The sequence below is a fragment of the Gopherus evgoodei genome, chromosome 17 (genome assembly GCF_007399415.2).
Source record: "Gopherus evgoodei ecotype Sinaloan lineage chromosome 17, rGopEvg1_v1.p, whole genome shotgun sequence".
Taxonomy (NCBI): Eukaryota; Metazoa; Chordata; order Testudines; family Testudinidae; genus Gopherus; species Gopherus evgoodei.
The window spans coordinates 17208163-17451068 of NC_044338.1; the positions used below are offsets into that span (position 1 = coordinate 17208163).

At 44.0% G+C, this 242906-nt stretch overlaps 2 protein-coding genes across 7 annotated transcripts; both read left to right on the forward strand.

Moving 5' to 3' along the window:
• Nucleotides 1-2770: 2770 nt before the first annotated feature.
• ATP2A3 (ATPase sarcoplasmic/endoplasmic reticulum Ca2+ transporting 3) lies at nucleotides 2771-185217 on the forward strand. Of its 4 annotated transcripts, XM_030536837.1 has the most exons (24): nucleotides 2771-2910; nucleotides 3684-3815; nucleotides 25977-26107; nucleotides 93937-93954; nucleotides 95660-95742; nucleotides 106896-107000; nucleotides 107909-108047; nucleotides 119525-119605; nucleotides 122044-122129; nucleotides 124733-125197; nucleotides 145309-145397; nucleotides 152686-152788; nucleotides 153695-153826; nucleotides 157802-157927; nucleotides 159853-160071; nucleotides 161387-161722; nucleotides 162883-163103; nucleotides 164073-164275; nucleotides 165594-165679; nucleotides 166867-167000; nucleotides 167807-167924; nucleotides 168416-168533; nucleotides 171675-171750; nucleotides 179164-185217. In XM_030536837.1, exons 6-24 carry the CDS (start codon nucleotides 106959-106961, stop codon nucleotides 179240-179242), a joined length of 2853 nt encoding a protein of 950 aa, XP_030392697.1. In that variant the 5' UTR covers nucleotides 2771-2910; nucleotides 3684-3815; nucleotides 25977-26107; nucleotides 93937-93954; nucleotides 95660-95742; nucleotides 106896-106958; the 3' UTR covers nucleotides 179243-185217. The 4 variants fall into 4 exon arrangements, with proteins under 4 accessions (XP_030392697.1, XP_030392698.1, XP_030392694.1 ...); XM_030536838.1 differs by lacking the exon at nucleotides 3684-3815 and having other exon boundaries at nucleotides 25974-26107; XM_030536833.1 differs by lacking the exons at nucleotides 2771-2910; nucleotides 3684-3815; nucleotides 25977-26107 and adding an exon at nucleotides 42340-42498.
• A 10168-nt stretch (nucleotides 185218-195385) lies between these two features.
• Nucleotides 195386-228651, forward strand: P2RX1 (purinergic receptor P2X 1). 3 transcript variants are annotated; one of them, XM_030536839.1, is made up of 13 exons: nucleotides 195399-195848; nucleotides 204613-204760; nucleotides 205535-205606; nucleotides 208549-208618; nucleotides 211259-211355; nucleotides 215386-215466; nucleotides 218116-218257; nucleotides 220499-220629; nucleotides 222342-222432; nucleotides 223496-223561; nucleotides 224392-224493; nucleotides 227113-227181; nucleotides 227632-228651. In XM_030536839.1, exons 1-12 carry the CDS (start codon nucleotides 195712-195714, stop codon nucleotides 227176-227178), a joined length of 1203 nt encoding a protein of 400 aa, XP_030392699.1. In that variant the 5' UTR covers nucleotides 195399-195711; the 3' UTR covers nucleotides 227179-227181; nucleotides 227632-228651. The 3 variants fall into 3 exon arrangements, with proteins under 3 accessions (XP_030392700.1, XP_030392701.1, XP_030392699.1); XM_030536840.1 differs by lacking the exon at nucleotides 215386-215466 and having other exon boundaries at nucleotides 195386-195848; XM_030536841.1 differs by lacking the exons at nucleotides 224392-224493; nucleotides 227113-227181; nucleotides 227632-228651 and having other exon boundaries at nucleotides 195387-195848; nucleotides 223444-223530.
• The last annotated feature ends 14255 nt before the right edge of the window (nucleotides 228652-242906 follow it).

A 242906-nucleotide genomic window follows, 5' to 3' on the forward strand; every position in this document is an offset into this window, starting at 1 on the left:
CAGAAGAGCCTGCTCCTTGAGGATTGTGTCAACATATCAGCTTAGAGAGCAGTATACTGAAAACTCTCTGTTCAGATTGTAGGGTAGATTAAATAACAGGGTTTTCCTGGTTCTGTTTGCAGGTTAAGGAGCTCTGAAGGGACAGGGCGGCTCCAGGCACCAGCACGCCAAGCGCGTGCTTGGGGCGGCAAGCTGCGGGAGCCGCTCTGCCGGTCGCTGTGAGGGCGGCAGGCAGGCTGCCTTCGGTGGCATGCTTGTGGAGGGTCTGTTGGTCCTGCGGCTTCGGGGGACCTCCCGCAGGCTGCCGCAGAATCTGCGGGACCGGGGACCTCCCACAGGCAAGCCACTGAAGGCAGCCTGCCTGCCGTGCGTGGGGCAGCAAAATGCCTAGAGCCGCTCCTGTGTAGGAAGGTGTGCGATCTGGTTCTAGCAGTGGCAGCAATCAGTCTTCAGACAGCCAAGAGTAAGGTGCGGGGTGAGTTCTGCTTCTCTGTTTTGGAGAGCAGCCTGCTTTGTGTATCTGTCTTCTGGGGTAATATCATTCGGAATGGTAAGAAATAACGTTGCAATCTTCCAGCAGGTGAATTTGTTTTTATCTAATTTCTCTGCATATGCCATGAATGTAACACACAGTCCTTAAGGAGAATACTTGCAAGTCATTTACTTTCTCTGCCTAAGTGACTTCAATATTCATAATTCTCAAGGCCTTTGGCCATAGGTACAAGTATGTGTGTATCCAGCATCTTGCATCCCATAATTTGCAAGTTACACAACTCTGCAAATGGAAGGAGATTCCTTTCCAAGGGGATAGAAAATGTGTTCCGGTCTGAACAACCTCTGCTGTTTGTTTGATTGGGGGATGGGAGGGAATTGTTTAAAAAAAATAGGAACATTTAATAAGCCGATAATGACTTCTCTTGAGGTTGAGATTTATTATAAATAAACACTGACCAAAGTAAAATCACAGGATCTGAGTTGCTGACATCAAGAGTGGAAAAAATGAGTGATGAAGGAACAAAGAATAGTTTAATTTACAGTAAGTGGGGAAAGTATCCAGCACCAGAAACTGAATGCTTAGTCCCTGACATACAGACAAAGCAGGGTAATGCTAGAATTCTGCTGGATTCCATACTTCACTCCAAGGAGCTTCTCCGTGGCAATAAAAGCTTGTAGGTGTCATCACCTGATGGGTCTGTCTTCCTCTATGGACTGTCAGAAGGCAGACCCTGGAGGGACAGCCTTAATAACCAGATTTTCACAAGGGCTCAGCACCCAGAACAATAGAAACTGAGCCATAAGTATATCTGGTCCAGGAAGGCGGCGAGGGTACTGTTATGCCTTTGGGGCTGGTTTGAGTATTTTAGTGTTTTACTCATTGAGTAACCCCACTGAAATCAAGGTGATTAATCAAGGAGTAAGGTACTATGCGGCATGAGTAAGGGTATAGGAATCTGGCCACGGACGGTGGGTAAAATAGGCCAGGGGAGGCTAAGCTTCCCCTAACCCAGGCTGTGGCCCTGCCCTCACTCCCCGTCTTCCCTGAAGCTGGCGGGGACTGAGCTTTTAGCCTGGAGCTCTGGGCTTGGCCAACCAGTGGCCTCGAGCTGAGGTCAGGCTGGCCAGTGGGCCATGGCAGGCATGCTAGGGGGTGGGGTTCCCCTGGCCATGGTGTGGGGGAGCTCAGGGCTCTGGTGGGACAGGGCCGGAGGCTAGCCTCCCCAAAGTGGGGGTTCACATGCCACCCCTGAATCTGGCCCTCTGAGGGTATGGCTACATGAGGATGATAAACCCACAGCTGGCCTGGGTCAGCTGACTGGGGTTCCCGGGGCTGAAAAATAGCTGTGTGGACATTCAGGCTTGTGCTGGAACCTGAGCTTTGGGACCCTTCAAGCGTGGAAGGTCACAGAATGTGGGCTGGAACCCGAGACTGAACATCTACACAGCAATTTTTAGCCCTGCGAGCCTGAGTCAGCTGACCTGGGCCAGCCAAGGCTGTGCCATGGGTCTTTTCCCCCCAGTGTAGACATACCCTGAGAGGTCGCTAGTGTTGTGTGTGATACACACACCCTTATGCATGTTCAGCTACATTGAAGCTACACCTCATGCACGAGTCTTGTTGGGATCGGAGCCCAGAGGACACAACGTTATCTCTTTGTGGATGACCCAGCTGGGTGCAGTCTAGATGAGTGTGAAATATCCACCCGAAAGAGGCCAAACCAGATCATTTTACCAGCTTTCCATTTTTCCTGTGGGATAACTCTAGGTTCATTCACTCCTTAGCCTCCCTCTGAGAATGGCAAATGGTTGCTCGTTAATGAAGGGAAGGGAAACTTTTGTTTTTAAGGTCAAGGCTGGCAGGTTATTTCACACAAGCCACAGAACGCCTATCAGATGATAACTTTGACTCCATCGATACCGGTCTGTGCTGGATTTGAACCCGTGGACCTAGAGGCAGAAGGCCATTTTTTGCTCACCTGATCCGCTCAACGATTGTAGCATGGGGGTGGTGTTTCTTCAGCAACAGAAGCAGTGCATTACATAGATGAAGTCATTGCCCTTGGCTGCTACTTTCATATAAATTACAACAGTGGGAGGAACTGAGCAGAAAGCAAATTGTAATGATTTGAAATTGCCAGGAGTGATTGTGAAGCCTGAGTTGTGTGAGTTGCAGCTGCCTCCCCCTGAATGTGAGTCAGTTTCTCATTCCCCTGCTGTGTGAGCGAGCCTCATATGCCACCTTTTGTTATTTCTAGCAAGGTGAAGCCTTTCTGATGATTCTGCAGTAGTCACCGGCGTTGAACAGTCACTTGGATTGCAGACACATATGCAGCAATTAAGCGAATGTGCACAATTCATGAAATACTAACCACGGTGGAGGAGAAGGAATAGCTGACGACAACTGACCTATGAGTAAGTGATGCCATATCTGTCTTCCGGGCTGCAGAATGCCTGGAGCTTTGCTACAGTTGCAGACGTTGGGTTTGTTGCACTTTCTGCCCCAAATCTGTATTTGGGAATATCACATTGGCCTCATGTTTGTCATTTCATTCCATCTCTATTAGGACAGAAGGTTTGGGAGGGGGGGAATACTACTTTCTGTATTAGTGTTTACTCTGAATGTGAAGTGGGGGGGAAACTCCTAGTTTCATAGATTCTAGGGCCACAAGGGACCATTGAGTAGTAGGATTAATTGATTATTTGCATTATTGTAGCACCTACGATCCCCAGCCACGTGCCAGGATCCCATGGGGCTAAACATTGTACAAACATAAGGATAAAAAGATGCTCCCTTCCCCTAAGAGTTTACAATCTAGTGTGAGACATGAAACTACAGATGAATACGGATAGAGACAGCAGCACAAAGAAACAATGAGGCCATTGACTCTTCTGCTAACCTAATGGTTTCAGCCCACCAGCAGCCTCCCTGTTAAGTTCCATGTATGCATCACAGCAAAGGGGAATTTGAAAGAGGGATTTGAAGAACAATGGAGAAGCTCTGTGGATGTTTAATCGTGTGGCCTGCCCTCCTACATGATACAGGCCACAGAACTTTACCTAATTTTACCGTGGTCCTTGACTTCAAGGATTGATTGATATTAGTAGGAAAGGGAGTACTTGGAGAGACAGTTAATAATACTTAGCGCTGTATTTTGCGTGCTCTAAACATGAATTAATCTTCACAGCACCTGTGCGACAGGGAAATCTGTGTGGTGGTGGTAATCGTGGTGAAGTTTTGAAACCGCTAAGCTGTGGAGGAGGTTAACAAACACCAATACAAATAAGGAAAATAGCACAAATAATGATGGGGCACCCAGGTCAGTGTTGTAGTGTATGTAACGGTGTCACTATGACTCTGTGTACTGCACCTTTAATTTTCCAAGAACTCTGTCTACCATGAGGCCCTCTGTTTTGGAGAATGGCACACAATACTCTCAAATGGAGACTTTGTGATGGTTTTGTGTCCCTTCAGTTGCTGAAAGCAGTTAGCACGGCTCTGCTGCACTTAGTATCCAAATACATACACCCAAGTATGTTGTGACTAGGGAAGGCCCCAGCTTCATGGCAGCCAGCTCTTGAGGAAAGCTTAAAAGCACATTATCAGCTGCTTGAGATTTCCTCTTCACAGGCATTTCCTTGCAAAAATGTTGCTTTGCACTTCGCAGCCCCACAGTACCCAGCAGACATCAAACAATGCTATATTGTTAAGTGAGACTGCCAAGAATAAAGTCTGAACAACTGGCTGGTTCTACCCAGTTCCTGTGGAAATTACTTGGCCGGCTGATTTATGTTTTATTAGCTGGTCCTTGAGTTTTGCTCATGGAAAAAACGTCCCCAGATGGAACTCTCCAATGGCCTGTTTCACACTGCTACCATTCTACCTCAGGAAACAGCTGCTACCTTTACTCATCTTACTGCATAGAGGCCACCTCTGAACACCTTTGGTCAGCTGTGTCATCTGCCTGCTACTAGGACTAGTTCAAATGGGCTAAGATGGGAATCTGTTTGCCAGAAAGCCCTTCATCGGACAAGCCTTGAATTGCCAAGTGTGTGTGTGTGTGTGTTTGTGTAGGGGGGCATATAGTCATGATGTTGTAGTAAACACACAGCCTCTCATGAGGCATCTAAGAGACTGCATTCTGAGTGAGCTCAGTTTCCCTCCATGTGCACTATAGGGAATGAGTGGGTTTTGTGTGTTTTGGGAGGTTCGGTTAAGCACCAAAACACTCAAATGTGTCTCCATAACGGTTGGGTCTGCAGAAATGGGGTGGGAGACCTATGAGAAACAGGTTTTCATGATTACTAGCACTTCCTGGTTTGGTTTGGATTAGAAATCCCAGAAGAGAAGACTGACATGGCTACAACAACACAGCACAGAAGAAGAGTAGTCTGTCTTTCCCAGTGCTTCCAGGCCAAACTTGATCCTTGACGTGCAGAGGAAGAAATGAGGGGTGAAGGTGACTAAGCTTTTCTGAACCATCTAATCCATTGCTTTATCACTTTTTAAAAAGCAGCAACTCTGAGCTTTGGTGAAGATTCAGGGGTTTTGGTTGTATCCAGTTTGGTCTTAACCATCTGTTGTAAGACAAAGGTGCTTTAACGTGGGCTAGACAAAGCCATGAGGAGATTTGTATAAGAACCCCGAAAGAATGAAGCAGTCTTACCACAGGACTGTGGTCTTAAATCTGGCCGTCATGTGAATGGAATCTGCCTTTGTGAACCCATTTTGACATCAGAGCTCCCATGTAATGCCCAGAAGCATATGAAGAGATGCATGAGTGCTTTACTCCAGTACAGCATATCTGCAGTATTCTGTCCTTTCTTTAGCAAGAAATGTTTAAACCCTGTGCTACCTGCCCATCTCTAGCGGGCTGTCCACTGGCAAATAAACCTCGTCGTTCCTTTTAGAAAGACAAGGGGGTACCACCATTGTCCAGGGCCCACGTGATTAAGCATCAGAGCAAAATACCAAAGGAAGCGGTGGATTCTCCATTTCTTGATGTCTTCAGATCAAGACAGGATGCCTCTCTGGAAGAGATGCTTCATCAAACACAAACTAGTGCCTTCATTCTAGGGGTAAATAAGTGGAATGTTATGGCCTGAGTTTTTAATGGTCTCTTTAATGGTCTCTCTTTTAATGGTCTTTAAATCTATAATAATTTTTACCCTGTCTTATTCGTAGCTAGGCAAAACTTTTGTGTAGTGGAACCCCAAATTTAGGAGAATATGTAAGCCAGCATCTTAATTTCCTTGAAGTCCCATCCCTGCCATAATAAGCTCAGAAAACGGCCATTCAAATAAGAGGTGGCATGGAGCGAATAGTGATCGCTGATACCAATTTGGCTATGAATTCTCCACATAGTTTAGCGTGTGCTACAACATCCTATTTTTGTTTACCTGCCCTTGGTTTTTTTATCCACCTGTTACAGATAAACAGTCTTTTAGACTGGAAGCTTTCTGGACAGGGATTGTTGTTTACTAGTTGTGTTTCTAGCACAATCAGTTGTTTGAGACTTATAGGTACCACTGCAATATAAACAATCAATATTTCAGTCAGCCTGTGCTGAGTTCTGAACTCCAGCTTTGGAGTGTTTCACGTGAATCTGGGTTGATTGATAGTTCAGGGTGGAAAGCATGCCCCAAAAGATAGTAGAGATGGGCTGTATCAAATCCTTGGATCCAGGTTGAAATCAGAGCTCACAGTTTGAGCTTCTCTCCATTAAAGGCCTGAATGAGAATGCTCCAAAACTTGGTCAAGCTGGAATTTATATCTGAATTCCGAACTCCCAAGTTTGGGAATGTTTTCAAATTGGAATTTTGCTGCAGGTTGTTAGAGAGAGAGTGAGTGTCTGGGTTCAAAGATGAAGATCTTTAGTATCCATCCCAAAGCCGGGCAAAACTTCACGGCTTTAGCTGAGCTTTGTTTTGACACCCCAACTTCCTTTCCATAGTCATCGATTTTTGAGGCCAGAAGGGACCATTGTGATCATCTAGTCTGACCTGCTGTATAACACAGACCCAGGGGTTCTGCCTCAAACCCGTGATTTGTGGTTGAGCTAGAGCAGATCCCTTTAGAAAGACATCCAGCCTTTAGTTAGAGGCTATAAATAGCAGTGAATCTACCACATCCTGAGATAAATTGTACCAAGGGTTAATTAAATTACCCTTATTGTTAAAAATGTGCACCTTTATTCCTAGTCTGACTTTGTCTACCTTGCAGATTCTAGCCATTGACTCTCATTTTGCCTTCATCTGCTTTATCAAATCTTTTCCCATGCAGATACTTACAGACCCTAATCAAGTCCTCTTAACCGTCTTGTGGATAAGTCTCTCCTGTAAGGCAGGTTTTCCAGGTCTTGGATAATTCTAATAGCTATTTCCTGAACTCTTTCCTATGTGTCAACCTCCTCTTAAAAGTATGGACACCAGAAATGGACACAGTATTCCAGCCGTGATCTCACTAATACTGTGTTTGAACTTCACGCTGGGTGTGTGATCTGGCCTGTACCACTGTGAAACAAAACGACTATCACAGCACGGTAGTGCTTGCATCTTCAGGGACTCTGAGCTTTTGCAGAGTACTTACATACTTTTGAAAATCCCACCCTAAGTGATGTAGGGACATTTGAAAATCTCCTAAGTGGCTACATATTCACTCCCTGCTAGCAGTAGAACTGATGGTTTTCTACTAAGTGCTTTAGGCCATACAAGCACTTTAGAAACCAGTTCTATTCTATTGCATCTGTTCTGCTTACAGATTTTGAGGCTGGACAAAATGGTGTCATTCTGGCTTAAGGAGCCTTTTTTCCAAGCCAGTTGCTGCTGCACGCTCAAGTATTGTCCCTGGAGCCTCTGAAATGCCTCTGGAGAGTCAGCATTCTGTGCGCGCACGGTTTGCCTGGGTCAGTCCAGCCTCTGGACCAAGACAAATGTTTACACACAATAAGCAAACTGCAAGAGGAAATGGGAGAGAACGTCCTCTCTGCGTGACAGAGGGTGGCTGTGCTGAATCTGGGGACAGCCTGTTGTCTCAGGGAGCCACACCCGACTTAAAGGGGCCTGTCCATTTCCCTCTGCTCCTGTACATGGGCCCTCTCCAGCATCCTCATGTTAGACCATATTTCCTCCTCCATGCTATCACTGCTAAGCACGTGCAGGGACTAGGTCTCTCTCGCTTCGTACATATACATGCTGAGATACAGGCTTTTTATGTCCTGGGTACAGGCTCAGTTAGTTAAAGTAAAGGTCCACGTTGCAGGTGGAAAGCCTAGTTCTCCTGCTATCCAGACCACAAGGATTTTCAGTACTTTTTGGGCACTTTTAGGCCTGCATTGCTTATTGGAACTGAATCTTTGGTGGTTCCCTCCCCCACCCGCCAGTGCTCATTCCCTTATTTTCTCCTGACGACTACTCCATTTTTAGCTCTTCTTGCCTCCTATCCACCCTCTCACTGATGCTTTTCTCTCCCCTTTTTCTCTTCTGCTGTCCTCGTATTCAGCAGCTGTTTCTTACCACCCGCTATTTTGACTACTTAGTTAACTATTGACCCAGGTGGAGCTGTTCTGTTGTCTTTAATCTTTCTGTTTTCCATATACAAATACCAGGCTGAAGCAAGCAAGACAAAGAGCCCACAAGCCCTGCAAGTTGTAATGAAAATGTTGTGCTGGCTTTGGTTTAAATTTATCCTCCCACAAATCGGCCCTCGCATGAAATCCCCTTAATTTTAAATTCAGATCACCTTTATAGTTCATGTGGTCCTTTCCTTCCTCTCTGCAGTGGGTCCATGGCCCGATCACACCTGCCCTGCCCACCAGTGAAGCTGCCACCCTCTGGGACCAGCATAGCTTTATTTTAATGGCACTTTATTTTAATCAAAGGCAAATGTTGCAAAGCACTTTGCACATCAAGCGATTTGCATGAACGTTGGTTGATGGAGCTGGAGCTGCTGCTAACTAGACAAAGCTGCTAAAGGAAATGACACAGTCAGGACAGGTCTGAGGGGAACAGCAGAACAGTGTTCGTAAGCCAGCCATCAAACCCTGGTTTTGGCGTGGCTCATCTCTCCGTGTTCCTCACCAAAGCACAAACGGGACTCGCGCTCGGCAACGTGGACCTTGTGCTGGTCAGAGCATCCAACAGTGGGAACGTGTTTTTACCTATCTTTAACTTACCCATGTAGGGGTTAGTCTCAGAGGGTGACTTTTCTACCCCAAAACACAGGGGTTCTGCAGAGAATTCCTTTGCATTCCCACTAGTCCCAGGGACCATTGTGTGCCCAAACTGATTATCTCATCAAGGACAGGGGTTGGGGGAGGGACTTTATGGCAGGATTTCCCCACTTCGTCCAGGTTAACAAGACACACGATGCCCTGGACATGATTCTAGTACTGACCCCAAGGAGGTACAGGGGTTAAACGTGGACGGTGATATCATTCCAAAGCATGCCGCACATGATGAAAAGAAAGCGAGTATGTGACACCCTAAGGGGAAAGATGGAGAGTTGGAGCCACTTGTGGATCTCCTCCAAGGGGCTACGGAAGAATTCCAGAGTGGGGTGCTCAGGTAGAACACAGACAAGGTGCTTGACGGAGACCTGCTTCATTCAGTGTCTCAGTTCCAGCTGTCTGTGTTATATAACATGAGCTTCTTAAAGGTACAGTTCCCCACAGGGGCTGCTTATGCAGTATTTTTGTACTTCTCTTGGACTCTAGTTTACTCCCAGAAGATGAATAGTTTGGGTGTTTGACCGGAGAGCTGAACTACCCAGCCACTGACAGGCAGACTATCTACCAGTGGAGAAACTGGAGCACAGCTGCATCCCGAAAGTGACAGGTCAGAAATTCCTGCATCCGTATCTCCATAATATAGCATCTACCTTCATGACTATAATGATTTTATGACCCTTTTCTCCCATAATGGTGCATTGTGCGCCTACTGTCCGCCTCTTCCTCCTCTCACACTGTCTGTACGCGTGCTTGAGCAGACGTTATCTGCTGCATTGCACTGCCCTTGTGTTTGGTGTAACTGAGCTCACTCAGGCTGGCTATGCTTAGAGGCAATCCTCTGCATGTTAGGTCTCTAAGCGGCAGGTTTTCAAGTGCTGAGCACTCACAGTTGGAGCCAGACTTTCCAAAGTGCACAAGCCCCAGCAGCGCCTATCGAGAGAAGGTCAGATTCGCTCAGCAGCCAGCATACACCTGTTGTGCTGAGCTCTTTGGCAAATCTGGCCCTAACTGCTGTTAAATATAGACACTTGCTGCAGTTAAACTAATGCTGCAAGTGGAGACATAAGCTGGATGCCGAAGGGCAAAGAGATTTACACACAGGCAAATTGAAGGCTCAGTGCCATCAGAGGTATGAAGTGTGTGTGTGTGTGTGTGTGTGTGTGTGTGTGTGTGTTCACTAAGAACATATCAGGATGTGGGGTCTGGATTTAGCTTCCCAGCCACATTTGCATTGAAAATCTCAACTTTGAAATGCAAAAGGATCAGTGAGTTTTTGACATTTAATGCAGGACTTGCCTACCTATTACCAGAGGAAGAATGGTTCTGTGGTTAGGGTATTAGCCTAGAACTTGGATGACCTTGGTTCAGATTCCCTGCCACAGATTTCCTGTGTGATCCTGGGGAAGTAACTTATTGTCTCTGTGCCTCAGTTTCCCCAGCTGTACAATGGGGATAATAGCATTGCCCTGCCTCACAACGGTGTTGTGGGGATAAATGCATTAGATTGTGAAATGCTTTGAGATCTACTGATGAAAAGTGCTATGTAAGAGCCAAGTATCAGAGGGGTAGCTGTGTTAGTCCGGATCTGTAAGAGACAGATATTATTTATTACAGAAGCAGCCAAACTGTCATTGCAGTTTGTGATGGCTCTGTGGATGTTTCCATTTTAAAATGTCCCTTTTCTCAGCAGCCTAAATATTTATTCTGGTAATAGCTGTCTATAATGCCAGAGAATGGAAAACCCTGAGCTTTCCTCTGCTGACCAGCCCACCCCCAGAGTTTTTTCTGTGGTAGGAAAAAAATATGAATTTAAAATAAACTATACGCCCCCAAATTCAGATAACGTTCCCTCTTCTGGATGAATATGGACAGCAGTGGAGCTCAGAGCTGCCGTCTCTGCAGCCTGTAGGGGCTTTCTCTTCATCAGTTGTAGTAATTTTGTCCGCCAAACAGTGGTACCCATTATTCATAAGCATCCCGCAACCTAGAAGGCAGCACCAAAGATCTGATAAATCCCTCCCTGGCTGCCCCAAGCCTGAGTGTGGGTGTAATTGTGAGCAGATCTCCAGTGTGCTCACAATGAGGGGTTGTGCGTGCATGCTGAGTGGAATCCTGGCCTCAGTGAAATAAATAGGAGTTTTGCCATTCATGTCAGTGAGGTCACAGTTTCATGCACTGGGCTTGTGCCACCGCTCTGGTTTGCACATATATTGGTGGGATTTGTATGCCAAAAATTGGGCATGGGTATAGAAGCCCCACCCTCCTTGTGAGGTAGGTATTGAGAATAACCCACTTGGACACATGGAGCCAGTCCTGGCTGATGGGTCATTTAAGTGACAAGCTCCTCTTGAGATACTTTTTGATGATGTTTTATAACCCTTATAAACTAATTCTATCCTATACCTTTGAGGTGGGGGATCCCTAGTGGGCATGTGGTTTTACAATACCTAGAATCAAGGGGCTCTGATTTCAGGTGGGGCGGGGGGTTGCTTCTGTAAACAAGGTCTATGGAACATCCTTTTCTCTCATCTTGCCATGTGGCGTTCGTGACTATATGGAAGCCCTACAGGCTGCACTGACTCAGACTCGTAGCAGGGCAAAGATGATGGGTTATTGAATTCACTTCTCGGTAGAACCGAGCATTCAGACGTGCAGGGAAGGACGAGGGGAATGATTTTGTTCTCCCTCCCGCCCCCATCTGCCATCACAATAACTAAAAGCAGATCCAGGGAAGCCTGCATCACCTGTTGCGTAAGGCAGTCTAACAATGACACCGCCCGGCCTCGAGCACTGGAGCGGGTTCCTTTGTACCTTTGGGGGACAATGCCAATTCATTTCAGGCCTAAAATAACATAACATTTGAAACTAATGAAGGGGTGGAGAAGGTCACAGCTAGATTAAACACAGAAATTGCCCCCTGGGTCCCAGGCAAGAAGCAACTTTACTTAGCCAGGGTTTTTTTAAAACCTGTTCTTTGAGGGAGGTATAAATTTTCCATGCTAAGCAGCGCATGAAGGGTGACTTCTTGTGTTGCTCACAATGCGAAAGGAAAGTTGGCAGATCTCCGCTCTATTGTGAAGGGACTTATAAAATTAAAGAGCTTCAGCAGGACTTCCTACTGACTGACTTTATCGAGGCTAACATGCACTTGGCACTTCTTCATTCCAAGCGTGCCTGGCTCCAAAGCCGCCCAGACATACCCCAGGTCTGCGCAAAGTGTAGAATTGGCAGTCGGGAATGAGCCGTGGAGCTACGCCATCTGTCAGCCCCAGCTTGGGAAAAAAGGACACATACCAGCCCTATGTCGCCCCCTTTGTTCCTGCTGCTGGACCTCCTTCCCTGCACCCCCTTGGCTGCAGCAGACATGGTGGAGATGGGGCAGACAAGGGGAGGGGCCAAAGGGCAATATGCTCTGACAATCCCCAGAAGCCAGGTGGTCCTTTTTGGAACCACGGACAGCTGGTGCAGGTTAGCTGGATAGCAGAACAACTGATCAGAAATGCAACCCAGGCAAGTTCCTAGGAGGTGCCACAGACCAATCCACAGAAAGCTGTTGCCTGAACGGGGCTTGGATTAAGGGGGTGTTCTGTGTGTAGCATTCCCTATGTCAGTGGCCCATGACACATACCCCGTTACACTGCAACGTATGTGTACAGGTCCTTGGGCTCCGGGGGTCATGCACTATTACAGCACGTTGTCCCTGGAGTGAACAGTCCTCTACATTTGTATTTATTCCCAAGACATGTCAGGAAATGAATCAAGCAGCCATCTGAAAACAATTCTTCTGATCCCTTGACTGTTTCCTTCTTCTTGGCCCCAGCAAGGTGGAGTGCCGGGGACTGGCTTAATGACCTCTCCCTTTGTGCCCTTTGCATTGCTGGAGACAGTTGTGAAGTGTGAGGCCAACAGTACAGTGGTCTTTCTTCTGTGGTCATAATGAAGCAGCCAAGGAATGGTAACAGCTACAGCACAGCCTTGTGCATGAGCTCCTCCAGGCTGCTGGAGGAAGAGAGAGCCACAGGAAATGATGTGGATTCTTGTTACAACCAGAGCTGGAAGAGGGAATGAAGTGGGGGTTGAGGGAGAAAAAATAACAAAATAAAACAACAACACAAACCCAACACGCCTGCCAGCAAAGGACACTGCTTTTGCCACATTGTAGTTAATTGCCACACAGATCTGATCTGTTATGGTTAGAACAGTTGGCTGTGGAAGGAAGGGGAACACTAACGAACAGGCCAGTGTTGGCATCTTTCAGTCTCAAGGTTTTTTGCAATTTGATTGACTTAGACATTCCTGAGCTGGACTGTAAGGTCCAAATGACCCTCCTCTGAATGCTGATCCAGATCACCACTTTGCCATTTGGACCCATCACAACAGTGGGCTGAACCAGCACTTCAGATCTAAACATCCTGGGATTCAGATGAGTTCTGAATTTTGCTGCTTCGCAACACCCCTGGCTTGCACAGGACATTGAAGACATAAAGAGCTAAGCATAAGGATTACTCTGCTATTAAGAAAAAAGGTAAATGCAGTGCTTAGTATACGGCCACTGGAGTTTCAGTATAGTCGCAATTAGAAAAATAGCTGTGTAAAATAGACAATGAGGGCTCCTTATTTAATAATAATATATGAAGCTATACCTATCTCATAGAACTGGAAGGGGCCCAGAAAGGTCATTGAGTCCAGTCCCCTGCCTTCATTAGCAGGACCAAGTACTGATTTTGCCCCAGATCCCTAGTTGGCCCCCTCAAGGATTGAACTCATAACCCTGGGTTTAGCAGGCCAATGCTCAAACCACTGAGCTATCTTTGTTTGGCTTTTTTTTTTTGATCAAATTTTCCTTGTTACAAATCAGAAATTGGTTTCTCTAATAGCTTCTTCTCTTTCTGCTTCTTAAATATTCTGCAGCTGGATGCTTAGCTCTTGCGTGGCTGGTATGTGAAGCACAATGGGATCCAGTGCGTTCTCCTTTAGCTGCATCATCTAGACCAAGTCGACATATGCAGAAACTTGCTGGTGTCCATAAAATAAGCGGATACAATGCACAGACCCAGTGGGAGGTTGAGAAAGGTGCTTGTAAGCCAATGCACCTGTAGCTCAGCCAGGACATGAACTCATTTCTCTTGAATCCTAGGCCAGTGCCCCATTCCTGGCTCCAGATGTTGAACAGAGCTGCTAACAGCAGTAGCATTCCAGTCCCTTCCTTTAGGGTGGTCTTCATTTAACACTGGAATGTCAGCTGTAAACAAAGCTGTAATGGACTTTCTGAAACCCAGGACCTGCTGCCTGGCTTTTCTCACTGCTCCCTGCAGTCATCCCCTCTCAGACCTTCCACCTGGTTGGTGCAGAGCTCATCCTCAGTCCTTCCCGTGACCCCTATAGGAAGTTCTGCCTCTAAGCTTTCACGTGACTGTGGGTCATCTGACTCACCTGGCCAGCCATTGCCGTGACATAAGGCACTTGTTACACGGGTGCTGTACAGCCACATCATACCCTAAAGAAGAGGTCATCCTTCAGTTCCAAACTCAGGCTTTCGAGGTTCACTATCTCAGCTCTTTGGCCCAAGGCTCAGAATACGAGTTGTCGATCCAGATGCAAACGTCTGTGAGACAGTCTCATCACTCACCTTCCCTGGCTTGCATGTGCAGTATCACACTTCTGTATCTACCACATCTAGTCCCTCAAAGGGTACGATCAGCACAGAAAATCAACATCGATAGAGAGCGTTGCCTTCCGCACAAGGTTTTACTGTGTATTCTCGTTTTGCACTGAGGGCTTACAGTTGAATTTCTAGATGTAGTGTTTCTCTGTTGTTTACTTCTACCAAAGCTTGTACTAACCAATGTTAGTAAATTAATAGCTTAACAGGAATTGTAAAGCAACTACAGATGGATTTGGGGTTAAAACATTGGATTGGGTTTCAGATAATCTAAATTCAGTTCCCACCTCTGCCACACCCTTCCTGTGTGACCTCAAGCAAGCCACTTCGCCTCTGTATGTCTCAGTTCCCACCTGTAAAATGAGAATCATGCTTTTTTCCCACCATTTATCTGTTTTATCTATTTACACTAGTATAGATTTGGAAAGATTAGATTTTTATTGGTAAATGTTGGTAAACATAGATTTTGTTAGTTTTTCATTATAAAGTCAAACCATCTCCATTTTATATAATTAAAATTTACAGATGGGCAAAGTAAGAAAAAAATGCTGCTTGAGAACTTAAGGTTTGATTTAAAGAGGTCGACTTTGTCTATTTTAACCTGTGATGTTGACAATTTGTGTGTTAATGGTTAAAAAGCTTTAAACTTTTTCAATCTCATTGTCTTCCGTCATTAAATAGTCTGACCTCCCCATAATTTCCTGCAAGTGTGAAAATTTAAACCGATAAAAATAGAGAGAGCTTAAAAATAAACATTGAGATTATCCATCAAAATTATATATTAAAAAAAAAAAAAAAAAGGAATTCTGCCAAACTGGGAATGGGTGACAGGGGATGGATCACTTGATGACCTGTTGTGTTCATTCCCTCTAGGGCACCTGGCATTGGCCACTGTCAGAAGACGGGATACTGGGATAGATGGACCTTTTGATCTGACCTAGTATCGCCGTTCTTATGTGCAAACCTGATTATAAGCTTTTCAGGATAGATATGCTTTCTTACTCTGTGTCTGCATAGGGCATGGCACAATGTGGATCTGATCTCAGTTAGCACTTCTAGGTAGTACTATCATGCAAATAATAAATATGAATATCTGGTGCTGACTTCAGTGATCCCTAAAAGTTTACAGAAAAGTGAATTTTAAAAAAGGGACTCAAGAGAAAGTGCAGTTTCTGCACTAATGAAGGGAGCAGCCTCCTACACTGTTCTAAAGCTTCCTGGCTTGCCAGTGAATTTCAAACTCTTTTAAAAGAATTGTAAAAATTCTAGTCATTCCAATGTTAATGGTTTCCCTTAATTAAAAACTTCGAATTGATCTGGTCAGTGAAAAGACTGTGTAGGCCTAATGTTTTGCAAAAGTATCATTAAATCATTTAGATTGCAGTTTAAATTCAGTCAATTTAATAATTAAAGAGCTAGGGAGTGATGCAGTGGTGGCTGTATAATGACATGATTAATGGGATGAATCTTTGCTTTTAAGGAATAGCATGAAGTACTACCTAAAACCCAATCTTTTCACTCTAGAAATTGGATGTGGTTTTCAGGGATCCTTTACCCTCAGTGTAGAAAGAAGATAAAGCGCCTCCCCCCCCCCCGCCCCCACATACAGAGACAAGGATTTTGTACACCTCACAGCTTTAGGGCTGTTGGTGTCAAACCTAGGCATTTGATTCAGTTCACTTAAATTTTTTTTCAAAATTGCACAATAGATTTGGGGGTCTTAATTTGGATTTCAAACACTGACCCCTAGGTTTGAGTATTCCAGTAGAGTTTAGCGTAATGATTACCAGCATATGATTTTTTCAGCAAATTGCACAATTTCCACAGTTCTACTCACAAATTCACTGCTCTTCTACCAGTGTATTAATTTCTCATTCTACTGTTGCTTAAAGTTATTTGCTAAATACCTTCTATGAATAGCTCTTGGTAAATAGGTACTGCACAAGCAGTTCTTTGTTGGAATTCAAAATTCTAGCTGCATTGGTTAGTTCTGACTTGGATACACAGGGCACATGGTATAGTTCTTGTTCTGGAGATGGATCCACATAACTCTTATGCTTAGGTTTCCAGTGTAAGCCCTCATGTATAAATATTGAAGATTGGCTTTCTCTACATGTAAAATCCACTGTTTCTATGACCATTGCTGCCAGTTAATTTGTTTGATAGAATATCTGCAGAAAGCAAATGCGAAGAAGGTTCTAATGTAAGTGGAGTGAATTCATTTTAAAATGCAAATGAACACTACAGGAAACTTTTTTTTCATGATTTGCTCAGCTTTAATGCTCAGACTTTTCCCATATACAAAAGTAGCTATCTGTCTAGGTACTTGTATGAACTTTTTCACTCCAGTGCTGGAGCACCTCACGATCATTACAACACCTGTGAGATAGTTATTTTACAAATGGGAAACTGAGGCACAGAGCGGGTTAAATGACTTCCCCAAGGCCCACAGGAAGTCTGTAGCTGAGCTGGGAAGTGAGCTTAGTTCTCTTGAATCCCAGTCCAGTCCTTCCAAAGCTTGTTGATCTATAGGTTAAAGACAGATTGAAATCTGCATATGAGAGAGAGGACAGTCAGTGTCTGACTCCTCCCCCAGCAAACCACAGCAACGCCAAGAACAAAATGGCCACTATCTCTGCAGACAAGTTCAGTTCTTTAAAAATGTAATAGCCTGGTACATAGGCAATGCAGACTCCCTGCTCCATGCATCAGCATTTAGATGTGGGAGTTTGGCTCAGGGTGATCTCTGCCCCAGCATTCTGTATTTAGTGAGCAACCCAGCAACCCTGTCTACCCAATCATGACACGTTAAAGGCTCAGATTTAATCCGTGCGTTAGAAAGGCGTAAGTAGCTCGTGGATCACAGAAAATATTCAGCACTAGGGGAGGCTTCTGTGAATGTGGAGGGAGGAGAAGGGTGGTGACGTCAGCCTAGGAAGCAGCATGACAGGTGCAGAGCCATTCGCTCCCCCCATCCCTGAAGATAAGGTATCGTGAGGGATAGCCGTAGGTGCTGTTTTGGTCGCAGCCCCGGTGCTACTTATATTTCTTAGGCCTAAGCTGAAGGCCAGCGTCACCTCACCTTTTGGTTACTCCGGCTGTTGTGTTTTGCTGATCCCCTTAGGTCAAGGCTGTTAGCAAGTGTTCAGACACCTGCACGTATCTGCACACCACCATAATGTGATGAGACAGTCGCTATGGCAACACTTTAATTAAAGAAAACAGCAGCATATTAAGCCCCTCCACTTTTTCAGCGTGAAGTACGAAAGGTGCTCTGGAACTTTAAGAAACTACTTCTGCATCCTCTGTTCAGTTTTTCATGGACTATGGGGGTCTTGCATTTGAAACCCTTTGATGGTCCCTACGTCCGCTGGCTCCTTTTCTTCTGGAGCTGAGTACTGATGTGCTGTGTAAGAGAAGCAAGTCCCTTTACTCCTAGGGCGTGGAAAGATTTTTAGGAAATAAACCATTATTGGGAAATTTGCAAACTGAGGAATGCACATTATTCTAAGCATTTCTGTAAGCCTTCAAAGGAAACTATTCCTGTCCAGTTCAAATCTATTCTGCCATCTTAGGGTTTGAAATGATCCAGCAGAACAAAACAGTCTGAGGTTTGTCATATCTGTAAAATGTTGCCCTTCTATAGAATCTTTCATCCAGATTCTCAGAGCACTTCAGACATGTAATATATGTATCCTCATAACACCCTCTCTGAGATGGGTCCACATCATTTAGCCTCATTTTACAGAAGGGATAAGCAAGGCAGGGAGTAATGTGACATACTCATCCTCACAAAACACTAAACTCTCCAGTATTCTCCCCAAGCCCTGTAGTGTTCAATCAGTACTGTAACACATTTATCTGAAGAGGGTTACGCTGCTAGTTAGTCACAGAGCCCAGAATAGAATCCAGAACTTCTAACCTCTCCTGTTCCACCCCGTTATATGCTCCAATCTCCTGACACTTAGTTCCTATCCCTTGTATTGTCCTTTTAAAGTTTGAGTAAGGTGATTCCCCCCCCTGTCCCCCCCACCGAGTGTAATATACTGCAAGTAGTAGGGTGACTGGCATGGAAATTAGAAGCACCGTTGACAAGATGCATTAGCAAGATTTTTTTTGTATTGTATATGAATATTGGAGTTTTGTTTCTTTGGCTCCTGGTACTACGAGCTTTATCTGTCTATGCTGTCCAGACTAAGTGCTTGTGGTCCTGTCTCAGTATTAACTGGGTTCACTGTGGAACCTGGATGGATTATTTGGGGGGCAGTGTCTGCTTTTGTTGTCCTAACATCATAGTCAGAAAACCAGAGGGAAAGATAAGTGTTCGCTGAAGTGCAAAATATAACACAGACTTGAGCAGAATCATGAAAATCTGCAAAGCAGCAGTTTGGCCCAAAAGGCCCAGTTGATATAAATTCCTGGAGCAGGTGGTGAGCCGGAAAGATTTTGAAGCCGAATGTTTGCTCAGAGTTTTCCATGCAACGTCCACAGCTCTTAGGTAAACAGGATTAGGTAGCGCCCAGAGCATGATAAGGACGTATCAATGCAGAGCTGAATGATGCAAGAATGAGATCAACTCAAAAATATTTATCTTCAGTCTGTTCTGCTACACCCACTCTTCCCCGGCCGGCAGAGCTGCAGGTGCCTTTCTTGCCCTGTGGCATCTCCACGGTAGCCCAGTGCTTGGCGAAACATCTGGGCCCAAATCCTGCTGGTCTCAAAGTCACAGTGCTAGTTCAGTAAGGCTGGCAGGATTTGCCCTCTTTGTGTGCTTCTTCCTATCAGTCTTCAGGTGTCAGGCCAAGTGAGACGGGCATCAAATTAAATACGTGGCAATGCAGTTTAGGGATAAAGCACTGGATTGGGACACAGGAGACCTGGATTCTGTCATTGCTCTGCTGAGGGACTTTGGACAAGTTACTTTACCTCTTGGTGCTTACTCAAATGTAAAATAGATAATGATCCCTACCTCCTTGGTAAAGCGCCTTGAGAGCTCTTGGTGAAAAGCACTAGATAAAAGCAAGGTGATTGGGGGCGTTACTCTGTATTGCTAGTGATCAGTTTTGTTTCCTCTCCTTAACGTGGTGCAGAGCGTTCTCTGCATCACTAGCCCCGTGGCAGGGCTGCTGTGCAGTGAGGCTGCCCGCACAGTGGCCGCTCGGGAGCATGCATGCCATGGAGCTGGCTCTGTGCTGACTCCCACATAGCATCAGGATCAGATTATACAGACTCAGTTGTCCTCTCCCGTGCAAGTGCTGCGTCGGGTGGAGAGCTGCTGCCCCAGCTCCTAGGTAGAGCAGCAGCAGCAAAAGGAATGAGCACTGGGAGATAAACGCGTTGCAGCCTTGGAGCCTGGTCCTCGGTTGGGGAGGGTGGATTTCCAATTAGGTTTTAATAGGCATGAATTTCACCCTTATTTTGCAGAATCCTACAACTTTCAGGGCATTCCTTGCAGAATCCGCTGACGTACTCTGGATTTACTCGCTGTATAACTGAATGCAGAATAAATTCTAGGAGTTTTCTCCCAGAGAAACAGGCTTATGTGCAGGTTTTGCCCGCTTCTCCCCACCAACAAACATAGATCGTAGGGTTTAGTTGCTTACTGTACATTTCATGTTGCAGCAGACAACAAACCTGGTAATGTTTACGTGAAATATTAATACTCCCTGGAAATAGGCCACAAAGTAACTGTGTAAGTGGGTGTTCTGCTTCCTAGAGGCAGTCTGGCCCAAAGAGATAAGAGGCAAGAACAGGAAGTTGGTCAAGCGAGTTGTGTATTTCTCCTTTTAGCTCTACAGCTTTCATGGTGACAAGACAGACAGGGCCTGCAAAGCCTTTATCTGATCTAGGTATTACCCTCTGGCAGGGAGTAATTAGTGGTTTAGTGGATTACACTGTTTGTTTGTATTGTGCTCTTGTACTATGGCAATAGGAGAAGGAAAATATTCAAATAAGGACAGATTTCCCTGTCTGCTTTTGCATCAGGTACAGGCATGTACTACGTGGAGGCTCCCTTATAGAGAGTGAAAATCAAGCTCTCAGTGGCAAACCAGCAATCTTCTTCCTGGACTCTAGGGGAACATTCCTAAAGAAGGGGATAACCAGTGTTGCAAGTAGATTTTAACTCTTATTGGTCAGGTACGACATCCCCGATCCTACCTCCCCTAACAAAAAGTGTTCTGTGACTAGAGCCCTGTGCGGATACAAATTTATACCCGCAGGTGCAGATATCCGCAGATAGAAATCAGTATCCGCTGAACTGCAGGGCTGTCCTGGGAACCGCAACAGCAAAAGGGGAGAACGTGGGGCCATCACTCGCAGGAGGCAGCTCCCCACGCTGGCAGCTCCTTTAGCATGGCTGTACTGCCCCCAGCCCGTCCATGCAGCTGCGTCTCCTGTCTGGGCTCTGTACAGCCCAGCCAGAGGACAGAATCTGAGTCCCATACTAGTGTTTGCTAGACAACCCTTGTGTAACCAGTGCTGGCTGGGCCGTCCATAAGGACAGAACCTTGGGACCTGCAATGCTAAAAGCATGAGCCTCTACTGTGCCTAAGTAGAAGGATTACAGTACTTATCCGAATGCCATCACTGTGGTACTTGAGCAGCCTGAGGTCACAGGGGAGGTCCGTGGGGAACAGAACCAGGCTCTCTCGAGTCCCAAGCTAGCACCCTAACCACTGAACTGTCCTCCCTGTCACAATGGGAGGACTAGCCCCCGCAAGCGGCAGCGGAAAAAGGCTTGTTAACTTCTGATGTGGACCAGTCCCTAGAGAGGGACAGACGCATCCTCTCTAGTGTGAGTTATTCCAGCATTCAAGTGAGTAATTTCCCACCCAATCAAATAACAACCCCCCTTCCTTATCTTGCTTGTTTTTCATGAACCCAAGGTACCAGCCATGTGAAACTTTCATAGACAGTAGAAGGGAAAGAAGTTTCATGTTCTTGGGGCTGAAGGAAGAAAAAGACCCATATGGAACTTGCACTGCTAAGAACTTTGTCTAGTGTCACTAGGAAGCAGTTAAATTGTGAATCTGCTCTGAGAGGAGCCTGTGCAAATGGCATTGTGGAGTTCCATGTCTATTGCCTCTCAATGATTTCTGCATCAAATGGGCTTCGTTTACTAATATAAAGACACTTCTCTAAATCCCAGCCCTGCAGACTCAAGCTGTGCTCTGGGAGGCAAGCTGGGCTCTTTCTTTCACATACAACATTGCTACTGACATAGGTCAAATTAGGCCTTCAGTGCCACCGAGCAACTCCATTTCTAGTCAGAGAGGTCGCACCAATGTAACTAAAGCTTAGTAAACAATCCTGTTGGTGATGGACAAGAAAAAAACAGAACCCAGCTCATTCTCCCATTGATCTGTTGACTCTGCAGGGCTAACAGGAGTGAAAACCAGTAAAAGCTTCACTCAGAGAAATAGTGTCAGGGAGTAGCAATGTTAGTCTGTACCCACAAAAACAAGGAGCCTGGTGGCACCTTAAAGGCTAACAGATTTATTTGGGCATAAGCATCTGAAGAAGTGAGGTTTTTTTTATCCACAAAAGCTTATGCCCAAATAAATCTGTTAGTCTTTAAGATGCCACCGGACTCCTTGTTGTTTTTACTCAGAGAAATAAGTCAGCATATCGAAAAACACAGGCAGGGACCAGATCTGTTGAGTAAGAAGGTGCCATTTTTCAGTGAGGACTCGCACATGAGTCAGGGAAGACTCTGTCTAAAATCTAGTCAAGTGCAAATTGCTCAAATAAACATTTGGGCCTAGGACATCCTATTCTATAGAGTGTCCAATTTACTTATCTGTTTAGAAGGTGTAAAACTTTACTGAGTCATTTGCTCAAGTTCACTCAGATGAGACCCAACACATACCAAAGGACCCATGTATATAGCACGAAGAACTAGTATCTAAGGCTAGAATTTTCAGAAGCTCACAGGATCCACAAATGGAGCTAGATTTTCAAAACCACTTAGGTACCTAAATAAAGGCTGGCAATGGTAGCTGATGGGTACCATAGCCCTTTTGAAAGTTTGGTCCCACCTGTCTTAAATCTGTTTCTATTATTTTAAGGCTGTTTGAAATAATAATACTAAGTGCATGTCATAGTTTCAAGGGTAAATGCACCAGTATTTTCTTCTCCATGGTCCCTTGAAGGCACCTTCTGAAAGGTTTCTAGGTCCTAGCCATCACTTCTCCTGGGCAGAGACCTGCATCTTTCTCCCTTCTGACTGAGGTTTTAAGGCCGCACAGCTCCCAGAGCTACACTCTGATATTCCCAGCAGACCAGTTTTCCTAAAAGGCCAGCATCTGGGGTTTGCTTTCTCTCCATGGGCTATAACCAGTGTATTGCCAGCAGTTACACAGCTCCTTCTAAGCAAGCACATCTATTCTTAAGATAAAACCATTAGAGAGAGAGTGCAGATAAAACAATAAAAGAATCTATGCACATGCTAAAAAGCTTACCAGAGATCACCCCAATTCCAACATCGATGGCAGGAGTCAGTCCTCCAAACCCTGGAACTGGGTTTTCACTGTGGTTACAAGTTCACGTCAGTCTTTAGATCAGGAAGCAGAACCAAGGTCTTTTAATCCTAAGTCCTTTCTTTGTCTGTTTGCTGTCTGGAGAATCTGGTTTGAACCCAAATACGCGACCCTCCCCAGGTGGTGGTACCTCTCTAGAGGTGTTCTGTAACCCAAGAGATTTTGCTTTCATTATCCCCTCTGTTTTCACTTTCTGTTGGAGCTGTGGTAACCTTTCCCCTGTGGAGTGCATACAATCCCTAGCCCACAGTGATACATAAACCATTCACAATATGGGCTCCCAAAGATCTTGCAGGAAACTGCCCTATCTGTCACCGAGTTTTTGGTGCTGCACGAACATCAGCTAACTAGACCTCACAGCATGCCCATATCTTTATTTTATAGATGGGAAAAGTGAGGCTTAGAGAGAGAGAGGTTAAGTGACTTCCACAAAACCCATCAGAGGATTCCATAACGGACTCAGGATTAGCACTGAGGTGTTCTTGGATCGCAGGTCTCTGCTTTAGACCACCAAGCAATGCTGCCTGCAGGATGAGAAGGGGGGTGGGGCTGGACACTTACTTGAATAATAAGATCCCTAGTCATTCATTGTAGGCTTTTATTTCTTTATTGATGATTAATTGAAGCATTTCAATCCTAATGGAAGGAAATAGGGAGGAAATGGCTTGTGTGTTGTATTCATTTATCAGGTATTTGTTTAAATGGCTTTTACAGTTGCTGGAAATAGAACTTGATTGCACATTCTTGGGTACAAAAGCCATGTTGGACTGTGACTGAAGTGGCAGTTATTTGGACTTCGACTCCCACTGTCTTTTCTGTACAATAATTTTCTTGTCGTCTTTCCCTTTCCTCCCCATCTAGGCTTCTTGCCACTAGTACAATATATCCTGCTGTCTATGGTACTGCTGCAACCACGCTCCATCAGTGTCAGATCCCACCCATTAGCTGGTGTGTCAATGCCAAAGGAAAAGGTTATTCTGCTGCTGCTGCTTATCCCTGCAGAAGAAATGTTCTTATCTTCCCTTTCTTAACACCCCATCATTCAAATGGTGTATAATGGTTCATCTGAACCTCTTGCCTCTGCATCATTAGGTTGGCCATCTTGTGAGATGTCTGTGTTGGCTGGGAATATTACAAGTTGAGTTGCACAAAATGATATTTCCACTAGGTTTCACATCACCAGGTTCAGATACAGGACTTGATCCTGTGACGAATGTTAAGCAGAGTTCCAAACAGAGGAAAAGTACCTTGGGGCAAGGGTGGCCAACCTGTGGCTTCAGAGCCACATGCGGTTCTTCAGAAGTTAATATGCGGCTCCTTGTATAGGCATCGACTCCTGGGTGGAGCTACAGGTGCCAGCTTCCCAATGTGCTGGGCAGTGCTCACTGCTCAACCCCTGGCTCTGCCCCAGGTTCTGACCCCACTCCACTCCTTCCTGCCCCCTCCTTTGAGCCTGCTGTGCCCTCGCTCCTCCCCTCTCCCCCCCAGGAGCCTCCTGCATGCCAGGAAACAGCTGATCAGGAGGTGCTGATCGGTGGTGGATGGGAGGCGCTGGGAGCGATAGGGGGGGAGTTGATGGGGGTCTGCCGACATATTACTGTGGCTCTCTGGCAATGTTCATTGCTAAATTCTAGCTCCTTCTCAGGTTCAGGTTGGCCACCCCTGGATTGGGGCATTAGTTTGGGGGGATTTGTGAGCTCTCAAATTTCTGTTTTCTACCAAGTTCAAAAAATTGGCTAGCTTTGCACTGCGAATACAATTGCATTTTGGAGCTGCCTAATGAGCCTGCTTTTGACTTCTTAGCAATTTAAAGGTGCAGTATGGGGACAGATACAGGGGCACATCTACCATAGTAATGAAATGCCCCAAATCCTAGCATTCTTACTAGCCTCAGTTCTGCTCGTGCTGTTACCCTAAAGTCTGTGCGTGACTGCTGCCTCTTCCAGAGAATTTAAGCACTTCTGCTTCTAGCTACAATCAGGAAGTTCAGAAGCAATATGAAAATGAAAAAAATAACTTGGATTTTTAACTGAACTTTAAAAAAACAAGCAGACTTGTAACTTCAGTTCAGGCTCTGGGGAAAGGTTCAGGTTAATTGTTACTTTATCTGAACTTGTATTCCTGCAACCTTCCCTCAGCCCAGATCTGGGACAGTTGTGTTTCCTAAACTGAAACACCAGAGCATCTCTGGTGCGCACCTGGAGTGGTGGTTCTGTCTGTGCCACATTCTGAATTCCTCTGTCAGGGCTTAGGCAAAGCAGCCTCCATTGATTTCAATAGGAAGTGGGCCTTGGTGACAGGTGGGTTGAGGAGGATGGGTTTCGGGCCCATATTGGGAAGCAGAGACAGTTCTGTATTACCTGCAAGTCACTTGCCATTTTTTCTTTCTAATCCGTTTAAAAGGATTTGGTTTTGTAGCAATGAGGAATGATTGGTCTTGTGATTAGGGCAGGCCACGGTTCACTTCCTTGCTCTGATACAGACTTCCTGTGTGACCTTAGCCAAGTCACACAGGGACAGATTTTCAAAGGTATTTTGAGGTCTGAAAATACTCATAAGTGCCTAGGGAGGTTTTCAAAAACCTAAGTATTTCTGAGAATCTCATGAGGGCCCAGCTTTTTATAGGTATTTAGGCATTGCTGCGCTGATTTATCAGCCTAAATCTTATTTTCCAAAGGGATTTAGGCACTTAGTTGACAGTCAATGAGATTTTGGCTTCTAAATTCCTAAATCCCTTTGGAAAATGAAACTTTGGCTCCCAAATGAGTTAGGCATTGCAACACTGAGTGCAGGAATGCCTTTAAATACCTGGCCCTAAGTGCCCACCTGTATCTCTAGGTGCCCAAATTCCTTTGAAAATCTGGCCCTTAGCCTCTCTTTACCTCAGTTTCCCATCGGTAAAATGGAGATAACACTGCCCTGCCTCCCACGTGGGTAGTGAGGATAAATGCATTTGATTGTGAGGCTCTCACTCAGATATTATGGTGCTGATGGCCATATAAGTACAACACAGAGATGGATAATCCAGTGTTTTCTCTTGTCCTCTAGTAGCTGACCCACAGGAAGGATGAAGGATATACAACTACTGCTCATTATTGAAGATCTCATTTAAATCAAGTAGCAGAATCATGTGGGTTTTGGAGCAGAAGTATCAGGGACCCAATCCTGGGTCCTCAGCGAAGGTGAGTCAGGTGGTTTATTTTCGTTTTGGTGGTTCTTGGCTTCTTCACATGGATTTGTTTAAACAAAGGGTGTGTCCACATAGCAATTGGGTAGACATACCCGCACTAGCTCTGCTCAAGCTAGCACCTAAAAATAGCGATGTGGCTGCAGTGGCAGGGGCAGTGGCTCAAGTGGGATTGTATGCAGGTAATTAGCCCGAGACTTCTCTGCTAGCTCTGCTCAAGCCAGCGAGTGTATGTCTACCCCAGCTGGGAATCACTTCTCTCAGTTGCTGTCTAGTTGTACCCTAAGAAAGATGTTAATGTCCATAAGAGAGAACTCCAGATGGAAAAAAATAAGCCTCACCGTTCTGTTCTGCAAAATTCTCACCAGCTGTTTTTGGAATTTGGTCAAAAACAAAATTTCAGCCTCCTGGCTGCATATTATCATGAAATGTTTTAGAAAAGTGATGTCATACTGGAAAAAGGTTGGGAGAGGGGATGGGATGGCTGCCAGAGCTGACTCTCTCCCTGTAAAGGGAACCCAAGCAAAGGTTTATGCAGATAGTTGGGTGACAATGAAAAGTTTCCACCTGCAAAAGGTCGTGTGATGAATAAACTCATGATATTAACTGTGCCATAATAAAGCAGTCTAGTTCAACTCTTGTGACAGTACAGAACAATGGTATATAGAGAGTCTTTTGGTGTATACAGCCAATTGTTTTAGGGCACTGCACTCAGGAGACCTGTGTGCTGTTCCTAGCTCTGCCACTGACCTGCTGGGTGTCCTGGGGCAAGTCACTTCACTGCTCTGTACCTCAGTTTCCTCATCTGTAAAAGGGAGATAGACAGATACTGACCTTCCTTTGTAAAGTGGTTTGAGACCTATGGGTGAAAAGGGTTATGTACTAAGAATTATCACTAGATTAGAAAGTCTGCTCATATTAAATACTAAAACTAACAATGTCTGCTAATTGTGTGTGTGTGTGTGTGCGCGTGCGCGTGTGCTCTCTTAGATCTGCATTGTGACAAGACTGCTGCAGTATACACTAGGGAATCTATTCAATTGTTTTCGCGTTTAAATAGAAAAGCTGTTTATGTGGCAACTCAACCAGGCAAGCATGCTTTATATCTAATGCATTTGCTGGAAGTGGTCGCACTCTGTTCCTGAAAAATATCTCCTCTATGTAGATAACTCAGCACGGTGTTAATGATGTGAAGTGGGATGGGTCTGGGATGGGGATAAAGACCAGTCATCTTCCCCCCCATGAAACTTTAAACAACCTGGCTTTGGGTGCAATCTGGTCCATTCTAACTTGCTCTTTGGAAGTATATTGATGAGGTCATATCTGTCCATGATGATTTTATCGGGGCGGCAGTGACTCCGTCACAAGCAATGAAAGTACCCCAACCTTCTGCTTGATAGGGTGATAGAGTTTTTATTAGGGTCCCCCTCCACGTACTGCCTCAATGCCACAATGATATGAGCATCAGCTAGTTATTGGGTATCATTTTCAAAAGTGGGTCAGTGATTTAGGAGCTTATGTCCCATTTTCATATGTGACAAGTGATTTTTCAGTGCCTGAATTTTGGTTGCCAAAATTGAGATGCCTTAAGGAGGCCTGATTTTTTTTTCAGAGCATGGGTAGTGACACCTTCATGGTGTCTCAGGTAGGGCACTCAAAATTGCTGTTCACCTTTGAAAATCTTGGCCCATGTCCCATTTTCAGAAGTGATTTAGTAGCCTGTTTTTTTTTTTGAAAGTTAATAGGACTGAAGGCATTTTTTAAAATGCAACTTAAGCACTTAAATGACTTAGGAGCCTTTGAAAATGTTACTTTTTCTCTTATCTCAAGTAACTACATGCTCAAGAATCTTCATTTCAAGTGATTCCCTGGACACTGCTGTGCAAGGCTTTCAGCGTGGCCTATCAGCCAAAGAATGAAAAAGCTAGCAACAATTACATTGTTTTCTATATTTGCATCACTTAAGTATTAGCAGAAATGATGACACACTGCAGAGCTGCTAGTAAATTTGTTACTGATGCCATCTGTAAGAGCCTCCCACTCATGATGCTAAAATTAAATTTACTTAACTGTTTGTTTTACGTTTCTGTGCGAGGCTCTCTTGAGCCAGCCTAACCCGCACCAGAACATGCATCATTGCTCAAACCATACAGCACGACAGCCCTGCTGGAAAGTGTATCATAGTCACATACCAAAATGAATATTGTTCCTTCATATCTTTCTCACCAAAGATGGTAGGATATCCGTCCTGGTGTTGGGCAGTGGAGTATTCATTCTTGTTTCCCTTCCTTTCAGTAGTCTCAGGTGCACACAGTGTAATGCAGACTCTTTACAAGTATTGTCCACTTTCTCTTAACAGTGTGCAGAATTGCCAAATCTCATGACTTGTGCTAGGGGACTTAGGGGCTTAACTCCCATTGTAAATCATTGTAAACTTAACCTGCTTAGATGCTTTTGTAAATCCAACTATCTGCATTGGCACCTTTTGGGTTCTGCAATACTTCTGTAAATCTGACCCTTGTTTTACTTGAAGATTCAGCTCCTGGAGTCATGTGATTATGTGAGAATCTGAGCTTTCATTTTAAAAAGAAAGTGAGTTTCTAACCTTCATGATTACATAAGAAGTGTGATCTGAGTGCACCAGTAAGCCTCATAAACCAGGAAGCAAATGAAAGGAATTCCAAATGTATTATTATTTGTAAAATCCATGCCAATTGTCAGTCATGTCGGCTGCATGATTTTGGGAGCCTGACTCATGGTTTTTGAATGTTTGAGGTTGGCTATAAGGAGTCTGGGTTTGGTCAGAGCAGAAAAAAAAATCCATATTGAATTAAATATTCTGTTGGGATCTACACTGGTGGTATAAGCCATGTAACAGACACAGAGCTATATTATTTTCCATTATGCCCAAACCGGACGCTCCTAGTATGCAAATGATGCTAGGTTTATGCATATTGTCTAGTGGGTGTGTAGCGAGGATAGCACTGGGCAATCACAATATGTTGGTTTTCTGCTGTTAAACAGTGAGAGTGCTCTCAATTGTCTTTTAGCCCATCTGGAGATGTTTAAGACAAAAAGAAAAACACCCAGTTTGGAGGCTTTAAGACAAATACCATAAAGCTGAAACTCAAAGGTACATAGTTTCCAGCACACCTAAGCTTTCAGGCAGAGAAACTACAGCTCTGTGATGTGTAGGGAAGGCTAGGAAAGCCAGTCCTTTCTAACATGCACATTCAGTAACATGTGAACTGTCACTAGGCACGCTATTAATGAGGGGTGCACTTCATAGTCTTCAGTATTATCTGCCTCAAGTGTTCAAAGATCACAAGCCTGAGACCACTAAATATTGTGAGATTAGCTTAAAAGAATGAGGGTTTTTGCTTTGTTTAAAGTTGGGTTCTTTTTATTTACTTTGTGCTTTTTGAATCCTTAGTGTGCGTTTGCTTCCTGTCTCTTTGTTCTGTTTGTACAGCACCTAGCACACCTAGCGGGGTCTTGGCCTGTGTCTGTGGCTCCGAGGCACTATGATAATACAAATAATAGAAATCATCATCTTCAGTCTTAGCTCCACAGTCATGATGGCTAGAAACTGGCTTTTTATTATTTTTAAAATTGAAAGCCAAGGTTGTCATGCAAGAGGATGATTTCAGCAGCTGGGACTTTTAGCAAAGCATGAAAAACTTACGGGACTCGCCATAAACTTGTGAGGGATGGCAACACCCCTGAGTTTGTAAGCTCCCTTTATGGCTTGTAGAGTTCAGGTGAGTTTCAAGATCATCTGCTTTACGGACATGCAGAATATTACATGGGAATTAATAGTGCATAGCCTCAGTCATTCTGAGCATCTTTGCCTCCTGGTCATTGGGGCTGCCAGTATTCCTCACCCTTATCTCTGGTTTGAGGGAGGAAAATTCACTGTACCTTGCAAATCCTGCGAGGTTGATAAGACTATAACTGGGGAGTGCAAATGAAATGTAATATGACAACTAGGGAGCTGTTGTTTTGTGGCGTTACTATATAATCACTGGTTCTGCCATCCTTAGCAACACTTCGGTCAGCAAATGCACCATTTTCACATGGCTGGCTACCCCTCTGCTGGGAAGGGCGGTTAGGGAGGTATCCTTGTTTTTGTTCCCTCCCTGTCCCATTTGCAGTGGGTCACTTTTGGTAAATAAATAATGCTCAGAGATACTAAAAAACCTAACCAAGCCCCCTCCAACCCAAGCAGGCTTTCCTGAAGCGAGCCAGACCTGAGGGAGCTCAGGTTAATTTGACAATATTTTTTAGGAAAGAGCCCCAGCTGTGTTGCTTGGCATGGGATTGATGCTTTTTTTGGCATTTGAATGTCCTCTTTTTTCCAACTGAGGCTTCATGCTGTGAGAGCTCCCAGGAAGGAGACAAACTGCTATGGGAGATGGTTTATGCAGCAGTCATTGGTATCCTGAGCTCAATCTCTCCCCCTACTCTTCCTACAATCAGATGTGGTCCCTTTGCTCTCCCACATGCCTGGCTGAGTGTGGCATGGATAAGAACCCGGCTTAGTGCAGAGGGAGATGGGTTTGGAAGGCATGGATTGTGCTTGCTCTATGGAATTGGTTTCTCAGTTATTTTGTTAATGACATCGATGGCTCATATTTGCTTTTGAATCCCTGAGTGTTTCTAGAGCTTCAGGTAGGGATGATGGCCAGAAGTGCCTTTTACTTTCAGCAGTTCACTAAGAGCTTGAGGCTTTCCCACTCAGATGTGAACCTGCCAAGGGTATTCCCACCTTTGTCACCTCTAGAGAAGATTATTGCAGCGGGTTCCATATGGGGTTCCCAGTGAGAAAGCCATAGGTAGTGCAGAATGCAGCTACACACATTTCACATGCTACATATTTCATCTGTTCCTTATGGCTTCCACTTTGCTTCTGGGGGCAATTCAGGGTGTTGCTTTCAAACTGGTTAGTCCTGTGTAGTTTGATTCCCTACAGCTTGAGACCCTCTCTCTCCATAAACACCATTTCAGTGGTTGAGCTCAGCTAGGATGTGTCCGCAGACTGTCCATCACTATGAAGCGCAGACAAGTAGAGGCAGAGCGCTGCTGGTGGAAGACTCTCTATCCTGGAACTTGGTTCCTCTATCAGTCCAAAGTGAGTTGATTTCGGTGCAGTGTGAGCTCTATCTTATTCCTGAGCTGGAGTGGCTGGGAAGGTTGTGTGTCATGGTGGAAGCTGGTTTAATTAGCAGTAGATAATTGGTCATGTGAGAATAGGGCTTTTATTATCGTTCCTGCACGCTAAGGTGTTGTGATGCGTACATTTTACACACTTGCAAATGAAGTGACAAAGTGTGGCAGTAGAACAAGGAGTGTGCCTACAGCAAACTGCCATGGCTGAGTCAACCTGTTTGATTCCCCCGCTGCTCTCCCTCTAGCCAATCCGTCATCCTTTTAGCAAGGCTGAAGTCATATATTACTTTTTTGCTTTCAAAATCTTGGTCCTTGATTTTTGTGGCCTGATGTTTCCCCGGCACTCTGACTGCAGCCTGGAGGCAGTGGCATCACGGGAACGTACTCTTTAATTCCCTTTGGAATAAGCGGTGTGAAGTTAAGTGGGGAAAAGAGCACTTCCCACTAGCCAACCTAACCAGCTTCTGTGCTGCCTTTGGGCTACAGCATCCAACAAAGCTCACACGTGCTGGGGAGCACTTACTTGTGCCAGAAACTCTCATCAACTTCTACCTGGATTTATGAAGCCTCCATATGCGTCATTGATTTCAATGGGTTGATTTACGTGAGTAAGCATTCACCAGCGTAACCAGCCCTTTGAAAATACATGCACCTGCCCAGGGTATTTCAGAGATTTGCACTGGTTGAAGAGCCACCTTGGCTACCTTGGGAAAGTCATGTACATTTTTTTTTCCATCTATAGTGACCTGTTCACCCACATTATCCCCTACCCTTCCGTGTCCCCTCCTTCCCATGTCTTTCAGTAATCCATGAGCTGCCAGCTGCACTTAACCTGCATTGCCGAGTATTATGTGTGAATGAACAGTGCATATCCTAAATCCAGGTTAAAGAGTCATCCCTGCCATCTGCTAGGATTGAAAGGTTAATCTAGCCCCTATGTCCTGGGTCTTTGGCCTTTCTGCTGAGACTGAAAACATATGGCCAGATCCCCAGCTGGTGAACTGGCGTAGCTCTGATTTCCACCAGCTGCGGATCTGGCCCATGCAGCATGTCAACGGTAGTGTGATGCCTTTAACTAAATGATCTATCATTTTAGAATAATGATGGCATTTAATTCACGCCCAGTGATGAAGCCGGACAGAGTTTGTATACAAAATGGTAGGTGGGTTTCATAAATTTGGTTTGCCTACAAAGGTAAAAATCAAGGCTTTAAAAAATGGCTGGTGATACTAGATGCCGAACCTGAGACACCTTAAAGTGGCCTGAGTATCAGAGAGTGCTGAGCACCCACCTGTTGAGTTATGATGTGTTTTGTGGGAGTAGCTAGGCACAGCGGTCATGGACCCGTTGTGCTAGGCTCTGCACAAATACTGAACAAAAGACCGACCCCCCCAAAGAGCTCCCCAAAGAGCTTCCAGTGTAAGTCAGGGTCTGTCAAGTTAGGTTCCCAAAACTTGAGTCACTCAATCTCTAGCAGCCTTGCATCTCCCACGAATTTATTCCCAGTCTTGCAATATGGTGGTGGTGTGTTTTTTTAAAGCCCCAATTCTTGGGGGTCACATGAATATGTGAGAAGCTCATCTTACATTTTTGTTTTAAAAGGTAAATTTAGTAGGCTAATGCTCAAACCACTGAGCTAACCCACCTATAGCAACAGAAGGCAGATTTAGATGCAGACCATTTACATTTTGGTGGCAGGGGCCCTCTTTTTATTCTGTTTGTACAGCACCTAGCACAATGGGATCCTAGATCATGACTAGGCTTCTGCGTGCTACCACAATGTTGTTGTTCACATAAGTTACCCTGAAGACTTTCAGAACCTGAGCCAAAGCCAAAAGACATGCTTGAGAATTACTATCCCTAAGGTAGCATGAGCTGACCTCTCAGCAACATCTTTTTAATATGGGCAGCTGAGCATTCATTAGACTAATTTCACGTCGTCCCTCGAAGAGCCAGAAGTTCGTGAAGACACTTAGTTACTATGGGCCAGATTCAGCCCTGAACCCATGAAAAGCTCTATAGCCCATCACCAACCCTCTGAGCCACCTGCTGTTTTAAAGCAAGAACTAGATAAAAATTCCTCCTCCACTTAAAATCCATAAAAGGAGCAAATAGAATTAGGGCTTTTATTTGGTAAGACCAGGCCTGTGGGCATTGAGAGAGTCCTTTAATAAATTAGCTAGCCTGTCTTCTCTCACTTGCCCCATCACTGAACACAATCAGTCCTGGATCCAAAGTTCTTCTGATTAATATGTCCTATGGACAGGTTTTTGTACATCAGTATAAACTAAACATCCTCCCCTGGAGGTGACTACAAGTGTGACTTGGCTGAGTTGTATTTTTGCCTATGGGCTTCCCTTCCTCTGAACTTTTTTTTTTTTTTTTGCAAGTTTATCTGTTTGTGTTTTGCTCAATATGCAAGCCCGTAAGAAAGAGGAAGGAAGCAGACACCACTGGGCTTGATACATGGTTAAAAATAGCAGTGCTCACTCGGCCGGGGATCCCGTGTTTGCTAAAGGTCATTTTCTCGAAGCCCTGCAGTTGAAAATAAGCCACTGAGCTTCCTGTTCAGGCTCATTTGTGACATGTTTCCCAATGGCAAGAAACCTTTCACAAACTCTCTCTGTTTTAATACCAGGCAAGATTTTATTTGCTACCTTCATGGTCTTCTTTCTGTCTTATTCCTGTCATCCTTTCTCAGGGCCAGATTGTGATAACCAGTGACGGTTGCCTGGCATTGGCAGCACCTTTCTCTTCCATTAACATCAGTAGGGCTCGTGGAAGAGTAAGGTACCACTCAATATAAATAAGGATGTTATTGTCTCATTGATTCCTTGTACTTTGCTGTTTGTCTGTCTCTAGCCATCTGTTCTCTGTTGTCTTATACTTTCATTGTAAGCTCTTTGGGGCAGGCACTACCTTTTTAGTTCTGTATATGTACAGCACCTAATGCAGGGGGTTCTGATCCATGACTGGGGCTCTTAAGTCCTATGATAATACAAATAATTATTAATAATAATAATAATAATTGGCCTTTACCAGGATAGAGGTCTGTGGTCCTCCCTTACATCTCTAATGGTGTAGCTACCAACTGGTGCAGGGGACTGAAACATTAGTGACAGGTTTCAGAGTAGCAGCCATGTTAGTGTTTATCCGCAAAAAGAACAGGAGTACTTGTGGCACCTTAGAGACTAACACATTTATTTGAGCAAAAGCTTTTGTGGGCTACAGCCCACTTCATCAGATGCATAAACTGGAATATATAGTAACAATATATATGCACATACAGAGAACATGAAAAGGTGGAAGTAGCCATACCAACTCTAAGAGGCTAATTAAGATGAGCTGTTATCAGCAGGGGAAAAAAAATGTGTAATGATAATCGAGATGGCCCATTCGAGACAGTTGACAGGAAGGTGTGAAGATACTTAACATGGGGAAATAGATTCAATATGTCTAATGACCCAGCCACTCCCAGACTCTATTCAAGCCCAAGTTAATGATATCTATTTCTCCATGTTAAGTATCCTCACACCTTCTTGTCAACTGTCTGGAATGGGCATTCTTGATTATCACTACAATCCTAATTTTCATAGATAGGGAACAGGGGTTCCCCTCTAACGGAAGGGGCAGGAGGAGAAGGTGGGCTCAGCCCCTAGAACATATAACTTTCCTGAGTTGCAGGTGTTCCTGAACTCGTGGCTCAGAGTGGGAGCTTGCATGGAAGAGCACTGCATACGAGTTAACACTGTCTTGCTGAGCACTAACTTGTGCTGGTTTACTCAAATGTCTTTGAAGGAAGGGCAGATCTTATGCAGTGTGTCCAAACTGCCTTCTTCTAAGGACTCAGTTTTATTTCCTCAAGGAAATCCCCACTTCTCTCCCCCGCTAACCCTTCCTTTCTCCTGCCTAGTGCAGTTCTACTGTGAGCTGCATCAGAGGCCTGGGCTGACAAGCCTCAGCAGAGGAACTTCCTGATAACAAATGGTGCATTGCTACCGTGGTGCTACTCAGGGTGGGAGAAGAGAGAGTGGATGAAGGAAGGGGTTGAGAGATGGGCAAGGAGGAGGAGGACAGCCCAAGCAGAATTTACAGTTCAATGTATTATTAGTCATCGCTGGCACTGACTAGTGAGTCTCCTAAGTAACCAGCAGAGTGAATCATTTATAGCTGAACGCTTCCAGTTCTACCCCCCCAACATTCCAAACTTTCCACACCAGGAAAGGCAGCTTGAAAAAAAACACACACATTCAAAAGGCAAAAGATAACCTTAATAAATTGTCATCCAATGCAGCTTTCCAGCAACTAAGCGCCACACTTGCTCCTTCCTCTCACTGTGACTCATGTAAGGCCAATTAAAAGCAGGACGGTAGTTGAATCAATAGCTGGATGTGGATCCTTGAAAGACTCGTCAGTTTAGTGTGCGATTTACTCCTGGAAGCAACCGCGTGAGGCTAGTTCCTAGTAGGCAGCATTCCTATCACCAAAAAAAGCAAGCATTGACACTAGTTGGCCAATGGCAGGCCAACTCTTGGCAGACTCCATGGAGTCTACCAAGAATGGCATGGACAATGCAGACTGAACCCATGCTCTCAACCAAAGATGGGTAGTGTTCGCCTGTCCCAGGACTGAGGCCAGCTTGCTGTCCTTGCTGGCTAGATGATTTGTTGTGTGGCTACAGGATGACAATTTCCAGTGCTCTGATGAGCAGACAGTTTATTCAGGCTCTGCTCCCTGCTTGACAACATACCTAGTAGTGAGCAGAACTCATCTTCACTTGGATGAAAATGGATGTTCTCAGGATCTCCTTCGAGATCCTGAATGAGCAGTATTTTATGTTGTTAAAATAGTCGTCCTTATTGACTCTGACGGGTTTTGGATCAAGCCCCATGTGAGACGGGTTTGGTCCATAATATCTCAGAATGCGGGACATCCGTTAGAAGTAAAATCCAAACATAGGTCTGGTCTCATAAACAGACACTCCTGAGCCCATTGCTGCTGGGTTCACGGAAAATACCAGGCAATTTACAAACTCATGAGAGAGCCCCAGTCAAATCCAACACCTTTGAGCTTTGCCCTTGGAAACAACGGGCTAGGCTAGTGTGATTGGTCCTAGTTACAGTGGTGAAATATCCTTTCAAAGGCTGAAGGGGAATTGATTGGTGTCCTCCTGCTTAAAAGAGAAAAGGATCAACATTTAGGGCCTGGTTTATAAAGATGGAGCCAGGAGTTTTGTGGGAAGGAACTCTGCATTTACAGCTAGCTAGTATAAAGGTGGAGAAGGAAGGTGAGTGGGGACTTCTGTAGTATAAGGTCTCAGCAGAAAACATTGCAAGGTGGCCACTGACCCTCCATCTGTTGCCTTATCCATGAAACATTTGCTTTCCAGGGCTCTAATTCTGCAAATGCTTGTGTGTGCTTTTACTACAAGCACGTCACTAGTCTTATTGACTTCAGTGGGCCTACTCGTGCTACAAGGTAAATGTGCGTGTTTACAGGTTTTAGTCTTGAAGGCCCTTTCTCACCCCCAGCTACCTTCATGACTTCTTCTTTCCTTCTATCCTGCACCAAGAGAGTTGCAATGGCCTCTGAAGTGATTCCCACCTCCTTGGATTAGCCCCTTTGTTTTTGAACAGGTCATGAAGTATTTCTCCAGAATGCAGTAGCTTTAGATATTTTCCCCTGTCCTTCAACTAGACAGAATTGCTGTATTGGAGAAAAAAAATCAAAGGAGAAGGGGGATTTTATGATTTAACTTTATACTCAGGAAACTGAAATGAAGTGTGTGGTTGGCGGGGGAGGTGGAGGTTGTTAGATGACTTTGAATTTACAGCTAAGGGTCTAGTCCTGCAGTTCTTACTTGCTCACTACTTCCTTTTGAATTCAGTGGAAACATGATCTGAGTGAGGATTGTAGAATTAAGCCCTAAAGTATGTGGCAGGAGAAAATTACCCGGGAAAGATGAGAGGCTGAGCTACAGTAAAATAAAAGCCTGCTGAATCTATACCCATCCCTCACACCAGAATTTTTTTGCGGACATCCCTTGAAGTTTGGTTAACTTTTTATTTTATTCTTTGTCATACACATCCGCATTTGCTCTGCAGCAGCACAGGTGCCAGAATACCACAAAATAGGCAATTTTCTCAGTGTTTCCAGCAAGTATTACTTTATACCCAGTTTAGGGGAACAAAGCTAGAGATATAAAATGGGTATCTATATCCGATCTGCGATTCACAAACGCGGGTTGTGGCTATAAAGAAGATATCTGCAGATTTGCAGGGCTCTACAAATAGAGACAACAGCCCAGTCTTATGAAGATTGTATCGTCCACGGGGCAAAGCCTGTTGGGAGTCTTTCTATTGACTTCAGTGGGCTTGGATCAGCCTCCATGTGCCTGATGGTCTCCTTACATTGTTTTTACACCAGTATCACACCATTGAATTCAATAGAATTATTCCTGATTTACTCTCAATATAACGAAGATCAGAATCAGACTCTCATGTAACATTTTTGTCTTGAATGGAGCCCAGCTTATTGTCACTACTTAACAAACCAGAAATGGGGGGGGGGGTTGGTTCTTGTTGTTGCCTGATGCTGTCTGTTCATATCACATTCATCACGCTGGTGTCAGAGTATAAATTACAAGGTTCATTTTAAAAAACATTTTCTTTTCTCTTTTTAAGAAGTATGTTAAGTTTTTCTACCTTCTGCTTCAGGTTTTAAAAAAGGGATTATTGTGGGAAAGCCAAGTCAGATAAGCAAGGTTTGCATTGTGTTCTGAAGGCAGTGAGATTCATGGCTGGTCTGATGTGTTCCAGAAGGGAATCCCCTGGTTGTGGGCCAGCTGCCGAGAAAGCTCTGTCTCCCATGCTCACAGGTCTCGCCCTTGTGGCTGGCTGTTCCAGTGGAATGCAGCTGTCATTTACTGTTAGGCTGGTATCTGCTGTAATAATATAGAGTTTAAATTTGAATTACTGTTTTTATGGCTGGTTTTACAACTAACATTTTTTCCCCACTGGCCAGTGTTGAACTGACTCATTTACTGCTTAAGGTTGCTAATTATATTTACTTATTGATGAATTATTAGCGGGTCTGGTATAGTAGGGCTGCCTATTATTAAGGTTGCCATAATAAGACCCTATTTTCAGTTGCTTATAACTTTCCCAAACGTTAATTATTTGGGATGAAATTTTACATGCTGAGTGTCCGCCTCGGAATGACTGTTTTTGGAAAATGTCAGCCAAAACAGTTCAGCTGTTTTGAGACCATTGTTTTGCTCATGTATTTAAAAATAAAAATACAAATTCTGGCAGTCTTTCCTTTAAACTGCTCTTGCATTCCCATGCCTTGAAGAAGGGATATGAAATTTGGCAGGGGGATGGCCTTTGTGTTAGAACTGTGCCTTTTGCTGTCCCTGTGAAAACCCACCCAGACTTGGCCAAGTTTTAAGCCTTTGAAAAGTAGCAGATCACACATGCTCTGTAGAGACTTGCTAGAACGGGGTAGGCAACCTATGGCATGTGTGCAGAACAAGGCACATGAGCGGATTTTCAGTGGCACTCACATTGCCCAGGTCCTAGCCACTGGTCTGGGAGGCTCTGCATTTTAATTTAATTTTAAGTGAAGCTTCTTAAAAATTTTGAAACCTTATTATTTTACATACAACAATAGTTTAGATACATCTTATAGACTTATAGAAAGAGACCTTCTAAAAACGTTAAAATGTACTACTGACACGCGAAATCTTAAATTAGAGTGAATAAATAAAGACTTGGCACACCACTTCTGAAAGGTTGCTGACCCCGTGCTAGAACTTAGCTGAAATCTCCAAAAAGTCCTTCCTTACTAAGAATGCTCAGGCCTCTTGCAGCTCCTTCCTGTGACTAAACTTCACATGTGTCATCCCCACAGAGTGACTGAGTATGCTGTAGGCTACGGCTCTGGATGTTCAGAAGGACTTTCCCTGTAATGGCTGCACCCAGCTGCCACTGGAACTGAGAGTAGGGAGCCTGTCTCTCTTGTGCTGTCATTGAGCCCACTACAGACACCCAGGTCGTGCCTGATTCAAATGCGTATACGTCTGTGAGGAGGCAGAGGAAATATGACAATTCTTTTGCTAATTGGAGACCAGAATGTACATTGCTGATTCCATCAATGAGCCCAGTAAGGTGCTGGCACTTTCATTTGAAAGCGATGCTTGCTATGAACAAGTCACTTTTTTTATTATTACAAGTAATTCTCCAGGCTTCCCACTTCTATTCTAGGCTAGGACTATAACAGTGTTTAAAAGGGAACTGGATAAATTCATGGTCGTTAAGTCCATAAATGGCTATTAGCCAGGATGGGTAAGGAAGGGTGGCACTACCTTCTGTTTGTCAGAGGATAGAGATGGACAGCAGGAGAGAGATCACTTGATCATTGCCTGTTAGGTCCACTCCCTCTGGGGCACCTGGCATTGGCTGCTGTCGGAAGACAGGATACCGGGCTAGATGGACCTTTGGTCTGACCCGGTACGGCCGTTCTTATGACCAGATGTCCTGATTTTATAGGACAGTCCCGATGTTTGGGTCTCTTTCTTATATAGGCTCCTATAACCCCCCCCCACCACCCTCTGCCCCTATTTTTCACACTTGCTGTCTGGTTGTCAATCCTCAGCACCTTTCTGAGATCAAGCTGCTTAGTCTGTTTGCTCTGTAAGGCTCATATCTTGTGTGGTGCTGTGCTCAACTCCTATTGACTTAAATCTAATCCCCAATTCACTGACTTCAGTGGGAATTGCAAGTAGGCCCTGTCAGGCCTTAATTCTTCCTGGCTTTTGCTGCTATTCTTTAGCACACCTTCCTTGTCTTATCTCCAGCTGCCCTTTTATGATATATATGTAAACCACTCTCCTGAGCCCTTGTTATGGGACATATAATCTGTTAAGCACTTGTATTACCTTTGTATTAAGGATAATACGTAACAATCAATTTTATTCAGTGCATTTATTTGCTTCTGCATTTACATCCAGCTGATGTGCAGACAACTGCACCGATCAGTTTTTATCCTGCAAAGACTTAACTGATAGGCTTAACTGGCACTGACAGTAGTTCCCTTGAGTTCAGTGGAATTGGGAAGTTACAGGTACATAAGCCATTGCAGCCCTGAGGGTATCAATAGACAGTTCCTTCCCCAGCAGGCTTCTTGTGATGCATCTGGTAAATATGGACCTAAAGGGTAGGATTTTCACAAGCACTCAGCTTTCGTCCTGCTTTGCTTCCACGGAGGGCAATGGCAGCTGCGTTAGGACAATGCTCAATGCTTTTGAAAATCCTATTCTGAAATAACGAAGACCACTGAGCATGGCCCTGAAAGGGCGCAGCTCATCTTCTCCCACCCTCACTTTATAGTTGTTCTCTTCTGCAGTCCGCTAACTGTTCTGTGGTCAATGAATTAATAAGGTCAGTGAGGTTTCCTCCTCTGGCTGTGTCACATAGCTTCAAGCACTGGTTCTTCTGTTAGAGTGAGAGGATCCTCCTGTTCCTCGTCCTTGTTAAAGAGGAATTTGTCATGTAAAAAGAAAAGTGTTTTGTCCATTTAAAAGTGAGAAGGGGTGTGCTCTGAATAGGAAGTTTAAGGTAATGCAATAGCTTTGTTAATGCGGCTTCAGTTCTCTGCAACTTCGAGGCAGGAACTGTCACAACTCTCAGCTGTGGGGGATGTAAAAGTCTTACATGAGACTCATTCACTAAGACCCCCCCCCCGGTTGCTCGGTAAGGGCTAAGGTGATGCTAGAAAGGAAGCGAAGGGTTTATAACCCAATCCCCAAATCACTTTCCAATCCCCACCACAAACGAGCTCCCTCTAGAAAATGCAGATTTGAAAGCCTAGCCTCGCCAATCACAGAAGAGCAGGAAGGTGTGTGGGGAGTGGCAGAGCCAATCAGGCGGTGGCAGGTAGCTTCTGAATGGGGGTGGTGGGGGGGTTGAAGCTCAGCCCGTCATGGGGCGGGGGGCGCGCTCTCGCTAATCCCCCAGGTGCGTACGCGGGGGGACACCGCGCGGAGAGACATTAGCCGGGCAGACGGAGTGCGGGGGCCTGTGAGCAGCAGCCCGGGCTCAGCATCGTGCGGCTCTGGCGGCGGGGGGAGTGCCTTGGTGCGCGGGGCTGGGCAGGGCACTGAGCAGCGGGGCGCGCAGGCGGTAGCCCCGGCGGAGGGCAGGGCTGCTCCGCCAGGAGGCGGAGTCGGACCCGGGGCCAGGCTCACCTTCCCGCAGAGGGAGAAAAGGTGCCGCGCTGGAGGCAGGGAGGGAGGATCGAACCCGGGGAACTTTAAAGCGGACTCGACTTCTTCTCTGGGAGCTGCTGCAACGCAGGTCCCCGCATCCCGCCTCCAACTTCTGCGCGCTCCCCAGCGCCCCCTAACACCCAGGCGCTGCTCCCCGACCGGGTCCCCCCAACACCCAGGCGCTGCTCCCCCCGGCTCCTAGACCAGCCGACCCCAACACCCAGGCGCTGCTCCTAGACTAGCTGCGCCCCGGCTCCCCGACCACTTCCCCGCAACACCCAGGAGCGGCTCCCCGACCAGCTCCCCCCAACACCCAGGAGCGGCTCCCCGACCGGGTCCCCCCAACACCCCGGCGCTGCTCCCCCCGGCTCCTAGACCAGCCGACCCCAACACCCAGGCGCTGCTCCTAGACTAGCTGCGCCCCGGCTCCCCGACCACTTCCCCGCAACACCCAGGAGCGGCTCCCCGACCAGCTCCCCCCAACACCCAGGAGCGGCTCCCCCGGCTACCAGACCAGCTACCCCTCGGCTCCTCGACCAGCTGCCCCCAACACCCAGGAGCGGCTCCCCGACCACTTCCCCCCAACACTCGGGAGTTGCTGCCCCGGCTCCCCCCGCGCCCCCAGACCAGCTGCCCCCAACACCCAGGGGCGGCTCCCCTAGCTCCCAGACTAGCTACCCCCCGGCTCCCCGACCACTTCCCCCCAATACCCAGGAGTTGCTGCCCCGGCTCCCCCCCGCCCCCCGACCAGCTGCCCCCCGTCCGCCTGGAGTCCAGCGGCTGCAGCTGCGGCGCCCCGGCCCCGTCTCGGCGCAGCCCGGCGGCCCCGGGCATGGAGAACGCGCACAGTTTGCCGGCGGCCGCGGTGCTGCAGCGCTTCGGGGTGCAGGAGAGCTGCGGACTGAGCCCCGAGCAGGTCCGCCGGAGCCGGGACAAGTACGGACCCAATGGTGAGTCTGCGCCGCGCCCGGCGACTCGGGTCACCTGGGTGCCTGGGCACAGGGAGTCGGGGGAGGTAGCGGGCTTGGGGGTATCTGAAGGGGGGTAGAGGGTTTGGGGTATCGGGGAAGGAGGGAGGTATCTGAGGGAAAAGGGGAGGTAGAGGGCTTGGGGGTATCTGAAGGATGGGGATATAAGGGGAAGAAGGTGGGGGCATCTGTGGGGAAAGGGGGATATCTGGGGGACAGGTGGATGTAGAGGGTTGGAGGGGAAAGGGGAGGTAGAGGGTTTGGGGTATCTGGGGGAAGGAGGGAGGTATCTGTGAGGGAAAAGGGGAGGTAGAGGGCTTGGGGGTATTTGAAGGATGGGGATATAAGGGGAAGGAGGTGGGGGCATCTGTGGGGAAAGGGGGATATCTGGGGGACAGGTGGATGTAGAGAGTTGGAGGGGAAAGGGGAGGTAGAGGGTTTGGGGTATCTGGGGGGGAAGGAGGGAGGTATCTGTGAGGGAAAAGGGGAGGTAGAGGGCCTGGAGATATCTGAAGGATGGGGATACAGGGGGAAGGAGGTGGGGGCATCTGTAGGGGAGGGGGGATATCTGGGGGACAGTGGAGGTAGAGGGTTTGGGGGGGTATCTAGGAGGAAGGGTGACAGTATCTGGAGGAAAAGGGAAGGTAGAGGATTTGGGGGGTATCTGTGGGGGGATACAGGGGCAAGAGGTGGAGAATGAAATTGAGGGCATGGAGTATGGGGGCGGGGGGTTACCTTTGGGTGTGGGGATGGTGTGTCCGGTGGGAAAGCTGTTTGTTAGATGTAGTGACGGGCCTGATTTAACAGGCAGAGGTGCTTTGACCTGTGTGTTAAGGATAACGGGCAGCAGGGTGAGGGATATATGGGTTAAGAGACTTGGAGAGGGCTGTTAGGTTAAGGGGAGGTGGGTGTGGATGAAAGAATACAGGATGTTACCTTTGTCTTCAGGAGATGTTTATGGAGAATGGGGGTAATTTATAGTGGAAGGCCAGCTATACGATTAGGTTAATGGGGGAATGGGTTGGGGTCAAGGTTAAAGCCATGGGCAGGTTACCTATGTGATTAGATAAACATTGATTAAGGAAAGAGCTTTTTGGTTTTGTAAAAATATTGCCTGTGGAAACCGTAAATACAATGAATGCACCTTGATCAGCAGCATAAGGACTGGGAAAGCAGGTCACAAGGGGAGAGAGGCTGGCTTAGGAGATGGGGAAGGATTGGTTGCTCTATTGAGCATTAGGGCAAGGAGAGTGTAATCCACCCAAGTCAATATTTGTTTAATTTAGGAGGCTCCCTAGAAGATTGGCTCCACCCTAAGCAGTGTTTGCATACGTCAGTTACTGTTCACATAAACTCTTGATGAAGTTGCCGTGGATGAAGGAGAGAGTCTGGTGGTGGGGATATGAAAAGTGGGACATGGATGGGTTATATTGTAAAACAGACTGAATTTGAGACACTGTTTTTGAACATCTGGGACTTTTTTTTATGTTTCTGTTAAAAAAAGAAAAAAAAACACTCAGAAAAACTGTTAGTGAACGCAGACAAGGGAATTCTGCTCTGATAGATTCACACCTTGGGAAGCCCACTCTTGATGCTTTTGGAGTTGATTTGGGAGGCAGAAGCCCTTTCTAACTGACTTCTCATGATAAAAGCCTATTCAGGTTGTTTGAATTATAAATAGCAGGCTGGAGCAGTACTAGTGTAGCTCCGTTGTCTCTGATGGAGCTAAACCAGTATATGCTAGCTGAGGATCTTCTGTGCGGTGGAAGAACTTACTCCACGTTTGTCCTTGATGTAATTTTATCAATTTCAGCGGAGTTACGCTAGGAGTGAATTTGGCCTACCAATTTTAAGGGCCTTATTCTAGTTCCTTCAATACAACAGGAATTCAAGATGAGTTGGTTCTTGTTGCTTCTAAATTCTAGCCTGGGATGCTGGAACAATTTTTGTAGTGGGGTTGCTGCTGATGGCAACCATGTATCTAGTGTTTGTTATTACCATTTCAAGCCAAGGGTTGTGGTAACACCCCTACCACACCTAGTTCCAGCACCACTGGTTCTAGTACCCTTTAATCTGATCTGCATGTTTCTAGGTTAAGGAAAATTCAGTCCAAATAAATTCTGGTGGGTATTGCACTATTGCATCTTTATTCCCTTAAAAAAAAAAAAAAGTAGGTATGGAAAATATGCAAATCCTTACAGCTGTGTTTACAAAATGGTACCTGTTTCACTGGTAAAATTGCCATCCAGTTTTGCAGGTATCTGTTTGATTGCCAAACAACTCAAGTTCTGACTTTGACAATTTGCCTTCCTTCTGTTAAATCAAATCCTGAAGTCTCTGCTGCTCAGTAATCTGCAAAAATCTCATTGCCATCATGAATTTGAGGATTTGTGCCCTGTCGCTGTTAAAGCGTTGTGGGGAGAATGGTTGGGGGGACCGTATCATTTAGGTAAAGGGGAATTACCACCGCCTTCAGGAGCATCCTTGAGCGCTGAGTGTGGAATAGCACTTGAAGCACTCTTCATTCAGCAGGAAATAAGGAACTCCACTGGCTCTGGATCTAGATCCTGTGTCTTCCTATTTTCATGGAAACTTGTCTTATCTTCTTGAAAATCTGACAAGTAATTGGAAATAATTGTTGCTTACCATGTATTGCCAAACCCTTCTGAGCATTCACGTGGACACACGTGGGAATATATTAAAATTGCCTTATGTACTGAGTGGAAATAATATCCGGGTTCTATGATAGTTTTGCATACCTCTTGCAGTACCAATTTGGTAGGAGGGGCCTGCTCCAGAGTTTGCTGATGTTAATGAGAGTTTACTTAGTTCAATAAATATGACATTGGTTCAGGCACTAGAGCAGCGGTTCTCAGTCTTCATTGCACTGTGACTCCCTTATGACAACAAAAATTACTACACAACCCCAGGAGGAGGGACCAAAGCCCGAGCCTGCCCAAGCCCCGGGCAGTGGGGAGCCAAAGCTGCCCAAGGACTTCTGCTCTGGTTGGGGGGCATGTAACCTTATCCTCACTGCCCAGGGCTGAAGACCTCGGGCTTCGGCTTTGGCCTGGATGGTGGGCTTTGGCCCTGAGTCCCAGCAAGTCCAACACCAGCATTGGCAATCCCATTAAAATGGGATTGGGACCCACTTTGGGGGCCCGACGCACAGTTTGAGAACCCCTGCACTAGAGCATTATAGGTGCCCAGAGGTGCTGTGCTTCAAAAAGTGAAAGACGCTGATGCCGAGCAAGATTTATAAGCTAAGAGATCAAGCAGAGTATTAAGTGGTCCTTGAATTTCATTAATTCTATCAAGCAACGGCTTTGTAATATTGCCCTTCAGATAGGCGACCTACCTTGATTGTGTTTCTGTCAGAAGCAGAAGGCTGTGGGCACTGTTTGACACCCAATACATTTTCGACTCTTTGGGCAATATTCTATTGCCATAAATCTTAACCCAGGGCACTATTTATAATGCAAACAGTGAGTTGTAACATGAGGCACAAGTGCTGAGAAGCTGTAAATATGACAAGGCAACCATAAAAGTGAAACTGAAGTTTGTGATTGTTTATGGAACCTTCAGATGTGCCTGGACTTATTTCCAGTACTCATAACTTACTGATGGATCATACAAGATATTACCACAAAAGCATATTTAAAAAGTTATGCAGGAGGACACCCTGTAAAACTTGTATTTTTAAAAATTTGGGCCAAAATTTTCAAACCTAGATGTCACACGTTAGGCTACTTAATCCATGTTTTTAGGCAATCTGAATAAAAGTAGCCTGCTCTTTTTCAGAGGTCCTGAACACCCACAAATCCCCCAGGCCACTTTTAGTTACGGTGTATTAGAATGGATGTAGGAAATTAACTTTAGGAACCCAGATTTGAAAGTGTTGGGTCTGGTGTAACTGGAGAAGTGGTCCTAGAATATAATTTTACAGGTAGGGTTTCATTTGATAAATTATCTTGTCACCTAAAATGGAGAAGTTAGAAATTCACATTGGAATTAACTAAGGTGAAGATGATTTGTGTTATCCCAGGGGTCAGCAGCCAAAATCTTTGTTCTATGCCACCAATGCCCTGTGCAGAGCAGTTTGAGGTGAGAGGGGTTAGTGGACAGGGGAGACCCAGATCACTTGCACCTATATGTGGCAGAAAGGGGAGACTAATGATGCCCCAGCCTCCTTCCAGATGAGTTGTCACAGTGAAGGCGCACACCCCTGTGCTGCCTTGCTGGAGAGAGCCAGGGAATGGGGCAGAGGAGCTGTACCAAAACCCCTGGGATGCCTTGTGAGCAATACAGAGTTTGCTCCCTGTGGGCTGAAGCTCTGCTCCACCGTGACATTACCATACCTGTTTTTTTACTGCCTAGTGTAGGAAAGCACGTAAGCTCTTGCTTTATTTTAATCACGTTTAAGTCCTAGTGAAGTTGATGACACTTAAGCCTGTGCTTCCAGTTAAGCATAGGCTGAAGGGCTCTCCTAAATCGGGGCCAAGGTGAGTGGCTTTGTGGAGAGTAATGTATAAAATCACTTTAATGTAGCCCTTCAGCGGCATCTTGCACCTGCAGCTCTCAGTGCTTTGCAAACAGCAATAAAGTTCGCCACATCCCTGTGTTATATGTTACATACAAATGGTGGATAACTGAGGAATGGGGAGGTTAAGGGATCTGCATAAGGTTGATTAGCAAGGCAGGGTCTTTTGGGGAGACAGAGCTTGGCTTTCATGACTCCCGTTTTGATGCTTTAATTGCAAGAACAACCCTCCCTTACCCTTGCTGGTTTCACTTTCTCATCCCCCTGCTTCATATCGTTTGCTTCCTTCTAAACCTGAAATCAAACTGCCAGTTAGGGTGACAAGATAGCAAGTGTGAAAAATCGGGACAGGAGGTGGGGAGTAATAGGAGCCTATATAAGAAAAAGCCCCAAATATCGAGACTGTCCCTATAAAATCGGGACATCTGGTCACTCTACCGCCAGTTTTGTTGTGAATCGTGATCTAAAGTATTAATACATAATCCTTCTGATAAAGGACCTTCTAGTAAATATCATAGGCCTGTTTTCTTGTTTTTCACCTTCTATAGGTATATTGTTGTGCAGCTGAGACCCATAACATCTGTAGCTGAGCCCAAACATTGAAATCTAAAACGCTATCAATGGTGGTTGCATTTTATTTTAAATATAAATATTCTCCTCCAGCATAAAATTGCTTTTCCAATTCCAGTGCTCACATTTAAACTTATAGGAGGAAATGGAGAGAGGACCTGTCTATTAAGTAACTCCAATTAGTGGCATGGCAGCAAAACTGTAAGATATAGATTTATGGGGCCTTTTTGTTTTTTAAAAAAGGAGTGGGAGGTTGTGTTCTTTTTTCATAATATCATCATTGTTGTTTTTTCTGCAAAGCAACCTACAAAAATGCAGATCTCACCATCACAGTTCTGCAAGTGCTCAGGAATCTGCAAACAAAATCTTAGCAAATGAATATTTTGCAGTGTTTCCACGTGTCTGATCCAGCTAATTCCCTCCTCCTTCTACCATTGCTTTTAAACCACAGGTTCCTTTTAAAAAAATGCAAATCTATAATAATGAGCTACTTTTTCTAGAATGCCTAGTATGGAATGTGGTAGAAATGCACAAATATTTCTTGCCCTTTTTCCAGGTTTAAAACCAAAGGTCTGATATATTCCTTCACTACTCTGTTGCATTGAAATAACTTAGTTAATTTTAGTGGAGGTATACGATGGACAGTCGGGCCCCAAACAACTGTTTGTTCAGGAAAATTAATGTTGTTCAGACTCTTTCCCTGGGTCATCCCCGTGGTTTAATTCATCAGCTTCTTTACTGGAACCATCCAGTGGATGCATGCTGAAATCTGTGCCTGAGTTTTCTAAACCCTGGCATGTTTCAGCGCAAGACTTTATTACTAGCCTTGGCAGAATTTGATTTTTTAAATTTCAACAGGTTGCATCAATGCTTATTTTTATCAATTGCAATTTTCACAGTTGCACAAAATTATGAGTTTTAAGCTTTTTTTTTCAATTTTTATCAATGTAAATTTTTGTAGTTGTAAGAAATTATTGTGGGGAAAAGGCTCAGGTAATAATGATTTAATGACAATGGACGTAGAGATTCAAAAAATTAAAGTTTTGTAATGTTAAAACACACGTTGTTGACATCACATCTCAAAATACACAATATAAATATCAATATTTTTCTTTGCCTACTTGTAAATTTCAATGATCATCAATGGAAATATTTTTCCCTCGTTGTGTATGGTGAAATCAGTGTTTACTGACATGTAGTGACAACACTCTTACCCTTCCAAGCCTATTTATTACTAATAATATTAATATTTATTAATATTAAGCGCTACCATAGCCCTATACAAGTCCAAAGAAGCTTTCATATTAAATAGTTGATATTAGTTTCATATTAATTAGTCTTTATAATTTTATAATTTGATTTTTCTGACTCGGGGCTCTTGGTTTTTTTTGAAAAGAGGAATTCTGCATAGTGTTTGAAATGGTGATGGTGGCTAAGTGTGCCAGACCCTGTTTTTTGGGGGCTAAGAGAGGAGAAAGATGACAGAGGAAACATACCGATCAGAACCAAGGCTTGAAATGGAGGGGAATGGTGTTGCAACTACATCACTGTTCTCTATCAGTATTCATGCCTTTATGGTTAGGGTTATGTGATGAATTGTATTGGTTTTATGCTGTTTGAACATCAGCACAGCTTTGAGCTGTTAAGACAACAAAACAGACTGACACAGAGCTTGAGTTTGTTAGAAGCAGTGGCACGATGCACTTGACTTTCAGATGCACTCATTTTATATTCTTCCCTCTGACATCGTATAGTTGCATGTGCATATGTGTGTTTTATATAATATAGCCTACATTATATACATTTGCTAACATATTGAATTAATTATAGGCAGTTACTAACCTGCCAAGGTTACATTCACATTCTCTCGACAATAAGAGATTCTATATCACTCTAAAATATTTAGCTTCCTGAGATGCTAGTAGGAAGAGGAAAAGTACAATTTTTTTTCATTTTCTGACTCATCCAACTCTGCTCTTCGTTCCTTTGTGCATCGCCCACCTTTTCCACCCCCAAAGCACACGCTGAACAGTCTGATTCATAAACATGCCCCCACCCCACCCCACCCCAAATCTTCTTCCCTCAGGAGAAATGCTGATGCATTAAAACATCTTGAGTGCCTGAAAATCTACGTAGATACTAAACACTATTCCTCTAATCGGGCAACGGAAAATCCAGGTTTTGATTTCCTTTTTCACTTGATAATACCTGTCTTGGCTTATGTTTTCAGAAAAAATTATTTGAGAAGAGGCTAACCTCAGAAAACTTAAACTCTCTTATTTCTGTTTCTCTGCTGCAGCATTTTAAAATATTCTGTATGAATTAGGAAAGAAGTTATTAGTTGCATTATTGTAAATAGTCATTTGTGCTTGTAAGATCTGTGGGCATGTGGAGTTACTAATGTTTGCTGTTGGTCTTACTTCCCCATACTTACTTTAATTTACATTAGTTGCTCAGTGTTGCCCAGTAAAACTGCACCTATTTTTTTAATGAAAATCTGCCTGTCTTGGGACCATCATGCAGAGAGCTGTACAAAATATTTTTGATAAAATGCCAGATCATGTGGAACTCTCTAGGTCTTAGGTTGCCTTCTAAACTCAGACTGGGTTTGCTGACACCTTTGTGACTCTGAGCCGGTTTATGCACATCCCACCATTTATGGCTGTTTTGCTTTGAGAATATGGTTTCTTAACCCATTGTGGTTTGAAACCATTAGTTCCTGTAACTCTCAGGAGGGGTTGGTAAATTTAGCCTGGGTTCAGCAAGCACTTGGTACAGGCCATTTCTCAAAAGAATGTTTACACTTATCTTGGTGATGTGAAATTGAACTTCAATAAACTTCAGCCTGTTGGATCTGAAATGCTGAGGGCTGTGTGCGTGAGGTACAATATGATGAGTGTTTTTCACCTTCAGATCTGTGGATCTGAACCCACTTCTTCAGCTAGAGTTCTAGAATTAGAACTAGAATGAACTTGTTTGCTGACTCAGCTGTGGCGATTGCAATTCCATCATAATTGGAGACAGAGGTATGATATAGCAGTTAAAGCACAGGGTGAGATGTCAAGAGATGAGCATTCTAATCCTAGCTCTACGAGTGACCTATTGGGTTGGTAAGTCATTTACCGGTCCCTCCGTTTCACCACTTTATGGGCGAGAGTGCCTCTCAGCACTCTGGTGATGGATTAATTTATTAATGTTTGCAAAAGAATTTCAAAATTATTAATGGAAGAGTCAAGCAAGTCAGTTACAAAGTACGAAATTGACATACAACAATGTGATGATGTCATCTGCAGGCAAACTGAATGCTTATAGGAACAGAGTGTGAGGGATAACTGGATTATATTGCAGTGATCCACACAGCTGCATTATTTGCATAGGTCATGTAAAGTATCCATAACAAAACAATAAATCCCCATGTAATAACCTGGAGTCTTTATTATGTGAGAATTCATCTGTTTTAAACTTGCACTTTGAGCCAATTGTTCAACATGTTTCTTGCCCACTTCTAGTAATTCTTACTCTGCTGTCTCCAAACAACTACATGCCTGCTTACTCTTAGTTTTATTAAAGATAGTTTGGTTTATTTTTTTCATCACTTTGATTTGATAGGTTAGGTTTTTAGGCAAGTGAGTTGTATTTCTAGTGTCTCTCCCAAAAGTTCTCTCTAGAACTTGTTTAAAAAATACTAATGACTTTTGGAGGGAAATTTACAGAATGTAAATTTTCATTAAAACTTCCCCACAAAAATGGTTAGGTTTTTCAGTGCAAAACTGAAGGTTTTTGAAAACCATTTTTGGTTTTAAAAATATTGGGTTAGTTTTTCCCACCCTAAAACTAAAAAAAAAAATCATAAGAATACTCCTCCCCCTCCCCACCCCCGCAAAAATAAATTTCATTTCCATTAAAATTTCTCCTCCGCATTTGGTAACTGCTATTGAGCTTTCTCCAGAAAGATCTGTGTCTGATACAGGTGGGCTTGAACCAAATATCTACTGTCTGAACACCCCCACTTTAGGGACGTTTTTATCTGAGTCAGAAATTTATGGCACCAGCACATACATCTCTGTTAGCTAGTTTCATCCTTTTGAAGTGATTGGGCCATTTGACTGTGCTTTAATATACAATTTGAAAAGAGACAAATATCCTAGGGAAGCAGAAGGTGGGTGTGGCAGTGTTATGTCAGGTGACTCTTTGTAAACCTCTGTGTGTATAAACCTTGACCTGATAGTGCAATGGGGCTGTACACTGATTGGAGTCCTTTTGCAGGATCAGGGTCTTGTTCACTACACTCAGAATTCCTGTGAGGATCCTGATAGGAGGGAAGAATTGTCCAGCTTGACTCGAACCTCGACAGCAACACAGCTTTAACAAGCTGCAAACCACATATGTGCTCCAGAATTTTATGCAGGCAAGATTGTGCTGGACCATGGTCTGAAGCTATGTTAGCAAGCAGAATTGTTAGGGGGAGGAAATGCTGCAAAAATGGTTCTAGCCTGAGTATAATAAATTGCCGGGCTTATATAACAAGTCACTCGTATAATTGGCATAAGTGATCTGGCATTGAAATACTGTTTATGGATACATACAGTGTGTACTTGTATGTTTGGCTGCACCTGTGATCCGCAAGCGCTGTATAACTTTCCAAACGACTTTTTTTTTCCTTTGCTGTACTGCTGTCTAATGATGGGAGCTGAACTGAACATGTATAAATTTCCTAAGACGAGCCTGTAGCATCCATTTGACTTGTAAGCCATCAGACTTTTTCATGTGTGCTTATGTTATAGCCATAACACAAAGATGCTTTCACTTACTAGGTTCTAACAATGGGATATTGGATAATCCTGTTTATAAAGTAGACCTCTGGGAGAAGGCAACTTTTTCCCCACAGCCAACAAGAACAAATAGAATTCAGTTGGGATTAACCCTTGTCATCGCTTAGAAATGTTCTTCAGGCTCTGAAATTCTAAGCAGGATCCTTTTTATTGTAAACTGCCTGCTGTTCTGGGCCTTTTCTTTATAGCATATACCATTCCAGAAACACCAATACGAATGATGCGTTAACAAGGCGAGGTTCGTTCAGATGCCCAAGCCAAAGCCCATTCAAGGTCACTAGGAGTCCATGTGCTCTGGATCATGCCTCAAGTTATGATTTTTTTTTTTCAGCAGTACTGAGCACTCACAGCTCCATTTGAAGTCAGCGAGATCTGGAGGAGCTCAGCAACGCTGGAAAAATCATCTCTTTAAAATATCTTCAAAATAGGTAGATAATACTGAGCAGGAGGATGGTGGGGAAAGATTTAAGAATTGTATCTAAAGCACACCCCCAAAAAAGGACCTTTCTTGGTGCTTTCTGAGGAGGACAGGGTTGGGATTCAGTGCTAATATTGCTATGTCAAAAAACTAGTATGTTAAACCACTTGCTATCCCCTCTGAGAAAATGCATCTGCACAGTCCTCTTGTGATTTTATGAAATGTAGTGAATTGCTGAGCCAAACTTTCAGAATAACTTAGTCTCCATTTAGGCATCAAAATAACTGGACAGATTTTTAAACGGTCTCAGCTTCTTGGGTGCTGAGCTCTCTTGAAAATCTGGCCCATAGTGCTTATGACACTGAGATTGACAGTCGTATCAAGGGCCTGCCTAATGTGGTTATAGTGCTGCTCTGGCAGAGCCATGAGGGGAAAGACTGTCTCTCTCATTCTTGACCTGCAACAGCTGTTAATCCAGGTGACTTTTCCCTGCAGATGAGTGTCCAGTAGGGGCTGAGTAGAGAGCACTAAGAGATAACTAGAAGTGGTGGTCTAGATCTCTTAAGAAGTCACGAGACACACACACATGTTGCATGGTTGTTCAGCATACTGAACACAGTTATGGGAACTGGCCCAGAAGGTCTAATGTAGGTGTCAGTTTCCTGCACATCTCTTCTACGCATTCACAGTAGTAGGTATGTATTTAATTAGCAAGTAGGAATGCATGGCACTCATGTCCTCACTCCAGCCTAAGGCTTTGAAGTTTACAGCTCACTAGCTGCAGCTGAACTTCTTTACAAGTTCCATGGTGTGAATAGTCTCTCAGATGTTGTCTCTGGGGATTCCCACACCTTCCGCTCTTTCCGACTTGTATACACTTGGTGGAGGAGGATATAGTTTTCTGAGGACATCCCCTCCAGATTCTTGAACAGGTATTTGAAGCAATCTGAAAAGAGATTTCCTCCACTGAACCAAGACTATGTGGGGATGGATCTTAAAGGCTGAAACTTTCAAAACAGTTTAAGGCATTTGGATTCTCAATTCCCATTAAAATTATTCCCCTGGCGGCCTTTGAAAGTCTTGGTTCAGGAAGGAGTTGTGTACCTGGGGAGATTTACTAGTAAACTATTCCAGTGTAATTGGACCTCTATAACTCCACATGTGGACACTCTTATTCTTGGTTTTCCAATGTAGGTGAGTCCTAAAATGGGCATCTATGTTCTAGAAATGTGCTCAAGGGAGCTCATAGGGAGCAGGAGCTACAGCACACAACTATGGAGTCTCAATATCTTGTTTCTAAGGAGCTATGGGTAGAAATGGGGTCCAGCAGACCATCGGCATCTCACCATTGACTTCGCAAATGCCATTTGGGAAGGGCATGCAGGTATCTTTTAAACATTGGTGCTCAAAGTTATTTGTTGTTTGTATTGTACTAGGTGCTGTACAAACAGAACAAAAAGACAAAAAAGTAAAATCATACTTTAATTATATTTGTTTTTAATGCCTTTGTGTAACACCCGCCCTTCCCCCGAGCATGGTGCACTGGAAACTAACTGACACATGGCACTTGCCCTAATTGTAATAGGAGAAGGAGAGTGATTGATATATGAGAGTGCTGTTTTCTAGGACAGTTTGTCTGATGTGGTTTATTTTAATGACTAGTTAGCAAAGCCTGTCCCAGGGAGAGAAGCAATTGAAAGGGGAGGAACAAAGCTTGTGAGTTGACTAATTTGCTGGATTGACTTTATAGTTTTTCAGAGCTGCAGGTGATACAAAGTTGCCAGCTGTCGGGATATTATTGAGAATCACAATTACAGGTTGGAGTTTTTAAAGCTCCCGACGTTTGTCTGGGAAAAGCTGGTTTTTTTTTTTTTCATGGCTTTTTGCCATTATAATATATAAATGGCTGCCACTTCCCTTTGGGTCTCCAAGTGGGGTCAAAGCCAGGCTGCCCTCCATAAAGCTGGCTGCCCTTATTCAGCCTCTGTATCCCAAGCAGGAGAAAGTGACGAGGCAGAGGAGACTGTTAGGATGCAGGAATGTGGCAGAGATGAGGGGGAGAAGGCAAAGATTAGGGGAAAGAAGGTGCAAAACTCCTATAAGCAATTGGTGGCCGGGGGCTGCATTGTTGAGTATGCATGGAAGATAGAATTTTAGTATGATGTGATTGCACACAAATGGGGGTTGGGGCCAAGGTAACTAAAGGCATGAAAACCCGGATGACAGACCAATACTTCTCTCCCCTGTTTGTTATTGTTCACGTGGTTTTTGTTGTTGCTGTTCTGACTCATGACTTTTTTTTTTTTTTAAATTCTTAATGTTGCTTGTCCTGGGAGTGAGATCCGTAACAGTGACCTCTTAACAACAAAAAAAAGAGGAGGAGGGGGACAGCAGGAAATACGTTGCAACTAATTACCGACTGCTCCAATAATCACTTTATAAAACGAGTAGCAAAGGTATAATTTTGCAAGTCCAGAAATGTTCAGTAACTAGAGCTGAAAAGCTGTAAAGAGAAATGCGGTTACTTGAGTATTTCCATGACGTGTGCTTCTGTGTGTGAGAAACGCTCCTCTGTCGTGGTTTAATCCTGTTGCTTTAACCATTTAAAGGAATGCTGCAAAGCCCAAACCTTTTCCCATTCTGTGAAAAATCCTGTTCTCTTTAATGCTGCCTTCCCAGACTCATTAACACCCATGCAATAGCCAGTGTCCATTGGCAGAAAGCTATTACATGCATATGATTTCAAGGTCAAGCTTAGGCCTGTTTATAAGATGTGGTTAACACTTTGAACAAGTGTCGTGGTAATCCAGCTAGGGGATTGTAGTCAGTAAATTGGCTTTTTATTAATAATTCTTTAAGGGGTAGACTTTGAACCCTTTACTCACTTGAGTAGTCCCACTGCAGTCATCAGGACTGTTCTTGTGAGTCAGACACATCAATGAGGTCAATGTTGTTGAACAGTGTGAAGAAGGGGTTTAAAATCTGTTCCTAATTAACATTTTACCTATGAGGAAAATTATTTTCTCTGCTGAAGTAAGCTCACCTCATGCTGCCTTTTAGTAGGCCATCAACCTCTTGTCCAAAATTAATGTCAGTTGATTTCCCCAGTATAAAGAGATTGGGGGTGGAAACCAACATGAAAATTCCAAGAAATTGTCATCTTTATTTTGCTGTCATTTTCAGACTTTTGCGCCAAATCTGCTGCTGATGTAACCAGGTGCATCTCCAATAACGTCAGCAAACTGGCTAGATAGCAATGACCTGACATTAATGGAGCTGAGTCTCACTTACGGCAGTGGTAAAATAGGCTTTTTCTGCCATTGACTGCATTTAGTGGAAGAGTCCGTGAACTGGGGAATGAAGGATCAGACTGGTCAAAACTGAGATGTAAAATTGAGGTCCTGGCCACTGTTACTTTTTGCTAAGAGTGGGAGTTATAAACCCAGTCAGTGTCTTAGCCAGATTCTAACTTAGATAACTGTGTTCTGCCAACGTACAATTCCCCTATTCCCTGAAGTTTAAATGATAGGATTCTTCTTTTTATCTTTGTTTATATTGCTATATGTCATTAACAGCTTCCAAGTTCCACCCCAGTGGTAGCTACGTTGCCATAGCAGATGAAACCATTTGTGAGTTCCTCTAATATATTAAAAATTATAAAGGAGTTTGGTATTCAAATAAAAGGACCTAATTAAATGTAAGTTTACTTTCATGCAAGAACAAGAACTGTGCTAAATCACGGATTTGCAATGACGGGTTGGAAGTGAGAAGAAACTGGGAAGGAATAGAATGGATAAAAAGACAGACAGTTCCTTGCATGTTTCTCAGTGGAGGATGCCTAGTAGAGTGTCAGAGCTTGAAGTCCACCCTCATGCTCTGTTTTAGCCATTGTTATATTTTGACTGTTATGTAGTCAGTGCTAAAGGTGTGACTTTATAGGAGGAAATCCTCTTCTTGCTGTCACTATGTCCATGGTATCCCTTGGTTCCTGTCCCTGACATTAGCCTGCATGTATTTTTGAATCTGGTGTTTCCTGGTGTTTTCAGTGGTTACATATTTTTAGCCCATTCTAATCATGGGGTTGGTGGGGAGGGAATGTAATAAATTTTAAGGAACGAACCTTTGATTTTAACATTTCAGCTTTGTGGGGACATTTTGAAAAGTTTGGTTTCCATGGTAAATGCAAAAGAAAATGGGATTAGGAAAACATATTTGTGGTTCTAAGTGCTAGAGAGTTAACCCCTTCTCCGAGGTGGGGCTTTTCAGGGACAGTCAGAAAATTTAGCTGATTAGCACAGGATGGGGAGCCAGGACAACTGAGTTCCAATATTGCTACGCCACTGACTTGCTACAGTAGCCTTGGACAAGTCACTTAACATATTAATAAGGGGGCAGCAATTTAATTAGTTTAATTAGTTAATGTTATGTGAGTGCTAAGCATTACTGACTAGGATGAGCTGTCTTTTTAAATGGTTGCCAGGTTGTCTGCACTGCCCTTCGGGGCTGAAGAGGTATATAGAGAGATTTGAGGTTTTTACATGATGGCCTCTGTTTGATCAGAAACCCGGGGACTACTACATAATCACTGGCTGGGAAGTCCAAATGCTCTTTTTCAGACGTGTGAAAATACATCTTGATGGAGGAGGGTTCTGAGTGAATGACATGCGTTCTAGCGCTGTGGAATATGCCGGGTAGCTGCATGAGCTGTGACTTAATAGTTAATTTGTTTTGAAACTCTGTTAGGTAGCGGGAGAGTGTGGAAAGTCTCGTTCCAAGAAGTGCAGTTATGCTGGAAAATTGCATTTGGCCTCTGACCTCTGGACTGGGCAATTCATATAAGGTCCATGGTGGTCAAGGTGTACGGTATCCAGTGCAGTTGGGCATTTGCAAAGAAAGGGGTTTTGTCCTTTCAGGGCACTGTGTAAGGTGCAGCTGTTCAGACAGGTTGAGGACGAATTTTGGACAAGTGATGAGAGAGTTACAAGCTATTGGAGTATAGTCCTGAGGAATTCATTTGACCACCCTACGTTGGGGACAGCTGCTTGTGACATGACACGCAAATGCGATAGTGGTGGGTGCAATATACCTTTGCCTCCATCTCCACTTTATTTTCAAAAGCTGAGAGGCTTTTACCAGCACAACTCCTATTAACTTTAACAGGGGCTAAGCTGCTAACTTCTCTCGTCACTTTGAAAATTTGGTAGGGATGACATTTAGGTTCAAGTGTGTTACTCTTCTGGGTTCCTTGTTTTTTGAGTGGGGTTGTGGAATAAGCTGGCGCTGTGGCTTTGCAACCCATCTACCCCTTCTTTAGTTTCATTTCTGTGAAAACAAATAAATTCCTAAACTTTCTATAATACACAATCCTGTTTCCTTCTCCCTCAAGCACAAGGGGACATCCAGCTACGTGACATCTGAATGGGGAATGCGTAAAGCAGAAGAGAAAATTGTATCTAAATACGGGATCTTTATTTGCATTAATTGCAAAGCAGCTTTGTCATCTTGCATAAACAAAGTGTGCCCTGTAGAAAAAGGATCGTGAAGTCAAATTCTTCTTCAGCTGGTATTTATATAACGCCGTGTTGCAGCTGTTGGCAATACCGCCGGCAGTTGCATCTTTTTTCTTTGAGCATCAGCAAAGCCTGTAAAGTTAACGTCTGCCAGCTAAGCGGCTAGACCCTAGACCTTGGTTTAAAATCAAATATCAGCTGTCACAAGGTGACATGGCCGAGGCATGTAACTGCAGAATGCTCATGCGCACTCCCGCATGCTCTGTTCCCACAGCTGTGAAAACGATTGCCTCTAACATCTTTCTGTACTATGTGTGATCAAAATCATCTGGGATGGACATGAATTCTGCTTGCTTTTCCAATGGACCTGTGCTAGTGTAATCAGTTTATTTGCTTGTTTCTGTTTCCCTGTCGGCCTTCTACTGTTCCTTCTCGTTCATCTGCTTATAATGTAACTTGGTTTGCTGGTATTATGTATGGACATTGTTCTCTGCTGCTGTGGGCCAGCTTTAGTCTACTGCCCTGTTCATAAATGTGACAAATTAATAAACCTGCATCTGTCTTGGTCTTTTGTTATTTATTGTTTGTTCATTATTTAAACTTTTTAAATTGTCCTCTGCCAGAAGTCTAGCTAAGCCCTGGAAGTTCACCTAGCCAACTAATTCAGTGCGTATGAGCTTCATTTGGAGATGTGCGATCTCTGCATTCAAACAAAACAAAAGAACAGCATAAGATGATCCTAGCCTTAAAATCAAGGGCCCTTACTGTGCAAAGCATTAAGCATCCTCGGTTTCCAAAGACATCAATGGGAATTGAGGGCACTTAAGCGCTCCACAGGACATGCTTGGCACCTTGCAAGGTTGGATGGATCCTAGCAATGTGGTGCTTTGCCTGCCTTTGGTGGCTAGTCCATGTACAGAATCTGCTACAAATTTCAAGCTAGGGAACCTGGGTTCTTGAGATTAGGCAGCATTAGGCCTAATGCTGATCCAGATTAATTTGGTTTCAGTTCCTGCAGACAGTGACCCATCATCACGATATATGTGTAACCGAGTAACTGTTGAGTCCTGTTTTAAATTCTGGTTCTGGGGAGAAGACCCTTTCCTACCTTGTGATTTAGATGAATTGGAGTAACTTATTTTCTTGTGCTTTGTTACCAAACTTATAGCAGTGAATAAAAATTGAGGTTGGACGCCTTTCTCCCCACACTTTCCCCCACCTCCGTACAATTTTTTACCAGTTAAGGTGTTAGGTTTTTGGCATTCGTCATTTAGGCAATGCTTCCCACTCATATGAATAATAAAACGTGTTTTATACACACACATTCATCAGTTGAGAAGCATATGATGAATGTGCATTAATATATCTCTGTGCATTGCAAGGATACTATATACGTTGTTTCATTTCTGTTCCCGCAGCCAGGGCCTCAGAATGTGTAAAAGCCTTCATATCGCTCCATACACAAAGGCAAATCTGGCTGACTTGTAAGAGTATGCTGTAGCATAAGCTTGTGGATGTGAGTTCCAGTGTCCAGGAGCTTCAGGTCCTTCAAATTCTGCCCCGTCATAGAACAAAACTGCAGTGTCTCTGCTGTTGAGCTGGGAGATAAGATTTGCTCCTTAGAAAGGTGGTGGGAATCAAGGGGATATGCAACTCACTGGAGTCTCTTGGATGCCTAAACTGGTCGCTCCTTTTTAACCAAGGTTATGTCTTTATTTGCCTATGCATTTGTGCTAGCCATGGACAAGTTCTCTCCAATGGTAAATGAAAATGGCTAGTTTGCAAGATCCAGAGAAAGAGCAAACTGACGTTTTGAATGCATAATTCTGTAGCGGAAATGTAAGGGAGGCAGTGGAGCTGACCACCCAGGCTAGTAGGGAGAGGCGCAGATGGATGAACTGGACAGAGAAGGAAAATAGCCATTAGATCGTTTCAGCAATCCTGAGTTTTCAGGAGGGTGGATATTGATGCAAATCTGGGCAGCCTGAGATGAGAGCCCATTTTTCTTGATTTTGGAAACAGGCCTGTTTGCAGTGGCCATTGTTATAATTAGCTGGGGAAAATGCAAATATGCCCTCATATCCCTTCATTCACCTTCAGGAGGTGAAAGCAAACCAATCCAACATGGAGCAACTTAATCGGAAGATTAATTGGTAGCAACAGTTACACTGTCTCCTATGCCTGTCAGAATCCTGGTACACGTGTAAAACTAAACTGAAATGTGTGGTGTTGGCTAATCCTGTCACTGCGCTTTCCAACTAGATCGCCTGCTGTAAAACATTGTGGGGGAAAAACACCTATCAGCAGTAGTCTCTTGTGGAAGGGAGAGCCCACTGTTTTGATAAGTACTTACAAATTGCCTAGCAAACTTTACATGTCTGTCCAGTTTTTTTTTTTGTTCCATTTTGTAACCTCCAAGTCAACAAAGGGTCTAAAATAAGGAAAATGTGGTGAGTGAGTGGAAAAATGAAAACAACCCAGCTGTGCAGCGTGTCGGACAGGAAACCTGCAGAGCACGTATAAAGTTGCAATGTCAATGTTGAAATGAAACATTTGCTACTGCTCAAGAATCTGATTTAAAAAAAAAATATAAAATCCTCTTTGACGGAAAGATTGAAGATCTTAAGTTTCTGGGTGGTTTTTTGTTTGCTAAGGTGTGTGAAAGGGGTATTTTGGTTTCTAAGGTTTTCTAAAAAAATATTATTGATTCAGTCTCCCTGTATTTTTCTCTTCCATTAACATTCCCAAGAGTGAGGTTTTTTAGGTACTGATGGTATCGGTGTAAAGTTGAGTGAGCACCATTAACTTTTCCATGAATCATGGAGTGGGGAGGGAGAGGGAAGCCCTGTCTTGTTCTTTGGGCTTTAAGTTTCTAAAAGAGTATCTAGTATCTAGAAGATCTAACCTACAGGCTGGGTCAGGCATAGGGTAGTGTTGAACTCATGACGGCCTCTGTTACACTAGAACCATGGGGCTTTGGCTGAAAACTGCCTAATTAGTTTTTCTTTAGAATTGGCAACTGGCTTTTCTCTCCGGATCCCTCTCTTTTCCTCCTTGAATCATAGAATCCCCCCCCCCCCCCCCCCCGATGTGCATGTGTCCTTTGTTCTGTGCACCTGCCTGTCTAGGGATAGTGGGGATATCCTGTGTAGAACCCGCTTGGTTTGGACAGGAGATCAGAGGGGGTTATATTTTTCACAAGTTCAAGGTTTTCCACTAAGAGTTTTTGAGGCCAGCGGCTTTAATTTTATCTAAAGGTCAATACAGGCTCTTTCCCCGCCCCCAGCTCTGTCCTTTTACTAGTGTCTAAGGTGAATCTGAGCAATTTTAGCCTTTTGTAGGTAGGATTTAAACCATGGGCATCACTTTGAAAGTACTGTGCACAATCAGGACTGGATAATCTTAGAACCAATAATATTTACAGTTACTCTTGTTAAATCTCCTGCCCCAGTATGTGATCCAGTAGCCACCTGGTGTCAAGAAGGAATCCCTACCCCTACACCGGGTATAATGTTGCAAAGTGACCTAGGTGCATTATAATTGAGAGTGACACTGGACTAGATGGGGCTAAGGTATTTATTATTCAAATCCTATGTGCCTACTGGTAGCTGTGTGCACCTCGCAACATTACTCTGGCCACCAGTGCAACTCCACTGGTGTGATTGTTAGCACAGATAAGGTCTCCAGCATTAACTACACTGTGGTCTAGAGACCTCTCCTGAGCATTTAGATAACACTATTGCTACCACCAGATGATGGGAACAGTGATAAGAAATTTTTTAGAGGGGGCGGAGCCACATAGAGACAAAATAATCTAGTGTTTCACCAATATAAAAATCTCTTGCCGCAAGAGCGAAAAGTTTCTTATGTGTAGATAGATGATTCCCAGAGAATTAATCCATTAAAAGTATTTCCCCCTCTCCCCCCCCCACCCCCGCCTTCCCAGGCACTCCAGCAGAACAGATCTTTTGTACGCCACAGACATTTTTTTCATCTGATATAATCTAAACCAAGTGCACTGTATATTTCATTTTCCATGAAAATCCATCCAAGAAGGTTGCTGAAAATAGACCATGTTCTGAGAACAGATACCAGAAAAAGCAAGCATATGTGTGCGGGGAGGGAGGTCAGTTGAGGGGAGAAAAGTTCTTCTTTATAATTGAACTGAAATTTTTAGTGAACTTAAAACAAGCACATCAACTCCCATGGAGGTCAGGATTGGACTGTGCCTAGTATTGAGGGTTAGGGCAGACATGTTTTATAATACTAATTTTGTTTATCAGCAGATGGGGAATCAGCTAGAGATGAGAACAGTCAAGTTTCAAATTTCACAATCTTAAACTGATGAGGGGGAAAAAAAGGTTCTCCCCTTCAAATAGATAGAGATTCTCATGAAACAAATAAACCTAGGACACGTTCAGCCCTGTTTGAAAACCCAATGTCTGAGTGGAATCTATTTGGTCTTAAATGCAAATCATTAATTTTTAAAATGGCAATATTTAAAGATCATCTTTTCCATTATCAGGCAAGTTCTGGGCTCTGTTTCCATTGCACCACTTAATGACCTTCCTGGCTCCTAAACCATTCCTTTCACTGTTTCACATCATTTAACAACAATCATAATCTCTAAGAGGAAAAATGCTGAGTCCTGATCTTGGCAGGTGAAGGAGAGAGAAACGTGTTCATGCTGTTTGGGCTTCAACATTTACGCACATTTAACTGTCCGCAGTTGAGAGTCCCAGTAAAGTCAACAGGACGTCACAGAAAGCAAGTCAGTACAGCTACTCGTGTGAGTAGGTGGTTGCAAGATCAGTTTGAGTTGTTCTCTTAATATATATTTTTTTAGTTAAACACTTCCTGGACAGTGCTGTGAACCCCTACACAACTGCATTGTGTTGAGTCCAGGTGAGCCACTGAAATTGACCAGATTAATTTTGTGTCCAAGCTCTGTAAAATGCAAAAAGTCAACAAACAAACATGGAAAAGCAAATTAGGTGTTTTAAAGTAGTTTTAATGTCATGAGTGGGTGTTAGTAACACAAGTAAAGATTACGTGTGTAGGATTTTTATCTTAACAGCCATTTTAACGGGATTCTTTAAAACATTTTTTGCAGACCTCAGTAAAGCAAAGTGTGATGGTTGGTCTTTGTAACTGCCAGCACAAGTGTCTTACTCTGATAAGATCTAGCAGTGTTCAGAACAGGTGCTGAAACTGTGTCCTGCTTGCCCCTGCAGGATTATCTTCTTGGGGCATGAGCTGTTTTTTGCATTTTCCTTGCCAGGTTTAACACAAAAGTGCATTATATGAGCATGTTGGAAAATTAACCCTTTCTTTTTGGAAGACTAGTGAGCAGCTCAAGTTGTGAAGACAGGGATCATCGAGGAGGAAAACTTCACATCTGCATACTGCAGCTTTGTTTCTCTGATAGTACTTAGCGTTTCTACACTACAGTCCCTTTATTACAAGGTTTCACCTTGTTTTACCATCTCTCTGTGAAGTTCTTTATTACCCCCATTTTACACAGGGTAAACAGAGGCAAAGGGTTGGGTGATTAACACAAGGTCTCACAGCAAATTAGTGGCATAATTAGAAATGGTACCTAGGAGTCCTGGTTCCCAATCTACCGCTTTATCATAGGCACATGCCTCCTGTAAAGTGTGATCTTTACACGTTTGATAATTACAATGAGATACTGACTTTGTGCTTAGAAAATCCAGTGATAAATTCAGTGGGGTAGCCACGGACAACAAATCAGGTTTCGGTTCCATTTTGCTGGAAAGCACTGCTAGTGCATAGATGTCATTTGTCACTGCCTTTGGAGGTTCTCCAGGTAATTGTCTACGGAATGGAGCTCCACAGACACAAGCGCAGGATATTCAAAGGTGTAAACAGGACCGATATTGTGTGATCACTGATGACTCAGTAACTTTTCGTGGAGTTGACTTTTTTTTTTTTAAAATAGAAACCTGTTAAGGTATTTAATTTTCCAGATGTTCTGCTGTAACCCAAGCCTGCACCCACGTTTCCAAGTTACCCTGTCCTACTAGATTTAGTACATTGTACATTCATCAATGTACTGTTGTGGAAACCCTGAAGGGGAGAGGTTTAAGATAAAGTGAAATAACACCACTGGTCAGTAGTCTCTGAAGGAATTGCTGCGGGACCAAGCTCTCCTCCCCCCTGTGAGTGAAACCACCCCACCTCACCTTCGGGTCTGTGTGGTGTTTGGTGTGGGTGCATTAAATGGCCTTCTCTTGGCATGGCTGCTTATTAAGCCACCCCACTGTCAACCCTTTGTGTGTCAAATCAACCCCCTCACCAAGTGTCCCCCCGTTGGTGTGTAAATTTCCCCGTCGCTAGTACACACACACCAGTGTGTGTGTCTCTTTTCTTTTGTGTGTAACCTTCCCTCCCAGAAAGCAACAAAGAGTCCTGTGACACCTTAAAGACCATTGGAGCATCAGCTTTCGTGGGTGAATACCCACTTTGTCAGACGCATCTTTTTAGTTTTTGAGGTGCCACAGGACTCTTTGTTGCTTTTTACAGATCCAAACTAACATGGCTACCCCTCTGATACTTCCCTCCCAGGTGTTCAGAGGAAAGATGGTACTCTCTGGGATCAATAGACACTCTCCCTCCCTGTGCATCACTCCCCCAGTTGCAGCCCCTCCCCACCAAGCTCTGGCCACAGCTTGGGGCGGAGAGGCATATGGCCCTGGGAAGGCATGAGGGGGGCACATGGCTGCCCTAGCTACAGCCCCCACTGCGGGGCAGGGGCTGCACGGTCCTTGGTTCCAGCGCACAGTTTCACCTCCAGCATCGGCTTCAGCCCCTGACAGCTAAAGCCGAAGAAGTCACTGAGGTCCAGTAAAGTCATGGAATCCATGATTGCCGTGACCTCCCATAGCTAAATTGTAGCCTTATTGATAGGTTGTTTATGGAAATCCTTAAGCAGAGCAACACAGGTGGTAATGAAGTGCACTTTGAGAGAGGATGGATCCTGGATGCATGTAATGTTGAAAAAGGAGTTGGAAGATACTAAATCATAGAAGAAGGTTGAAAGTGTGCGGAACAAGAAATCTGGAATAAAGTTAAAACAGATGTGATTGATATAGCTCTGGACAGCATGTCAGAAGAGGAGGAGCAGAGATCTACCCCAAAGAGGTTGTCTTACATATCTTCTTCATCACCCATCAGGAGTTCAGTGACAGCAGCTAGCAAAGAGGGATCAAGAGGTGATGGAACAACATAAATGACAGCAGCAAAAGGAGCAGCAGCACCTTAAACACTTTGGCAAACAGGCCAACATCATTGGCTCAAGGATTCAAAATGAGATTGACTGTGTTTTCCTGGAAGACCAGTTCTATCACTGGCAGCAGTCAGAATGGAGGACAGTCCTTTATAAACCAACAAAAGACGCATCAGAGCACGACCAACAGATCCAGAAGACAGGTTTATCTTTGACAACAAACACACAGACTACAGCATGGCACACGTTCTAGTGGGCTGGGAGGAGCTATTTCTCTCCATTGCTACAGAGAACCAGGTTTTTGATCCACAACGCCAAAGTCCACCCTGAGGAGACACAAGTTCTGGGTCTCCTATGATCATTCTGACAGGGATTACACTGGCGTACTGTTCAGAAGGTCATGTTCTCATTTAAGTTCCTGACTGGAGAGGAGAGCTCTCACTCGGATAGACTACAACAGGAGCTGTCTCTTGAACAAACTGTGTATTGCCTTGCTCAGATGGCACCATGCACTAGGCATGATGCTCTGCCCAATGCCCTGGATTACGCACAACTCCTACAACACTCTCTCTCTCTCTGGTGGAAATGTATGATGATGGCTCTTTTCTTCACCACCACGCTTGTATATCTGCTGTCCAGTCACAGCCATTCTTCACTTGCTTTGTCCGTATCCCTGTGTTTTTTACTTCAGATACCAAATCAGATATTGAACAGGGAGAGGGGGGATGAGAGAAGATTGAACACAGAGGTTGATTTGTCCTTTAAATTCAAATTTTACAGAAAATTTTCTGGAAAAAGTTGCATTTTATTAAACATTTTAAAATAGGAAAAATTAAAGATCAAAGAAAATATTGCAGCAAATGTGCGGTCTCCCAAAACTAAGCACAATGTTATATTCCATTCTTAAAAAACAAACAAACAAACAACCCCAACCACTCACAAACTGTATTTTGCTTAACTCTTCAACCTGCTGTTGCGTGTCTTATATTCATTACAGGGTGTAAAGGGAAATGTTTACTGGTTTGCTTGTCTGAAAATATTTTTTTATGATAAGCTGTTGAAAACATATTGTGTTTTCCTAGAGGAAGAAAGTAGGCAGCTCATGGTTTTTAAAATTAATTAAAACTTCATTATATGAATATAATGTTTCAGTGTCATTTAATGTTGCTATCTGCTGTAAACTTCTGCTAGAACATGCAGGTGGCCAGGTATCTGCCTGAAGGGCTGGCTCCTGGAATTAATGATAGGGCTACTTAGACAAATAAGACACTTGAAGTGAAAATTCTGTCCCGCTAGTTGTCATTTGTGAAAACATTGTTTGGAGATTAGATGTTAAAGGATAATAGGGGCTGTGGGAGGTACAAAATGATACCTCTTTTTATTGGCTAGTACCCAAACTCATTTTGGGCTGTACACCTAACAATTCATAGGACCAGATCAACACTAACTTGTTAAAGTGGAGCCATGTTTCAGCACCGTTTCCCATTTCTCTTACTGGCCCAGAGTGGTTGATGCCTAAACAATTTGAGTGTACGTTGTGGGGAGGGTAGCCAGTAGGACATATTGTATTTTCCTCAATCTGCGTGAAAGCTGCACTCTGGTACCAAAAAGTCTCCACACACTTTCCACATGAGATGGCTAATGGAATATTTTAGTCAACTCTTTTTTTGTATGCTAAACAAGCAGTATGTCCTCACTGGTTCCGTAGGACCTGATCCAAAAGCCATTCAAGTAAATGGAAACTCGCTTGCATCGGCTCAGTAGAGTGGGATTTTCTGAAGCGCTTGTCGTTGGCCCGGCTCTGCTCCCATCGAAGTCGAGTTAGGCCAAGGCTTAGCGCTTTTGGCAATTCCTTCATTCTGTTCTAAGGCCAGCAAGGAGGAGACCTTACATCAGTCTTGGAGCTGGTCAGTGTTTTCTGGTGTGGGCTTGCTTATTTATTTGGAACTGGAGGTTGTTTGTAGCTTAAAAATTAGAAGTATTCCGTGATTCATTATAAAAGAAGAGAGTCCCCTTAATAGTCTGCTTTTAATTTTTTAAAGCATACGTTCTGGTCATACCTGTTTAGCAGGGACAGTTCTGGTTTATTTTTTAAGCAAAATATTTATTACTGTTCCACCTCTACCATTCAACAAAGTTGTCCCAAATCCAGCTCATCTGCGTTAAATGATTTCTCACATTTTTCTCCCCAAATGTCCCTACTTGTAGCTTACAAAATCTAGCAGGTGTGTGTGTGTGTGTGTGTATGTATATATATATATATATATATATATATATATATATATATATATATATATATATATATATATATTTTGTAAGTGACCCTGGCAAGACTTGACCTACCTTGACAATGATCCTTTCTGGAAGAGCTTCGTTTTTGGCATCCTAACTATGTTTGGCTTTGTTTTGTTTTGTTTCCTAAACTGTTCTATGATGTTGCCAGGAAAATTTTTATTGAGTTGAGTATTTGGCTTACTGAAAGTGACCTCCTTGGGGGTGCAGCGTGGCAGTCTGTTGTGATGTGTCACAAAATCAACAGGTTGCTATTAAAGGTACCTAAGTTTTCACCAACTTAGCCTCAATATTCAGATGTGGCTAGTTTTGGGTGCCTCTGTTTTGGCTACCCAACTTGAGAGCCCTTTGCCAAACCCAATTTTCACAAAGAAGGATGCTCAGAACTTTATGAAATCTGGCCCATTCAAGGTGTCTCAAGTTGGCCACACAAAATCAGGTCACTTTTTTTTTTAAGTAGTCCATTGATCCCAAAATAAATGTGAAATTATCCAAAAAAAACCAATTCAGATAAAAATAAGCACTCAGTATAAAGTCTTCAGTAAATCTAAAATGAAAGAGCCAAGGAGGAAATAAGAAAGGAAACAATAAAATAGAACTGAATACAATTAATGGAGAAGTTCACACTGTTAAATGACTTTGAATACTATTCGGCTTCTATATATAAAAGACTGGTGAAATGCTGTTCTAGCAAGAAAAAGAGCAGAAATCTTTCAGATCAGTGAAAAGCTTCTCCACCTTTTGTTTAAAGTGCTTTGAGATTGACTGCTGAAAAATGCTGTGTATGTGCTAAGTATTAATAAACGGTAGTTGGGGAAAGGTCCAACTTCACATACTTTGTAAGGGAAACAAAAGTGAAAAATTCCTTGTGATTTTTTTAGGAAGGAGAGGGTGAATTTGAGGGGGTGATGGCAAACTAAGGAAGGGAGATAGTTTTTTGGGGTGACCTAGAAAGTGGGGGAAATGAGTTTTGTACCCTTTTTTGGTACGTATTTACCCTGAAAAAAAATATTTTTGGCTGCTTCTCTTTACTTGAAAGCATAGGAATATCAGGAATTCCTTGTTATACTGGAGATCTTTAACAAAAACTCTTCCAAGAGTTTGTTCAGATGTTGACTCATAGGTTGACCCATAGGTTTTGTTTGTGATTCCCATGAAATGGAGGCTTTCTGTTTTTGTTTTGCTGCCTTGTCCACTCCCAAATGAAACCTACCCCATCAAGCCCTCTATCAAAGAAGACAAAGTTGTTTTACATATTTAATTTGTAAACATTTGTACCTATGGATAAAGCTAACTCCTGCAGAGGTGTAACTAACTCTGCAGGTTTCAGAGTAGCAGCCGTGTTAGTCTGTATCCACAAAAAGAACAGGAGTACTTGTGGCACCTTAGAGACTAAGACATTTATTTAAGCATAAGCTTTCATGGGCTACAGCCCACTTCATCGGATGCGTAGACTGGAAGATACAGCAAGAAGATATTTACACATACAGAGAACATGAAAAGGTGGAAGTAGCCATACCAACTGTAAGAGGCTAATCATTTGAGATGAGCTATTATCAGCAGGAGTATCCTCACACCTTCTACGGGTCATCTCGATTATCACTTCAAAATTTTTTTTTTCTCCTGCTGCTGATAGCTCATCTCAATTGGCTGGCCTCTTACAGTTGGTGTGGCTACTTCCACCTTTTCATGTTCTCTATATGTATAAATATCTTCTTGCTGTATGTTCCAGTCTATGCATCTGATGAAGTGGGCTGTAGCCCACGAAAGCTTATGCTTAAATAAATGTGTTAGTCTCTAAGGTGCCACAAGTACTCCTGTTCTTTTAACTGTGTAGGATTGTGCCTTTGGATTTTAGATTTCTTTTTTTTTTCTGCCTGTAGGAGCTTGCCACAGTTACTGGGCTATGCTGTGTCTCAACCCCTCAATCTCTCTCAATGTACCTTGACTCAGGTCTTAGGCCTTGGGCTGTCACTTCTCTTGGGATGGAATCCCATGGATTTCCCACTTTCATTCCAGGGCCTGGGTTGCAGTCCACTCCTGTACTGACCAGATTACCTCAGCAGGTCTGATTTACATTCAGTGCCTGCAGTTTTCTGTTCCTTCCAGGAGCAATGATGGTGGTAACCGGTGACCAGATAGCCAGAAAAAAGCAAAGTATTATTTATTTAGATTTTCAGAGAAAACATCTTAAAACAGACCATACGCCCATCGAGCTTACCAGGTGCGAAACTGTCTCCCACATGGTGAAACCTGGTAAGCCTAACCTTTCTATAGACTTCTCTGAAGAGCCTCTCTTTGTGTCAGCTTGTCTCCTGAGAGAACCCAAGACAACTGGCCTTGCTCCCCTCTGCTGTTGAGATGCGCTGTTACACTGTTTACTGTCCTTTTGATTTCTAGTTCCCAGCCTGGAAAAACAGCTGTGTCACTTCGGATTGGAGCCTGGAAGTTCGCCATTGTTTTGTGATCCCCCCACCCCTCCTAAGTGTCTGCTCGGAAAAGTTTCTCTGAGAAACCATTGTGCTGTTTTCTTGTGTGTTCGTTCCAAGCCCCTCTAAGCTGGATCAATGCATTTCCACAGGAATATACAGTCACTTCCCCTTACTGACCAGATCCCATAAAGTGTCATCGAAATGTGCACCTCACTATTCTAATATTATTACATGGCATTTCCAAGCTGTCGCAGAGTTTATGGCAGCTCAGTTTCTGTCTGCTGGCAGTGAGGGAATGTATGTTTGTTTGTTTGTTGTTTGTTAAAAAAACTGCTTAAGCTTTATTTTATTAATGCTCATGTGGGTTTTATTTTTTCCAAAACCAGTTACTATTTAAATGCAGATTTTTAGCTTTTTTTTTCCAGGAAGGGGATTTAGTGGGAAATTCTTTCCACTGTGTTGGTTCAGCAGAGAACAGAACTCTCCTTTTCATTTTCTCAATGAATATGATCTAGGATGTTGCAGTGGGTTTTGAAAACCGTCCCCCCCCCCCACTCCCGACACACACACACACACACATCTATGCCAGAGCAGTTGTTGGAAAAGGGGATAAATTACCCCGCTGGTCAGGATTATGGCTTTCCAGAGAAGGAAAAATAAAAACTCAGGCCATACAAGTTTCTGCAGCTGGCTGCTAATGATTCCAGGGCTGGCTCTGTTCGCTTCCCTGTGTGTACGGGGGGGGGGGGGGTAGGCTGGGATCTTGGAATGCGCTTGGGCAGGCCTGGCTGACAGCAACCTCTGACTGGAAAGGGGATTCCCTTGATCTGGTATGAAAGGAAACCCCAGGCTTGTGGGTCTGTTACTGCAGTGCTAGGAAACCAAGGGCTAGTTTTACGTCAGGCAGTTGCTTCTGCCACTGCTGGAGAGCTGCAACTGTGCAAACACAAGGGAGGAATGGAAAGAAAGGGGGAGGAGAAGTAAAACAAACAGTGGAGAGGCTCCACCTTGAAGAAAGTGCGTATCAGCCGACCTATCTTCCTATTCTAGCCTGACCTGCCAGAAAGCCACATTCACTTAGGGGCTAGGCTCAAAGCTTGAAGCCTGGAGCTTTTTATTGACCTTAAACTGCTTGGCTTGATATGAAAATTGAGCTTGTAAGAATTGTTGTCTGCTGAGGTAGTTCATTTCCGTTCTCTGCTCACCCCGACTTAACCCATTCATTGCCCTATGGACTCTTCTGTTTTATTAAAAAAAAAACCAAAAAAAAAAAACCAACAAACCCAAACCAGTTCAACTGACACTAAGGCTTTGAACATATGTTTTATGGCTGGCCCCTTTTCTTAAAGGTGATCACCTCTTTTTGTGGGGGCGAAGGGGAGGAGGAGACTTTTTATGATGTATAAAAAAAGATGTGTGAGGTTCCTTCTCCTCAAATTGGGTTGGCAGTTTCTTTTCCCCCTGCCTGTGTGCTTTTGTTTTACTTGTTTGCTTGTTTGACCTTGTTATTGCTTGTTTTTCTGGAGGGCTGCTTAGAGGATCTAGACAAGGGATAGGCAACCTATGGCACGCGTGCCGAAGGCGGCACATAAGCTGATTTTCAGTGGCACTCACACTACCCGGGTTCTGGGCACCGGTCGGGGGGGGGGCTCTGCATTTTAATTTAATTTTAAATGAAGCTTCTTAAACATTTTAAAAACCTTATTTACTTTACATACAAGAATAGTTTAAGCAGCAAAGAATCCTGTGGCACCTTATAGACTAACAGACGTTTTGGAGCATGAGCTTTCGTGGGTGAATACCCACTTCCTCAGATGCATCTGAGGAAGTGGGTATTCACCCACGAAAGCTCATGCTCCAAAACGTCTGTTAGTCTATAAGGTGCCACAGGATTCTTTGCTGCTTTTACAGATCCAGACTAACACGGCTACCCTCTAAGAATAGTTTAGTTATATATTATAGACTTATAGAAAGAGATCTTCTAAAAATGTTACAATGTATTACTGGCACGCCAAACCTTAAATTAGAGTGAATAAATGAAGACTTGGCACAGCACTTCTGAAAGGTTGCTGACCCCTGATCTAGACTGTCCTTCCTCAGCCCTCAAATAAAGGGGGCACTAGGATGTTTTGACTATTTTAAGAGTTTTCTCCTCATGTCTTTAGCAAGAGTTGGTGTTAAATAGATTCTGGTGGGTGTCAGTGATGAGTACAGTACCTCTCGACAGATACACAAGATGGGCCTAATCCAGTGACCATAGATGTCACTTCCACCCAGGCTTTGGGTCTGGCTCTGATTGTCACAGTGGAGTCACTGCAGTTACTATTGCTGCATTCTCCAAAATAACCATATTTATGTGACTTGTTTTCTAGATTTTATTTTGTCTATAAAGGTCCCATGTCCTGTAGACATGGGTACAATTTAAGGAAACACCTCATTAAATACAGACCAAACCTATAACCAGCCAGCCCCACGAGCCCAGTCACCGCTGGGGAAAGCAGCTGGCTGAATATATAAGCCTTGCACTATATGGCCGGCCAACTTACCAACTTCTGAGAAGTGGTGCTTGGGAGGCACATTTTAAATAAGCTGGAGCTTGGGTGGTGGTGGGGATGCCTAGCCCCTTGCCATTGTGAGTTTGGGATAGGGTTGTGGATTTCAGGTTGTTGGCTCATTATTTCCCAATTTCTTCCTAACCGCTCCCCGTCCCAGCTAGAGAAAGATATTAGATTTTATGGTGATACGGGTGAAGAGTCAGGGCTTATCTTCTCTTTGGTGGAGCTGTGCCTAGGCTCTCCAGGCTACTCAAGCCATTGGGGACCTCTTGGCATCTTCCCGGGCAATGATATTTACATCCTGGTGAGTGCACGTGATGCCAGGTTGGCAAGGGCCTGTTGCTGCAGCTGCTCTAATCTGGTTTCCTGGGAAAGACGAGAAGAGGGCAGAGTAAAATTAGCTAGTTGTTATTTGCAAAGCACTGGGTTGTCCCCACCATACTAGTACAGATTCTAACGGCCCATCAGACCACTTGGGAGGCGAGTCCCAGACTTGAGGGTCCCTCCCTGAGATCTCTCTGCTCCTAGTTCAGATGTTTAACTCTGGCAGCTGCTGGCCTGGGTGCCTCAGCTGGGATGGGACATGAGGGGAGAGACTGTTTCTCAGGTACCTGTGAAATAAATCATATTGGGCCATAGAGGTCAAGACCAATAATTTTACTTGCACTTAGAAGCAAAATGGTATCCAGGGGGATGATGGTGCACAAATTAGTGGAAGAAGGAAGTGTGGGTAGCTTCAGTGAGATTTCCGGAATCTGTGTTTGAGTTCTTAGCTTCATCGTGTTTTCAGTGACGAGTGATTATATTAGAGGGTCATTTTCTAACCAGTCTAGCCCATGTTTTATTTCCCTTTTCTCCACAGTTCACAGAAACTGTGGGATCAAGATGCTATGAAAAGTTCAAATGTTGTATTTCTAGATGTTCAGGTTTCTGCGTGCAACATGGCCAGTTATTTGGCAGAAACTCATGTTGGCTTGTGGGCAGATCAAACATGAAATCTGACCTTTGTTTTCCCTCGAAAATTTATTGCTAATGTGAAAAATACTGGACTAAATAGTGCTGGCTACAGTCAGGTATAGCGCAGAGGCTTTTTATCTGTACAGCTATGTTATTGTACCTCATTTATGACCTGCAACTCTGCTTTTCCTCTCCTGGACCTTACCAGTGCTGGGCTGGAGAGTGATGGAATAGTCTCCAAAGGGAAATCATGGCAGCCCTGCCACTTTTTTAAGGCATTTATAGCTGGACTAGGCCCAGCAGTGGAGAATAAGTTGCAGAGTTGTCTCATGCTATCACCTGTTTTAGTGCAGAAGGGAAACTTGTTTTCCAACTGCAGACTGTGCTCTGCTGAGGAATGAAACTGCCTGAATATTGCTAAAAAATAATTGGAGTTAATTTTTTCCTGCCTTTTTACAAATCTGGATACTAGGCAAAGATTTGCAGCAAAGATTTCCAGTTCTGCAGCACTGTGGGGAAAAACCATGCATTGTCAAGGGACTATAGGGGAGGAAAGGAGTAGCCAACCTGTATTGTATGTTTGTAATGGATCATGTAGCTAAAATATTGGAAGGATGGTCTTGTTGTTAAGGAACTGGACTGGGTTTAGAAAACCTGGATTAAATCCCCAACTATGCTGCAAACTCCATGGGCATGTCACTTAATCAGTTTGGGGTGAGTAATTGGTTTTGATTTTCTTTGTAACATTGAGGTAAGAAAGTTCTGAGGGTTTTCTTTTAATTCATACCTTAATACAGGGTTTATATTTGGTTCATACTTGGAAGGAACTCAGGACAGGAAGGAAAGCTACTATCCCTGAAACATCAAGTAAATGTGTGTGTCTTCCTTGGCTACCACAGAGCACAACCACGAATTTCTGGTCATTGGGCTATTCGTAGTTGTAGTATAAACATAGCATTTAGAGGCAGTAACTGAGATTAAGGCCCCGTTGTACGGGGGCATTGCACACACACAGAGTAAAAGATGGTCCCTGCCCTGGATAGCTTACCGTCTATAAAGACAAGACAAATGGTGGGAGGAAGTTAATATTATCCCCATTTTACTGACAGGCAATAGAGGCACATATTCAGTGACTTTCCCAAGGTGACACAGGAAGTTGTTGTAGGAAGAGAGCCTGAGACATAAGTCCTTGTATTAGAGGCCTGGTATGAGGCAGGATCTGCTTACAGATTCTGGCAAGAATGGGGCTGATATTGCAGAAATACACATTCCTAAGAAGTGCTACTTACAGAGTACTTACACAAACACATCCCAATGTCAAGTGATTCTACAACATCCCGATATCAAGGATGGTACAACAATATTCCCTAAGGATAACAGGAACACACTGACCCCTCCTAAAAAAAAAATAAAAAAAATGAGGTCAGGATGACAGTACGTAATAGAGATGTTTTCATCGAACCAACGTGTATAAGGTGATGGGTGATAACTAGCTATGTCAGAGAGCAGTAAGGAACTATGTCAGAGGGGCAGTACTATTTTGTTTATATTGGGGTATAAAGATATATCCCAAAGGGAGTATTTTTGTCTGGCCTAGGGAGGAACAGAAAGTCCCACTGTTCACTGAGCTGGTCCATTGTTACGGACATACCTTCATTAGTGGTCCGGTAGAGTCTGAGGAATTGTAGTACTGTGCTTCATTGACAATAAACATGTCTGGTTGCCTTCCTCCTGTAACGAAGCTGCCTCTGGTGGGACACAACCGAGAGTATCAATTCAGGACAAATTGCTTAGAGCAGGGCAGTTACAGCCCAAGGCTGGGTTTCCTTTACTATTAAGGCACCAAACCAGTCAAACAGAAAGGACTTCTGGTTAGCCAGTGGGGTGAGACCGAAGTCTTACAAGCAATTCCCTCAGACACTCCAATTTTCCAGTATCACCATCAGCATCACTCTTTATGGGATGAATGGTTATGAAAACCAATACCCAGGTAAAAGAAAAATGGTTCTCTTGATCCCAAAGGACCAAGCCCCAGACCCAGGTCAATATACAAGTCAGATCTTACCCACAAATCATGCTGTTGCCAATCCTTTAGAATATACAATCTAAAGGTGTATTCATAAAAAGAAAGAAATACAGAGCAGAGCTAGAATTTGTTAAAGCAATCAGTTACATACAGCAGTGGCAAAGTTCTTGATTCAGGCTTGTAGCAGTGATGGAATAAACTGCAGGTTCAAATCAAGTCTCTGGAACATCCACAGCTTGGATGGGTCATTCAGTCCTTTGTTCAGAGCTTCAGTTTTCAGCAAGGTTCCTCCAGAGGTAAGAAGCAGGATTGAAGATATAATGGAGATGATGCAGCTGCCTTTTATAGTCCTTTTGCCATGTGGTTTGTGCTTCCTTTCTTCTTACTGTGGAAAATCGGAGCAGCAAGATAGAATTTGGTAGTCATATGGGCAAGTCACATGTCCATGCATGACTCAGTTCTTGACAGGTAGAGCAGCCATTGCTCACATGCTGCTTTGGACATTCCCAGGAAGACTCCTCTTATGGGGATTGGCGTCTCCCAAGGTCCATTGTCAGTTAAGTGTTTCTTGACTGGGCACTTCATCTGAAGAGTCCCTTCTCAATAATCTGGCCAAATGCTTCACTGGTGCTACTTAGAATCAAACACATTGAGATACAAGTACATAGCCAATATTCATCACTTCAAATACAAAAATGATACACACATACAGACAGCATAATCATAACCAGCAAATTACAACCTTTTAGTAGACACCTTACTAGACCACCTCTGTACAAGATTTGGTGCCGCTATAGGACCTCAGTTGCAACAATGATCTGTACGGTCACAATAACGTCACAGCTCCCTTAACAGATCTTGTGGGCATTGAGTGGGTTTGCTCGAGATGTGCCGAGCCAGCTGTCTACTCAGGGCTGGAGTGGCACACAGGGGGAACACACATATGCGGCCAAACATCTAGTAACATTTAACCACACTGGTAACCCCGACCGCTGATCTGGTAAGTAAGCAACCTGTCCTCTGTAGGAATCACAATCTATCATGACAATAAACCACAAGCTAGGCAGAGTCCGAAATTGAACCGAGTTCTCCTGAGTCCTGGTCAGATGCTTTAATCACAAGACCATCCTTCCTTGGATTTGTGGCAGGAGTCAAAGGCCATTTGGTTTGGGTCCAGTTTGGGATAACTAGCATCCTTCTTATCTCTGGGGTTGGGGAGAGGGTATAGTCTTTTTTCGTGGTTCAGGTTCTGTAGTTTCCACACTGAAGTGTTGCTCTTTTAAGTCTTCAGAAAGCTCCACACCCCGTCCCTCTCAGATTTGGGATGGCACTTCAGATTCTTAAACCTTGGGACCAGTGCTGTAGCTATCTTTAGAAATCTCATATTGGTATCTTCTTTGCGTTTTGTCAAATCTATAGTGAAAACGTTCTTAAAACGAAGAACATGAGCTGGATCATCATCTGAGGCTGCAATAGCATGAAATATATTTCAGAATGCGGGTAATACACAATGCAGAAGACATACAATACTCCCTCAAGGATTCAGTCACAAATTTAATTAACGCATTATTTTTTTTAATGAGCATCATCAGCATGTCCTCTGGAATGGTGGCTGAAGCACGAAGGGGCATACGAATGTTTAACATATCTTGGCCCATAAATACCTTGCAGTGCCACCTACACAATGCCATATAAACTCCTATTCTCACTTTCCGGTGACGTAAATAAGAAGCCGGTAGCATTGTCTCCTGTAAATGAAAACAAATTTGTCTTAGTGATTGGCTGAACAAGAAGTAGGACTGAATGGACTTGTAGGCTCTAAAGTTTTACATTGTTTTGTTTTCCAGTGCAGTTATGTAACAAAAAAAAAAATCAACATTTGTAAGTTGCACTTTCACGATAAAGAGATTGCATTACGGTATTGAATGAGGTGAATTTAAAAATACTATTTTATCTTTTTTACAGTGCAAATATTTGTAATAAAAATAATAATATAAAGTGAGCACTGTATACTTTGAATTCTGTGTTGAAATTGAAATCAATATATTTGAAAATGTGGAAAAACATCCAGAATATTTAGTACATTTCAATTGGTATTCTGTTGTTCAACAGTGTGATTTAAAACCGCGATTAATCATGATTAATTTTAAAAATTGTGATTACTTTTTTGAGTTAATTGCGTGAGTTAACTGGGATTAATCGACAGCCCTAGTAAAAACTGATGCCCTGAAGCTGTGTATCAGCACATGCTATTGAAAGAGAAACTCTTTTTACCTTTTAGAGTGTTGAGCTTCATCCTGAGAGTATAATGGGGCTTGCATGCAAGTGTGGAAGGCTGAGTGGTGCTGAGATAGCAGGAATGCTCTGGGTGTGGCTGAGGGTCAGTTGAGTGGTTGGGGTAGTAGGAAGGGATGTGCGACACCGACACATGCTGATTCTAGTTCTCAGGGTTATGAGTTCCTCCCTGTAATGAGTACTGGAAACGAAATGGGGGAAGGGAGATACTAAATGGCTGGTTTGTTTGGCATCTTTCTCATTTGGAAGTTGTGGGGCTGAAAATCTTGTAGGTGAAACAACTATTCTCTCCCTCTGGAGGACAAACATTCTTCAAAAGGAAGCCTAGGGGCATTAAAATCCTTGTTCTGGAAAGGTTTGCCAGCTTCACTACCTAGAACCTGCTGCTGCTGTGAAGTTGGCACCTAGCTAGCCCCTATGATACACCCACCTCACAGGGTCAGGTGCTCAAAGAGCTGCATTTTGCAGTGCTTCAGGCTCAAACCATCTCTCGCCTTTGTCTGGGCAAGGGAATAATCTCTCTACTTGCTGTGCTGGGACCCAGAGTGTTTCATACCATATTGGCAGAGTGAGTGTTATTGTTAGAGATTGTAAGGGATCAGATGGGGACAATGTCATATTTTTCACTGATGTTCAGGAGACCTGGTGTGGTTTCAAGTTTCCTGTTCCTTGAGCTAATGGAGATAGGGTTATCTTGCAGGAGAAGGAACAAGTGATCCATTCAATTAATTACCAACCACTGCCAGTGGGGTTGGGAGTGGCTCAGTGGGAAGATCATGGCTGCTACCATAGTGGAGAGGGAAGTATTGGGGCAGTATTGGCATCTGGTAAATTAAATACTAAACTTTGGGGAGGCAGCGTGGCCCAGTGAATTGGGCACTAAAGTGAAACTCAGCAGACCTGGGTTCTACTTGTGTGTCTGCCACTGACCTGCTTTGTGGGACCTTGGCAAGTGACATCCTCCCTCTCTGCCTCGGTTTCCCCACCTGTAAAATAGAGATGATCATTCTCACCTTTTGTAAATTTCTCTGAGCTCAGTTTGGTTCTACCCCTATTGCTGTTCTAAATATTACCTTGAATAAATGCTTCTTCAAAGGCACAATAAGTCCTGGACACCAGCTATGATTGATCTCAAGCTGGTGATGTCAGTTTGGGGAGGATCAGAGTTCAAGCCCCAGGTGTGCACAAAAAAGAAGTTATAAAACAGTAAAATTTTGAAGCTGTGATTTTTGGAAGGGGATTGTATATTTGGGAACTCCTTCCTTAAACAATTTTGAAGACAATTTGAGTAAGCTTGTGTGTTATAGAGCAGTTAGAAAAATCATCTGTTAAATTATAAGCAAGTCTTAACCTTAACTATAGCAAACCTTCTGCTCTGTTACAATCTTGAGATTGTCTAATGGACGGTGACCTCCCTTCCATTCACCATCATGTAACATCTCTGTGGCAACTACAGAAATTGCTTAAGTAGAAAAGTAATATTAGGAAAGTATTTGTTGTTTTTAGCTGTCCCTCTTAATGAAATTAGGCAGGTGAAAAAAGGAGGAGCCAGCTGCTTGTGGACCAACCAGCTTTCCCCAATAAAAATACTCTGCAGATCACTGGTGGTCCAGGGACCAAGGTTTGAGAACTATTACTCTAATTCTGGTATAGTTCTATTCCTAATGCTGTATATTTTGGTGCACTATGCAGAAGTTAAAGGATACATTCAAGTAGAACAAATACAAATCAATAAACCCCAACCTCCCGCTAAAGTGAGCGAGCTACTAACACTCGTGGTTTAGTAATTGGACCATAGTTTACGCTGTACGTTGGCGTTTTACTATGTAGTGTATATTCTTGAGTCATCAGATGATGGTGTATGTCTTTGGGAGGGGGACTTAACTGGTGATTGTGGGTTTACAATGTGGACTGAGGATGTATGTGGTGTATCAGTGTTGTATATACCCCTAGAGCAATGGATGGACAAATTTTAAATAACTTTAAATGATATCTTCTTTGTGTTTTGTCTTATTTAACACTGCTGGAGTTTGTAGTTGCTCTTGAATGGTCACCTCCCCAGACGCTTATCTTTTCTCATGTGAAATATTTATGTGCTTTGCATATGTTCATTGTACAGTATTTAGTTAACTTTTCCTTTAATGCAAGCAAGTTTGCTGTTGCGGTTTGTAATTTCTTTGCTGAATGTAGGTAGCTTGGGTTTCCAAGCTACAAGCCCTAGTCTTGGGGTCTGCTTACCAGTGAGTAGCAAACAAAACAAGCTTCCTTTTATGCAACCAACTTCATCTTGGACTGCTTCCCCTCCCTCCCCCAGCCCTGCCCTGCAGAAATGCATGGGAGAGAAACCTACACGCAGAGATGAAGGCATCTGATAGGGTGTCAGCATTTCCTGTGTGAATTGAATCTCCATCCCATTCTGTTACACTTCTGCTTTGTGACTACCCGTGTTTACTGTACAAGGGCTTTCTCGTTAAATGGCTAAGTTGATGCTGTGGTATCCCTTATCTCTTTCTGTCTCTGGTGTGCAATAACAAACGTGATTCTTGCTGCTGCTTCTGAGAGGCCCTGTAAGCCTTTCTCCCCTCCCTACTCAAATTGCAGCTCAGGAACAGGCGTTTTCCACTTATGACCCTGCAGAAGTGAATCAGCTGTAAGGTGCAGAATGTACTCCTGTCTGCCCTGCCAGCCTACTTGGTTAAAAGGAAAGTGCAGAGAAAAGCATTTGTATGGGTCTCCCCTGGAGTTCTCAACCTGGGTACAGCTCACAGAGTGAGCCAATAGCAGGTGGAGTTGCATGGCTGGGAGCGCCTATTTATCAAACATTCCCAGCAAGTGGCAGAGTCCTGAAATATGCAGGGTGGTTCCCCAAATGAACTCTCCAGGAGAAGAATCAAAGATTTTTCCACTCTGAAGCCAACCTTGCAGCTTTCTGTGTTGTTCCTGGTGACAACACGATATTCAAGAGACCTGAGAGTGTAGATGTTCCACTGGAGAAAATGTTACAGGGAACAATCCTGCGCTGGCCCTGGGGAAGGACTGCTGATCTAGTGTTCTTTCCCATCTGGTGCCACTGAGCCTAATTCTCTTTTCAGATCAATGTAACTCAAGAGTAACTCCACTGAAGATATCAGAGCTTCAGCAGTGTAAAATGTGTGGGTGTGACACAGACAAAAAAAAACAACACATTAGAATGACATTAAAGGTGAGAGTAATTTAGGATGGGGTGGGAGGAGCATTTTATAGGAGTATTACGGTTGTCCCCAATCCGAGCATTATAAACCAAGGAAATTCAAAATTAAAGTTTCACTTAAGACACCCAAACATGGTAAGAGATATACAGTTAAGGCACTCAGATGACCTTAACTCTGCCTTGCAGTAGTAATACAAATGCTATTGTGGTGTGTTTGATCCCAGATTAATTTAAAGCAATTTTTAAAGATAGGCTAGGTTTTTTGTTTGTTTGTTTGTTTGTTTTTTGGTATATCGTCCCTCCCAAATAGCATCACTATAGGGCACTAGTCTGTGTAACTTGAGTGAAACTACAGGAGGTGATAAATAGTGGAACTCCTCTATGTCTTCAAGTTGGATATTCTCTAAACAAGTGATCAGCCGAACTTGCTTTTAAAACAAACCGGCAAAGGGTTTTAAAGCCAATGAAATCCATCAAAAGCTTTCTCAAGCGCACAGAGTGAAAAGCTGCCAATCTGACATTGTGTGAACTGTCACCTCAGCTTGAAACACAGCAGATTATCTTTTGTGATGAGTTTTTGAGCCTAAGTATGGGTTGAAATTTAGTTGGTTAAAATAACAATTTATGTTTCATGGCTTCTTGACGAACAAAAGTGTCCCAAAATGGTGCTGTCTGGTTTTCTGTTCTGTGTCATGTATAGGTGCCGTATCCTGGCTGATGATAGTCTGGGGATTCTTGTTCTTTTAATTGACCTCCTGTTTTTTGGTTGTTTTTTTTCCCACTTTGATGTTGGCAGAATCTAGAAAATGAGGCATGTATCATTTAGTGCAATATAAAAGGAACTGATTCAACCACGCCCTTCCCCTTTCAAAAACTGAAAACCTTACAAAATGAGAAATATGGCCTAAGGAAAGCTAGCAGATAGATAAGCACCATTGTGGCAGCTGATGAACATCTGTGCTCACATACCTTGGCGAGAGGGAACAATTTGGGGGGGGGGCAGGGTAGCTCAGTGGTTTGAGCATTGGCCTGCTAAACCCAGGGTTGTGAGTCCTTGAGGGGGCCATTTCGGAATTGGTTCTGCTTGAGCAGAGGGTTGGACTAGATGATCTCTTGAGGTCCCTTCCAACCCTAATAATCTATGAATCTATGAATGTCGAGCCAGTAAAGTACTTGTCTTTCACACTGTACACTGTTCCTACAACACAGTGATTTGACTTGAATGCTACAGGTACTCCAAGCCAAGGTCAGGTCCCTTCTTATTGCCCCACTACTGGTTTCTTTAAGGTTGGGTGAGTAACTGGAAGATGATGGACTTCATCATCTTCCTTCTGGTTGTGGTGGTGGTCTTCTTTTTTTTATATGAATTTAATGTGGTGAAAGGTACCAAACCAACAGCTACCCTCTCAGTAGTCCACAGAGCGGGAACACTGGCAGGGCAGTATATCTGTATGGTCCCCATGTGAGCTATACAGTGGCATTTGATTTTGACTTTACCTTTGACGAAGTTGGGGCGGGGGGTGTGAGAATCTGAGAGCAGGTCTGTGAAGCGAATGCAGTGGGATAGAGAAGAAAGGCATTGTGGGGTTACTACTTTATAGGCCTTTGTGGGGACAATCTTGATATGTTCCTTGTTTCACCTTGTGACAGCAGAAATACCTCCCATAAGGGAAAGATAATTGATTCTTAAGGACATTCCTAAGAAGGGGTGGGGGAGAGTGACTTCTTGGAATAATTTTGTCTAAGGGAGACAATGTGGTTTAGTGGACAGAGCACTGAACCAAGACTTGAAGACCTGGGTCCTATTCCTGGCTCTGTTACTGACTTGTTGGGGGGCCTTGAGCAAGTCACTTCCCCTCTCTGTGCTTCCCCATTCTGTAAAATGGGACTAGTGATACTTTATCCAGTGCTTTTGAGATCTATGGATGAAAACTGCTGTATGAGAGCTAAGGAGTATAGTGCCACGGGGTCCTGGCACGGGACTGGGGCCCCTAGGTGCTACTGCAGTACATGTGATTTAAGAAAAAAACCCAAGTAGACTTTGTTTAGAGAGGTAAAGCAAAGCAGGACCCCCTAGATTGGAACTTTTTCAACCTGCTGATATACGTTTGTTTCTTGTGCCAGTGCTGCTGTTCTTCCCCATGCCACAGAGCTTCTAATCAGAACCTTTGCCTCGGTGTGTATCACCAGCTGGAATTCCAGGCCATGTTGACCACATGTGGCTTTGCATTCAGTCTCCTTCTCGTCACCTGAGTGTTGTGCCCTTACTCCTTTCCGTTGCCAGCCTGAGGGTGCCCATCCCACAAAGGCAGTTTATTTGAGTTGGCAAAGGACTGAACTATTAATATTAGTCAATCGTAGCAGTATTCTGAGTGCCAGCTCCAAATCCGCCCAGGATAACCAGTCTCTTTAGATGCTCTCAGAGTAGATCGTGTCAATATTTTGCAGCTCAGCTAATGCACCAGTTATTGCATGCGTGGTGGGAGGGTGGGTAGTGGAGAAATCCAAAGTGACAGGTAAGTGGCAAATCTTTAGTAATCCCTCTGGGTATCCACAGTAATTATGGGGAACATGAGGATACTCTGTTGGTACTCATGTGGCTGCTCAATAGTCAGAATGCCATTTTAACCTAGTGTAACTGGACATGCAATTCTGTGAGGCCCTGCAGGATTCCAAAACACAGACATGTAAGAGAACCCGTTTGGGGAAGCTCAGCATATCAGCTCTGGTCACCTTTACTGTGGTCTCCTGGCATGGTTTATGCAATAAACTTCTACAATATTAAAATTCCACATTTCCTGCAAGGGAGTGTCTTTGTTTTACAGGCTGTCAATGCTATTTTATGAGATTCCCTCTCTAGAGCAGGTGAAATATGAAGACTCCAGGATGGTAGCTGCTATACAGCTGAATGAAATGACTTGCAAGAGATCATTACAACCACTCTCATTAGGAAAGAAATTGTGCCCGGCGCTGTAAAAAATTACTCACCTCTTCGTTCTTGGTTTTGAAATCGGTCTGTAATTTGTTAGCTCTGCTAACTGAAGCTTTTTATTATCTTTTTAAACTGGATGGCAGCATGTGTCCCTTCTATGTGTGTGAGAAGAGAAGGTGGCAAAACAGTTTATCCTGCCCTGACAAACACTTATAAAGGAAAAACCTGCATGGTCAGCACTATGACGAAGCAGAGGCAAAGATAAGTCTATTCTTATTCTGTAGGGCAGTTTGGAAAATTGAAAGGGCACAGTCTGGGTGACTAATGGTGATTTAAGTTTTTAGATTGTGAGAAGCAGTCTGATTTATACCTTATAATTTCTTCCCTCAGTATGATGATGGTAGATTATGGGCCTAGGAGACCCAGTCACAGATCAGAATCCATTTACACTGGCTGCTGTACAAAGAGAACAAAATTTTCCAGCAAAATGATTTTTCAACAGAAAATGTAGTTTCTGCAAAATCCTTGATTTTTCCATTGGAAAATTTTAAAAATTAACATGAAATATTTCATTTTGGATCAGTTTGGCCTGAATCTCAATATTTTGGTTTGTTAAACTGACCCAAAAGGTTTTGTTTAGAGTCCAGTCAGTAGGGAGCAGCATTTCTCAAAGTGTGACATTGCCTCATGGAAGGTGTCCTTTTGGATGTTTCATGTCCTGTTGTTCCCTGTGGGACAAGCTCTGTGGCTGGACTGTATCTCCCACGATGTACCATGCATTCACCTCTCTGATAGCTATGTATGTAAGAAGGGGTTCTTCAGATATGTTAGCAACAAGAAGAAAGTCAAGGAAAGTATGGGCCCCTTGCCGAATGAGGGAGGCAACCTAGTGACAGAGGATATGAAGAAAGCTAATGTACTCAATGCTTTTTTTTTGCCTCTGTCTTCACAAATAAGGTCAGCTCCCAGACTGCTGCACTGGGCAGCACAGCATGGGGAGAAGGTGACCAGCCCTCTGTGGAGAAAGAAGTGGTCTGGGACTATTTAGAAAAACTGGATGAGCACAAGTCCATGGGGCCAGATGCGCTGCATCCAAGGGTGCTAAAGGAATTGGCGGATGTGATGGCAGAGCCATTGGCCATTATCTTTGTAAACTCATGGCGATCCGGGGACTTCCCAGATGACTGGGAAAAGGCTACTGTAGTGCCCATCTTTAAAAAAGAGAAGAAGGAGAATCCGGGGAACTACAGGCCAGTCAGCGTCACCTCAGTCTCTGGAAAAATCATGGAGCAGGTCCTCAAGGAATCACTTCGGAAACACTTAGAGGAGAGGAAAGTGATCAGGAACAGTCAACATGGATTCACCAAGGGCAAGTCATGCCTGACTAACCTAATTGCCTTCCATGAGGAGATAACTGGGTCTGTGGACGAGGGGAAATCAGTGGATTTGTTATTCCTTGGCTTTAGCAAAGCTTTTGACACGGTCTCCCACAGTATTCTTGCCAGCAAGTTAAAGAAGTATCGGCTGGATGATTGGACTATAAGGTGGATAGAAAGCTGACTAGATCATTGGGCTCTACGGGTAATGATCAATGGCTTCATGTCTAGTTGGCAGCCAGTTTCAAGTGGAGTGCCCCAAGGGTCGGTCCTGGGGCCGGTTTTGTTCAATATCTTCATTAATGATCTGGAGTATGGCGTGGACTGCACTCTCAGCAAGTTTGCAGATGACACTGAACTTGGAGGAGTGGTAGATATGCTGGAGGGTAGGGATAGGATACAGAGGGACCTAGACAAATTAGAGGATTGGGCCAAAAGAAACCTGATGAGGTTCAACAAGAACAAGTGCAGAGTCCTGCACTTAGGACGGAAGAATCCCCTTCACTGTTATAGACTAGGGACCGAATGGCTAGGAAGCAGTTCTGCAGAAAAGGATCAGGGGATTACAGTGGATGAGAAGCTGGATATGAGTCAACAGGGTGCCCTTGTTGCCAAGAAGGCTAACGGCATTTTGGACTGTATAAGTAGGGGCATTGTCAGCAGATCGAGGGATGTGATCATTTCCCTCTATTCGACATTGGTGAGGCCTCATCTGGAGTACTGTGTCCAGTTTTGGGCCCCACACTACAAGAAGGGTGTGGAAAAATGGGAAAGAGTCTAGCAGAGGGCAACAAAAATGATTAGGGGGCTGGAACACATGACTTGTGAGGAGAGGCTGAGAGAACTGGGATTGTTTAGTCTGCAGAAGAGAAGAATGAAGGGGGATTTGATAGCTGCTTTCTTGAAAGGGGGTTTCAGAGAGGATGGATCTAGGCTGTTCTCAGTGGTACCCGATGACAGAACAAGGAGTAATGGTCTCAAGTTGCAGTGGGGAAGGTTTAGGTTGGATATTAGGAAAAGCTTTTTCACTCAGAGAGTGGTGAAGCACTGGAATGGGTTACCTAGGGAGGTGGTGGAATCTCCTTCCTTAGAGGTTTTTAAGGTCAGGCTTGACAAAGCCCTGGCTGGGATGATTTAGTTGGGAATTGGTCCTGCTTTGAGCAGGGGGTTGGACTAGATGACCTCCTGAGGTCCCTTCCAACCCTGATATTCTATGATTCTACAATGGGTCATGGGAGTCAATAACTACAGTGCATCATGGAATGTGCATTGAAGCCTGACCCCTAGGAGACCATGGGGCATGAAGCATTCAGAACTAGAGCTCCCATGAGGCAGTGCAGCTCTATACAGAAATGCAGTTTAATGTTGACCTGCCTCCGAATGAAACGTTCTGTTTTGCAAATACAGAAACTTTTTGTTTTGATCAGAGATGTTCAAAACAAAACATTTTGATATTCCCATATTGAAATTTTTGACAACTTCTTGTTCTATAGAAAACTTCAATATTTTGGCCTTTCATCATGGTTTAGGATGAGGAGGGGGCTCAAAATTTCTGAATTTTCCACAGGACAGAAATTACAGGTTAGCACTACCTGGGCAGCTAGAAAATTGGGCTCGTTTTGTTTGCTAGGACCCATTTTGAAGGCAATAATTGAAAAATGTGAGAGCTGATTCTCTGAAGTTTTTCTCCCTCTTTTCCCCCAAATTAGGTTTCTTTTGGCCACAACGTACAGAAGCTCTGGTGGCTTCTGTGACTCAGCAACACCTACACTGCCTTAAATTCATAGCCATGAAATTCTAGTGTAGTCCTTTGGAATGTAGCCTCTGGTTTCGTTCAATCCCTCTGTTTTCCTGTGCAAGCTTCATTGTGCTGAAGAAGAACTGTGCTAATCACTTGTTGCATCCATTGAATGCTCATGTGGCCGTGCAGCTACGGGGTAGTGGTCAGAGGAGTGGATGAGCCTCGGCAACTTTTCTTATTCTTGCTGTTGATTTCAGTGGGAGCCAGGTGCCCTCCACTCTTTGACCTGAGTGGCAGCTAAAGGCTGGGAGAGGGGACAGGCAGTAATTATTTAATGACAAGAAGGTGTGGAGAGTCAAGAAGTTAGATTCATAACTGTTAAAACACACATTGTCAACACCACATGTCAAAATATACAAAGTAAATATCCCTAAATCAAACTCTAATTTCTCAGGCAACATTTTTCTTGTTTTGCGTATCTGTTAATTTTGATGGCTAGTGATGAAAATATTTTTTTCATTGGTTTGCGCGTGTGTGTGGTGAAACGAATGTTTGCAGACATTTACTGATAAAAATCTGATCCCTCCATGCCTAAGTGTAACTATTTAAAGGGGATGAAGTTAGGTTTGGAAACTCATCACAATAAAAAAAGTCTCTGCCTCTGTTACTAGTAAGACCTCATGCTATTAATTGAAAAGTTGAACAAGTTTAATTTTTTTTTTGTCATTTATTCTTTGCATTTCTTTGAATGAAAATAGCCAATGGAAAATAGATGAGTTGGTTTCACTTCCTGGTTCTCATTCACCAGCTCTGTGCTGTTGCTGCTGTATGAGGAGATAGAGTTCATAATCTAGGTTTGAGTCACCTTTTACTTTATGCAAACCCAGCCTTAATTTGCAGTTAGAGTAATTCAAGCACATTTGACTGAAATCAGTCCTGGTGAAACTCCATTGAACTTACACTAGAGACAAATTTGGTCCATTAATTGGTATCAGTGAGCACCAGGGCTTGGAAGGAAAGCTTGTGTTTGCTATCAGTTACCTATTTCAGTGCTTCACTATTAACAAAAACATCAGGCTGAAGACTAGGGTTGTCTCTCTCAAGGCCCATTGAATGGAGATGTGACTCAATCCCTTAATCTGCTTTGGAAATTTCAATCAAAGTAATTGGTATTTAATTACATGGACCTCTGATTTTTATTTTGGTGAGTGATCAGTTTAGTACTAAAAGTGGCAGGAAGAGCCTATTGCTCAGGGAGTTTATAGGGCATTGGAATGGGAATCCAGAGATCTGCCTTCTATTCCCAATTGCCACTTAGCTGCTGTGGCCGCCGGCAAGGCACTTCTATCTGTGCGTCTGTTTTGCTTCTTACTGTTTGTCTGTTTTATCTATTTAGATTATAAGATCTTCAAGGCTGGGATTGTTTGCACTATGTGTACATAGAAGGCCTAGCACAATGAGATCCCAAGCTTGATAGTGGTGCCCAAGCACTACCATACTATAGATAGATAACATTCATTATTTGCTGGCTTATGAAATCTGGATTCCGCAGGCTGAGTTCTACTTTGTGACACTGATGCAAACTGAGGAAGTCAGTGAGCCAAATCCCCGTCATCACTCCCTCAGCTTAACCTATGATATGAATCTACTGAAAAACCAACTTTTGAAAATGCAGAAAGGTTTGTTTGCTCTGAAAGACTTTGCTGGAAGAGTTTGATAAGCCCTGAAAAGTCCCATCCCTGCTCTCAAACCGCCATCAGCTAGCGACTCCACTATGCACGTTCCAGTCTTCCTCCGTACAAAAATACCTGTTACTGCAGTTTGGGGTGTGTGTTAGTGAACGTTTTCAATGCTGGTTGTTTTTGTTCATCCTATGTAAGAAAAGGGTCTGACCCTCAGGTTTATAGCTGAGCTTTCTCAAGTTCAAGGGTGTTTGGATTTGTGTTTCAGACTCCTCTCTGGTGTGGACATTACCTTGGTCCTCTCAATTCTCATCTTGCCGTGTTTATCCCCACGCCCCCTCTGTCCTTAAGTTTTATGGGGACGACTCGGAACTCAAGTGCACTGAATACTTGTACACCACAGCTAGACAGTGCGTGAGCGTGTCTGGCTTTGTCATATTACCTATCTTGCTCAGTTCTACTTGCTTCCTCCACAGAAGGAGAATTCGAAGCTTACGTGAGATGTTTTTGTTCATTCCTTTCAAAAAGATTCTTCCCTCTGAAATGTGTCTGCAGTTCTGAGTCACCGGTGCTTTGCTATGAAATGAGAATTCATTCACTGAATGCTAATGATATTTAAAAAAAAAAAAAGACAGAGCGTGAGAGAATGAACGCCTTAGCTACCGCTGAGAGAGAGTGATCCAGCCATTTGCATGAAAAATTCAATGCATCTTCCTCCTCCTCCACAGTGGAAGCACTGATACTTGTCTGGGCTGAAACTAACTATGCTTTAGTGGATCAGGTATGTACTGTGGTGACCCTCGAACGTGGAACTCTGCACCTTGGTGCATCCCTTTTCGCTTTCAGGAGCTGCCTGAAACTTTATCAGTGTGGACCCTGGTGTAGGATGGTTTCCCAGCTCCCAACCCAGGCTGAAATGTGTGCATACAATTAAATTAGAGCACCCAGTCTTACGGCCTTTTGACAGCAAGTGGCAGGATGTAGAGAAAGTGGAAGAATTGGGATGTGCCTCTTGCCCTTACCCCAGCTCACACAGTTTTCCTCTGTCCTCCGTTGGGAGCCCATCTGCTGTCTGGACCATATTCCCCTGCCTTCATCATTATTAGCTAGAAGTACTTTGTCCTGCTGGCTGTAGTATGGCAAACTACGGCAAGTGCAGGCTGTTTGGGCTCTGCCAGGCTTCTATGAAGCTCTGTCAAACGATGCAAAATCCCATAGAAACCTTCACAGTGCACTGTGGAGAGGTCTGGTACAGTGTAGCAGAAACCACTGTTATTCCTGATTCCTCTTCTCATTAAAGGGCTGTCTGCTGCATATAGAGAAAAATCTAAAGATGGATTAACCTTAGGTTGTGTTCGTTCCTCCCGGCCCCAGATGTGAAATAACAAGGAAAGTTATTGTAACCCCTTGATACCCAGAGAGAAATAAAAATGTTAAGGCTAAAATTCATTGTCTTTGGACTTCACAGAGCTAGAAGTCAGTGCTGTGTGTGCCATTGGAAAGCTGGTTTTCTGTTAGAGTAAATCCCTGAGGGAACTGGCATATGATGTGGGCAAAAGTGAGTGATAAATACATTTATAACTCAACTTTGCAGTTTATCACTTGGGTGTCACCTCAGCATTTATAAGCCTGTGTGCACCTGTGTGTGTATGAATTGAAAATCATCTGACACAGATTTCCAGAAGTAACTAGGGTTTTTGGGTGCCGGACTTGAGGTGTTTTGGAGGTGCCTGACTTCCAGAGCATGAGTGCTCAGAAATTTCTGAAAACTGGGCCCTTTTCATACGGATCAAGTAAGGCACACAAAATCACAGGCCACTTGTGAAAACCATGGTGGGTGTGTGTGTGTGTGTGTGTGTGTGTATATATACACACACACATATATGCCAAGATTCATTCTCTAATGTGTGTGCATGCATATAAATATATAAACTATAAACAAAATAATCTTCTTGTGGGTTGTGGATGGGAGTATATAATAGCAACACATAATATTGCATAGCCCTATACCTACCCCATTATTCCATCTATGTGTGGAAACATTAGACTATTAATTATGCCTGAGAGTTCTGAGGGAACTTCTTTTCCTATTGCATTATTACCATTAAATATTTTCATCCTTAGGAATATGTGAGAAGTCTCTGAAGCTTGTAGTCTATGCTGTAAATCTTCTTTATCAGGCAATTTCAGGTTAGGAGCTTTTTTTCCTTTCAGGCTTTTATTTTCACCTTGGGGCAGGTATCAGCTTTGCTTGCCATGAGTAAGATGTAAAGCTTTGTTCTGGTTGAGAGATTGGTTAGGGGCTGTGCTCCTTAGAACTGACAGATTTACCTCAGAAAGGTGGAACAGCAGGTGCCTGGTTAAAGCCGGAGAACACCCTGGATTGCCAAGGGAGCTCAGGGCATCTGTTGAATGAGTATTTGTAGGGGCCCAGAAGCGACTGATAGTAACATCAGTGACCCAACCAGTTGCAGGTATTGCAAGGTGGGGTTTAAGTGTAAAAAGAGAGGTGGGAGAAAGGGCTGATGACCAAATAAAATAGTCAAAATATATGGTTGGAAGGTACTGAGAGCAGTCTATAGCGAATACTGAGACCAGTATAACTAGTGACGTGTGCAGACTCGCGGGTGTTTATGGTTACCTTGCCCTTCCATGCCCTGTTTGTCTGCTCATCCACCTATTGTATATTGTCAAAATGCTAGGCTGTCATCTCTCTGGAACTGTCTTTGCACTACTTGTTTGTACAATGGCTATCATGATGAGGCCCTGATTTGAGACCTGAAGGTGCTACTGCAATAGAAATGATCAATAGTAAAATTGGAGGTTGTTAGCACCAACTGGAGTTTGTATATTCCAGGCATGTCAAAATACTAGTGAGATCGGTGGAGAGATAGGTGCCCATCTAAAAGAGATAGCAGGGACACTTGAACTATTTTCCCAGTAGTCTCAGCATTTCAGACCCAGAGGAATCGTATTTATTTTCAGCAGCATCCAATCCTCTGGGAACATTCCCCAGACAGATGCATCAGAACTCTTCCAAACAATGGGCTTTCTGCCTAATGTCTCCTTAAGAGAAGAATTAGGAAGAACTTCTGCAAAGGGAACCTTCCAGGGGTCCTCCTTCCAGCAGGTTGTCTCCTGGGAGGAGCAATCGACTCTGAATCTTCCAAGCATATGTTGTAAAAATATAAGGAAAAATAGCCAGCAGACGTCCTGCAGCGGGAGTAAATCCTGGTGAAGTCTGTGGCAAGTGTTCAGAGCTGTTTTTAAAAAGGAATTATATTATGGGTTAGTTCTGATTCATTCATGGTGTGTGGGCATGTGTACTGGAGAGACTTACAGGGATTTAATCAGACGCCAGCCAGCCAGCTGCATGTGGGGAGAATGGAATTCTCATTTGTATTTATTTCTCAGGAGTTCTAAAATAAGTTGAGGAAGGATGGTCTTGAAGTCAAGGCTCTGGCCTAGGATTCAGCAGATATGGTTCAATTCCTGCATCCACCACAGACTTATGTGACCTTGGGTAGGTCACATAGTCTCAAAGTGCCTCAGTTCCTCTCTTGTAAAGTCATGATAATAGTTCTGTCTCTCTCATGCATGTTGAGGATAAAATCCGTGTGCATGTGTGAGACACACCAGTGATATGCTAAAACCCAGACAGACAGACAGTGATATAAGACCAGAAGCTGGCAATGGGCCCTTGATGCTGGCAATGGGACTCCTTTCTGACAGATGGGATTTTGAAAATTGTTGGTCTAATTCTGCTCCCATTGAAGTCAATGGTAAAACTCCCACTGGAGCAGTGTTAGGCCAACCTTGAGTTCTTTTAAAAAGTCACCTTTATCTTCTCTCTTGTACTCAAAGGAGGGAAAAACACAGAGCTAGTCTGGGAAGGAAAGTATAAGTGACGGAAATAAATAAGTAAAATTAATTCCCTTCTGATCAGTTGACCTTCCTCCCCCTCCAGACAAAGGCAGACAAGCTACGTACTTTGTTAATCTCTGAAATGTTTAACCCATATAGTCTGTTAAAATATAATGCTTGTGAGAGGTATTGTAACTGACAACTCTTCTGATGTGGGGCTGTTTTCAGTGCAAGCTGGATTTCCAAATGTCTTTCAGGCCATCAAGCTTTAGGGCAAATGAGTCTATTCAGTATAATTAATAGTCTGTCAGGGAATGTGACTCTTTCTTGGATAACAGGGAGTTTTGGATAATTTAGGTTGAACTGTATGAACAAAGTGAGGGCTAAGCAGTTTAGTCTCTTGTCAGGGTTGTCAAGTTTGAAAGAAGATGTGTATTTTATTGAAATTGAGTAACCTCTGAGTAATTCCAATCCTCTGCTCTGACACCTTTGCCTTCGCCTGGCTGCACTGTAATGGGGAAATGGAGACTGGTGTTCTGTTCTTTAAAATGAATGTTAGGAAGAGCAAAGGAGAAACGCGGACACTATTGGGAAGGATTATCATGGGATACAAAAGGAAATGAATTCTAGTTTGGTCTCTAAAGTGTATAGTGTTCTCCATGCAACCAGCGTCCTGGAGGCATCCTACATCTCACCTCTCTTCCTTAAGATTTGTTAGGTTGTCTCCTGTTATGTTTGGTACATAGATGCCTTTTTTGCACTCCTTCCAAAGTTCTTGGGGCCTGAGGTGTGTGTGTACATGAGAACATGTGGTTTTCACAAAGCTTTCTAGTCTAACCACTCAAGCAGTTTGTTTCCAGTGCTAAATTCTTGTGTCTGTTTCCAAGTCAATAATATCTCTTCTTTTTCTTTTCTCTCCTACCGCGTCTGTTCCTTGGCATGTTGGTGGAAATCTGCAGAACTCCCTGCTGAAGAAGGTAGGTGGAATTATATTGACTCTGCTTTTTCTTTTTTCGACTTCCCCTTCACTCTTGGTGCATGTCGCTAGGTATTCTGGGAGGGAGCTTAGTGTCAGCCAGTCCCATGGAGACTGCTGGGCAGCTCACAAGGGACCTGATTCAGTGCCCAGGGAAAGATTTTGCAGTGGAGAGAGTTGGAGGCCTAAGAGCAACCCCAGTTACATAAAGGCAAAACTTACCTGTATGAGATTTAGGAGGGGAAAGCAAGATGACTTCACATTCTTGAGTGACGCTGTCTAGACTCATGAGCTGAAAAACTGACCTTGAAAATTGTCTCATAAAGGAATTTTTTTACTTCTTGATCCTGGTACAGCAAATTATGGTAAAAGATCATTCTATGGAAATGTTAAAAAGTAGCTCTTGCACATACAGAGCATCCTGACCTACAGGGCATCCTACGCTAGACCTGTGCATGTCTACTGTAAAAATAGTGCTTTACACTTACATAGCACCTGTCACCTGTGGTTCCCAAAGCACTTCATAAAGATTATAAGCTTATATCCATTGTGCAGGTGAGTAACTTGAGCCCCCAAGAGGTTTAAGGGACTCCCCATGTGTCACATTGTGAGTCAGACATTCAGAAATAGAATGCAGGACAGGTACAGATCTTCAAAAGTATTTAGGTGCCTCACTCTCATTGGTTTCAATGGGAGTTAGACTCTAAAATACCTTTGAGGATCTAGATTGTAGCTCCCTGCTCTGACTGCTAGACTGTTGGCTCTCAGATAAAAAGGCATCTATTGTACACTGATTTGTTGGGGATTATGAAGCAGGGTGGTGCGATCCTTTTAAGTGTAAGAAGAATGGTTGTCTTTAGCACTAACCAGCATTTATACATCCTGTAATTCGAGCATGTGCAGTTTCCAACAGTACATGAATGAAGGGAAGGGGGCTGAAGGTTAGTCTCTTTGGTTCAAAACATGCAAACAAACTTAGTTTGGAGGAGGATCCATGTCTGATGTTGATTAGATAGGTCAGATTTTGGCTGTGAAAATCCTTCATGTTGGCCCTTGAAAGGTGAGTTCTGTTACCCCAGAAGTTAGAGCAATGCATAGCTCTGCAGCGGCAGGAGGGAACTCAGTTACACTAAAAGAAAAACCTTGGGCTTTTCAAAATGTGTGTCTCATTTCTTTTAAACCAAGGAAACTTCAGGTTCCTCAGTTTTTAGTGATATCCCTGTGCACGGGGCCATTCTGTCTAATAGCCATCTGTGATCACCACCAGGAAACACTGCCTTGTTTCTTGGCTGTCTCCTTCCATCCCCATTTGTCTTCCGCTCAGCCCCTGGTAAGGGCTGTAATTCATGCTGGTGGAGCGTAGCATGATCCGGTCAGGCATCAGTATGGCTGCCACACGCTCACCTTTGGAGCTGAGCTGGCAATGATATGAGTCCTGATTCAGGACAGCACTTGGCATATGCTTTACTTTAGGCATGCGACTTCACTGTGGCATAGGCGCATATTGAAGTGTGGCCCTGAATAGAGATGCTTTCTTCAGTCAAGCCCACAGTTAGTAATGCCAGTAATTTTAACTCAAGCATGTCCAACCTCAAAGCGGAGTACAGCACCTTTGCACTCAAGCAGGCGTGGTAGCTTGAGCTCTCCCAAGTTCATTTTCAGCACCTGTGTAGCGCTTATGGTGCTTCCATGTTTTATTTTGCTAGGAAAGTCACTCTGGGAGCTGGTGCTGGAGCAGTTTGAAGATCTCCTTGTGCGCATTCTTCTCTTGGCTGCTGTTGTGTCATTTGTAAGTATCCTTGTCTCCTCTCTCTGTGTGTGATGCTCCCAAATAAATATCAGTCAGCACTGTCTGTGCCCTAAAAGCAAAGGTATTGGTTGATACCCCCTCTATGCACTTGGAAAGGTCCTGACTGTAGTGGAACTGATGCTGCATCAGGGAAACAGGACTTGGGGGAAGTCTGTGCGGGTGAGTGAAAAGAAAACAGAAAGGAGGTATGGGGTGGGACTGTCAGGCGCTCTCTTTGGAACCAAAGGACCAGCAGCAGCAAGATCTACTGCAACCTCAGAGCTGCAGCAGCAGACATGTGACTCAGATGGCTAGGGGGCAGAGGATTCCTACCCCAATATAAGTCTGCTGTGCCAAACCCACCATAGTTTAAGGGATAAAATTTATCCCAAAAGAAGGTATGTCTATACAGAGTATAGCACTTTAATCAGAACAGGTATATGGGATGCTAAGTGACTCTAGGTGCTTTACAAAACAGTTATACCAGCAGTGCAGCGACTGTGCAGATAACTGACAATAGCTTGCACACAGCTTTGATATTAGGCAATATTGATCAAGCCACTTATGTTATCCCAAAATTTCCTGGGTTCTTTAAATTTCACACTGAATTCTATTAGAAATGGGCAGAAAGACCTCAGGGGTATAAATGCCGCTAACTGAGCCACATGTTATATGTTCAACGCCAATCCCAATAATATCCACCAAATTAGAAACTCTACAGTACCTAGGTACCTTGAAACTTGGCCATTACCAGGTTGTCCCACTGAGTTTTTAGTGATGATTTGGCAAATTTAAACCTTTGATCCAGATAATTCATGCTGAAAATTCATGTCAGACTTCTAAAAAGCCACAGCTGTTCAGCTGCAAATGTTTCACGGTGTGCGGTAATAAGTTCCTTCCAAACTATTTCGATAACTGCCCCGTTAGAAGACTGCGAGCTCATTCATTTAGCGTGGTATCGCTGTCTACTGTACTTGTGGCTCTCTAGCTAGTTCCTGCAGAATAGCACAGTACTGTGGTATAGTGGGAGACAGTGCAGTCTAGAGGACAAGCCACTGCATTGGGAGTCAGGAGACACAGGCTATATGTCCCGCTCAGCCACTGACCTGCTGTCTAATCTTGGATAAAGCACTTCATCGTGATAGAGGCATTCATTTTAAGGCCAGAACAGACTACTGTGATCATCTGGTCTGGCCTCCTGCATAAACTTCCCTGAAATAATTCCTGCTTCAAGTCCTGATAGCTGTGGTTGGACTCAAGAATATCTTTTAGAAAAAAACACTCTTGATTTTAAAATGTCCAGTGATGGAGAATCCACCACAACCTTTGATAAGTCATTCCAGTGGTTCGTTATCCTCACTGTTAAAAATTGTGCCTCATTTTTAGGTTGACTGTATCTAGAGTCAACTTGCACCCATTGGCTCTCGTTCTACTTTTGTCTGCTAGATTGAAGGGCCCTGTATTATCAAATTTCTGTTCCCCATGTGTGTATTTGTACACTGTGATCAAGTCAGCCCCAGTTGAATTTGAAATTGCGTTGTGCTAGATGCTGTACAAGCAAAATAAAATGCCATGCCTACCCAAAGAGTCGACAATCTCGACTGCATGGAATTCAGGAAATACCATTATAAAGTGTGACTACCGCACAAAAGATCTATAATCAGTAGGAATTTTAACAGGAGTGTTAAAATCCATGTGCTGGAGGAGCCACAGCAGAAAGTCTTTTGAGTTGCTCAGCACTTAAGTTAAGCTTGTTGTCCTATCCTCCTCCTGTCTCGTCTCTCCCCGCCCCCCCCCACCACTGGACGTTCAAGCCCTTCATATTGGCAGATCCAAGAATATGAGCTGCTCTGAGTGAGAATGGCAGGCAAATCAGTACATTTATTTAACCACGTGAATGTAGAATTAATGTACCAGCATGTTTCTGAATAGGTGTTGAACAAGAGTAAAGGAGGACAGGATGTGTGTTTAAAGCAGTAGGCAAAGCTGCAACCAAAGGAAGGTTAATATGCAAAGAGAGACACATGACATGAATAGATGTGGTAGTTTTTTTGTGACAGCTGCAGAGGTTCTGCATTCTCTAAAGTCCCAGTTTAGCAATGCATTTAAGCATATTGTCACTGTAAGTATGTGCTTAAGTGCTTTGCTGATTTGGAGCGTGAGGTGCCTGCCCCTGAAGTCATTTGGGCAATCTCAGTTTTGAACCACCGAGTCTCAACCTTTTTCTCTTCATTGTTATCTTTTAATGGTCTCTTGTCCATTAAAACTTCCTTTTGCAGGCCATTAGCCTTGTGTGCAGACTCCAAGGCTAAGACAGAAAGTACCTATAATCCTGTTGCCTACACAGATTTTCCCGTTATTTCTTGCTAAAAGTTCTAAGTTACTGCATGAAAAGATCATAAGATTGTATTTAGCATCTCCCATTGAGCCCAGGTGTTGCTTAGTAGGTGATGTTCTGCTGCAAGACTTGTGTAAGAAACTAAATTCAGCTTCGCTTGTGAGTTGCGTGAAAACCGTTTTATCTAGAATGGGTACAATTAGCCACGGAGAGTCTGTCTTCGCTGCAGAGTTAACTTGGGCTCTTACTTGGTGGTTGTCCCTAACCAAACTTCTGTCCCACGCAAAAACTTCTGACTTGAGTTTGGTGGTGCTTTCAACCTGGACTAGCTGGCTATCCTGGATTATAGGCTAAAGCCTGAATGCTACTTTTCACTCTGGCTGGTAACCGGTGGGGAGAGAGGCTAAACAAGTCGAGTGGTGATGGCCCTTCAGTGCCTTCTCACAGTTCCCCCTGTATGCCCAGAAGGACAGACAAGTTCTCCCACAATTCATTAGGAAAGAATCATATTGAGGCTCAGCTTACTGAAGTGCTAGAACCAAGGGACATACCCCCAGAAGTCCTCATGACACATGGGGGAAGTACAGAGCCACTGTGGCCTCACTAACTTAAATGTGGCTTTATAGTGTGGCTGCTCACACCTGGGCTAAGCTGGCCTGGGTGCCAATCACTTGAGTTAACTCTGCAGTGAAGACATCTTTAGTGCCAGGACAAGCGTGCATGGGACAAAAAGAGTGGAGGGTTGTTTTTGATCTTCTGCCTAGCAGAAGATTCAATGACTTGTTCCATTCTTCTCTTCTCTTCTCTTCTCTTCTCTTCTCTTCTCTTCAGGACTCTATAAGGACGAGTGGACTGCATTTTTGGAAGGGTAGGAAAGTAGTAGTATGGGAAATCTTTGAAGCTTTACTTGTATACCTAAAAGAACATGTATTATTCATATTATTGGTGAACAGACATTTTCATGATGTTGTGTGTGAACCTCTTTTTAAGTTGAATGAAGGGGTGGAAGTGGGCTGTTTCTCCTTGAAGAGCTTGGAAGAGAGGGTGAAAGGATTTAGGACTGGGGGAATGGAGAGGGATTCCAGGTATTATGGAGCTTTGTAGGGGAGAGAGACAAAAAAGACTGTTAGGGATGCACCTTGGGCATAGTGGAAAGAGATGAATAGAGTCATTGAGTGCTGGACTTTGGGTCCCCATGGAGAGATGCAGAGCTAGTCTACTGTTTCTCCCGCCTAGCTGGATCAGAAGGGCCTATGGAGCTCCAGCTCTGGTACATAAAAGGCTTGAGTGGCTTCTAGAGGGAGGGATGTGAAGCCTGGCTAAGAAAATGCCCTTTTTTATGTTGGCAAGTACAATCCTGCAGCAGGGCTGTAGTTAAGAACACAGGCAGAGTGCAAGAAAGAGGGTGAGGCTTATTTTTAAACAATGCTTGGTGGTGTGATGATGTGGGAACTCTGTCTGTTCACAGGTTGTGTGGGTCATTGGAGGTGAGACAGGGAACTTCTTATATAAGTGAAGCTTATTTTAAAATTCCACACATTAATCAACATTCCGATCTAGACAGCAGGGACCAAATCCATGCGTCTTGTCTGTATCAAGGAAGGAGGAGTCCTGAAATTGTTTACAAAATCTGTTCGTTTGGACCCTCTTGCTTTGAAATAAAGCCTCTCTTGACAGTTTAATGTCTGGGTGTCTCAAAGTCACTTTAATGCTAGTCAGAGGCATTACATTTTTAATTAAAAAATCCAGTGTTTTACATTATTTTTCTCCAGCTAGATTCTTGAGTTGGAATTTCAGCATTATGCCATTGTGTGTAGGAGTTGCTCTTACACCTGCTGTTAGCTTAGTCGAGCCTGTTCTGTTTAAAAAGCCTATTGATGCCAAAGTCATGAGTGAATGAGAATTTGAGATATTGACGCAAACTCCACCTTCTCACTGTTGTGAATTCTGTCCTATTAGGGAAGGGATTTAATGGCATGGTTGAGTCTAATGCTATTTGGAATGTATAAATTTATCTTCTCTTTAAACCTCTACTGCAGAAAATGTTGTGATATCAGCCAAGAAGCCCTGACTGCTATTGGGGTCCCATTGTGGCACAAATGCACAGTAAGACGGTCTCTGTTCTGAAGACCTTGTATAGACAAGACATCAAAGGGTGGGAGGAGAAACTGGCACAGATGAGGGAAGTGACCTGTCGCAGAGCTAGGACTAAAACCTAGGTCATCTCTTCTGTCTTATCCACTAAACTATGTGCCTCCTCAAAATGTAGGGTGTAATTTATTTGACACCAATACCAAAATGTAGTATTTAATTGCTCTATACCTTAATATGGTGCTTATTTTTGAGGATTTCAGTGTGGAAGTGTAGATTGTAGTGGATGTATGAATGACTTTTGTTATTCTTAGCTATTATGGAGTACTTATTCATCCATAGATCCCAAATCACTTTAGAAAGGTGGCTATGTAGATCATCTCCACCTTAGAGATGAGGAAACGTCTTGCTGCTAGAGAAAAGAAATTTTAGACTGATTCTGAGCACCTACAATGTAGCTTGATGTCTATGGATCATGACAGATTTTCTTTAATGACATAGCTATGGTGGGGCCATATGCCTTTCAAGTTGAGGTTTCAGCTGTCACTACAAGTGATCCTCCAAAAGCTTGGCATGCTTATCTGACCTCACCCAAGCTTGTTTGGGCATGCAAGCAGATTACATGGTTTAGCAGTTAGATCAGGGCACAAGAATCCAGAACTCCCCGGTACTGTTCCTGGTTCTGCTCTGACTTGCTGAGAGATCTTGGGAAGTCGCTTCACTTCTTTGCTGCAATTTCCCTCCTCCTGTGAGGGTATTGTGAAGTGCTGCAGGGCACTGTAAATGTGCAAAATGTTGTTTGTTCAAAATTGAGATGGCAGCCTTATGACAACAGGTTTTGTGGTGAGATTTCTAGTACTTCCTGAACAGCTTGGAAACACCCCCATAACAGCTTGTGTGGGCAATTTTGGCACAGAAATGAAAAATGGGAGCACTGTGTGGATTTGGTTTGGGTTTGAGTTTTGGGAGAAGGATTTAGAGTTGGTTGGTTGTTAACTCTACCTATCACCTTTCTTCTCAGCAAGACTGGTAGATCTTTAAGAGTAGTCTCTTCTCTCTCCATTCTCCCCCCTTTCCCCTCCCCGTATTTAATTTTTCAATGGAAAGCTTAAAAGCCTGTGTTTGTTTGCCGGGGTGGAATGTTGATTCATTTGCAACTCTTCTTGCCAGATGCAAAGTGTACTCTGTAACTGAGGCATGTATGCAAACTCGCCCTGGCGGTTTACACATCCTGAAGCTTTACTAATGTGTAACCGTCCTCCCAGTGACCTCTCCCACATCTGTTGTTGTTCTGAACAAATATATAGTGAATCAGCACAAAGTCCATACATTAGTATAGCAGTTGGTCTATACAACACGGAGTAATCTGAATGCTGGCACTCTTACTGACTCACTTAGGCTGTGTCTACACTACGCAGCTTTTAGCGACATGGAGGGTATGTCTACACTACGGGATTATGCCGATTTTACATAAACTGGTTTTGTAAAACAGATTGTATAAAGTCGAGTACACGTGGCCACACTAAGCACATTAATTCGGCGGTGTGCATCCATGTACCGAGGCTAGCATCGATTTTTCGGAGCGTTGCACTGTGGGTAGCTATCCCGTAGCTATCCCATAGTTCCCGCAGTCTCCCCCACCCATTGGAATTCTGGGTTGAGATCCCAATGCAAAAACAGTGTCACGGGTGATTCTGGGTAAATGTCGTCACTCAATCCTTCCTCCGTGAAAGCAACGGCACACAATCATTTCACGCCCTTTTTCCCTGGATTGCCCTGGCAGACGCCACAGCATGGCAGCCATGGAGCCCGTTTTGCCTTTTGTCACTGTCACCATATGTGTACTGGATGCTGTTGAGAGATGCGGTACTGCAGTGCTACACAGCAGCATTCATTTGCCTTTGGAAGGTAGCAGATGGTTACAATCCCTATTGCACTGTTTGCCATGCCATTGTAAATTGGTGATGAGATGACGGTTGTCAGTCCTTCTGTACCATCTGCTGCTGTCATGGGTGCTCCTGGCTGGCCTCGCTGAGGTCGGCTGGGAGCGCATGGACAAAAATGGAAATGACTCCCCGGGTCATTCCCTTCTTTATGTTTTGTCTAAAAATAGAGTCAGTCCTGCCTAGAATATGGTGCAAGTGTACTAGAAAACCAGAGAGCACAGCCGCTCTGTGTCAGAGCCCCAGAGATCGCGCTGAAATGATAAGCTGCATTCTAGGGGGTACCCCTGCAACAACCCTACCCATTGCTTCCCTCCTGCCCTAACCCTCCTGGGCTACTGTGGCAGTGTCCCTCCATTTGTGTGATGAAGTAATAAAGAATGCAGGAATAAGAAACACTGACTTTTTAGTGAGATAAAATGAGGGGGAGGCAGCCTCCAGCTGCTATGATAGTCCAGGCAGTACAGAATCTTTTCTTTAAACATGAAAGGGGGAGGCTGATAGAGCTCAGCCTCCAGTTGCTATGATGAGGACTGTTACCAGCCGTTCTGTACCATCTGCCAGGAATGACCGGGAGTCATTCCCATTTTTACCCAGGAACCCCCGGCCAACCTCACCAAGGCCAGCCAGGAGCACTCACGGGCTGACAATGACCATGGCAGATGGTACAATATGACTGCTATCCACCGGGAAGGGGATTCTGGTGTCCAGCACTGCAGCACCCCGTCTACCAGCAGCATGTAGTAGATATAGGGTGACATTGAAAAAAGGCGAGAAACGTTTTTTTCCCTTTTCTTTTGGGAGTGGGGGGGGGGAAAGATGTAAATTGACGACATATACCCTGAAACGCCCGGGAAAATGTTTTTGACCCTTTAGGCACTGGGAGCTCAGCTAAGAATGCAAATGCTTTTCGGAGACTGCGGGAACTGTGGGATAGCTGGAGTCCTCAGTACCCCCTCCCTCCCTCCATGAGCGTCCATTTGATTCTTTGGCTTTGTTACGCTTGTCACTCAGCACTGTGCTGTGGCCTCTGTCTATCATAGCCTGGAGATTTTTTCAAATGCTTTGTCATTTAGTCTTCTGTAACGGAGCTCTGATAGAACTGATTTGTCTCCTCATACAGCGATCAGATCCAGTATCTCGCGTACGGTCCATGCTGGAGCTCTTTTTGGATTTGGGACTGCGTCGCCACCCGTGCTGATCAGCGCTCCACGCTGGGCAAACAGGAAATGAAATTCAAAAGTTCACGGGGCTTTTCCTGTCTACCTGGCCAGTGCATCCGAGTTCAGATTGCTTTCCAGAGCGGTCACAGTGGTGCATATGGTGCCCAGAGGCCAATATCGTCGATTTGCGGCCACACTAACCTTAATCTGACATGGCAATACTGATTTCAGCACTACTCCTCTCGTCGGGGAGGAGTACAGAAACCAGTTTAAAGAGCCCTTTATATCAATATAAAGGGCCTTGTTGTGTGGACGGGTGCAGGGTTAAATTGGTTTAACGCTGCTAAATTCGATTTAAATGCATAGTGCAGAGTAGGCCGGATGCGTCACCACTGCCGTGCTGCTAAATGTCGCGCAGTGTAGCTGCTGTTTGTCAGCTCTCCTGCCGACAAAAAACTTCTACCCCAATGAGTGGTTGTTTGCGTTGTCAGCAGGACAGTGCTCCTGCTGACAAAGTGCTGTTCACACTGGCACTTGTCACGGCAAAACTTTTGTTGTTCAGGGAGAGGGGGAGTTCCAACACCTCTGAAAGACAAAAGTTCTTTCATTCAATTGCCAGTTAGACATAGCCTTAGAAATTATAGCACTGATTCGCAACATATTAGTGGTGCCTAGTACTGTACTGTGTCACTGATGTCACATACTTTCAGTGGCGCCTAGAAACTACAGTGTTGGCCGCACTAGAAATGACTAATATCACAGACCTTTTAGATGCTCTCTGGATAATATCTTCTTCCCTGTGGAAAAATACACGTGGCTATCTCTTTAAGGCATGTTGTCAGGCCAGATTTGCCTCCACATTTAGATTTGGTGCAACTGAGCTTTAGAAAACCTGCTCTTGTGATTGACCTTGGTGTGTGTTTGTTTTTTCTTTTATGGTGGTTCTTTCTTTGAATGCAGAAAACGACAATTTAGGGCCTGCGTTAAGAGAATGATGTGCAGGTTAGGCAACTGTATCATGCTCTGTTGCACGTATTTGGTTTTGCTGCTGAATAAGGGACTTTCCTGTAAAGACTCCAGGTGGCATGTCTGAAAAGCTAAAGCAGTCATAGGGTCTCAGGACCTGACTTTGAGAAGGATTGTTGGCACAAAAGTGCATGTCCATTTGCATGCCTGATTTGTACCTGTGACTGCCTGTGTGATGGCAGCAAGTGCACGTGCCAGTGACCACATCCAACTGGTAATCGGATGTGCAGTACTTGAAAACCAATCCTGACGTTTGGGATTTTGAATGACAGAGTTTCTGTGAAACCTGCACGCAGTGCTGGGGACTTTAGTTGCACTTCCAGCTTTGGCCTTCATCTTCCTTGCTTCAGTCAGCTAAACTCCAGGCCTTTGTAAAATCAAGACAATGAGGTGTGTGTGTGTGTGTGACGGTGTGTGTGACAGGCTGTGTGGGTGTGTGTGTGAGAGAGAGAGAGGCTAATGTAACTGGAAGGGGAACTCTGTAAACATAACTAGGATGTCACAGTTACTTCCTTGAGGTATAATCACTAATTCAGTGTCCCTCTGCTCTCAAAAGTGCTTAGTATCAGAGGGGTAGCCGTGTTAGTCTGGATCTGTAAAAGCAGCAAAGAATCCTGTGGCACCTTATAGACTAACAGACGTTTTGGAGCATGAGCTTTCGTGGGTGAATACCCACTTCCTCAGATGCATGTCACACCACGCAACGGTTGATCAAATCCTGGGCAGCTGTGTTTTAAGCCTGACTGTGCACCTCAGGATTGCTGGCAAGAAAACCATACATCTGACGAAGTGGGTATTCACCCACGAAAGCTCATGCTCCAAAACGTCTGTTAGTCTATAAGGTGCCACAGGATTCTTTGCTGCTTTCAAAGGTGCTTGATTCTCAGGCATTTGTTTAGTTAAACACAAATGGTTACACATCTGGATGTACTACCTCCGTCGGCAAGCTGTGAACTCGTGTTCTGACTCCTAAACTGCCTCTGACTTTAAGTGCCATGCCTATTAGGGACCCTTCTCTCCCACTCTCTGATGGAACTCACCTGACTCCCTTTATTAGATTCTCCGCTCCGATGAGTATGAGGACCATGTTACATATGCAGCTCCACTTTCCTTAGCGGACAGTTGCCTTACATCCCCAGCTACCTTGTTAATTGGTTTAATGGTTTGCACATAACAGCAGAGCCCAGAGTCATGCCCCAGAGTTATTTAGTGGCTGAGACGAGGAGAGGGGGCAGGTTATGCATAGATGTGGAAGGAACAGATTTTAATCAGTATATATCAAGGTTCCTTGATTTCTCTCTCTTCAAAACCCAAATGGGGGGAAGAAGTTCCATAGCTGTAATCCAGAATACAGAGAGGAAATGTAGAAAAAATTATTATGTTGTATTTGGTAAATACTTGGTGACTTAAGCAACCCTGGCTTAGGCTGAAGTTAAAAGGAGTCTTGCCATCAACTTCAGTGGGCTCTGGATCAAGGCCATGGTGTACATTGTTGTTGTCAGTTCTATTTTTCTCATGTGAGAAATCTCATGTAAAATAAAACTTTGATATGCTGCTATTTCTGAATCCTAACTTGCACCGTCATAACATTTTGAATAAGAAGCTTTTATTGCCTTTATCTTATTTTCTGCTAATGCAAAACCTTAAGTGGATAAAGAGAGAATCTAGGGGGGAAATAAACAGATCTGCTGGAATTCATTGAAAATAACCCATACAATATCGATTCCTTCCAAGTCCAAACATAGGTCAGTGAAGCATAACGTGAGCTGTTCATGAGCTGGTGAGCTAACAAACTGGTTTCCAATCCACTTGAATAAGCGACCATCTGACAAATCTCCGACCATCTCCCGCCCTCTCTGCTTTGTCATTTTGTAATAATGGCATTCCATATCAGCTGGTAATTGCCTCGTGAAAATGACCTGTGATCACGCCACGCATCGGTTGATCAAATCCTGGGCAGCTTGTTTTAAACCTGACTGTGCACCTCAGGACTGCGGGCAAGAAAACCAGCTTGCCTTTTAATTGTCCTTCAGCAGTTCTAGGTGGGACTGGTTTCTAACAGGAGGAATTGCAGATGTGCCTCCCAAAAGATCAACATGGGAATGGGAACCTCTGATACATACATGCCTTTGAATGAGCTGACATTTGAATGTTTTATAGTGTTGTGATCTTGCCGTACAAATGCTTTGACAAGCAGCTCAAGGGAGTGAAAATATAGGCATGCGGGATTTTTTTCACACCAGCACTTGTGCTTTTCTCACCTAGTCATCTGATTCATAGCTCTGGGTGCCTCAGGGCTATAAAACCCTAATCCAGTTAAGCTACTTTGGCAGGAGCGTAACTTTTTAAGCACCTGAGTGGTCCCATTACATTGACTGCAGTGCAAACAATCGTGTGTTTTCAGTCTAAGCACATGCTCAGATACCTTGCTGAACCAAGGCATCTAACATTAATTGCATTCACACCCCTGATGAAGGGCCTGATCCAAAGCCCAGGGAAGGCAAAGAAAGGACTGCCTCTGGCTTCAGTGGTGTGAGTGATGCCCCAAACAGCTAGCAGTTCCTAGTTCCACTGTGTCTTGCCACCCTGCAGATCCTGGCCTGGTTTGAAGAAGGTGAAGAGATCACTACTGCATTTGTGGAGCCAGTTGTCATCATGCTGATTCTCCTAGCCAATGCTGTTGTGGGGGTGTGGCAGGTACGTAACCACTTTTATCGCCCTTCTTTAATTCCTACAAGCACTGAGGTTTGTCTGGGGGCAGTGAAACTATTGGCCAGGCACCTGGAACTGTGCAGCCTGCATGAATGAAGCCCTGGCTATTTACCTGCACAAATGGAAGCTCATGGGTTGGAACCATGTGCTAGGTTTGCACTGCAGCGTTAACTCGAGCTCCCTACAATCCAATTTACTCTTTTTCGAGCTAGCCAAGCTCAAGTGAGAGTGCTCCATTTTGATGTAGTTCCAAAATACTAATGCTCTTTTGTATGTTCAGAACACTTCCCATGCAAGAACCTCAAAGCGTTTTCCAAACACTCGCTCACTAAGGTCCACGACTGTAGTTGCTCTAGGCAAGCATTAACCCCTATGTCACAGGGAAACTGAGGCATGCCTGGGTTCAATGACTTTTTCCTATGGGCTCAGAGTGAGTCCATCGCAGAGTTCAGTCTAGAAATCAGAAATCCTGAGACTCCATTGTTCTAACCATTAACAACTCTACCAGTTCCTCTCAGATGGTTCCATGCTCCTTTGCCTCTGGCACATCTAAGACTCATCACAAAATGTAGTACTTCGTATACTGCTTTGAAGCCATTCACTACCTCTCCCCGTCTGACGTAGGTAAACATGTTTTCCTTTAGCCATGGGGACAATGAGGCATAGTAAGGTTAAATGACCTGCCCAGTACCACAAGACAAATCAACTTCAAAGCCAAGCTTAGAATTCAGGAGTTCCTGGCTCCCAGTCCCTTGTTCACACAACTAGTTCATAACTCAGTCTAGGCAGCTAAATAGGGGAAGGGCTGATTATCAACAACTGCTCCTCTTCCCCCCCCCCCCACATCTAAACTGTACAACTGGCTGAAGCTCGGCTGCACGCTGTGTTTACAGGAGAGAAATGCGGAGAGTGCTATCGAAGCCTTAAAGGAATACGAGCCAGAAATGGGAAAAGTGATCCGTGCTGACAGGAACGGAGTCCAGAGGATCCGGGCTCGAGATATTGTTCCTGGGGATATTGTGGAAGTGGCAGGTATGCCAATGATCTCTCTTCCTCCCCTCCCCCACACTCATCTCCTTGGCTGTATGCATAGGTTTGAAAACATCCTGCTGGGCTATGGGTTAGTTCTAAACTAACCCCCACCCTGAGTTAGTTTAGAACTGAACTGAAAATGCAGCGAAACTCAACCATCACCCTGGTTCTTTAATTTTGAGCAACTTTTGTTTGAAGCAGCCCTATCACGGAATAGTGAGCTGAAACAGGAATTGTTCCAGCATTGTGTGCTGCCTTAAACTGAATATCCAGCACTGTGCTGACTCTGCTCATCTGAAGTAAGTTAGGCTTTGGTCTGCATGGCTTTCCATGAAAGAAAATGGTCTCTCTTAAGGGTTGTGGGATAACAGTAGCCATCTTGGGGTGGAAAATGAAGCCCTCGTGTGCTTTTATTTTTGCATGTCTGTCTAAATTCAAAGCATGCTAAGATTGGGAAGGAGAGATGAAGAAGAGACCTCTGAGTGATAGTGGACATCCAGTTACACATGGGCTTGCAATGCTATGTGGCACCAAAAGGTGCTAATAGGACTTTAGGCTGCAGACCCAGAGGCATTGCACCAGGAAGCAAAAGTGTGAGAGTTGTTCTCCATGTGGCTCTGGGGAAGCCGCATCTGGAGTAATAATGCTTAGATTTTAGATCCCTGAGCTCTGTTCAAGGGAAGATGAGTATCATTATCCTTGTTTTACAATTGGGAAACCGGACACAGAGAAGTTAAGTGACTTGTTCAAAGTCAGGGAATGTGGAACCCAAGTATCTTGACTCCCAGTCCCGTATCCAAAAGAACATAAGCTGTCATGCGATAAGAGGAAAGGTCCTCTCGTGGATTATTAACTGGTTAAAAGATAAGAAACAAAGGGTAGGAATAAATGGTCAGTTTTCGGAATGGAGAGGGGTAAATAGTGGTGTCCCCCAGGGGTCTATACTGGGCCCTGTCCTATTCAACATATTCAGAAATGTTCTGGAAAAAGGGGTAAACAGTGAGGTGGCAAAATTTGCAGATACAAAACTACTCAAGATAGTTAAGTTCCAGGAAAACTGTGAAGAGTTACGAAGGACTCTCACAAAACTGTGAGACTGGGCAACAGAATGGCAGATGAAATTCAGTGTTGATAAATGCAAAGTAATGCACATTGGAAAACATAATCCCAACTATACATATAAAATGTAATCTAAATTAGCTGTTACCACTCAAGAAAGAGATCTTGGCATCATTGCGGATAGTTCTCTGAAAACATCCACTCAACATGCAGCAGCAGTTCAAAAAGCAGACAGCATGTTGAGAACCATTAAGAAACGGTTAGATAATAAGACAGAAAATATCATATTGCCTCTATATAAATCCATGGTACACCCACATCTTGAATACTGCGTGCAGATATGGTCACCTCATCTCAAAAAAGATGCATCGGAATTGGAAAAGCTACAGGGAGGGGCAACAGAAATTATTTGGAGTATGAAACAGCTTCCATATGAGGAGAGATTAATAAGACTGGTACTTTTCAGCTTGGAAAAGAGATGATGAAGGGGGGATATGATAGAGGTCTATAAAATCCAGGCTGGTGTGGAGAAAGTAAATAAGGAAGTGTTATTTATTCCTTCTCATAACACAAGAACTAGGGGTCACCGAATGAAATTAATAGGCAACAGATTTAAAACAAATAAAAGGAAGTATTTTTTCCACACAGTACAGTCAGCCTGTGGAATTCTTTGCCAGTGGATGTTGTGAAGGCCAAGACTAAAACAGGGTTCAAAAAAGAACTAGATATGTTCATGGAGGATAGGTCCATCAATGGCTATTAGCCCGGATGGGCAGGGATGCTATCCCTAACCTCTGTTTGCCAGAAGCTGGGAATGGGCGACAGGGGATGGATCACTTGATGATCACCTGTTCTGTTCATTCCCTCTGGGGCACCTGGCATTGGCCACTGTCAGAAGACAGGATACTGGGCTAGATGGACCTTTGGTCTGACCCAGTATAGCTGTTCTTATGTTCACACCTGCCGCCCAACAACGCTGAGAGGAAAGACCAGCCCACAGCACCTCTCAGTACCTTCTTACAAATGTGCAGACAATGCAAGTGTAACATTTACATGAGCTGGGTTTTTAATGTCTTGGGAAATATTATTTGTTCTGTCTGTGTGGGCTGGAATCCTTGGTAATTTTGGTTTGTTATTCATGGAAGACAAGTAGTGCAGGGGCGAGAGAGGCTGAGGAGAAAGCGTTGGCTTGCGAGCACTAGGGAGACTTGTGCTCTTGGATCTGGGTTTGGGTAGCCTCCATCTGCATTCGTGTACTTCATCCTATGGCTTATCCTCCTGTCCCTCCTCTTATTTGTAGCTATATTCCAACTGCATTGAGTGATCTATATATTTGACTTTCAGGGACATCACAGAGATCAGTGAGTTCATCCTCACTGTGTCCCTTGTACTGTCCGCATTCTATGGATGCAGAAACTGAGGCACAGAGAGACCCAAGGGTCACACAGCCAGTATGTGGCAGAGGCAGGGATACAACCCAGGTTTTTTGGATCTCAGTCCAGTCCTTTAATCCTTCCTGTCCCCTACTCCTTTGAGCAGAACCAGCCAGAATCTAGTCCTACAGGACTCATTGTAGAATTGTGTTCTTTACCCTTCAATATTGAAGGCTCTGTTGGAGGATTAAATAAATAGCATTTGTTCTTCAGACTCGCTATGGTATTCTTTATATTGATTAAAGTACAGGGTTTGCTAAACCACACCGCTCCCCAAAATGGCACATTTCAGTTAGCCAGCAAAGATTTTTTTTTAAACCCACTGTAAACCTCCAAATCCCTCAGATTCATCTGCTCTTCTCGACTTTGTGGACTTGCTAGTGGAAAAACGCTGCTGTTCCTTGTGCACTAATCCAATTCTTTGTTAAGTCTTCCTGTTGCACTTCATCTGGAAGATAGATATATCTAAAAATAATGCGCAGAGGATAAAGGAGATGATCACGGGCCAGCCCCTCAGCTGGTGTAAAATGGCATAACTCCAGAGTGCAGCTACATCGATGAACGCCAGCTGGGGCTCTGGCGTGAGGTTAGCACAAACTGTCTTTGAACTGTGTATGAATAAAGAACTCCGATTTGGTCACATGCAAGGTGATGTCTGATTCTGCTAGGTCTGAAGACATAGACTGTTGTCTAGATGGTGTTCGGGCGGTCTCCTCTGTATTCTCTGTGTGGGAGGGAGAGAACAGGGCATCAGGGATGTGAGCAATGGGTAAAGGGTTCCTCATTCTAGGCTCTGCTCATCCAATCTGGTTTTCTGGGGCGGTCCTTTGGGAAAAACAGGTCAGGGCAGTTTTTCAGCTCCACAAAGCTCCCTTTCTGTGTGGGCAAAGTGAGCCCATGGGGATTGGCTGGCCAAGATGCTCTCTGGAAAAGGGAGGCTCGTGTCTTCCTCGAAAAGAACAAATTATAAAATGCAGCTGTTGCAGGCCAAACAGCTCAAGGATTTTTCCACCAGGGGAAAATGTCTCGGCCAGGCCTGCCCCGTTAGGCTCTCGAGCCGTGTGGTCTGGCTGTCTCTGTGGGATTTTAGGAGAATGCTGACTTGAGCAGTCAGAAGTCATTAAAGTACTTGGTGCTGAAAGTGGGCAGCTGCTCAGCTTGGGCCCTGTCTCTATCTGTCTCCTCCTTTGCCCCCAGGAGGAGCACAGACCCACCCCTTCACTGGAATAAAAAGAATTAAGCTGCTTTTTCTTGAACAAGAATTTCAGAAAGAGAACTTGAAATAAACAACAAAGAGAAATTAAATCAGCGTCCATTGGGCTGTCAACTCTTTGGACAAGGAGATCTTTTGTATTATGCTTGTTTATGTGCCTGGCACAATGGCGCCCTGATCCCGAACTGGGACCTTGTAGCTGCTACTGCAATACAGATTATTGTTTTATTACTGCCCTAAACAGGACCGGCGCTAGGGGTTTTAGCGCCCTAGGTGCACGGCAATTTCGCTGCCCCGCACGCTGGTCCTGCGGCTCCGGTGGAGCTGCTGCAGTCGTGCCTGTGGACAGTCGGCTACTCCCGCGGCTCTGGTGGAGCTGCCGCAGTCGTGCCTGCGGGTGGTCCACCAACCATCCGCCCACAGGCAAGACTGCGGCAGCTCCACCGGAGCCGCCTGCCGCCCCCTCCAGCAAAATTCCGCCCACCAATAATCCTGGCGCCTTAGGTGATTGCCTAGGCCGGCTGAATGCACGTCCCGGCCCTGGCCCTAAACTCCCTGTCCCTGCCTGCCTTTCATCAGCCTTTCAGCCTGCTAGCAACTCCCTCTCCCTCTAACTATGTAGGGCAGTTAGTTAAACACCATCATGATGCCTCCTCCAGCCTCCCTGCCCCCCGAATTATTGCATGCATATGAACTGCTGATTTTTTAATTTTTTTGTTTGATGTTGATGGTGTAATTAAAACAAAAGTAGTAGAGAAACAGCTGAGCCATTGTCTGGGGATTCATTATTTAACTGAGACAGACTTAGCAAATTATAATACCTAGATTGCAAATACAAGAGTGTGTGAATCTAGCATGAGCACCAGCTCAGATAACTTTAGGGCCTGAGGGGGCATGATTGACACTGCTATGTAAAATGACACACGCCTGTAAACGCTGGTAGCTGACACATTTGCACACCTAAAGGGGAGCATATGTATATGCTACCTAGGACCAAACTCCAGTATTTTTTCCATTGGCAATGGCATCTGTGTGATGGTTGAGGAGGGGAAAGTGAAAACCATAGTTACCTGACCAGTTATTCAGTGCTGTGCTATGATATGGGGGAAGGGGGAATGGTATGTGTGAGAGAGAGATTCTTTCTTGATCCCTGTTGCAATTAACTGATGGCCTGAAAGGTGATATTTGATTACCCCAATTTAGCAAGTAAAACTGCATTCTGCTTTTGATCCTAATCCATGCCACCATATTTAATGCTCTGATCTCCTGCAGTAGTGAATTCCATTGGCTTTGGCTAAGTTTTCCAGGCATCTGCATGCCCTGTTAATGAGGTGATTCTATCCCTGAGTGAGTAACTGTGTGTGTGTGTGTGTGTGTGGTGGTTCTGTCTCTGAGTGAATAACCGTGTGTGTGTTTGTGTGTGTGTCTCAGAAAGAGAGAGGTTGGGTGTAATGTATGGAGGACAGATGAGTGGGAGGTTGGAAGACTGAGATTAATGCAAACAGTGTGTAATTAATTGACTTCATTTTTTAAAAGATTATTTGTTGTTTTTTCAAAGCTTGGGATCTACCAAGGGAGAAAAACCCCAAATTGATGATGGAACGACTGTCAATTTTAAAATGGAAAACAATGCTTTGATAACTTAGAATGAGCGCGCCCTCAGTCTCTCTCTCACTCTCATTTTTGCCATGATTGTGGAACATTAAACTGTAACTATCAGCTCATCATGATGAGCCGTTGTCACAGCCCTTCCTTGGCTCATGGGGGAATGGGGAGGAGGTCAGCACCCCCTGATTTCCCCTTTTGGATTGTGACTCCAATAACAGCAGGTAGAGCAGGGGCAATGTGCCAGAAACTCCCTGTTCTGCAGCCCTGTGGGTGGGGAAATGGGAGCAGCCTGGGCTCTGCCTCCCCAACTCACTGGTGAGAGTTAGCTGATCCAGGAGCATACGAGAGAGCAAATTGCAACCTGAGAAAAGGGGTGAAATAGCTTAGTGAAGGGTTTAAAATCATTAAAATTATTGCTTGGTGGGTAAAATGAAGAACAGTTTAAATAGCATTAAATATGGCATTTTGGTTTGCCTTCGTAGCAGATTTCTTAAAGCTGGCCTCAGCTCTTCTCTCCCAGGCTGTCTAAATATGGTAGATCGCCTGTCTCTTTTGGGGGTGGGAGAGGAGAGGGGTGTTAAAGTTCATGTTAGAAATTAACATGAATACTGGTGCAGAGAGCCAGGATGTCCTTGTGGTTAGGGCACTAGCCTAGGAGGTCAGAGTTCAAATCCCTGCTCCACCACAGACTTCCTGTGTGACCATGGGCAAGTCACTTAGTCTCTCTGTGGTTCAGTTCCCCATCTGTAAAGTGAGGATCATGGCATTACAGGGAATAAATACATTAAAAATTGTAAGATCTTCAGGTGCTGTGGTGATTAGGGCCATATAACTACCTTATAACAACAGCAAAGTGATAACTGGCAACATATTTGATAAGGCGATTCATTGCCCATGCTATTGATAATGATCCTCATCCTGCTACTGTTGTTCATGCTGAGTAATACCTTATTCTACAAGTCCCACTAAAATCAGTACCTACTGTCTACTATGTTTACGTAAGTACCTACCACAGTGTGACCCCGGTCTCTCAGCTGGAGTTTCTAGGAGCTGCTGAAGTACAAAATCAAAGATTGGCTTGAGCCAGCCCTGACCACAGGACTTTTTGCTGAGCACTGCAGAGAGAGGCAATGTCCCTTGTGAGATTTACTAACCAATTCTGACCACTTGATGCCAATGTTGTTCCCATTTTTCTTGTTCCTGTCCATTATGTTCCCATTTTCTTGTGCCCGAGCCACGTCCGTTCATTGGCTTCAGGCAAACTTTTTTTCCTTTGGCCTTCACCGCAGTGGAAACTTGCAGCCTTTGATTTAGTAATGATTAGCTTCTATTTAGTAGCTAAGGGCAGTTGATGCCTGGAAGCAAAACAGCCCCTTGCTAGCACAGGGAGAAGAAAGTTTATGTGTTTAAATAAATAAGCTAGTTATAAATCTCTCATCTGAATGAGCCTTAACTATTACCAACCCAGTGGAAAAAACTCACTAGGCAGGTTGCAGTGCAGGCTAGAGGCTGATCCTGTCTTTGTGAAGCTAATTCAGTTCTCACCCAGCGAGTCCAGCAAGGTCAGCCCTGAGGCTCGTGCTATAAGCTCTGACCCCTGCTCTCTGGGATCTATCACCATAGTATAGATGTACCTGTTCTCTTCAGATCCTGCTAATAAATTTTAGTCCCCACAGATGGCAATAGATTACATCTCACAAATATCAGAGGGGTAGGCCTGTTAGTCTGGATCTGACAAAGTGACTATTCACCCATGAAAGCTCATGCTCCAATACTTCTGTTAGTCTATAAGGTGCCACAGAACTCTGTCGCTTTTTGCATCTCACAAATAGATGGCCCTTTCAGGTAAGGGGAGAAGAGCACTTTGGAATATCTTAAAAATGGTCCATCTATATGGATGCTGTATGTGTGTGAATAAAATCTCTTGCCAAGGGGGGTTTCAGTTCTCATTATCTTGCATTCTTTGATTCAGGGATACAGAAATAGCTGTGGTGCTGCCTGGTCATTAGGAAATACATAGAGGCAAGGAGCATGAAGGTCCCCTCCCTGGAAGGTATACTCTGTGTACAGGGTTCCAGAATGAGAGGACCAGGATCACAGTAATCTACCCTAGCTGAAGGTCTGGAGAGATTTTTATCAGTGCTCCTGCTCCACTTGAATGTCTAGTGCTTAAATAAATGTAGGAGGCCAAGGGTCAGTTGTTGTGTAATGTGGGGTTACTTACTTGTGACCAAGGACTTTATCTACCTCAGTATTTCCTGAAGAAACTAATCACTGCGTTGTCCAGATGATAAAGGAGTCAAATGGAGTAAATTACACACTGAGGGGCTGGAAGAGAGGGATGCAGCAGGAAAAGCAGCTTAAGAGGATGTAGGAAGGACCATTTTTAAAGTAGGACCACACACTTTATCTTCTGTCCCCTTGCACTGGGTGTTTTATCATGTACTACATCCTTCCTTTTGGCTGGCACTTTGCAACAAACTTGGGTGGATTTTTTTTTTTCTGTTTTAAAAGTCTGTAAGTGTAACTGACATCAAAGGCCTGATCTATACATAGTTTTTATACCAATGTAAAGCTTTTCAGGTAGGGAGAGATTTTAATATGAATTATAATTAAAGCAGTACAAATTCCTCTATGTGGGGGCAGTTATACCTGTATAAAGGTGCTTCTTCTGGGATAGCTTATTCCTATACGTTTAGGGGAATAAGCTGTACAGGTATACAACAACTTTATACAGATATAACCATGGCCACACTAGATGGTAGCACTGTTTTGATGACATCAGTTTCTAAACCAATATAGACGTAGCACAAAAACGGTAGGTAGACAAGCGACAAGATTTTTGGAGGGTGGTTATCTCGAGATGAATCAGGTACATGAGTATGGAAATAGGTAATTTTTGTGTAAGGGTCCAGAAGGGCTGCGGAACTCCTAGCAGCTGACTGTGAATGAATCGGCTATCAGAAGTCCCCTTGTGCCACCTTCACATGACTAGCACCACGGCTAGTGGGAGTTCCTCTTAGTTTGGAGATTTTCTTTTGCTACTAATGCTCATTCTTCCTTTGAACATCCCCACGGGGAGTGAAACTGGCATTAGGGGATCAGACATTCAGAAAACAGAAATTTGTTGGCTCCATCATGCAACTGTCATACATTCTCTTTCTTATAGTAACTGCATACACATAGAGGATGCTGCCTTTGCCACCTCTTCGCCCTGCTGTTCAGGACCCACAGAGAGCCAGACTACTGGCTTTTTCAGTCCCTTATACCTCTGGATTCCACCAGGGACCAAAAGTAGAAAAGCCAACATACCGTCAGAGATGTTGTGCACATGTTTGCAGCAGAAATAGCTCAAAACCTTGTGACAGAACCCATTCTCCTAAGGTATCCCAGCCAGGGTGTCAACACAAGAGGGCTGGTAAGAAGCCGCACATGGGGGACTTACCCCAAATAAATCTTCAACTTTAGAGATTCACCCCAAAGGCCTTGACTAAACAGTGTATAGTACATCATCTGGCATTCACCCAATAGGTCTTGATTCAATGCCCATTCAGGTCAGTGGAAAAGACTCCCATTGATTTCAGTCTGCATTAGATCAGGCCCTTAGCCCTGAAACAGCTGGGAAGGTGGCAGGAGGCCAGTGGTATCAGGTTTGGTGCATCTCCATTTGGGATATTGATTACCTCTTCCTCCTGCAGACAGTTACTTCTGTTGACTCCTGAACTATCTGCATTTTACAGCCACTGCCCAGGAATACACTTCAGTGAATTCCAGGCCAGGGAGTGGTTCTTTCCTCCCATCCTGGCCTACACTCCTGTCTGAGAATTTATTATAAGTGTGTATTATACCAGATTAGTCATTTTCTGTTTAAAACAACTGGTGACCAGGCCACTCTTATCTCCAAGACTTTTGTTAGGAGCTGTGCCAAAGGAACATTCATGTTCATCAATCAGTTTTCTATAGCCAAGAGTGTGGTTGTATGGCTAAGGAAATGGACTGATATTCTTGACTCTGCCACAGACCTGCTTTGTGACCTTTGGGAAGTCATTTAATCTCACCATTTGTAAAACAGGTGGTAATGCTTTCCCTCCCAAGGGTCCGGAGGATAAATATGTTTGTGTGGGGCTCATGTACTGTGTTAATGAAGGCCATAGGAGTACCTGGATTATTTGTATCACTATGTATGGGATCTCAAGAGTTAAGAGGGGGATTTTGGCGTCTATGGCCCATTCAGTCATTGGTGCCTTTGCTGAGAGATTTAACAGAGGACTGTTGGTGGTGGTTTATCTTTGATGTGGACATTCATCCATTAGAGACAGAGAGCCCCCCTTCTCCTGGTTCCTCTGAACCTCTTTTTTCCACTGGTCACCAAAAGCCTTTCAGTGTTCTCTTAATGACTTTCAGTCCTATTCTGATGTCATAAAACATTTACAGGGTGAAGACTGTTTTTTACTTGGTTTCTCATGGCAGTCCAGGGTAGCTTAGCATTTTGATGGCTTGTTTTAAGTATGGGGTTATTTTTAGTTGTTGCAAGGGAAGAGAACATGTTGCATTTAATTTAACTTGGTAACTGTCATGGAGAGCATACAGATGTTTCAACTTCAGTGATTGAAACCGTGTACACAGAGCAGATTTAGATTTGCAGATTACCTGCCTGTTGCACTAAGTGCTATTTTATGCATTACAAGTACAAAAATGAAGATCATCCTCCAAATGTAATACTGATAGCCCAACCCAGGTATCTCAAAAACCAATCGCCCACAAGGAGTTCGTACAGCACAAGGGGGTCCTGGTCCATGACTAATGCTCTTGGGTGGTGCAATAATACAAATAATCAAGGAGTAGCCAATAATAATTGATAACCATCCACCAACCCCCTTATCAACAGCCCAAGGAGAAATGACTGATCTTGGAGCATAAATCCTGTCTCTGGCAAAGCTAGGCCAGGGAGCCTGCTACAGAGACAAGGACCCTTTATGGAAAATGCCCTGCCAGCAGCTTCTTTGAGAGCTCAGGCGCTCCAGTCACAGCCATGGGAGTGCTGTGTGGTGAGAGATTCTAGGATGTTGTGTTTTTCTGAAGAGACTCACTCACACCACAGCTTCTTGGTTGTCTTTCTCCAGCCCAAACTGTTGGCTCCTGGAAAAGGCTTCATAACTGTACTAACTCACTCCAATTTCAGGTACTCCGGCTTCTGCTCTTCCCCACAAGCACACTGGATAAGAAGAGCTGGTGTCAGAATTCTGTCTTACCCAATAGTGTAGTAAGGAAACTTATTTGGGATAGAAAGAGTTAATTACACTTGGGTGAGGGAGTGGAGTTCTCTCTTCCTTTCCCCCAAAATATGCTGTGGGACTCACTCATCCACACAGTCCCTGGTGAATTCTCCAGGTCTTGTCCTGTATCCCACCCGCTGTGTCTCTCCATATTCAAACTCAACTTTGCACATGGCGAAGACAGTTGCAATATCCTGTAGATCTGAAGGGAGATAGGGAGAAGATGGAGAAAGAACTTGCTAAACCATCAGCTGCCTCTTGTCAGCCTCTGCTGCTGCCTAGAGAGAGAGAGAGAGTGTGTGTGTGTACACACACACACACACACACACACACACACACACACACACACACACACACACACACACACACACACACACACACACATCGATATAAATATAAAAAACTAAATGCCAGCTTCAGTGGAGGCCTCATTAGTGTACCAACGGTGGTTTGTAACTAATTGCATCTTTTTATCTTTTAGGAAACCAGAAGTTGTAAACTTCAGAGCCAGGCTTTAGCTTTGGAAAGAAGGAATTAACAGGCAGCTGTTGTTTGTGTTACAGTTGGGGAAATTTGTCTACAAGCCTTAAGATTGTGGCCCCAGTGTGCCAGTTGCTGCATATACACGTAGTAAGAGATGGTCCCTGCCCTGAAAGCTTATGATCTAAATAGAGAAACAGGAAGTAATGTTATCCTCATTTTAAAGATTGGAAACTGAGGCACAGAGAGATTAACTGGCTTTTTGAAGTTTGTGGCAGAGCTCGGAATTGAGACAGTTCTTCTGAGTCCAAGGTCTGTCCTTCCTCTTGCTTGTTCCCATGGTTAGTTCATGAATCAGACCAAACCCTTTTAACGTGTGGCATTTCTCTTCTACTTTCCCTCTCTTAGTTGGTGACAAGGTGCCAGCCGATATCCGGATCATCGAGATCAGATCCACGACGTTACGGGTTGATCAGTCGATTCTCACAGGTATGGGCAGTGGTGAGGGGTTGTGCTATTACTCTGAGTATGGCGATCTTGCACCGAACAACTGCTACTGGAATGAGCCCTACGTGGGGGTGGAGGTAGGTTGTGTTGGGCTTGGTGCTCTAAGAATCTTCACACCCACAGAACCTTCAGTGAAATTTGTATCAAACATTCTGCGTTCTGAAAAAGCTAGGTTCTCCTCTTAACGTTTTCATTTTCACACCTGTCTTGGGAATCTGTGGTGGCCAGCCCTTCTGTAACACATTCCAAAGGGTTACCTAACTAATCCAGACACTTGGCAAACCAATCTGTATCATGTCCCTGTGAGGCTGATTGGTTAGCACGATTATCGGCCCTTTTTACAGATCGAACAATTTAAGACAAGGGATTAAGAGTGGAGTTTTCAAATGCGTTCAGCGTTGGCCTGACTGCTCCATTGAAGTGAGTGAGCATTTTCAGTGGGAGCAGAGTTGAGGTGAGATTTTGAAAATTGCTCGGCTTAGGACTATGTGACTTGCCCAGAAGGGGAATCAGTGGCAGAGTTGGGATTAGAACTCAGGGGATTCTGCCTCCATGTCTCATGCTCAGACCACTGGACCACACTAACTTTCAGCAGGAAGTGCCCAAAATCTTGAATGTGTTTGAGATTTTGTTAAGAATCAAGCCGCCTACACGTGGCTATACATTTTACTGCAGAACAGGGTATGTGGTTGTCTTACACAGGTACTGAACTGTGGCTTGAAAGCAAAGGTTGCTTGATTCATGTCTATCTCGTTGTGTAGCAATTAAAGAGTAAATCATTTCAGATGTGTGATATTTGCTAAAATTGGATGTTGTCATTGAGGGGAGGGGAATTTTTTTAAAATATGAATTAAAAGAATGTTTGAAATATTACATATTAGCTTTAAACTTTATATCACTGCTATCGCAGGGAAATCCTTTCTTTTTTATTTAGATGAACCATTAGTCTAATCTCCAAGTCTCCTTTTGACATGATTTTAAAAAGTCATGAGCTTAGGATATGGCAAAAGGGAAAGGAAAACAATTGCAGAAATTAAACCTACAGGGACACCACACAGTCTCCCTGAGACGTGGTTTTGTGCTAATAGAACTTTCTCCTGCAAGGTGACAGGAGATGCCGCAGAGGAACAAAATTATTTTTGTGCTCCGAGCGCGAAATAAAGACCTTCAGGAGAAGCACTCTTGATACTTTCATTACGTTCCACAAGGTATTCCATCTCTTCTTGAGGCCGTCGATTAGCTTTTGTGGCTTTGAGTTGTCCTTGAATAAGTGGAACTGTTGCCTCTGATTTTGATTCTTACATCCTGAGGAGAGGGGCTTTTCTTCAAATCTTGGAAGAGGCTGTTGTAAGCTTCCCAGAACACGGAACCATCTTTTGATCTAGGTTTGCATGGTGCCTAGCACAATGAGGTCCTGGTCCATGACTAGGATTTCTAAGCATTACTGGAATGCAAATAATTGGTAATAGTAATGTAGCCAGTCTCCATGCCAATGCAGGACTGTTCCTTGCACGATGCAAAAGAAGGTTGTTGGACTGAAGAGGATTTAATTTTAGAAGCCTTTGTTTTTTCAGGATATCTTCAAAATAGAAAAGCAGCTAGTATAATCTTCACTGTCACCCTTATGAGTAATGTTTTCCTGCTGTTGCAAAGCATACCACAATTTAGGATTAGTTTTTGAGCCCTTCAGACCCAACCGACTAAGCCCATGCACAAAATACTAATCCTTATTCCATTTGACTTTCTCCTCGCACAATTAATGCCAAGAAGCAACTTGGCTGAGATTCACCAGAAAAACACATGGTCTCTGGTGCCAGTTTCTCTGTAGAAGTCTTCACTGGTTACTTGGTGGCAGTTAAAACCTATCTGGAACCCGGAAAAACTTTTCTCTGTCTTCTTGCCTTGCCTAGCTCAGTGGGGCCGGATGCAACTACAGTACAAACCACAATAATTCAGACAGCAGTGTTGTTACTGCTGGAGTATGAGGAGGGCAGCAATTGGTGGGTGAGACCAGGGACTTGAATTTGCCAACTTGTATCAGGCCATTCAGATGCCTAAATATGGAGTTAGGTGCCAAACTTTACATTTTCTGGCTCAAAATATTGGCCTAATCCTTTTAGGGTATGCTGTTAGCTAAGCAGCTTTTTGGCTCTGGTAATTTTCACTTGAGTTTAAGCTAGTTATTTCCTATAACTATTCTCTCCATAATGAACAGATGAATGGACCAGCTGTAACATCTCGTTGATGAATGTCCAAACAAAATGACCCAGTGCCAAAGATCTGTTTTCAAGGCTATGTATTGTGACCAACAGAAACTTCCAATCCACCCTAATAGAGGCCTTTTCTGGAACTAGATCTGTGTTGAGAATCTCAGTGGGAAACCCTGTAAATGGTTTTTCTCCCTCCTTTTGTCTCTACAGGTGAATCTGTGTCTGTGATTAAACACACTGACCCGATCCCTGACCCCAGGGCTGTCAATCAGGACAAGAAGAACATGCTTTTCTCTGTAAGTTTTTTCATATCCGTCACCTCCTCTCTTGGCTCTTGTAGAAACAGCCACAGGGTGAAGAATCTCATAGGCAGGTATCAAAGTGTATACGTTTTTGAGCAGTACATTGTAATAAAAGATGATTACTCTTCACTGAAGGGCACAATTTAAGGTGGTATTTTTCCTAAGTGCTCTGTGCTGTTGTTAAAGTCAATGGGAACAGGGTTAGGCCAATGCTGAATGCTTTTAAAAAATCCCACCCTTAACAGTTTACTTGGTGTCAAAAGTTGGCCAGTCATAGAATCATAGGGTTGGAAGAGACCTCAGGAGGTTATCTTGTCCAACCCCCTGCTCAAAGCAGGACCAATCCCCAGACATATTGTTACCCCAGTTCCCTAAATGGCCCCCTCAAGGATTGAACTCACAATCCTAGGTTTAGCAGGCCAATGCTCAAACTGAGCTATCCCGGAATATCTGAATCTTAGTTGTGCTGCAATGTAGAGTCCTTCCAAAGGAATAACTGGATGAGAATTTCACAGTGGCCATGCTATAGGTCTGGGTCTTGTATCCTTGTGACAATCTGTGGTATGTCAACCCTTTGGTCTTTGAGAGACATTTGTACCCCATAGCCAAGTGGGTTTGCTTTTTTATTAATGTTGCTTTTTAAATTAGATGGAGAACAAAAATCACTCCCAAGCCAGCCAGCCCCTCAGTTCCACGTGTAGTTGTCTTTGGTTGTGGCAGTATCACTGAATTCAACCTATTGGAGGCATGTTAGAGGTGACTAACTTCAAACCTCCCCCCACAGCATTACAACCTATGCGATTAATGAAAGAATATTCCACAAAGGCTTATTCACTGGGGCAGTTCTCACTTTACTCTTTGTGGCAGAGATTTTCAAAGAGGGCAGCCTAAGGGAGTTTGGTGCCCATTGAGTTTTCGCACCTAACTCCCTTATACTTAGGGCCCTACCAAATTCACAGCCATGAAAAACGCATCACGGACTATGAAATCTGGTCGTCTGTGTGCTTTTACCCTATGCTATACAGATTTCACAGTGTTTCTCAAACTGGGGGTCCTGACCCAAAAGGGGGTTGCAAGGTTATTTAGGGAATATTGCCACCCTTACTTCTGCGCTGTTTCAGAGCTGGGCGGCCGGAGAGCAGCGGCTGTTGGCTGGGTGCCTAGCTAGAGGTGGGTGGCCAGAGAGTGGCAGCTGCTGACCAAGGGCCAAGCTCTGAAGACAGCAGAACGGAAGAGTGGTAATACCATGCCATGTCATCCTTACTTCTGCACTGCTGCTGGCAGCAACTCTGCCTTCAGAGCTGGGCTCCTGGCCAGCAGCCACCATTCTCCAGCCACCCTCCGCTGAAGGCATCGCCAGCAGCAGTGCAGAAGTAAAGGTAGCAGTACTGTATCCCCTCCCCCCACAATAACCTGGCGACCCCCCGACAACTCCTTTTTGATTTAGGACCTGTACAATTACAACACTGTGAAATTTAGATTTAAATAGGTGACATTATGAAATTTATGATTTTTAAAATCTTATGATCCTGAAATTGGCCTAACTGGACCATGAATTTGGTAGGGCCATACTTATACTCCTTTAAAATCTCAGCCTTTGTGTTTACGGTGTTCTTCTGAAATCATGGACTAGAGGTGTAGCAGGTATTCCTGATTAAACATGCAGAACTCATGGGTTCGGATTCCCCTTCTGCTCCTCTCAGGCTCAAAAAGAAGTAATGGTACACTGGTGTAAAACTGATGATAGAGTTGGACCAATCTGAAGCAGCCTAAGGCTGGATTATGGATGCTAACTCACTCATTTTCATGACTTCATTGCAAAAGTAAGCAAAGCTCTGCAGAGTCACCTGATTTTTGCTTTTCTTCAGGATTTTTTTTTTTAAGTCCCAAATGGAAACTTGAAACTTGTGAGGTGCAAACAACTCTCAAACAGCAAAACTGGAGATGGACTCAGGTTGCAAAATTTGTATCTGGAATTTGAATGCTCCAATTAGAGTACAGGATTAGGCGTCAGGACTCCTGGGTTCTTTCCTGAAACCTGTCACTGACTCAAGGTCCAATTTCTCTTACCCTTTCTGGTCAAAGTAATTTATGAAGCAAGACTGTTATACCTTAAAATCCATTAGAGAAGGGTGTGGGGAGAGAAAGGGCAGTCCTTTCACTTAGCAGTTTCTACTGGACCAAACATCTTCAACTTTTCTATGCTCCTTAGGAGTAAAGGATATACATTGCATCTGGAGATGCTTCTAACTCAAAAAAAGCCCCAAATCACACAAATCTTGAAGATCGCAGAAGACTCAGTAGCTAGTGATAGGTCTAAAGAAACCCCTGTTTAGGTTTAGTGGGATATCATCAAAAGTAGAAAGGCCTGTCAAGGGGTCACGGGAAACAGGAATTATTGGGTCCAGGCTGGAGAGAAATTCAACAGTAACTCAGTGACAGGTCTCAGGAAAGAACTCAGGTGTCCTGACTCCAAATCCTGTACTCTAATTGGCAAGCCATCTGCTCTTCCTACACAGTGAGCTACCCATTTGCTGCTTTAAGCTCAAAGATCTAATATTTGTATATTCTGTACATACAAATGACTTCTTTTCCAGGGTACCAATATTGCAGCTGGTAAGGCTGTTGGTGTCGTCATTGCTACCGGGGTATACACAGAAATTGGGAAGATCAGGAATCAGATGGTTGCAACTGAGCCAGAGAAGACCCCATTGCAACAGAAGCTGGATGAGTTCAGCCAGCAACTCTCCAAGGTCATTTCTGTGGTCTGCATAGCTGTCTGGGTCATCAATATCAGCCACTTCAGTGACCCGGTCCACGGTGGCTCTTGGTTTCGTGGGGCTATCTACTATTTCAAGATTGCGGTGGCCTTGGCAGTCGCTGCCATCCCTGAGGGTCTCCCTGCTGTCATCACCACTTGTCTGGCGCTGGGCACGCGCCGTATGGCCAAGAAGAATGCTATTGTGAGGAGCCTTCCTTCAGTGGAAACGCTGGGCTGCACCTCTGTCATCTGCTCTGACAAGACTGGCACCCTCACCACCAACCAGATGTCTGTCTGCAGGGTGAGTTCTTGAGCTGTGCAAATGTGTAAACACTACGTTGCTTTCCCATAAGGTGTGCAGGGTCTTGAGGCTAATGCATAGGGTTGAGAGTCAGGAGATCTGAGTTTTAGTCCTAGCTCTGCAGCCTTGGGGTAAGTCACTTTCCCTCTGTGTCTCAGTTTACCCATCAGTGTAGTGGAGATAACATTTACCTTCCCCACAGACATACTGCAAGGCTAAAACATTGTCTCTTCTGGCAGAAACTTTGCTAATTTGAAGGAAAGCATGAAGAAGTTTTGCATTATTGCAAACCTGTATAAACATGACCTTCCTTTCCTCCCTATTGGTGGTGAAAATCAGTTTATTATTATTTTTTGCATGGCTCTAGGGCTGCAGTTGTATAGCTTACTCTTTTGTTCCTTGTGAACAAATAAGAGACCTGTTTAAAGGTGTGGCTTTTCAGAGATTATTTTCAGGACTCTTCTATCTTGGTGCTTTTCTCTGTGGTGGGGATCTACTTGAAATGAGAGCACCCAGAAGGGCATGTATTTAGTCTGTTCTCTCCCATGCTTGTTTAACCAAGCTGGTAAGAGATGAGAAACGTAAAAGCTGAACTTCTATCAAAAGTCAAAACTGGGATCAGTTTAACTCCCTGGTTTTAATATATAAGAAGGGATCACCCTGAGAAATCCAGGGGTCAGGATAAGATTAATACAACCTGGTTAATCTGTGCTTTTTTTTTTCTTAATCCATGTTTTGTTGTTGGAAAGTTTTGGTCAGCAATCCCATACAGCTGAGTTTGGAATCTAAATATACTATAAACGCATATTACTGGGTAAACACCGGGGGCACCATGGCTGAGGAATGAATCAATTTTATCTGCTATAAAAGAGTGTTATTTTCTGGGGAGCATCTTCCATTCCCCTGCCCTGTGGGGCTTGGCTATTTTTGGATTGACAAGAATAGACTAGGACGGGAAAGATGGGATAATCCAAGCACTCCTCAGTTTCCCTATTTAATCCTCCTGTCTAAGAAAAGATGTTTCTTGGTACTGGCACTCAGATTTTATAGGAAAACCTTGGAAAACAACATTTCCCCATAGGGGAAAAATAAACTTGCCCAGCATCTCTCCCCTGAATCTCCCAGCTTTTATACTTTGTTAGAACAGTCCAAAGCCGACAACATGTTGTAGCGTGGCCATATACGCTGTGAGCACTGACTGGTTAACTAGACATTATTAATATTGGGAAAGTCTGAGATTTCTTTTCTATAAATTATTTAAAATGAGATGGCACTGGAGCTAGCCACTTTAAAAAAAAAAAGTGTCATTTCAATGTCTTGCCTAGGATGGATGGATGGACGGACACACACACAACATCTTCCTATTATCCCTTCTGCAAAACAGATATGTTGGAAGACGAGTGATTCTTCCCATCCTCCTCTACAGGCAGCCAGCGAAAGTAACATTTGTGTGACATTCTGCCTCAGGAGTATGTCTGGCAGGCTGTTCCTGTTCTGTAGCAGTTCTTCTAGTTTCCTTAGTGATATGGCAGAGTAAGTGGCCCATGTTCATCTGCATAATGAATGCGTGGGAGTCTAAAGGCATTAAATGCCAAGTTGATGGTTCTGCGGACAGATATGGAAGCATCTCTTGCTGATCAACTAGCTAACCTATAGAGCAGCCAGACTTTTTTATCTTTCCAGGAACCTGTTCACACAAGGACAACGTTAAGGTTGCTTTCCCAGCTGGTTTCTTTACCAGGCAGACCACTGAATACTTTAAGTCTCTCTCTTTTTACTTTAGGACTCCCAAGATGAGCTGTTCAAATTGCAGTTCATTAAGGCTGCAGGGTTGCAAGCAGACTCCTTCATCTGGTTTTGGTCCATGTGCACACAAACATCCTGTGTTTGGACAAACCACAAATTCAAAGCCACTCTCATCCAAAGCCACTCAGGTGTGTTTCTGGCTCTGGGTAAGAAGGAGCCTGATTCACTACATTCAAGTGTGTTCAGATCTGGGATATCGATTCAAGCCCATCTCTGAATCAAAGCCATGGGGACTTCTCTTGGCTTCCACCTAAAATCATAAGTTGGTTCAGATGATGATGATTGATATAGGGCAGGGGTGGCCAAGCTTACTGACCCTTCAAGCCACATAAGATAATCTTCAGAAGTTCAGGAGATGCAAGACATGCATACTCTTCCCCGCAGGGTGGTGTCTACCCAGGCACGGGGCGTCTGCCCAGAAGCCCCTAGCCCCACCACCCCGCCGCAGGGCAGAAGCCCAAGCTTCCCCCACCTCCAGTCTGGTAGCTGCACGTCAACTATAAAAGAGCCCATGTGGCTCATGAGCCATGGTTTGGCCACCCCTTGTATAGTGGTAGCACCTAAAAACTTCATCCAGGTTTGGTCCCCACTGTGCTAGGTACTGTACAAACATATATAGTAAATGTCAAAATGTCAGTCATCTGCTCCCACTGAAGTCAATGCAAGAGTCCCATTGATTTTAATTTTACAAGATTCAAACCATAAAAGGCAAGACAGAAAAGGGGTGTGAAACAAACAAGTCAAAGTCTGTATGCATGTGCACAGGGTGGGGGACAATGACACAGAGCAGCAATAACAATATTTAATATCTGCAATAATCACAGTTCTCTCAAAACTCAGCCCAAACTCTCAGCAAACCTAGCTTGAGTTTATAATGTAAAATCAGTTGCTATATTAATTCACTCCTTTTTCAGTATCAATTTAATCAGTCAGCAGAGTCGGGGATATCTTGGATAACATTATTCCAGGCCCAATCAGCTTGAGGAGACACAGAAATTTTGTGTTAATGTTTAACCTTCGGGAGTTCCCTGGTTAAATAAGGTGACTGCTTAATGGAAGGAATATGGATATTGTTCACAGATTTGCAGACTGTTAAAAAGGCAAATATTTATGCTGGGTGGTCATGACTGCTATTGAGCACTTAGTTATCTTGTAGGTATTCACTTCATTAAACAGACGGGCTCTGTCTTGAGTGAGAACTGTATAAAGCTTGTCAATATCCTGGACAAAGGTTAGGCATTAATTTGAGGTTAGCTGGGGCATGCAGCCTTTTATTAGGAAGAATTGGGGCTTCTGTAATGGTCCAAAGAAAGCTGTTGTCCAAAGGACTCTTTCAGACCTGTGTCAAGAGGTTTTACAAATAAGAGAGCTCCTTTGCTAACAGAGACCTGTGGCAAGAAACTGCATCCCTGTTTGCGAATCCTTCCCAGTCTGAAGGCTTTCTGCTTTTTCCCATCTCCCCCAGGTTTGCTTAACTCCTTCACTTGGGGCTGGATGGGGAAAAAACTTCTATGATGTTTGGATTTTTTCCCCCTTTTATAGCTTTGAAAGTCAAACAGTTTGAAATCCAACCAGCACTTTATGGGCAAAAATGGAGAAAAAATTTGTCTTAACATTTTTGTTTACAAATTCAGATTTTGGCAAAATCTTAAAACAAACGAACAAACCAATGGTAATATTCAATGTTTCTGTCATGTAACCCCCTGACTTTTCTTCCCCCTAGTGTTGGGCAAATAAATCATTTGTGCAGTATCTTTTGAACACCTTCCTGGTAGAAACCTTTCCTGGATTCTCCATGAAATACAGCTGACCAAACTTTGCAATTTTCTCCATTGAATCCCACCATTCATGATACTCTGTGTCTACCTGAGGCCAGGTCCTGAAATTCTTATTCCTTTTTTACTCAGCCCTTACTCAGGGGGGAAACAAAACTTCTTACTAATGCCATTGCATAATTAAGGACTTCAGTATTTGGGCCTTGATCCATCAAAGCACTTAAGCACGTGCCTAACTAAAAGTGTGTGATATGGCTTGAAGCATGTGCATAATTTAAATCACATGTTTAAAGGTATGCAGTCTGAGAGCGAATGCTCAGTAGAGCTTTGCAACGAGCATGACACTGGTCCTCCTTCGTGACATGAATTATATGCAGTATACCAGCTTCCGGTCTTTATCATTCTTCTTCTTTCACCACCAAGCTTTCTCTGCCATTGTTTGGTATGATAATTCCAGAACTGGGTGGTCATGGTAGCCTGGGAGCTGGCTTTCTTGGTGAGTTCACAGATCCGTTGCCTATTTTCTGTTTCATTCTTGAGAGTCTAGATCAGGGGTTGGCAACCTTTCAGAAGTTGTGTGCCGAGTCTTCGTTTGTTCACTCTACTTTAAGGTTTCGCGTGCCAGTAATACATTTTAACGTTTTTAGAAGGTCTCTTTCTATAAGTCTATAATATATAACTAAACTATTGTTATATGTAAAGTAAATAAGACTTTAAAAATGTTTAAGAAGCTTCATTTAAAATTAAATTAAAATGCAGAGCCCCCTGGACCAGTGGCCAGGACCTGGGCAGTGTGAGTGCCACTGAAAATCAGCTCACATGCCATCTTTGGCACGCGTGCCATAGGTTGCCTACCCCTGGTCTAGATAATTGCTGAGAGTCTCTTTTCTCAGCTTGATACATGCTGCTGTGGGTGTTTGTTGAAATTTTTACATAATCCCATAGGTTGTGCTCAGCATTGAGTAGCATATCGAACTACCTCACCTCTTTTAAGTTTTGTCTTCATATGTTCTTTTGCTGTAGAGCAGTGGTTCTCAACCAGGGGCCCAGAGCCCCCTTGGGGGGCTGCGAGCAGGTTTCAGGGGATCCGCCAAGCAGGGCCAGTATTAGACTTGCTGGGGCTCAGGGCAGAAAGCTGAAGCCCCACTGCATGGGGCTGAATGAAGTCTGGGGTCCTGCCTGAGTCCTACCACCCGAGGCTGAAGCCAAACATAGGTTTGTGGGGGCCCCTGTGCATGGAGCCCCAGACAGTTGCCCAGTTTGCTATCCCCTAATGCCGACTCTGGCTTTTATATGCAGAAAACCAGTTGTGGCGGCACAGGTGGGCTGTGGAGTTTTTATAGCGTGTTGGGGGGGAGGGGGGCTCAGAAAGAAAAAGGTTGAGAACCCCTGGTGTAGAAAGTTAGGGTAAAACACCATGTTAGAGTCAGAGGTTTTAAGGCCATAAGGGACAAATATAATCCATCTGACCTGCATAATAAAGGCCACAGAAGTTCCCGAAGTGATTTGAGCATCTTCAACAGAAATTATGTAATCTCCAAATAGACCCGTTCAATCTCACCGTTCCTTGTTCTGAAGCAATTTAGTTGGAGCTAGATAATTCATATTAATCCCTGCTCTCCACCCAGAGACTGGGCTAAAAGCTTTCTTGTGATCAGCAAAACACAGATAGTAGCTAATTAACTTCCCTCCATTTTTTTCTGTTCAGATCCAATCCTTGAGATTATTGTGATTTATTTCTGTCCCATAACTTCCTCTAGATATTCTTACTTTTTTCCCTTAATGATAATTAATGAATGACATGCAGCAACCCCAGCTAGCTTTGCCGGCCTGAATCTTGCTTTTGCTTCAGGGCTTTCAGTTCAAGTCTTGGTAGCTGATTTTTACCAACCTCTTATAATCCCTAATTCACCTTTGAAAATCAGTCTATTTAGGAGCTGTAGCATAACCTTAGAGCTCTCATTCAGCACAGCACTTCAGGATGTCTGTAAGTCCCTCTCTAATCAGCAAAGCACTTAGTAGGTGCTGAAATACCATTGACTTCACTTCACTGAGGCCTATTTGTAGTACAGTAGCGCCTAGAGGCTGCATTCAAGAGCAGAGTCTCATTGTGATAGGCACTGTGCAAATGCATATAAAAAAGCAGACCCTGCAAAAAAACAAAAAAAAACCCCAAAAACCAAAAACAAGCGTACAATCTGAATAGACAAGTCAGACAATGGGTGGGAGGGTTAATAGGTGGGCAGGTGGGTGAGGGGGGAGTGACTTTTCCAGAGTCACACATCAGGTCACTGGAAGAGCTGAGAATAGCACCCAAGGTCTTGTGACTCGAGTCCAGTGTCTAATCCCTCTAGGCCTGCATGAGGGAAGCCTGCACTGTTCTATGCACAGAGGACTCGGCCTTCCAATCAGTCAGCCCTGGAACTTTTTATAAGCTTGACACTTGCTGAATGAAAAGAACGAGACAAAAAATTCTGCCCGGATGAGTAGGGTCCTTATATGGAATACAGCTAAACCTTCCCTCTTCCTCCCCCATGAGCTGATCAACAGAATGGCGGGCATTCCCGACTTTCCCTGTTATATAATAAATGAATTGGTGGGGGGTATGCACAGTAGGTGCTTATCAATGCTCCCTAGCCCACGATGGTCAAAGCAGTCTGAATACTAGCTCTAGTCCAAGTTTGCATTGAAACCAGACCTTGGAGAGAATAATTTTAGAAGATTCCCACTGTCTGTCTGGGTTATTGTCTCTCCTGTATGGCTGCTTTGACAGGGGAGATGATATGGGAGGAAGCTATTATGTAATTATGTTAACTGCAAGCATTATTTAGCATAGGGGGAGGGAAAGAGAAATGTTTTACCTCTGTCCTTGCAGATTGCTTCCTTTTTATAGAAGAAGATTGTAGGATCTGTGTAATAAGTTAATAACTCTGAATTAAGCTCATCACGGAGCCTTTGAATAACAGTTATTGAAATTGACATTCAGCTCAAATTACATCTCTTAAAACTTGGCATATGGCACCCTTTTATGCTCCATTACTTAATACACCAGCAGACCTAGGCGCAGAGGATGACATTTGGAAGTTATGATCTGATGGGTGCGTTTGGAAAGATAAGTACATGCCTCGTAACCCGTTGAAACAACATTGGATGAGCTGAACTTCCTGAGGGGACAAAGAATGCGTTCTTATTTTAAAACCAACTGCCTGGCTCATCCCTTCTAAATAAGGGCAATTGGCACTGGGCTAGGCAAACAAAATGCTGTTACTGGACCTGATCCTGTTGAGATGCTGCGTGTCCTCCCAGCTCTTAATATCGGCGGGCGCCGAGAGAACTCAACAGCTTGTTGTCGGTGCTCTGCACTTGGCTGGACCAGTCCCATAACTCTGCCATTGCTGTGCTGATAGCCAGTTGTCACCCTCCCTAGTGAGGGGGAGACACTGTGGAGAGCTCCATGTGGACTTTTACATAGACTGTGCACTGTGAATGCAGGAAGGGGAGAAGGGTGACTCCTTAAACAGCTGAATAAGAGAGAGGTGCAGTGGATTGCAACTAGGAGAATCACCCATTGGATAGAGGAGACAGGTGAATTTGTGTTTCTATGGCAATCTGTTCTGCAAGCTGACTTCAGATCACTCCCAGATTGTCTCTCCTTTAAATATCCTGGTTTTGGGGTCTTTTGAATGAGTTGTTTCAGCAGTTCTGATGGACTCTGGTTAACATGCAAACACTCACATGAGTATCCTGGAAAATACTGCAGGCAGAACAGCTTCCCTAGAGTCATGTGGTTTTTGCTTGAATGCCCCTTTGTTAAGGCCAATCTACAGGACACTGCAGGTTGATTCAGCAGCTTCTATCTAAAACAAACACAAGCTGCTTTTCGTTAGATTCTCTTGCTCAGGGTTTCCGCCTCCTCCCCTTTTGGATCTATAGGACCTATGACCATTTTTCTAGGTTGCCAGTTTGAATCCAGCCCAAGTTGGTAATGACAAAGGGATTAGACATGCTTGGGGATCTTGATCAGCTTTCCAATAAACGTGAAAATGAAAGCATAAATAGATGATTAGGAGTGTTTTAAATCATAGCCGTTTATTACATTATGGTACTTTGCCCTTTTCTACTGCATGTATCCATCTGAAGATCTAAAAGCAGTGTAAAAGTTCTTATCTGTATTTTGCAGATGGGCAAACTGGGGTGTAGAGAGGGAAAGTTATGTGCCCAATAAATCTCAAAAACAGAACTGGGATGCAAACCCAGGTCTCCTCTTAGTCCTATGACCCTAAGTTCATCCTTACTCCTATGGCATCACAGACACTTGTCCACAGTTCAGGATCCCAGGAAGGTGTGAATAGTTTTTGTATTAATCCCAATTGTTTTTTCTTTCTTCTTGCAAAGTAAACATTTATCATTAGGAACCTTATCACCGTTATTGATGAGCCTCTGACATCCATACCACTGTCTCATTTTGGCAGCATTTTTATGGAATTCTTTTCATGTAGGGCAGAAAATACTCACGTTTAAATAACCCCCCCAAAACTAACTTTCCTCATCTTGCCTCTCTCCTCTCAAATGAGCCTGCAGAAAAAGTGCCCAGCATTACCTAGAGGTAAGTATTTTTATGATCCAGTTGCTTTCCAAAATGTGTCTAGATTAGTGCTGTTACCCCAAGGGAAGAAATGAGAATTGAGCTGCAGAAGGACCATATACATACATGTGTGGGTGGCAAGTTCCTAGGTTGTGGTGGTGTTTTTTTTTTAAGACCTCTAATATTACATTTTTGACACACATGTGGCTTTAAAAGGGTTAAACGCAGAGGTGTGCATTGGAGCGAGAACTTGAGCTGGGGCCAACTGAGTTTCCTTCTTTGTGTGACACAGGAGTTAGTATGCACCCTCCAGCCTTATAAGGTAAGCAGTGCAGCGGTTTGTGTAGAAGATTTGTTTGGCTGGCTCAGCTCCAGCAGCTTTTCACAGAAAGTGCCATTTAAACTGCTGGTGCAGATAAGTTTGGGTTTTTATACCTTCATTTAAAAAAAAATGTTACCTATCCTGTTTATGGATTAACCTGCAGCTATTTCCTCTTCACTGTTTACAGTTACTGCAAACATACCCCTCTCTTCCTTCAGGAAATACGCCATAATGTAACAGCGAAAACCTAATCGCACAATCAAAATCCCCCTCCCTTTCCACCAACCCATCTTGACTTAATGCCATTGTATTAGTCACTGAGCACATTCTAGGGTAGGCAATTTAATGTAGCGCTTGGTTGCCATGGGTTACAGAACACCATTTTTAAATAGGTTTAGCTTAGAAAAATAAAGAGGTTGTGACCAATAAAAAAAATTGACGGACTTAGTGTTGTGAAAGTGTTTAATTGTTCCACAACCTAGTATGTTTGAGAAAGAAGACCCCATGGCAAGCAGAGAGCGAGAACTGGGTAGGAGGTTGGGGGTAGTTGCATTCTCCAGTTTGCAGACCAATAGCAAGTGCATCTGATGTGAACGTGTACAGCCCATAATATGGGTTGAATACATGGCACTCAGCTTTCAGAAAAGACCAGTAATTTCTAGTGCCTGTTTTATGGGAGGGTACTCAACTTGAAGCACCTTAAAATGGGACCTGAGTTTCAGGAGAAGCTGAGCATCCACCCTCCAACAATAAGAATTTAAGATGGCACCAAAAGCTTGAGGCATCCAGAATCAATAGTCACATTTGAAAATTTCAGACATGCATGCATATGTCTTGCCCTAAATTCCTGTAGCTCCTTTGTTTATCTGCCTAGACATTTATATAGCTTTCCTCGCTGTCATGTTTGAGCACTTACCACCTTAGATATAACAGGCCAGGCAATGTTGTTGTGCTATTCTAGATACGGCTGTGTTTGAGTTTTGCCAGTTGTAGGACGCACAAGTCCGTCAGCTCTCTTAGCAAAGTCCTTATTGCACTGGTTTTTGAATACCATGCTAGGAGAGGTGGGCTACCTTCTGACTCGAGGAAGGACTAAAAAAAATGCTGCAGAGGAGCAAACTTGGCTCTTTCACAATCTCATGGTCAATGGTTCTCTCAGATATCCTTCAGTGGTGCTGAGATACCATGATGATGATGGTCTGAGAATAAGAACCAGAACAAATTCATAAGAACATAAGAATGGCCACACTGGGTTAGACCAAAGGTCCATCTAACACAGTATCCTGTCTTCTGACAGTGGCCAATGCCAGGTGCCCCAGAGGGAATGAACAGAACAGATAATCATTCCCAGCTTCTGGCAAACTGAGGCTAGGGACCCCATCCCAGCCCATCCTGGCTAATAGCCATTGATGGACCTGTCCTCCATGAATGTATCTAGTTCTTTTTTGAACCCTATTTTAGTCTTGGCCTTCACAATATCCACTAGCAAAGAGTTCCACAGGTTGACTGTATTGTGTGAAGAAATACTTCCTTTTGTTTGTTTTAAAACTGTTGCTTATTAATTTCATTCGGTGACCTCTAGTTCTTGTGTTATGAGCAGGAGTAAGTAACACTTCCTTATTTACTTTCTCCACACCAGTCGTTATTTTATAGACCTCTATCATATCCTCCCTTAGTCATCTCATTTCCAAGATGAAAAGTCCCAGTCTTATTAATCTCTCCTCATATGGATCTTTACCCCATACCATTTTTGTTGCCCTTTTCTGTACCTTTTCCAATTCCAATTTTTTTCTTATTTTTTTTTAAGATGGGGCGACCACATCTGCACGCAATATTCAAGATGTGGGTGTACTATATATATAAACTAGAGAGAGAGAGAGAGAGAGACACACACACACACACACTTATATTTTCTATCTTATTATCTATTCCTTTCCTAATGATTCCCAACATTCTGTTAGCTTTTTCTGCCACCGCATATTGAGTGGACGTTTTCAGAGAACTATCCACAATGACTCCAAGATCTTTTTTGAGTGGTAACAGCTAATTTAGACCCCATCATTTTATACGTATAGTTGGAATTATGTTTTCTAATGCGCATTCCTTTGCAATTATCAACATTGAATTTCATCTGCCGTTTTGTTGCTCAGTCACCCAGCTTTGTGAGATCCATTTGTAACTCTTTGCAGTCTGCTTTGGACTTAACTATCTTTAGTAGTTTTGTAACATCTGCACATTTTGCCACCTCACATTTTCAGATCATTTATGAATATGTTGAGCAATATTGGTCCCAGTAGGGGCCCCAGGGGGAGACACTATTTACCCCTCTCCATTCTGAAAACTGACCGTTTATTTTTACCCTTTGTTTCCTATCTTTTAACCAGTTACTGATCCATGAGAGGACCTTCTCTCTTATCCTAGGACACCTTACTTTGCTTAGGAGCCTTTGGTGAGGGACCTTGTCAAAGGCTTTCTGAAAATCTAAATACGCTATATCCACTGGATCTGCCTTGTCCACATGCTTTTTGAGCCCCTCAAAGAATTGTAGTAGATTGAGGCATGATTTCCCTTTACAAAACCCATATTGACTCTTCCCCAACAAATCATATTCATCTATGTGTTTGATAATTCTGTTCTTTACTATCATTTCAACCAATTTTCCCGGTACTGAATTTAGGCTTACCAGCCTGTAATTGCTGGGATTGCCTCTGGAGCCTTTTTTAAAAATTGGTGTCACATTAGCTATCCTCAAGTCATCTGGTACAGAAGCTGATTTAAATAATAAGTTACATACCACAGTTAGTAGTTCTGCAATTTCACATTTGAGTTCCTTCAGAACTCTTGGGAGAATACCATCTGGTCCTGCTGACTTGTTACTGTTCAATTAATCAATTTGTTTCAAAACCTCCTGTGACTCCTCAGTCTGGGATAGTTCCTCAGATTTGCCACCTAAAAAGAATGGCTCAGGTTTGGGACTCTTCCTCACGTCCTCTGCCATGAAGACTGATGCAAAGAATTCATTTAGTTTCTCTGCAATGGCCTTGTTGTCCTTGAGTGCTCCTTCAGCATCTCGATCATTCAGTGGCCCCACTGGGTGTTTAACAGGCTTCCTGCTTCTGATGTACTTTTTAAAAAAAAAAATTGCTGTTACTTTTGTGTCTTTGGTTAACTATTCTTCAATTCTTTTTGGCCTTCTTAGTTATATTTTTACACTTCACTTTTCAGAGTTTTTGCTTCTTTCTATTTTCCTCAATAGGATTTAACTTCCACTTTTTAAAGGATGCTTCTAACTGCTGCTTCTAACTGCTGCTTTTACTTTGTTGTTTAGCCACGGTGGCACTTCTTTGTTCTCTTACTATACTTTAAATTGAGCCTCTATTGTGGTGTCTTTAAAAAGTTTCCATGCAGCTTGCAGGGATTTCACTTTTGGCATTGTGCCTTTTTAATTTCTGCTTCACTAACTTTCTCATTTTTGCATAGTTTCCCTTTCTGAAATTAAATGCTACCATTGTGAGCTGCTTTGGTGTTTTCCACCCCACAGAGATCTTAAATTTTATTATATTATGGTCACTATTACCAAGGAGTTCAGCTATATTCACCTCTTGGACCAAATCCTGTGCTCCACTTAACACTAAATCAAGAAATTTCCTCTCCTTTTGTGAGTTCCAGGACTAGCTGCTCCAAGAAGCAATAATTTAAGGTATCAAGAAACTGTATCTTGCATCCCATCCTGAGGTGATACGTACCCAGTCAATATGGGAATAGTTGAAATCCCCTGTTATTGAGTGGTTTTTTTATGTTTATAGCCTCTCTAATCTCCCTGAGCATTTCACAGTCACTGTCACCATCTTAGTCAGGTTGTCTTCAAGAGCAACCCAAAAAGAGAGAGGGAGGAAGATCTGATAAGCAGTATTAAACATTTTGTAGCTTGTGGCTATTTAGTGGGATGGGGGCACTGAAAGTATTTCTCCTCTTTGCATTGTAGGAGCCTTCAGAATGTCCATTGTAATTATTTACTAGTTTAAAGGTTTAAAATCGACCCCCGTGCCTGGGTACCATACTCTGTTTGTTTGAAACCAGTTCACAGAAACTGAAAATACTCCTCCCATGCTCTTGTTACTTAGTATGGGAGTGCTGACACTGTACACTGGGCTGTCCATCTAACTATTCAGATGCTGGAATGTCTCCCATCCCTGCATTATCCAAGCACCTCGGAAAGCATAACAAACCTTTCCTTACAGCATCCCTGTGAGGTAGGGAAGTATTCTTATTGCCTGTATCATGCATGGGAAGATGAAGGCACAGGTAGCTTAAATGACTTGCCTAAGGTCACAGCAAATCTGTGGCAGAGCAAAGAATTAAAACTGGGTTTCCTGAGTCACTGGCTAGCAACTTAACAGAGCCATTCTTCCTGTCTAACAGCCAGCAACTGAACCCAGATTACCTGAGTGCCAGCCAAGTATCTTAGCCACAAGACCATACTTTCTTGTCAGTGGATACATGGTCCTTGCCTCAAGGAGTTTACTATCTGAACAACCAGGAACTCAATGGGAGACCAGGCTGATAGTGATAACTTAGGGGTTTTTTTTTTAACTAAAACAGTGCGATCGTTGATGGCACTGCATCAGTGTGGGTTGATGAACCCTCCTGGGAGAAGTGGATTTTTCAGGAGGGGTATGAAAGAGGAGAGTGGGAGCTGGCCTGTTGGGGTGGAGAGGTCACAGCTTAAATGGGTAAGTAGAAACCTGGCCTGGGGGACTGTAGTGTTGAATCCTGCCTTCCTTGCCCACCCAAATGGTCCATGGAAGCCAATCAAATTAGCCGTGTACTAAGGCAAGCAGAATACAGCCCTACTCATTCAGTGCTGTTTGCATATGTTCTGGGGAAAGCACGTACTGGATAAAAAATGTGTGTGTGTGTATTCAGTGCAGCATTGAGCTATGGTCATGGCTCCACCTTCCCTACACCAGCACATTAAGACCACAGCGTTGTCATTCCTTTCCATGATCAGATGGTGAAAGGTTTCACAAGCTGTTTTTTCAACCCATGTGCAAATGATCATTTGGCTTTCTCCATTTATCAACACCCTCCCCCATGTGCTCAGGGAGAACATAAACCAGGCTTAACCAGTGCTGACAGGCAGTCTATACAGAATGAAATCCAAGAGGAAGTAGCCTGGGATTTGTGGGAGAGAATGACGGGCACATATGCCAAGTTTATAAACACTGGCCTGTGATGTTTGACTTTGCTTCCTGATGTTTGAAGAACTCTTCAGTTTCTATAGGGGCTAGAAACACTTCAGTGACTATGATAAGAGTCTTATAGGACAGGGCACTGAAATAGGACAGCTTAGGAACGATGTTGGCTCTGTGAGCAGGCCTGGATTATTTTGGGATAAGGGGGGTTGGGAAACTCATGAGAGCATCACAGCTGACTACACGAGGCAGGAAGGTTTGCAGTAGGATTAATGCCGTTGTAAAGAGGTAGAAAGCTGCAGATGGTTTCTTCTGATGAGCAAAACTACCATGGTGGAGTTGGAAGGGGGTTGCGCTTATGTAATAAGCGAAAATCTGTCACCTGTAGGAGCCTAGAGGCCAATTGCTAGTCTGAATTCCTTTCTTCTGGGGGAGCAAACTGAGACCAGCCCCTGGTTATGATGCAGAACTCCGTCCCTATGGGCAGATGTTACACTAACCGCTAAGCTATGAATGCCTGGGGTCACTATCTCCCCTCATCAGTTCATGAACAAGTGGCTTAAAAACGTGGGGAAGGAAAAATTGTACTGTAATGTTGATGAGCTTTTAAAGTTCATCTAACAGCTGCCAGATGTCAGGGTTATGCCTTAACAAGGTGAGCAACCAGCTGGGGCAGAGGTGAAAAGGAGCTGCGTGTTATGTAGGGTTAATCCTTACTGGACACTAGTCCACATGTCAAAATGACAGTAACAGACTATGGGACTTGACTGGTGATGTCTCTGAAGGGATGGTTAAGCAGGATAAGGAGCACTGGGGAAGTGACAATTGCCTCAATTCCCCCTAACCAGTTAGTGCATAGGTGGGGAAATGTGCTGTTAAAGTGTTTGTTTCCCTTTGCCCAGGGCTGGACTTTTCCTGTTCTCTTTTGCTGATAATGTGTTAAGGCCACTGAGCCATAAATTTGCTATTTTGAGCCTGGAGCTCTCAGGTTACTCATTTGTTCAACTTAACTCCTCGGAATAATGTGTCACAGAAAGCAAACAGCCTGATTGAGGGAGAGGAACCAAAGATGAGCTGTAAATACAGGTCCCTGTTTAGGAAATCAGTCAGTTGTTACCATCCTTTGGCACATTAGAGTTCTCAGACAAAAAAGTCAATAGTGGAAGCAATGGATGTTTTAATTGTCAGGTTCCTGTTCCAACCTCTCTCTAAGGTACCCATACGTAACAGGCGTTGTGAAAGCCAGCTAAACTGGGCCTGTGCAGGAAATAAAATGTAGGTCTTCCCACTCGAGTCCTGAGCCTCATGTTAGCTGGTGGAATTGCCCTAGGGAAAAATCAGTTGTAGCTAACAAGGTCTATTCCTTGAAAGACAGTGTTTCTAGCAAAATCAAATCATTTAAATGAGCAGAAATTAATGAAAACTCCCCAGACTGGACTTCAGATCATTCCTGTCACCCTGGGATTGGTGCTCCGCCTGCTCAAAGCCATCCCGATCCCAGTTTCAGGCAGGAGCCGCTCCTGTAGATTTTTCTCCTTCTGCTTGAAAGAGAGCCCAGCTTGACTCTTGAATCCCAGGATGAGTTTGCAGGGCTGGCAGCAATGGTCTAGATGCACTCATTTGTGGTTAATAAGGAAACAATGTCACTATAGTCATGGAAGCTCCTCTGTGCTATTGGCCCCTAACTTTTGAGAGCAGAACTGTGCTTTAAGGACTCCTCCTGCAAGCTCTGGGTGTGCAGAAATCCCAGTGAAATCAATAGGTCTGTAGGTTTGGGTCCTGACAGAGCTGATTTTGTGGCATTGGACCCTGAACCACCTCTACTTTCAACTCTGCGGAAGTTCAGATCCGGATCAGAACTTCCTGGCCCATTTCTAAACAGAAATGCTCTTTTAAAACGCAGCCTTAAAATAAATAAACCTCTAACTGTGTGTGGCCAACAGTTTAGATCACAAGAAACAAGTTGTACCTGTAGCAGCCAGCGTACTTGAGCACTGTATGATGGCTCCAGTAACCTCCACCGCTTCTCATTCAGGAACCATATTCCTTTGTCAAATGTTCTTTTACTTTGCCAAGTTTCCCTACTTAATAATTTTTTAAAATTAACACAGAAAATCACTAGAAACAGGGAAATTAATCTGCAGTGCATAGGGGTGGGTGGGGAGCACCCTAATTTTGGAAGCATGTGTGATCACAGTGCATAGTTATGTCTCTAATGCAGGTAGACACCCACTGGCAAAGCCAACTGGAGAAACATGTGATAGGACAGTTGTCAAGGTAACTTCAGTTGTGTGTGTGTGTGTGGATACCACAGTAAACAGACTTCTAAAGCTAATGTAAATTGACAGTGCCTCTAATGGGCAAGTTGCTGCTGATGGGGTGGTGAGAGACAGGAATCTATCGCTCTGATCAGAGCGATTTCACTCTGGAGGCAGAATCTTCTGCACATGTTTACAATGGGCTTCGGCCATTAGAAACTCACTCGTCGCTTACATTGGCATGAATATAGCATGTGGTGAATGGTACTGGATCGAGAGCCCTGAAGACTGATGTCCTCTATCTCATAAGAGGTGTGCCCCATAGCGATAGTGCAGGCTCTATCAGAGTGCTGGAGGGATGGATTGACCTGATGTTAGATGGTATGGCTGGACCAGAATTTCTCAGGTGTCTCCATCAATTTATGGTGTATTTAAACTTTCATTTAAAATAGTTTCCAGCCCTGAAGAAAAGTTTACAGAGGAGACCTTATGATGAAGTGCTGTCTTCAGAGTCTGCAGAAAGCCTGAAACAATGAGCATTTTATTTAAACATGATGTTAATGCTGAAACCTAATGACAGTGCAAATATTGTTAATTATTTTGCTGCTGAGTGGAGGACCTGAGTTCTGTCCTTTCTGACTGAAGTTCAGTGGGGCTAGGATGGTGTGTAGGATAGTGACAGTTGTGAAGTTATTTTGGCTGCCTTGCAACATGGACTGCAGGCTTGATAAGTGGCCTGAACAGATAATCTAGTTCTAATTTAGCTTGTAAATGCCTCTGTATCCTCTGATGAAATGTTGTTGTGTAACTTTGCTAAAGCAGCTCTTAGTAATTTGACCACAAGTTTTCTCTGGGCTTCCTACACAACATTGCGCTATCTCCCTCTACCCCTTTTCTGTGGTGACAGAAGTATCTCACTGCCCCAACTGCTAACTTCCACTCAGGGCCGCCCAGAGGATTCTGGGGGCCTGGGGTCTTCAGCGGCGGCGGGGGGGGGGGTTCTGCTTCAGCGGTAATTCGGCAGTGGGGGGTCCTGCTCTGGGACCCGCCACTGAAGTGCCCCAAAGACCCGCGGCAGGGGCCCCCCACTGCCAAATTGCCGCCGAAGACCCAGCACTTCGGCGGCGGGTCCCACTTAGGTGGTAATTTGGAGGCGGGGGGGGGGTCCCTCTGCCCTGGAGTGAAAGGACCCCCTGCTGCCGAATTACCGCCAAAGACCTGGAGTGGAAGAAGGACCCCGCTCCAGGGGCCCCGAAAAACTCTTGTGGGGGCCCCTGCGAGGCCCAGGGCAAATTTCCCCACTTGCCCCCTCCCTGGGCGGCCCTGCTTCCACCATCTTTGTATAATAATCCTTCTATTCAGCCGTCCCAGCCTGTCTGTGCAGGGCCTGAAATTGGAGTCTCTCCATTAACTTCAGTAGCTTTGGTCAGGCCCATAGGGAATAGCCTGTTTAAGTTTGCAGTCCTGTCACACTGCCTGTAGGGTTATAGTGGTTTGCTTAGTAGGATGGAGGAAGAAAACAGTTGCTCATTCATTCTCAGCATCTCTTCTTCACATGAATTCTGTTATAGAGCTGATTTTTTTTTCATGGATCTGGCCCTAATTCTTAATGATTTGCTGACTAGGAGGTGAAAACAGTACTTGCCATATGTGTGTTATCATTCTTTTATGTTGCATATTTAATTGAGTTGGGGGTTGGTCCTGCTTTGAGCAGGGGCTTGGACTAGATGACCTTCTGAGATCCTTCCAACCCTGAGATTCTATGATATGGTGTCCTTGTTGACTCTACTCTGGTTACAAGGCCAGCAAGTGTTTGGGCATGAGCAGAGGCTGCAGAGAGCTTTAGCCTGCATGACCATTCAGCTTGCCCTCAAGGGTCACCTGTGATCTGGGCAGCCAACCCCCAGGCTGGGAGTCAGAAGACCCTGTGTTCTGGTCTCAACTCTGCTGTTGATGCACTGCGTGACCATTGTCATCTAAACTCTTTGCCTTAGTTTGCTTAATCTGTACAAATGTGTTTGCCCCCTTTTCAATGCACTTCAAGAACCTTGGATGAAAAAATGGTGTAAGTGCAAAGTCATTATACATGAAGTAATATAGATTCATTAGGTCTTCCACTGTGGTCCACAGAGCACTTACCTATTGTACAAGGCTAGTCACAAAGCTTTAGCATCTCCTTGTTTCCAGTGCTAAATTGCATAAAAAGACAGCTAAAAAAAGTTACTGCTATTAGCTGTATTACAGTAGCGTGCAGAGGCCCCACTAGCAATCGAGGCTCCCATTGTGCTAAGTGCTGTGCAGACACTTATTAAGAGACCATCTCCCTGCCCTGCAGAGATTGTAATCTAAATAGACAAAGGATAGTTGCATCAGAGGGGTGTGTGTAGATAGGGGCACAGTGACTTGCCCAGTCCCCTGGGAAGTCAGTGACCCAGCTAGGAATAGAAACCAGGTCTCCTAACGCCCTGTCCACTAGACCATTCTGCCTCTCCTCACTTTCTGATAATGCTGTTTGTGCAAGCAAGCAATTGCTGTAGTGCTAATGGTGATGTCATGGGAGTGTGAACAAGAGGAGTGCAGAGCCCATGCAGTCTATCAACAGGAGTGGTAGATCCACAAGACCAGCTACGTATTAAGCTGTGCTCCATACTATGAAAGCATTTGAGCACCACTACTATAGTCAAACCATTGCATGTACTGGGTGTTGAAGAAGCCTTCGCCTGGCTCATTGTGACCAAGGGGAGGGGGTCTTACCTCACCTACTTGTTGGTCTTATCCACCTGCTTTGTCTTGTCAGTTAGACTGTCAGCTCTCTCTGGGCCAGGGAATGTCATTTGCTATATGTTTCTATGGTATCTAGCACAATGGGGCTGTGGCCTTATTGACCTCTAGATGCTACTGCAATAGAACTCTTTAGACTAATAATTTAAAGGGTAGAGTCATACCAGAAGCACGAATGGAACAACCCGTGTTTGTTTGTTTAATGTCTGGGGAGTGCTTGGAGAATAGAAAGTTTTATAAGTGGTTTGGAAATTCAGGCTCCTGCCTCTGCCAGTGTTGGTGGCAGGAGCTATCCCTGTCTTACTGATTTCCGCTTTCCCCTGTCTTACAAGTGAGTCTCAGACACAGTCCAAATAAACAGTGATTTCCTTAAGACCTCCTCTCCGGGCTCCCCCCCCTTTATTTTTTTTTTTAAATGAAGCATTTTCCTGTTTGACGTCTTGGTGGTGGTTACCAGGAGGTGGCGCTGCTCCCCAGTGATGCTGAAATCAAGGGAACCTGTTTAGTCACATGGTTATTTTTTTTCCCTCTAATGCAAATCATAAATAACGATCAAGACAAATCGAGCATCAACAAATCCTCTAGCAGTCAGTGCAAGGAGAAAAGGGTGTCACCGATCTTAAAGTCAGCAGCTGCCACTGAAAAGCATTCGCTGGAGCAGGTAGGGAGAGCAGAGGAGATTTTGAGAGGTTAGGGTTTTTCACCGTTGCTACATCAGGGAAAGAGAAGTTGGAAAGAGTTTGAAAGACAAAAGTTAGTAGAAATAGAATGTGTGGGCCTCTCACAACTTCCCAGGGTTTTATTAACTGAGCTGTCACATTCACACAGCATTGCGGTGGGCTGTAATCCCTGCCCATTAGCAGCACGAGCTGATGGCCAGTGGCCCCTTGGAAAGGGGCAGCACAGAGGGCTCTTTACCACAGCTGTTTCCTGCTGTGGCTCTTACCCCATCTGAGCTGGCCGCTCTGAGCGGCTTCCCCAGGGCTGTGTGTTTTCCAGAGCAGCTTGCTGCCAGACCAGAAGCCATAACCCTCTCTTTCCCCACTCCAAGAAAAATATGGATAGCTCCTTAGAAGCTGGCTCTGTAGTTGTCCTCGGATCAGGGGGAGGGAGGGGAGAGAGCGAACTAGAGGAGATAAACACGAAAAAGGCAGGGTATGGCTGGAAGGACTTGGAAGCTGCCAGAAACTGAGTGGGCATTTCTAAGCCCCCTGAAGAGAACACTGATGTATGCGTGGTATTGGTGAGATGCTGGCTAGAGAGGACAGGGTTGCTTTTACCCTTTAGCAGAGCTGGCAAGTGAATAAAAATGATCACATGGCTGCTTAAAGACTATGGCTCTGGTGCATAAAGTTCCTAATATTGTGTGTGTCTCTCTGATTCCTGCAGATGTTTATTATTGAGAAGATTGAGGGGATCCACTGCAGCCTGCATGAGTTCAGTATCACAGGATCCACCTATACCCCGGAGGGAGAGATGTGAGTACTGATGCCTAGGGCAGACCAGGGCTGAGCTATGCAGAGTTTTTAGCAACTCCCTGGTGCTGAGCAACTGGTAGTCTCCATGCAAAACTCATTTTCTACAATGTGGCCTAGTGGATAGAGAACTGGACTGGGATTCAGGAGAACTAGGGTCTTTTCCCAGCTTTGCCACTGGCATGCTAGGTGACCTTGGGCAAGTCACTTCACCTATCTGTGCCTCAGTTTCCCCATCTGTAAAATAAAGATAATGATACTGACCTTGGTAAAACACTTTGTGATCTACTGAGGAAGAGCCATAAATGTGAGCTAGGCATTATTATTCTTATTAATGGAAAAAGTTTTCCATGTAGTACAGCAAAGTGAGAAATGAGACACTCTGTGCCCATAAACGTGGCCCTGAATGCAGAGTAAATTGGAAGGATGATCTTGTGGCTAACTTGTTGGCCCAGAACTTGGGACCAATTCCCAGGTTCAGTTCCCAACTCTGTCATGACTCTCTATGACCTTAGTTAAGTCATGTAGTCTCTCTGAGCCTCAGTTCCCCATCTATAAAATAAGAGTAATACTATTTCCTTTCTCTGATCCTTTGTCTCTTGCCTATTTAGACTGTAAACTCTTCAGAGCAAGAGCTCTTTCTTACAATGTATATGTGCAACACTCCACACAGCGGGGCTCTGATCTCAGTCAGGGCCACCACATTCTACCTTAATAAATAATCATAATAATCATCTAATGACTCTTGTGATGATCCAGAGAGGTTAGTACAGCAGAAAACTCAAGTGGTACAGAACTATTTCATGATGAATGGGGTTTTCCACAGTGTGTGGGTTTTTTATTTCAAATTTCTGAGTTTAAGCAGTTATAGTAACAATTGGTCACGACCGCTTCCCTCTGCATGTGGGACAAGGCTAGAAACATAATGTGGGGCTGTTTGTTTCAGGAGACAGCATGGTCGAATGGCTCGTGCAGCAGACTGAGAATCAATAGCTTGGGTTCTGTTCCTGGTTCTGCCATTGACCGTCACTTTCTGCCTCCATCCCTCAGAGTCCTCACCTGTAAATCAGGGATAATAAATACTTCACAAATGTGTCCTGAGGCTTGGCAAATGGATTGAGATCTCAGCAAGGGACAATCAAGAGGGCGCTGCATGGGCTTTCTTATCAAGGTGCCAGTTCAGCCAAGCACATGAGTAATTCCAGTGATATGCTCCAGGATACAGCTGGGCTTTGCTGAATATGAGGCCCCAAGACTGGAGCTTGTGAGAGCCAATGAGTCTTCACCATTCTGGTCTATCGTTGTTATATGTTTTTGCTAATTCCACTTGTCTTGAAATGAAAACTGCCAGAGCTTGATGTGTTTGTGCCACAAAGGTTTCTAGCTGTTGCTTCTAGAATTACTTTTGTGTCCTCTTCTGCAGTGAGATTTTGTAGCCTATTTAGAGCCATGCTCACTGAGGCAGGCTTGATGTTCTGACACCTCCTTCCATGTCCCAGCACTTTAGTGAGACTCCTTTTTATTTTCTCCAGTGCTGGAAAGGTTCCAGTGTTGCATGAGAATGCTCTAGTCTTCCCGTTCCTGTGTTGATACCAATAGATCCTGTATCCAGGGCGAAATCCACCCCAGGGCAGTGAACCTGCACTAGGCCATATGAGATCGTCTACAATCACTTAAGTTCCATATTAAGGGTTTAGCTTGTACATAGGACATTGTGTAGACCCTCTAGATGGTGTGAATTTCACCTGTAAGATGTAATAATCACCCATATGGATGAACTTTATTAAGGTTCCACATGGGATACAGTTTGTACTAAGGGGCCATGGGAGTGCAGCATGGAAACGCAAGCAAGTGGACATCAAAAGCTGATCGATCGGTGTTCTTGTTTACATCAACATCCTGTGCACACAGCACATCCCACTGTGGGGAGTGAGTCATCTAGCACTCATCACCTCAGGCAACCTAATGGGGTTTGACTGACTGTCCCATCCTCCCTTTCTCTGAGCTGAGAAATATGCATAATACACACTTCCCTACCAAGGTGCACCTAACTTCATGTTAAGAGGTGTTAAATGGATTTGAGCAAACTCTTTGCTTTCATCCTGATGTATGTATAATAAGCTGCCTGTGGGATAATGCCATATAAAAACATGATCATAGTGGTAGCTTAGTTTCAGCTGGAGAGTGTTATGTCACTTGGGGGCTCCTTTAATTAAGACTCAGTGGTGAGGTACATAACTCTGAGCTTTTACTACTCTGTCCCCATCTTGTGAGAGTCACATGGCATTTATTAGACTCCCAGTACTCCCTCCCTGCTATGCTCATTGTAAAACCAGGGAAGGACTTTCTGGAGCCAAATCACTTTGAGCTGCTGCTCACCAGCCCTGATCAGGAATACGGAGCGGGTCTCCCCGGAATGTTACTAGGAAACTAATCATGGCTTAGGAAAAGCAATCTGCAGGAGATGGTGTACTCAGGGGCCACACTGAATTTAAACTAGAAGAGGGTGAGAAGCTCAGAGTGGATGGCCTGGTGGCTGAAGTACAGGACTGGGAGTCAGTAGATCTGTTCCAGATCATTTGCTTTTTGACTACTGAAAAGTCATTCAGCGTCTCTGTGTGTCTCTTCCTCCATGTGTTAACTGAGTATAACATCCCAAAGCTTCATAATTAATGTTTGTAAAGCCATTAAGGTCCTTGGATAAGAAGGTTCCATAAACAATTATGAGTCAAGTCCTCAGCTGGTGTAAATCAATGTAACTCCACCAACTTCAAGGAGCTCTGCTGATTTACACCCACTGAGGACTCTGTGTAGCTATGCATGCCTTAAATTGCAACACCTGTTTGTCTTTTCAAGGACTGATCTACACCAAAGCATCTAATGAGAAACTGCACTTGGAACTGGATGATTTTTGTTGCCTTGTCTTTTTTAGCACCTTCCTCCCAGCTCCTTCTGTGTATTGGAACAGGACTAAAATCACTCCTATTCAGTTAATAATATATTAGTAATTAAATGCACAAAATCCACCCCCTGTCCTCCTTAGGCTGTCTGGAATGAAATACTTTGAGCAACAACTTTCCAACCAAGAACTCACAGGACTGGTGCTATGAGGTTCTCTGGAGCCCTGTGTTCAGTTCTGATTAGTTGTCTTTGTGGCTGTCTTGTCCTAGGGAGCATTCAGTTCCCTTCTGCAGCTCTTTAAAATACTCCTACTTCCATTCAAAAAATGACTCTAACAGCCATATCTGTAAAAAATGTCCTTACATTGTCTGGGCCCACCTGACTCTTATTTCAATCACAAGAATCTTGCATTGATGTAATTCTACGGACCCCAAAAGAGTTATGTGGTTTACGCCAGAATGAGAGTGAAGAAAATCAGTCTGAAGAGATCCAATTTGGCATACAGACTCTGGGGGGCTTAGAAGCACCTCACAGATTTGGAACTGTGGGATTCCTTGTATTTTACCTATTTCTGGTGAGATAAATGTAGATGAATCCACCTGAAGGTTTTGTTGAATAAATTTTCAAGCAGTTGTCATGAGGTGGGAGTAAGGAAGTGTTAATACCTGCATTGACAGATGGGGGAATGTAAGGACACAGAATAATTGACTTGTCCAAAGCCCACAAGGAATCTGTGGCAGAGCCAGGGTCAGAACCAGATCTCCTGAGTTCCAGTGTAGTGCCTTATGCACCCTCCCTGTCAAACAAACTAGCAAACAATCATGCTAAGAATGTGGTTTCATACTATGGACCTCCATGGTGTGTGTAAGTTCAATGAAAAATGAAAACAAAGGTACAGTAATTTGGGGAGAGGTTTTTTTTCTGTCTGAGGATATATTTTTTTTTTAATAAATTTCAAATGTGTGATGGGACTTGTAGACTTGTTGAGGTGGGGAAATCATTTCATGTATTTAATTCCTTTAGCTGTTGTCACTCATAGATCTCAAAGCATTTTACAAAGGAGAGCTTGGATCCTGATCCCCATTTTATAGACAGGGGAAGTGACTTGTCCTAGGTGTTGCAGGAAGTCTGTGGCAGAGGTGAGAATAGAACACAGGTGTGCTAGCTCTTAGTCCAGAGTTCTCCCACCCCTGCTCCCCAGCCACACTGTCTCAAAAGAGATACTAGCATTTCCAGCTCCAATTTATATTTGAAGTTTTCTTAATAGCTTTTTAAAAATCCTAAATATCAACAAACTCCCTTTCTTTTTTAAATTCCCTTCCCCGTAGCCTTCTGAACTCAGGGTAATCCCGTGTCATTGCTGACCAGGAGAATTGCTGTCTCTGCCCTCTCTGCGTCCTGTATTTAAACTTGTCACTATGAAAACAGGGTTTTCCAACTTTCTTGGCCCCTGCCGGCTTTCCACTCTCAAGCTGTAACAAGGGCTCCAGAATGTTCTTTCCATTAGGAACTCACAATGGAATAAACTGATAATAATGAATGTCTGACAAATTATTTTTCCAGCTAAAGAATGACCAGCTGAGTTTATACAGCCCTAAACTGCAGTTACCTTTGCTTGAATTAGGATAATTTTCCTGTTTCCCCTGAAGACGGCTGCTGTCTTTTAACCATAATGCAGCTGCTTTCTCACACAAACAAGAAATGGCATTTGGTTCCTTAAATGGTGATTGTGCAGAACCGTGACTGATGCCTTTCCTCTGTTGGCTTTGACTCTCGTGCATGGTCACAGGCCATTCAAGAAGTTAAGGGGTCTAGCAGTCACTCCGTTCTTCATTAGAGCGTGTTTGAAAGCTGTTACCATTGGATGCATGTTTGCTGCCCTATGTGAAATGAGCTGGGGGCTTTTCTAGCAGCTCACCACCAGAATTAATAATACCTAGCTCTTATCTAGTGCTTTTTATCAGTAGATCTCAAAAGCACTTCACAAAAGAGGTCGGTAGCATTGTCCCCAGCAATTGGGATCCTTGTTGGCAGTCTGAGCAAAGAGAGAATTTTGTAACTGGATTAGTATGGGGTCTAATGGAACTAGCCTTTTCTAATGCAGAGCCTTTCAACCATGGATGCTGGAATACTTTGATCATTGCCTCACAGTGATGTTAACCCCATTCTACAGGTCGGAAAACTGAGGCACACACAAGTGACGTGTCCAAGTTCTCACAGCCAGAGTAGGGTGTAAGAGCTATCTAACTCCACACTAGTGATAAACCTTAGGAGAGAAGCAAATGGGATAAAGAATGTTATCGCCACATACTACTAGGAAAGAGATGGATCCTTCACCGTAGATTCTCTGAAGCCAGCAAGGAGTTTTCCAGTCTCTTTCTGATGGAGTTAAGATCATCAGAAGACCCGTCCTTACCTTGACCAAGCTGGTGTTTCTACGATTATTGGTCAGATGAAGGAAACTGAAGAAGTGTTTAATTATTTTCCTTGTTTTAGTCCTTTCAGTCTTTGAGCATCCCAGAATGTGATCATTCGCTTCTTCTTACGGTTTCATAGCACCTCTGCCTGTTTAGGATTTATTGTCTGTATTACAGTAATACCTAGAGGCTGCAGCTGAGCTCAGGGCCCTATTGTGCTGGGTGCAGTACAAACATAGCAAGGGACAGTCCTGCCCTAAACTACTCCTAGTCTAGGTAGACATGGCAGACAAAGGGCAGGAGGGGAAATGAATTGTCCCTGGTGATGCAGTGTGTGAGCGGCAGCGGTGAAAATAGAGTTGAGATCTCGAGGTGCCCTATCCACGAGACCCACGAGATCCGTTCCGATTCTCATTGAAAAAAAAACCAAACAACCCTCCAGAGGTTTTAGCATGTGTGTACTGATTATGTTCTGATTTGGATAACTGCATTCTGCCCACCTAAACCTGCCCTGATTAAGCAATTCTCCTTCACTTCCTGTCCCAAAGTGCTGTGCTGTGGTTGCCATGTGCAGCCTTCCATGGCTGAACTTCTGGTGTGGGCAGGGTGATTCCAACAGGTGGAGTTTGTAAAGCACTCAAGGCTCCTTTGGGAGGAGAGACGTAGCCACATGTGTTGTAACGAGGATGGACTGAATGTAAAAGTCTTTAACTCTCTGGACTTGCTGGTTATGTAAACTCCTTCCCCCTCCCCCAATGGTTTTGGAGACATTGGCTCCCCTTTTATTAGCGAAGTGCTAGTGCATTGCAGCTGTACTTAGGCAGAGATGTTTATGAATGTCTCATCAAAGGGTACAGTTTGTGTCTCTAGCTTGGGAACAGCTAATCGAGAGCAGTTGCTGCACTCATCCTCCTTAAGCATCCTTGTGTGCACTGTTCTGCTCTGCGCAACTCTAAGAAATTGCTTGGGGTGGACTGGAGGTTTTTGCCACCAGTCCTGTGCTCTGTTGGATACATGCAGAAATCTTGATCTCCTTGAGACATTCAACCTTCACGCTGTTCCATATCCTGCCATCTGTCTCCTTTACCCCTTCTTTATTTCACCTCTTCGCCCCTTTCTAATATTCCCTGAACTAATGCCCACTAAAGCTTTGGGTCAGAACATGTTTGTGTGTGGATCATCATTGCTGTACTTTGTCTTCAACAACAAGGGCAAGGTTTGCAGCCCCCTTCATTGCCCCTGCACATCTGAGGTTATTAATCTGTGCCCTGACTCACTATGGACTCTTGAGAGACCAGTGCTGGTACCTTCCTTTGAGACCAAAAAAACTGTCTCTTAAACACAGCTATATTCCAGCTGCCCCTGGAGAAAAAGTAGGGTTGCTTTTGAATCCAGATCTCCTATGCTGCTGGAATGGCAGAGTCTTTCTCTTTGGATGTTTACTAACTCCGCTGTTCAAACCTGGTTGACAATGACCTTTTGTGATCTTTTCTTTCCACTCAGAGTCCTACGAAAAGTAGAAACTAAGTCAAATTACCAAGGATAAATATAAGCAAGTATGTAGGGACAAAATTAGAAAGGTCAAGGAACAAAACGAGATTAAACTAGCTAGAGACAAAAAGGATAACAAGAAAACATTCTCCAAATACATTAGAAGCACGAGGAAGGACAGGGTAGGCCTGTTACTCAATTATGGAGGGAGAGGAGGGAAAAAAACAATAACAGAAAATGTGGAAATGGCGTAAGTGCTAAATGACACTTTTGTTTCAGTTTTCACCAAAAAGGTTAGTAGTGATTGGACGTCTAAAATAGTGTGAATGCCCGTGAAAATGAGATAGGATCAGAGGCTAAAATAGGGAAAGAATAAGTTAAAAATGACTTAGACATGCACTTTTCTCTGATTAATGGGCTATACCAGGGATGCAATTGGCTCATTGGGCCTCTTATGCGGCACATATTCCATTTAATTGCAGCCTGAAGGATGACAAGCCCGTTCAGTGTGGACAGTATGATGGCCTGGTGGAACTAGCCACTATCTGTGCTCTCTGCAATGACTCCTCTCTGGATTATAACGAGGTGAGTGTGCTGGATCCTTACCACATTCGCCAAACCAGCCGCACATAGGATTTTTTTAGAGATATTCCTGCTGGAAATAACTAAAGACCCTCCCTCCCCCCATGCACACGAGGAGAGATTGTAAAGTAATGGAGTCAAGTAGTTAGTTTTGTGTCCATATGAAATTTGTTCCTGTGGCCTACTTTGCATGCAGAGGTTGACGTTCCTATAGAGTGCCCCACTCTGTTGTGTCAAATGTGTATTGTGTTCGATACAGAGGACACACAGATTTCTGTGCTTTGTTCGCTCTGCAGCGGGTCCTTTTAGCTTCTCGATGGACTCGTAGCCTTTATCTTTGTGTAATGGAGACAGTAACTGCTCTGTCCCTTCAGTTGAGCGGAACTGAACTGTGCATGGCTGGATTTTCAGACGAGCGGTTGCCTTTTGAAAGTACAAATTGCACCTGCATTCATTTTATGATCCTTGCACCTTTTGTGGGTGCAAAACAGATGGCCAGAGGCACAGATACAAGGCTTGCACTCCCCACCCCCTGCAATGTATTTGTGGGAACAAACCTTTCAGGCACTAATTGAGCCTGTACCAAAGGAAGCTGGGCCTTCCTGGGCTTAAAAGTATTCCCCAAAACTGTGTGCATCATACTTATCGGAAGATTGTTACACAAACACAAAGCAGGATTATTCTGACTTGAGCAGCAAGTCAGCTTATATTGCAATTTTCAGCATTTAATGCATGGTCTGAGTTGACTCCCATGGCCCTAGAGTGAGCACAATGCTGTTGGAATCTTAAGAACAGTGCAGTAAATAAAATCATCCTGGACTTAATCATGCAGGTTAGGAGACAGAGGTCATAGAGCTCATGCTTTTCTTTTACACTGGATGTTTGTGTTCCTTTCTTCCTGCCGGCCAGTCAAAAAAAGCCTATGAGAAGGTGGGAGAAGCAACCGAAACAGCCCTGACCTGCCTGGTAGAAAAGATGAACGTCTTCAACACTGATACAAGCAACCTCTCGAAGGTGGAGAGAGCCAGTGCCTGCAACTCTGTGAGTAGGATGAAGGGACAAAACCCATGTGGTCCCTTTCGCTGGGGAGTGAGGGAAGGGATGGAGGGAGATGGCATGGCTATTTGTGCAAGAATTCTCCCCGAGTTACCAGGATAAGAGGTGATGGGGTTGGAGTGGACTGACCTATATCTGATTCTAAATTGCCTGAGTTCTCAAAGGAAATGGGATATCTGCACCCTAAGACAACATCTCACCACCCAGGCCAGGATTTCCAGAAGTAACTAGTGATTGGAGACTCCATAAAGGTGCCTGGTTTTCAGGAAGTGCTGAGCCACCCTTCCTCTGAAAATAAGACACTATTTATTAAAGTGGTTCAAATTGGGCACCCAAAGCCACTAGCCCCACCTGAAAATCTTGGCCTTCATGTCACAGTGTGTCTACACATCGAAAGCTGTGCACTGGCTCGCCTACCTGAGCTAGCTAGACTCTAGGATAACAATGGTAGCGGGGACAGCTTTAGCCACCAGTAGTACAAACCCAGCTCGGATCCTATGTACGCGTTCAGCTCACTAGCTTCAAAGCCTGCACTGTTTTCACTACTACTGTTACACGCAGTAGCTTGATTCAAACTAGCTCACGTAGGATAGCCCAGACACAGCATTTCATGTGTAAAAATACCCTTTGGCTATGCTACAGGGCTGAGATTTGCAAAGCTAGAGTGTTTAGCTGGCCACTTCCCATTAATTATAATGGGAACTGAGCATCCAGATCCCTTAGCTTTGACGATCATCAGCCTAGATGTTCATAGACTTAAAGTCAGAAGGGACCATTATGATCATCTAGTCCGACCTCCTGTACCACGCAGGCCACAGAATCTCACCCACCCATTCCTGTATCAACGCCCTAACCTATGTCTGAGTTACTGAAGTCCTCAAATTGTGGTTTAAAGACCTCAAGTTTTAGAGAATCCTCCAGCAAGTGACCCATGCCCCACGCTGCAGAGGAAGGCGAAAAACCTCCAGGGCCTCTGCCAGTCTTCCCTGGAGGAAAATTCCTTCCTGACCCCAAATATGGCGATCAGCTAAACCCTGAACATGTGGGCAAGACTCACCAGCCAGCACCCAGGAAAGAATTGTCTGTAGTAACTCAGATCCCACCCCATCTAACATCCCATTACAGACCATTGGGCATATTTACTTGCTAATAATCAAAGATCAATTATTTGCCAAAATTAGGCTATCCCATCATACCATCCCCTCCATAAACTTATCAAGCTTAGTCTTGAAGCCAGATAGGTCTTCTGCCCCCACTACTCCCCTTGGAAGACTGTTTCAGAACTTCATGTTTAAAGGCACCTGAACAGAGTGCTCCTTTAGATGCACTGTATGGAGCCAGGAGTGTCCATCTAGACCAATAGGATGCACTATGCTCCTTTAGACCATGTTTACCCTATGCTTTTGCAAAAAAGAAAAAATAATTAAAAAAAAAAATTCCTCCCTTTGCTCTCATGATGGAGCTGAACCATGGTAGCTATAGTGGGTGCGCTGGCCTAGGCAGAGTACCCACCACCTGCTGGTTTTCTAAGTACCATGTTGTCTTACCCTGCTCAGAGCAGGTCTGTATCATACATCTGTTGGAGCACTGTCCATGCCAGCGCTCCCACTGATGCTATCTATTGCCAATGGAGCTGAACCAGTGGTGACAGCGGTGGGTGATTTGGAGGACTAAACCAAGTGTAGACAGGATTTCTGTGTCTTAAGAGGTAGTGTGAAAATCATGATGAAACTGGGAAGCTTCTTTTGCATCTAGCTTCCATTTATTGGAGTTGGACCAACTTCTGCTATAAACCTGCAAATTTATGCACAGATTGGAGAGTGGGTTTTTGGCAGGAAAACTGTCCCTCTTTTTATTTACTTATTTAGATTTAAATAACAATAAATCACCATGATAGATGCCCTCATGTTTAGACTTACAGTTGCAAATGATGACCATCCAATAGAAAACACAAATCAGAGACAAATAATGAATGAATTCAGCCAAGCAAAAAAAAAAAAAAAAAAAGAAATCAAGTAGCAAGACAGTTATTTAACACCCCTCACTAGTCTCCCAGAAACCCACTTTCGGGATTCCCCCAAAGTCCTGTCAAATACGTGGCTTTTTATGGGATAAAATCTTTGTTCTCTGAAGACCAAGCACCTGCCAGATTTGTCTGGCATAATACTAAAGTGGTCATGCAAGAGGAGGTGTTCATAAATCTTTGAAGCTCAGACAGGACTGGATCTGAGGCGGCCCAGCAACTGTCTTGCTGGAATCTTAGCTGTATAAATTATTTAAAATAGCAAATGCAATTGGTTATGGCCTAAACAGGTGGGGGGGGGGAGAGAGAGAGTGTGTGTGTGTGTGTAAAATAACATCCCTAAAATGCAAAACCTTCTTATAAACACAGCCTGAGTGCATAAAAGGGAATGAACAAACACTAATGTCGCAGATCTTTGTCTTTCCATTCTGAAACTTGGAAGAAAAAATTGTGCAAGACGCTTTCTGTGCAAATTAATTTTAATGCTAAGCTGCAGCATGCTGCCCGTCAAGACTGTCTGGTGCAAAACCTGTCCCCAAAGGAGCCTAATTGGAAAATGCATAGCTCAAAGCATGCACAGAGAAGACAGGGGAAGAAAAGTTAATTTGGCAGGGGCCTGATCCAGAACTTTTCAAGTCAATGGAAAGGTTCTTGTGGACTCCAGTGGACTCTGGATCAGGCTTTAAATGTCTTGATCTTTATCATAAGGTTAAAACTGGAGGAGAACGCTATGTATTTCCCCCTCTCTATATTACAGTAGCTGCAACTGAAATCAAATTAGGCAGTCATTTTTGGGAAAGACTTAAATACCACTGCCTTCCCACCCACCCCAAAAAAAGGCCCAGTCTTACAACTGCATGACCTCAAGCCAGAACTTAAAATGACTGTTTTGGCTTCAGGAGTGATAGGCATATAGAACCAGATCCTAAATATGAAGCCATTGGCAATAATACGTAGGAGCTGATGAGCTGATCTTCTAGCCCAGAGAGAGAGAGAGAGAGAGAGTGTGTGTGTGTGTGTGTACACAGCTTCTGTCACCATAGTAATGGAAGAGGAAAAACAGAGCCTTTCTGATAACAAGAGCATTTGGTTTGAAGTTAAAATATTTTTGTATCTGTTGATTAGCACCCAGTGCTGTAAAATGTTGAGTGCAATGCTTGTCTAGCATGGGACTGAGTCTATCCCAGTACAAAGTGGCTGCAAAGGAAGTGAGTTTGATGATCTGTCCATTTCACTTCCAAATATTGAGTGAATTCATGGTGCCACTTGAGCTCAGATTGAAGGAGCAAAGGAGGTTAAAGCACCTGGAGGCAGTTGAACTTCCAGTCGGCTAAATTACCTTGGGAAAGCTGTGGGGCAGAAAGTCCCCTCTGATGCTTTTCCTATTGTTGCTTAAATACAGAAGCCACCTTGCCACCCTGACAAGTTTGTGCATTTATTTTTGACTTGCGCAGTGTTGACTCATCAGGCCCATTAGATAAAATCAAGTAGTGCCTGGCCATTGCCAGTCTCTTTGCCTGCATTTGACAGAGCTAATTGTCTAGGGTTGCCAGGTGTCTGGTTTTCACATCGTGCATCCCTCAACACTCTGCCCCAGCTCTGAACCCCCTCCTGCATCCCAAACCCCTCATCCTGAGCCTGCACCCCCAGCCCAGAGCCAATGCCCCTGCACCCCAACCTCCTGCCCCAGCCTAGAGTCTGCACCCCCAGCTGGAGCCCTCAAGCACCCCTGCACCCCAAAATCCTGCCCCAGCCTGGTGAAAGTGAGTGAGGGTGGATGGGGGAGAGGGAGCAATAGGGGGAGGATGGAGTGAGCAGGGACGGGGCCTTAGAGAAGGGGCAGGGCCTAGGGAAGGGGTGTTTGGTTTTGTGCCATTAGAAAGTTCACAACTCTATAATTGCACCCTATTGAATTTGGCACATCTGTCCCGTCACAGGTAATCAAGCAGCTGATGAAGAAAGAATGCACCCTGGAGTTCTCCCGTGACCGCAAGTCAATGTCTGTCTACTGCACTCCTGTCGGTTCCAGCCACAACTCTGTTGGCAGCAAGATGTTTGTCAAGGTAACAGACACATGTGCATTGCCTTGTGCAGGGGGCTCAGTGTGGGAGAGCTTGTGATTGTTCCACATGCTGAGTGAGGGTGGGAAGGACCTAGCGTATCTCTGGGATGCTGCAGGAATTGTTCCTGATCTCACTTTGGGAGCCTCTACGTGCTACTGTACTATGAATAGTAATAATCACCTTCTTCCCATGTCCACCTGTGCAGTTCAGAGCAGGATTAGACATCATAATCCTTTTTAATAAAGGTAGAACTTCAGTCCCTAGAATGCTGGCATTTCCTAGATGGCTGCTCTGATGGAAGCTGTGTGTGTTCAGTCTCTGAAGAGTGAACACACTCAGTTAAAAGTTCTGGATATCATTGGGGGCTACAGAATGTCCTAGGCAGCAGAGCTCCTGAAAGTGCAGGGTAATTGGGTAGCTCGAGAGGAAGACACAGCTTGGAAAGCTTTATTTCAATGCAGGAAAACCTCTGCACTTCCCTCATGGTGGCTTATGATCAGTTACCCAGCGTTTTGGGTTATCCAAGTTGTCTTTCCTTCTAGTCCCAACCTTATGGAAAAGCAAATGTCACCTGTCGCCTCTCAGCTATTTTCCTAAAGGCCTGGAGGGATTTCAGTTAGTGGACAAGATGATATGGTCAGGAGGGAGGGATAATGGGCTCATTGAAGCAATAACACAGCTGAAGTTTTGGGATAGCTTGTTACAAGTGTCTTCACTGTCAAAAGTTTATGAGGAATTATAGTCCATCTTGCAATGCTTAAAAGGGGAGAGAATCTGAGGTGGGATTTTCAGAAGTGCTTCTGCACCTAAACCAGTTAGGTCCTTGTGAACATCCTTCCCCACCTCTATGTGTCCAGTAGGGGGGACGCATTATTTATAACAATGGTGGACTCTCAGTCGAGCCCTCTTGACCTTGCCTCCATCCAAATCTGAGTTCAGTATTATGGTGCCAGGTCAGGTAATTCAGGGAAACATGCAGGTCATTTAGGGAAGTCTGCACAGCAAGCAGCAGCCTGCGTCAGCACACTTGGGCACGCAGGGCTCGAGCTGTCACGCTCAAAATAATCATATAGACACTGCAGCTCGGGAGCCGAAGCCCAACCCGTCCTTAGGCTTCAGAGCCTGTACGGGGCTATTTTTAGTACAGTTGCCTGAGCTCCATTGGTCCAAGGCTGTTGACCCAAGCTCTGAGAGTTGCTGCCATAGGCTGTGGAGATTGTCCCTTAAAGACTAGACTGATTTCTCCCTCAGTCTGGATTCTTCTTTCTAGTGACTTGAACCGAGTCCATCTTACCAGCCACCTGCTTTCTCGGCATGTAACCTTTGGTGTTGGAGGACCGAAGCTTTCTGTGGGCATCACCGTCTTTAAACGCTGATGAGATAGTGCCACCTAGAGGTAGCTAAAGATATTGAGGAAGAACCTGTGCAGTGGGCTCATCAGACTATGGCTACACTACAGAGCTTACAGCGGTGCAGCTGCATCGATGCCACTGTAGCGCTGCTAGTGCCGCCGCTCTATACTGACGGGAGGGAATTACTCCAGCCCCCATGAGCAGCGGTAACTATGTTGTTAGGAGAAGCCTCCCACCAGCATAGCATTGTCCACACCAGTGCTTATGTCGCTTAGGGGGGCGGCTTATTCGCACCCCTGAACAACATCACTTATCCCGCTGTAAGCTACAGTGTGTACATAGCCTCAATCTCAGGATGGCTTTTGTCTCTTGAACATATTACTTCCTTTTCCGAGACATTCTGCACTCCATGACGTGCTGTCCTCAGTGACTGCAGTACGCACTGAATACCCCAGGAGGGTAAAACTGTCTTTTGTTGATGGTTAGGGAAGTTTTCACTCAGTTGTGCTTTGCTCAGAAGTTAGGTTGCGAGGAGGCATGTATGAGTGACTCTTGTTCCTTTTGTTTCCAAAGGGCGCCCCCGAAAGTGTGATCGAACGCTGCAACTACGTCCGTATTGGCACTAACCGGATCCCCCTCACGCTCTCCACTAAGGAGAAGATCTTGTCCAAGATCCGGGAATGGGGGACTGGCATTGACACCCTGCGCTGCCTCGCTCTGGCCACCCGGGACACCCCCTGCAAGAAAGAGGACATGCAGCTGGAAGACTCGACCAAGTTCATTAACTATGAGGTGAGGAAGTTTTAAAAGTGACCCCTGGGACAGAACATGGGGGCCATTTTTGGGAAACAAAGTGTTTGCTCCAGCTTTCCTTTCCCTGGCACAGATGCTGACGGGAAGGTCTCTGAGAGCAGCTGCTTGGGAAGCAGAGTGGGGAGGATGTGTTGGAAATGCCGGGCTCCATGTGCCAGGGGTGTGGTGAAACTCCAAGCTGGGGAGTCTTCTGTCTCCTTTCTGCTCATGTAACTTATTTTGCTTCCTAATCCTGATCACTGCCTCTCCAGGAACATGCCATGCTGGCTGCAAATGCATTTCCTTCTTCTGCTGAGTTTTCCCACCAATTTAAAGGTGTCTCATTGGAAGTTCTAACAGACTCAGTGGTTCCGACTGGTCTCCGAGGATTTCTACCGGAGAACCAAGTAGCCCAGTAGTCCTGCTGGTCTGTTGCAAAGCATAGCTGCTAAGAACCATGTGACAGATGCTAGTCATGATGCATAGGCCCCAATTCAGCAAAACAGTTAAACATATTTTAAGTCCCATTGACTTGAATCCATTGACTCAAGTACGTAAGAATGGCCATACTGAGTCAGACCAATGGTCCATCCAGACGAGTATCCTCTCTCTGATAGTGGCCACTACCAGATGCTTCAAAGAGGTTGAACAGGACAGTGCAATTTATTGAGTGATCCATCCCTTGTTGTCCAGTTGTAGCTTCTGGCAATCAGAGGTTTAGGGACACCCAGAGCATGGGGTTGCATCCCTGACAATCTTGGCTAATAGACACTGATGGATTTATCCTCTATGAACTTATCTAATTATTTTTTGAACCCAGTTATACTTTTGGCCTTCACAACATCCCCTGGCAATGAGTTCCACCTGTTGACTGTGCGAAGAAACACTTCATATGTTTGTTTTAAATCTGCAGCCTATTGAGCATGTGCTTATGTGCTTTGCTAAATCTGGGCCTTCATGCAATCCCAGGAAGCATGCAAGGTGATGGGCATGGCATAAGAACCTGAACAGAATGCAGTGAATAGCAACCCACTACAGCCTGTCAACTGGAATCTCCCCAAAGAAGAACAAATCAGGATTACAGTTGCATTATTTGAAATGGAGGGTGATACTCTTTCGGGCTGTATTATGCTCCCATTAGAGTTAGTGAGAGTTTTGCCATTGGCTGTAATCGGAACATGATCAGGCCTTTAGAGAGGAAAATTTGCCAGCATCTTTAGATTTTTCCCTACGTGGGGTGAATTAAACATGCCCCTTTCCCTGGAGGGGAGGGGCATAATCAGTGTTAATGTGTTTCTTCTTCTCTTGCCCTCAGACTAACCTAACCTTCGTGGGCTGCGTGGGGATGCTGGACCCTCCCCGGAAGGAGGTGATGTCGTCCATTAAGATGTGCAAGAAAGCCGGCATCCGGGTCATCATGATCACTGGGGACAACAAAGGCACAGCCGTAGCCATCTGCCGGAGGATTGGGATCTTCTCGGAGAAGGAGGATGTGACAGACAAGGCCTACACTGGCAGGGAGTTTGATGATCTCACCCCAGAGACACAGCGGGAGGCCTGCCGTTCGGCCCGTTGCTTCGCCCGAGTCGAACCTGCTCACAAGTCCAAGATAGTCGAATACCTACAGTCTTTCCATGAGATTACAGCTATGGTGAGTCCTACAAAGGGCCCCTCATGTGGGTTTACTCATATTAATAATTTTGTAAATGTCACCTCTGCTGTCAAGAGCAGGGGATGGGAGTCAGTACTTCAAGGTTCCAGTCTGAGCTGTAGAGTAGGACTGTTGCGCTGTGTGAATACAAAATTTTTATCCTTATCCGATCTGCAAGTGTGGTCTGCAGATATCATAGAATCATAGAATATCAGGATTGGAAAAGAACTCAGGAGGTCATCTAGTCCAACCCCCTGCTCAAAGCAGGACCAACACCAACTAAATCATCCCAGCGAGGGCTTTGTCAAGCTGGGCCTTAAAAACCGCTAAGAATGGAGATTCCACCACCTCTCTAGGTAACCCATTCCAGTGCTTCACCACCATCCTAGTGAAATAGTGTTTCCTAATATCCAACCTAGGCCTCCCCCACTGCAACGTGAGATCATTGCTCCCTGTTCTGTCAGCTAGTACCACTGAGACCAGCCGAGCTCCATTCTCGGATATCCATAGATTTGCAGGGCTCTAGTGTTGTCCATTGGTTTGGAGCAAAGGTCTGGGAGTCAGGACTTCTGGATTCTGTTCCCAGCTCTTCTACTTACTCTGTATAGCCTTGAGGAACACAGTTAAGTTTTCCTATCTAGACAATGGGCCATCATACTACTTGCCTACATTACAGAGCTGTTTTGAAGCTGAATGTGAGCAGAGCACTTGGAAATGCATCACAGAAGTGCCAAGTGGTGGTGTTTAAAGAACTAATCGATAGGTAGAAGTCCTGCCAACAAACGTGTATGAATTAATGTGACCCAGACTTGTTTCTCAGGCTATGTCTACACTCTGAGCGAGGGGTGTGATTCCCAGCTCCCTCAGCTGTCATCGAGCCAGCCTGATAAAAACAGTAGTGTAGCCGTGGTAGCATGGGCAGTGGCGAGTGGCAGCACCGACTAGCCATGCCAAGTACAAACCGGCTTGAGCCCTGTGCGTACATGCTCGGCACAGCTAGCCTGTGCTCCCATGACTACACTATTTTCAGCATGTTAGCTCTCGTTGACTACATCTACGCAAGCTGGGATTTTCACCCCTAGCTCATAGCCTCAGTCTCATGTGCTAGGCTGTTTCCTTCTATGAAATGTCCTTTAATAAAACACCCATGCTTTGTCCAGACAGGAGATGGAGTGAATGATGCCCCTGCCCTGAAAAAGGCTGAGATTGGCATTGCCATGGGCTCTGGCACAGCCGTAGCAAAATCAGCAGCTGAGATGGTGCTGTCTGATGACAACTTCTCCACCATCGTGTCTGCCGTTGAGGAGGGCAGAGCCATCTACAACAACATGAAGCAGTTCATCCGCTACCTCATCTCTTCTAACGTTGGAGAAGTCGTCTGGTAAGGGCTTCCGGTTCACACCTCATGCTAGGATAGTAGGAGGGATGAGAAGTATCACCGGGACAGAAGTGTCCTTTCTGATACTTAAATATATGCTTGGAGCTATATCCCAGTTGGCGTAAATCAGATAGCAATGGTGCTATGTTGATTTACATCCGCTGAGGATGTGGGCCTAGATAGCAGCACCACTTTAGGTCCCGTGCACTGCATACTTTCTTTCAGATTTCTACACATTCAGCAGCTGCTACTAAAGCCAGCCTTTCCCTTGATGTGATGTGAGAACCTCTGGCTATTTTACAGCATTTCCAATTTTGCGCACAATAAAGGAAACACCATGAAACACTGCAGTAGGGTCAAATACCATGGTGTCACTTAAGGATCAGCATATTTGTCACAAGTGCTGCAGCTTGCTATAAGTGCATCATTATGCAACCCTAGTGTGGTGCTGATAGATTCCTGTGAGGGTATTTGTGTCTGACAGGGTGAATGAGACTCCATTACAATGCTCACAGCTTCTTTCACTGTGAACAGTTTCCTGAAAAAGGCTTTCAGAACAAATCAGTGTGTTCTGCAGCAATCCTGGCCATGTACTGATTGCTTGCAGTTATCTTTGGAACCCCTTATGTCAGAAATTCAGCAGGTACATCTGTGCTGGTGACAAAAAACACATTGAACAGTTGAGATGCCATGTGATGGGCTCCTTATGCAAATTTACGAGTCTGGTCCCCAGTGGTGAGATGGGTTGAAACTGCAACATTCACATCTGAGTTTCAAATTCCCTAAAGTTTGTAGGTGTTTGAATCCGGGGCTTTGGCAAAATCCAAATCCATGTGTGGATTTTGAACAGCACCAGTGTTTAAAGGGCATTTGGACCCAGGGTTTTGGATCACACTCCAACTGTACAAGAGCAATCCTCTCTCTCCCTGGCGTGTATCTAACCTAGTGAGGTTGTGTCTTTTTTACCTGAAGTATTTTCCTGACTGCAATCCTGGGCTTGCCTGAAGCTCTGATCCCAGTCCAGCTGCTCTGGGTGAACCTAGTGACAGACGGGCTACCTGCCACTGCTCTTGGATTCAACCCCCCTGACCTAGACATCATGGACAAACTTCCCCGCAACCCAAGAGAGCCCCTCATCAGTGGCTGGCTTTTCTTCCGCTACCTTGCCATTGGAGGTGAGAGGCTCTGGCTAGAGATGTAGTGCCATGAATGGACAAAGTGCCGTCTATTACCTTGGCTTAAAACAATTGCCGACTAGCGTGTGTTAGGAGGGGTGGGTCCATTGTGATTTCCAGTAATGAAGAGAGGCTTATTCACAGTGCAGAGATGTAGAGATGCACAATATCCAGGGAGAAAATATTCCTCATAACAGACTCAGGACTTTCATACAACCAAAACAAGGCAAGCCCTCAAGAATCCATCTCTGCTAAGATCCAGTGCATTGGAAGAGTTTAATCAGCTTAGTCAGACATCAGAGAATAGCTGAGAGATATTTTACCTTCAGTAGTCCTAGGATTGCTGTGGTGGGAGCAAGGGAACTTTCTGGTCTGATGACAGGGCCAGCTTGGGATTCTTGCAGTGTATGCACTTGACTGCCTCTGCTAGGAGCCATCTTTTCTTCTGGTCAGGCTCCTAGTCTGAGCTACCCCAGTCCCCACCCACGCATTACCTACGGTTCTCTCCAGCTCAGGTAGCAGCATGAGAAGGCATTGTGACAGATTGCCCATAGCAGCTTTGGGATCAGACAGAAGGCCAGAGTGCAGAAGGGGATGGGCAGGGAGCAGGAGGGTCTCCACTTTCTGGAGTGAGGTGGATTTTTGTAGTGAATGTCAGGACAAAGGAAGCAAATAGGAATGTTGGTCTAGTGGATAAGGTGCGGGATTAGGATTCAAGATACCTGGGTTCAATTCCTGGCTCAGCTACAGAACTCCTGTGTGACCTTGGACAAGTCACTTATTTTACCCTGTGCCACAGTTCTCCATCTGTAAAATGGGGCTATTGCTTCTCTGCCTCTTAATGACAGTGAGGTGCTCTGGTATACTGTAGTGATGTACCTACACAGACTGGGTAGAAGGGTTCTTATTTAAGAAAGGGCAGGGGGACAGACCTTATCAGAGTGCGAGGTGAAGCTGTGGCAATGCAAGGTGGGGAGAGAGGAGGGAGACAGGTTCAGGTGCAAGGGTTTTCAGAATTGTTGCTCCAGGCTCCTAACAATCTGAGATGGAAAATGAGGAGTCCCCCTGTGTGCATAGTGTGGGTTTAGAGGGTCAGAACAGTTCAGGTCTCTCTTCCCAATTTGCTGTTCTTCCTCTACCTGAATGAGCAGCAAGAGCCATAGCACAGGGTGGAATCTGCAGGTTCACCATCCAGCACAAGGCAATGTAACCCTGAGGGCCAGAGGTCCCTGTGCTAACAAATAACATAGCTAGCAAGAACCAAGCAATGAATCCAGTGCTTACAGGGCTACACAACCTGCTGTCTCTTTGGTTGCAGTGTACGTTGGATTGGCAACGGTGGGGGCAGCTACCTGGTGGTTCTTGTATGATGCTGAAGGGCCGCAAGTTACCTTCTACCAGTTGGTAAGTTGTGGCAGGGAGGGAGAAGGGAAAACAGTTTCACTTGAACACCACTGCAGATCCTAGTATCTAGGCTCCCCAGCAGGATCACCAGAGGATTTGTTTTCCTGCCTGTCCCCCTCTTTTTAAAATTAAATTTTGAAAAGTTCCGAAGTCATTAAAAGAAAATGTGTCAGCTGAAACAACTGCAAAAGCTCCTTCCCGGGTGAGATCCCACCTCCCATCAGCTGGTCAGCATGGTGGTGACTTTACCTAAAGAAACATCCCTTGTGTGTCCCCAGCCCTGAAGGCCCGTAGGCGTGCACTCCACCCATGTCATTGTGAGGAGTCAGAGAGACATTCGTAGGGAATGCAGCAGCAATTGCAGTTATTCTGCTTGATCACTGCCTCTCTGATCAGGTGGGGTGAAGGCGAAACTTCCCCATCGCTGCTTTAAGGCATCAGTTTTAAACCCCTTAAATAAGCAAATCTCTTATTACTCGGCATGTTTCTAATGCATCTAGTGTCAGATTGGCTACCCTGGAGACTGATTATTGTTTGCATTGCAGTAACTCGTAAGAGCTCCAACCAAGGTTAAGACCTCATTGTGCTAGGTGCAGTACAAACTGAAGTCCCTCTCTTTGCACATATGATATGATCCGGAAGGCCTTGGTCCCTTGCACATCTCTTACCTCAATCCACATCTATATGAACAAAAATGGGTCTGATTTTTGTGTCTCTCTCCCCTTCCCTTTTCCTTGCCCAAAAGATCTTTCATTCTGTGTAGACAAGACATGCAAAGGGTGGGAGGGAAAGCAAAGGCACTGGGAGGGAAATGGCCTTGCCAAGTGTGTGATAACTGATGTAGAGGAAGGAACAGAAGCCATGTTTCCTGACTTCAGGTATGATTAATGCCAGCTGCAGGGGTAGATTTTTTATTTCTTTTTTACGGAGACACTTGTTCACTTGGAAATAAACTGAAACAACTAATGAATCAAGTTCACATAGACTACCTAGAAGCTGTCATATGATCACTATTGACCTACTAGATGGGCTAGATTCAAACCTGAAGATGAATGGGTTCATATCCTCTTATCAGTCCCCCCTGAGCCAAGAAATATTTAATAGAATCACTGATAACTGGGGCTCATATCCCACCAGCAACCTGCCACTTCTGCCGGCTTCATGCCTGTTACTCTTCCTTCTGCCAGAGGAACTTCATGAGATGCACAGAGGACAACCCCATCTTTGAAGGCATTGACTGTAAAATCTTCGAGTCTCGTTACCCAACAACTATGGCTCTGTCAGTGCTAGTGACAATTGAGATGTGCAATGCTCTCAACAGGTACAGTATGTATGGGAATATCAGATAAAGCATTCTGCCCTGAATAACATCTGAACCAAGCAAACATGTTACTGTCATTAGAGATGGCAATGTAAATACATTTGGATCTCTTAATGGACATTTTGGCCGTATTAGCAAGCCAGTAGTATCTGGATCCAGATCCATTTTGGGTTTGGTGTTCAGATTCAAAACCACTCCGGGCTTTAAGGGTCAGGCTTGGATCTGACAATGCTGAAATCTCCCTAACTCTTCTGGTAAAATCTGGAGCCAGAACCGGCAAATAGTTCCCTTTGCAATTTTGGCTCTGACCCACGGATGGATCAGGGCTTCACGCTGGAGATTCTGGTATTAGCTGTCACAATGAGTAATATTTTGATGCTGTATGTGTACGTGTCCAATGAGTTCGGGAATCTGGTACTGAAGGAATAGCATGACATCAGCTATTCTCAGGCTGACCCGAAGAAGAGTTCTGCATAAGCTTGAAAGCTTGTCCCTCTCACCAACAATAGTTGGTCCAATAAAAGATATTACCTCACCCACCTTCTCTCTCCATCTGAATAGTGATATAGTGCATGAAATTAACTTCAGAATATTTATTTCCAGAGCCTAACAAGCTTGGAAGGAGAATAATGTATGATAATGGTTAAGTAATCCTTTTTCTTGGAGGAGGCTTTTATGCAGAGATCTAGCAACATATTTCTACTGATTAAGAGGGTTTAGGGATATATTGATTGATCCAAATTATACTTGAGGATGGAGTATTTAGTAGATAATTTGATCTAACCTCTGCCCTCTCGCTTTTGCAGTGTGTCTGAAAACCAGTCACTGCTGAGAATGCCACCATGGCTCAACATCTGGCTGCTGGGGACAATTGTCATGTCTATGGCGCTGCACTTTGTGATTCTCCACGTTAAGCCTATGCCTGTAAGTGATGCAGCTAGCACAACGTGCAGCTTGTAGGGATGTTCTTTTGACAAGAAAACTCCATTGTACGTTTTACTTCCCAAGTCTGCTGATTTTCAGTGGGACTTCCCTGCCCAAAGGGTTTCCACGATTGAGCCTTGTGTTTCAGAAGGATACAGAACTGGGAATTAGGAGCCTTGGGTTCTAGTCCCAGGTCGGCAATGGAATTGCATTGCGATCTGCAGCAGTTACTTACCCTGTTTGTGCCTCACTTTCTCCATCTGTAAAGTGAATGTAATGATACTTACTGTCCCTTGCCAAGTTCCTTGTCATTATCTGTTCAAGCCTTAATGAAGTCCCTCTCTTTGCACATATGATATGATCTGGAAGGCCTTGGTCCCTTGTACATCTCTTACCTCAGTCCACATCTATATGAACAAAAATGGGTCTGATTTTTGTGTCTTTCCCCCCTTCCCTGTTAATAAATATATTGAATTCTTTCTGCCTTGCAGCTGATCTTCCAGGTGACCCCCCTGAGCTGGCCACAGTGGGTGGTCGTGTTGAAAATTTCCCTGCCTGTTATCCTGCTCGATGAAGGACTCAAGTACCTTTCCCGCAACCACCTAGAGGGTGAGCACACTGCAAAGTAACTGTTGACTGATTTCTGTACCATGGCGCTTGCTTTGTGCTGCTTTGTGCTTTCAGGCAAGTCATTTAGCGTCTCTGCTGATGTAAAGATTGGTCCATGCACACGCAGTCATAGTTACTTTTCCCCCAGTGTGGTGTATTGCAAAGGATCTGTCCTTCCCTATGTTTTTGTAATCACTTACAGTGGCTGACACTAAAATCTTGTTGTGCATTATGGACTTGACCACAATACATTGGAACAGCCTCCTCTATTGTCTATCCAAACCGCCCTCCTGTCTCGTACTTATGGCCTGATCCTACTCCCACTGAATGTTTCCATTGACTTCACTGGGAATTAGATCAGCCCTCTTTAAAAATCTGTTTCTTCCAAGAATTCTTCTTGCCTTGTTCTTTTGACTCTTTTTCCTCCCAATGATGGTTCTGTCTTGTTTGCTCTCTCTACTGTATGACTAAAAGGTGCTGAGCACCTGAAACTTTGATTAACTTCAGTGGGAGTTGCAGATGCTCCTCACCTCTCCGAATATGGCCCTTATGTTGTAAACAGGAAATACTGTATAGGTCTAGTCTTGCACCGTTTACATCAATTGAAGGTTTACCAACGTCTTCAATGGCAGTGGGTTTGAGCCCGGTGCTCTAAAGTACAGTGGATATTTACAGAGCTCTGTGAATTATATTTAATATGCTAATATTTTCTTCTTGTTGTAATGAAATATCACAGTGAGCAATCTCAACATCCTAATTAAATCTTTCCTTTCTTTTCTTTTTTTTGACAAACACTGTAGTCTTTCAATAATTCAGCCCGTGGCCTTCAAAACTCTGCTCCACTACTTTCCTGCCACTCTCCTAAGCAGACCTCTGGTATTCGTTCCTTAATTAGTTAACTCTTAGTGCCAAGTTCTGGAGAATATATCAGAATCTGGGCCCTGATATTTAAAGTGACTGGGATTGTAGTAGATGAATGGAGACTGCTTTTTAAAGGGAGTTTACCCAACCCAGCAATGTTGCCAGAAAGAACATAGACATCAGGATGGGAAGCTGTCCTGCCAATCCTTCTTTTCGGAATTCCCATGGCAGGAAGAAGGCTTAAGGGGTTCTGGCTGTCACCTTGCAAAAGAAGGGAGCCTAGGTGGCCAATCCCAGGTTACTTTTGTTGCTCCGCCTCATATTTAGCTTGCCTGAATGTTGCTCTTCTTATCACAGGTGAGTGGTGGATGACCTGGCAGAGCACTTTAACTGTGTTTTTTCTTCACCGTGGGTAGATACTTTGACCATATTAATAATCATTCCATTACAGCAGCATGTGTCCAGGATACTTTTCTTAGTATTTCTTCCTTTTCATTTCTGAAGACAGGTCTCTTCTGCCCTGTTGAGATGGTTCCTTGGGGTTGTAATCATTAGTGGACAACTTAGTCACTGGCATGGACAAGCGTGTGCCTTCTGAGATAGTGCTTATGAAAAGCTATCTTTTCAAACGCTTTTCTACCATATAGTTTGCATGGCTTCTTCAAGAACACCTGTGCAGCCCCATTGCTTTCATATCATACACTAACAGCTGATCAGTGGGGCTGCACAGATGTCCTCGAGGCCCTCCTTTGGCCCACAGAATTCTTCCATTACTGGAGATGATCCGCAAGACAGTCAGATCCCAGCTTCTCTCTCTTCAACCTGCAAACTCAGCTGAGCTCTGAGCTTTGTTTCATAAACAATCTTCTTGACTTAGAAACTGTGCCTATTTTTATATAGAAATATTGAGTAGGGAAATCCCACTGTGCTATTTTTAGAGTTATTTTTAAGGGCAGAACCACCCTTTAAAATTGCCAGGAGCCACAAGTACTGAATATGCAATCTCTCTGTGACTCTTGGACAGTTGTGCAGCCATTGTAGAGTGACACCAGTCCTGTGTAAGTGCAATGGCAAATCTGAAGATGAAGGTTGGTGCTCTCTGCCACCCAAAGCATGAGTATCTCTGCATTGCCTCCCTTCCTGAAATGTGCTGGTGTTTTCAAAGGTGCCCTTGCTTTCTTGCCAAGAATTAGATCCTCCTCCAGCTGGACTGTGTCAGAAGGTGAAAGGTGATGTAATTCACTGGAGAGGGTGTATATGCCAACGGCATGTCAGATTTGCTCAAGGATACGTAATTAGTAAGACCTGCCACAGCTAAGGAGATTCAGCTAACGTGTTAAAGCCCTGTGCTTTCTGAGCAAAAGTTCTCTCCAGATATCACCACGTAGTCTCTGGGAGGTCATCACATATGGTATAACGAGGACTATGAAGCCATCTGGAGCTGTTACAAAAGATAATGCAGCACCAGCTTTGGATTGCCCTATGGTTGCCTGTTCAGCACTTGGCCTTGTTCCAGGCAAATGCTTCCGATCTTTTGTGGGCAGAATGCTGCCACAGTCCTCTTCCTCTCTTGCTCACAGAGATGCGCAGTCTGGTGACTGGAGTGAGACTCTCCTCTGGCACTGCTGTATTGACCAGAGAGGATCATGGTGTTACAATTTCTTTGGTGTTCCCTAGTTGTGTGTCCTTCTACAACAGCCTCTCACACCTCTCTCCAGCCCTCCTAATGGGCTTCTTTGGGTGTTGCCTCTCTATTGATTTAACTGTAAGGTCTTTCAGAAAGTTAGTCACTCTTGCTTCTCCCTACCTTACCCTCAACTCCCAATAACCAAGTGTAACGATAGTCTTGTGGTTAAGGGCTTGGGAGACCTGGCTTCATTTCCCAGGCTCTCCCACAAACTCCTTCTATGACCACCATCTCCCAAGGGGGCTTTGGCTGCTACCGTAATACAAACAACAATTCCCAGAAGTGATTGCACCAGCTATTGATGATTCTAGCTGCTGGGTCCCATCTGCCATGCTGCCGACCCACCCATTCGTCCGCACTGTTTGCCATGCAGCTGCATCATGCTAATGCTGATTTCTGTGAATGGCCTTTGTCTGAACACTGCGTCACAATTTCTTGCCACTATTTAATCGCAGCAAGAGAACAAAATCATACCAGCCTTTGCTTCAATTGTCACATTCAAAAAGACCCAACTCCTGTATTTACTCCACCTAATTCCTCTGAATACATTTTAAAAACCAGTCCTTAAATCTAGCATTGTCATTTTTCACCAGGAATTCTCAGGACAGTCAGACACACGTGGAGTGGGGAGCACCAGCTGAAAACCTGCAGGAGTCCAGATCAAACAGGGTTGGCTCTGTTGTGTGTATTGTCCTTGTCCATCATGTTCCTGCACCTGTGCCAGACACTCTCATGTGCTGTGGTGACCTGGTTTTACAGCATCTCGGTGGAACTGCCAAACAGCACAGGCTCCACTCTGGAAAATGTCCCGCAATTGTTCAGTTTGTGATTATTGTTCAGTAGTAGGACAACAGGATCAAACAGCATCTCCAGTTCCTTTGTGAATCACAGAACTACACTGTGTTCTAAATAAGAAAAGCATGTGTGTTTGTGTAGGAGGGGTGGTGTGTTAACAGAGATGCTCTCACAACTAAAATATATTATTATTAAATAGCCCCGGAAGGTCAGATGTTATGCAATGGCTTAGCTCCACTGACATCAGTTTACATCAGTTCATGATCTGACCTCAAGGTCAGAATTTTCAGAAGGACTCAGCACCCACAACCAGGGCCACTTTTTCAGATGAGGTCAACGTACTGGGTGCTGAACTCTTCTTGTAATGTGGTCGTTATTTTGGTGCCATGAGAGCTGAGTTCTCTAGTTCGAGTGGCCCCAGTTGTGGGTGCTGCACAGCTGAAATTCTGCCGAGTAGAGTGATGACTAGCAAGTGCTGGCTTGCCAAAGGAGGATTAGCGCTCTGGAAGGAGGAGGCACTTCCAGTCATAGCTACACAAGGAAGGGCCTTACTGGACTCTGCTCCATAAGGCTTTACTTCTGATAATGCTCTCATAAAGAGGAGATTCCACTCATACTACTTGTTTAATATTTGACCATATTTTCCCTTTTTCAAGTGTCCATAAGTCTCTTAAGAGGCTTTCTCTGCTTTAAAAAAAAAAAAAATTAGAGGCAGAAGTGCAGGTATCAGGTTGGAACAAATACATTGATGCAAACTCTGGAGGCTGAAAAAGTGTCATCCCAATGGCTCACCCTCATGCTTTGCAGCTAGAAAATCACTTCTGAGAATGTAGAAACTGATAGACCAGATTGGGGCAATGGTCCAGCTAGTCCAATACCCGTTCTCTGACATGGCCAGCCCCAGATGCTTCAGAAGGAGTGGACAATTATGGAATCATTGGCCTATAGGGGAAGCTGCTTTTTAACCTCTGTGAGGTTGTGGTTAATGTATGGTTTCAAGCATAAGAGTTTTTATCTCTTTTATAAGGTGGGATTTTCAAAAGCACTTACAAGAGTTGGGCCTCCAGTTCCCATGGAAGATCAATGGGAGTTAAGAACTTTTGAAAATCCCACTCATATTTTTCAGTCTATATAATGTGAGGCTCCTCTCATTATCTACATAAATGTCCAGTCCTTGTTTTGAATCCTGCTAAACTCAGGAATTAAGCATATCTTGTCACAATGAGTTCCACTGATCTATGCTTTGTGTGAAAAAAGTGCTTCCTTTTATCAGTTTTACATTTGTTGCCTTTCTGTTTGTTTGAATGTCGTCTCATTCTCGTACTGGGAGATGACTTGGACATTCCAATTTACCCTGTCGTCTCTCTAACCCTCATTATTTTATATATCTCTATCATGTCTCCTCTTACTCATCTCCCCTCTAAACTAAGCAGTCCTGATCTTTTCAGATTCTCTTCACATGGCAGTTTTTTCATGCCTAGAATAATTGTCATCACCTGTCTCTAGACCCCTTCTATATTTCTGTTCTAACTTTTTTATTTGAGGTAGGGTGACCAGAACTTAGCCTGGTATGACCAGTAAGAGTGCATTGTTGGATTTATATTGCACAGAGCTGCCTAAAACAATGCCCAAATCTTTTTCTTGAGTCATTTCAGTTAATTTAAAGCTTGGAGGAGTAGTTGAAATTAATCCTTCCAATGCTCTTTACCTTTCATTTGTCATCTCGAAATTCCATCTGCATTCATGCTGCCCTTTCACCCAGCTCTATTTTCTTGCCTAGTTTAGACTCAGACTTTAAGGCCAGATGGGACCATAATGATCATCTAGTCCAGTGGCCAGATCAATATACATACAGACATGAGTTCAGTTCATTGAGGTTCAGATTCATAGCAGAGATGGTGAGTTTTGTAGTTGCAGAGTTCTTCCAGAAATAGTTCATAGGTTATAGTCCAATGTCCAAATCTCCTATTCAGGATGTACCAGCATAACTGGGACCTCAGTCTTGCGACTCAAACTTCTCCTGATGAAGCCGAAGCAGTTCTGAGATGATAGAATCAGGACCCAATGATCTTTTATACAGTTTCATGTCTTTTGACAAGTTGGAGTTCCTCAGAGAACAAAAGATCATTAGGATGACTTTGAAGGAGGTCTATCACTGTTACTTAGCTATATGAATTAACGTAAGGCCATTTGCTTGTTCCTCCACCATTCACAAGTACATTTCAAAGAGAGATGAATACCAAGATATCCCTCGTTTACAGTTCATTTAAATGATGTTCTTTTGACCTCTGAATTATCAGAATACAGCATAGACAGAGACTGTTGGTTACATCATTGACCCTACTCATACATATGTAAATACACAAAAACACAAACCTTATCTCCCCACATGTCTTTTGAGGGTTATTTATTTTGCAGGACGTTTAACCCTTTCTAGCCATGCATCACAAGTGTGCTGTGACACATTTGTATTTTTATGTCTGCTTTTGGAAGCAAATAATTTTTAAGTGAGGTGAAACTTGGGGTTACACAAGACAAATCAGACTCCTGAAAGGGGTACAGTAGTTTGGAGCCACTGAACTAGTCTGACCTCCCACACATTGCAGGGCACAGAACCTCACCCACCCACTCTTGAAATAGACCCCTAACCTCTGGCTGAGTTGCTGAAGTCCTCGAATCATGCTTTAAAGATTTCAAGTGGCAGAGAATCCACCATTTACAGTAGTTTAAACCTGCAAGTGATCCATGGCCTGTGCAGAGGAAGGCGAAAAACCCTCAGGGTCTCTGCCATTCTGAGCTGGGGGAAAATTCCCTCCTGACCCCAAATACAGCAATCTGTTAGACCCTGAGCATGTGGTCATAACCCTCCAAGCCAGACACCTGGGAAAGAAATCTCTGTAGTCACTCAGAGCTCTCCCTATCTAGTGTCCCATCACTGGCCATAGGAGATATTTGCTGCTAGCAGTCGCAGATTGGCTACATGTCATTGTAGGATGTCTCATCATAAACTTATCGAACTCAGTCTCGTTTCTCACATCTTTCTCTTGACTATCTTTAAATAATCTTTTCTGATCTGAAATGTTGTCCACCTTGTTGTGTTCAATGCCTCTTCCAGATCATTAACCGCTATATTGGACGCTACTCCTAGAATGGAACTTTGAGCCACCACACTGATGATCTTTTGCCTTGTTGAAAATTGGCCAGTTCCCCACCTTCTTGTTCTGTCTTTTGGGTCAATTTAGAACCCATGTCTGAATGTTATTCCCTATGACAACGAGGCTTTTGGAAACACCAAATACGTTGTCAGTCATCTCTCCTTTATCTCCTAATCTGTTGACACTCTCAAATAGTTCTAGTAGATTGGAGAGGCATGATTTCCCTTTACAAGAACTGGGCTGGTTTATCCTTATATCACCTTTTATTTAGTTTTTTTTAAATAATTGCCTTTAATTTAATTTCAACCAGTTTCACTTTGGAGTGAAGTATAAGCCCTAACCGGTGTGCAGTTCCCAAGAACAGCTCTAGTGCCTTTGTGTAGGTGCTCTTGCTGTCCTCCAGTCCTGTGTTGCAACAGTTGATTTTAACTAAAGGTTGCATATTTATGTTAGCAGCTCAGCCTCTGAGAATGGTTGGTTTGGCCCATTATATGCACATGAGGTCAGTTTTACTTCACCTCCACACTTTAAAACCCTCTGACTGTTCTAGTGCTATGACAAATGGGTGTGGAGATAATGGAAATATGTAGGTCCTGATTCAGATCTTGCTTACGCTGCTGTAAATCAGGAATAACTCTGTCAATGAAATTACATCTGTGTGAGATCAGCATTGGGGCTACAGGTCCTTAAACCCAACATAAAGAGAAGGTTTTGCCAAACAGTGGAGATATAAATTCTACTGATCGTAAATAAGTCACAACATTTAGGGAAACACCCCTCCCACCAATATCTCACAAAAATACCTTCACATTGAGACAATAACCAACCATAAAAGGCATTCAAAAGCACATGTGAATCTCCATAGCGATGCATTAACAATGTGGACTAAACAGTTATTGTCTCTAATGGAGTCTGAGAGCAACAGGGAAGATGATGTTATGTTTCCAAGTCTGTTGAGTGTCCTTGTATGTTAATTTCTCTCTCTTGTTACCTTAGCCAAACTGTCATGTGGAAGGGAAAAGAATGTTTCCAGATATTTGTCAGGTTGTTTGAGCTGAGAGGTGTTACTAAGGAGAGTATTGCTGCTCCTTTGGAATATGTCAACATCCACCTCAATGCCCTGCTGGCTTTTTGAAGGCTCTCTTGTCATGCTTTGGGGAATGCAGGAAGAAAAGAACTTTTCAGGGGTAGTCAATTATATTTTTGTCAAGTCCAAATTTCTTGGTCAAGGTATAGTCAAGGTCCAGACTCCAGAGGAAAATAATAACAATAATGATAATAGTAAGTTAATAAAAAGATATTGGGGTCTGTTCAGTAGCGTCTGGCGGTCCAGATTTTGCCCACAGTTTGACTATTGACTACTCCTGCTTCATATAATCAGATAGAGAGGTCTGGGGTGGTTCCATTTCAGGGAGTTGGTCCTCGTGGAAGAGGCTACTGTAGTCTGAGACCCTTAGAAACTGAAGTCCTGTATTTAGCCAAAGAACAGGGGCCGCACAAACTTCCCCAGCAATATGCCTCAGCTGTTCCAGAGGGAGCATCTCAAGGCACAAGAGGTTATTTTAGTTTCTGTCCCTTTTCAGGCTCTCGGTCTCAGCTAACGCTGCCAGCAAGGGTGCCAGCAGTATTTGGCATTTATTTCCAGAGGCACAGATTATATTGCTTTTTGTTTGCTGCCATATGGGTTGGGGGGAGAGAGTGCTATGTCCAAACATCTGAATTCCTCCAGTGTCTTCTGTCACTAGGAGAGTGGTAATAAAACACACTGAAAAGGCAGGTATCCATGATCTTGTGTGAGCCCAGTACACATCCTTTGGCCAAAATTTACACATGTTCAAAGCAATGACTACATCCAAGGCTTCTGCACTGTGAGGCAGGAATGAAATTGGAGCTGGTGAAGTGGCCCTGCCTCTCAGCTGGCTGTTTCTGCTGTAGTTATTTGACTGATGTTCAGAAATGTTAGGCTGGGATTTTCAAAGCAACATAATGCAATTAGATGCCCAACTTGCATTAAAATTTGGTGGAGTTTGGCATCTGACTCCTTTGGGCTCCTTTGAAAATGCCAGGCTTAGTGCAGGGTATGACAACTCTTCACATCTAAGGTGATTCTATTAAAAGCTTCTAGATAAACTTTTCAAAAGCCTCTAAAGAGTTTAAGAGCCTAAAACCTAGGACTTGGACTCCTAAGTAACTAGGGTGCTTTTGAAAATGTTATACTATCTTTTTTTAAAAAAAAATTGACACTTGTTACCAAACTCTGACAAGTCAGCTCTGAACTTTACAAAGATCCTTAAAACTCAGGGTTTTTTTTAACTCATTTGTACTGCTAAGCACCACTTGGGTGCTCAGATGATAAAGTTATGAATGCAATATAAATACACAGCGCTCCGACTCTGCACTTTCCCTATCACTCCAGGAGGCATTACTCGTTTGGCCTGAGAGTTTGAGGTTTATGGCTGCGCAGTGGATGAAACTTCCCTCTGCACACTGGTGAAAACGTGCTGTGTAAACTGAGGAAGTGGGTGTACTTGTATTTAATTTCCAGGGGAGTTGGAAATGATGGCCAATGATAGTGTAATTTAGGTATTCCAGACATTATGGCTGGAAATTTCAAAGGAGCACAAAGGAGTAAAGTGCCCAACTCTGGTTGCATCCCAGTGGGATTTGGATACCTCCCTCCTATAGGTTCTCGAAAATCCAGCTAATGCAAAGAAAAGTGAACAAGTTAAAAATTTCTTAAATATAATATGAACAATTAGCCTCATGAGAAACTGCCATCTTAACAATTCAGTCTAAAGTGGGCCTGAAAGAGATGGCTTTCCCATGAGTAAGCAGTGAACATAAACATTTTGCAAAATAAAAGTTCTCTCTTCAAAATAAAACATACCTTCGAGTAACTTGATTTTCCAGGAGAGAAGCTGGATCTCTATCATTCCACACTGCTTTGCAGGGCTGGCTCCAGCTTTTTTGCCACCCAAGTGGCGAAGCAGGGGGGAAGATAAAGCCGCGATCAGCGGCAGCTCTATCACACCGCTTCATTCTTCGGCAGCAGGTCCTTCCCTCCAAGAGGGACTGACGGACCCACCGCCAAATTGCTGCTGAAAACCCAGACATGCCACTCCTTTCCATTGGCTGCCACAAGCACCTGCTTGCTTTGCTGGTATCTGGAGCCGGCCCCACTGCTTTGTGTCATCAAATGGGGTCCTTGTGACTCAGGAGCATTAAAACAACAGCCACCTAAGAGAGATGCAGCAGTCCCACTCAATGAATAAAGAAACTGAAATACCATCAAGTATTTGTAATTAACTTTTTTCAGTGCACATTCTTATTGCCTACAGGCTAGATTTTGCCACCCTCCCTTGTGTTTTATAGTAGCTTGCTTCTAGAAGTCACTACAACTGCTTGCGGACTCCAAATGTGGCAGAATCTGGACCTACATAGTTAAGATGAGATTTTTTTCAAAGCTGCCTAGGGAATTTGGACACCTGTTCCCATTTAAAAATCATTTTAGCTCTGTAAGGCACTGTTTCTAAATACTCTAGCTTTCCTTTAAGCCATAAATCACCTAATGCATCCCAGCAAGTAGCTGGTTCTGCCATTGACAGGGTGAAGAAATTGGAGGAAAAGGCTGGTCTTGTGGATCAAGCACAGGACTGGGAGTCAGGAAACCTGTGTTCTATTTCCCACTTGGCCATGACTTACTGAGAGACCCTGGGCAAGTCAATTTATACTCTGTGCCTCAGTTTCCCAATTGGTAAAATGAAGTTAGTACCTACCTCACAGTGATGCTATAAAGCTAAATTCTTTCATGTCTATACAGCGTTTGGGAATGCTCAGTTGAAAAGCGCTGTAGAATTCCCACGTAGTAGTACTGTTCCATGTTGGTTGTACTGGGGTTCATGTATCCCCATGTGATGTATTGTGAGGTAGCCATTTCAAAAGTGAAGCCAAGCATTAAGAGCAAAAGCAGCAGATTCTACTACTCCATACTCACCCTAGATTGGCCTTTTCATAAGCCATCAGGTTATACAGGGTCCTACCCAGCTGTATGACTCAGTGAAATGTCTGTCTCAATAACATTATAGGTGCTTGGCTTGCTTTTTAACCATAGCCAATTTCCTTTGTTTTGCAGGAGAAGAGGGCAAGAAATGAATGACATAAAGGAAACTCACTTTCTAAATAAAGAAACCCTAAGCTGTAACTCGGACTGAAGTCTTGCATGTTTGACCATCACTAGAAGCCAGCAGGACATGCATGTGTCCGACTATCAGACTAATGCGGGTGAAACGTTGAAAAGAAAAATACTGATTTTGTTTTTGTTTCGTAGCTTTTTTTCCCCTGTACGTAATGGTGCAATTACTGGACAGCTAAATTAGTTTGGGGATGAAACTATATGTAACTGAGTCATTGTAACACAGCTCCTTGGGGGTCTGCTCCTGAAAAGTTTGAGACCCCTTAAAAATAGCCCCAATGTGTGAGCTCAGTAAGGCATCTTTTGTTTTGTAAAAATGTGGTAGGTGGGAGGTCGTGCTTTCACAGTGGTGCACAGTATCTGTGCATGAGCAGTGATGACAGGGGTGCATTCCAGAGCTGTGATGTGGCAAAACAGACAGTATCTCAGTACCAAGGAAAAGCTTATCTGTGTGTATGGGCAGGGGAGGTAAGCAAAGAAAGGTGCATGAGATGCAATAGGTGTGTTCCAATTGACTTCCAATTTAGTAGAGTGATATCCATTAAAGTATAATACCTAGGTGGCAATGCTAGTGCTCTGGAAGCCACATTGCCTAGATGTCCAGCTTTGGTGGTTTCAATGTACCTGTATCCTGGTATAATTACCAGTGTTGTAGATCTTGTGGACATGTATTTACTTGCAAAGATTTTTGTGGTGGAAGTTGAAACTTCCTCTATTTATCATATTATTCTCCATTCTATTTTCCTCTTGTGAAAATCTTGCACCTTCTCAGGCTCATCTGACACCAAAGCATGACCCAGTCCTCTTGTCCTTTCTCTTCTGTATAACACCTTGTTAGCTCCCTTCCTGTGCTAAGCATCTCCCCCTAGACAGCTTAAAACAAAACACGGAAATGGAGAACTCTGGATCCTCCCTCATCTAGTGCTCATTCCTGATCAAATTTACTGACTAGGTAAATCTAGATTACCTAGTTTTTAAAATATGACTACATAGAAGGTAGAATAAAAGGCTTAAAAGGGAGTTGTCCATTAGTTAATGTCAGTTTTGGGAGACAAGTTGTGCTCCCAATATGATGATGAAAAAGGGAGAGGTGATCACATGGGAGCAAAAGTTGTCTCCCAGAAATTGACATTAAGACTTATTCTACTACCTATATAATCTTATTTTTGAAACTCACATAGAACATTTGACCAGGAATGGGCACTAGATGTGGTAGGATCAAAAGTTCTTGATGAAGGGAAAAAGATGCCTACAGTTTTTCTTCCTTCCAAACTTCACCCGGGTGTATGCCGGAGCATCAGGGTCAGTTATTGCTTTGCTTTGCTGCTATTTTGCTCCATTCCTATCTGGATCTGTTTCTATTTTATTTTTTAAGTCTCTTAAAACCCCCAGTGCTTTTTGTCTCTCTTCCGTCCAGGCCAGCTGGCTGAACTTTGACAAGCTGGCTACCTTAGGTACAGTACGTGCCAAACACCATCCTTTCCTTTCCCTTCATCACCAGCATTGAAAAAGATGGGTCGCGCCCCCAGACCAATGGGAATGTACAGACTTGTTATACTACTGATCTGATTTAATTGTACAGAAAACCTTGCATGAAATGTTGTTACTGTATTTAATATAGAATGTACTCAAGGAATTTTAATATGGAGCTTTTAAAAAACAAACAAACATCTTTATAAATACTGTGTGATTACAGGAAAATTGTTCACCGAAAAATCACTATTTGCTTTCTTTGAGAATTTTTCTTTTTCCAACCTGTTTTGTATGTTTCAGTTTATAGAGCTGATTTAATTGAGCTGATTACACAGGCTGACTGATTCTTTTTAGAGACCATTTTCAATGTGGGTGGAACTTATCCTTGAGCAGAGGGTCAGTAGATGATCCATACACCCCTTAAGCTCTCTAAAGAGGGTTTAAGTGGGACTTAAGTGGTGTTTGGGCCATCCATGCTTCTGTACAGAGGTGAATTCCACCTCGTTTTATTACAAAGATCCCCACCACTCCATGGCTTTCTGAAATAAATGGTGGGAATTTAATCAAATATTTAAGGGCCACATTCAGCCCTCATGTAACCAGAGCAACTCCATTGCCTTTATGAGAACTGTTTCTGCTTATTCCAGGGTTGAGATTGATCCTCAACATCCTGCCCACCCTATTGGGGGTGGAGGGTGTCCATGGACTGTAGTGCAACCAGAGCTGCCGAGTACCTGGTCTGTAAGTTGTCCCTGTTGGTACATGTTCATATCCATCAGAGATCCATATTGGATTATGGGGAGTCATGGCCAGATCTGCAGCTCCTGTGAATCTGTGTTGCTCTACTGGAATTACATTGATTTACACCAGTTGAAGATCTGACTTGTGACTTTTTTCGTACCCAAATGTGTGTGTTTTCTAAAGCTTTTGATATTATTTTAAAATCTGTAACAAAGAAGGTTAAAAATATTTACAAAACATGTGTCTTGGGCAAGCATGGGACAGGCAAAGATATGACGTCAGTAACTTTTAAGTCCTCCATTAAATTCCTTTTGGTCATTTTGCTTTGCCTCATCTGATGCCAAGAAGGTGGAGACAATTATGTTAAGTCATTGCGAGGAAGAGGCAGGGGAAATATTAGTTTTTATTGGACTGGTTTTAATTTACGCTCAACACAGCTAAAATGCACTATGGTGGTTCACTGTGCCTGATGATGTTGGATTGAAATTGTGAAATTACAGGATATGAAATTCAGCAAATAGAGTGCAGCAACTCTCAGCCATGTTCCATGCCATAGGTTTACTCTTCCCAGTAGCAGCAGGTTTTATCTTAAAATTCTGTTTGCCCTTTTCACTGTAAGCTTCTGGGTCAAATCAGTGGAACCTGCACTAAGGACACCTTCAACAGGGTATTCACTCTACTAAGGGTGACCTCCTTTAAAGTATCCCCATTTTCTAGTAGGATCCCTCATTGAAGGACCGTGTCTCATTTTTTCTTTTGTTGCTTGTCATTTGGCTGGCTGCTTTAAGACTGGTTTCCCGCTAGACATTTTGGGGTTGTGGAGGGTTATAGTTCAAATATTTTAATGAAGTAGAAAAATATCCTTAGATCAAAATTATTTTTCCTTTATGCTTTGCTGAAGGGTCAGGATAAATTGCATAGAAGTTATTTATTATTTGTATGTCACCAGCAGTGTGCTTGCTGCTTTAACATGCTGTAGTGTTCTTCTGCAAACTTGAAGGTGGTTAAAACCTAATCCCATTGATTTCAATATGGTTTGGATCAGGTCTGAATTGCATCTTACGGAAACATTTGATTGTGTGCAATAGAATGGAGATGTCCACTGGAGTGGGTTTTTTTTTTCCCTGATTGCATGTTGCAAAAGGAGGCCTGTGATGAAAAGCTGTCTAGTCTCACTTCTGTTGGAAACCAGGATCTAGGAATCACAATTATTGCCTTCTGGTGTATTCAGATTCTTTATAATAGTTTAGTCTCTTTCCATCAATACTTCCAGCCAGCCTGGGCCATTACAATAGATCCTCCTAAACAAAAGGAGCAAATCATTCATCATGCATCGCAGCCTGAGCACCAGAAAAGTAGCCTGTGTGGTTGTCCATGAGCACTTTAAATTAATTTCTCAGGGGCCATTCAACATGTTGGATCACACCTGTAAAATAAACGTGGACGGTAAGGAAGAGGCTCTTCTCTTTTGGGAGAGCACCAAGTGTGAGCATTGGGCAATGGCTATGAAGTCCACATTATGCTGTTTAAGGACTTGAATATCCTTGTGGCCGATGACTGGATAAATTCTCTCCTACCAAGAACTCTCCTATGGAACATCCATCATCTGAGAAGGGTGCATTATGTATGTGAAAAGACTGCTGTTGCTTGAAACAGCAGGGTAAGGGGGAGGGAGGAGGAGAAATTACTAGTATCACATCTGAAATTTATATTCTCCCTTAATTCCTCTATTGGCCAAAATATGGCTAAAGGTCTTGATTCTGATTGCATACATTGTCTGTTTGACTTGCATGGTGCCTTTCACAAGAATCTGGCACTGTCATGATGACATTGTCTTATTTACATGTTTCTAACACTTGGCCAATCCAAGACCAGGGTGGTACCATAAGGTGTCATAATAGTGAGAAATTGGAGGTTTGGCCTTTATGAGAAGAATTGGTAGGTAACTTTAAAGGGACCCTTAATTCATGCAACAAATGTGGGGCTGGAGAAAAGGGTTTGTTAATGGAGCTTTTGGGAAGTCCCATCCTATCTAGGTACATAGTATAGTAGAGGGATGGGGTGTGAAAAGCCAGATCAACAGAAGGATCCTGAGGTGGCAAGTTTCAGTTACTGTTACACACTTCACAGTTACTAAACTGCTTAGAACTTAAAGCCCTGGTCCTGCCAACACTTGAGTGTAGTTTTATGTATGCAGAGCTCAGTCTAACCCCCATGGTAGTCAATGGGTGGTGTTGTTTCATTGACTTCAATGAGCTTTGGGTCAGACTAGTGAGTCCATCCCATTAAATTTTAACAGACAAATGTTTGCAAGATTAAGGCCTAGATTTGTTTTTCGTATCATGGAATAGCCACTGTCTTAAATAGAAGAATAACTGCATGAGATTCTTGACTGAAAAATTAATGGGTGGTAGACCTTAATATTGCAGAAAATCACAGGATCGTCCCATCCCACTATTACTACTTCACATTCTGAACCACTGTAGACACAGACCAGGTAAGACCCACCGAGCAAATATCCAATGGGGAAAACCTTGTAGGGAGTATTTTCCAAGTGGGTTGCCTTGGGCACTGGCCATGGTCCTGATTAAAGAAAAGAAGCACTGCACTGGGATTTAGTATCTTTATGGACCATTTGGCAATTTATCCATCATCCTTAGGAGTCTCCTCCCTTTTTTTTGCCACACCCACTTAATTTTCTAGGTTGAGCATGTTCCTGGCATGGATGAACAACACTTCAGACCTGCATAATGCTTCTCTAAAGAGTTGCATACATGTGACTTGTGTTTTCTCTATGCTGTGATATGTATTTTTATAACAATCTACATGTTTTCAAAGGTTTTATCTTCACTTATCCCCTTCATCTACCTGTCTCAGCAATCCCCTACCCACTGATTCCCAAGGTATTCTTAATACTCAGATTTTCACTGCCACTTTCTCCCACCAGCTTCTGATTATCCTACCAATCCTCCAGTGCTACCTTGAATTGCACGTCAGCCTGTTCGTTCAGCTTAGCAAAAGAAGAGCAGTGGAGGTGGTTTTATGCTGCCAAAATAAAGACCTCTAGACCCCATCAGGCTGGTAACAATGGTTTCTGCCAGGCATAGATTGGGATGATCCTGGGTTTAGGATATGCAGGAACAAAATTAGTGAAAAGACAGATGGGGGGAGATACAAGTGTCCCTTGCATCCTCTCCTTTTGGTGCCATTCAGCTTTTGGTAATGTAAGAATGGAAAACTAAATGAGTCTAGAATAGATCTCTATGCTGTGTATATACAAGAGCCTAGACAGGTAGGTGTACCCTACCTTAGGGATATTTGTATAGCAGACTCATGCCCATGCTATGTGGAGTCTGTGCTATGTTTTGTCAGTGTACTCAAGACCATGAAGAGAGAAAACACTGATTTGTTTACAGGTGTCATTAGTGTAATGGCTTGAATCTCTGAACATAGCAATTTTGCTACGATGCCTGAGCAGCCGAATCTAGAAACCTTGTTGAGTTTGCACTTAGTGAAAGATAAATTGTTACATCTTTTTAAAAAGAGTTGTATGGGGGTAGAATTAAACAAGGTTTCCTATTTTATTATGAGAGATATTTTTCCACTAAATTACTGATTCCTAAATGGTGTACTTTTGTCTGATGTAAATAGCCAGGTGTATTGTGAAGACTTAAGAAGGGTCATTGTAGTCACATATGTATGATCCACTCTGTTCGCACAATATTGAGCTGATTTGTTTTATACTTATGAAATTACAGAAATAAAAGCAATTTTACTGGATGGCTCTGATTCTGCTTTTCTTCCCTATTTGTTATTCACTTTGAGGCAACTAAAGAAACTAGTGAGAGCCACACATAGTGCCTGTGGCCATTATTTAGCCCTTAATCTGTGACGTAAAAGATCATGGAAGGTGGACTCAACTTTTTAGGCCAAACAGGGTTTGTTTCTAAATAGTAACAGTTCCTTAAAATTTGTTCAGATTCTTAACTTGAGGATTTTTTGGGGAGCATATTAACAGCATGTCCCAAAGGAGGTGGTTGTACCAAAGTTTTGAATCATTGATTTCACTGCATATATAATCAAGGGGTTTAAAAAGAAAATAAGGAGTCTTAATGTCACTAGATCACAATTTCCTATGGATTCTGGTAGCAGCCACGATAGAAATATAACATGACTACAATCCCTGGCTGCAGGTGGTACATCTGCTTCCAATTCTGGTTGAAACTGGGAATTAGAGATATCTGGCTATGGATGGTTGTGGAGAAGTTTTAGAGAGTGTAAATTCAACTTGAGGGTATAGCAATACAAAAATTATTTCCTAATGTATCCAAAGTAGTTCCCCGACCCTCAGCATGTGTGTTTTGAATGTGTTCTGCATGTGTAGAGGTCACCAAAAATGCTTTGTGTTTTCACTGCCATTTAGGAATGTGAAATGATTGAGGGCTGTACTTTAAAGAGCTACATTCACAGCTTAGTATAAATCAATGGTCCACTGAGATCAGACTCCACTGACCTATACACCAGCTGAGGGTCCGGCCCAAGCTTGTGTTGTCCTCCCTTTCTAGAGAGCTCATGCTGACTCTGAGAGTTAGACCCTAGGCAGGCTTTAAAAACAGCCTGTTTAACATGGTTGGGCACTGGCCAGAGGAACACACTCAGCACCTTTCTAATAAGAATCATGCTCTAATAAAATATATAGGCTTTCTTCTGGAAATAGAGCACAAGAGCAGACCAGTGCTGGAAGAGCTGGCCTGCAACTGCTGCAGGAAAGGACACTTCATTTCCTCATTATCCGTTGCAGAATAATCCTGAGTCTGTATAATCTTGAGTACACCAGAATCAATGATCAGCCTGACCAATGCATGCTGCAGGCCAACCACTGGGAGATGTTTCTGCCTGGGATTAAATCAGGGGAGCAAGGGGGGATTTGCTGGGGGAGAAAAGGGGATAGCAAAGTGAAGGGGGTAGGGCTGAGAAGGAGGGGAGAGTTGCCTGGGTATCCTCTTCATGATCTTCCTAAATTTAGACCAAAATCTCAAATCCTGCCTCTACCTGATGTTTGAGCAAAGTGAAGCCACCTGCCTTGCCCTACCTCGCCCCTAACTCTCCTCACCTATCCAATGGCTGACCAGAAGGACACTAATACTTCTATTCAGAAGTAAAGTTTAGCTTGGGGCTTTATCTGCCTGATTGGTTCCATGGTGCTGTACAAGAGAAGTGTCACTTTGGACAATGTCCTAAGGCTGCATGGGTTGCTGGTTGTGCTGGTGATAAGTACAACATCCTCGTCCTAGTGCTTTATCCAGCCTCCAGCTGAATTTTCCAATTAAGGTTTATGCTGTCTGTATCATTGGTAAATTTCCTCTCTGCACAATTCATAAGACATCTCTTTGGGGGAAAGAAACATTAAGGTGTATTTACAGCTGGCCCTCCCTGCTGGATGCTAAGACTGAGATTTTTTTTCATAGCTGCGCAAACTTATTTCCTATTAGTTTTAATGGGAATTGTACATCTGACTCCCTTAGGGTGAAATTTTCAGGATTCCTAAGTGTTTATTTTAGAGTTGGCTAAGTCATTGCCAAGTTATTTGTAAGGTTGGATGTGTTGTCATGGCAGCTAAGGATTGAATGCCATTTATTTTCCCCCTTCTCCACATAGTTTAGTTAATGCCATCAGAACTATTTGTCAGAGTGCACACTCTAGGACACACTCTAGGACAGGAAAGCATATACACAGAATAAAACTGAAACTACGGGGAAGAAGCTTAGGGAGGTAAAGGACAAGTTAAAATTGGAAATAAAACTGAACATGCTGTTTTGCATAGAACATTATGCAAACTTATCTGCAAATATTTTCCCCCTATTGCTCTCACAATTGCATATCCATCACCCTCCTTTTTATAACAACCTTTTATGTACTAGAAGACTTAGATCTCCCCTCAGTCTTCTCTTCTGCAGACTAAACACACCCAGTTTTTTCAATCTTTCCTTGTAGGCCATGTTTTCTAGACCTCTAATTATTTTTGTTGCTCTCGTCTGGATTTTCTCCAACTTGTCACAAAGTGTGATGTTCAGAACTGGACACAATACTCCAGTTGAGGCCTTATCAGCACTGAGTTGAGTGGAACAATTACTTAGGTCTTGCTTTACAACACTCCTGCTAATATATCCCAGAATGATTAACACTTTTTTTGGCAACAATATTACATTGTTGACTCGTATTTAGTTTGTGATTCACTCTACCCCCCACAGCCTACTCCTTCCTAGGCAATCACTTCCCATAGTATACTTGTGCAATTGATTATTCCTTCCTAAGTGGAGTACTTTGCATTTCTCCTTACTGAATTTCCTATTTATTTCAGACCATTTCTCCAATTTATCCAGATAATTTTGAATTCTACTCCTGTCCTGCAAAGCACTTGCAATCCCTCCCAGCTTGTTATTGTCCACAAACTTTGTAAGTGGTCTTTCTGTGCAATTATCCAAATCATTTATGAAGGTATAGAGGGACCCCTTTCCAGCTTGACTGTGATCTATTGATAACTATATGGTTTTCCAGCTAGTTGTGCATGCAACTTTCAGTAGGTTTATTTAGGCTATATTTCCTAGACAAGATAAACAGACCCTACAGCCTTCAGCACCACTGCCATTCAGTTTATTCTGAAGGTCATCTCCACAGCCTCAAGAGACAGCTACTATTTAAAAAAATATATTGTCTATATTTTACACATGGAAAAAGAGAGAGAGCAGTTCAATTCACCTATTCAATCAGCAGGAAAGATGTTGAATAGCAACCAGAAATTAACTCTTCCTCCCCTACTGTAGTCCTTATGCAATACTCTACTGGTCTGTCTACACTCCAATGTAAGCCCTAGATGAGGAGAACTTGAGTTAGTAGACCCTGGGTTTGTTAACCTAGGGCTTGAGTGTCTACACTCATTTGTAATCCCATGTTAGGAACTGTTGAACCTGGGTCTCACCGTGAGGCTCCAGCATCTATGTTGCCTTATGTGGACCCGAGTCCAATCATCCATATCCCACAGTGCCCTCCCAAAATGTGGCTGCTCTAGCCCTTTGTTCATGGTGCTGTTTGGGAAAATCTGGGTGTCCACCAGACTTGACTGTCCAGAAGACAAAGAGAGTCAGCCTGTGGGATTTTGGGATACTTTTGGCAGATTCCCAGAGCATGAGTCCAGTGACACTGCAAAGCAATAGGGCTTGACTCAGGCTGGACCCTGCACCCCCATGGGGGCCTGGGACCCTGGATCTGAGCCCTGGGTTGTTGCGACTTGTGTGTAGGTGAAAGGGAGGCTAAGCTTGAATTTTGGACTTTCACTGCAATGTAGTCAGACCCTAAAGGTATGTCATCCTTTCATTGATAACTTGGATGCCTGTTTGCCCCTAATCCCTCTCATGTTCCCACACAAAACCCTTTCACCTGAGTTCAGTGGTGCATTCAGCCTGGGTTACTTGGCCCAGCTGGGGCTATAGACTAAAACCTGAGCGAAGTTTTTCCTCGGGTAACCTGCAATAAGGACACAGGCTAAACCATGAGTGCTGATAGTCCTCCACTGTCTTCCCACAACCCCCCATGTGCTCTGCAGGACAGACGAGTTCTCCCACATTTCACTGGGAAACCATCAGAGCAGCTCAGCCCGCTGCAGCACTAAGAACCATGAGATGTGCCCCCAGAAGTCCCAGCAACACGCAAGGGTGAGTGCAGCATCAGCAAGGACACAGTAACCAAGACTGGGCTTTGCAGTGGGGCTGCTCAGGTGCAGATTGGATGATTTAACTTGGCAGTGAAGATGTGCCCTTTGATTGTCAGACTGCTGCTTGGCCCCTTCATCACTCCAGAACAATTGGTGACTAGTCTTTCAAAAACAACCAACCAACCAACCCTGATATCACAAATCATAAGTGCAGCATCTGCCAGTACATGTGGGGAAACCTTCTGGCCATATCCTGCTCCTCTCTTTTGTGATGACTTCGGAGTTCCTCTCCTGTCTTTGTCTATCTCAAGTTTTTAAGTAATATTGGCTCAATCGAGCAAACACTGATTATGTGCCTAGTTCTGAACCATTGAAAGGAATGTGAGTTTTGCCACTGACTTCAGTGTAAATAGGATCAAGCTTTCAGTACCTATCATGAGTCATTAACAGATGGTAATAACTTTTATGGCCTGACATGTGGAAGTAAGACTCATCCCGCAGTGTTTGCAGGGTCCTGCCCTTATTTGTGACCAAACAAATACAAGTTTAAATGCAAACACATCTTATTTTGCATTAACCACAAGTTAATTTTCCATAAGAGAGAGCCAGCCCCTGCATGAGAGGTTTCAGTCTCTTCTGTCTTTAAAATGTAAATATACTTAGGGCTTATGGTTATCAGTGTTGTTTGCTTTAAAAATCTGTAGGTTGTCATTAGAAGAAGCCAACAATATTAAGCTGAGTTGGAGTGTTTATAAAGGGTGTTTGAGTTCTGTTTTGTTTTCTAAGTGTGGTAGTAGTGCAGCATTTCTGATATCCTCTCTGATCTCCCAGACCATCACTCTGCAGTGTGGAAGTCCACAGGACTCCTCCGTCCTTTTGAAATCTTAGTGTGACTAAACAGGAGTGCGAGAAGTTGTGATGATGTTGAGCACGACTGACTGGTAGACTATGACAAGTAACGTTCAGCAGCATGGAGCTCGGTCCTCCTATGGGCCGACTCCTCTGGCTCTGATCCAGAAAAGCACTTAAGCATGCAAATAGGCCCACTGACTTCAGGTTTGAAACCTCCAGTTCACGCGCTATAAAGAGTCACTACTGAAGGCTAGCCCCAGGTGGCGGTAGGGCAAAGATGATGGATGGAACTACACGCTGCAGGAGCATTTTGTACTGGCACTCCAGGCCAGTTACAGATAGCATTTGGAAAGGACTCATTCCCTTCCCTGTGTCACTAATACCACCCGAGTGTATTTAATGTTTACATGCTCATATGCTGTTCACTGATGCTGCTGTTTTCAACTTCATGCTTCTTTTGTTTGTAGTTGGTTTCACTTTTCTTAGGGCTAGGCTACACTGGAGAATTCTGCCATTTTATATCTGTATAGTTAAAGTGTAAACCTCCCCTTAGTACTGACATAAAGGTGCTGATAATGGTATAGCTTATTCCCATTCGGGAAGGGAAATAAACTATACTGGTATAAGGCACCTTTGACCAGAATAACTGCATCCATGCTAGGACTTATACCCTCATAACTCAATTGGTCATTAAAAAAAAAAATCATCCCCCTGACCAACAGTTATCCTGGGATGAAAACAGAGTATAGACCAAGCCTTACACACTGTTTCAGCTGCATATGCTGCATCAATTAGTTTTTAAAATCCTGTTTGCACTGAAATATTAGTTCAGATATTTCATAAAAACATTTATGTTCACATCAGAGTTTATAAAGTCAATATACATTAAGCAAAGTCTACATTTAGGATTAAAGCTGCCACACAGAATCAGAGTTCTGGCTGGTGTAGATCAGCAGAGCCCCAGTGACATCAGCTAAGATACCTTCTCTCAATTATGAGCTGCAATGGAGCTATGATGGTTTACACCAGCTGAGGATCTGGCCTACGGGGTCCCTTAATTGAGTATTTTACCTGCAAGGCAGCAGCTTAGCATAGTACTGGCAAACAGGACTTAATTTTAAACTCCCCAAACTAAGCATTTTTATACCATCACCAGATGGTAGATGAGATGATCTTTATCATAAACTCATGCATTTTATGAACAGGGAACCAAAGCTTTAATTAGGGAAGTGTTGTAAATGTTGCCATTTAAGAAGGGATACAAACTACCACAATCATCTCTGCTAAAGATCTAGGGGCAGAGTTTATTCTCCCTGCCCAAGATAAATAACACAGTGCATTATCCAGCTGTACTTGCTCTGCTGTTTTGGTGCCAGGTAGCTTAGCAATATACTTCCAAGGCTTGTTGGTTACTGGTAATAAAGTAATTAAGACAGTAGGGTACCTACTTTAATGGGTGCATGGGGTTGAGCTAGGATGGGGTGGGGTTAGAGTAGGTTTATTTGGGACTTGACTGGGGAGCAAAGGTACGAGTGATGTACAAGCCTGTGGGTAAAGCCTCTCTGGGGAGTGAATGAGCGCAAGGCCTATAGCAAGGCTGAAGATACAGCCCGGGATGTGGGAGAAGAGTGTAGGCCTAAGCTTTCATAAGCTTTTTGGGTTTCCAGCTCCTCCACCTTAATGAAGCCCAATTCTGAGAGCAGGTGCTCAACCCTTTTAAGTTTAAGTTAAGTTTAACCCCATGAAGTTGTCTCAAGTTTGGCACTCAAAAATAAAAATTATGAGTCACTATTAGACCCTCTGACTAGAGGAGTTCAGTCGCTCAGGGCAGCCAATCCAACAGTTGTCTGAAGAAATTTTAAAATCGGAGATGAATATGGTCTCCCAAGGAAACTACTTTAGCTGAAAGATTAGCCATTCTATTGAATCCAAGTCCTGGAGAGAGTTACAAAAAGTTCCTCTTTTACAAGAGAGTTTGCTGTTAAATTTAGATGTCCTGTTTTCCTTATTCCCATTTCTCTGGCAAGGGTGTGCAGCCTTCCCTAAAAGGCCTTCTTTCGTACAGTAGGTTATGATTTATTCCCCCCCGCACACACACAGATGTCTAAGCTTATAAGGTCTGTCTGTTCTTCTCAGTAGCGATATTGGGCTTCACTCTTAAATGGTTATCATCAGCAATTTATGTTTGCTCTTGGCTTCCCATCTGATGGTTTTCTGCGTTCTCTAGGGCTTAGGAGCCTGGAGTACATCACGTCACTTAAAAGTAAGCAAAGGGGTGCCATCTGATTTAGATTTCTAAGCTGCATGGTATGCCCAAAAGGTTACTATGAAAGTTCATCTGTGTTTCCATGCAGTCTATTTTAAATGCACCAAGTGGCTCCTTGTAGTCTTGTGAAAGGATATTGTTATAATCAATTTGTTCAGCTCTTTTCTTGTTTGTCAAGCCTTCAGGTTATTGAGCCTGTATGTCAAAGTGTTGCCAGGCTAAAGCCAGTAGAAAGTGAAAAGTGACTAGGTGAAAATATTGCCATGTCTCAACAGGTCTGCTCCCTGCTTTTATGCAGAGCCCTAACTGCTCACAGTACAAGTGTATTTTAAAAAGCATGTTTTACTCTCCTTAGCCTGGTATAGTCACAATAGCCAGAGGAAGGGGTAGTTGGAGTCTAGCCTGGTTCCTATATCATTCAACACAATTGTCGTGAATAACTCCTTGGTTACTGGGGATGTTGCATACATTAGGAAGAGCCCAGCTTGAATCTCAGAGGCCAGGCTGTATTTGCAGGGCTGGCTAGCTGAGGTTGGGGGGAAAAACCCTCGTAGTGCAGAAATCTTTGAGGCAATAATTATGGAGCCTCCTGAAGCTATGTCTCCACCCCTCCCCAAACATACACAGATGGCAGAATCGTACTTTCAAAGCTGCCATACTGGAAACCATTTGAAAAGTTGCAAGGTAACCTTGCTGGGTCTCCTGCAGTGGGATTTCTACATTGTACTTACAGCTTTCACACTGGAGAGGAGTCTTAGCCAAAACCCTACTTCCAACCCTCCCTCAAGTCCTGATCCAAGTCTCAGTCTGAGGCTAACAGGCCCAGGCCCATTTATTGGCACTCATTTACATGTAATAAACATCACTTTGAGAAACCTTCCCCAGCCTGCTAGAGCACTGTGGCTGTAGCTCTTTGCTCCCTTCCTCCTGAGATTCATTACATAGATCACATGGCAAGAGGGTAGTCCTATCTTGCACCACCTTGGGCAAGTCCCTTCACTCCTGACCCAGCTTGCCCACCCATAAGTGGGGAGGAGTCAATAGCATTATCTTTCTAAAGTGCATCGATACCAGTGAAACTCTCACATGGATGCAAGTTATTATTATGGGCCAGATCCTCAAGAGCACCCCAGCTCTGCTCAGCATGAGCACAAGGGGCTTTCCACCTCCTTTCAGATCCTCAGCCCTGACCCTGGAGGGCAGCTGCAGGCCAGTTTGTCTCTCAGCAGAAGAGAGCAGCATCACAGAGATGCTGCTCTATCTTTTTCCTCCTGGAATTCTCTCCACAATCCCACTGTGCTTCCACCAGGCAAGAAGAGCCAGAGTGAAGGCTTGGCTATGTCCCTTTCTCTCCCTGGTACAACCCCAGAACAGCACCTGTGCTAAGGGAGTCAGGACCAGGTACCATAGATCTGGCTATATCAGGTTTACTCCATCTAAGGATTCCCAAACAGAGAGAATCCCCAGATGTCCCATTATACAACTGGTGCAAGAATCTGGCCCTGTTAGTATCTGAGTTATCTTAGTACTAGGAAAGCTTCCTGACTCCCCCAGAACGTTCCCTGAAGCATGAGGAATACTATCAGAATTGTTCCAAATGCATTCAGTGAAACCTAAAATCTTTGTCTGGATTTGGGTTAAATTTACAGGCTTGAAACATAGTTGAAGTTTGCACAATGTTTCACTAAAATTTTCCCACTACTGAGCTAAACTGGGCTGATTTTATGGGATTTGAGTTGAAAACAAGTGAAATTCCTGGTTGTGCAAACTTCTGATGTGAACTATGGCAATTTTGCCTGGGTTCTGCTTTGTGATGCATCTGAACCAGAAATTCAGAGTGAAAAGTGCTGTGAAGCCAGGTGGAGTGGAATCAAATCAGAAACTCATGGGGATTTCTTAAGTGTACCTTCCCTAGATTACACAGTCTTAACTGATTCTCTTGTACATTCCAAATCCATCTCTTTAGAGACACACCTGAGTCATACAGTTTAGCTATGGATCTAACCTCTCCCAAAGTTCAGGAGTGTTTGCATTAGGTTGGAGGAGTGAGAGGTTGGATTGCATCTATTTTTAGTAGCTAGGGTTGTTGCAAATGGCAGTCAATAAGCTAGGCAAGATATTCACCTGAGCCCAGGTCTGGGAACCAAGTGCTCTTATGTTTTTAGTTTATCTTTAACGGATTCCCTCCCTCTGTATCCTTGGCAAATTCCATGGTCTTTCAGTGTCTGTTTCCCCATTTACCATGGTTGTATTACCATAGCACTTAGATGCTCCAGTCATGGCCTAGCACTCTCACTGTGCTAGGTGCTGTACAAACACAAGACAAACACCATCTATAATATGAGGAAGCTACCCACATCTCAGGTGTATTGCGAGACAGTTAATTAACATTTACGAAGCTCTCTAGCTGTTGCTAGTCCTATTCCTGGACATAGCCAATCCCTTTATAATCTTACTGAAATGACCGTATTTGCTAGAGATAGGCCCAAACCTAAATCCCAGATCTGATCGGCCCCACACCCAAACGTTGTGACTAGCCCTTATCTCTATGATGGCCCAAGAGAAACCCCTGGATGCAAACCCCGCCGAACATTCAGATCCAAACTCCTTTCCTCGGGCTGTTGTTTTGAGTTCATGACTCACCCTTTGACTTTCTAGTGCAATGCTAATGCCAAGAAGGAACAGAACTGTCGAGGAGAGTGAATTATTGGGCTGTGGAAAGCAAGTGAGTTACCAGAGAGTTGCACCACCTGATGTAATCATAAAGATCAAAAAAAACCCACCCAAAAACCCACAGGAAAAAACATTATTTCCCAGTATACAGTTGCTTGGAGGAGCAGCGTACAACAGGAAAGGGTCCCATGCACTTTCAGTAACCCACAGCAATCTACAAACTGACTTAGACCGTGCATCTTGATTTCACAACTTCCATTTTTTGCTAACAGGCAATTTCTGTTACCTGGAGATGATTTCAGCTTTCTGTGAAATTATATCTGGCAATGTGCTGATCCTACCAGCAGGTCTGCCCCAGTCAGAGCAATCCGAATAGTAACTCTTAGCACATTACTTTGCACTTTGCATTGTCCAAACGCTTTGTAAGTGTTAACACCTCCTGCCTGTGTTGTGCTGCAGTTACTGTGCTGCCGGATAGCCTGGGTTGTATGCTTCCGTTACAGATTCACATATCCCCACCCCCAGACCATCTAAGGAGACACTGAATGCAATGTGCACACAGAGGTGAGCATATAGGAAGAGCAAGCTTCCATCTGCTTGCTGAGAAGGAACCAGATGTGCAGAGGGAAACACTGGTAGATTTTTGTGCAAACAGAAGACTTGACCTCTTGTATTGAGGAGCTCCACCCACTACAGTCAGAAGTGACAGAGCCTGTGTTTGGTTTGGGATTAGGCATTTGCATAGAAAAGCTTTAGTCCTGCTGCATCAGCCATGGGGCTCAAACTCAGGGAGAAAGTTGCTTCCTTCTTCTTTGAATATGACACCCCCCGAATGGTGCTGGTGAAAAACAAGAAAGTGGGACTCGTCTTCCGGCTGATTCAGCTTGTGGTCCTTGGATACATCATAGGGTAAGGATTTTCTAGCTCATTACATAGCCTTTCATTTCAGTGAGAAATTCCAAATGGCAGCTCTTCTGAACTTTCCAGATACTATACCTGCTGACTAGCCATTAAGTCAATGCTAGTGTTGCCACACATTCAGTTCTTGGTTGGCTTGGCTACTAGAATTTCTGTTCGGCCCCTTTCTGGATGAGACGTAAAGCTGAGACCTTGCCGCTTATGTTCCTTAAACACCCTGAGCAGGGGCATTAGATAGAGTCTAATGTTGTGGGTAATTATATTTTGTCTCCTTACAGTCTCCCAACAGTTTCACCTGCTAACAGTATTCACTTTGCCCTGAGCTGTTTGTTGAGCAGTGTTGCACTGCACTGTTAAATAGGTGCTGTGTTAAACCCCAGAGGTGGCTGCATGTCAGTGATGAGTGTAACAATCCCAGTATGTAAACGTCGTAAATCATAGTAAGCTCACTGGAGGAAAGGCCTTCTATAAGGGCCTGATCCAAAGCCAATTAAGTTATTGGTTCAGGCCCTCAATGCCTGCTGCTGTTACTGTTTTCATCATATTAACCCTAACCCTAAGCTTCGTAATTTGTGAGACCCAAGCAGCTGAAAGAGGGAGGAGGAGGAGTGGAGGGGAATAAGGCCATACATTTCATCCCTCTCTGGTCCTGCTTCCCAAGAGGAAGGTAAGGCCAGCCTATGGGTTAAAGAATGAGCAGGGGATGAGGTGCTTCCCAAAGGGCAAGGCGCAAATGTCTGCTTTGCTTTGTTTGTGCTTAAGGCCGGACCTGAAGGCAGCTAGAGCTCAGCAGAAACTGTTTTAAGCAGAGAGTAAATAAAGCAAATGTGTCGAAAGCTCCTCACAAACTGAAAGACATGTCCTGACCCTGGGTGTTTAGAGCTGCAGAAGGATATTGCAGCAAGAGTTCACGTCTCCTGAATTGCCTGGGAAGTTTTCACCACAAGTTTGTTTCTAAAACTGCTACTGAACTGGCCGCCCCCGGCAGCCATCAAATTCTGTAGTGTGGCACTGGGTGTTTTTCAAAAAGATGTCAGAATCTCTGCACCGTTTGCCTAGTGAGCATAGCCACATATTGAACCATCTCACCACAGAGCATGCACGTGATTCAGAGTGCATGTGGGCCACTGCAGTCGCTGAAATACACTAATGTAGGCAGTAAAGTCCCTGCACCAGCCTCCATCTCGGGGCAGGCCAGATAAGGAGCATGGCAGATTCAGCACATCTGCTGCAGCCTCTCCTGGTGAGGCTGCTGTGGAGCATCCAGAGGAACTTAAACTGCCCTTCCAGGATGGCAGCCTTGAAGGAGAGCTACAGTGGTGGAATGGGAGTAGAAGATCGGCTCCTGCTCCCATAGCGGATGCATCCGCTGAGGTGTATTCAGTGATGGAATAATATTGATTTCCCCCATGAACGCTGAAGATAGGCAAAGCCCTAAAGATGGACCTCAATCCCTCTTAGGAAATACTTGCCAGAGGGCTTCTAGCTTCCCACAGCAGAAGGCTTGTTACCTTGCATGTCTAATGGCGTGAGGTAGGGCTGTGAGCGATGCTTGGCTTTGTTTTAACTCTTGTGGATGTGCAATTAGTAGCATTTGCATGAGGAGCAGCGAGTGCATACCCTTTATCCCCAAATAATCATTGCTTAGAGGCAGGGCAGCAGCCTCACAACGGGGGGATGATGGTGGTGAGAACAGTAATTGCTGCCATTGGGACCCTGCAGGCCCTGGATTGCCAAACATGCTGTCTGGAAAGTGGCTGAAAAAACCTACTTTCTATGAAAGAACAGAAATGATGTTTGGTCTTTCAATGCCCCCCTCTTTTCTGACCAGCCCCATCTTCAAATCTGAGCTGTAGGGCTATTGCAGAACGGGACAGCTTCAGCCTCCATGTAGAGATCAAGGGTGAACACAAACCAGAGGCGTCGGGGAGGGGAACATGGCCTGCAAAACATTGGAGAGAAACAGGCAGGAAAGCCTATGCCATGGCTCCAAAGCCAGAATCCAGTCTTTTTTTTTTTTTTTTTTTTTTTAAACCTCAGCAGGTAGGTGCAATAAAGGCACAAACCATGATATGCTGGCAGCATAGGCAATAAAAATGGCTGCCAGGTGGGTAGAAGGGTAATTCTAACCCCCCTTCCCCCTACCCTTTTTGGAGAAGGGTGAAACTTGTTTAACTCCAACATCAGGCCTGGGAGAAAAGCTTCTTCTCTGTGTGGGAGACTTTTGCTTGTGGACTGTGTTAGCCATCTCTGCCATGCCAGATTACATGTGCTGTAGCCTCTAATGGCCACAAGTGCTCAGCATCTCAGCTGCACTATCTGTCTGAAGGAGTTTCTTCCTGTTTCCCCAACTTTCTGCAGATCAAAACTATATTCTCCCTTAATGAACAAGCCTGAGGAAGTTCGACTTCTTTTATCTTTGAAAGCAAGTTTGCCAGGCAGGGTTATTTTTACATTTCATATGTAAATGAGCCCAGTTCTCTTGAAGAACAGTTTGTTGGGCAATTATTATGGCATTGGGTAACCTGCCTGCCTCTGGGAAGAAATGATATTGCAATGACACCAACTGCTGCGTATTCAGCCATAGTAGTCATTGATAGCAAAGACAGAACCTTTAGTTTCCACTTGACCTAAAGGAGATTAGGCTTGAAATTACACCAAAGATTTCAAACCATCAGAGGACTGAAGTTCTGGAACAGCCTTCCAAAGGGAGCAGCGGGCGCAAAAAACTTAACGGGCTTGAAGACTAAACTTGATAAGTTTATGGAGGGGATGGTATGATGGGACTGCCTATGGTGGCATGTAGCTGATGTGCAACTGTTAGCAGCAACTATCCCCAATGGCCAGTGATGGGACACTAGATGGAGAGGGCTCTGAGTTACTACATAAAGTTCTTTCCCAGGTGTCTGGCTGTTGGCCTTACTGAAATGCTGAAGGTCTAACTGATTGCCATATTGAGGTCAGGAAGAAATTTCCCCCAGGTCAGACTGGCAGAGACCGGGGAGTTTTTGCTTTCCTCTGCAGCATGGGGCATGAGTCACTTGCAGGTTTAAAGTAGTGTACATGCTGAATTCTCTCTAACTTGAAGTCTTTAAGTTGAATTCAGTAACTCAGCCAGAGATTCTGGTTCTGGTACAGCAGTGTGTGGGTGAGGTTCTGTGGCCTGTAGTGTGCAGGTCAGACTAGATGATCATGGTGGTCCCATCTGGCCTTAAAGTCGCCGAGTCTTTGAGTCTATTAGTTTTCAGTAGCAACAGGACTTGGACGTTCTCATGCTAGAAGCACAGTTGGGGTTAGCCCACTGACAAAAACAGAGGCAGCTTTATATCTCTGTAGCTTCCTCTTCCTCTGTACCCTATATTTATCTATGTGCATCCTAAGATAGAGTTAGCAATGATCCCCAAGCACATGCAGTCAAGTTTATATGCAGAGACTTTTCCAACTACAGTGAGACTGTAATGCTATTTCATTTGTATTTTCCCTCCTGTTGTCCTACTGGGTTTCTTTTACCAAGGAGAGAGTTCAGAAGGAAGTGAGCATTAGCTTACACCATGTGAAAAAATGATCATTTGTTTGTCTTGGTGTGTGCTGTGTACAGAATGCAGGTAGCAGATACAACGCATCCTGTTCCAGCCAGCCCTAGCAACAGTGAGGCTTAGCCAGCTGGATCTGAACCCAAATCCTCAATCTGAGCATCTCCAAATATTGAGGAAGTTATTATAGTACAGTAGCATTAGGCGGCCCCAAGATCAGGGACCCATTGTTCTGGGTACTGTACACGCCTAGTAAGACAGTTCCTGCCCCAAGAAGCTTTCAGGAAGAACAACCACGATGATTAGGGGTATAGAACAGCTTCCATATGAAGAGAGATTGAAAAGTCTGGGACTGTGCAGCTTGGAAAAGAGATGACTAAAGGCAGATATGCTAGAGGTCTATAAAATCATGATTGGTATGGAGAAAGTGAATAAGGATGTGTTATTTACCCCTTCATGTAACAAGAACTAGGGGTCACCCAATGAAATTAACAAGCAACAGGGATGCTGAGGGAAAGATGCAGACAATGTTCAATCCCCTGGTCTAGTGTGGGAACACACAAGAAAAAGTATCAGTTTCAGATCTCTAACTGTCTAATCCTATGCCAGAAACTAAAATGCAAGTCTGGTTACCAATAAGACTCTTTTTCCCACACTTCCAGTGGGTCCCAGCCATGCTAGAGAGTGATATGCAGTTCTTGTACTGCCGGGAGAATCTTGGAATATATATATTTACCAGTAAAATATGCAAGAACCACAAGTCTCAATTCCCTCTGGATTCCCAGCTGCTGCCTCTGCCAGGAAGGCTCATTTTCAAAACCAACCCCTTGCCCGCCCCATATACACACTTAGAAAAAGATCTTTTAAATGACCTTCCACAAGTAGTTCTACAGGCAACAAGAACTGGGGGGCTCACTCATTTGCCTAGGATCCATCAATTATTTGCCTGAGCACCCCAGCTATGGTGGCAAGATTCAGGGCCAACTTTAGGCATCAGCAAACCAAGCATGTGCTTGGGGTGGCACATTTTCAGGGGCAGCATTCCAGCCATCTTTTTTTTTTTTTTTTTTTGCGCTTCGGGCGGCAAAAGCCTAGCAGCAGCGTGTGCGGGGGGCACCCTGGGGCCACTGTGGTTCACGCCATGGGGGAGCAGCACCCGCACCTTGTGGCTGGGCCGGGCAGGCTCCGCACTGGGGACACTCAGGCTGGGGGCCACCCTGTGGGGCACACGGAGCTGCCTGTAGGTGCTGCAGGGCAGCTGCCCCTCAGCGCCGCAGCTGGGGCTGAGTGAAGCGACCCAAATTGCCCAGGGACTGCAGCAGGGTGGCTAGAAGCAGCGGGACCACAGAGAGCGGGGCGCTGCTGTGCAGGGCCCACATCCTGCTCTCCAAGGTTCCGATCCCTCTAGGGCTACCCTGCCCTGGCTCCTTAGCCCCCTGCTGGGGTGGTCCCCAGCTCTGCCATCCCGGATCCCGGCCAGTCCTGGAGGCAGGAGCCCTGGCTGGAGGGACCCTGGGCTGAGGTGGGGCCCAGGACCCCCACTGCTTACTCCAATTCTGCCAGCGCCGGACCGGCTTGAGGCAAGGGGGGAGTCAGCACTGTTGGCAGGGAGCCCAGGGCTGAGGTGGCAGGGGTGCGGGTGGGGGAGGGCAGTGATGGGGGGCATGAGAGCCCAGGGCTGGGGTGGGGGCAGCCAACAAATTTTTTGCTTGGGGTGGCAAAAAACCTAGAGCCAGCCCTGGCAAGGTTTAGGAAACCTGGGCTGGAGATTTTGGCACAACCAAGGCATTCTTCTTGTTCCCCTTCTGTTTGGCTACTGACGGCATTAGGTTCCTAGTCCAAGTGTACAACACCATCTACTGAAGCAGGTCTACGCTGGCTCTGAGCATCTACTGCCCTAGAAAAATTACAAGACAGGCTCACGGTCCCTTTCTCATCTAGCCACCAGAAACCTGCTGCAATGGGTCTAGGCAGCAGACAGGCACTAAAGTGGTTGCTGCACAGGTGATTACTAAATCTGGCAGAGCTGGCCCTGCAGAAGTGTTGCTTTCTGTGACTCAGTAGGCAGAGAGCATCATCTTAGCCCTATTGGAGAGACAGCGTGGGTGAGGTAATATCTTTTATTTATTGGACCAACTTCTGTTGGTGAGAGAGACAAGCTTGCGAGCCACACAGAGCTCTTCTTCAGGTCTGGGGAATGTTCCTTGTCACTGTGGGAATGTTACCTTTCTGTTAATGAGCGGCAAGCATTGCAGACCTGCCTAATGCTCTGGGGCTATGGGTATTGCAATGTCTCCCTAGGCACCAGGGCCATCTCTTCTTTTGTAAAATGCATTTGCTTTTTATTTCAATAGGGAATACGTTACATGTGACAGCACTGGAAACTGCTGAAATCCCTCAGCCACAGCTGCAGTACGAGCTTTCCCAGCCACGTTGCTCCCTGCAGCGTCCAGCAATGGAGGAGCCAGCTGCGTGGCTAAGAGGGCAGTTCAGTCTCTGTGCTCATTAAGGCCCCAGGTGCCCTCAACTCCCAGTGAAGTCAATGGGAGTTGAAGGTGCACAACACCTTGCTGGAGGCTCTCATAGAAGCAGGCCCTTTTGTTCTTGGCTTCTCTGCTAAAAACTTGGTGCTCTTCAGCCTGCTACGGTTGTAGTTTTAAGATGGGAAAAGGGAAACACTGGTGATGCATGTGAATTTTTGCTTCGGCATCTGTCTTCAAGGAGCTGGGCTGAGGCTGAGACCACTGTCTTGTTTGGTGGAGGCCACCCAACAGCCTTTTAGTCACTGCTGGATGGGTCAGCAGCAGCAGGGATTGAACCTGGGATCTCTGGATCGAAAACCATGAATCTCTCTTTCCTGAGATAGAAGATTCATGTTTGTAGTGGGCTCATCAACCTCTATATACAGTCTTGCCACCACTACAGGGGGACACAGCACCACACTCAGTGGGTGTAGGTTAATGGATTAGGGTTGGATTTGAAGTGGCATCCTAGAGGCTTTATAGTTCATTTCCACTCCCCTAAACTATCATGCAGTTCTTCCCTCAGCAAGAGAAAAGCTCAGAGTGCCCAAAAATGGAAGTGATGAAATTCACTATTATTAACATCATTTGCTCATCAGCTGAGCACAGCCTCTGACATAGCCACATGGTGAAGGCAGCAGAGGACAATTACAGGCATCTGCCGCAGCTAATGACCAATGTTCACCACCGTTGCCTCTATGCTTTCCTAGAAAACGCCCCCAGCAGAGCCCTCACTTTGCAAGCCAGAGCTAGTGGGATCCATGCCCACATTCTGCAGGGGATGAAAACCAGATCGCTCCTTTTTTAGTCTGACTGACTCGTATGTGGATGATTCCACGAAGTGTTGGCTTTCAACTCAAAATGGTCACCTGGCCTTGTTTACAATTTCTCAGAGTTAATTAAAAGACAGTTTGTTCATGTAATATGCTAATTAATGTTAAAATCTGGCCATATTGAAAGTATTAATGGCCATATAAATGTGATGAACCATTCATAAAGTAATCTGTAAACTAATATTTAGACAACTAACTAACATAACTTACTGCCACTATCCTCAGCTTGCTAGTTGTCAGCTGAGACCACGTGTTGGCTAATCATTAACCTGAGTTACACCAGCTATACATTGCACTGTGGGACAGGGTGATGTTTAGATCATTGAATGTTGCTCTGATTTAATTTCATCTGACAGAGAGTTCCATCACACACTTGATCATGAGGTCAAATTCAGATTAAGAGCAGGGAAATTCAAGCGGATCCCCCACCCCCTACACAGACTACATTGTGGCTAACTTCCTGCAAAATCAACCCATGCCATCCACAAAAGCTGCCGAATTCACATAGGTAAAGAACATGCATTTTAGTTTGAAGATCTCCTTCTTTCTGGAACTATCACACATTTTGTGCTGTTGTTGAAATCTGGAGACACTGACATTAATTTAAGGAATGGGGGGGTCATGTTAGGAAGTGGTTAGAAAAGAGAACTGTAAGTTAGGACTTGCAGGACTGGTGGGTTCTATTTCTGACTTTAACACTGGCTGCTTTAGATTTTTCAATTCCTAATTTTATAATCTTTGGAAAGGGAGAGGAGATATTTCCCCACTTTGTGGTGGTGTAGCAAGGCTGAACGAGTTGTTTCTGAAGAGCACTTTGAGGCCTATAGATGAAAGAGGCTACAGAAGAGATTGAAAGGCCTTCAAGATACAGGTTCTGGCTTAGGTCTATTCCTGCCACCCTTCTTCATACAAGTATCCTTGGTGGAATCAATAGACTTGTTATGTGAGCTAGACTTGCAAGATCTGCAACACATTAATATAGCACCTGCAAGTGTGAGAGACTTGGCTGAAAAGTCTCTCAAAACAACCTTCCTTGAAGGTATTTTAGGTGTTCGTGGGTCTGGTCCAAGCTCTGACCAGGACGTTGTGGAAAAAGGAATGGTAATTTTTTTTAAACACCAAAGTTTGGTTTGGGTTAGGTTCAGATTTCGAGTAGGTTTCGGTGTGGTTTCTGTTTGAACTGAACCAATTCCTGTTCCCCACCAGGAATTTCAAAATATATTTCAAGATATTTTGCACACAAATAACTCAGTAATAATGCTTTTCAAATCTACCTACAGTGCCTTCCATCTACAATTTCAAGTACTTTACCAACATAGCTGAGTTAAAACTCACAACACTGCTGTGATGGGTAAGTTTTGTTACCCTCATTTTGTAGATGGGGAAATTGAAACCTGTAGACTCGGTTAAGGATCAAATTTTCTAGCTTGGCCTCTACTTCTGAGTGCCTCAGAAAGTGTCCAACTTCAGAAGCGACGTGAGTCTGATTTTCAGAAGGGCTAACGCCATCACAGACCTAGTGTTGGGGATGCTCAGCACCTCTGGAAGTCAGGCCTGTGGCTTTGAAAGTGAGAGACCCAAAGAAACCAGACCATGCTTGAAAACTTAGGCAACTCGGTTAAGCCCAAGGTCACATAAGGAGTCAGTGGCAAAATGAGGAACAGAACCAGGTCCCCAAACACAGTACTGTTCTTCAGCCACTGCACTGTGCTTCCTCCTTCTGAAATATCTGTGCTTTTCCCATTCTGCAAATGGAGACCATTCTATGTCTACTCCATCCTGGTAACTAGACAAAAAACAGATACCTCACTGTACTACTAATGAAAGTGATGTTCTGTAACTCATCTGAATGACTTTGTTTGCCTAGGTGGGTTTTCCTCTATGAGAAGGGTTATCAGTCACAGGACGGCATCATCAGCTCGGTCTCGGTGAAGCTCAAAGGTTTAACCGTTACTAACATTAGTGGGATAGGCCCACACATCTGGGACGTGGCCGACTATGTTTTCCCACCTCAGGTAAGGAGGAGGGAGGGCTTTTTTCTAATCACTGTCCTTTATTGGCACCTTGCGGAGGAGAGGGAACCAGCAAATGACTCTTCAGCTCTACAGCCTTCTCTGTGAATTGGCAGCATGTGCTGGGCTACCACTGTCTGAAAGGGCATCCGTTCTGCAACACACTAAGGGCCTTATTTCTAGAGGTCCTGAGCATCTGCCACTTCCCTTAAGGTCAATAGGAACTGAAGGTGAAGCACCTCTTAAAAAAAAATCAGACTACAGGTTACTGTCAGCTCATGACTAGTTACTATTTATTGGGGGCTCCTTTGACTCCTCTCCAAACCAGGGGTTCCAAATGGCTGATGAGGCTCTGGGGAGGTGCAACACCCATCAGCAGTCCAAAATGATGTATCCCCAGGAGACAAAACATCACAGATAGTCATTGTCCCTCATCTCCTTATCTGGCTGGGTGATATTTCATCTCTATTTCCTCCTACTGCTCCCCCTTGTAGCATCTCTACTATCCATGGGAGAGACTGCCTGCCTCTCATGAGCAACCATCTGGTTAAGTCTTTAAAGTAGCGGTGTTGGTAAGAGGGTTAAGGATGAGTCTGCCTAAGGGAGGAAGGATGGGCAGTACATGTTCTAGGTGGGGTTGTTTACCACCTGGGCCATGGTCAGATGGAAGGTTTTTGCATAACAGTAACACCGTACACCCAGTAACGCCTCCCGCACCATGATGACTCACATGAAAATAAGTTTCCACTTTTGACTTGATCGCATTCCTCTTTGTAGGGGGACAGTTCATTTGTGGTAATGACAAACGTCATTATCACCCGCGGACAGAAGCAGGATATTTGCCCTGAGGTAAATAGAATTGTTTATATTTGCAGGGATTTTCTTTTTTTCTTTTCTTTTCTTTTTTTTAAATTAGGGATGGGTGAATAAATTCAGGGGGAAAAAATCAGGCCTCTCCCCACATCCCAAATATTTGCCTAAAATTCCAGCCAATCCCCCAAATAAAAGAACGTATAGAGAATTTACCCAAACTCAATCACACCTGAGTGTTTGAGTCCAAGTTTTGTGGAAGCTTCAGGTCAGTTCTTACTGTACCACACTGTATTAATCCATCATGTATCATCGTGGGAAACTGAGGCACAGAGGGGGAAGAGACTTGCTCAAGGTTGCATAACTGGGGATAGCTGCTCTACTGACTCCCAGTCTGCTGGCCCATCCACTGAACCAATGATGAGACTTTGGAACTGTCTTGCTTTGGGTGGTTATTTCAATAAGAAATCTGGAGTCACAAGTTTCCTCTAGACCTAGTGATAGGCAAGTCAGTTCACAAAGAATTCCTCTCTAATGGATAAGAGACAGTCTCTAAACTAGAGCAGGCCAGGGTGGAATTGTTCCCTGTAGTAGCAAAGTCCCTTCTCTTCGGGGGTAACACAGCCCACTATTTTCCCACCAATTTGCTAGTAGCAAGCTGCTGATCTTTAGCTTTATAGATACTAAGATTCTTGGCCAAGAAATATGCTGTTTATAATGCAAGGGAAAGCTACAGTTAATGTGTTGAATGCACTGTACTACAGTTGCCTTCCATAATAAAACATCCCTAGGACTGACAAACTCATTAGCAAATCTATTTTCAGCCTCCCCCATCCTCCCCACAGGATTCGCCACATTTCAGAAATCCAAAAGGATTGCAAAGAAACCTTGTGTTGCAGTACAATGGTCTTCTGAAGCTACCTGCGCTCAATCTCTGCAGGCTGCTGAGATTTCTAATGCCATTTGAAGGATTTGGATGCTCAAGTCCCCATTAATTTTTAAATGGAAATTTGAGCATGCAATTCTCTTGAACACCATTGAGAATCCAGCCAACATATATAACCAGGACCAGTACAGGTTGGACTATCTACTACAGTTGATTCGCTTGCTGGAGTTTACACCCTGCCTCCTTTGTACTTTACTCCTGAGGGCATTCTGTGTCAAAAAATTAAAAATTCTGCACACAATATTTTAAAATTCTGCAAAATTCTGCAAATAGTATTTGACAAATAAATATGGAGGCTCCAGCATGGTGCTGGAGAGCACAGGCCACTGGCTGCACAGAGGTGGGAGATCACTGTACAGCTCTCCCCGGGACACAGACTCAGCAGTGAGGCTGCACCCAACCCTGGTCCAAGGACCAGGCCTGCCCCAGAAACACCCCAGGGCCCTGCCCCTTTGTGCCATGTGCACCAGGTGTGGGCAGGTAGGCTCAGCAAGGCAGGATCCAAATGTGGAAGAGCTTAGTGTCAGGGGATTCAGGTGTGGGTTGAGAGGGTTCTGTGTGAGGGACGTGGGTGAGGAGGGGATCTGGATGCACAGGGGCTTCTGGGTGCAATGGTAGTGGGACTATGCAGGGGGGATCCAGGGGAAGGAGATTGGGGCTCAGCGCGGGAGTCTGGGTATGGGGGCAATAGAGTTCAGCAGGGGGGTCTGGGTGTGGGGCGCTTAGTGGGGGGGTCCAGATGCTGGGGGAGTGGGGCTCTAGGGTAGGAATCCATGTGCAGTTGGTTGGGGCTTGGTAGGGTGGCGATCCATGTGTGAGTGGCCCGTCGGGGTGGTGCAGGGAAGTGGGACTTGTTGGGTGGGGGTTCTGGGTGTGGAGGAGGGGGTGAGGCCAGCAGGAGGGTCTGGGTATGAGGGGGTCTGAGTGCATGGGGGTTGAGCGTATAGGGGAGCAGCTCCCTGTGCAGGGATCCCTCCCCCTGTGGCTGAGGAGCAATGGGTGTAGCAAGCATGTGGGGGGGAGGAGGAATTTGCAGAGCTTCCTACAGCTCGGGGAGAAATCTGGGGGTGGGTCTGACCTGGCCCTGGATGCCTTACAGGGGAAGAGGAAGTCCCAACCTCCCCAGCCCAGCCGGGACTAGGAGCTGAGCCCAGCACAGGGTAGGAACCACCAGCTAGGTCTTCTCCAGCCTTGCCCCCTGCCCCACAGTGATTTACCACTCTGCCGGCTGCCCTGGGCACTGTGACCACTCTTGAGGTTTCCCTTTGCTTCCCCATCAGAAAGTCATTTTTCTGTGTGGAAGCAAAGAAATCTGTGGGGGACATAAATTCTATGGATGCACAATGACACAGAATTCCCCCAGGAGTAGTACTTGTATTCACAAGATGCTATCTCTAGTAGGCAGGGGATGGGACTGCAGTATCTTCTTAGGCCCAACAGTGAAGACAATCAGATTCCCTAAGGATCTTCCACTCTCCTTTTCTGGGAATGGCCACGCAGAAAATCTGCCTCCCATAGGGCACAATTCTCAATCCAGTTTAGGGTTTCTCTTTACTGCAGAGTTGCCTTGCATTATAAATCCAGTGTTGCCCAAATTCATGTCCTGTCTACACACAAAGTCCCTTGAGTGTGGTGGTGTTTTTAACTTGAGTTGACTGGCCCAGCAGGTAGTAAGGGTACAGCTCAAATGAGCACAATTTGCCAGCTGCTAATCCAATCACTCAATGTGGTTCCAGTGCTATTTTGCAATGTAGCTGCTCTCACTAGAACTAGGCTAGTTTGAGCAGTGATAACTCGCTACTCTGCAGCAAAGCCCCAGCTTGAAGGCTTGTCTATGAGGAACATTATGTGCAGCAAGCTATATGCTGTAGTTTCGCACCCTGGCTTGCTGTGCAGAAATATCCCCATGTAGACAAGCCCTTATTCTAAAGACAACTGGAATTGAAGAGGGCTTTCCCATGCACAGTATAGAGAGGGATTGCTAGACACCTGACTTCCAGCCACTGAGCGATGTCTGCTTTTTTTCTCATTATAGCTGCCAGATGCAGGACAATGCAATAATGACAGTGATTGTATCCAAGGGAAGTACAGTCGCCAGGGGCAAGGTAAGAAGGGAGGCATTAAGACTGTGAGCTCTTCAGGGCAGGGACTTTGTCTTTCATTGTCTCTGAAGCCCCTAATGTGCTTTTGATGTTGTATGAATAACAAGCTGCCCTCAATTCTTAGTCTGAACCATACAATGAGAGGCATATTGGAAATGCAGAGATTGGATTAGACAGGTTGTTTTGTTACTTTCTCACAGTGCAAGGAAGGTGGCAGTATTTCAGCCTGTCAGCAGAGATGGGTTGAACCCATTTAGAAAAGGTCAGATACATCTGAACATGGGAAGATTCTCTCTTGTTCCCACTCTTTGGAAAAAGGGTCAACCACTCCCTCTATTCCATCCACACCTGCCTGTGCATTCCGCAGGTTCAGTGCCAGTGTTCCTAACTTCCTTCTCAGGGGGGTTTCTTCCAATCTTAAGGACATGAAGATAATTTCATGAAGGAGGGTGGTCGGAAAATGGCTTACCTAGGTAGAAACAGGATTGTAATGGGGCATGCTGGTCATTCTATCTCCTAATATATATCCCTCCAACATGCTCTTGGACCCTATTTAATTATATACTTTGGCTCCCAAGGTTTTTTTTAAGCTTATAAATATGGAGAAGCTGACAAGGGGATCTGAGTGACCCTAGTAAGGTCTCTCCAGACAACTCCCATATTCCATGCCGGAGTGATCAGAATCTACCAGAGAGTGACCATTAACTGGTTACTTTTGGGGGGTCACTTTTTAAAGGTTACTTGGGTAAATCTGGAAACTTGTAGGGGAAAGCTACAGGAGTGATAATGCGAGGACACTATACAACATCTGAATTCTGGCTGATACAGCAATTTTCATAGTGACAACTTCAGAGTATCATTGAATACCTCTGTGTACATAGACCTCATCCTTGCTGACAAGGGCTATATCCCTCCCAGGGATGGTGGGGGGGGGGGTCATTAGAACACAACCACTGACCATTCAGATGGAAGCATCTTGGACAATATGTTAACTGGTTCTTCTGGTCTTGAGCTTTCTCCTACCCCTCTGCAGAAGGGGTGGGAGAGCACAAAATCCCCAAATGTAGGACAAAAGCCCCCCAGGTGTTCATGCTGATCTTTAACAACTACAGAGGTTGAGTGAATACGGGAAAGATACACTCAGATATTCAGAGAAACCCACACAGGAAGTTTTAGGCAGGAAAGGGGAGGAGATGGGCATCCCCTCATGAGGGAGGGGAGTAGCAGTGGTGGTTTAGCTGCAGGATCAATCAACATCAGAAAACAGAAAGCTGACATGCCAGACTCGTGCAGACAGACAATGCACAGCATGAGAGAGACCTGGATACCCCCACAGTACTCTCATCCCAGCCCAGAGAATACTGTGGAGGGATGAGAAAACTGAGGCAGGGAAATGCCTGTAGGTTTTATTGTTTTTGTATAGATCTGGGTATTTCTCATGCTATTAAATGTAAAGCGCAATAGTGTGTTATAAATTTGCAGACAGTCTGTCTGTGTTGTATGTGCTACACCTGTCACATGCCCTTGACAAATTAACCTATAAACCCAGAGCATCCATACAGCTGGAATTTTGGGAAAGGGTGTGGTTAAGGATGGGAAGTCTGAAGGGTCAGTATTAGTTTCCAGGCCAGGCAGTTGGACTATGGGATCTCAAACAAATCCTCTGTCTCACACCCCCTACTAAGAGTGTACCTAGAGACTCCAGGCCAGAGACAGAGCCTGTTCAGATTCCGGAGCATTTTAGCTCACAGGATTCAGTAGTTGGGTCCTTCACAAAAAGTGAGGTGAATGTCTAGAAGAAACCATTCAACTAGATCTGTGACAACAGGTGCTGCTAAAAACTGAGCAACTATCTGGACTCACAAGGAACAGGATCTCCTGATCCTCAAAGCCTTACTGCTTCCTAACATCAGAGTGAACTATTTGCTGGAGTGGTCAGGGGGAGTCAGAACTCCTGGCATGTGTTTATGGCTTTACCATGGACTCACATTCTTTGGCCATACCTAACTCCCTTAGCCTCAGTCTGCTGGGTGAAATCACCCCTGTGCAGAAGGCCAGCACAAGACCTATTTTGCTGGTTTAAAGTGTTGCACAGACCCTGTGCTGACCCTCTGCACAGGGGTGAATCTGACCCACGTATGCAGATAGTGTTATTGTTCCCCCAAAGTTTTGAAACTGAGTGAGTTAACCACAGATGAATTGCAAAGCCTCATAGATGCTCTGCTTCAGCATTACTGCCTTCCTTGTGGGGTGTGTGATATTTGCAACCGGGCCTATTATAATTAATTAATTAATTAGTTACTGTTTACTCACAAGCAAGATCAGGGTCCCATTGGAAACACACAGTGTAAGAGACAGTCTGTGTCCCAAAAAGCTTACAAACCGAACAGACAAAAGAAACAAAGGAACGATAGTTATCGCCGTTTCACAGATGGGGAACCGAGACACAAAGAGATACATGACTTGTTCAAGGTCACACAGGGAGTCCGTGGCAGAGCTGTGATTTGACCAGTCTTCCAAGTCCTAGGAGCACAAGGCTGCCCTTTGCCTCAATAATGGAAGATTTGACAGTGAGCATCTACAACTGTTAGACATTCCCATAATTCAACTGCAAGTGTGAACTTTAAACTCTGTCTTCTTCAGGTATCATGACTGGGAAGTGTGTAGATTTCAACAGCAATAACAAGACTTGTGAGATTTTTGGCTGGTGCCCTGTAGAAGAGGACAATCAGATTCCTGAGTAAGAAATGGTCCTATTTTCAGTCAGATTTCCCTTCTTGGTTGTGAGGGGTATTGCTAGTATTGCATGTAAGGTTAGGATTGCACTGGGAACAAGACCACTGCCTAACTACTGCTGCTCATGAGCCAAATCCTGAAGCCCCTACTCTGGCAAAACTCTAATGGGGCCAAATGCCAACCCTGTTGCTCCATGACTTTGGAACATGGCCACAGTTTTGGCTAGCAGTAAGTACATGCTTGGTGATCAGGTAGGGTGGCAGGTGCCATATGTTGCAATTTCAGGGTAAATGTACTTGTATTCGCCCTCCATGGTCCCATGAAGGCACATTTAAGGTTTCTGGCTCCCAATTGTTACCTGTCTTTGGCAGAGACACATCACTCTCCCTTCAGATCTTAAGGCTGCACAGCCCTGTGCCAGCCAGTCTGATATCCCTGGCAAGCCAGTCTACCTAAAGGCCAGCCCTCCTGCATTGCTTTCTGTCTCCGAGAGCTCTGAACAGCATACTGCCAGCCATTACAAGTTACCACACAGCTCTTTTTAAGCAAGCACATGTATTCTTAGGGAAAAAGCATTACAGAGAAAACATAAAAAAACCATTAAAAGAACCTACATGCATGCTAAAAACTTCCCAGAAGTCAACTCCAGCTCCAGCCTAGAATACTTGTCAATCATTCAAACCCCACAACTGGGTTTGCCCCCTTGGTTTTACAAGTTCATGTCAATTTTTCAATCAGGAACTAGACCTCTGAAGTGGACAATTTGCTGTGTCTTTATACCACACAGGCCTTTGCTCTCCAGTATCCTGGACCAGGCGAGCACCAATCAATGGCCCTCCCCTCAGGGCACAGCTTCAAAAGGCCAGATAACCGGGGTCATAGAATTTGCATTAATCACTCCCCAGGAAATCAATGTAACACTTATTGTCCCAAAACTCCATGCCTGCCTGACACATTTCAATACAATTTATTGTTGGTGTAGTGTGGGGGTGCTGGGTGGTGGGGCAGCCTGTGACATACAGGGGTTCAGACTAGATGATCTAGTGGGGTCCCTTAAGTTCTTAAGCTTTATTGAACTCCTTAAATTTCCCAGATCTCACATTTGTCTCACCCCTTATCAGCAACCAAGGAACTTCCATCACACTCTCACAATGTGTATATGGCTGGGAAATTCTGTGGAGTGTCTTGCAGAAGTGCTCTATAATGTACATGCCAGAACAGCTTACCTGATCCAGCAGCACGTGCCTTCACTGCTTCCATTCCCCCATCCTCAAGCTGGGAGTCATAATCTTCCCATTTGGATTCTGGTGTGTTTGAGTGGTTGGGGCTGTCATGGTTACAGGGCTAGCTGTAAGTTTGTCCTCTTCCAAGTTTCTCTGAGTGCATCATTTGAGGTCTTTTGCCTTTACCACAATTCTTCCACATTTAGACCATCCCTGGGCTTCAGCACCCTGTGGATCAACCATTCTTATCCAGCAGGTTCAACTGAACTCAGGTACTTGTTGTTCTTCCCTGCAGGAGTCTGTGATTGATGGTTTACAGGGATCAGACAGCTTCCCTGAAACAAAAGTAGTATTTTAAATACTGGAACAAAGCACTTAGAGAAAAGGTATTTTAAAACAACCATCTCTCTTAGCTAAAGGCCTCCCATCCCCTGAATATTGGCAGACATAACATCTCCAGACACACTGAATGAGGTATCATGTGTCAGTTCCCTTGAACCACTACTCCCCTGTCTTGAGAGAATGTTCCTTTTTAAACCTTCCACAGTTCTTTTAATCACCTGCATTCCCAGGCCTTTTCCTATCTTGGCATCGTCTCTTAACAACTCTCAAGAGTTTGCTGAGAAGTGCCTTAACTGCAGCCTTTCCCTTCCTGCTTGTTTTTCCTGACAGCCACCTATTAATCTAAACCAATATAGTCATACAGTAAACATCCCAATAACCATCTCAACATACTGTATTAATAAATTACAGAGACGCTCCAAATCCATCACAGAGTCTTCCAGGCACTACGGCGAAGGTCCTTCCCCTTTCAGGGTAAGTCAAGTTCCAAAGATAGGCTTCCAGCAACTCTCCCAGGGTCAAGCAGTGCTGCAGCTCTTCTCTGAGACTCAGAATCCTTACCCTGTTTATTCAGGGGTTCCCTCCCCAGCAACCTCAATATACCCCACTAGTGCTGTATTGCCCAAGCCTCTTCCTTCTTCTGTGCACCCTTCCCAACTTCTTCTAAATCCTACCTCCTCAACTCCTCCCAGCTGTCTGCTCCCCAGCAATTCTCTAGCCCAGCAATTCTCAGCCAGGGGTCTGAGGCCCCCTAAGGGGCTGTGAGCAGGTTTCAGGGGGGTTGCCAAGCAGGGCCAACATTCAGTTCAGTGGGACCAGGGGCAGAGAGCCAAAGCCCTGCCATCGAGAGCTGAAGCTGAAGCCTGAGCAGCTTAGTGTCATGGGGCTCCTGGTGGCGTGGGGCCCTGGCCAATTGCCCTGCTTGCTGCCCCCTAATGTCAGCTCTGGCTTTTACATGCAGAAAAACAGTTGTGGCCTAGATGGGCCATGCAGTTTTTATAGTATGTTGGGGGGGTGGGGGAGGGGAGGTGAGGGGAGAGGAGAGAGTCAAAAAAACGTTGAGAACCCCCACTCTAGCCCACCACGAAGAACCTCCTGCCAGTCTTTCTCCTGAGCCACAGGCTTGCCTTATATACTGTAGCCTGTCACATGACTGACACTTAACCTGACCCCCAATCAGGACTTGCTCTCTGTTTGGTCATGTGATCTTTAGAAGACCTACGAGTCCCAGAATATCTGTCCTTAAAGGAGCCAAGCCTTGGAACACGGCTGGCTGGACCCATGCCACAACTACTCTTAAAGAGAGGACAGATTGCCCTGTTACACAGGAAATGCAGCTAGCTAATAGAGCACCAGGCTGGGTACATATGAACACATAGCATTTTTCATAAGTTAGTAGTTTCAAAAAAGTTGCCATTGTGCACTGCAAATGGCTTCTAGATTGAGCAGATCTTAGCAGAAGGGAAATTAATTTTTCCTCCTTATACCCCTAACTGGGAGGAGGGTTGCTCCAACCCAGTGAGGTAGCTGAGTAGTCCCCATGCTGCTCTTCTCACTTCCCTGCGTCACCAGAACTGGGGAGAAGCAGGAGCCTATCAAACACATACCCTGCATGCATTCAAGAGATGGGCAACAATAATGGCTCTGGGATCCTTCTCAGTCATCCCAGCCACAAGATCATGTTATGGGTGCTCTGACCAGCTGATCACCAGGATCCCCTCTCTCCTTCCTCTACGGATGCTTCCAGGCTTTAGGGTGTATTGTTATGCCAGGGTTTTAGTAGCCTCCTCTCTTCCCTAGCAATGGTGGCATGAAAAGCCAGGAGCCTTGAGTCCTGGGTATGGGTAGGGCACTACCTGCCCCTTTCTGAGGCTGCACAGAATCTTACCATAGAAAGTCAGGAGCTTCCATCATTGGGAGTGAGAGCCTCTCATGAGTCATGGATTTGAGCTTGTTGCCTTTAGTGGGAGTTTTGCTTGAGGATAAAGTCTTCAGAATTTGGCCAACATGTTCAGCAGAAAAGTAACTGAAATTCCTCTGTTCTAACTGTAAAACGTCAGGTGCTGTACAGTAGCCAGATGCAAAACTAAACCCTAGTCTCCGTATCAGCTAATTGGTCAGTGGGTGGAGATGAGCAGGACATTTGGCTTCTGCATTATTGCTTCTCCACAGTAAAGTCAACACAGCATATAATGAAAGGAAGCTCCTTCATCAGGCACAAGAAAAGGTTTGTCTGCATAGCAAATATTCCCCCTTCTCTATAGTGCTTCTACCTAGGATACTTTGGAATTCATCTTTTTATCTAGAAAGTGCAAGGACCAGACCAAATCTCTCATTGGGTCCTGAATGTGATCATTTGGATACTATCCCATATAATTTCTTTGCATCTATTGTTCTTCCCTTTATTGTAATTGCTTTAGATGTTGGCAAACTGAAAGACAAGCACTTGTTAACACATGTATTTTTCAGGCCCCCATTGCTCTTAGAAGCTGAAAATTTTACCTTATTTATTAAGAACAGCATCACCTTTCCCACGTTTAAAGTCTCCAGGTGAGTCCATTTTTTTTTAAAGAGATCAAATGTCAAATCTGTATGACTTCCTTTTTTCTGATCGCTCATGAGTTTGATCCCTGCCACTATGTAAAGCGATGTAGTATTGTACTTATAGCTTTTGGCTCATTTGATGCAGAAAACACCATCTTTTGTTCCTGAGTCCAGTATTTGGTTGACTGCAGCATTCAATAACAAATCAGTTAGCAGGAATCAGGACTGGTCCTTAAACAAGTCTCTAACCAAGATGGAGCTGAAAACTCTGACCCTCCAAACAATAAGACCGCTCATGTGAGTAAAGTTCTGAACTTATTCGCAAGAGCAGGGCCTAACTTTATAACACGTGGTTTAGTGTAGCTGGGAGTGAGTCTCAGCCTGGGCAGACAGATTTGCACTAGTGTAAGGACTTGTCTACACTGGCAATTTTACAGAGCTGCAACTTTCTCGCCAGGGGTGTGAAAAAACACCCCACAGAGTGCAGCAAGTTTCAGTGCTGTAAAGCGCCAGTGTAAACAGTGCACCAGCACTGGGAGTCACGCCCCTCGTGGAGGTGGGTTTTTTTAGAGTGCTGGGAGAACTCTCCCCCAGTGCTCTGCCGCGACCGCACAAGCCCCGTTAAAGCACTGCCAGTGTAGACTAGCCCTAACTCTCTCACCTTCTGGGTATGGTGTTCTGTCCCATCTAGTGGCACCAGGACCACTTAGAGAGAGAGAGAGTTAAAATGAGTGTGCTCTACAGCCTTAGCTAAGAGCTAGTTGGCTTTTAGCTCATGCAGTAGAGGCTCATGCTCTAAGATCCAGAGGCCCCACATTCAATCCCACCCGCTGACAACCAGGGTCTGCTGGTGTTACACTAGCACACTAAAAATAGTGGCGTAGATGTTGCTGTACTGACAGAGACTCACTCCCAGCTACACTGAACCATACGTTATAAAGTTAGGCAACCTGAACTGAGATACAGGAGATTGGGTGGCTAGCCCGAGCCTCTGCAGCAACGTCCACACTGCTCTTTTTGCCGTGATAGCTCAAGCCCAGCTAGCATGAGTCTGTCTATCCAGACTGGGAAGCTCACATGCAGCTGCAGTGTAGCCATACCCCTAGTGGCTAGAGCACTGGATTGGGACTCAGGAGACCTAGTTCTATTCCCAGCTGTGCCACTGACGTTGGACAAGTCACTTTGCCTTCTATATGCCTCACTTTACCCATCTGTAAAATGGGGGTAATCATGCTGACATCCTTTGTAAAGCACTTTGAGATCTACTGATGAAAAATGCTTACATAGGAACTAGGTAGTATTATAAGGAACACTTCAGCTATGTAAAACGTGCTGCGTTGGTGCTAGCATTCAGCTGTATTTGGCTGTAAATGGTGTCTAATTTTAGTCTTAAAATCAGAGAAGTGGAGATTGCAATTAAATTTACTGGAGAGCTCAGTTGTCATGGTACACACACCTCTCCTCTTTCTCTGTCTTTTTATTCTTCTGAAGGCAGAAATATAAAATGAAGTACTACAGTGGGAGCAGCTAACGCACCAGGACAATCTAGATTGTCTAGAAATTGTCAAAGGCCCTTCACATCATTACAATTTCTGTTTCTATTACAGTAATTGATTTAGGAAATAATTCCCTCAGTGCCTCTCTGTAAACTGTCTCTCTGACCAAACGAACAAGTGTAAGAGGATTCGTTGCTAGTCTTATTATAAATTTAATCCAGAACAAATGAACAAAAGTCATTTGTGCTGAGCATGACAGATTTCCCTTCTATAGATTTGTACTGTCCTTGTACTATTTATGAGGTTAAATACACAGTAACCTGACATTAATCCATGCTGCTCTCTGAAGCAGCATGTATTCAGTAGAGTCTGTCCAGCCCACCATTACTCAGTGCCATGGATTGCTAGTTCACCCAAGACTCCCAGGAGAGGAGAAAGAGACTAAGATATTCTACAGTTGTAATAAGGTGAAATGCACAGAACCCAGCTAAACAAATCCCTCTATCATATTTTGCCTTCACTATCTTAATTTCTGCATGACAAAACCATGTTACAAAGTTAAAATGGGACCAGTTACACTGATGTAAATCCAGACGAACTCCAACTGACTTGAATGAAGTTACTCTGGTTTACAATAGTGTAAGTGAGTGTTATGCCCTTTTGGCCAGGAACTCTCTTAGTATGTGTTAGTACATCACCTAGCACAATGGGACCTGTCCTGATTATACTGCAATATAAGCAAACAAACAACAGAAACGATCTGGAGCACTGTGCCTATAATGGTTTATAGCTAAAAGCCGCTCTTCCACTGCTTTCAAAACAGTCTTGTCTCAATCCCTATTTCTGTCTCTGTGTCTCTAAATTAGAAGTTTTGTGAAACAAAGTAAGTTCTTTGCTCTCGTGTTGCTGATTTTAAAGCACGATGCTCATTATGGCCTAGTTTTTCGAAAGAGCTCAGTACCCGCTCAGGCATGAAGGCATGTGTCCAGATTTTCAAAAGAACTTGGCACATTGGCTGCAGAACTCTTATGAGACTCTGGACATCAGCTGCTGGGTGGTGAGTAATGAGCTCATTTGAAAATCTGGCTTTTTATACCACAAGTAATCATAAACTATCACATTTCATTCAGTTGACATGCAGATTCTTTTTTATTCACAGACGCAACCTGGTGGAGGGCATTACCACAAGCTATCTGAAAAAATGCACCTACCACAAAAACAAAGATCCCTTTTGCCCTGTGTTTGAGCTGGGATACATTGTGAAGGAATCGGGACAAAATTTTCGTGCCCTGGCCCTTCAGGTACACAGATTTCAACTGATGTTTGCTTTGGTCATGAGAATGAGGGGGCATATGAGGTTGACCTGAAATTTTTTTTGTCTTGTTTTTTGGTTTTTTTGGCCACTGAAGTGAAAAGTCATCATTAGCACAGCTGTATACCTTGATCCACAGTTCTGACCAATCACTTTATATATTTTGTTTGCAGCAAAATCCAAACTTGGCAAATAGGAGTCAACAAGGTGTCCTTTTGGGGGGCTGAGAGCATGTCAGCATGCTGTCTTGTAAGTTCAGACAGCAGCAGATCTCCCCCTTCCCCTCCCCCCTCGCCTCTCTCATACACACAGCTTTCCACAGTAATGGTTGCTTTGTCTCAGAACAGATAAGCATGCCGGCTGTCAGAAACGGAGCTTTCAAAGGGCACGGCATGCCTGCAGTGATTCCAAAACAATGTCAAGAGTGGCCAGTTGATTTAAGGGGATTATGGGACGTTCCGGAGGCTGATCAGAGTACAGTAATGCAACACCTCGTTCACACTGACGCTGGGGCACTCCAGAAGGGGTGCATCAAACATTATTCTACTCGCCGAGGTGGAGTATGAGGAGCGCTCTACCCATGGAGTCAAAGCGCTCTACGTGTCTTGCCAGTGTGGACAGGTAGTGAGTTACAGCGCCCAGGGCTCCTTTAATGTGCTGTAACTTGGAAGTGTAGCCAAGCCCTTAGACTACAGAGAAATATGGTCTAATCTGCAAAAAGAGATCAGGAAAGGCAGAGCATTTTGTGCTCATGTTAACAAGGATTGTGTGTAATTGCCACGTTGCTGATCACAAGGTGCTACAATGTTGTTTGTTTTAGAACAAATAAAGAGGGTTGTTTTTTTCTGTCTCCACCCTTATCCTGTTTGGCCTTTGTATTGAGAAACTCACCACTACTTTGGTTCAGGCTTTTTTGCTTCCTTATTGCTTTTTGTTAACATTTCCCTCTCCACCTCCACAAGTGCACATGCATGGCTCATACACAAGCCACCTGTCTACATGTTAGCATCTTACACCAGGGAAGAGGAAGAGGTGAAACATGTTACTATGGAGCTGTGTCGATGTTGCTCAGTTGATTAGATGGAAAATGACCTCCTGAATCCAGCACTATCTAATCTGTGCCCCCTCCTCTTCCTCTCTCCTTCCTAACCACAAGACTCTGATATGTTCTCTCCATCACTGGCCCAGCCTCATGAGTGACAGTTCCAAGCCCACAGCAGTTGTGTACTAACTATTGATCCACTGAACTGGCTCTAAAAGCTAGTAAAACACGGAATCCATGCTACTTACTGTATGCACAGAAATGGGGCCTATACATGAAGACACTGTACCTCCCTGTTTCCATTCTTTTTATTTGTTGTTGTATTTCCAATGGTAGCCCATTGTAACTGGTTGAGAGATTAATCTTTTCAGCATGATTGGCCAGATCTGTCTGTTTAAGGGGTTACAAGTTTATCTCTCTCTAATCCAAGGAAGAGCATTCCTACAGATGGACATGAGCTGCAAAATTTGGATCCACGCCCAGCCCGCACTTCAAATTTTAGGGATTTTCAGATGCAGGCTTTTGGCTTGGGCTTCTCTCTAATAATCACAAAATGAAAGTCCCTTCTCTCACAAACACAGGATGCAATCATTCTATCCACCAGCTTGGGCTGTGACATCAACCCTGCTGCCCCAGTACTTAGTGGAAGGGGTCGTAGCTGCTCAGGGTCATGCTTCTAGACACAGGTTACTGAACAAAGAGGAGGCAACCTTGTGAGCACTATAGTGATACCATGTAAACAGCAACAGTCATCACAGCCAGCATTACTAGGCTCCTGTATCCAACATGAGGACGTCCCAATGAAGCTCTTGATCTGCTCTTTCCGAATGGAGCAGCATGATAGTAGAAGAGGCATTGGAGGCTCTACTAGTAAGTGAGGGTGAGGCTAGCATGGCAAGTGTATCATACAAAGAACCAGATGATTGCAAGGAGTCATCCTATGACACTGAGAGTCCTGGGTGAAGAAAGGGAAATAAATCAGCAGGACTATGTATCATGACTGGATCTCTGGTCCCTTAGTAGCATCTTTGGAGCTAGCTGTGGAGAGTGAGTTTATGGAGAAGGAAAAAGCATCCCTTTCCAAATTAAAAAGCTAACAAAACCAGGATGCAGTAGAGCATCCTGAGCACAAATTTCTGCATGATAATGATATGGATATTTCCTGTCCTTTTGTCGTGTCTCTTATAGGGTGGGGTTGTCGGTATCACCATAGACTGGGACTGTGACCTTGACTGGCCCGTGACATACTGTAAACCTGTTTACCAGTTTCACGGACTTTATAATGATGACAATAATGTTTCATCAGGCTTCAACTTCAGGTAAGATGGCCCTATTATCTTCTGTTCAGCCTTCATATATAGTTTCTTTCATCCTGGAGGATCTCAAAGCACATTACAGACTCTATAAAAACGGATTATTCTCCCGGTTACCAAAATAAATGTCACGTTGCATGTGCAAAGAGCAGCCGTTTGCTTTAGACGAGGAAGTGAAAATTCTCCACCTCCCTTTAATCAGTTGTCCTTCCTCTCTCTTCCTCTTCTCACACACCCAGGCACTCACTCTACACTCCTAGCTCTGAGCCATTGCAAAACCCTCCCAGGGTCACCCATATGCCCCAAATTAAAACACCATCATAATCATAACATGATATATTTCCTTTGCTGAAATGGGTTAGCAGATCCCATAACTGTCATTATAGTTGTGTAGTGCTACGCCTGGCACTGCACTTAATAGTAACATGTAGCTCATATATAGCACTTTGCATACTTAGATCTCAAAACACAGGCGGTCAGTATCATTACTGCCTCTCTGTGATGACAGGCAGGGCGGCTGGGCCAAATTTGAGTGAGTGACATTGTGACTTAGTGTATGGGGTCAACGATTTGATCTGGCTCCCCTGCTGTCATAACGGGGGGAGGGGGAAGAGGGAGGCAGCCAGGCCAAACCTGAGCGGCACTGTGACCCTCTGTGCCGGGTTCCATTGCCAAGAGCAGGGCCAATCCCCTGGGACAGGAGCCACTCCTGCAGGGTGAGTGCAGAGTAGGCTTGCTCTCTGACCCTACCCATCCCGCAGAGTTGGCGGTGCCATGCCAGCAGGTGCTGCTGAGAATGGTCTGTGCTCCCTCAGTGGGGTGAGGAGGAGCAGAAGTACCCAAGTCAATGATTTTGGGGTTCCCCCCATCAAACTTGGATGCTGGCTGGGCTGCAAAAAAAAGACAACATGCAGTTGGTGGGTCACCTTATTAATATGTTCCAAATGTAGTAAGAGCATGGGTATATTCACTACACATATTGTAAAGAACAAGGTATTTGTGAGTTAGGCCAAACTTTCCTAAAACCAGCCAGATACTCTCTAAACTGGTACCGCAGTGATCACAGAAATTCACACTCTACATTCATTCACCCATTAGTGGCACAGGAGTCTCAGTCGAGTGCCTCATCATAGGTTGCCTACCTATAGATATTGAAATACCCATTCATTTTTTTGTATTTGTTTGTTATTCATTTCTTTAGATTTACATAATAGTAACAAAATGAGAGCCCTGTGCACTGTAATACTTATTCTTCTTGTAATAACATAATACACCCAGTAGCAATAAACAACAAATGTTCAGACAGGAGCAAATGAACTCATCTCCTCCTAGCCAGTAGTGAAATTTTCAGTTGAATATTTTCAGTTCATTCACTGACTTTGATTTGGAAGAGGTTAGCTTCAGGGTAAAAATAATACTAACAAGCTGTTATCTAGCACTTTTCCTTAGCTCTTATCCTCAAAGCACTTTACAAAGGATGTCACTATTATTAGCCCCATTTTCCAGATGGGGAAACTGAGGCACCAAGCAGGGAAGTGACTTGTCCTAGGTCATCCAGCAGGGCAAGAGTCTCCCAAGTCCCAGTCCCTTCCTCGGTCCACTCAGTCACAGAAGTTCTAGTTTCTCAGTTTTCTAAGTGGTTTATATTAGTTTCGTTTATTTTTGTTTTCTAAAGACCGTGAAAGGCCATTTAACATATTATCTGTCTGATTGGAAAGGTATGCCAAATACTACAGAGATAACGGAACTGACTACAGGACTTTGTACAAGGTGTTTGGAATTCGGTTCGATATCCTGGTGAATGGAAAGGTAACATCCTGTGTGAATTCATTTTAAATTTAATTCACAGATTTCTCATGAGCCTAGCTTTTAATTTCATTGCCAGTTCATGTGTTGTTATATAATCCACTTCAGTATCTGAACCTAATGCATCTCAGGGTCTTAGAATGAAGGTTGAATGAGAGTCAGGATGGTGCGTATGCCATTTCCATATATCCCTGAAGTTCATTTACTGAAGCAGAGGGGTTGAATTGTTTCAGCAAACTTTGTAGGGATGGATATGATTTCTGCTGGAGTCCTGGGTGCTTCCTGCTGTGACAGAGCACTCTCTCTCTCTCTCTCTCTCTGCTAGTTAATAGATAAATTGCCAGTAGATGGCACTTGGGAATATGTAGCATAGTTCCTGGTTTTGCAAATGGTTCTCTCTGTACAGCTATTTGCACCAGCTCTTTACACTTTCCACAATGGCCATTGAGCACTGCAAGCCATCTTCGAAAGATGGAGTTTAAAGGTAATAGGTCACAGTCATCAAATCTAATGGTTTGGTCAGTCAGAAAGTAACCATTGTGAGCTGATGGTCTCTGTCTTTTCCTGGTGCCCACATCCCAGAATCACCCCTACATTAGTATAGATGGCACTATGGTTGGCAATCTCAGCACAGACATCAAGCATGGGTGTGGAGATAGACTTGCCTCTTGTCACTAGGAACTGGTCTCTTTGGGTCATGAGTAGTTGAGGAGCATTGCGGGAGGAGCATAAGGAAAGTCATTGGAACTGCCCATCCTTTTCCTGTTCTTTGCCTAAATAGAGAACTCCAGTTGCATGGATGGAAATCCCAGTGTCTTCAGGAATATTCAGTTCACAAAAGAAAAAGAATGTAATGGCTTGATATCTAAAATGCCCCGTCACCCCATCTCCTTCTCTAGAAGGGTGTCCACAGCTCCTGCAGAACTTTGAGAGGGAGTGAACTCTTTTAGTGGTAGCCATGCAAGGTTCCTGAGCAGGGTCATCTCTAGCCCTACCTGTTCCTTCCCCCTGCAGGATTCCTCTGCTTTATGAAGAGAGCCTGCCTATTTTCTCTGCTTTTATTCAGGCAGGTAAATTTAACATCATCCCAACGATGACCACGATAGGTTCTGGAATTGGTATATTTGGAGTGGTGAGTATTGCTGTGTCCAGCCTGCATCTGAACATGCAAATTATTCTGCTTACATGTGGCACTGAAGTGAAAGTGACTCTGAGCTATAGCAAAATACCAGCTCCACATAGGCATCTGCCTGGCCCTGTAAATCTGGAAAATGCAAAATGAATAGAGAAGATATTTCCTTGCAGAGCTCATCTATCTCCAGATCCCCTAGATATAAACAAACCACAGTGCAATGGGGTTTGATGTTAGACAGTCTGCATATCAGCTTGGGCTGCCATCTTGCTGGACCCAGTCCAGCTAAGGAAAGTCAGACCTGGTCAATATTTTCCTGGGAGACCTCCAAAAGAAATGCTAGAGCAAATATTCTGGCTGATAGGTAGAGGTCTTCCTTCTGCATTTATACCAAACCAATACCCCAGCATAGTTTTCAGTGGTGAGGTTCTGTCTTTGAGGTGAGATACCACATTGGGATCCTGCTGCTTGTGGCCATTAAAGACTGCATGGAACCTTTTGCAACAGGAAGGGTGTTAAATTTAGGGTGTTTGCCAAATTACAGTTTAAGTAATTACTTTCTGCCTACTTAAGTCCCCTGGCTTGAATCCTGCATGTATCACTTCTGTCCTAAACTAAGGTGCAGCCTGACTGTGCACTATTAAACAGCTGCCATGTTCCACGTCCAAAGTTGATGAAGTGACTGCTGTTTGCAAGGTGCTTTGGGATACTTTGGAATGAATGATGTAGACTCGGGAGATTGGTGCAGATTCCTGGTTTAGAGGATCTAATACTTTAGGTTCTGCCCTAACCATGGTTTGGTTTCTGTGTCATACTTTGTCTGATTTAAGGCATCTGTAGTGTGTGATCTGCTCCTGCTGCACTTTCTCCCACGACGAGATTATTACAAACAGAGGAAATTCAAATATGCGGAAATGAGGACTCCTGTGTCTGTAAGTAACAATTCATTCCTCTTTTACCTGAGACTGCAGAGGGCAGGAGGTATTTGTACATATGTATGTGTGTTCATGTATAGAGATTATACAATAAATCTGTGTGTGTGTGTATAAAAATATATTGGAGAGCAGCTAGACACTTCCTTCTTTGGATGGGTTGGATCTAGTGATTGTCAAATCCATATAATACTGAACAGAGACTAGAACCCAGGACCTTCAGCTCTGAAGTTAGAAAGCCCTTTGATATGAAGAATTTCCATTAGCTCTCTGCTTATTCCCTCAGTGATCCAATCACTTAAGAGCGACAGTCATGTGCCTTTAGGGTGAGGTTTTCAAAGCAGTCAGTGTTTGCGCTAACTCTGCAATGACTGGAGTCAATGGCAAAACTCCCATTGGCTGCAGTGGGAGCAGAGCTAGGCCAGCACTGAGTGCTTTTAAAACCCCCACCCATGTCACCTTAGAATAACATTGCACATTGTAAATCCAGGTTGTTTTTCACAGCTGCCTAATGGATCTGGACTGTCAATTTCCATTCAAATTAACAGCTATTCCAGAAATTAAATTTTAATGGGTATTGAGCACCCAGATCTCCTAGATGGATTTGCAAATCTCAGACCTTATGTCTAATGATCCCTTCTGAGTCGTGAGATTGAGTGGGGGTTAAATCCTTTGCTCCGTCTACCGTGCATCCTACAGGCCAAGAGGTGACTTGCAGAAAGAACTTATTCTTGGGTGTTTTTAAAGAATACTCATGAATTACCCCAGATTTCAATGGGTCACTGGTCATACACTTACTGATCTTTCTAGGATACCTTTTAACTAGTGCTGTCAAGCGATTAAAAAAATTAATCGTGATTAATCAAACTGTTAAACAATAATAGAATAACATTTATTTAAATGTTTTTGGATGTTTTCTATATTTTCAAATATATTGATTTCAACTACAACACAGAATATAAAGTGTACAGTGCTCACTTTATATTTATTTTTATTATAAGTATTTGCACTGTAAAAAAACAAAATAGTAATTTTCAATTTGCCTAATACAACTACTGTAAATTGGGCAATCTCTTTATCTTGAAAGTTGAACTTACACATGTAGAATTACAGTATGTACAAAAAACCTGCATTCAAAAATGAACCAATGTAAAATTTTAGAGCCTGCAAGTCCACTCAGTCCTACTTCTCATTCAGCCAATTGCTCAGACAAACAAGTTTGTTTACATTTGCAGGAGATAATGCTGCTTGCTTTTTGTTTACCTTATCACCTAAAGGCGTTCTCATGGCATTGTTGTAGCTGACATCGCAAGATATTTACATGCCAGATGCGCCAAAGATTCATATGTCCCTTCATGCTTCAACCACCATTCTAGGGGATATGCATCCATCCTGATGATGGGTTCTGCTCGATAACAATCCAAAGCAAAGCAGACTGACTCATGCTCATTTTCATTATCTCAGTCAGGTGCCATCAGCAGAAGGTTGATTTTTTTTTTGATGGTTCGGGTTCTGTAGTTTCCACACTGGAGTGTTGCTCTTTTAAGACTTCTGAAAGCATGTGCCACACCCCATCCCTCTCAGATTTTGGAAGGCACTTCAGATTCTTAAACCTTGGGTTGAGTGCTGTAGCTATCTTTAGAAATCTCACATTGGTACCTTCTTTGCATTTTGTCAAATCTGCAGTGAAACTGTTCTTAAAATGAACAACATGTGTTGGGTCATCATCTGACATTGCTATAACATGAAATATATGGCAGAATGCAGATAAAGCAGAGCAGGGGACATACAATTCTCCCTCAAAGAGTTCAGTCACAAATTTAATTAACACATTTTTTTAACAAGCATCATCAGCATGGAAGCATGTCCTCTGGAATGGTGGCTGAAGCATGAAGGGGCATATGAATGTTTAGCATACCTGGCATGTAAATACCTAAAAAAGTGCCACGCAATTGTTTGTTCTTACTTTCTGGTAACACTGTAAATAAGAAGAGGACAGCATTATCTCCTGTAAATGTGAATAAACTTGTTTGTCTTAGCAATTAGCTGAACAAGAAGTAGGACTGAGTGGACTTGTAGGCTCTGAAGTTTTACATTGTTTTGTTTTTGAGTGCAGTTATGTAACAAAAAAAAAATCTACATTTATAAATTGTACTTTCACAACAAAGAGTTTTCACTACAGTACTTTGAGGTGACCTGAAAAATACTATTTCTTCTGTTTATCATTTTTACAGTGCAAATATTTATAATAAAATATATCACACTTTGATTTCAATTTCAACACAGAATATATACGAAAATGTAGAAAAACATCCAAAATATTTAATAAATTTCAATTGGTATTCTCTTGTTTAACAGTGCGATTAAAACTGCGATTAATCGCAATTAATTTTTGTGAATTAACTGCGATTAATTGACAGCCCTACTTTTAACACAGACTTACTCTGATTTCCAAAGAGTTGGGAATGCTTCACTAAGCAGGGTGTGAAACATACTGAGACCAATTGAATCATGGTTACTGTTGCACAAACAGAGATTAATCTTTATTACTGATGCCGTTGTGGGGTAATCCCAGAAGGAATAATTTTTTAATTTGGTTTGGACTGGGCAATATCACAGGAAAAAGAAGAGGCTTCCCCTTCCTCCATGAGCAATCTGCAGAACAATGTGATGGGCTCTCAGTGAAACGTAAGTGGCCTCTCCTATCTAAGTTAGATGAACCATTGGAAGTTGATGAAGTCACACCATTCGACCCAGTGGTGAATTTGGCCGTCCCTATTTCACACAAGGCATGAGAAAGATGCTATTAAGATAACAGAGCTGGGGAGAGCAACAAGAGAGAGTTGAAATGGGGTTGCAGATGTGGCTTATGGTTGGTTAGATCAACAGATGAGGGTCATAAAATCTTAACAGGTGTTAATGTTTCATTGTGTGGGCTGGGTGGATGCCCTCATCATGGAGATAAGATCTGGGGTGAATGGCCTGGGTTCCTCCCTAAAGTTCTGGGTGTGACTATGGCAAAGTCAGCTGAAGTACAGCTTAGCTCAGAGCTGTGACTCTTGGGGAGGTGCTGGGCAGGAAGACCCATCCAGGAGAAGGTGGTGATGACTTTTACTGAACCTGTCTCTTTCCTGGCAGGGTCTGCACTGAAAGAAGAACCTGCATCCTCTTCCTCTTCTGATATGTTGTAATTGCCCCCACTTCATCAGGCCATCACAGACCAAATGCCAGCTGAACTCACCGTTTTATACCTTAGACTGAGTCTTCCTAGGCTAATACATCTGGTCTGTGTTTCAGCAGACTATATTTGTCAGGATAGGAGCGCACACCTTTATGAGCGCAGCCAAAATGTGAGTGGAAGGCCGATGGGCTGCAAGATAGCAGATGGTTCTGATTTAGTCACAGCTTTAGGCACTGACTAGCAGTGACTAAACTATTCTGGCATGGGGGATCCCCATTGACTTCACCCCAAGAAAAGAGAAGCATGGAGCCCCATTTAATTAAAGCACCAGAGGGACTTTTTCCTTGTTGCTCTTTTTTTAAAGGCCCTCTGAAGTTAGGGTGACCAGGTGTCCCGATTTTATAGGGACAGTCCCAATATTCAGGGCTTGGTCTTATATAGGTGCCTATTACCCCCTACCTCCATCCTGATTTTTCACACTTGCTAGCTGGTCAGCCTATCTGAAGTGCTACCATCCTTGGTCCAAATACAATAGACAGAGAGGGAGAGAGGTTAGGCCAGACTAAATACTGAGTCTCAAAAACAAACATGGGCAGACCCAAACAGTACTAATTACATCACCTTCCTTATCCCTAGTTGGGTATTGGCATCACATGTGATAAGGCGCACACCCATAGAGTTTAATGAGATCACAGCAGACAGTTCTAGTTCCACCTAACCTTCTGTGGTCTGACTATGAAATGCACAGAGGCTGTTTGGAGCTATGCTCTGGATTAGCCTAGGCTCTGCCTGATTTGTAGGGACTTTGTTAGCCCTGGCTAAGCCACTGTCCAGTAGAGGAAGTGCCTCCTCCTGATGAGGACCGCAGTGTTCCTCTTGGTCAATTACAACACTTGATAATTATATGTGGTGGGGAAATGGTTATTTTGTAATAATGTATTGTATTAAAATAAACCTCTAGTTTTTCTACTAATTCACCTCGTGCCAGTGCTTGTCCTTGGAGGGTGTAGATAGATACAGTGTTTCTTACAACTATCTTAAGTAAAGGGTGCATTCACACATCAGTTTTAACAAGGTTTTAACTCAACCCATAACACGGTTTCACCTAGCTCATGACAGTATTTTAACCTAAATTATTGATATGTGGTAGTAGTCTCAACCTTATCTACATTTTAATGTAGTTCTTCTCTGGGAATATATAAGGAAATTGACTTACTGTTAATCCAGTTTTTTGTGTAAATGTTGTGTAACAGGGTCAGGCCAGAGGGTATCAGGAGAGTGTTCCTATTGGGATACAGTGTGCTGGCAGGCGCCGAAGAATTCAGCATCTCAGAAAGGTCGTATATACAAGTCTACAGCTCTTCTCCTCTAGCCTAACAAAGAATGTGACCATAAGCAAACCCAGTGCAACAGCCAGAGCTGCATGTAGACAGTGAGGATATGCCAACTCATCATCTTGACTCTGCAAAATCTAGACTGCATCTCTCTGCTCACTTTTTCCTCATGCTGCACATGCCTGGGGACCCTTTAAATTGTTGTACCCTGTTTAATTCTATTTCTATGGCCAGTTTGCTCTGCACTCTTCGGGGGAAATTCTATCTGAATTGCTTAATTGTTAGTTTCCCTCTGCATCCCAACTTCACCCATAGATAACCTATTTTTGCTCAAATGACATATTTTGCAATTCTTTCATCTAAGGAGCTCAGAACATTTTTGACAAATCAACTAGTTAAGCTTTACAACACTGTGTGGGTAGTAAGGATTTATAGAGATCACTTCATCTGCCACAGAAATCTAGCCATCTCTGGTGTGGGACGCACGAGCTGTTTGACAGCACACAGCAATATTTCACCACAGTGTAGGGCAGGAAATGAAGGAGAATCTTGTAACATTTGTAACTGCAGGAGGAATTTAGTTAGCAGGTCACCTAATTGCATTGCAAATCATTCATTAACAAAGGTCTGTTCCTCCTGTTTACCCTTAAAAAGGTACTTTAGCTTTCCCACTAATCTATACTGACTGATCAATTTAAGTAATCTTTTCTACCCTTTGTAGTGACCTTGATATTATACATTATAGAACTTTAAGAGAGCTGATGACAAGAAACTCCATATCCTCTATCAACTGGACTCAATTAAGGTTAAGAGACACAGGGAGAGAGAATAGCTCCTTGCTTCTGAGGTGAGCAGATGCACTCACAGGCTCTTGTGTTAGGATACACTCTGCAGGGATGCCTTTGCCAGGAATTAGATCATCAGGACAGTACATGATACCACATTCTGACTTTAGACACACCTCATTCCACAGTTTACAAAAATCCTGCCACTGCTGCACTGCATTTAGTGATTTAATACATTATTAGATGTACCTGGTCCTAAGTGAACTATCACTTCCTAGATACCTTGCATCACTGTGTCACACCAATACCGGAAGTTTCAACAGCTACAGCCTTGTGCACATGCTCTGGAATAACAGAGCATTTCTGCAGCAGTCACTGTGCACATCCATGCCATAATCATAGAAAGCTGACTATCAGTCACATCCCAGAGCTGCTCAAGAAAAACGCGAGTGCAACACATGTGTTATGGGTGAATCTTCAAGTAATAAATAGGGTGGTTAAACACTGGAATAAATTGCCTAGGGAGGCTGTGGAATCTCCATCTCTGGAGATATTTAAGAGTAGGTTAGATAAATGTCTATCAGGGATGGTCTAGACAGTATTTGGTCCTGCCATGAGGGCAGAGGACTGGACTCGATGACCTCTCAAGGTCCCTTCCAGTCCTAGAGTCTATGAATACGCTGCAGCAATAGTTGTCTAGTGTGGCTGCATTGTTCCCCTTACAGTGACAGACTACAACCAGCAGATGGAACTAACAGACCATTGATGGCCTTTGAATTAAAAGGCAGCATAGGAAAATTTGAATTGTCAGAGATCACAAACACTGAAATGTGTTCGCACAACCTTTTGTGACAGTTGAACTAAATCAATCCTTATGGTAAACCAGTGCAAGCTGCATGCAGAGAAACGGATAGTTCTTGGCTTCTTGGTATTTTAACTTTTGGACTTTGATAAGTGAATTGGGAGGCAGGCTTTGTATTTTGTTTTTTAAAAAAGAGAAATAAAGCATTTGGGAAAATGCTACTTTATCAGTACTGCCAACCCTAAACATTCAAGAGTCGGCTTCCCTCCCCTTCCCAACCATGACTTTGTCATTAAAATAATGATATTTTAAAATATATATACATTGAGTTCTTTTTATTTGCCTTCTGGTTTATGAGAATTTAGGGCATATTTTCAAGATTTCTGAAACCATGAGGGCTTAATAAAAAGAGAGCTCAGATTCTCACATAATTACTTGTCCCAGGGCCGGAAGCTTTAAGTTAAATACCAAATATCACGAGACTCTTGATAATATCGCAAGAGTTGGCAACTGTTTTGTTTTAATACAGATCTTCCCCTTTTGCTCCATTGAAATGTAGAAAAACCTGTAACACCTCCAAGGCTAGGCCTGGTGGAAGGTATGCTATATCTGGGTATATAGCATGTGAAATAAGGCCGAATGAGCAGACAGAGGTGCACTAGCTCTTTCATTCATTCAGTCTAGGCAGGTCGGTCCTTCTTAGGTATAATTTCTATGCTTCAGTGTTGTCCACTCATAAACCCTCCCCTCTATCCTGCTGCTTTTAAATTATGTTTGATGCAAAAATAGCTCATCCAAGTAAAGAGAAGAGGTCTCCCTGACTCTCATTCTTCTGTCTGGCTGGAGCCTCTTTGTCTTCCAGGTATTCATTTGGATGTGACAGTGAGTCTGAGAGTCAGGGGCCTGGGGAAATGGCTTCTGAAATGACTGATAAACATTCGAGAAGAAAATGAAAATTGCCTTTTGATTGTGCCTAGTTCTCTCTTGTGCCAAAAGTAAACTGGAGAGAGAAAGGTACAAGTGTTATCATGGGGGATCTGGGTAGCGCAATGCTGCCCCCTACAGTTCCTGAATGTTTATAATACGAGTCAGTGGAAGATTATTTTGGACGGTGCAAGTGTGTATATTGTGGGACAGGGGTACCAGACTGAACCTTTTGGTCTCTCCTTCTGACTCATTTGTATCTCAGCGTTGACCTGCTATCACTGCAGAGGTCAGGAACTATTTTTGTCTATTTGGTGCATTATGCATAATTCCCCTGAAGAGAGTGCATGTGAGGCTGTAATTCCCTGTGGCGCCTGAGTTGGTCTCCTTCTGTTCCTCAGAAGGGGCCAAACCACATCTGTTTACCATAGCATTAGCCCAAGGGGTTTTAGTCCTTATTTTCAAGTGCTGTAGAATTTTTGTTAAGAATCTCTTCAGTTTGCTGTATGTGCAACCTTATTTTTTTACAGCTCCTTCTCCTGTTTAATTGGGCTTTGGCCTTGTAAATGATTATTTAATTAATAGAAAAAATACAATGTAGTCCCTGATGAATTAAATGCACTCTCCAATCCTTTCAGCCAGAGATCACACAGAATTAATGTCTCAGTGACCAAATAGACATTAGTGTTATTAATAAAATAATAATAATATTACCTCTTATGTAGCTCCTGTCATCAGTAGATCTCAGAACACTTTATAAAGGAGGTCAGTATCATTAGCCCTGCTCTACAGATGAGGAAAGTAAGATACAGGAGAATTTAAAGTACTGCAGCTGGTGAACAGTTTTATTGCCCTGTCTTTGGAATCAGTCCAACACAATAGCCTAGATCAGAGCACTCCTGAACTTTGAGGAGTTTAAAATCTGGATCCAAATGTAACCCTAATAAATAACAGTCTGGGAATTTACTTATGTCAGTAGCCCTAGACGTACTTTCATGAGTGAGGGTTATACAATCAGGCTCTAAATAAATATACGAACACATTCATATACTTAGGCCTTGTCTATATAGGAAGATTGACCATGTGGAATATTCTATTTCTCAATAGCTTGACAGAACAGCTTATTCTGCAATAACAATGACAGAATTTTTTTTCCATGTAGACAAGGACTCAGATTGTAAATTTTTGGTGGCAGGGACTATCTTATCATTCTGCATGTGCATAGTGCCCAGCGAAACTGATCCCTGACTAGGACCTTTAGGTGTTACAGCAATGCAAATAATAATAAACAATAACAACATGATCAAATATATATTTCCCATTCTACACAAGCTCTCCTCATTCTAATATGTTCATTCTTTCTCCAGTGCAGCATCCAGTCCTTAAGTTAAAACACTCTTGGATTTCTCCAAAACAAAGCTGCTGCTCCTCTGGTTTCAATTATCTTGACAAATTCTCCAGAGGATACTCAATGAAGAGCAGGCAGGAACACCTGCTGCTTTCACCTGCTCTTCAGCAATGCTTCCCATTCCTTATGCCCCAAGAAATTCATCTGGAGACAAGTCCATGATAGATGGAGAAAGGTACCTTCTGTAGTACTGTCACACTAGACATCCTCTGTTGTGCCTCAAGTCATAACCCCAGCAACAATGTGGTTGCTATATGGCTCATTTCCTTGGCTGTAAACTTAATTATAAATTATCTTAATTATTCCACGATATTTTCTATGGGAAACTATTTCCTTTTGTCTTTTTTTTAATTGCTCACTTTATTTTAGAGTGAGTGACAGGCAGGTAGGGCCAAATCTATTCCTGATGCAATGATAGTGAAGTCCCTGGACCAGTATCTTCATCTAGTGTAAATCAGCATAGCTCCACTAATGTCAACAGAGATATTCCAATTTACACTAGCTGCAGATCCAGTTCCGTGATACAGATCTGTCCCACTGTTTCAAAAAAGAAATGGTAACAACTCTGACTTCTTCTTAAACAAACTGTACTTGTTACACAATGGCAGAATGCGTGTCATGTCACCCTCTGGTGGCTGGCCCGAAAAAGAACCACCTACCAATGCTATTAGCTAATGAAGTTATTCCTTTAGCTCCGTGGTTTTCAAACTTTTTAGGCTGTGTATACCTGGCCAAATAACATTGCCTGCCACGTACCCCTAACTGAGATAGGGTCATAATATACCCATGAAAACAGAAAAAAAAATCTGTAAGGGATAACAAAATATATTGTTTGCCATTACAGGATTTTTCTCACATACCCCCTGACAAGAGCTTGAGTATCTGTAGGGGTACGCATACCCCCGTTTGAAAACCACTGCTTAAGCTCAGGTGGTAGAAGTCTGTACTGCAGTACTAAAGGAAATAGGTTCAGATTCTGCTAATCTCCCTTGTAGAATGCTGGTACATAACTAAGCCAAGAGTTTTAAAAGTGACCAGTGATTCTGGCGCCCAACCTGAGTCATGTTAAAGGGATCTGAGTTTCTCTGAGTAGTCCTCAACCCTTTCTAAAAATGAAGCTCCTTTAATGCAACTTAAGTTGAACACTCAAAAATGGAGGCTGTCAAAATTACTAGTCACTTTTGAAAATCCGGGACTGACTTTATTAATATTTTATAAAACAGGATCAGTAGGGAAAAAAAATCTCATTTCTCAGATCAAAAGATTCCGTTCTCCCCGCAAAGCATGCGAGCAATGCTTCGTTGGCATTACTGATCATTATACACACTAGTTTGAGGGGTACTGAAAGTGTTAGTGAAACTGTCCAGTGTTTAGTCTTCCATATTGACATCTTTATCTTGAACTATTTTATACTCCAAAACACACTAAGTATGAGCACATTCTACGGATCCTATGGTGCTAAGGCACAGCAATGCTTGCATATCTAGATGTGTATAAGAAAAGGTTTCTATGGCTCTCATTGTTCTGAACTGGGAGATGTTTTGTCTTGGTGTGTTTATACTTCCTGCAAGAGTTCTGTTAAAGCTGATATACAATTAGCTCTATCAGTTTGAGCTCCCTAAATCAAAGGCTGCTGACACAATACCGTGGCAGCCTTGTGATCTCATTGTATCTTGTAAACTAAGCAGAGTAAAGTCTTGTCTAGACTTGAAGAGAGACATCTAAGGAGAACTCGGGTGATGCAGGAGGCAGTGCTGAAGATTCAGTAAGTGGCAGTTTTCTCTCTGAGTCAGTATTGAACCAGGGTACTGTTAAGGGGCACCATTCAGTTGTAGGAGGGTACAGTCTTTTGGATTCAATGTAAAACTGAGGTCAATTAAAAAGCCCCACTGCATTTTCTGCAAGGCTACAGGAGTTACCTAGAGATTGTCCTGAAGTAAAACACCCTGGCTCTAAACACCCTCGAGTTTGGGGTAAAGTCTGGATTTGTATCCAGACTTTGCAGCTCAGGCTCAACTATTTTGTAAATACTGGTATTCGGTCCAATTACCTGAGGAGTTGCATTCTGCCCCAGATGAATGCAGCATAAGAACCTGAACAGAATAAATCATACATTTGCTCATTTTCACTCCTTGCTCTGAAATACGTGCACTGTTCAATATCTACCACATTCCATCCTGCCTAACAACTGGCAAAGTCATTCCTGTGCATAGACAAGTTAAGACCTATCCGAAGAAAGATAAATAGGATATTGGGTTATGTTTTATATGTTAGGTTAAACTGGTAGAACAAAGCCAAGAGTTAAGGGAATGCCAGTTATAAGATATTAACTAAGTGTACACATAAAGGGACACCAATCCAAGGCTCTAGACACCCTGTGTAATGGTGTGGAGGTCACCCCAGTCTGCCCCCAAAGGTCAAGTGTTAGCCACTACCTAAATTTCCCCTCATGCAGGGCATAAGCAAGTCCAAACAGATCTTTCTAGTATTAGAGTGCCCTGTGTGGAGGGTCTCATTTATTTAACAGAAAAGGACAACACGAAAACATAAATGAAAGCATCAGTCAGCTACTCCACCAGAAACACACTGCCTCTGGATTAATCAATCAAATGTCTTGCCCCTGTAGCCACAGAGCTCTCGCGGGGACTGAATTACCTGCCTGCTGGGCGGGCAGCTGGATGCTGCCCTTTCCCCAACAGTGCATCGCTCTTTGCTGAGTGTGAGAAAGTGGGACTTTTCTGACACACTTATGAATCCCATAAGTGCCTCAGTTTCCCTCTGTACTTTACATTGTAAAAAGAAAAAATGGTCTCCTGCTAAACCAGTGCAGGAAGCATGAAGTGGGGGGGCCACCTGCCTATCTGGAGTGAGGGCAGGAGGGGGAGGGCTGGGTCATTAAAAAAACTGGCTCAAACTTTCCCTGAATCAACAGACTGGGGGGTGTGCCCCCTACCAGGCATGGAGGAACATCTGGGGGGGGTGTGGTGGGGCCTGGGCCAGCTCCCACAAGAGGGAAAGGCGGGAGCACCACTCAGCCCTACTCTGCCCCCAGCTCTGCTCCAGCCCCACTCTCAAGCCCCAGGCCCTGGCTGATAGCTGCCGGCCACGGCCTCCAGCCTGGCTGCAACTCCACTCCCAGCTGAGGGGCCCCAGACACATTTTATTATTGGTAAGGGCAGGTGAGAGGAAACATTTGTGGTCTTAATTTCTGCCTCTCTGCACTAATCGAAGGACTGTAAAAATCTGTGTGCTTGGTGACTAATAAACAGTCCCCTTGCTTTGAAAAGGCTGCCAGTGTCGCTGGAAATACTGACTAGGAGCATTGTACCTGGAAGGGCACAGTACAAGCCTCCCTGCAGGAGTCTAGCTTAGCTGGATTTCTGGTGGCAAAGGCCCAGTCTTGGAGGCCACAGACCTGCCCTGGGGAACTGTGTGGGTTCTTGGGGCATGGCACACTAAAGCAGTCACTTACCAGCTGGGCATAGACCAGACCCTGTGACATCATGAGCTAAGCAACTCCCTATTCGCTCCTCAGGAGGTTGTGTGCCCAGTTTGTTCTCCTGGGCTGCTCTGGTGCCTTGCCGGGGAGCACTTGCTCTCTGGGCCTGTTCCTCTCCCTGAAAATCCTCTCACCAGGGATACACCGCTGGGAGTAGCTTCCTACCCAGCTCCCCTGAGGAGTCTCAGGAGCTTCTTCTGTTCTGGCTTCCTGACTGAGCTGGGACCTCCTAAAACTGTATTATGTCCAGGTGTTCCTTAACTAATTAACTGCTGCCCAGTCACCTAGATGATTAACTACTCACAGTACAGCTGGGTTGGCTCACTCTCCTTAGCAGAGCTTGTCACAAGTAGGCAGGGCACCTGACCCGCCCCCCAAGAGTATGCGTCTACACTTCAATTAGACACCAGTGAACCGATCTGACTCAGGCTCACAGGACTCGGGCTAAGGGGCTGTTTAACTGTGGTGTAGATGTTTGCGCCCTAGGGCCTTGTGAGGTGAGAAAGTCCCAGCCAAACCTGAGCATCTGCCCCCCCAACTAAATAGCCCCTTAGCTTGAGCCCTGCAAGCCCAAGTCGGCTGACATAGCCCAGGTTTTTAATTGCAGTGTAGACATACCTCAGGGACAGCTGCCCTGTGCTACCCTACTATAAGTTATGAAAACAAAATTAGATCATGCATCAAACACCAACTTCTTCCTCCCCCCCACACATCTGATTTCTCCCTAAGGTGGTCCTCCTCAGCAGCCCATGTAAGCAGATGTGTCTTGCAATGTGCCCTGAAGGGCAATAGTCCTCTCCTTCTTCTAAATCAAGGAGTATAATTATACCCAGCACTCAACATCTTCAAAGCTCTTAAGCACCAGCAATTAACCCTCACAAATAAGTATTATTTATCTCTATTTTACAAATGGGTAAACTGAGGCATGGGGAGGGACAATGACTTGCTAAAGGCCAAAGCATATGCTAGTGTCAAAACCAGCATTAGAATTGGATCATCTTCATATGTTCAATCAGCTAGACTGCTAGGGATAGACACAGGTTCTAGAGAGCTTCCTTACTGGCTTTCTTTGAAATGCTTCAAAAGGAGATACACCAAAAATACTTATCCTGTTTCTACTCTAATTAGATTGTAAGCTCTTCCAGGGTCTACCTTAACCAGGGTCTGTAGACCCTCCTGTAATACAAATATGATGATAGTTAAAAACTCAAGCAATCTTTTAAACTGTGCCTTGTTTATTCTGTAGAATACACGTTACCAACTTATACATGTTAGACTTGTTGAGCTAGTTACATCTTGTTTCCTTGGTTTTAATATTGGTTTCTTCTTATCTGACTGTTTATTCAGAACCATTAGCAAAGAATATAAGGAGACAAATTAGTGTACATATGTAGGGAAGCCTGTTTTTCAAACTTGTATATTGAATTTGGGTGCCTATCATAAGTACATATGTCTGAAAATTGGGCTAGGTGTGACTAAATTTTATGGATATTTTTGCATCCAAATATCAAACTGGGTGCATAATGCAGCCCTCCATGTGCATTTTGTAACATAACCATATTAGAGAACGGTGCTGGTAAATTTAAACCAGAGCATGCTTAAAATCTCTTTATGGAACATCAAAGAAACTAATTAAATTGCTTTGTTTTTCCTTTTGCATTTACAGACTCAGCAAAATGACGGTGGAACAGAAATAGTAAAGAAAGCGTCAGGCTCTCGGCACCATTTCTCCTTTCGTTTGGTTTCGGTTTATGAATCTCCCAGGGAAATACAGGCAGGAACTGGTTCTTATTAATATTTTATAGGATTCCTGCCAATCATTTTTAAAAATGCAATCAGTGGTGTGCATTTTCCAGTATTAATATCAACCTCCTGCAGACTATGGAGCTCCAGCTGCAGGCTCAGCATTGGTATGAAAGGATCCATCAGATAGTTGGGTTCCTTAGGCTTTGGGAGTTTGGGTGGCAGCATTGGACCCCCAAAACTGCACTGTTGGCTGATTTCCAAACCTCAGAAGACAGAGAATCATGACTAGCTTGTATGTGCAGGCTCCTTTCAATAGGAACTCAAGTGTAAAGAGAAAATGATAGCAGAGGGTGAGCAGTCTTCAGAAAGGGCCTAATCCTGTTGGAATTACTCAGGCAAAACTCCTACTGAAGTCAATGGGCCCTTACTTAGGTCCAAATAACCCCCTACATGGACAGGAACGGTGGGTGGGAAAATTACTAGGTTCCCCTCAGATTCCTCTGAATCCTTCCTCAGTGGAGAGGTTGTTGGGGATTGTTCCTGCCTTGATAAATAAAAGTGGGGGATGAGGTTTGCCCTTTAGGTGCCACTGGTCACTGAAACGTGCCCAGATCTTGGGAAGATCTGCCAGAGCTGTCTGCATTGCTTCATTGACCCAGTTTGAGCCACGTTGACAGGACATCTCCTACAGGCAGCAAACTCCAGAGACTTTTTTTAACAGGAGAGCTCATTGTGGAGAAGGTGTGTTGGGGGGATGTCTATATTAACTGCTAAACAGATTCTCCATGGGGAGGGGGGGTGTCCCTTCCCCTTTGTGGATACCTGTGAGCATCTGAGAACAGTGATGCAAAGACTGCCGCTTTCTGTCTTTTCCACAGGAAAAGGGCAAGACCTGGGTACATTAGTTCTTTCCATTCAAGAATCTTATGGAGATGTTTAGTTTTTACTCATTGCAATACCTATTGTCTCCAGAGGGAGTTTTGCCAGTGTAAGGACTGCAGCCTAGTGGGAGTTTTGTGTGAGTGACAAGCACAAAATCTGGCCAGTAATAATTAGGCCTGGGTAAACCTCATGGTGTTTGAGCTTTCACAAACCTCTCTTCCTAGATTTTGGGTTCCCAAAGCCAGCACAAGTTCTTTCCTACCCTGTAACTTAAACTCCTGAGGATTTTTCAATTAAAAAAAAAAATAAAAGCAGTCTGTATTAGGGATAGAGAGCCTCCACCCCAAACTTCCCTTCCCAAAAAACAGACTCACAGAATGAGGTACCTGATACACTGTGTTGATATTTTAATTTGGATTTCTCTCTCAGGCAGTGAGAGTTGTGTTCATGTATCTAATGACAGAATTGGATTGAATAGTATTTAAAGATATGATACCATGGAAACTACAGCACGACTATAAATGAAGGACATAACTGCCAGCTTGCCGATTAAATTTTAAAACTAGATGGTCAGTCTAAAATTCGTCTGACTTGAACTCCCAGCCATTGGTTCTTGTTATGCTTTTCTCTGCTAGATGAAAGACCCTTTCATCTAGCAGAGAAATGAGCATTTTCTCCTCATGTGGATACTTATACAGTGTAATCAAGTCACCTCGTGATTTTGTTTTTGATAAGCTAAATACATTGAGTTTTGAGTCTCCCACTTGTAAGCCATTTTCTCAGAATTTAACAATTCCTTACCATTTGTTACTTGGCTGATAAAGCAAGCTTTGCTAAGAGTGCTGGGGCTTGGATACATAGAGCTAATGCAAGATAAGAGGTCCGATTAATGACTGCAGTTTAGACTAAATAAAATAAAGTCCTTGCAAGGCTTAGTGGAAACACTGATATTTTAATAACTAGTGTCCTCTTAATAATTATCTTTTGACACTTCTGTGTGCAGAGTCTAAATGCAAATAAGCAAGACTGTTGGATGGGAAACAAAGCTGCAATAATACTGTGTCAGTTACTTTGAGATTTGAAGCCCACACTAAAAATAAAATAATGGAGCAATGGAGAATATTGAACTGCTTCAAAGTCTACAGAAGCACCAGTGAGGAAAATTTCTGATCCCTTTGAGAAGTGTGTGGAGGGTGAGGGTTAGAGGGAGTTGTCATAACATTTCTTCCCAGATCTGGACCTTAGCGTCCAAAATATGGGTGTTAGCATGAAAACCTCCAAGCTTAGTTACCAGCTTGGACCTGGTATTGCTGCCACCAGCTAGGAATTATACAGTGCCTAGCTCACTGTGGTCTCCCCAAAACCTTCCCTGGGGGACCCCCAGACTCAGATGCCTTGAGTCTTACAACAAAGGGAAATAACCCCTCCCCTTGTTACTTCCTCCCAGGCTTCCCTCCCTGGACTACCCTAGGAGATTCCCTGCTTCCAGTCCTTGAAACACAAGTACCGAGAGATCTAATCTCTCTTCCCCCTCACCCAGAGGGTATGCAAAGTTAGGCTTAGTAAATCTAACACAAAGAGATTTCCCCCCTGACTTCTTCCTCCCACCAATTCCCTGGTGAGCTGCAGACTCAATTCCCTGGAGTCTCCACTAAAGAAAAACTCCAACAGGTCTTAAAAAGAAAGCTTTATATAAAAAAGAAAGAAAAAGACATTAAAAATAGTCTCTGTATCCAGGTGACAATATACAGGGTCAACTGCTTAAAAGAAAAATGAATAAACAGCCTTATCCAAAAGAATACAATTTAACACATTCCAGCAACTACACACATGTAAATACAAAAGAAAACAATATAAACCTATTGTCTTACTATCCTTGTACTTACAACTTGGAAACAAGATTAGAAAGCCAGGAGATAGAAAGATCACTCTCAGAGACGAGAAAAGGAACAGACCAAGGCCAAAGAACTCACACACAAAACTTCCCTCCACCTAGATTTGAAAAAGTCTTGTTTCCTGATTGGTCCTCTGGTCAGGTGTTTCAGGTTACTGTTGTTACACCTTTACAGGTAAAAGAACATTAACCCTTAGCTATCTGTTTATGACAGGAGGGAGAGATGAATTCTCTTCCCTATAATAGTTCACTCTTGGGTTAACCCTCTCCACAGAATGGAAAGGGCTCTGCTGCCAGTGTTCAGACATGTTAATAGATTTGTGTGGAACCTCTCAGGCTCTCTCTTAAGCTCATTCAGTTACAAAGCAAATGCTGATTGGAGACTCATGGAAGAGCACTCCCAAACCATAGAGATTAGCTAGCAAACCGATCTCTGTCCCTGCTCCAATGAACTATCTGCATTTGTTAAAGCACAGGATAGCACTGCCAGTGGTGGCAATGACAGCAACGCTGATGGCAAGTTGGGGCAGGGAGTAAAGGATACCGGTAGCTTTGATCAGTTAGGGTATCATTCAGATGTAATCTACTACTAATCAAAGGGCTGTATTAAATTCTAGGGAAAAGTAGGCAAAATGGATCAGGAAAAAATCGTCACATAATTTAGTGTACCTGCTTATAGGCTTAACAGACTGAATTCAAATTGTGTTAGTCAAATGCATCACTTATCCACATCTCCTTATAATTTCAGTAAATGCTTGTATTTGCAGTCACAATTAAATTCTATTAGTAGAGTCTGAAACTGAGCCTTTGGATTAAGGAACCTTCCGTAGTACTGATGAGGCTGAAGCAGAAGATCCTTGAAAGATTAAGTGGGAGACTTCTCTGCATCAGGACCCTTGAGAATGAGCATATTTCTATCAGGCAAATTCTAATTTTAAAAGCACCTGTATTGTATTGGGGGTTGTTATTTTTATTATTTGTATTTTGGTATTGCCCAGAGACCCCAGTCCCAGTGTGCTCAGTGCAATGGAAACATATGACAAAGAGAAGGTCACATCCCAAAGAGCTTACAATCCAAGCATAAGATGAGATAATAAGTTGGCTGATATAACAGAGAGACTAGGAGCACAAGAACAAGGAGATTAGATGATTAACATGATAAGCAGCAGTTACAATACACCAGCTAAACTTCAGTAATTATTTTTGTTGTCATCATGGCACAGAAGAGTCATTCATGCATAGATTTGTAGATTCCAAGTCCAGAAGAGTCCATTGCGATCATCTAGTCTGACATCTGATATATATAACACAGGCCACAGAACTTCCCCACATAATTCCTAGAACAAATCTTTTAGAAAATATCCCATCCTGATTTTAAAATTGTCAGTAATGGAGAATCATAGAAGATTAGGGTTGGAAGGGATCTCAGAAGGTCATCTAGTCCAACCCCCTGCTTAAAGCAGGGCCAAGCCCCAGACAGATTTTTACCCCAGTACCCTAAATGGCCCCCTCAAGGATTGAGCTCACAATCCTGGGTTTAGCAGGCCAATGCTCAAACCACTGAGCTATCCCTCCCTCTGGGAGGGGAGAATCCACCATGACCATTGCCAAGTTGTTCCAATTGTTAATTTCTCTCTCTCTCTCTCTCAAACGTATGCTTTATTTCCAAACTCAATTTATCTAGCTTCAACTTCCAGCTATTGGAATGTTATACCTTTCTTTGCACGACTTATGAATACATTAAATATTTGTTACCCATGTACGTACTTATAAATTGTAATCAAGTGATCCCTTAACCGTCATTAAGATAAACAGAGTGAGCTCCTGGAGTCTACCACAATAAGGCATGTTTTCTAATCCTTTAATCATTCTCGTGGCTCTTCTATGAAACCTTTTGAATTTATCAACATCCTTCTTGAATTGTGGGCACCAAAACAGGATGCTATTCTGTCCAGTGG

Coding starts and splice junctions, on each gene's coding strand:
- ATP2A3 (XM_030536833.1), top strand. CDS start 42,381: ATGGAGAACGCGCACAGTTTGCCGGCGGCCGCGGTGCTGCAGCGCTTC. Junction 125,198..145,308: donor ACCAGATGTCTGTCTGCAGG/GTGAGTTCTTGA, acceptor TGATTCCTGCAG/ATGTTTATTATTGAGAAGAT. Junction 145,398..152,685: donor TATACCCCGGAGGGAGAGAT/GTGAGTACTGAT, acceptor ATTTAATTGCAG/CCTGAAGGATGACAAGCCCG.
- P2RX1 (XM_030536839.1), top strand. CDS start 195,712: ATGGGGCTCAAACTCAGGGAGAAAGTTGCTTCCTTCTTCTTTGAATAT. Junction 211,356..215,385: donor GAGGACAATCAGATTCCTGA/GTAAGAAATGGT, acceptor TGTATTTTTCAG/GCCCCCATTGCTCTTAGAAG. Junction 220,630..222,341: donor TCATCAGGCTTCAACTTCAG/GTAAGATGGCCC, acceptor CTGATTGGAAAG/GTATGCCAAATACTACAGAG.